Consider the following 283,107-nt stretch of genomic DNA (forward strand, 5'->3'; position numbering starts at 1 on the left):
ACATTTGAAATCTTCACTGAAATCTTCAAACCCCCCTGTTCAACTGTCCCCTAGCCCTGTAGATGCCATGTTTCCACTGGTGAGCATGCGCAAGACCATCTAAGTCCTGATTCCACTGAGCTGCTCGGCACCTTAGCTCACACATTCTCAAATTCAGCATTCCCTCACCTGCAGGACCAGATCCACTAGGTGTGTTCTGAGCACACTTAACCTGCATAAAAGACAGCCAGTTTGTTTGGTTTTGGGTCTGGGTGGTGGTGATGGGGGTGTCTGTCCACCCAGCCAGTAGCCCAGTAGTTAGGGTATTCATCATCCCTGCTCCAATGATTATTGAAGTCAGTTTGAGTCAGAAGTTCTAATGAGCCCCAAAGAGCTTAGAATATATTACAGTATTCGTTTAGTCTGCAGTGGACACAGTGTAGAAATAAACTCAAACACTTCAAAGATTAACAGTCCTCACAGAACAGAGGAATGCTGAGCTAACAAATGTTTTACCATGATCAAATTAATAAACAACTCAAATAACTGATGAATCTTTCTGTTTTTTGCTACAGGGGCAAACTTTTTGGCTCGAGGGCCACATCGGGGTTGCGAAACTGTATGAAGAGCCGGGTAGGGAAGACTGCGCCTCCCCAAACAGCCTGGTCCCGCCCCCTATCCACCCCTTCCCGCCCCCTGACTGCCCCCCTCAGAACCTCTGACACGTCCATCCCCTCTGCTCCTTGTCCCCTAACTGCCTCCTCCCAGGACTTCCCTCCCCCTATCCAACCGCCCTCCCACCGCCTGCTCCCTTACCATGCCGCTTAGAGCAGCAGGCGCTCACAGCCCCGCCGCACGGCCGAAGCCAGCCACGCCGCTCCACTGCCTGGCAGGAGCGGCGGGCCAGAGTGCAGCTGGCGCAGCGAGCTGAGGCTGTGGGGAAGGGAGGATAGCGGGGGTTGGAAAGGACTAGCTTCCCTGGCCGGGAGCTCAAGGGCCGGGCAGGACGGTCCCGTGAGCCGTAGTTTGCCCACCTTTTCTAGTAAAGGAATAGCATGCTTAAAAAACAACTTTTTTCAAAAGCTGCTTTCTATAAAGGAAAATATAAATTGAAAAATACTTCTGTGCTGATAAATCATAAATTATTTATACACTAAACTTGATTTGACTGTATTCGCTAATGCCCCATAGCTAGACCCTGCTGCTAACACCATTGACACTTGACATGAAGTATTTTAAAATGAGCTTTATAATATACCTTAAGATTTTGGAACAAGATCAGAATTTATGAACCAAATCACAGTGAATACAATAAGAGCCATTTAGAAGTAATAACATAAGGCTAGGTCTTTCAAACACTTACTCACATGAATATGCCACTGAAGTCAATGGGACTACTAATGTACCTAAATGCTAGTTATATAACTGCATCTTCCCAAGATCAGGACCTAATACTTGTAGCTCTCCACTTATAAAATAGGCTTTAATACTCAGCATTGTGTGTGTCGGTTTGTACTATTGCTAAGGGTTTGTGTCTCTGCAATTGCTGAACTAACAGCATCTTAACTTACCGTTTGAAATTTCTTTGAATCTGTGTGAAAACGGCTAGCTATGTTTATACATACTGATCACCTGTCCTTAAAATTTCTTCATTCGCTGTGGCAACAATTCACGTAGTAGTTTCATATCTTCCAAGAGCAAAACTCAAAAATCATTTATCACTTACATTTTTCTTCAGGCCAAAAACACCTTAATTAATGATTCTCCCCTCCATATCACAAACAGAGTTAGCAGTACATAAAGTTAATTAACTGTCAGAAAGAAACTTAATCCAAACGTTGATATAAAATGAGGGGAGAAGAGTGGTCTTGGGCTCCTTCTCCTCCCCTGAAAAATTCTGAAATGCAGATACTATTTAGAGGGTTTTAATGGTCCTAATGAGAGCCCCCTAAACACTTCACAGACTCTGCCAGTGCAGGGAAGAAGAACCAAAACAATTAAGATTTGCTTAAATCATGAGATTTAAAAATATGAAACTATGCATGATTGGGGGCTCCCTGTGCCTTTTGAAACCTACTAGATCATTACTAAAAGGGTCCTCCCACAGAGCTAACATGGGCCTAATCTCAGAGCAGCGGTTCTCAACCCTCAGCCCGCATGCGGCCCAATTAGCACACGACTATGGCCGAGCTCCGGCCCCAGGGCCTGGGTTGCTGCTGGCTCCGCACAGCAAGCTCTGGGGTCTAGGCAGCTGGCAGGCTCAGGGCCTGGGTGGCAGACTACCACCTGGTTCCCCACAGCAGGCTCCAGGCAGCTGGCTGCTGCCTAGCCCCGCAGGGTGGACTCATGGGTCCAGTCTGCTGAGCAGGCTCGGGGTCCAGGCTGCCAGCGTAGTGGCATGCTCAGTACAACCTACATAGGAAATTCTGCCAGGGAGCAGTTTGTGCCACTACACAGGCTGCTGCCCAGCTGGCTCAGGCTCCGGGTCCCAGCTGTTGCCAGGCCCTGCAGAGCAGGGTCTGGGGTTGCAGTGGGGTCTGGGTCCTCGCTTCCTGCCCAGCACTGCTCCGATGACCAAATAGCAAGTGTGAAAAAACAGGACAGTAGGTGGGTGGGGGTAATAGGTACCTATATAAGAAAAAGCCCCCCAAATCAGGATTGTCCCTAGGCACTGCACAGGGGATCCGGAGTCGAGGGCCCTGACCGCCACCCCCATCCCTGGCTTCTGGTTCCGCTCTGTGGAGGGCGCTGGGCATCGGGGTGCGTGTGTGTGTATGTGGGCGGGTGGGAGATACTGTAGTTCTCAGCCTACGGCCCAGCTAACACTTTGTGGGCCACATCCGCGGCGCACAATGATAAACCAACCCTCAGAGCAAGGAACTGGGGCCAGCGCGTGACTTCGGACAGCTGAAGAGCTGCCGGCCAGTGGCGGACTTCCATGGCCAGCACAGGGAGGGCGGGGGCGGGGGCGTGAGCCGGGGGCCCCGCGCAGGGCAGGGCCGCGCCGCGGAAAGCAGCAGCCCCGCCGCCGCACAGCGCCACTCCGAGTCCCTGCCCTGCGCCACGAGCCGGCCCAGGAGTGGACGCAGCTAAGCCCGCCCTCGCTTCGAGCCCGTCCCGCCTCCGGGGACCTGGGGCCCGGCCGGCCGGCGCGGGGTGGCCGGGGCTGAGAGGAGGCCATTCTCCCCACAGCCACCGACACTGGGACCGGCCGCAGGGAGGGGCGGGGCCTACCGCTACCCCGCCTCTCTGAGCACGCAGCGGCCAGAGCTCCAGAACGGCCGCGGCTCAACTCGCGCGCTCCCACCCGGAGATAGGGGAGGCGGTGCGCGCCCTAGTCACGTGTTAAACGGGGCGGGGCCTCTTCGTCACGTGACCGAGGGGACCCGGAGCTCGCGCCCCAGTTCGGCAGGGAAGATGGCGGCGGAGAGGGAGCCCCCGCCGCTCGGGGACGCCAGGCAGCCCGAGCTCGAGGAGCTGGAGGACGGCGAGGATTTGTTCACCAGCACTGTGTCCACCCTGGAGGTGAGAGGCGAGGCCCTGCTCCCGCGCGGCGTCCTTGTCATCCGCGGGGCCGGGCCCCCGCCGCCTTTTTCGTGCCCTGCGGGGCAGAGCCGCAGCCGCCGGGCCCAGGGCGCCCGGTACCCAGAGAGCGCTGACCCGCCCGCATGTCCGGGGCCCCAGCGTCCCCACACCGGCCTCCGCCCTGCTCCGGGGACTAGTGACAGGCAGCCCCGCCCCCAACCTGCCCCGGTGCGTTGGCGTCTTCTGACCCCTTCAGAGCGACCTCCCTCACCCCCCCCCCCGAGCCGGGTAGCGGTCTCCCCCCTTCCCTGCTGCGGTGTGTATCCCCTGAGCGGGGGAGTCACTTCTCTGCAGCTGTCATCCCCTGCCAGAGCGCTCTCCCTCCGGCGTCCCTGGCTCCCTTCCCCGGGGAGCCCTCCGCTCCGCTGCCGGGCTAATCATGCTGTCGTTTCAGAAATAGCTACCTGTCTCCTCTTCTTCTGCCAGATGTTCTTTCTTCCCCCACATCTGTCTCTCTCCTGGAATAACCTCTCATTCCCCTTTATAACGTTGCTTACCCTAGATCTCACTTTCTGCATCTCCCCAGTCCATGGCCTGAAAACATAACCCACTTCCTTCCAAGATAAAAATCCCTCTCTCTTGCCTTTCTCAAGGAACCTATATGTTTACTCCTTAAAATTCTTTTGTTCCTTCTCTTTAACGCTGGCATTGAGCAGCTCCTGGGAGCTCGTCACTGTCTGGAGATTCTCATTTTGATGCAGTTTAGTGTCATCTGTCTCTTTTTAGGGGCAGATGGTACTTATCGCTAGTTAGAGAGATGCATCCATATCAGGGCTTTTGAAACGTACAATTACCATGTTATTTTTTCAGTAACTAGGTTTCTTAAAACTTTGTGCAGCTATTGAAAAGTCTAAACCTGTCTTGCTTTGTTTGTAAACAACCCATCTCTCCCCTCTCCCCCATTAAATATAATTGATTTTTTTTTAAATAAACAGTGTCTACATACTTTACAAATTTTTTTTATAAAATGATAGCTTTCCTCTCCTCTGTAATTGGTTCTGGTTTTGTTTTCAGTGTGCAGAACTGTAATGGACAACATTAAATGTCCTGTTCATGCAGACATCTATCTAAAATGTGAAATGTTCTTGTTTTTGTTGAAGGAAGCTTCCTGCCCCTGAACTTTACAGTAATGGGTCAGTGTGTTCAGTTCATATGTGGTCTACCTTTATCAATGTTATCTTCCTGTAACAAAAATATAGTAAATTATGTTCTCAAACACATAATAAGGCTCATAAATGTATTTTGAGGAGAATTCTCTCTTTAGAGTTTTAGTATTTAGCCTTTTATTTGTAAATATGCAGTTTGTGGGCAACTTTTTTCAGAAAAATAAATGTGCAAAACATAGTCATAGGCCCACTTATGTAGGTATATAAAATATTCAGTTTGTTTGACCAAACTAATAGGTCTGTATATATTTTAGTACTTTTAGATGAACTGCATTAAAACACAAAAAGTAATGCTTACTTGTCTAGAATAAAACTACAAACTCAGAGAGAGGAGTGATGGAATTTATGGCTAATCCATCTCCATACAACAACAAAAAATCTTTTTGTATTTGAACGTCCAGTCTTAAACGGACACAGTTAACTTCAAAATCACATTTCTGTGTGGAAAGCTTGGTACCTCATATGGTACAATAACACTAGAGATTATTGTAACTGAAAAACTGACAAAAGTTCAGTTTGTGTACATTGTGCATTTGACAGCATTCTGCATACAGTGTGTTTGTTTCACTGTTTCTCCAAGTAGTCCATTGGAAGAAAGTGATTAGATTAAAAGAGCCTTATAAACATGAGTAGAGTAGAAGGAAAAAGCCTTGATTTTTTTTATCGAGATTTTTTTAGAACTATTTATTAAAAGAATTACTAACTCATTTGAATTGACTAATTTAAAAAAAGTGTTCTTTTGAGGTTTCGGCAGAGAGTATGAAGTTACTTCTAATTAAATTTTCTGGGACTTTTGATTTTTTCCCTCTTATGTACGAGTAAATACTGTCTCTCTTATAACCTTCCAACCACACATACCCAATGTTCATATGTAAAATGTTTTATGATATGTCAGAAAAAGCCAGTTCATTTACAGGCAGCAGGGTTTTTTTTGCGGGGGGAGGGGGGCGGGGGGAAATGACGTGTGTGGGATAATGGCTTCAGTTATAATTTTGACAAAGTTCAATTTTATATATAGTCTACAAAGTCCTGCCTAGTCTGAAACTAGATTTAAACTCTTTAGGGCAGCAGCTCTGTCTCTTTTTCTTTATTCTAAGGTACCCAATACACTTGATTGCTGTAAAATAATTAATAGGTCACACTCTTGGCCTAACAACCTGATAATATTGCTTTACATTAGCCTGCTGTATTAAGAGATTATGAAACTTGTGCTTTTAAATTCTGTGGCTCTAACAACTTTCATATTGTATCTGCTTTGGTAATATTTCTTAGACTCTTTAGGAGTGTTATTTTTAATAAAAAATAAAACCAACTTTGAGTGTCCTTCATAGTTGGTGGTTAACATTTATTGCACACTTACCAGCCAGAGACTGATATTGGGGAGAAAAGGGATGGAAGATGGTGGGTGGGAGGGCACACTGAAGTCCCAGGATAACTCCAATGAAGGTGAAAACATCCTCTTCTTCATCGCTAATTGATGGGGAAGGGAGATATCCCAACTACCCGAGTGCTGACTATGGATCCTTCAGAGGTGGGGACTCCCTCTCTTGTTTTGGCTCCTAGATGTCTGTTGAACTTGACTCTCATCTCTTTACTCCTCTTCAGGCTGATCACAGGAGAGTCTTCCCACTCTTTATTTTTTCATCCCTTCCCTTTGCTTCTGGCTGGAAGAAGAGTAAACAACAATTTATTTCTGCTGATTCTTTTTAGTTTTTCTTGGGTTTTTTTGTTATTAAAATTTGCCTTTCCCTCTCTTAGCATAGTCTTTTGTTTCCCCTCACCTTTTGCTTTTTGTTGCCATTCGCATACCACAAGATCATGCCCTTCATTTTCTGTTTTCTGTTTGGTGGAAGTAAAGTCAAGAGAATGAATGAAAACTCTTTCAGATACTATGCTTCAAATTTAGATTTAAAATGTTTTAAAACGTCTGTGTATTTATTTAGTTTTACCCTGCAAAACAAACATTGTTAACTGAAATATGTTTTCTCCAGTGAATAATATTAACTTTTTACAAAGTGTAACACAAGAACATCACACTTAAAGAAAACTAAATGTAAGTAGTGTGAAAACTACTAGTTCAGGAAACTTTGCCTTACCCATATTACACCTTGTACAACTTGGTAAACAGCAATATTGACATGTAAAAATTCACTGTACTGACTTCAATCAACCTTTCAGTTTTTTTGTGTATATCACTGTATACTGTAGTATGTAAAGCATGTTAAGAACATAAAAACGGTCATACCGTGTCAGACCAAAGGTCCATCTAGCCCAGTATCCTGTCTTCTGACAGTGGCCAATGCCAGGTGCCCCAGAGGGAATGAACAGAACAGGTAACCATCAAGTGATCCATCCCTTGTCACCCCTTCCCACCTTCTGGCAAACAGAGGCTAGGGACACCATCCCTGCCCATCCTGGTGGTAGCCATTGATTGACCTATCCTCCATGAATTTATCTTGTTCTTTTTTGAAACCATTTGTGATCTTGGGCTTCAGAACATCCTCTGGCAAGGAGTTCTACTGTGCACTGTGTGGAAAAAATACTTCCTTTCGTTTGTTTTAAACCTGCTGCCTATTAATTTCATTTGGTGACCCCTACTTCTTGTGTTATGAGAAGGAGTAAATAACATTTCCTTATTTACTTTCTCCACACCAGCCATGATTTTATAGACCTCTCTCATATCCCCCCTTAGTTGTCTTTTTTTCTAAGCTGAAAAGTCCCAGTCTTATTAATCTCTCCTCATATGGCAGGCGCTCCATATTTCTAATAATTTTTGTTGCTCTTTTCTGAACCGTTTCCAATTCCAATATATCTCTTTTGAGATGGGGTTACCACATCTGCACGCAGTATTCAAGATGTGGGCATATCATGAATTTATATAGAGGCAATATGATATTTTCTGTCTTACTATCTATCCCTTTCTTAATTATTCCCAACATTCTGTTTGCTTTTTTTTGACTGCCGCTGCACATTGAGTGGATGTTTTCAGAGAACTGTCCACAATGACTCCAAGATCTCTTTCTTGAATGGTAACAGCTAATTTAGATCCCATCATTTTATATGTATAGTTGGGATTATGTTTTCCAATGTGCATTACTTGGCAGATGAAATTCAATGTTGATAAATGCAATTTTGTTGCCTAGTCACCCAGTTTTGAGAGATCCTTTTGTAGACTGCCTGGGACTAGTTTTGTATCATTTGCAAATTTTGCCACCTCACTGTTTACCCCTTTTTCCAGATCATTATTGTGACATGTTGAAGGAATATAAGGGGTTAAAGATTTTACATATTAACCTTATGATCTGTGTGCATAAAACTTCGTATATGGTTAAATTATAGGCTCTGTATTCATACCCTGTATCCAGAACATTTGTAGGTTTTTGAGGCTTGGTGAAAGGGCACGAAGCACCCTATTATTGGGGAGTGGGAGCTGAAGCACTCATATTTTATATGCTTGAAACTTCAAGCACCACATCACTGTTTAACTCTCTTAGCTATAAGTCTATTTGCTATAAGTATAAAGGTTAAGAAGCCAAATAGAGTAGAGCAGGGATTCTCAAACTGTTTCATAGTACTGGCTGCATCTTAATAAAAGATGGATTGCTTATTTCCCCTCTCACTCCTGGTCACAAACCATTCTTTTGGCAACTGCAGCAATTGCTTGCATGGAAAAGTAATATTAGGATTTTTGTTTTGTTAATTTCTTTATTGTTACAAGTGTTTTGTTGTTGTTTTTTAAAAAGTGAATTGCTATCTGCCTCTGCTCTGTCTATCTCCCCTCCCATCTTTTCTGTTCCCTCTGTTTGGGGCCTCCAGAGCTCAGATATCCACACCCCTTCTCCCCAGAGCCGAGCCACGGAGCCCCCAGCCCAGACACCAGCACCTCCTGTCCCCATGGAGCCCAATCATAGGGCAGATCCAGGCCCAGACACCAGCAGCCCAGAGCCTTTACTCCCACCAACTTCTTTACTGTCCCGCCGGTGAACATGGTGTGGTATGGCCTTGCCCTTCCTCACCCTTTGCCAGAGCTGGGTCTCCCAGGCCCTCTCCCATCCCTAGGAGAATGAGGATCAAAGAGCATGCAGCCTCCAGGCCAGTCAGGGTGGGTAGTCCGCTTACTGCGAGCTGGGCTCTGCAGAGTCCAGTGGCATCTAATGGTGGCAAGAAATTCTGCGGGGAAAACAGAATTCTGTAAAATTCTACATTCCACAGTGGCACAGAATTTCCCCTAGAGTAATATGCATGTGTGCATACACAACCCCCACTGAAGCAATTTTTGGGCCTTAGTTTTTCCCCCATGTAATCTTGCTCAGTTTTCTGATAATCTTCAAATCTCCCCACTCCATGACCCTACTAGTAGTTTATGCTGCTCCGAGACATCAGCTCCGCTTCTTTTGGGTATTCTGTCTGCTTTGCTTGATACTTACAGGAGCAAAATAAGCAAGAGATTGAACACTTTCTGTTCAATCTAGACAGAATAAGGAGTGGAATAGAGCAGGAATAACTGAATATGCCGAATAAGGGTGTGTGTGCAGCTTGGCTTATTAGTGAGGTTGAACAGTGTTGTGTCCCAGCTCCACTATATCCTTTCAATATTTGGTGATGATTGAGTTTTAGTCACTACTGTAGCTTCTGAAAAGTTCGGTGACTTGGCCTTTTTACTACCTTCATAATTATCAGGAATAACACCTGTCTTTCTGAAGGCAGTGTAATTCTAGTTTGGGCTCATTTGTTTACAAAACTGCAATCTTATGTATTTGAAAGCTTCAAAATAACTGTTTTAGCCTACAAACCTTTATTTAGAAGTTTTAGTCCTCTGTTTAATAGGTGTTTGTTTTAAAGCTTTTTTTTTTTCTGTTAAATTACTTAGATATACTCTCAACTTGAACTCTAATTTAGCAGTCTTTTGTCTTGGCATTTATGTAATGTCTTTCAGACCAAAAGAACTCAAACAGCTTTACAGTTAGATACAACAGGAAATATATAGATCCTTAACCCATCTTAAAATGCAACAGCATCTATGATGAACATTTCATCTGTCTAACAGTGTCTAATATGCTATCCATCAGTTTATAGACCAGAAAAGGGATTCATTACACAACTGAAATGAGGCATTTTTTGTAAATGTAATCAAATTTTGAATGTAATCAAATTGTTAATTCCTACTCGTTTTGTGAACAGAACCATGGGATATTTAACCAGCAGTGGCCAGTATCTCCGTTTTCTTTCTAGATACCATCTGTGCAGGATTATCACTCCTGCGTTTTATGCCTCCAGCACAAGCTATGTGGGTAATTCATTTAGTTCTACTGGTTTTTGTCCTTCTGAGATGGCTGTAGGCTTGCTTGAGAACTCTGCCTCACAGAACATGTTCCCGTTTGGATTCACTGGGATTTATGTATGATTAGCACTTCAGGCAACTTATGTTTAGATTCCTAATTTTAAGCATCCAAACGTTGGGCTTTAATACCTAATGTATAACGTTCCCATTTTCCTTGGATAATGTGGCGGGTGCAATTTTAATGGGCATCTGTAACAGGTAAGTGACCATTAATCATATTAATAGTCCTGTCCCCATGCCAGCCTCTTTCCATATCTACATGCCTAATCTTACAAAGCCTCTGTTTTCTTGTTTTAATGTGGAACAGTCCTGATAAGGGATCTCAACCTGTATTAGGTCCTTGGGCAATGCACTTCACTTTCTGGTTTCATTTCTCATCTGTGTCCTATGTAACACTGTTACTAGTGGGTGATATCATTGTAGCTGTTCACATCTTTCACTGGCTAGATTGCTACTGAAGGATCATACATAGGGTACAGTCACTGTGAGGCAGACAATACTGTCTCCCTTCATGATGGCTTACTTGCTGGTGTTTGGAGGAAATTGTGGCATAGATGAGAGCAACATGACTCTAACTCAAGCCATATAAGACGGTGATGTAGTAGGTTGGGAGAAAACAACTGGAAGATGGCAATAGCTACTTGGAGTTGTGTCTGCTCACCATTCATTAATCATATGCACAGTCTAGGGATAGTGTTCTAGGATGATCACATTGCAGCAATGTCCAGGCATGCTTTTTATCCTCCTGAGCAGAATATTGTAACTGTTTCATAAGAACATAAGACTGGCCATACTGGGTCAGACCAAAGTTCCATCCAGTTGAGTATCCTGTCTACCGACAGTGGCCAATGCCAGGTGCCTCAGAGGGAGTGAACCTAACAGGTAATGATCAAGTGATCTCTCTCCTGCCATCCGTCTCCACCTTCTGACAAACAGAGGCTAGGGACACCATTCCTTACCCATCCTGGCTAATAGCCATTAATGAACTTATCCTCCATGAACTTATCCAGTTCTCTTTTAAATCCTGTTATAGTCCTAGCCTTTACAACCTCCTCAGGCAAGGCGTTTCACAGGTTGACTGTGCGCTGCGTGAAGAAGAACTTCCTTTTATTTGTTTTAAACCTGCTGCCCATTAATTTCATTTGATGGCCCCCTAGTTCTTATATTATGGGAACAATAACATAACTTTTCCTTATTCACTTTCTCCACGCCACTTATGATTTTATATACCTCTATCATATCCCCCCCACTTAGTCTCCTCTTTTCCAAGCTGAAAAGTCCTAGCCTCTTTCATCTCTCCTCATATGGGACCTGGTCCAAACCCCTAATCATTTTAGTTGCCCTTTTCTGAACCTTTTCTTATGCCAGTATATCTTTTTTGAGATGAGGAGAACACATCTGTACACAGTATTGAAGATGTGGGCATACCATGGATTTATATAAGGGCAATAAAATATTTTCCATTTTATTCTCTATCCCTTTTTTAATGTTTCCCAACATCCCGTTTGCCATTTTGACTGCTTCTGCACACTGCATGGATGTCTTCAGAGAACTGTCCACGATGACTCCAAGATCTTTCTCCTGATTAGTTGTAGCTAAATTAGCCCTATCATATTGTATGTATAATTGGGGTTATTTTTTCCAGTGTGCATTACTTTACATTTATCTACATTAAATTTAATTTGCCGTTTTGTGAGATCTTATTGACGTTCTTCACAGTCTGCGTTGGTCTTAACTATCTTGAGCAGTTTAGTATCATCTGCAAACTTTGCCACTTCACTGTTTACCCCTTTCTCCAGATCATTTATGAATAAATTGAATAGGATTAGTCCTAGGACCGACCCTTGGGGCACACCACTAGTTACCCCTCTCCATTCTGAACATTTACCATTTATTCCTAACCTTTGTTCCCTGTCTTTTAAGCAGTTCTCAATCAATGAAAGGATCTTCCCTCTTATACCATGACAACTTAATTTACGTAAGAGCCTTTGGTGAGGGACCTTGTCAAAGGCTTTCTGGAAATCTAAGTATACGATGTCCACTGGATCCCACTGGAGTTCTTTATTTGGTAGCCTCTCTAATCTCCCTTAGCATTTCATCGTCACTATCACTGTCCTGGTCAGGTGGTTGATAATAGATCCCTACTGTTATATTCCTATTAGAGCATGGAATTACTATCCATAGAGATTCTATGGAACATGTGGATTCATTTAAGATTTTTATTTCATTTGATTCTACATTTTCTCTCACATTTTGTGCCACCCTTCTCCCCCTCCACCCCCGCCCGCCCGACCTGTTCTGTCCCTCCAATATATTTTGTTCCCCGGAATGATTGTGTCCCATTGATTGTCCTCACTCCACCAGGTTTCTGTGATGCCTATTATGTCAATATCCCGCTTTAACATGAGGCACTCTAGTTCACCCATCTTATTATTTAGACTTCTAGCAATTGTGTACAAGCACTTTAAAAACTTGTCACTGTTTATTTGTCTGCCCTTTTCTGATGCGTCAGATTCTTTATGGCTAGGCAGCAGTTCTGCGGAAAAGGACCTAGGGGTGCCAGTGGATGAGAAGCTGGATATGAGTCAGCAGTGTGCCCTTGTTGCCAAGAAGGCCAATGGCATTTTGGGATGTATAAGTAGGGGCATAGCGAGCAGATCGAGGGATGTGATCGTTCCCCTCTATTCGACATTGGTGAGGCCTCATCTGGAGTCCTGTGTCCAGTTTTGGGCCCCACACTACAAGAAGGATGTGGATAAATTGGAGAGAGTCCAGCGAAGGGCAACAAAAATGATTAGGGGTCTAGAACACATGACTTATGAGGAGAGGCTGAGGGAACTGGGATTGTTTAGTCTGCAGAAGAGAAGAATGAGGGGGGATTTGATAGCTGCTTTCAACTACCTGAAAGGGGGTTCCAAAGAGGATGGCTCTAGACTGTTCTCAGTGGTAGCAGAAGACAGAACAAGGAGTAATGGTCTCAAGTTGCAGTGGGGGAGGTTTAGATTGGATATTAGGAAAAACTTTTTCACTAGGAGGGTGGTGAAACACTGGAATGTGTTACCTAGGGAGGTGGTAGAATCTCCTTCCTTAGAGGTTTTTAAGGTCAGGCTTGACAAAGCCCTGGCTGGGATGATTTAACTGGGAATTGGTCCTGCTTCGAGCAGGGGGTTGGACTAGATGACCTTCTGGGGTCCCTTCCAACCCTGATATTCTATGATTCTATGAATGTTTCTCGTCTGATCTGACCCATAGTTTATCCTCTTCCATCCTCTCTTCCTGACTAAAACCTAGAGAATCTCTATCAATAGACTGTCCTCTAAGAGAAGTCTCTGTCCGATCCACGTGCGCCTCTGCAGCAATTAGCTTTCCGCTTGGTTGTGGAGCTTGGTTTCCCTTGGTTGTGGAGCTTACTGCTGTGATCTGTGTCCGTCACCTTGAGACTGGATTATAGCAATTTGCTCTGTGGGCTACATCTTAAATCTAGCTAAATTTAAGCAGGCTATTAGATGAAATACCAGTGTGTTAAACACTGCCTTTAAATGTAGTGCTATTCATCCAGAGTGCTTGATTGAGCAATACTGGCTACCTTATGGTTTCTGGGTGGAGTTTTAGGTAGTAGTGGTTTTGACCTATTCTTAAACTGCTTGGGACTTGCCTAAGTGGAAGACCATGTCTCCCCTGGCACTGCTGCCACTCTTGCAATCATAAGAGACCCTGAGCTTGATTTCTCCCTCATAAAAAGTAGGGGAGCTGATGGCAGAACTTCCTCTGTAAGGGCCCCTTCCTGTGGAAGTCCTCAGCTTCCCAAGGTTTTAAATAGCTCTGATTTGTAACCCTTCTTGTTTAAGGGGCATTGGTGAACAGAAGAGGCTGTTGAAGGTGGGATTTGTCTCGTAGGAAAGTGTAATGGAGGATTTAAAAGTTGTGATCAAATTATGTTTGGTAGGGTTAAAGTACCAAATGCTGCTGCTTTAGCCAGCTTTTACTTCATTTTTCCATGCTTTTGTTTTTAAATGTATGTCATGCGTGTCCTTTACCAAAATATATGCCTAAACATGGTGACTACATGGTTACATGCTATATAGTTACTAAACTCCACTGTTTGTATTCAGTCTCTACAGCAATCTTGCTCTGATTTTTACAGATCTGAATTTGCTTTTGAGTCATGGGAGTTCAAACTTTCTCCCCACTTACTTCGGCCTGTCCCTTAAGTTGTCAAATCAATTAACTGTTTCTGGTTCTTTGGCATTTGCCTTCATTTTATACCTGTTTTTAAGTTAATGTTTTTTCCCCTTTGTTACAGTCCTCTGAGTTGCTTACTCTCCAAGAGTAAAAATTCTGTTTAGTGTCTTTTAAGAAGAGACAACTATTTGCTTCTTCTGTTTCTTTGAATATATCTTGCAGGATTGTAACCAACCTACCTATCTCTGATTTGGGAGGTTAAAATCGGTTATGCTGTGGGTATTCTGTTTCTTCACTGCTATGAAAGTAGTGCTTCTCTAACATCTCTGATTCTCAGCCAGGAGTACATGTACCCCTGGGGGTACGCAGAGGTCTTCCAGGGGCCACATCAACTCATCTAGATATTTACCTGGTTTTACAACAGGCTACATAAAAAGCAGTAGCGAAATCAGTACAAACTAAAATTTCATACAGACACTGACTTGTTTTATACTGCTCTACATACTTACTATACATTGGTTTCAGAGTAGCAGCCGTGTTAGTCTGTATTTGCAAAAAGAAAAGGAGTACTTGTGGCACCTTAGAGACTAACAAATTTATTTGAGCATAAGCTTTCAAGAATGCATCCGATGAAGTGAGCTGTAGCTCACGAAAGCTGATGCTCAAATAAATTTGTTAGTCTCTAAGGTACCACAAGTACTCGTTTTCTTTATACTATACACTGAAATTTAAGCACAGTATTTATATTCCAATCCATTTATTTTATAATTATATGGTAAAAATGAGAAAGTAAGCAATTTTTCAGTAATAGTGTCCTGTGACACTTTTGTATTTTTATGTCTGATTTTGTAAGCAAGAAGTTTTTAAGTGAGGTGAAACTTGGGAGTACGCAAAACAAATCAGTCTCCTGAAAGGGGTACATTAGTCTGGAGAGGTTGAGGGCCACTGGTCTACATTATTCCAGAGCTTGCCCTGGCCCCTTGAGAAGCCTATAATTGGGAGGATTTCTACTCCCACCCTAAGCTCCATCTTCTGTGCTGTGCTGCCTGGAGACTCGGCACAGAACCCCAACCTATGTGGGTTTTTCCTATATTCTTGGAGGTTAGGGGAGCTCTTGCTTCATGCTTGTAAGGAACTGGCTAGAATGTTTTTTGGTAGCTGGGGCAGAGAAGGGTGTCCTTTGAAGAACTCAAAGTTGAAAAAGGTGCCACAAGTACTCCTTTTCTTTATGTGAATACAGACTAACACGGCTGTTACTCTGAAACCTGTCAAAGTTGAAATATACCCAACAAAGCAGTGTTCTTGAACCAGTTTAAGATTTGGCCCTCCAAGCCAAAGATAAGAGGTAGGGAATTTCCCGCATGACTTGTATTGGAGGCATGAGACCCAGTTGAGAATCCTGCAAGATACTATCTCCAGAGAAGGCTGTAATACAAAGAAATTAACTTTCTCTTATGCCCTATCTGCAAATAATATCACTTAAAATGGGTAAGACTGTCTACTTTGCTGCAAGGCTTTATTGTTCAAAGTCTTGGCTACTGGCATAAAGTCTTGCTATTTTGCGTCATTCTGTCATCAAATTCTTTTTTCTTTATCAAAGATCTTTGTGATATAGATTCAGTATATGACTGTTCTTGTTGTAAAGATACTGTATGTTCTATAGTATGCTTGTCTTAACTTTGACTTAAAAAACCCCCTCATAAGTACTGTGGGATTCCTATGCAGTAAACTAAAAAATCCAAGGCAGCTTTAGTTTAACTTGAAATGATGGACACATTTTATTGAGTTAAATGAACATGCATATTAGTTTCAAACAAAAAATACTATATTGATTGTGTGTTGTTTTAGTGGAAATGTCTAGCAAATCAGAATTGTGATAATTCAGGGTGATGTCAGCTTTGAAGCTAAATGATTGCCTAAACACCTTTTGAGATGAGTGGGGACAATTTGTACCATGCTTGCAGTCTGTTACTCAGGCTTTTTAAAATGAAAACTTGGATACTAGAGTGCGGTTCTTCAGCAAAAGGTGAATTTTGTAGCTGTGGAAGAACTGGGGCCTGGTTGCAGCACTGAAGCTGGATTGCTTTCTTGTTTGTCCCAGCTAACAGGTGAACACTAATCCTGTGACTTGTTTGATACTTTAGTATATGCCTCAGAATGGAAAATAAGTTAGATAGGTAACAGCAGATTTAAAATGCTGCTTGTCTCTGTGAAGCAGGCTTAACTTCCATGGCAACACGGTTTGACACTTCACAGTTTGCAGAATAAAAATACTAATGGAGTTAACTCATTCCTTTACTCTTTGTAAAAACTGATTTGGAACCTTAAAAGGCAGACTTTATTTTGTAGACATTTTTGTACATCTTGGACAACTGTTCAGATGGTTTAAATTGCGTTTGTTTTGGACATAAATTTACAAAAAGGAACTGATTGCAGCAGTCTGAGGAACTAGACTCAAACATTTCAATGTTGAAGATGGTAGACAAACTTATTCTAGATTAGTCTACAGCAGCTCTTGGCTCTATCCTATTAACTATATAAAACATATTTATTAACTTATGGAAATGCATATCATGAAGAGGAAAAGGTGAAATTTTTTTAAAGTCCATAAAGAATAAGTGAAAAGAATTGGTGACTAATTCATTTCCTTTGATCATTGTTATCCCAGTAGGAGTAGGAAATGGAAATAGCTAACATGGTTTCCTTTCCATGTTGTTGTTGCTGCTTTCTCTGCTTGTGTTGAAAGACTATCGTGGCAATGTATAAAAATGATTATAACAGATAACTGTACCAGTTCTTTGCCTCCTAACTGTTTGTTCCTTTTAACAGTCAAGCCCATCGTCTCCGGAACCAGCCAGTCTTCCTGCAGAAGACATCAGCACAAACTCAAATGGTCCAAAGCCTGCAGAAATCGTACTAGATGATGACAGGGAAGACCTTTTTGCTGGTAATTTTCTCTTTTTTTCTTAAAGTATAAAGTTCACATGGACACTTACACTTTTGCATTTAGGGTATTCTGTAAACTTTATTCCTTTTTCTTTCAAAAGTTTTGTTAGCTGTCTAGTTGTGAGGAAACGTGAAGTAGTTAAACTTGTAATGCTGACCTTGAATTTAAAATGCGTATGTCTTAATATGAAAAAATAGACTTCTGGCTCTCTAAAACAATGATTCTCTCCCACTCCCCTTCAGCAAATGCTTTTTGAAGAAACACTTTTAACAGTTGGTCTATCCTTTTGATATTTGGATTCTCTTCCTTGGCCACTGTTGTCAGTCATTGTTTTGGTTACTCATCTACATTATCATTACAATGCTGTGTGAACTTCTGGGAATACTGCTTTTTTAAGATTATTGATAATTGCAGTAAAAATTTCAATTTAGTTAAATTGTTTGGCCTGTGTCCTGTTTAGTGCATTGTGATTACCTGATGACATTTTAATGTAAAATGTTATGTTACTAAATACTGTACTCCGGCTCAAACTAAGCCATCCTAATTAATTGTTTTTAATGATTGAATCATAGATTTAGCTTGTATAGAACACATAATGTTGACTACACATAAAACTAACAATGGGTTGGAAACACTTTCTTCCCACATTTACCACCTGATTAATCATCTACTGCTAAACGAGTAGAATTGTCTCAAGTAACTATCAAATGGAAATGGCAACTTGATACTGTAGTGAAATTTGTGATAGCTACCATGGATATCTTTCCTTAGTACCTATTCTGAAATGAGAATATTTTCACAAGGTTTATAATGTGGAGATATATTTCATATAATAAAGCAGATTTCCCAGTTTCAAGTGAAATAGGAATTGTCACATGGGATCAGAACAAGATATGTCTAGTCTTCCTGCACATTGATGTTCTCCATCCATCGTTCATAATATGTCACATGCTCCACAGCATCATACTATGCACCAGAAGTGCATACCTAACTACGACTGTAACTATAATACATCTACAAACTATGATAAACTTCTTCATTTATCTTGTCAAATATCCATTGTCTATCCTCCAAAAATCAAATAAAATATACATTGTACAGTTTTCAGAGTAGCAGCCGTGTTAGTCTGTATCCGCAAAAAGAAAAGGAGTACTTGTGGCACCTTAGAGACAATTCACCAGTCAAGAAAATTGCATGTTTGTTTGGCCATCTATACATACAGTAGGCTGTATATTTTCAAATAAATACACTAACCTGCTCCTCCAGTTCAGTGCCATTTTCTCATAGTCCTAGCTTAAACTATATGTTTTGGTGTGGAATGTGTTGCTCAGGGTGTCATGATGTGTATGCTAGATGGAGTATAGCAGTGTGCAGGAGGTAAATTGGATGTAGATTACATAAAATAATTATTGCCTTATTGCTTGTTTCTTTGCCTTTTTGTATTGTGAGTCTCAGCTTTGCAAAAAGAGCCCTTGTCCCTCCTTGAAACTTTTTTATCGACTGGAAAATTGGCCCATTCAACCCAGTCAGAGGTCTTTTCATTTTCTAAGGATATGGGTGGGGGGGCAGGCAGGGTGTATAGAAGGTTAGTTTTTTATGCGGGGGGCAAAGTGGGGGATGTGTTTGAATGGATCACATTCAGTCTTCTGAGACTGTTTGCCAAGACCTTTAATATAGAGACTAAACAGAAGTGATCGTGGCTTCAAATCTTATTGCATCCAGAGCCTTTTGAATGACTCTGGTTTTCATGCTTACATGAATATAAGGTAGAACAGAGTGCCATCCATTCGAACATTGAGCATTTTCTTTTTTTAAATCAGGCCACTCTTACTTAGGTGCCTAAACTTGGATTTAGGAGTTAAATCTTAAGTAGCCAGACTCAAAAATGGTGGACTAAAAGCAAATTTGATTGCATCTCTTACTGTTAGCTGGAGTAGCAAACACGTAGCTACTTAACGACAGCTGCAGAAATGTAGTATTGGGCTGCCTGTAATAGATATCACTAGGAATCCTGTCCTAACCATCCACAGTTGATGCATGATGTGATGAAGCGTCTCACAATGCGCTTTCATCTGCGCTGTTAGAGGGTCAATATATATTCAGATCGTTGGCTTATAACCACTCGATTTCTCGCTTCCTAATGCTGAAAGTGGGGTGGTATTCTCTCTCCCCTCTCTTGGATACTGGTTCTGCTTTACTGTATATCGTTAGGGGGGGTTGGTAATTGGATCCTGTTAGCTCCCGCATTAGGCCCATTAACTGAGTGCTGACTCACTTCCAAGATCTTGAAGTTCCAGGGTGGATTGATTTAAATCAAAGCAATTTAAATCACTGACTCTAATCAGTAAGCAGAAAACCTTGATTGAAATCAGCAATTTTAATTATGTTTTGCATTTATACTTTTCAGTTGTTTTCCTAAAAAAATTATTCTCAGTGGTTGGTGACCGTTTAAACATGTTGATTTACAAATAAATACAACTTTCATACTAAACAGCTACACACACACATGTAGCAGTTAAATAGCTTAATTTACATTTGTTCAGACTCGTAGTTTTTACATTTTTGTTGTGGTAGAAAAATGTGAATGAAGGAGTTCTTACTTACTAGATAAACTTTTTCCTTGATATTTGTGTCAAGCTCTGTTGGAATGAAAATTCAGTTTAAAATGCACAAAACCAGTACTTACCATTTTTTCATTAAATAAAACTACTTTAAATGTGCCAGATAAATAAGGAAAAAAGTTAATCAACACATGTTTTGCATATAAAACTTATTTATTAAACAAAGGAAGTATCTGTAGTTAGTGAAGTGAATTGTTTCTTGTTATCACATCTTTCAGGATTTTACAACGATTAAATCTCATCCTCTTACACCAAGTTTTTATTCATTGGGTGGGGGAGGAAAAAAAACCTGTCTTGCTTTCTCAACACCCAACTGGTTTCTTAACTTTAAATGAACCACTCATTGAACTGAACCTTTGAAGTTGAAGAAAATGAAATAGAAAATATATTCTCTCTGCACCTGCAGAAGAGGCTACTACTGTCAAAAGCTGACTTAGCGCTTCAGCAAACTGTGGCTCCAGGTGCTTCGCCAGTGACTCACACCACTGAACTGGTGGAACTTGGCAGCAAACACCCACTGCTTAGTATTAATTTTAATTATTTTAACAGGTTGCCAATTTCAAAATTAATTTTAAATAGCTTTTCTTTAAAAGAATACCTATATTTAATTTAAATAAAAATCTGTTTTCCTTATTTAAAAAAAAACATTGATTATTATCCACCTGGTGGAGTTTTGTTATTGGCACTTTGTTGTTTCAGAGATCCAGGCAGAATAAGTGGATTGTCAGTTGTATGTGGACCTCATGAGCCACAGGGGAAGCTCTGATGAGCAGCATATAGCTCAGGTTGATAGCGTCTCATTCTTGCTTTTGTTAACGTAAAGTGCCTGATCACAAGGTGGCATGGCAATTAAATTACATCAGTAGCGTCTCAGTATGATTTTTAGAAGTTGAATAGTCTATATTTCTTCTAGAACGAACAAATAGTTATCTTATGAAGCCAGAAGGAAGTCTCATTTATCAGTGGCTTACATAATTCTCATGAAGATATTTGTGTCCCATTTGAAACAAACTTTCTGGGGCTGTTTCTAGGTCATCCTTTTTGTAATAAAGATAATAGTGGTCTTATTTCAGTTTTAACAAGGAATTATAATTGTAAACATTTCTGAATGTTTACCTTTGTGTATTTTTCTGTTCTTGGTCCTGGGGTAGAAGTGGCTATCTCAAAGAATACTAGCAAATCTATGTCATCATCCTACTTAGATTTCAAATACTTTAAGCCCAACAATATTTTAGATGCAGTCTTTTTGGCAAGTGTAATTTTTTCGACCCTCCTTTAGCAACAGTCTCATGTTGATGCCAATGCTTTATTCAACTGGTTACCCTTACTAACACTTGTGTACCTCAGGTAGCATTTTTCAAAAGCTACCAAGTCCCATTTTGAAAAGACACTTACGCACTAGGAGTCCAAGTCTCACTGGCTTTCCATACGCCTAGTGCATAAGTCTTTTCTGATAATGGGACTGGTGACTTGGGTCCTTTTGGCAATGATCCCCTCCTGTTTTAACATTTTTCCCTAACTATGGAGTACAAATCTGTTCATTGTTTGTTAGAAGATCATTTTTGTAGGTCTTGAGTGGCTACTTAAGATGAGTTTCACTGTACTTCAAAAAAATCATGTATAGTAGTTTTATTTGGCTCAATACTCTTAACATTATACATTTTTATTGTGAAAAAGATTTTCTATTTTAATGTACTTACTGTAGGCTGAAGCATACATTAGAAAACTTGTGAATAAAGCACCTTAGACTATTAAAGCAAAATTAAAATAATATGCATTTTTCTGCTTATGCTGTTAAGCATTTTTCTTAGCTAGAACAATACCAGTCCATTTTACTTTCACATTCACCAGCATACACAACAGAGGAAAGTTACTTTTGTATAAAAATCATTTCTCTGAGGTTTTAAAAATGTAAATATTTCTAGTGGTCTTAGTTTTTTGTAAAATATTTTAAAAATTTAAATTTGGATTAAATTGTAAATTTCCTGCTTGTGTGACTAAAATAACATGGCCCAAAGACTGGGTTAACATATGCTTTATGTTCGAGTCTGAAGTTTGCCAAACTCATTTTCTGGTGAAACAGACCGGTGTAGACGTTTAGACTAGGCTACAACCTGAGCTCTGGAATAGTCCTACCTTACAGGATCCTAGAGCCTGGGTTCCAGCCCGAACCCAGATGTGTACGCCACACAGTTAAACAGCCCCACAGTTTGAGCCCCATAAGCCTCAGTCAGCTGGCATGAGCCAGCCATGGGTGTCTAATTGCAGTGTAGACATACCCGTAAGTATTAGAGGTGAACTGCAAAGCAAAAAGCTGTGCCTTTTACTGCTCCTTTGAGAAATAAAACTGTCTCAATACATAGAGTAATAACGGGTCGCCACTTTCTTTCTGCTGGAAATCCTTAGTAAGCTCTTAGGACTTTAATGGTGATTCCCCACACTTATCTAAAACCTAAGCTACAGTTCTCCCCAAATGAGGTGGGACAGTGCTTATTCTCAGACTACATTTCTTTAGTTTGTTACTGTGAGAATCAGTATCCTCTGCATATTTGAGGGCATGCAGGGCTGCAGCTTTGACATCACCATTTGGGTACTTCTAAGACGGCTAGCAAAATAGATGAGAATCCTATATTTGACTTTTTTTCTTAAAAAAAAAAAAAAAAAAAAAAGCTTTTTTTGAAAGCAAATTTCTAGACGGTCACTGTACATTACAAAATAGCAGTAAAGAGCATAAACTTTTACTTTTCAATTCACTTTTTGAAAATCACTGTAGGACTCTAGAGTCTGGAAATGCCCACACTAACAGCGCACTGGCTGATGTTTGGCGCAAACTGTTTGTGTGTCATTGTGCTTATGTGGCTCCCATAACTTAAGCAGTTCCTCAGATACTGTGGTTCAGTATGTAAGTGATGTTAGCCAGTGAGAATCTTTCCTCCTGTTAGAGGGCGTCCTGACTAAGTCAAAATGTGCCCAAATATCTTCGTGGTCCATGGAGGTAGAATGGGGATGAGAGAATAGCAAGAAATTGCATATGGAAGAATTGATCATTTTGCTACATGAATCAAGAGTTATGCATTAAGTAACTGGAGCTATAGCAACAGCGAATATAACGTTCCCATTTTACTATGGAAAAATTTAAACAGTTGAATAGTACAATGAAGGCATATGAGTTTATATACTAAATATAAATACTAAATATACTTAGAATATGGGTCCTAATTACATTTTAAAAGTTATACGTGTTGCATACATGACTGCACAACTTTAACGATGCGTTAACCTCACAAAAGCAAGGCAGTTCAGTTTCCAGCTGAAAATATAAACTGCTGCTGCAGCCTTGAGCTGATGTGCTGTTTGTAAAAATCAACAGACTTAATGAACTGAATTCTTCTCGATTAGGCTGGTATAATTCAGAGTAACTCCAAAGTCAGTGATGTCCAAGTTACATTGGTACAGTAACTCCTCGCTTAACGTTGTAGTTATGTTCCTGAAAAATGTGACTTTAAGCGATACCATGTTAAGCGAATCCAGTTTCCCTGTAAGAGTTCATGTAAATAGTGGGGGGTTAGGTTCCAGGGAAATTTTTTTCACCAGACAAAAGACTATATTGTGTATACAAAAGACTATAGTGTGTGTGTGTGTACACAGAGTATAAGTTTTAAACAAACAATTTTTAATATTGGTACACAGTGATGATAATTGCGAAGCTTGGTTGAGGTGGTGAAGTCAGAGGGTGGGATATTTCCCAGAGGATGCCTTACTGCTAAATGATGAACTAGCAATTGGCTGAGCCCTCAGGGTTAACTCATTGTTAAGGTAGCCTCAGGCTCTACAAGGCAGCAGGAATGGAGGGAGGGGAGACAGCATGGCAGGCGGAGACACACACCCTGTGTGTGAGAGAGAGATGTGCATTGTCCCTTTAAGAAAGCTGACCCCACTATTAAGTACACTGCCTTTTTAAGTTAATCAGCAAGCTGAGACTGCAGCTGTTGACCATACTGAACTTCATGAATTGATATAAATACTGCAGGTGTGCAGCAGATCTGTATGCTTAAAAATCACTACCCTGCATGCAGGCTCTCCTACTTCAAGAGAATGACTGTTGTCACTCCCACAATCTTAGAAACATACCCCCTTCTCCCCTCCCCCCCCAAAACCCCCCTAAAGACTTCCACTGAAGGCTCATCACCTGCTACAATATCTAAATACTTATTGGCATTTGAGTAGTGAATTCTAAAACTAACCACTTAACACACTGTTTTTATTCTTGCCAAAGCCAGTTCTTCCTTGCGCCCCCAAATATCTCTTGATTTAATTGCTCTGTTCTGAACAGAGACCTTGCTGACAAAAAGAAAAGGAGGACTTGTGGCACCTTAGAGACTAACCAATTTATTTGAGCATGAGCTTTCGTGAGCTACAGCACGAAAGCTCATGCTCAAATAAATTGGTTAGTCTCTAAGGTGCCACAAGTCCTCCTTTTCTTTTTGCGAATACAGACTAACACGGCTGTTCCTCTGAAACCTTGCTGACAAAGTTCACTTCAAAGCAAATTTTTACAGGTAAATTTTACAGCTAAAACCCCTGAAATTGGAGGAAGGCTGTAATGTAAACTATAACTAACAATACAGTGGAAATCCATATAAGCATGCATCTGTGTTAAACTATTAGTGCAATGTTTGCAATAATTCTCAATTTGAAGAATAAGGAAATATACAATAAGATGTAAAACTAATTTCTATGAATGACAGTAATCTTGTAGGTAGTGTGCCAGTGAAATATTTTATATTATGCATGTATGTTATGTGCCTCTTGTGTAATATTTTGTACTAATTCATAAAATCTTTACCTAGAAGCCACAGAAGAGGTTTCTCTGGACAGTCCAGAAAGGGAACCAATACTGTCTCCAGATCCTACTCCTGCAGTCACTCCTGTAATGCCCACTACACTAGTAACTGCCAGAATGGAATCAAAAAGTATAACAGCCCCTGTGATTTTTGATAAATCCAGGGAAGAGGTAACTGAATAATTTAATATTTTAACACTTTGTTGCAAATACTATTGCTATGATATGTACAAATTTAAGGTATGGTATTTCATTTTTTTAAAACAGCATAAAAATTGCAACTGAAGGTATTAACTATGTAGTCTCTGACTCACAAGAACTTTCATTGCCATGGGGTGTGTGTGTGTGTGAAATTTACGCAAATAGCTATTGCGTGTTTACTTTCTGAAAGATGTCCTTCTTAGAAAAGATCTTATGAATATTCATTTGGGGGATTCTGTTCACAACTTCCTGTATGTTGAGATCAAGACTCAATCTATAGTCCAGGGATTGGCAACCTTTGACACGCAGCCCGCCAGGGTAACCCCCCTGGCGGGCCGGACCGGTTTGTTAACCTGCGGATGAGGCAGGTAAGGCCAATCGCAGCTCCCACTGACCATGGTTCACCGCTCCAGGCCAATGGGGATGTGGGAAGTGGTGGCCAGCACATCCCGCAGCCCGCGCTGCTTCCCACAGCCCCCATTGGCCTGGAGCGGCAAACCGCAGCCGGTGGGAGCTACAATCGGCCAAACCTGTGGACACGGCAGGTAAACAAACCAGCCCAGCCCGCCAGGGGGCTTACCCTGGAGGGCTGCGTGCCAAAGGTTGCCGATCCCTGCTATAGTCAATAGCAATTATTTTCCTTACTCCAATATGAACAGCTAATATGCTGTTAATATAAAGTGGAAAAATAAAAACATTACTTGAAATAGTCATGGGGAAATACTGAAGAGATGCTGAGTACCCGAACTCCCACTGGTATGCTGTAGATCTAACTTTAGTCACTGCTTTAAAAATCTCAAGTGGCATATGTATCAAGAAATGTTGCTACATGGCTGATGATCACCTGGATGTTAAGAACTTTGGTGATGCAATAAGATAACCAGTGAGGGACAAACTGAATAAACTGCTGGACTACCTTAAGGATCTAATCGTAGGAGACCATCAATATCACTTTGTTCAAGAGCAAAAATCTGGTTCTGAGCAATTCAGCTCCCATTCATAGCAATGGGAGCATTTGGCAGATGGAATATCAAATGTGAATGCAAAGCATTGGTTTTATAATTGGCTTCATATGTAAATGTCCCAGTACTAAGTGAGCTACTTCATCACCATGCTAACCTTTGCACTTGCAATATAAGTACCAAATTTAATTCTCTGCATTACAGGTTTGTATATGTAGCTTACCTAGCTTTCTCTGACATCTGTTTAACTGCTTGCACATGTGAATAATGAGAAATAATGGACTTCAATATGTTGCTTGTCCAAATGGAATTGGTAAATATACTTTCTTTTTGTGCTGTATATATGGTTATAAAGAATGCTAGGGAGTTTGTAACTGTGTGATAGAGAAAAATGTATTCTGCTTTTTGTGGTTGTTGACAGTTATGTTTAAGTTATTAAAGGTTGACTAAAAAGGGAAACACTTTTTATCTTGGAACAGAGGTGGTTTACATGATTTTAACTCTACATGTCAGTAATTTCCAGGGTGGATAAAAATCAATGATTTAAAAAAAAAAAAAAATTGGATTTTTTTATTTAAATCAGACTTTTTTGATAGGTTTTTTCTTAAAAAGCATTTTATCTAAAGATAGTTTTAATTAAGATACATTATAGGTCAAAGATATCTCATCATGAAATAGGGATTATAAATTCTAATTCTATAGTATGAGACAATATATTCATGTAATGTTTAATAAAATTTTGTAAATGCGTTCCAGTAGTTCATGGATTAGGGACCCAATCTTATGGGGTCCAGGGGCTTCTGTGTAGATTATTTAGGTTAATCTTTCTGTCTACCCAAGGGGACTCAGTGCTCAGTCTAGAAGATACCATCAGAGATGCTTAGTTTTGCAGTTCTCACCTTTGGAGAGACAAATCCACAGTTTAACGTGCTTGTTCACAGCAAAAATATTTTTAAATAAATATATATAGAGAGAGGTGAGAAATAACAGACCTCAACCCTACTGTCCCTCTGCAAATTTGTGTACACAGAGTCAATCCCTTATCCCTCTCTAAAAGTGCAAAGTTTCAATAAGTTCAATGAATAGAAGATTGTTGGGGGCAGAATAGATCTGGACAAGGAGAAGAAGTCTGGAGATAAATGTGAGAAGGGAAGGACAGGCAGTAGAAACAAAAGTGAAACTGTTGGAGCAGCATGTTCCAGAAGTCTTGGTCTTTCTGAGTATAGTCTTCATTGATTTGAGATCTACCATGTCATTCTCTCACTGGAAGGGAAAACCTGTAATGGCAGCAGGCCGTAAAAGAGACCCAGTTTGGGAATATTTTAATGAAGTTCCTCTACCTGTGAAGAATATGTATTCTAAATAATAACCAACAAGAACGCCCTTTTATGTAGAAATCCATGATTAAATCAAGTCTTCCTGACTAGAGATTTTTAAATCATGATTTAAGTCAAATCCACCTGGTAATTTCCAGTGTTTGAGTTCTTAAACAAAACATTAATTTAAAATTCCTAGACTCAAATATATTTTGGGTTTTCCAAGAAGATTCATATTTCTTGAAGTAATAGATTCTTCCTTCAGGTTAATAGTTCCATCTCCCCAGTGTTTCAAAAATACATTTATCCAAAACCCTATTTTTCAAAACTCAGCATTATCTGAATCCTTTCCTTGTCCCCCAGCATGAGATACATGCCCTTTGCAGCATGTATCTCGTGCTGGGCACAAGGAAAGGATTCAGATAATGTGGTGCTTCAGATAACAGAGCAGAGACCCTCCGCCAGGACTGCGAGAAGAATGAGCCCCCAGCTGCAGAGGAGGCTCCTACAGCAGCAAAGGGAGCCCTGTGCAGCCCCACTGTCACAGGAACAAGTGAGCAGGGCTGTGACAGCAGACCTGCAAAGCCCCCTGTGCTGCTGCAGAGCTGGTGACACACAATCCTTGCAGGCGCATGGTACACGGGGAGGCTGTGGTCCTGGTGGGGTAGAGCAGAGACTCCTGGCCAACACTGCGGGAAGGAGACAGCCAAGCTCATGGCTGCATGGGGAGCCACCCCACCCCACTTCTGAATGGCTCCTGTCTTCTGTTATTTGAACTCCTGATTTTTCTAGCTAAAATGTTCTGTTTATTTCAGAAGGTGGAGACAGCTACCAGGGGAGAGGCTGTTCTAGATTTGATTTTGACAAATAGCGAGGAACTGGTTGAGAATTTGAAAGTGGAAGGCAGCTTGGGTGAAAGTGGTCATGAAATGATAGAGTTCATTATTCTAAGGAATGATAGGAGGGAGAACAGCAAAATAAAGACAATGGATTTCAAGAAGGCAGACTTTAGCAAACTCAAGGAGTTGGTAGGTAAGACCCATAGGAAGCAAGCATAAGGGGAAAAACTATAGAAGATAGTTGGCAGTTTTTCAAGGAGACATTATTAAGGCACAAGAGGAAACTATCCCACTGTGTAGGAAAGATAGGAAGTATGGCAAGAGACTATGCTGACTTAACCAGGAGATCTTCAATAATCTAAAAATCAAAAAAGAGTCCTAAAAAAAGTGGAAACTAGGTCAAATTACAAAGGATGAATAGAAACAAATAACACAAGTATGTAGGGACAAAACTAGAAAGGCCAAGGCACAAAATGAGATCAAACTAGCTAGAGACAAAAGGGTAACAAGAAAACATTCTACAAATATATTAGAAACAAGAGGAAGACAAAGGACAGGATAGGCCCTGTTACTCAATTGGGGTGAGGGTGGAATAATAACAGAAAATGTGGAAATGGCAGGGATGCTTAATGACTTCTTTGTTTCGGTTTTCACCAAGAGGTTGGTGGTGATTGGACGTCTAACATAGTGAATGCCAGTGAAAATGAGGTAGGATCAGAAGAGGCTAAAATATGGAAAGAACAAGTTAAAAATTACTTGTACAAATTAAATGTCTTCAAGTCACCAGGGCCCGATGAAATGCATCCTAGAATACTCAAGGAGCTGACTGTGGAGATATCTGAGCCATTGATGATTATCTTTGAGAAGTCATGGAAGATGGGAGAGTTTCCAGAAGACTGGAAAAGGGCAAATATAGGGCCCATTTATAAAAAGGGAATTAAGGACAACCCAGTCAGTTTAACTTCTGTACCCGGAAAGATAGTGGAGCAAATAATTAAGTAATCAATTTACAAACATCTAGAAGATAGTAAGGTGATACGTAACAGTCAGCATGGATTTTTCAAAACAAATAGTGTCAAACCAAGCTGATACAGTAACAACCAACTGCCAGAGTAACAAGCCTTGTGGATAGGGGGGAAGTGGTAGACATGGTATATCTTGATTTTAGTAAAGCTTTTGATACTGTTCCGCATGACCTTCTCATAAACTAGGGAAATGCAACCTAGATGGAGCTACTATAAGGTGGGTGCAAAACTGATTGGAAAACCATTCCCAGAGAGTAGTTATCAGTGGTTCAGAGTCATGCTGCAAGGGCATAACAAGTGAGGTCCCGCAGGGATCAGTTCTGGGTCTGGTTCTGTTCAGTACCTTCTTCAATGATTTAGATAATGGCACATAGAGTATACTTATAAAGTTTGGGGACCATACCAAGCTGGGCGGGGTTGCAAGTGCTTTGGAGGATAGGATTAATATTCAAAATGATCTGGACAAACTGGAGAAATGGTCTGAAGTAAATAGGATGAAATTCAATAAGGACAAATGCAAAGTACTCCACTTAGGAAGGAAAAATCAGTTGCACACACACAAAATGGGAAATGACTGCCTAGGAAGGAGTACTGCGGAAAGGGATCTGGGGGTCATAGTGGACCACAAGCTAAATATGAGTCAACAGGTAATGCTGTTGCAAAAAAAGCAAACATCATTCTGGGATGTATTATCAGAAGTGTTGTAAGCAAGACATGAGAAGTAATTCTTTCACTCTAGTCCGCTCTGATTAGGCCTCAACTGGAATATTGCGTCCAGTTCTGGGTACCACATTTCCTGGGTGCCACAGGAAGGATGTGGACAAATTTGAGAGCATCCAGAGAAGAGCAACAAAAAATGATTAAAGGTCTAGAAAACATGACCTCTGAGGGAAGATTGAAAATATTGGGTTTGTTTAGTCTAGAAAAGAGAAGGCTGAGAGGGGACATAACTGTTTTCAAGTACGTAAATGGTTGTTACAAGGAGGAGGAAGAAAAATTGTTTTTCTTAAACTCTGAGGATTAGACAAGAAGCAATGGGCTAAAATTGAAGCAAGGGAGGTTTAAGTTGAACATTAGGGAAAACTTCCTGTCAGGGTGGTTAAGTACTAGAATAAATTGGCTAGGGAGGTTGTGGAATCTCCATCATTGGAGACTTTTAAGAGCAGGTTAGACATACACATGTCAGGAGTGGCTTAGATAATTAGTCCTGCCATGAGTGCAGGGGACTGGACTAGATGACCTCTCGAGGTCCCTTCCAGTTCTATGATTCTATAATTGGGAGTATACTGTATTCATTTGTCGAGCATCTCCACAAAATTGGTTTGTGAGCTGCACAGCATTAATCTCTTCCTTCCTAGACTGTTTCCTTGTTTCCTTTGAACTGCTTCTTGCCAGACAGATCTCTCCGCTTTGATGCGATTCTTGTTCCTCCACTCCAAACAGGCTTCCCTCTTGTTGCCCCTTCTGTTATGACAATGTGTGGATTTCATAAAGGCTTTAATGAAAGGCCTGACAAAGTCTGCATCATGCCACATGGAGTTTAGAAAGTGCACATGAGTGGTCAGGACTTGAGCAGTATCTTAAAATATTTCAGTTCCCCTTATGTACAATAAAATGGAATTTAATTCTCCTCCCGATTCAGTCTCCCCCCTTGCTCAATTAAAGGCGTCCATAATAGCTAGAAAAAACTAATTTGATATTTCTAGACTAATTCTCGTCTCTTTTCTCTTTATGATCCAGAAATTTAGGAAAATGTTTTAACGGAAAACATCTGAGGGTTTTTTTTAACCCCATTTCTTCTAAGCATATGTCCAATCTGCTTCAAACTTCCTCTAGAAAAAAGTCTCCTTTGGAATAAAAAGAGACCTGTAACATTTCAGGTGGATAAGGTTTCCCAACTTAAAGCCGTTGTGGCAGGGCTCAAAATGAAACTTATGGGGAAAGCATTTTTCAACCTTTATTATGGTAAATACTAGTGTCTTCACATTTTTCACTAAAATGGGATGGAAGGGGTCTCAGTTATGCTTTTTTAAGTCCCACACAGATTTACTGTTTTTCTTGTATCCACAGATGTAGTTGGGGGAGCTACCTTAATTATCCTTTGAAAGTTAACTCACTAGTATACTGTTAATGCTATACATTCTTCTCTCTAGATTGAAGAGGAAGCAAATGGAGATGTATTTGATATAGAAATCAATGTCTCAGACCCAGAGAAAGTTGGTGAGTTGGTATCTCAGACCCAGAGAAAGATTGCATTCTTTCAGCATTAACTTATCTGCTTGCTATTTGAAAAAAACTTTGGTTTTAGCATAATTTTGCATTTATTTATAATTCCAGCATATACGTGATTCAGAAGACTTGCCCTTGGATTAAGTACATGTCTTTTAACTGTGTATCTTCTTACAGGGGATGGCATGAATGCTTACATGGCATACAGAGTAACAACAAAGGTAAATATTGTTTGCAACTACTTTTCATCTTGAATTTAAATATACGGAATATAAACTACAGTACACCTGAGTAGATGAAAAAATAACTGAAAATTAAAATATAACTTTTCTATGGATTTTTTAGACATCCCTTTCTGTGTTTCACAAAAATGAATTCTCTGTTAAAAGAAGATTCAGTGACTTTCTTGGTTTGCACAGCAAATTAGCAACAAAATACCTGCATGTTGGTTACATTGTGCCTCCAGCTCCAGAAAAAAGTATTGTAGGTAAGCACAGCTTCTATAAGGATGAACATATACATCCAATCTTTGACTCGGCTTTGTTTGTCTTACATTGGCCCTTAAATATTATTTAAATGTAAATATTAAAATTGTAACACATGGTGTCTGAAAATAAAATGTACAGTTCATGTCAAAATATCATTTGAACAAAATATCTTTCACAGAATGCTGCCAACTGCTTGGATCTCAGGCTCTTGAAAATTAAAATGGGTTGTAAATTAAAATTAAAATGCTTGTAAAAGAAGACTGTTTTTTAGTGCAAGTAGAGATTAGGGGAGAGAAGAGAACAGGAACAGTAACAAAAGCTAGTATTCAACAGTAAACTTCAGTTGAGAGAATATAGATACCTAACCCCCTCCTGGAGCATATAAGAAGTGAGGTAGTATGAAAAGGAGATCTGACCTAATGCCTGGCCTCCTGTTTCTTGTCCATTTTCCTAGATTTTCAGCCTAGTCCCTTTGCTTTGAGACTTTTTCATTTAACTTATTTTGTGTTCATTACCAATTGTTTGAAGTAGTATCCCCTGCGTTCCCTATTTAGTCCATGTCCTAACTTGCCTGTTCAGCTTTGAACTCCTTGCTAATATTTGTCAATAGATTTTTCAGTCCTTTTTGTAATTTTTGAAAATACCTGTTAATGTCCCCTTATTTGTCCTAATTTCTAATGAGAATAAGGCGCTTTCCCTTAAAGTGCGGTTCTGCTTTGAATAGTGACCCTGAATGACATCGGTGTCTCCATGAATGCTGTTTAGGATCAGATCCTAAGCTGGTATAAATCAGCATGGTCTGTTGAGCACATAGATGCAGGAACTAGTGGTGCTGGGGATGCTGCCGCACCTCCCCAGCTTGAAGTGGTTTCTGTCATATACAGGGTTTACAGTTTGGTTCAGTGGCTCTCAGCACTCCCCACTATACAAATTGTCCCAGCACCCCTGGTTTAGCAAAGATCTACCTCCAGTGTGCTCTCTTAATAAAGATGATTTCTGGTTGCCAGTCCAGTTATTGTGGGCACTAAGAGTAGCAGAATTTCTCTTTCTGCATCACACATATTTAAGGCTCTCAAGGCCAAATTAAACATTCAGTTACACCCATGCTCAGCCATTACATTCAATGGCTGTAGATGGGTGTAACTGATTGGAGTTTAATAAGCAATCTTGTTTGATACACAAGGAGAAATAGAATCTATCTTCCTCTCCTGTAGCTGTAATTGGCATCTTAAGGTAACAGAAGTAAAAAGTAGTAAAACTTATTTTTGTCACTGAAATAAGTAAATATTGCTGAGTATGCACAGGAAGCAAATCTTTATGTAAAAATGGTACCTTCTTATGCAAGTCACTCTACAGTGTAGGACTGCATTTTAACTTGTCCTCATAACTTAAATATCTGCTCTCAATAATCTTCACTGGCCTCCTCTAAGGCAATGGTATAATCAGTACTTTATACCAGATGGGTGTCTGAAGTGTGCTGCACTAACAGTATGTAATCTCTTGTGATTCTGTTCCTCTACTGATATAATCTAGCTTCTTATTTGTCTTTTCTAACTGCAACTGTGAACTGGGCTGACTTTTAATTACTCTTCCACAGTTACCACTAAATCATTTCTGTAGTGTGCTATATGATTGTTCCGTTTTAGTATGTACACTACAGAAGAATCGTTTAATCTGCATTGGGATGATAGCCAGAGAATAGATTCAGTGCAGTATATTTCAATGATTAAACAATGGGTAACTGATTCATCTAGTAATTTTGTTCTAAATATTGACATGGCTGGAGGTGTGTTAAATCTGTTTATTGCTCAGAGGTGTGAATTGATGTTCATTTGTAAAGTTTTCACCAAAGGTGTTCATTCACTTCAGGTTGTATGAGTGTTCTACTGAAATTAAATTAATGGATCTAACTTTTATCAACTGTTAACAGAACAGGGAGGTAGTGATTTATTCAGTGTAAAAGTCAGCCAATTCTGATCTTTTCCCCCCCATCTTGCTGTATGTGATGCAATAGTCTTGTTAGATGCTCAAAACATGAAGCCCTCGTTACTTTTTGTCCTTCTCTCTTTTTTACTGATCTGATGGATAAAAAGAGAGATCCTGGCAGCTCTGGCCAATTTGTACATTATGGGGAACACTTGTGGAATTAGCTGTTTTCTCTCCTTGCTCTGTCTACAGTGAACAGTTCCCATCAAACCCCCAGACTCGAAAAATATGTGGTGCTTGAAAGTGTCATGAAATTCTAGAGCCACAGGGTATCATTGCCCTAAAGTGTCTCCTATAAACAGGGTGAGAGCAGGTACTGGACTAGACTAGATGTACCTTTGATCTGGTACTGTATGGCAGTTTTCACATCTCTGGAAAACCAATTTTGATTGTATGAATGAGTCCAGCTGAACTAGACTAGGTTTGTGTGTGTGTGTGTCATTCACAATGAATGCTGATAAAAACCTTTACCCCACAGAGTTCCTATAATCTACACAAATTGTGGTAAAAAAATTTTGTTGGGATCACTTTTATATTTTTATTCTTACTTATCACGAGCCCACTTATACAGGGTTTAGAGGGAGCTATAAAAGCTCTTAGAAAAAGCTTGGAAAAAATTAAACCCCAAAGTTGTGACTTCAAGGTCCCATATTTTGGGACCTTGTAGGGCTAAAATTGAGTTGGGGCCAACCAAGCCTGAGAATCTTCCCTTTGCAATGAATGGGATAAAATTCCTATTTCTAGCCCTGGGCAGTTACGAGATGCCTTTTAAAAAGGGAAGAAGGAGAATCTAGGAAACTACAGATGGGTCAGCCTCACCTCAGTCCCTGTAAAAATCATGGAGCAGGTCCTCAAGGAATCCATTTTGAAGCACTTGGAGGAGAGGAAGGTGATCAGGAACAGTCAACATGGATTCATCAAGGGCAAGTCATGCCTGACCAACCTGATTGCCTTCTATGATGAGATAACTGGCTCTGTGGATATGAGGAAAGCGGTGGATGTAATATACCTTGACTTTAGCAAAGCTTTTGAAATGGTCTCCCACAGTAGTCTTGCCAGCAACTTAAAAAAGCTGGCTAGATCGTCGGGCTCAACAGCTCGATTTCTAGTTGGCATCCAGTATCAAGCAGAGTGCCCTACAGGTTTTTTTGTTCAAAATCTTCATTAATGATCTGGATGATGGGATGGATTGTATCCTCAGCAAGTTTGTGTATGACACTAAGCTGGGGAGAAAGATAGATATGCTAGAGGGTAGGGATAGTATCCAGAGTGACCTAGACAAATTGGAGGATTGGACCAAAAGAAATCTGATGAGGTTCAACAAGGGCAAGTGCAGAGTCCTGCACTTAGGATAGAATAATCCCATGCACCGCTACAGGCTGGGGACAGACTGGCTAAGCGGCAGTTCTACAGAAAATGAGTTGGGGATTACCGTGTACGAGAAGCTGGATATGAGTCAACAGTGTACCCTTGTTAAGAAGGCTAATGGCATATTGGGCTGCATTAGTAGGAGCATAGACAGCAAATTGAGGGAAGTGATTATGCCCCTCTGTTCGGCCCTGGTGAGGCTACATCTGGAGCATTGCATCCAGTTTTGGTCCCCCCACTACAGAAATGATGTGAACAAATTGGAGACGGTCTAGCGGAGGGCAACAAAAATGATTAGGCAGCTGGGGCACATGACTTATGAGGAGAGGCTGAGGGAACTGGGCTTATTTAGTCTGCAGAAGAGAAGAGTGAGGGAGGATTTGATTAGGAGTCTTCAGCTACCTGAAGGAAGGTTTCAGAGAGGGTGAGCTAGGCTGTTTTCAGTGGTGGCAGATGACAGAACAAGGAGCAGTGGTCTCAAGTTGCAGTGGGGGAGGTCTAGGTTGGATATTAGGAAAAAGTATTTCACTAGGAGGGTGGTGAAGCCCTGGAATGGGTTACCTAGGGAGGTGGTGGAATCTCCTTCCTTAGAGGTTTTTAAGGTCAGGCTTGACAAAGCCCTGGCTGGGATGATTTAATTGGGGTTGGTCCTGCTTTGAGCAGGGGGTTGAATTAGATGACCACCTGAGGTCTCTTCCAACCCTGATCTTCTATGATTCTGTGATATCTGATCTCAAATTTGTCATTGTTGCAGGACTAAACATTGCCCAGCTTCGCCTTGTGCAGGTATAACTTGGAGGAAAGAAACTTTTCTAGGCAGTTGCTTAAAACAAAGGCCTTGTTCTAAGCTTGTTCGGAGGTTTGGAATGTTTGAGGCGATAAAGTAGTGAGCATAGAGCAACCAGAGTAGTTAAAGGTGCATGATAAAATCACCACATGGTTCCAGAATTTATCACATGGCTCTACAGTTTATCACATAGACATTGCCAGTACATGTGCATATTATATGTACACTGCAAAGGTAGAAAATTGTAGGGACTTTTTCCAGGGTTAATGGATGTTTTATGCAGTACAGAATTTCTTAAATAAAATAAGAAGCTTTTAAAAAATACTTTTTTTTCCCCCCAAAATCTAAATGTAACCATTACCCAGGGAATGGACAACTTGACAGACTGAAGAGTATGATGCATGCAATAACTGTTCATTATTTGAATATACAATAAAGATAAGTCTCAAAAGTTGCAAAGACTTTTAAATTAGTGGCTTAAAATCTCTTTCTATCAACCAGTAAAATGGAACTTTTATCTACACATTTATCATGCACTCAGATGGTGAGTTCTTATTTTCTTCATTGTAACTTACATCATTGCAAGAGGACTAGATTCATCATCTAACAAAATAGAGGCCAGCAACATTTAGCTGTTGAATATTTACCAAAACTACTGAAGTCCAGATTGCTGTTTCTGAAACTGTTCTGGAAACTCATTTTCTTGCTATTATTGCTGCAAAAACAAATACTCACTTCAGTTTTTCTTTAACTCCTGGACCTTATTCCTATAATAATAGGAAAGGGCTTCTGTACCATGGAACTTGCTTTTTTTCCACTTGTTCTTAGATTGCCAGAGGGAAGAAACTTGACATCATGATCTGTAGAATCCGCTGTTTGGGGGGGGAACCCTGTGAACTCTCAATTTATATCTGCTTATGGAGCACTCTTGGCTGCCTAATATTCCTGTTTCCCTATAGACTTTTTGCAGTATTGGTTCTTAAAGTCAGATATTTCAAGGTTGAAGAATTTACTTGCTTAGGAGTATCAGGATAGACATGGAAATTAAACATGTATTGTTTATTGTGCTAATAAAGGAGATGAGTTAGCTAGAATAATTAATGAGGAGCCTCTGGAGCAGTGTCTTAAATTTATTAAATAAAAAGCTGAAGTTTAGTCAATTTAAACTTTCCTTAAACTGGTGGGTTCTCAACTTCTTATAGTATACACTATATCAAAATAATTTCTTATTGACCTCCTCCCTTCTCATTCATCACCACATAGACTACCTCCCTGTGTGATGGTATAACATCCCTATAGCAAGTGAAGGATTTCCTTATGTTGAAAAGGAATAGGAAATTATTTAAAGTATTTTTGGCTGTCTTTTTAATGCAATTGAGCAGCTTTAAACAAAGATGAGATCCTGCACCATGTTTCTGGCAATCAGTGGACAATCAGCAAATGCTCTATGGATTACAATTTGAGAACTAGTGGCTTATAGGAATTTACCAAAAAAAAATAAAAAAAAAATTTGACATTGTCTGTAACTTCGAATTTCCTGGTTCTTGTTGCATCAAGTTTAACCCTTAGGTATAACCCTTCAACAAAATTTAAGAGAACATTAAGGTCACATAATTAAAAACACACAAGTTAGGAAACACCACAATTAAAGTTACATATGCAACTCCTAACTCCTCTACCTTGTGTATTGAGTCTTTTATTACAATACTGTTTGTCAAGTAAATTTTTTCTATAATTTTAATGTATATGTATACTTTATTTTTTACATTTGTTTATGTCTACGCTAATTTCAGTATTCTAAATGTTTTAGTATATCTGACTTTTTTTTTAAACATTTCATATTTTGTTTAAGGCTTGTTTAATTTATTACCACCAATGTATTGCATACCATTTTGTTAAATTTTAAGTGTATTCCAAGGGATAAGGCCATTAATTTACACCTAATTCAGTTTTGTAAATTGATTTGGGCATATGTTCAGAATTAATCTGTATGTTTAATGTGCAGTGTGTTGTATTGGTATAGTTTTATGTATTCTTTTAATATAATGTATATCCTTAATATAAACTATTTTCATGGACTCTTGTGTATAGATTACACATTGCATTTTGTAGTTTTGTGTCTGAGAAATGTGCTTACGGAATTGAACTTGTATCATGCATATAGAGAGAAGGGGGTACAATTAAAGTTTAAGTGTGGCATTTCCTGGCTTGGATTGCTTACTTGGGAAACTTCTTTGTTCTCCTTATGGTAATGTATGAAATTTCCTAAGTTTTTAAAAGGAAAACATGATGAACCTCATTGTCCAGGGTTTCAAAGCTCTGTCTTTCAACAAATTGGCAATAGTTTGTGTAAAACCTATCTGTAACTTTTTGGTTAGACACCACCAGAACATTCTCTCCTCTAACCTTAGGAAAGCTGCAGGAGGGAATCCCTCTTGCAAACTTTAAAAGCTCATGAGCTCTATCAGAAGGGTTTCCTTCTCTGTTTTAAGTATTACAAATCGTGCAATAATCACTGCTGCCCCTTCACCACTTCAGTAAATGTGTAAGTATGTGGCTAGTTAGCCATGCATACACAGCACAACTTTCCCTAGTTGCTCCCTGAAGAAGCTTTGTGCAAATACTATCAAGCATAATGCTTGCTTATGTAAGAAGTCCCCTTGATATCAAGTGGACTACTCAAGGCAGTAAGCACTATGCTTGGTAGTGGTTGCAGGATTAAATAAGTAGGAAAACAAAACTCTGTATAAAATGTACTGCATTATAAGCAGTGCACAACTTTCAAATTTGATCCGGTCAAAACCAGAGTGCATGGGGGAACATTAAATTGTACTAAATAAGGGTTATTTCCTTGAATTTTGAACCTAAATTTCATCTGTCATCCCACTTTTTGCTGTCATTGTCTTCATAAATTACAAAAGGATGTGGTCTCCTGAGCACCACCTGGCCCAGTGTCTGACTGGATCCTTAAGGTGGTCCAGCAGCATATTCAGTTTGTCTGTCACTGGCGATCTTATCACACCACCAAAGTTCTTGACATTCAGGTGATTATCAGTCATGTAGCAACATTCAGATGTTGGCCCTGTTTTGAGCAAGGGGTTGGACTAGATGACCTCCTGAGGTCTCTTCCAACCCTAATCTTCTATGATTCCGTGCTACACATGCCACTAGTGATTGCCACTTGATAAGAAGCAGTTGACAAAGACAACAAGAATCAAAATAATCCATTTGGTGTTCTTCACCCTTTTTCTGCACCCATGTATCATTTCTATACAGTAGAGTTGATAGAACCATGCAGCTATGCAGTAAACTTGATGTCACAAAATGCATACAGAGGCCACTGAAGGGCCCAAAATTTGGTGGCAGCTGGTGCTATATGAGTGTCCACATCTTTCAAGGGTTTTCCAAGCAACATCAGATGATGCCGGATATTTGACAGTTTCCAGCTGCTCGATGTCCCATCTGGACAGCTTAATACTGAGCTGGTTGTAATTTGGAGCTGGAGGCTGCTTACTGGTAATGACGAGGGACTTACCATTTTATAATGATTAATAACCAGACCAATGAACACTGCTTCTTGCCCGACTATATCCACCGTCCACTGCTTTGATTCACCAAACGTAGCCAAAAAAGCAATGTCTTTGGCATATTCAGAATCACAGTGCAGAATATTGTTCATCTCAACACCACCAACAGCTGCCTCCTCAAGCTTATCCATCAACCAAACAATGACAATACTGAACAATAATCATGACAGAACATAGCCTTGCCAAACTCCTGTGGAGGTAGGAAACCATACTGTGTACCTGCCATTGACTACTTCTACCAATGACACTGTCTTCCCAAGGATGCTGAGTCATATCTCACTAACTTGCTCGATGCACTGAATCAAAGGCCTGATGGAAGTCTATAAAAAGTACTGCAAATAGCTTATTAATTGAGATGCCTTCTGAAAAAAGCTGTCTGGAGGTAAAGATCTGTTTGACAGTGGAATGAAAGCCACAGTGGGTATCCTGATCTTTGCCATGAAGTGCATTGAGACATTAACATATAAGCAAAGACTTCCCTGGCACTGACAACAGTGTAATACCTCTATAGTTGCTACATCTGGCTGTGTTGCCCTTTTTTGAATATCAGAAGAACACCTCTTCCAATCAGGGATATTTGTGTGCCAGATGTTATGACCAAGCCTGTGCTGCCATGATAAAACGGTCTTCAGCAACTCAGGGGTGATGCCACAAACCCCTGGTGTTTTCCCAGACTTTGTCTTATGGATTGCGATCCAGATCTCCTTTTGTTGAAGAAAAGTGACTCTTTGAAATTCCTGCCTTTCCTCAAATAAAAGAGGGGCTTCAGGTGAAGGACAATAGAGGAGCATATTGTCGTCTATCGACACAACTCTCTTGCAAACTCTTGCTGATGCTGTCGTCCCAATTCTTTACTAGGTAGTCTGGTGCCACCTTCCCCAACAATCACTGGAAAGTTGGATATAGGTTGCAGAGATTGTCCCAAGTGGCAGTCTGTTCAAAACTGGCTAAGTTGAGTGCAAGGATTCCTTATCTTCTTTACATAATGACTTGAAGATGCCTCTGGGGTCAGTACGCTCGAGTTGTGAGGGTGTGTATACTGAACTACCTGTGACATTCTGGTCAGCTGTCCTTGTAGCTGAAACAGACGAGTTCTAGGCTACTGAGGTGAAAATGACCAGTGAAACCTTGTGAAAGGGCCATTGCACCACAGCTATAGAACTTTTCACCTAAACAAGCAAAAAGCCACGAGAATTGTTTTTATAATAGGGAAAAGCATGTTGACTCTCTGTTCTTGAAGTAGAAAGAACCATTTTTGTTCACACATTCAAAAAAGTCACTTTTGGGCAGAGACCTAGCTGAGAAAACTTCAGCTTGAAAGGTGAAGTCCTAGAAAACTGAACAACTGAAAAGTGGGGGAATGAGCAGAAATGTATCGTTTTAACTAGTTATCACGGTGATTCCGGCTGCAGTAAATAAGGCTTCTGGTATTTGTTTGACCTACTGTCTACTTTTATAGGTAATTTATTAAATTAAAAGTAATAGAATGAAAATGTTGGGTGTTTGTCTATCATTATTATTAAAAATGCACTATAATATAAAGAGGTCTTCCTTAAGAGGCAGGTTAAGCATATTTAGGAGCCAGTTGATAAGCAAAACATTTCAATTGAAAAAGAGCTCAAGAAAAAATAAAATTAGAGTAGTGATGATAAAATACTTTCATAAATACACAGGTTCAAAGATTGTATCAACAATTAACTGAAGGCCCACTGAAAAAGGCCTTGTATACAAAGCAAATTTTGTTGTGAGAAAGGAAATAAGTGATAAGCTATTGGCTCAAATGCTTAAAGGGATTCAAGAGCAATGTATTATTCCACCAATTAAAAACAATCTACAGAAGACAGTTACACACTCTGATATATGTGCTACTTTGGTTGTTTATTATGAAAACCTTTATTCCTCAGATACTCCAAGCTCCTGAAGTTATTCAAAAATATCTGGAAGTAGCAGAGTTGCCAAACAAAAACACAATTGATAAAGAAATTTTAGACAAAGAAATAACAGAAGAAGACATCTTAGAGGTTAGCAAGTAGGAAAAGTGGTAAAAATTCAAGGACCTGACAGCTTTCCAGCTGAATTTTATAAGTATTTAAAGAAGTATTAGTATGTCCCTTGAGAGGTACCTTCAATATTATTCCATTAGGGGAGGGCTTCCATAACACATGAAAGAAGCCACTGTTATCCCTAAAGTTGGAAAAGACCTTACCTTGTGCTGCTCTTATAAGTGCATATCACCGCTGAATCATGACAAAGATTTTAGCAAAAATACTAGCTAGCCGATTGCAGGCTATGCTCTTGGTTTGTACAAATCCAGATTAAATTGGATTCACTAAGGATAGACATGTGAGACAATATTCTGATAGTGCTTGGAATCATCTATAATGCCAGATCAAAAAGAGATCCGTTTCTTTTGTTATCACGTGATGCAGAGAGAGCTTTTGATAGAATAGAGTCGAACTCTGTCAAGTCCCGTCCCATATGGTTGCTGGCCCTCAGATCCTTAGATGGATAACTACTCTTTATATCACCCCAAAAGCATCTGTGTGAGCTAATGAGGTTAAATCTCCCCTGTTTGAATTACACAGAAGAACTTGGCGGGGATGTCCATTGTGTCCCCTTTTTTGCACTGGCAATGGAGATTTTGCACAGAGAATAAGGAACAGTGAATTTATCACTGGAATAGAACTTGCAGGGACAAAGCAAAAATAGCTTTATACACAGATGATGTAATACAATTTTTCTCTGAACCAAATATTTCCCTAAAATTAGTTTCTAAAGAAATCTATTACTGCAGGAAAGCATCTGGATTTCAGATTTGGCATAATTTACTTTAAATGCTAGCTATAAATTTGCCAAACTCTGGGATGTCATTCCTTCCAAAAATATTTAGGTACTGATGGGTAACAAATTCTATAAAATACCTGGGAATTCAACTCTCAAGCTAGAAGAGCTCTCTGATTTAAATAGTAAGTCCCTAGTACTACAAATGAAAAAAAGATCTGGAGTGCTGAGGGAAGTATGCAATTTCTTAGTTAGGAAGAACAGCCACAGTCAGAATGAACACATTGCCAAGGATATCTTTTCGTGTTTAAAATCTTTTTATAATCCTTCTAGGAAAAAAAACTAGCAGAAATGCAGAGGACGTTAGAATTTATATGGAGTAAGGGAAAAAAGAGAGTGAGCACTGGTGCTTTATATAGACCTATTAAACAGGATGGACTACGTGTTTGAAATATTCTGTGGTATTGTCAAAACGGTTAGCTCAAAGCAGTTGTGGACTGGGGGACTCTGACACAGCCAAACTGGGTCTTTGTTGAACAAGAAAATTGACAGTGAAAACATCGCTATGTTACCAGGCATTAATAAAAAGTCACACCCTCCAGAAATGTATATACATCTTTTAGCGAAGACTACTCTGAATTTGAAATAGAACTAGAGAGAAACTATTTTTCCTCTCCAGTGATGCCCATTACAAATAATCTATTTGAAAATAATCCTTTGTTAATCCAAATCACAAACCAGAGAGTTTTTTACAGATTGGGAGAGCCATGGAATCACAGAATCATAGAGTTAGAAGGGACCACAAGAGTCATGTAGGCTAACCCCTGCCAACATGCAGAATTACATATGGTTGGCCAGCTATTCCATAAAGAAACTTTTCTAACATACTTAGAAATCAAAACTAACTTTAACTGGCCCAGTCCCCCATTGTACCAGTACTTTCAAGTTAAGCTTTTTTCCCTCAACTTTATAGAAAAGCTGTTTTATACAGAATAGAATAGAAGCTAATTTGAATAGAAGCAATGGTGTCTGATCAATTAAGGAACAGAAAAATAACGAATTGATATTAGTTTTTCAGACAACTTTCCTAACCAAAATAAAGTCCATATATGACATGCTGGGAAAAGGATCTGGATAGACAAATTACCCTGGGTTTGAGCTTGAGATTGATTGTCCTCTTTTCAGTCTGTAGCATGATAAAATAGCATTTCCTTATCACAGCACACAGGGCTTAGGGGCGGAGGTGAGATATTGGAGAAACTGTGGTGAAAGAGGAAATTTATATGCATATATAATAGACATGTCCAGTCATCAGAGTGTATCGGGATGACATTTGTAACTAAATATTCAGCAATTTGTGATGTTTGTTACCAAAGGATCACTTGGTAATTTTCCTGGGGCTTCCAAGTGGAAATGGTCATACTAAGTTAGTGATAGCTTCTCATTTGAGAGAGGAAAAATAGTCCATCTATGTAGGAAGGTGGTGATTATGGAAAATTCACTCACCAACTGCAAACCAAGCAAAATAGAGGATAGATACCTTAGATATAAGGTTACCATGTAGTCAAAATTCAGACAGTGTACACACCTGCAGTGGAGGAAAAAAACACTCCTGTCCAATTTTTTGAATGTTAACATTTGATAGACACATCTGGTCTGTTTAAATATATGTAATCAGAGCTCAATGTAATAAAATCACCAGAAATAACTGTCACTCAATCTAATACAATCACTAGAAGTAACATACCATAAGTGTAAGGAGTGTCACTGTGTAATATAACACCCTGCTAAAAAGAGACAACTGATGCTAATATTATTGTGTGTCTTTTTAAACAAAAACTCACTTCTGTAGTGATTGTTTTGTTTCTGATATTTACATGGCAAGGATTTGTATGCCTGTTTACTTCCGAATTTAGTATTTAAAAAAAAAAAGGCAAGAAAATACACTATATTGCAGTCTATTCAATAAAGTGGCAAACTTTTTAAAATAGAAGTTGCAGCTTAATTCTGTAGAGTGTGAATTCCTAATAAGTTTCAAGTCATCTGACTTCTATTAGATCACATTTATTTTATTAGGGCTGTCAAACAATTACAAAAATTAATTGTGATCAATCCCCGTTTTAATCGCACTGTTAATAATAGAATACCAACTGAAATTTATTATAAGCATTTGTAGATGTTTTTCTACATTTTCAAATATATTGATTTCAATTGCAACACAGAATACAAAGTGTACAGTGCTCACTTTATATTATTTTTTACTACAAATATTTGCACTGTAAAAAACAAAAGAAATAGTATTTTTCAATTCACCCCATACAAGTACTCTAGTGCGAGCTCTTTATGATGAAAGTGGAACTTACAAATGTAGATTTTTTTTTTTTGTTACATAACTGCACTCCGAAAAGAACAACATAAAACTTTAAAGAACTACACGTCCATTCAGTCCTACTTCTTTTTCAGCCAATCACTAAGACAAACATGTTTGTTTACATTTATGGGAAATAATGCTGCCCACTTCTTCTTTACAATGTCACCTGAAAGTGAGAACAGGCTTTCGCTTGGTACTTTGTAGCTGGCGTAGCAAGATATTTATGTGCCAGATATACTAAACTATTTGTGTGCCCCTTCATGCTTCAGCCACCATTCCAGGGGACATGCTTGTATGAGGTGAATTGAAAAATACTGTTTCTTTTTTGTTTGTGAATTGAAAAATACTGTTTCTTTGTTTATCTTTTTTACAGTGCAAATATTTGTAGTAAAAAATAATATAAAGTGAGCACTGTACACTTTGTATTCTCTGCTGTAATTGCAATCAATATATTTGAAAATGTAGGAAAACATCCAAAAATATATATATAATAAATTTCAATTGGTATTCTGTTATTGTTTAACAATATGATTAAAACTGCTATTAATCACTATTAATTTTTTTAATCGTGATTAAATTTTTTGAGTTAATGATGTGAGTTAACTGCGATTAATTGACAGCTCTACTTTTTATAATTGAAATTGTTTTAAATATCCAAAATGTTTATCAGCAGCTGTGTACTTGATTTCAGAAATTTGTCGTTTGGGAATTTTGAGAAAAGCATACTGCATACAATATCCATTATCTTTCTCTGTATGCCTTGGTGCTGATTTTCATGTAACTTTGACTTTAATGCATAACATTCAAGTGAGCTTTAATACCTTTATAGTTCTAAGCACATCAGTTATGTTCATGATTGCCTCATGGTAATGTAAAATCAATATCACATAATTTTCTTCAAAGGCATGACCAAGGTTAAAGTAGGCAAGGAAGATTCATCATCTACAGAATTTGTAGAAAAAAGAAGAGCTGCACTAGAAAGGTAATATATGTATTTATATTTACTGCATTCGCCTAGTATATTAATTTACTAAGTAGGCTCTGTATGCCCAGTCTGATCCATCAGCTTGTACAGTTCTTGGGCTGCTGGATCAGATCCGGACAATTTTCTGACTAAAGTATGGCCAATTAATTTTACTTCTTAAATTCAATTGCAATCTTAAAAAAAAAAAAGGAAATAACAAAAAAGACTCTAAGTTGGACACCATATTAAAGAGACTTGAACAAGAATGATGCCTTAATGATTATGGCAGGACCAAGCAAACCTAGATCATCCCTGATAGGTTTTGTCCAACCTGTTTTATAATATAGATGGCATTGTTCATTTATAGCTACACTGCATGCTGCAAAGTAGTACTGTAAGTCAGAGCCAAACATAACAGGTCCTTGCCCTAAAGGGCTTACTTGGGTACTGGCAAAAAAAAAAAAAAAACACAACCGTGGGACAAGACGGGACATATAGCACGAGACTGTTGTTCAAGCAGCAATAGATCTTTGTGTTCCAAGAAAAAGCAAAAAGTAAATTTCTCAAAAGAAAGCAAACCTCAGAGCTGTGAATTCATTCATCAGTTACTGATAACTTTACTCATCAAGGGATGAATCTAAATTTGGTTGCCATCCGATGAAGTGAGCTGTGGCTCACAAAAGCTTATGCTCAAATAAATTGGTTAGTCTCTAAGGTGCCACAAGTTCTCCTTTTCTTGGTACTCCTTAGGTTTCTTGGCTTTTCTTTAGTGTACCCATGTCTTCCCATTTTCAGTTGCTTTGGTTTTGTAACATTCTCTTCTTGCTATATGTAAACAAGACTTCTCTTACTGGTATTTCATAATAGTTGTTGGCACAGGCAGATAACCAAATGCTGAGTGTTTGATATCAGCTTGGGTTTTTTGTGGGGTGGGAGTGGCGAGTAGCAACATACTCAAACATGATTGTAAATCACAGCAGAGAGGTAAAGGATTGAAGGGGCATGGAGACTGACCTATCTTCTAACCCTTAGAGGTGATTCCTCCACAACAGGGGGCTTGAGCATATTGGCAGAATGATTAAGGGAAGTTTGCACTGCTGCTTGCTCTGTGAATAAGGACATTTCCAGTGCTGTCAGGAGCACTAAATTGTTTTAAGTTATCTAATATTTTATTTTTTAAAATTATAGGTATCTACAACGAACAGTAAAACACCCAACCTTGTTACAGGATCCTGATTTAAGGCAGTTCTTGGAAAGTTCTGAGGTATTCAAGGTTTTTTTTTTTTTGTTTGTTTGTTTTTTTAAGTTCTCCTATTTGTTCTCTAGTTAATAATGGTACTTTATACAAGGTAATATATATTCTCATCTTTAGATATGGAGACTTAGTCCCATAATTTCCTGTGCATTAATATTAGATTATACCTTCAGTGTGATAAAATGGTTCAAGGTACAAAAACAATGGACTACAGAGTCTCTTGCCTTTACCTCTTATTAAAATGTAAATTAGGTCAGTAATGACTTCGAAGTTACCTGACTGCTCAGTAGTTTATGGGAAATAAATTGCTCTGCCCAGCTCCTGATGGACAAATGTCCAAGTCACTAAAATACACATGGCACTGCTGTTGGCTGCTTTCAGCAGAGAGTTGAGGGATTAAACTGGCATGGAAACATAATTATCCTCTCACCTGTAACCCCTGAAGTCAATGTTGAGATTTGTTGGTGGGGGTAATATGGAGAAGTTTGCACTGCTGCTGGTTGTACTATATCTGTTCTGCGGATAGATGACTTTGGTCACCAGTGCTGTCACTCTAACGCATTTCACAAACATTAAATAACTTCAAAAATCTCTATATAAAACACAATCAGTTTTATGGATGCACATAATGTATCTGCTGTAATACTTGTCTAATAAGCCCATGTCATTATCCTAGTCATGTTACCCCTACCAAACCTAAAGAATCACATCACTGACAAGTGCATCATTACTGGGTAACTTAAATATTAATTCTCATGACATTCCTGTGTGAGGTAGGTTTCAAGACTTAACTTATATTTAGAAATTAATATACACAAACACAGTGTGCTCTTTTGTACACGACCAAGATATTCTCTAAAAGATTTTCATAATGTATTGAAATATTCTTATAGCATCTCAATGTATTTATTGTTTTGTACTATATCTAAGCTTTTCTGTCTGTTTCTTTAGTAGCAGTTTGCTCTCTGTAGCATATAGGTGGCCAGTTAGAGCCTTTGGCTATTTTGTAATAACTTTTGACAAATAGAGCGTTTGTTCCATCTAAATGTAAAGGTACAGAAGAAAAGCAAATGGAAAGTCTGTATTTTTAAGTTTTCCTCTGAGAATGTAAAAGTAGTAAATTTGAGAAATTAGGTTCTACTATATTGAAATGTATGAGAGTGAAGAAAACACTACATCCTTTTCAGTCCCTCTTGTGCCCAGTTAAACCTCCAGCCTTTTAACCGGTTTGTTTGCCCTTATTTGTCATTCAATTCCAGCTGCCAAGAGCAGTTAACACCCAGGCTCTGAGTGGAGCAGGAATATTGAGGATGGTGAACAAGGCTGCCGATGCTGTCAACAAAATGACAATCAAGATGAATGAATCGGATGCAGTAAGAGCTGATTTTTCTACTTGAATAACGAGACAAATTAATGAGACTCAACAATTGAATTTTAAGGCTGTAGGAGTAGAAAATGGGATATTAATTTACTTATTGGCTTGGGTTCTCAGCTGCATCAGTTGACCACTATGGTTGTACGTGGTTAATTTGTTCCTTTAAAACAAGGAATGTAGTTTGTTGTTGGTAACGTAATTTGTACTGCTTGTTTTTTTCAATCTTTTGCCAGTGGTTTGAGGAAAAACAGCAACAATTTGAGAATCTGGATCAGCAACTTAGGAAACTTCATGCCAGTGTAGAAGCCTTGGTCTGCCACAGAAAAGGTAGGGTTTTTTTTTAATGTGGGTGTTAATTTCAGTGCTCAGGAGTTAAAATTCTTTATTAAAGCAAACTATTTCATATTGGTGTTAAATTGAATTTTACTATAGACTTGCAACTAATACAAGGTAAGTTAGCCAGAGACTCAAAGTATACTGTGGTTTAATACAAAACATACACTAACTTTCCAACTTAAAATTACCTTTATTTTATTTAAACTTATCAGACATTTAGGAACTTCTTTTGTATCCCTCAACTTGCATTTTATTATCCCAAATGTATACAATTCCTATTATACCCAGTAAAGAGGGAATTTTTAAAGGTTGCTATATTGATTATAGCATTGGATTCTTTTCTCAAGAAGACTTGTTTGATTAGTACAAGCTTTGCATGAGTGAACTGTCTGCCTCTGATGGTACAAAACATGGGTGATACACAAGTTTTATTCTACAGGTGATTACCAATTCTACTCTTAACAGTCACCCTTACAGGTAAAGCTAAAGCAATTACAAAGGACGTATTTGTTTTAGAACAAGGTGGCAGTTTTAACAGTTGATGCAAAATGACTATAGGTAAGATAAGTCAAGAAATGCTTTGTTGTGCATTCTGTATGTCTTATGTATAGTTTACAGTGTAAAAAGCAAGATTATGAATTTAGACATTTAAACAAAACGAGAATAAAAATTATTATGTAAATCTATATGCAACATGGTCAGATAAATGCTGCTGTTGAAACTAACCCTTGAATTAAGCCAACTTTATTTTGAATAAGTCGTCATTGCATTTAATTTGTCTTTTTAAAAGTAAAAATTATCAGTAGCTGATTTTTTGTCTGATCAAAGTGAATGGGATAGAGAAGGGATAGCTTAAACCATTGCATTTCTTTAGCCAGACAGGTTTTTTTGTGTACAGGGCTTAATAGTGCTATAGAGTATCAGTTTTAGATTATCAGCTGTGTCTCCACAACAGAAAGATAGAAACATAACCTTTTTAAGAAAGTAAAATCGTAGCTTACAGCACATTATAACATTTGAGAATGCAGCAAAACTCCAGATAGATTTGAAAACATAAAATACAGAATCTTTGTCCCTTATTAACACACTGGAAAATCCTTTAATGATATGTATTCTTCCTCATGCATCCCATAACGCAGGCCCTGTGCCTGCCTGACCTGCTAGTTAGACCTGCTAAGAAGAATAAACAGTGGTGTCAAACGGGAAAGGACTTTATTAAACTCTAAGCAAACATTAACAAGTATCTACTGAGCATGCTGAGTGACTGAAAAATTGGTGGACTTCAGTTTCAAAACTTTTACCAAATGCACACTACTCCCTGTGCCAAATTTCAAACTACAGTCATTTTGCTGTAACCCTATATTTAATAATTTTTCCACACTTGGAAGTGTGGAATTTTATCTTAAATTGCTTTCCTAAATCTCAAATGAGATTTTGCTCATGTTTTAAAAATTGTTGATCTTCAGGCAGAGATGGCGTTAAAACTTCAGTCTTAAAGATAGATATTTCAGGATGCTATGAACACATGAAAATGGAAACTTGCTTTGGTACTATATAGGGAGTGTGATCAGTGGCTGCTAGAATTGCAAATAACTACCAAAGAGTTATTTTTTGAAAAAGCCATAGATACATGTATTTGTTTAAATACCTGAAAAAGAGGAGGAAAACTTTAAAACTAAAGTTGCAAACATTTGTTGTCATCATTGGCCCTATTTATGTGGTGTTGCTTTTTACAGTCCATTGTTACCTTAGTTATAAGTTTTGTCAAGTTTCCAAATGGATTACCTGTGACATAAGCTAACATGCACATAGGCAATTGTTTATCAAATCTTGTTTGTACGAATTAACTCAATACAGCAAGATTATTAAAAATGATTTGCATAAAATTAAACATGAAAATTAAACGCGTGTAAGTATTTTTTGAAGATAATGTTGAAATATCTTTTATTGGATTCATATTATACTACGTGTAGGTCATCTTTCATATACTGATGTAAGTGCACCTAATTACAAAGGTGCCACCCATGTAATTATGGCAGCCTTTTAAAACAGAAAACTGACTTGCCCATCCTTTACCATGAGAAGATTAGAATTGGGGGTGGAGGGATAGGAGGAGGCAGTGTGTATTCTGCAGCAAGTACCCTTAAACTCAATGTCAGTGTTAATTTATTCTCTCATGAAATAACTTCATTCCTTTCCACCCTGTTTCCAAACATGTGCATCTGTGCTTCATAGTTGAACATTCTTATTGATATAAAACTAGTAAAGACATATTTTCAGTTGAGCATTTTTGAGCATAAGTTTTTGCTTTCTTCTCCAGGCAGCATGGCTCCATTCACTGGGTCTTTGTTCTTGCAGTGTTGTCCAGACAGCCTAGCTCAGAACTTCCTTTTCCCCCGTGTGTGCCAGGGAAGTGGGGAGCATAGCCACACTCAAATACACATTCCCTAGTTTCCAAGGCCTCAGGTGATGCGTTGTTCTCCAGGCAGCTTATTTTACCAGTGTAGACTTTTGGGTCTACCTGCTCCCTGGCTATATGCTGGACTCTGGCTCTCACCCCCTTATGCTCTATTGCCTGGCTCCAAAGAACTGTGCAATGAATGTGTGCTGTAAGCCAGGTAATTGCCCTTTGTGGGAAAAGCTGGAGAATGAGAGGAAGCTGCAGCTGGGTCAGGGAGATAGAGAGCAAAATGTGGATCACCTGGCCTGAGCAGATAGTGACTTCTGTGGTCACAGAATCAGAGAGTCTGTGGGACCCTGAGTGAGGATGAAAGATAATACCTCTCAAGTTATTGTTTTGGGCTGTCTACACACACAAAGACAACAGTCCATGGTTTTTAAACTCAGTTCACTATTTCAAGATTTTTCTCAAAACCATGAAAGCTAGAAACTTATTTTTCAATGACAGCTGGGATTCTGGAGCATAGTTCTGTAGCAGGTGGTCAGTTTGACAGAATAAGGTCTGTTTGACAGAATACATTAGGACACAGATGATAATCGAAGATTTTTTTACTCATAATTCAGGAGTAGAATTTTACAAAACAGGATTACAGGATAGACACAAGGGCTGGCCTTCACAGGCTAGTGGTTGGGCATTTGAGCCTAATGTTTTTACCGTTATCTTGAATTTTGTTTTGAATTTTAAATTTGGAGTTCTAGGATCCATAACTGTCTCTCAAAAAATTGAATGTTTTATCTTCATCCTGATTTGTTTGCTTAAGAGAAATATTTGAATTTATACAGTTCAGGCCAAAGCACAGAAATGGAAACCTTTGTTTCCTCACTTTCTCCAGCCCCAGTACTTAACAGTTTCTTCCACTTTGAGTTATATACTTGATCCTGATACATCATGCTCATTGACTTGAGTTTTGCTGTAGAGAAAGGGCAGTACTTAGCCCCCTGTATATGGTTATTTCTCAGTGCCTTGTTTTTGTTCTCGCTATATATGCTTTTTTTTCCTCACAAGCTTTGGAAAGGGTAAGTTAAAAGTGTAGATATATTTGCAGGATAGTATTCAGGTGGAAAGTTGAATTACTTTAAACACAGGCCTATCTCTGGGGAACATCGGTGGTCTTGTCTCAAGAACTTTTATAATCTTTCCTTTCTATAATGAGGCTATAAATTACCCATTAAACTCTAGGAAGAAACCAGAATACTACTTACTTACTCTGGGGTCACAAAAAGTTAATCTGGCCCTGCCTGAGTCCATGCCCCAGTCTGTCTTCCTGCCACCCCACCCCCCCCGTTAGCCTTCCTGAACCACAGTCTGAGACTACCCAGCAACCCCATGTGCCCTGCTCCATCCATCCTGTGCCTCCTTACCTGGCCCTGCTGTGAGGAATGCAGCCTCTTCGCCTCCCTCTCCAGCGGCTGGCTGTCCTCTTTTCTGGCTCCACAGCAGACCTTGATGGGTGAAAGATATAACTGCAGCGTCTCCCCAGCAGAATCTGTATTCTTGGAGGGGAAAAAAATATGCAGGGGGACATGAATTATGCACAGTGGTTCAGACTTCCCCCAGGAGTAACTTCTGAAAAACTTTCACACTGAATTTTACTCTTGTCTTTCAGAGCTTTCAGCCAACACAGCTGCCTTCGCTAAAAGTGCTGCTATGTTAGGTAACTCTGAGGACCACACTGCTTTATCTAGAGCTTTGTCTCAGCTGGCAGAAGTTGAGGAAAAAATAGACCAGTTACATCAAGAACAAGCTTTTGCTGACTTCTATGTGTTCTCAGAACTGCTCGGTGACTACATTCGTCTTATTGCTGCAGTAAAAGTAAGCACTGTTTTAAAAATGTAACCTGTTTATCTTGCTGCAAGATAGGGTTTATGTTGAAGGTTGCAATTTCTTCACAGGCTAAGAATGCATGGGCAATAGAAGGGAAAGTAAATGCAAAACTGTTGCAAGGAGAACTGTGACTTCAAGCTAGCACTGAAAATAGCTAGGGAGATTCCCCTTTTTCCAGTATTGCGGCATCCCACTCTATAAACTGTTGTGTAATGTGGATTAATCAAATTTGGGTTCTCCAACATCCCAAACATTGTGTAAACTTAAATGGAGAATTTATGTATGTGAATGATAGTCCTAGGAAGTATGTTTTATTGTATAAGGACATTGTACTGTTCAGCATGGTGTGCTTATTATATTCAGGTACAGAAAATATTAACTTGTACTGGAACACGAGTTACAGGGCTGTACTTTTGTCTTAAAGTTTTTTTTTTATGTGCCTGGAGGCCTTAATGTGAGATGCCAGAGATGAAAAAATATCTATTGTAGCTCTATTAGGACTTTAAAAGCATTGTAGGAGTGTTCAGTGAGGGTGTAAACTGCTATCTGGTATCAGTAGCTTTTGATTACTTGTTGGGGATGTAAGAGAGTGTTTCAACAGTAATTTATCTGGATGTATCTTTCAACATTTTATCAGAAGTTATGTTTTGGTTTAGAAATTACTTTAAGCTTATGAACACTTAAAACTTAATTGTTACTACTTTGATCTGTTTCCACCAAAACATATTACCGGACAGCTGAGTGGCCTATAAAAATGAAATCAGTGGTCTAAATGCAGATTCTAACAGAGTAGTATTAACATACTAACCCTCCATAATTGGCAGCCTTGTCAACGGTCTTGGGAGAGAGAGAAAGGACTGAATGGGTATAGAGAGTAAACTGTATGTTCCCAGGAGATGGCCCCTTGCATGTACTCCTTAGTATGTAGATATAGGGAGGACTTCATTCTGCAGTAGTCAGATACTTTTTCATAATAACTGTATTAGAAAAATTAAGACAGCTGGATTAGGAGACATTGGCAAGATATCTGATGCAGAGTAGGTCTTACTCAGTCATTATTTCCTGTTCTTTAATTTTACAGCACATTGTCATAGTTAACATGATACTAAAAAAATAATAATTTTATGTTGCATTATTACTCTTACAGGGTGTGTTAGATCATCGAATGAAATGCTGGCAGAAATGGCAAGATGCTCAGGTCACTTTACAGAAAAAACGTGAGGCTGAAGCAAAGCTCCAGCTTGCCAACAAACCTGATAAACTGCAGCAAGCTAAAGATGAGATAAAGGAGGTAATCATTAAGTTGAGCGCCTGACTACCTATCTATATTCTGAAGGCCTAAAGTTTCCATTGATTCATTCATCAGCATAATGCACTACTTTTATATGGATTTTTATTTTTAAATCACTTACACATTTGCTATTTTCCATGTTTACTGAAATTGTTAAAAGGAATGGTATTAATTAAATATAAAATGTGCACAATTGTTACACCAATATGAAATCTGTAAGGCGCTTTTATTCTGTCTTACAGCATGGGGAGGGGAACAAAAACACGGAAAAGTTCAAAAACATTCTTTACTGATCGAGTCATTTTACTTCTATGCAGTTAAATGACTGTCTTCTGGCTTTTAAAACTAAAGTGTATCACTCAAGTAAATTTAAAAAGACTATTTGAAAACTATTTCCATGTTTTCTTTATTGGTGCAACGTTTACACCTATATATATATATATATATATATATATACACACACACACGTGTGTGTGTATATATATATATGTGGTATAATTTCAGTAAAAGTTCTTAAATATAACATGTTGAAGTTTGTCATAATTTATACACTTTTTCTGTCATGCTTCACCAAGGAAATTGAAGAGGTAGGACAATTTTTTTTAAATTTTAATTTAATACACATACTCTAAAGAATGTGTACCAACTTTGTCATCAAAATGTGGAAAAACATCACTGCATAATAGAGCTTAAAATCTTCACAGTTTTGTTTGGCTGCTTCATTGGTCACTAATCACAAGCTGCTTTGTCCTTTCTGCACTTTCACAGTGTTTTGTATATTAGACTTGAGGAAGTTTACAAATAGAACTTGGCCTTCTCCACAAAATATTTTACCACCCACTGGCTCTCGTGTGCTGTTGACTTTTAGGAGAATCATTGATTGTCCACAGATTGTCTCAATGGCTGCTGGACAGTTTGGTGTTACTGCCATGCACAAACTCAAAACAGTGAATTGTAATTACCAAAAAGAGGAAAAACTCTATGCCCATTACACCAAAAAAGATGTTTAAGTATTCTATTGATTTTACACTAAAGGAAATGAAGGACAGGGCTGGCCTACTTGGGCCCAAAGCAGGATTCCTTTTTTCCTACTAGGAAGTACTTCTCCACAGGAGAAGGATTTGTTGCAGAAACCACAATTCCAAATATTGATGATTTAATTTTAATCAGATTATTGAGCCATAGTCAAATAGCTAAAAGCTACTCCAGAGTGTGGATTAATAGTCCTTGTTAACTTCCCAGGCATGAAGCCCACGAGTGGCAAGATCCTCACTTGTGTCTCAGCTCCTTTATACCTGGTAAAAGGGCTGGAGTGGCATATAGAGACCCTAAAAGCTCCGTTTCCAACCAGGGAAGGATTCCCCTGGAACTGTAGAAGATGGCTGTAAGATTGACTTCCATTGATTCCTTCTCTTCCCCATCCATCCCCCATCTTTAGTATAGAGGGCATGCTGAGCACAGGGCTGGCAGTGAAAGATCTGTATTGGAACTGGAATACAGTACTACAGAGATTCTAGGCTGTGCTGCAGCCCATGGGTTAGCTCAGGGAAGCTGTCATAACTTGAAAGGCCCCCAGGCATGCCTAAGGGCTTGTCTGTCTGAAAAGCTAGTGTGCAGCAAGCTGGGGTAAATCTACAGCTCACTAGCATGCCACACACTAACTGGTCATGTGGACCATGCTACCGCACACTAGTGTGCATTGACCTAACACAGCCAGTTACTGTTCAGCATGCTAGTGCATTATAGATTTATACTCCAACTTTGTATGCACTAACTTTTCATCTAGGCAAGCATGCCTAAGTTAATACCGGGGATCTCTCCAGAGCAGCCCAGGAGAGGGATCGTGCAAAGGTGGCTCAAAGCCAAATACCCCACTGTAAGCTTTGAATTCTGTAGTGCACCTCTTAGAGGCACAGCACAGAATCTCCCTTAAGGTGTACATCAAAAGCCTACTGAAGTACGTCCTGTTGTGGCTTATTACTTATTCCATGTCAGAATGGGCATTTGAACAGTAAAGATAGGGGAAATTGGAATAAATGTACTTAAATGTTAACTTTTTTTTATTTTGCTGTATATCTCCAGCTATAAAACTATTCAAGCATTGTTCCTTGATGCAAAATATATTGCAGTGCATCCTTTGCTAAGTGCTGAATATCACCTTTTTTATAGAATTATCTGGGGAGAGGGAATAGTATTTTCCTGCTGGCAACCTAATATAGATTGATCTTACTAAATTTTTGGTATGTTTGACCTGTTGGTTGCTTTATAAGATGATGATTGTGCCAGGCAGCTGATTCCCATGTTTCAGTTGCACCTTGAAACTAAATTTGTCAATCTCAACCTCTGAATGTTTCTTAAAACCTGAAGCCTCTTTGTATGAAAGTGTAATAGGCTGCAAGCATTGAGAATTGCAAGCCTTTTTTTCTATCTTCTCAATTTACTATCAGCAGCAGCTGTGCACATTGTATCTCAGTTTGTGCAGGAAAGAGAGCAGATTCTGAAAACTGGCTACAGCAGTTATGGACAAGGTACCATACCTGGCAATGCTGTACGTTGTGCAGCTGGAGTTTTCTCCATAAGCTAGGGATAACTAGTGATCCTGAACCAGGCTGTACGTGGCAGCGAAATATTAATGGCATGCTATGAAGTATGACAACTTAAGGGTTTTAAAAGTAACTTTTTAGGTAATTTAGTTTAATTGGATGCTCCTTTTACAGGCAGTGCCATTAAAGGTTTCACTAAAGAACGTTTTAACTGATATAGGAAGAGTTTGCTGTGAATAATGGGCTCTTGCTAACAAGTCTGTATAATTAGCTCTAAAGAAGCTATTGTTAAATGACAGATTTTTTTGGCATTCCTCAGTGTAAAATATAGTTGGATTGACATGCCATTAACTTGAGTTTCCCTAAAATGTTGCTCTGTCAAATTTAAATTAAATACTCTTACTTTTTTCAACTCCAAGCAAATAGCATTTTGTTGAAATAAAATGCTTTCTCTCCTTAATTTGTTAGTGCTGGTAAATTATAGATAGAACTGTCTACTTATTCTAGGTATGTGAATGAGTAACATGAAGTCTTATCTGTGTACGTTTTTCCTTTGCCAGTGGGAAACAAAAGTTCAGCAAGGGGAGAGAGACTTTGAACAGATCTCCAAAACCATACGCAAAGAAGTGGGAAGATTTGAGGCATGTATACCTCTTTTATAAATTCAGTGACAATCTCATTTGTTGTAATGATCTAATAGCAATATGGCATTCTAAAAAATCAGTTATTTACATTAATCTACCAGAATTAATCTGTTTCATTTATTAACAGAAGGAACGAGTGAAAGACTTTAAAACTGTTATTATCAAGTACTTAGAATCATTAGTGCAAACACAACAGCAGGTAAGCTAAACTTTGTGGAACTCATTACTAACCTAATATGAAGCTGTGACTGAGAATTTTTCAATTATAGATGGTGTTAGTAAAATTTAGTAAAATTAAAAACTGCCATCATTCTAGGTTGGATTGGGAGGGTTAGGGAGGAAACAGAACTTCACTTTTTGAATACTGGTGCTCTCTTTCATCCATGTTACTGCTGGTAACTTTTTTTTTTTAAAACTTCCCTCTCTCCACTATGTTTATGGGGGGAGAAAATGCTCTTCATCTTGTTTTTTTTCTATCACTGATTAACTGAAGTAATTTATTTACATGTGGATGGGCTATAGAAAGTTTGCTTTTTCTTGAAACAGCCACATTGGTCTTGTATGCAAAAACTATAAGATAATATAGGTACTCTCACTTAAGACACTCGTATGCTTCGTAATCTCAAAAGTAAATTTGGAAGTATGGAATTTTTTTAGTCATAGAGTGAAGTGTTTATAAATTATTATGGGAGGGGTGTGTGTGTTAGTTTTAGAAATTGAGTGTTTGGATTTTAGTGTATTCACCTGACAGATACAAATGCTGAATGTCAAACAACAGTAAAATTACCTTAAGAATGGGTTCCGTTCCCATGTGAGTAATGTATAAATGCTATTTCGGGTGGAAAACCTTCTTTTCGGTTACATGTAACGTATCCTAATCCTCCGTCTTCCATCAATCCAGATTCTTTCCAAGTGTCTCACCCCATCACGTTTGCTAGAAGTGGAGTGAGAAATCTCCCTAGAGGAGAGCTACATTTGTAAATATATGCATGCTTATTGTGTAAAGACAAATGACTGAAGTGTCAACTTTTAGAGATTACCACATAGTAATGAATGGATTTATGTAAACATTACTACCTGGTGCTTTCCTGCAATTGCCATGTTGGCAGAAAACATGCTTTTGGAAAATGCTGAACTTTTTTTTTTTTTTCTTCCTTTTCCCCAAGCTGATAAAATACTGGGAGGCATTCCTACCTGAAGCCAAAGCCATTGCCTAGAAAGAAGAATATTCCAAACCAGAAGACACTTTGGATGTTTGTCCCGGTTAAGCTAAATTCCACAGTGAAATCACTTTAAAATCATTCAAATAAACCACTATATATTTTATGAATTACCATGTCTTTTTTTATATAATACAGCATTTTATTAACAAGCTGCATGTCCTGACCCTCTTTGAAGTGGACTGTGGCATGATATTCTGCAATATTTTGCTGAATTGAGCACTATTGTGTCTTAATACTTGCACTAAAATGTGCACTGCAAGGCCAGAAAGTTATGATATTTTTGTTCTTTACAATACAATATGTTCTGTAGTATGTTTACCTGATCTTTATTAAACAAATTTAATTGCATTAATTAATGTTCACTTACACATTCCTGTACAAAATCATGATTTTGTGATTACAAAAATAAAGGGATGTACCTTGTGAAACATTAGTTATACATTATTTTTACCTTCATTTTTCTATAACATTAGTAATTTTCTAGATTACTTAGAAGTAGCATTTCTAGTAAACTGGAGATAGAATTTTAGAAACCACTGACAGGAACTGTAGTTCTAAATTAACTATTTAAATGAAAAGTTGGCACAAGGAGTTAAGTTTCTGTACACTAGCTGTCATGGCAGAATTAAACTTAAATGTTAAAAGGTTATGAAAAACATTTTATTAGTGTTCTTGGAAAAAACACTTTCTATTTTGCCAACTTTTAAATCCCACTCCTTTCTCATTTATTTTTGAAACACTTATTTGCCAAGATGATGGATTCTTAACTCCTTCTATGATCAGTAGAATGGAAACTGTCCAGTGGTGATGGGGGCAGGTGTAAATTGGATTCTTTTTCCTGAAAATAGAGTATCTTGACAATATATGGTTCCCTCATCAGAGAATATCACCTACCTGTTCAGGTACTACAACCACACTGTCCTGATGAAGTTAATCAAGATCAAATCACGGTCTGATTATCATGTATCTTCTGAGACTGGTTACGAGGGGAAAATCTCGTGTTCACATTAATATTTTGATAATCACAGGGATGGGGCAGGGAACAGGAAAAAGCACATAAGTGGTTTAATTGGGAGTGGGCAGTAATAAGTTTAGTATGTTACTTAGTTTTTTTAATAAGGCTATGATTTTTTATTAGAAAATTAGAGAATTATCTGCATGGAGAATAGATTTTATTTGTGTAGTCTGCATATCTATGCTCAAGTTTTAGTATTTTGCTTATTATGTTTGAGGTAGGGGTTTAACTACTGACACAGAAGATATGCAAACTATTTTTGATTGGTGGTTTTGGTTCCGTTCAAGTTATTTCACTAGTAATAGCATATAGAACTGCTTGCTTTTCATTTCCAGAGTAGATGTTTTAATGCTAAACAGTTCTGTCAAATGATCACGAGAAAACTGTGTGCATTTCACCACTACCTCCTACTTCCTAAACTCTGATTATAATCATAAGAATGCTATAGACTGTGTATCAGGCCCACAAATTCACTTAGTCCATACTTGGTTATAAACAAAAAGCAATATTTTTATAGTTTGCATTCTTGAACAAAATGAATACAAACACTTACTGTTTTTTCTTCTCAGCTGATATTTCCTGAATCAAACACAACACAGGAAAACTCTGTAGCTGAATTTTTATTAGTTGAGCAGATTCCATCACTTCACTATACCCTTATCTGAGCAGACCCATCAGCATTATTGGGAGTTGAGGAGAAAATAAATGGGCAAAAAACGATGAGACTATGCACTTAAAAAAGAGAGAGGTACCTTTTGTGGCCTGATGTTTGGCTTTTTTATAGTATTTTAAATCCAGTCAAGTCAGTAAGAAATACTAAACTTTAAATTCCTATCTCATACAAGGTTAGAAAACCCACTTACATTGGAGAAAGTCCAGAGAAGAACTACAAAAATGATTAAAGGGCTAGAAAACATGATCTATAAGGGAAGATTGAAAAAAATGGGGTTTGTTTAATCTGGAGAGGAGAAGACTGAGAGCGGACATAACAGTTTTCAAGTACATAAAAGGTTGCTACAAGGAGGAGGGAGAAAAATTGTTTTTCTTAACCTCTGAGGATAGGACAAGAAGCAATGGGCTTAAATTGCAGCAAGGGAGGTTTAGGTTGGACATTAGGAAAAACTTCCTAACTGTGAGAGTGGTTAAGCACAGGAATAAATAGTCTAGGGAGGTTGTGGAATCTCCATTGTTAGATTTTTAAGAGCAGGTTAGATAAACACATGTCAGGGATGGTCTAGATAATACGTAGTCCTGCCATGAGTGCAGGGGACTGGACTAGATGAGCTCTCAAGGTCACTTCCAGTCCTAATATGATATGATTATTTGCTCTACATAATATAATTAAGAGCTAACTGTCTCATGTAGTGCCAGTACATAAGATAATCTTTTCTCTGAGAAGCTTACAATCTTAAAAATTACATCATCATCCCTTCTTCTTAACCACGTCTGAAGTAATATACCTTGACCGTCTCCCATAGTGGGGAGTTGCTCACAAGTCTTCTGTAACTTTAACATCTAGGCTGAACTCCCTTCTGTGTAGTTATATAATAAATACCTTTTCACTAAACATTTTTCCCACCTCCTCTCAGCATCTTTTAGTAGCTTCAATCTTTGTATGCCTATTAATCCCAAGAGTTGTACAGTTTTTACTGCCCCTCTTGTGTGTTCAGGCTTTTTTTCATATACATATTGAACTTGAAGGTTTAGTTAGAGATGCATTTGATATTATTCTAACGTTCCAAGAGCCATCTGTTTGGCTATATAGTGTCATCTCCCTAGTTCCATGATCAATATTATACAAGTATTTTTTTTCACACTAATATCCAAACTTCATATTTAGTCTACTAGCCATGGGTCAGTTCTAGTTGTGCAACTTTCCCAGTTTGTATCTGTGTACTGAATTGCCTGTCCTTGAACATGGCTGTCTGTTCTAAACTTTCCTGGTCATCTTGCATTAGTTGTCTGAGTGGATCTTCTGTTGGCTATCCATCTGTCACTTTTTTGTCGTTACTTGTAAATTTTGATTTCTTTTGCATACCTGTTCTACTACTGACCCCTATGGAATTTCACTAGATATAACGCTCACAACTTGGAGGATTTATGATGGGTTACTGTTCCAATTTATAATTCAGACTGTATTTTTTATCTAGTTATATCTCATTTGGCTTTTATATAGCAGCATATCATGTTTGGTGGTGGTGTCCATGTAGTAATTTTCATCCTGATAATAGACTGCACTTCTCTTGCACCACTGAATAATTCCCCTGTACTCTGCCCACTAATCTACCTTTCCCACAGTTGACACTAAAACTTTCTAAATGTATTGGTTGTATGCATTAGAGGGCCAGCATTGTCTTCCTTCTGTGTTTGTACAACACCCATCAGAATGGGGCCCCTGCCTTATTAGGGCATTTAGGCACTACCACATCATAAATATTTAGTAATATAAAAGAGGTAGTAGAAATTTTATTTAACACTCACTTAGGATGACTTTGACTTTGCCAAACCTGAATAATCTAGTCATTCCAAACAGATGCTGATCAAGCCTTTATAACAAATTATTCATAATATTCTCATGTTACAGGAATGTGATAGAAAATAGTTTATTAAATTGTTGACTGTATCAAGTTAATAGAAAAGTTTAGTGTGCCAAACTTTTGTTGTCAGGTTAAATCCTTATTAAGTACTCTAATATCCTGCCTAGAATACTTTCCTTCCTCTTCTTTCCTGTTTTTTAAAAGCTCTCTATTCCGTCTGTATCTGCCCAGACACTTGAGTAAAGTTCCTTTGTCTTCAGATGGAAATAAAATAATGAACTTCTTAGTATAGTTACCCAGTATGTAATGAATTTGATGGCTCAGAAATACACTGGTTTGTCTCCAGCTCTGACAGGAATCGGCTTCCTCATCTGCTAGCTGGGATAGAAGAACCTATTTCAAAGACTTGGACTATCCATGGTGCGCAGCTGCTGCCCAGTTAACTGAGACATCTGCAACCCAAGTGTTCCTCCTTTCACATAATATCTGATGTGGAGCTGGTTGAAAACTTTCCAACCAAACATTTTCCATTGGAAAATGCCGGTTTGACGGAACCCAGGCTGGGGAATGGTGGGCTCCCTAGCTATATTTTTCTTTTATTATACCAATTTCAATAGGAAATTGCTGGTTACCGAAACAATTAGCAAACCAATTTTGATAGTAATGGCCAATTATCAGAATACCAATCATCGATTTTATGTAACAAAATATGAAATAACCTAAAATAATAAATAAGTCAGAATGCTTTGTCATGTCATAATATATTAGCTGAAATATTTCAACATTTATTGTAAACTGATATATAAAAACACAAGTCACAGATAGTAAAATCTAAACTGTTTTAGTAAAAACAAAACTTCAGACTTTCCTGTAGAACAGGCATTCTAGTTTCCAGCCAGCTCTAGCCTGACATAATATCTGGCATATGAAGTTCTGCTTTCACTGTACAGGATTGCACTAGAGTAGACCTCAGCCTTTCATTAATCCAAATTTAACTGCAAAAAAATCCAACTCCAAATCAGATGACCTATGGGTCCATAAGCAAGCCTCTACTTTGATTTTTAATAAAGGAAATAGTTATTCTTAGCCCTAGCGCTTCAGGTGTAATTCAGGAGACCAAAGGATAGTTCTGGGTCCAAATTAGAGCCTCATTTCTTTGCTGAATACAAACTTGTATTGTCATCCCAAAGTATAAGGAAGCAGCTAGTTAGTTGTTTTCTTAATTTCTTAATGAAAATCAGGATTGGACCAATAAACATACCTTTGAATTACTTGTGGCCACGACTCATCGAAAGATAGGGGTGAACCAGTACAATACAGTTTGCAGATATGCCAACTGGAACACTAGGTCAGTCCTGTGCTTGAATGAGGTCCGTAATATTGACTTCATTAGCACAGCCAGTTTGGCTAAATTTCTTACTTCCCAGGGCCAAGAACTCCCAAAAGAATTTTTTTTAAATTTGGTTTAAATTCCAAGACATGACTAGGAGTCTAAGGAATCTTGCAGAAGGTCAGGAGGAGAATGTCCTCTGACATCAAAGGGTGAAGGTTGTAAACCATTATTTGATCTTTTTAATTATTTTCCAAATGTTCAGACAACTTTATGTGAAAATCTGACATGTCCATTAACCAGCTGCTGCTTGTTATGGTATTTTGCTATAATTTGTTTCCCAGCCTTAAAGTTTGGCACAAAATTCTGTGATGTTGTCCAGGGAAAATAAATTGAGACTTAAATTTTTGGTTAAGTCAAAGCCATTTTATTTTGTTTGTTTGTAATGCTTGGAAATAACACATAAAGGAGTTGCAAATGGGACACGTTTCAAACAGCCAAAGACATCAGCTTTTTGAATGCTGTCTCACAAGACAGCACTTTAACGATTGTTTGGATACCTGCCAATTTTTTTTTTAAAGTCCTTTAAGACAAATTGTCAGGATAGACTTGAGACAGTTATCCTGCTGGTTACATATAAATCTCTCATGACCAGAAATAAAATACTGAAAATTGTATGAGGCAAAGAACATCTAGAATTTCATATACCCAGATTATACTTCAGTACAGAAGAATTTTTGTGGTGGTTTTGCAGGCAGCAGGGATTATAGTCATCCATCCGTGTGGTCCCTGCTACTGTGCACTAAAAGTTCCATGGTGTATTTTGACATCAGTTGGACCTGCTGGGTCAGAACAGTTGATCAAAATACTGGGCCTTGTGGGAGTGCACTCAGAGACACCAGAATGGAGACAGAGATGCAACTAGTCTGTAACAGTGACAGAACTTACTCTACTCCAAGCCAAAAGTTTGTTTGAACTGTTGAGAATAGCTGAGTATTCAGTGCTGTGAATCAGTCATTATTATGAACCTATGACCAAGGGATGTTTCTACTTGGCATGATGTCTGAAACAGATTTATCAGCAAGGGATTTCAGTTATCCAGACAAAAGATCTGGCCAATATCTTTCTGCTGCTTTGCTTCAAGGCTGAAAAAAGACATGCGTATTCCTAGCCCACTGCAGTTTATTTCAAGGGCTGTGAGGCTAAGATTGCCATACTTGAAAGGCTAGCAAAGAAATGCTAGCATTGGCTTTGCACACAGTCTTAAGAAAAACTGTAGCTGTAAAAACATATCCTATCATCTAGCTGTAAATATATGTATATTGCCAACTATTTAAAAATATTAATAAAGAGAGGGAACCTGCCATCTTGCTTCCAGCTCATGGTGAAATCTGTGTAATTTAAAGTTTTAATGTTCTGAGCAAACAGTTCCTCATATCCTATATGAAAAAATTCTGGGTCATGGCAGGAGGAATTGAACTAACTTTCTTTACTGCAAATAGCATATGATTTACTACTTCTCCCTTCCCGAGATTAAGGTTAGTGGGACCTGATCCTCAGTGGTCCAGAGTGCCCTCAGCTCCAGGAGCTGAAGATGATGGAGCTCAGCAAAATTGAGCCCTGGTAAATCTGTTCTTCTCTGAGCGCCTCTGTGCATTCCAAGTAATGGGATTCAGCCCCTTTAGCATTGAGCTGCAAATGTCAAGAGGGATTTTATGAATACTATCATTGCTGTGGACAGACCATAAAGGATGATAGTGAAGTGATTTGATCCCACACAGAACTGGAGGTATTTTGGAGTGGGCAGGTTTTACTGCTACATGAAAGCAAGCATCCTTTAAGACACAAGCTGCATACCAGTCTCTTATGGACAGGGATGGGTTAATGTACCCTGATGACAACATTCTGAACTTGAAAGTTTTTATATATCTGTTGTGGTTTCTGCTGTCCAGGATGGGTCTCAGACCATCTCCTTGCTTGGGTATTAGGAAATATCTGGAGTAAAACCCCTCCTTGGTGCTGCACTGGAACTTCATCTATAGCACCTTTGTGAAGAAGGGAGCTTAGCCCTCCAATAGGAGTTTCTTGTGAGAGGGGGTCCCCAGAGGACAGGGAAAGTGAGGGGGCCTGGTATCTAATATCCAGTACTCTGCAGGAATCTTGAACAAACAATGAAGAAGAAAGATGAGGCCCAAACCATAGGGGGAGAAGTTTCAGCTCTTGAGCATCCCATTAAAACAGATGCTTGGGAGCTGGTGGCTGGGATGATGTACAGCAAAGGATTCTGCTTCTGTGTTGTGTTCTTTTTACAGGAGCCATTTTAGAAAAGGCCAGAGGTTGATATCGCCTCTGAAGTAGGGTACTCTGCTGTTACTGAGCAGCTGGAGATTGGCTTTAGAAAGCCTGTGTAATATGGCTTTTTTTTTTTTGCTTTTTTTTTTTTAAAGCAGCAGATGCAAATGAAGAGAGTCCCAGAGATGGAGCTACAACTCTCAGACTTGATCTTTTCCAGAGTGTTATCTGACTTCTAACAAAAAAGTTCAGTACCCTCAAAGGGTAGGTCCTCAATTAGCTTCTAAGAGTCTGGCACAAGGCCCAATGTTCAGAGCCAGGAGTATCTTCTCAGAACTATACCAGTGGTCATAACATTGAACCTGAGGTGTCCTAAGCTGCCCTCCGAGCATACCTGGCTAATGTCCTTCCCTCAGTAACTAGTCACTTTGCAGCTTCTCTTTGCTCTTCAGGTAAATAATCCAAAATGGTGTTAAATAGAGTCCCATAAATTGCAGATGTATTATGACATATAACTACTGGACATTTTGCTACACAGGAGCCTAAGGTGGTAGTGGAATATATCTTTCTTCCACCTGCATCCAATCTATACTCTTCCCTATGCAATGGAGCAGACAGGGATGCTCTGCTATTTTCAGACACTTCCTGAGCTGCAAAATAAACTTACATGGAGTTGGTCCACAGAAGAAGAAAGAGAGGTTACGTACTGGTAACTGTTCTTCAAGAGTGGTCTCCCACTACCTGCCTGCTATCCCCTGTTTTAGAATTTTTTGTATTACAGCCTTGAGAAAAGGAACTGAAGAGGCCTGGCGGGTGAGTTTTCTTATATAGACACATCCAGTTATGCCATCCTAGTGCAAAACCTTATTGCTGTCCCCACCCGCAGCAGACACAGCTTCTCTATACAGCAACTTGTGCGGTGCTGAATCCTATTAGTGTGAATGCCCAAAGACAACTTTCAGAAAACAACTGTTACCAGTAAGTAAACCTCTTTATCTTCTTTCTTAAAATCAATAAATATGCAGTTTTAAAGTGCTGTTCTGCTCTGAAAACTGCCTGTAAAAATGGCACCTTCTGGCCCAACCAACTGGGTATTCAAAGTCTAGCTTGCTTTACTGACTAAAATAAGAGAGAGCTTTTAATTACTCCTATTAGCATAGCTAATAAGGGTATGGATGACTGAACTGACATCTGTGAGTCATGTATCAACAACATTGATGAGTAAATTCAGTTTGCAGAATCTATATTGTTAGGCTCTGAATTAGCAGGCTCATACTTGACTTTCAGATTCTAGGCCTAGTTTGTAGGGCTAGCAGCTACAGAAGGTGGAAATAAATCTTTGTGCTAAAATCGGCAGCTTTGATCCAGAACCCAATGCAAAACATTGACTATTGAATTACCCAATGCCATTTTTAATTAAGAGTAGAAACTAATTCTTAAAAGGGCCTGCTCATTCTCAACGGATGACCACTGGAAAGCTGTTACCTTGTTTCTGGTTCAAAAATTTTGGTGTCCCATCAGTCCTTCATCCTTTTAACAATTTTGCTTTTAAAAATCACTAGTGGGACTTATTGAATTTTGGCTATTCCTATATTAATATATTTTTTGCTTTGGGGTACTTTTTTTTTTGTCTGCAGACTGACCACAACCAGGTAGGGTGACTCCACTGGATAGGCTAGAATCATCCAGAAATAGGGTGTGGCAGGCACTAGGTGTGCTCATCGGTTGTTTGAAACTACTTAGGCAACTTCCATTGTAGGCAAGTTGCTTGACAATGCAAATCCAGAAAATGGAACTAATGAGAACTCAAGAGGTGGCAAAGGAGTTTATAATAAGAGTGCGAGCCTGCTAAATTGGTGGATTCAGCAATACAGCAGTTCAAGGATCAGAAGGGTCTCCTGTAATGATTGTGTTCCAGGGACTTTCAGTTTTGTTGGATTAAACTGCAGGCTCCCAGTGGAGAAGAGGAGAATGACTAGAATTTGCTCTGGGCTGTGCAAATTGCAGACTGTTGTTGCAAAGACTCAAGGGAAGTTTTGTAGGAGGCTGTGGCACTATCATTTGTTTACCAACTTTGACGAGTTAGAATGCCCTGACGTGGACTTGGACACCATTCCACAGAAATTGAGAAGGGTAAACCCTCCCAGAGAAGAGCGCTAGGAGAGCTGTATGTATGTGTGCACCCATAATTATGCTTTTGCATTTGAACTTGTGATAATAACAAGTACTAAAACTTGGAAGAACATCCTCAACCCCAAAAGTGTTGTCTGTAAACAAGTTATTGACAATATTCACAATTGTTTCAAGGGTAATAAATAAATTGTTATGTATGCAAATTATTTAGTAAATATTTTCCTGTAGAGATTTTTGTGTTGCTCTGCTTCTATGAGAGGTTTAACTCTGTATTGTAGATATAGATATATAACAGAGTCCTGAAAAGACTAAATTTCTGGACTGTGCCATAGCAGAGAGATAAGCTGAGGTACAGGAAAGGGTAAAGAAACATACCCAACATTAGCATAGTGCTTTCTCCACATCTGTTACATGTACTCATTTCTAAAGTAAACATAGATAATTTCATATGTGCAGGTCAACGCCACAAAGATTAATACACTGCTCAAATTATCTAAGATGTTACCATGCTTTTTGGTTCATGAGGATCTTACATTGAATGAAGACTCTCTCAAGTGAAGAAATAAGAATCCCAGAGTGCATCTCCATTCACTCCAGGCTCTCCATGATTTGTATTCTGTAAGTTTTAGTAGGGCAGGTCATATAAATTATGTCCTTTTGGCTTCTTGTTCCCCAAACGTGTTGCTAGTAGTAAACCAAGACAATTTCAGGTCTATCAGCCATGCAGAGAAACCCTGATTTCTATGTTAAATTAGAATTTTAAAGCTTCACATGCTAATGATATACTGTGAAAATTGAATAATATTACAAAATATATTAATGCCTCTTGCTCAAATTCTGCTCACCATATAATTTTCCTTCATCCTCTTGGTTGATTATATATCATCGAATTTTCAACTGGATTAATGTCTCAAAAACTCTTTTCTCATTAGTGAACTGTATTGCTCTTGGGAGGAAAAAACAGCCTTTCTGTTGCTTTTAGGAAGAAGAAAGGTAGCCCTTCTAAATTATCAATAAATGACTGACAAACCATAATAATGCCACACAACAAAACTCTTGCACTAGTTTCACACTGGTGTAATAACTCTGACTTCAATTGAATCATTTCTGGTGTACATCATGTGAGATCAGAATAAAACTTAGAAGTCAGTTATAGGACTCTCAGGGCTTAACATTTCTGAAGAATCCTGGATACCATAAAAATTATTCTCATTAAGGTATCTTATAGTGCTAAACTAGACAGTTCAGATTTGTTACATAGCTTACCTTTTCCACTGCTGTGAGTTTAATGTCTGAGGCTGGAAAAAATTGGATGAAATTACCTGCAATATAAATCCTCCCAAATACCTCACTAGCAGGTAGCCCATTGTGGATGGGAATGGATTTCTGTCAGCCTGCACCTCCACCATCATGGAGCAGCACCAGAGTTGCTCTAACCACTACTACAGCTTCTAGTCTACAGTCCCGTACATAGTTCAGGTACTGCCTTTGTGCACAGGGGAATGGCGAATGAATTTGCCAACCCTCATTTCAGGTGAGTGCTTACTGTGTATTGTTATATTGTGTAGATATTTAATGTGTAATATTTAAATGTTTTTATTCTGGTTTTGTCTTTGACTCTCTTGGCCACAGATCTTTCCTGACAGAGCAAAATGTAAAACACGCTTCAGTTAGCTTTTCCACAACAAGGGAAAGATAGAGGGGATAAATAAAGAAGTGGCTTACTACGTCATCTTACTAAGGAAACTTCACACTTGATAATCTTGGCGCTGAGATATGGGGATAGATGTGGTATGAATACTTAGATCATTTACTTAGGTTTGTTTGAAAGTTAATAAGGGGGGGGGTTGGTGGGTTTTTTTTTTTGTTTTTGTTTTTTTGCAACAATGTTGTTGTATTTCATTTTTATTTCATTATATAGAAACCAGAGCCCTGCAGGGGCATAGTGTTAACATTCTATATAAATACAACGATTACAGGAAAACTCCAAAGATAAATGAGAACAGTGAGGAAAATGACCAAACTGACCACTTTAATAATGAAAACCTTGGAAACAAAAGTGTGTGCGTGTGTGTGCGCGCGCACTCAAGTCTGTTAAGTTGTCATAATTGTAAAGAGGAAAGGTAATATAGACTGTCATCTGCATCTATGATTCCTGTGATGTTGTGGGGTGGTTGTTGTCTTCTATTGCCCCAAGATGGATGGCTGATGTTTGGGGCTAGTAAGCTTTGCATAAGGGAGAGAAAAGTGCTATATAAACTGTTAGTTACAAAGCAGCCTGGGGATACATCAAATGCATCTAATATTTCACTTAGATCTTACCTCCAAAATTTACTTTGTGATCAATTCAGATATTTGCTTTTGGGCTAAATTTTGTTTGTATGAAATTAATCTCGCAAACGAATAAACATCTGCTCCTTCCTTTGTATTTTGTTCAGTAGAGCAAAACTGACATTTTAATGGAAGTTTCATCAGACAGGCGAATTGATTATTCAAAATGTTTCAGAACACAATCCACTTTTTCCTCATCTGTACAAAACAATCATAATTTAATGGATCTGTTAAAGCAGACACTTGGTGTCAGTTTACAAATGAAATGCACTAAATTATTTTGGTTTTGTGTATTTTAGTGACTACAAATCCTGACATTCACTGAAGTCAACAGGAAAGTTCCTGGCCACAATTTTTTCTGGACTCAAAGTTCTACACCAGCAGCTAAGATCGAGAATGTTCAGGCAGATGCTCTCTAGGTTTGTTAGACTGGTGAAAAGGGTGTTCTGAAGAGACTTTGCTCCCTTCTTCCCTCCTGATTAGTGCAACAGAGTTAAAAAACGATTATCTTCATTGCATGTTGCAAGGCCTATCTATTTTCTGAAGCCATGGTTTGAATAGATGACTTTTTTTTTCTCCTATGGAAGACAGAGGTGGAGGAGAGATTCCTTATTGTTAATTGATGTTAGTTCAGTGTACAGTATGTGATTTTATAGTTCTTGTACCTAGGCCTAGAAACCAATATACTCACACTATAAACCAAAATAAGCTGTCTGTTGTATGCTTAAAAATAATTAAAAAATTAAATTAAAATTAATTTAAATTAAATTAAAAAATTTATCAAGAGCCTATCCAGCCAAAAATGACCTTTTCTACTCAAAGCAGAATGTGAATTGTAAACAATTTCAAAGTCAAAGATTGTAACTGTTACCCTGACTTGATTCTTTAATAGAGTGTTAAAACTCCAACCGTTCACTGATTTGCTTGTCACCTTTTATGTTTGGGTAACCATATTGGGTGACCTTGATGTAGAGTCAACAGTAAACTGAAAATAGTGCCAGGAGATAGTATGACTAGTGAAAGATTTAACAGGATACAGGAGTATTGTTCTGGCCTGGGATAATAGCTACTATCTGCTACCTTCTATTTATCAAATAGTTACTGATGCCTCCTCAGAAACTCTTGTACTTGCTTTTCATAGTCCATCCTACTTGTGACTTTCTGTATTTCTCTTTACTGTTTCTCTTGCAAGTTGTGCCTGGATTTGCTCAACATGAAAGTGTATCGGTGAGAATGAGACATTAAAGATGAATTTAATGTCTACTAATTTGAGGTAGATATTAAAAAAACCTCTCTGGTGCTACATTTGATACTATGCTACAGCTGTTTTTGTTTGGGTTTCTTTGCTATTACTAAAGCAGGTGCATAAAACAATATTGTTTGTTTAGAAAGTGATTTGTTTGTTCCTCTACACCGACATCACAACCAGTAGCTACAGCAATTATGCCAACCAGCACTGGATTTGAGAGCAAATAGCAGAAACGGATGATCAGCAGCAGTGCACAACTGTGACTTCAACGGCAGCAGTTGCCAAAAACCACTTTTGCACATTTCAGTGTTAGGCGGTAACAACGCTGTTTCCGTGGCTGGTTTACAAAGGAGAGGATCTCTAGGAGCGTTGAGGGGACGGAGAAGGAACAAGAATGCAACTATGGGGGGGGGGGGGGGGGGGAAACAGCCCTTGAGCTATTTAAGGGAAAAGCATCGTCATGTTTATCCTAAGGACAGCACGAGGAGAACTGAGTGAGCCACAGGCTTTTAACCAGCACACCATGCTGACCCGGCTGGAGAAGCTACAGGCCGAGCGCGCCCATTTGCGCACACAGAGGAGAAGCCGCAGGAGCTGAGGGCCTGGCACGAGGGTGGATACCGCCGGCTGTGGCCGCCCGGCAGGTACCTTCTCTGAGGGCCGCGCCGCTACCCGGCCGGGACCCCGTGTGGCGGAGCGGAGAGTTTCGGACAGGGAACGAGCACGCCGAGGGGCCAATCGCAGCGCGCCGGCGGCCACGGGCTGGGTGAGCCCAGGGGCCGGCTCCAGCCCCAGCTCCCTGGCCGGGCAGCTCGCGAGCTGCCCTGGGCTGCCTGGCTCGCGCGCCCGAGGCCCCGCGCCGCCTCGGTCCCAGGCCGGCTGCTGCGCTGGGGGCCTTGCCCGCCCCCCGCCGCGTACTGGCGTCATGTGGGCTCCCCGCGCGTCACGTGACGCGCTCGCAGCTGGCTCGGTCCCGGGGAGCTGCTGCTGCCCTGGAGCGCTGCGGTGCCCGGCCCGGCCCGCGCGCGCCATGGAGCTGTACATCCCGTCCTTCCGCTACGAGGAGAGCGAGCTGGAGCGAGGGTACACGGTGAGGGGCTGGCGCGGGGCCGAGCGGAGGCCCGGTGGGGCGGGCTGCGTGCGGCTGGTGCCCTGCACCGTCACCCCGAGGCGGTCCCGAAGGGGCCGGGGGCCCCATCCCCACCGGTGGCGGGTCTCTGCCTCCCTGGGCTGCTGGAGGACGTGCAGCCAGGGAACTGGCTGGCATCGCCGTTGGGGGCGTAGACAGCCAGTGCATGGCTGGCACCCACTCACCAGGAGGCCCGTGGCCAGGCAGCTCGCAGCTGTCCTTTCCATATGCTGGCTCTCTTCATAGACGCGTAGGGCCGGCCCCTTGGAGTGAGGCAGGGCACTGCACCCTGGTGCCATTTGACATCCACGTGCGGTGTGGCTGCTCAGGTCAGTGGATTGCTGAGACCTGTTGGATAAGAGGAGATGGAGCATGGTAGGTTGGAGCCTGTCTTCATGCCCCACCCTACCAACAGTGCAGACAACTGCAATCTGCTCCGTTTTATTGTGACTGTTATTTATTCATTAATTGTAATACAGTAGCACCTATGAGCACTAAGTGGGGACCAGGACCCCGATGCAGTAGGTGCTGTACAAACACAGAACAAAAAGATGGTCCCTGCCCTAAATAGCTTACAATCTAAGTATAAGACAAGTGACAACAGATGGATCCGTACAGATGGGGGAATACAAAGAAACATTGCGGCAGTATTGGACAACACGCTAGGCTATGGTCCATCAATGGCTGTTAGCCAGGATAGGCAGGGATGGTGTCCCTAGCCTCTCTTTGCCAGAAGCTGGGAATGAGCGACAGGGGATGGATCACTTGATGATTACCTGTTCTGTTCATTTTCTCTGGGGCACCTGGCATTGGCCACTGTCAGAAGACAGGATACTGGACTAGATGAACCTTTGGTCTGACCTGGTATGGCCATTCTTATGTTCTTATGTATGATCTCAGGTTTCAGAGTAACAGCCGTGTTAGTCTGTATTCACAAAAAGAAAAGGAGTACTTGTGGCACCTTAGAGACTAACCAATTTATTTGAGCATAAGCTTTCGTGAGCCACAGCTCGCTTCATTGGATGCATGCTGTGGAAACTGCTGAAGACATTATATACACAGAGACCATGAAACAATACCTCCTCCCACCCCACTCTCCTGCTGGTAATAGCTTATCTAAAGTGATCACTCTCCTTACAATGTGTATGATAATCAAGTTGGGCCATTTCCAGCACAAATCCGGGTTTTCTCACCCTTCTCCCCCCCCCCCCACAAGCTTACTCTCCTGCTGGTAATAGCCCATCCAAAGTGACCACTCTCTTTACAATGTGCGTGATAAATAAGGTGGGCCATTTCCAGCACAAATCCAGGTTTTCTCACCCCCCCACCCCCACACAAACTCACTCTCCTGCTGGTAATAGCTCATCCAAACTGACCACTCTTCTTACAATGTGCATGATAATCAAGGTGGGCCATTTCCAGCATAAATCCAAGTTTAACCAGAACGTCTGAGGGGGCAGGGGGGTTTAGGAAAAAACAAGGGGAAATAGGCTACCTTGCATAATGACTTAGCCACTCCCAGTCTCTATTTAAGCCTAAATTAATAGTATCCAATTTGCAAATGAATTCCAATTCAGCAGTTTCTCGCTGGAGTCTGGATTTGAAGTTTTTTTGTTGTAAGATAGCGACCTTCATGTCTGTAATTGCGTGACCAGAGGGATTGAAGTGTTCTCCGACTGGTTTATGAATGTTATAATTCTTGACATCTGATTTGTGTCCATTTATTCTTTTACGTAGAGACTGTCCAGTTTGACCAATGTACATGGCAGAGGGGGATTGCTGGCATATGATGGCATATATCACATTGGTGGATATGCAGGTGAACGAGCTTCTGATAGTGTGGCTGATGTTATTAGGCCCTGTGATGGTGTCCCCTGAATAGATATGTGGGCACAGTTGGCAACGGGCTTTGTTGCAAGGATAGGTTCCTAGGTTAGAGTTAGGTTCCTAGTGGTTCTGTTGTGTGGTATGTGGTTGTTGGTGAATATTTGCTTCAGGTTGGGGGGCTGTCTGTAGGCAAGGAGAGTGGTCACTTTGGATGAGCTATTACCAGCAGGAGAGTGAGTTTGTGTGTGTATGGGGCTGGGGGGGGGGGTGAGAAAACCTAGATTTATGCTGGAAATGGCCCACCTTGATTATCATACACACTGTAAAGAGAGTGGTCACTTTGGATGGGTTATTACCAGCAGGAGAGTGAGTTTGTGTGTGTGTGTTTTTGGGGCGGGGGGTGTGTGTGTGTGTGTGAGAAAACCTGGATTTGTGCTAGAAATGGCCCACCTTGATTTTCATACACATTGTAAGGAGAGTGGTCACTTTGGATAAGCTATTACTAGCAGGAGAGTGGGGTGGGAGGAGGTATTGTTTCATGGTCTCTGTGTATATAATGTCTGCTGCAGTTTCCACAGTATGCATCCGATGAAGTGAGCTGTAGCTCACAAAAGCTTATGCTCAAATAAATTGGTTAGTCTCTAAGGTGCCACAAGTACTCCTTTTCTTTTTGTATGATCTCAGTACACCAGAGGCCCATCCACTGTCAAATTTCTTGTAGGCATTGTGGGAAAAAAAAATTTAATAGGGGATTTGAAAGAGGATAATGAGGTCGCTTTGTGGATGTTTATGGAGAGCTCCTACCAAGCATAAGGGGCAAGAAGGAATAGCACAAAAGTGCTTGTTTGAAAATTTAACAAGTGGCTGATGGAGGCTGGCAGCAGCATCATCATCATCATGATTATTATGCCAATTAGTTTCAGCTCTTGGACTCCTAATGATTTATTTCCCAATAATGCCACCTCATTTTGCAACGTTTAGACTTCCATTGTCTGTTACAAGATTACCGTTGATTTTCTCACTTTTGTCAGAGAATCTATATTCTCATCTTCCTTGGGCCTGCTAAATGTCATGTATTTTGTGTGTTGGTGGCACATGCTGTAGGCTTGTCTCTCATTCCTACACAATTGGTAAAATAGAGAGAGATTCCTCCAAGTAGTACTCTGTAGCTTAGGGGTAAATACCCTGAGCTACAAACCAAGCCATCTTGGGTTCAAATCTCAGCAATTTTGCTCACTGTTCTTAGTATTTCTGTGCACCTCACACCGATTATTAATGAAGGTCTCATACACCTACCTTAGGGGTGGCAAGCATCTTTGCTCATTTTACAGCTAAGGTAACTGAAAAATTGCACAAGGTCGCTGGAAGCATAGCTGGGGGGGAATAAGTCTCATCTATTTTCAACACTGGCTTTCAGATGAACTGGGCCAAATTATATGCTTATTTAACCCATATCAACACAGTATGAATTTGTGCCCCGGCGTGGCTAGACCATATACAAAGGTTTGAGTCTACTAATACTTGCATGATAATTGGTATAGTAGCAGATCACATGATAGAAGTCCATGGTTTTCGATCCAGAGATCCCAGGTTCAGTCCCAACAGGTGACCCAGATAGGAGTAGTGTTACACTTCGCCACGTTGTCTCTAACCACTAGAACATACTCTGCTCTTAGACCCAGGAATAGAACCAATGAATCCTGGCACCCATCATTCTAGTGCTAATTGACAAAAATAGTTGGATAACCAGTGGTGAAATGTGTGTTGTCTCGCACTCTCTGGGCTGCTTATTGAGGATAACAACACACTTTCTGTAGATGAAGTGGTAGAGTTCTGTGTTATGAATTCGGCTCTGGCTGATTAGCCTCACAGTAGCTTTATATAATTGTTGAAATGATTTTATGTCGCAAAACATGTAGAGATGATTTTGGACATTATGTTAGTATTTGTTTTATTGTTGTAGCTAGATACCGATCCGGGTGATGCTTGATCTGCAAGGAGGCTGTGTCTTGCCTTTGGGATTTGCCTTGATGATGATGATTATGGCTGCAGGTTTGTCACAGTGGGAAGATGTCACAGCATGATTTTCCTGTTTTGTCTGTGTCTCATCCTGCAGCAGAGGTTCCTGCAGCTCCTGTCCCATAGGTCTGGACGCTGTGCCGCAAGGCAGGCATTGCAACCTGGTGCATGGAGTAGCAGTGCTTGGCTTGGCTCACCTGCCCCTCTGTCATGACAGGAGCATGGGGGGAATCAAACCTGAGTGGTGCTGTGACCCTATGCACTAGGTCACAATGCCCAAAGTGGGACACTGGGCCTGACCCCAGCCTAGCCCCATGGAACAGGTGCTGCAGGAGCCACCGCTACCAGGAATTAATGTGGGATGGGCTCTCTCCCCAGGCCCTCCTCACCGGATTGGTCTTCAGGTTGTTGTGCTGGGGCAGAGGTACTGCTGAGGGTGGTCAGTGCCCCCTTAGTCAGGCAACAGGGAAGGCATTTTCTATCAAAAATCGCACAGATGTCATAGTAATTTAGTAAGCTGTGACTGTTCCATGGTTTTTGGTTTAAAAAAAAAATGTTGTGGCAAATCTGCAACCCTAATGATGATGTATTTTTAGTAACAACATGAGATAGTCTTCTTCAAACAAATCCTGTAATATCTGAGAGCAGTGTGCAGAGATGTTCTTGCATATGCATAGACTGGAAGACCCTATCTTGTGTAAGCTCCAAAAAAGTCAGAACTTATTATAATGACTTATCTTTCTAGAAAACAAACCTCAATCTTAAAAGTATAAAATTAGCACTTACTAAGGCACTGGCTGCCTGAGGACATAGGTAATGAACGCATTTTGCCTGTCATTCACCAGTAGGAATCCAGCTCAACGCAATGGGGTTTAAAAGTTTTTCCCATCAAATGGATGTTGGTTGCCCCTTTATTATCTTTGATTCACCTCCAAAAATCATCAGACTTCGTACTAACTGGTAGACTTATTAGAGAGGCCATGAACTTCATAGGCCATGGAGACTAAACTATCCCTGTTACCTGTAGGTGAAGTTCTACTTCCCCTCCCCCAACCCACACAAGATCAGGCATACTGCCAGGGCAATGTGTTGTGTGGGGAGCTTGCCCTGATGCTGCCTGGAGATAAACAGGAGGCTTCATTTTCCAAGGTTGCATGAGCATTAAAGCCAGAATTTGTTGTTATATACAAATTATTTACATCTTTACAACTATGCAAACTAGCATATTAAATAATTTGTGTAAATGCCACACATGGAGCTGCACAAAATTTAGCAGCTATGTTTCCTGCTTATTCTGTTTCTTCAGTGTTCTTTCATTCACCTGAAAACAGATGGATGTGGGGAGAAATATTAATTATTTTGGCCTTTAAGTTCATGACTTGACTCCTGCAGCCCTACCAGGACTCTTAGATTGGGAGGAAGACTCTCTCCTCTTTGGATTCGTTTTAAGACAGTTAATTTTGGACAATGAACATTCTTAAAGAAATTTATACATTAGCAAAAAGTACTAGACTGTTTCAGTTACAAAAGAAAACAAAACAGAACTCCACAACAACATGTCTCAAAGCCAGGAAATTATAACTTGGTGTTTTAAGGTCCCAGGTTCAAATTCCTTATGACAACAAAGTTGTTTCTGTATGCACGATTATTGTTTGTTAAACTTTGGGTAGTGGATCCCAGCCCCAGGGAGTAATTTTGAGAGCGAGGGGCAAACTGCCATATTGATCTCAATGCGATGGTAACGTCAGGACCTACTGTTCTGGGGGTGGGAAGGAAAGCCAAAACCATTCCAACAGAGGTCTCTGTGTATGGCAGGAGGAGAAGAGTGCAGCAGGCCTTGCCCACCCACCCAAGCAGATACACTCTGCCTGCTGGGGTAAGTACTGGCCTACCCCACCCCATTCTCCATGGGAAAGAGGGAATCCCAACTGCTATCCCTGTTGCTCCCAAGAGAAGAGAGTCCCTATTGCTACACCTAGGAGGGAGGGGGAGAGTTTAAGCAAAATATAGCGTTGAGATATATAGTGTGCTTAGGGATCCAGGTTACCTTGATTTGGCCCTAGTTTTTGAGCGCTCAGTTGAAAATCAGGATCTGTTTCAGTAGCAGTGGTATAAGAATCCTTAAGAATTTGCATACACTTTTACCAATTTAGAAGCATTTTTAGCAAAGGATAGAATTTATTACTTCTTTGTACAAAGTTCAGTTTCAGAGCATTTGACATATGTGACCTGTCATCTGTGTCTCTTTCCCCATCAGGAATAATAATAGTTCTCAACCCCACTGAGGTGTTCTATGGCTTAATACAGCCTGTAAAACATATTGGAATTCTTGGATGGGAGATGCTGTATAAGAAAGTACAAAGTAGTAGTAATATAATCTACACTTCTGTTTGTAATAAATTGTCGGGTTTCCCTTCACATTTCCTCGCCTCCTGGCTAACTGTTCACAAAGTGCACAACTGGTTCTTGCTCTGTTGTAGTTGGCAAATGCTGTATCCATTTGCACCAATCCATTAGGTTCCTCAGAGATCCAACCAGATGCTTAGACACCAAAATCATTTTGATCGCTGGTTTAAAAAAAAAAACCTGTAAGAGAAAACAAACTTAAATCTAGCCTTATTGGTGGGACATGCGGTAGGTGTCTGTTTGCCTTATGTTTTTGCATGATGGAGCCAATTCTTTATCCACGGTTCATCAAAGAGTGGTCCAGAATGGATGAGTCTCCCTAAAGCTTCACAGTATGAGAGATTTTCCTGCTGATATGACTACATGACCCTGGTATATAGCCATGTATAGCTGGAAGCTTCAGGAATGGGGCCAATGGCTAAGTAATGGTCGGTGTGACAATGGGGAGCGGCAGAATTGTCTGGAAATCTTATAGGTTAGTAGACAGTGATAGATATCATGGCTACAAGGTGCAACAGAAAGCGCTTTTCTTTAATAGACAGAATAATGGATCCTGAAGAAGAGGGCTGTCCCATAGGAAACAATTTCACTTTCTGCAATGACAGGTGATAATCAGTTACTACAGAAGTTTATTTAAAAGTCAAGCAACATGAATAGGATCATTGATCCAGGAAGCCACAGTTTGCTGAACTGCTGAATATAAAAGTGTCAGTGTCCAAGTCATGTCTACTTCCATTCTTTTGGATCTTATTGCAAAAAAAAAAAAAAAAAAGAAGGCAAATGCAATTTTAGGTAGCCTTAACAAAGGCATAGCATGCAAGTCATGGGAAGACTCTACTCAGGGCGGGTTAGGCCTCAGCTGGAGTACTGTGTCTAGTTTTGGCCACCAATGTATAGAAAGGATGTAGAGAGACTGGAAAGGATCCAGAAGTGAATGACAAAGATGATCAGAGGGATGGAATGCAAACCATATGAGCAAAGGCTGAAGGAACTGGTATGTTGAATTTGGAAAAGAGGAGGTGCGGGGGGGTGGGGGGGGAAGAAGGGAGGACGGGTAGATGTGCCCACGGTCTTCAAATACTTGAAAGGCTGTCATTAAAAGATGGAGAAAAGTTGTTCTCTCTCTCCACAAAGGGCAGGACAAGAGGCAGTAGGTTCAAACTACAGCATAATAGATTTAGGTTAAATCTCAGGAGAAATTTCTGAACTTTAAGAACAGTAGGATAATGGAACAGACTGTCTAGGGAGGTTGTGGAAACTCCTTCACTGGAGGTTTTCAAAAGGAGACTGGATAGGCATCTGGATGCATCCGATGAAGTGAGCTGTAGCTCACGAAAGCTCATGCTCAAATAAACTGGTTAGTCTCTAAGGTGCCACAAGTACTCCTTTTGGTTTAGACACAACAAATCCTGCATTTTGGCAGGGGGTTAAATCTTGCAGTCCCATCTGACCCTATGGTTTTATGGTTCTATTACATGAGAATCAAGGGTCACGTTGAATCTGTAGGTTATAAAAGGGACCAATATGAAATTTGGGATACTGAATGGGATGGAGATGCTGGAATTTGGGGTGAAGTGGCTTTTTACCAGTTACAAGATAGCTGAATATGCTGAGTTGGAAAAAGTTATGGCAGAGTCAGGAGTTGATGAGGTTGAAGCAGGTGGAAAATGAGAAATGGGCTAAAACAGTGAAGAGGGATAGAGATTTGGGTGTCACAACCAAGGTTAAGTTTGGAAAGGAGATGTTCAAGGGGACCCATCTGGACAAACAGGAGTGGAACCCAACAATGAACAAAAACCAGTTACGAAATGATCTGAGACAAAGTGTGATTCAGTCAGGGATGCTGGAAGCTGGAGTGGACAGAATTATTTCTCAGGTGGTGGATCCAAAACTAAACCACATCTTCAGGCCGCAAAAGAAAGAGGAAACTGTGCCAGCTCTTCCATCAGAGCCTGAGAATCAGGATCCTCCTGCTCCATCCCAATATGCCTCGTAAGTGTGTTCCTGGTACTAAAAACAGCTGCAGTTGCAAAATACAAGTTTGGTTAGTTTGGGATTGGATAGATATAATAAGGGATAGAAGCCTAGATTATGTCAAAATTAATATCTCCTTTGCTGTGCTATCAGCTGATGCCGCAACTGATCTGGATGTACTGTGTGTATTAGTGTGAAAGTAGACAAGGTGCTGGAAGTTTTACTTCTATTTTATTCCTCTTGTGTTGCCAGTCTTAAGTAAATTCCTGTGTTAATTTTTTCATTAAAAATCTAAGATACAAAACATAACGGTGAAATCTCTTGTTATGGGACTACTCGTTACCAGACTCTCCCCCTTCCCTGTAAACAATAACTTTTGGATTGGTAGGAGCCCAATCAAAAGAGAAGGATTCTCATAACTCCAGTGAACTGTGTCAGGCAGTTGAGAGAGATGTGACCAATAGTGTCACCTTCAACACCTGGGCGAAGGAGAAGAAGGCTATAATGTGGATCAGAAAAAAGGAAAACTAGTGTGAGAACCATGAGGTTAGTGTGGCATGGAAGGCAGGCCAGACCTTTTTGAGGAGGTTCTGTGGAGAAAGGGCAGATTTCTAGCTGCTGTGAGGAAACTAGATTGAGAAAAAAAATTTTGAGAAGTGCAGTGGTGGTGACAGTCTTGATGGCATCAGAAAAGATGCTAGTGAACAGTGATATTGGTTGATCACTGATGTGAAGTGAGAGGAAGGGAGGAGTGTAAGACCCACCCTCCGGCAGCTCCATACGGCTCACAATATAGATAGAGCACACAGCAAACTGCACTCTTTCCCCTTCTTCCTAATTCCCCCTCTTTCAGAGGGGAGGTTGTCTTTTGGCATTTGCGGAGAATAACCCCAATCCCTCTTTTCTTAATCCCTCCACAGTTTGTTCTCATTGAAGGAGAGAGGTGGGAAGAGCTCTTGACCTTAGCTGTGTGAGCTCTGTTTTCTGCCTTCAGGGCTGCTTTCTGTCTCCTTTGCAAGCAGCTACTGCTCAGTGTTTCCATCTCCTTCCTTTGCTACTATTCTCTGAATCTGTCAGCAATAGAAGGAAGACGTAGACAATGATCTGTGTGGTGCCAGTTGGCTACGGAGGCATAAAGTAACCTTGGAGGGCAGGGACAGAACTAAATCACCACAGAAGCTAGAAACTTCCTCTCTTTTTCACTCTTTCCCAGTCTGGGAGAGGAAACTGAGAAGGGAGGGATGAAGAAGAACTTGCAGGAATGATGATGAAAAGCTTGATGCAGGGAAAGTAAGGCGATTGGGAAAGGAAAATGAAGGCAGAGGCTATAATACAGCACCTATAATTTTAGAATCCCCTCACATCTGTCAACAAGAATACTGGGAGAATCCACCCCCCTTCCAACTCCACAAACTAAAATTTAGCTCTTGAAACATATGACCTGTTCTCTCTGATGTATCTTTTAAAACAATTCTCAAAAAAATTATAATTAAGCAATGGCTTTGATGTGTCCCAATTTTGTCAGGGGGCCATCTTTCCAAAATACTTCAGTAAATTGAAAATCTACCCCAGATGGTGAAAAAACTTATGGAAAATGTCTGAGTTCCTCATTTAATACTAGAGGACAATTAAACTTCATTGTCAGTTTGAATTGATGACTGTAGCTTCCAAACTATTGAGCCTGTGCTAATAAATGCAACAGTTGTTCATAATTTGGCAGTGAATGACCTTTAAATGTAGATGTTTGCTGAGGATATCCTTAGGGAACAATTTAACTTCAAAATGACGCCCATGAGTACTTGTTATCATTTAAATATGCTTCCTTTGTCAATAACAGAATAACAAATACTAGTTAGATTTCTAATGTTGATTCAGATACTGGGAAACCTGCTGAATAAATTAGTGCTCATTTGATTTATATTGACCAAAAAATTTTACATTGGTATGTTGCAGGTCAAGATGACATCCATTTAAACACATTGTAGAGCAGAGAGGTCATGTTTGGCTGACATATATGCTTACAGTGTTTTTAATTAACTTTTTTAACACTATTCTCCAAATTCCTTTTAAGTAACAGATTTTCTGGAAACAAGATAGATATGAATATATAATGCCTTCAAATATTGTGATGGTTGAAAAAGAAATCCGGAGCCTTTATCTTGCCTATAAAATTATTGATGAGTTGGCTGAGCATTACTCTAACATTTTTGAAACTACTACCGTGATAAATATGCTTTAGATTGTGTATTTGTACTCTTACTCCTTCATTTAAAAGACTGAATGAGAATTAAAGAAGCAAAGACCTGAACATTCCTCTGCATTTAGACTGACTATAGAGAAGCCAAGCTAGCAAATACTTGCTTACATGATTGTATCCTCTGTATTTTTTTCAAACATGGAAGGCTCTAGTGGTTTTGTAAGCATAGATGATTTCTATGGGAGTGATTATACTAATTAGTTTATGTAAAAGTAGCATTCTAACACTTGTATTAAGCCTCTGAGCTGTGTGAACAAAATATTGCCATAAGCCTGAGCAGACTGAGTCTGACTTGAGTGTTCATTAAATTAATAAGTGCTGGGACTTCTTCTCCACCAACCTATCTTCTGAGAGCTCCCTAAATATGACATTGTGTTACAAGTTATAGTGAATCAGCAATGGAGAAGTTACTTGCACAATTCCATTGGATTTTCAAGAAAATGACACAAATATGGAGTCCATCTTAAACAACAGTTGGCATTTTTTCTCATAGGCACAGCTGCAAAGAAAGCATCTGAATGTCATAGAGTACAATTTCTCCATCTGGCAGTCTCAACAGCACTGTAGGTACATTATATTTGGGAAGAGGAAGAAGATAAACAGGATTTGGCACATCAATGTCAAAGTAATGTAAAGCCAGAAGAATACTATTTACGAAACGCAATTGTTTAATTTCTAATTTCTAAAGACAATATGAATCAGTTGATCTGTATATAACTGACTTAGAGACAGTTTATACCAAAGATGACTGACTGAAAGAGATTTCAGAAAGTGTGTGTGTGGGTATTTATACAAAAATAATATTTTCTCTCTTTCCTCCTCTTTTTTTTTTTACTTTGGATACTTGGCAGCAGTTTCAGTATAGCTAGTTAAACTCTTTCTTCTGCTTAGTCAGTTATCTCTCATGTTTGTTCGTAGATTTTAAGGCCAAAAGGGATCATTATGATCAGCTAGTCTGTTAAAGATAGAATAGATAACATTTTAATTTGGGCAAGGGACCTTAAAGAATGCCATGGAAAATTTGCCGAAGACCCCTATCACTGAACGTGGGGAAATGAAAGCAAAAACAATACAAAATCTGTTTGAAAATATTATCTATGTATACATAGCAATCAGTTAAAGACCAAGAGAGATTTTTTTCTGACCTGGGATGAGTGCTCAAATAATAGACATTAGCTCACTAGGATATCTGTAATCACTTGTGAAAGGCTTACAAACAAAGCTGATGCAATGCCATGAAATTGTAGTGAAAAAGCTAGGAGGGTGTTCTGTTTGAATTTGTTTAGGAAACCACTGTGAATTGATTACTTCTGTGAGTTCTTGGAGATTTCAGAACAGGTATACACAAGCAGCAGACTATGACTAACTGTATCAAGTGCGGTGCTGGAACAATTTTTACAGTGAGGGTGCTGAGAGCCATTGAACCAAACTGTAAACCCTGTATACAATGGAAACCACTTCAAGCCAAGGGGTGCAGCAGCACCCCTAGTTCCAGCATCTCTGCAAAGTCACAGTTTGGAAGGCCCTGAATTCCAGATGTTCTGACAATGGATCACAATTGTTAATTGTAGAATCTGAGGAATATTCTTCAGAAATAGCTGTTGGTATTTTGGAGAAAAAATGATATGCTCAGAGAATTAAACAATAGAGCTATTCAGTGTGCATGACAGCAAAAATACATAAATCCATGTTGTGTTGCAGGCTTTGTCTGTATTTGTAGTATGAACTGGTAAAAGTACTGTTGGCATGGTGCCATCAAAAAACTATTTTGGCAGAATGTGTTCAGACTGAGATACTTGTGTCAGCATGTTTTGTCCACACAACATCAAGTAGAAATACAAGAATAAAATGACTGGCTTCTTCACACAGATGCTAGTAAACAGCCAGTTAAGGACTTTACTTCCCCAAAAGAACTGAGAAAATAGCAGTCTTAGGCCTGGTCTACACTAGAAAATTGTCTGCTTAACTGCATTGTTCAAAAGTGTTAAAAATCCATACCCCTGAGCAGCATAGTTAAGCTGACCTAACTCCCAATGTAGACGGTGCTAGGTCAATGGAAGAATTCTACCATTGACCTAGCTACTGCCTCTTGGGGAGGTGGTTTACCTGTGTCAAGGGAGAACCCATCTCATGGGCTTAGGTAGTGTCTACACTGAAGTGCTACAGTGGCACAGCTGTGCTGCTGTAGGGTTTTTTTTTAGAGTAGACATACCCTTACAAATACAACCGGAAGAGAAACAAATGATCCATTTTTTTAAAATTATGACTCACATAAAAAACAGAGTCCTGCTTGCCAGCTAAGCTTATGTCAAGGTTCCTCCCCCACTCTGAACTCTAGGGTACAGATGTGGGGACCTGCATGAAAAACCTCCTAAGCTTATCTTTACCAGCTTAGGTCAAAACTTCCCCAAGGTACAAAATATTCCACCCGTCGTCCTTGGATTGGCCGCTACCACCACCAAACTAATACTGGTTACTGGGGAAGAGCTGTTTGGACGCGTCTTTCCCCCCAAAATACTTCCCAAAACCTTGCACCCCACTTCCTGGACAAGGTTTGGTAAAAAGCCTCACCAATTTGCCTAGGTGACTACAGACCCAAACCCTTGGATCTGAGAACAATGAAAAAAGCATTCAGTTTTCTTACAAGAAGACTTTTAATAAAAATAGAAGTAAATAGAAATAAAGAAATCCCCCCTGTAAAATCGGGATGGTAGATAGCTTACAGGGTAATTAGATTCAAAAACATAGAGAACCCCTCTAGGCAAACCTTAAGTTACAAAAAAGATACACAGACAGAAATAGTTATTCTATTCAGCACAATTCTTTTCTCAGCCATTTAAAGAAATCATAATCTAACACATACCTAGCTAGATTACTTACTAAAAGTTCTAAGACTCCATTCCTGGTCTGTCCCCGGCAGAAACCAGCATATAGACAGACCCACAGACCCTTTGTTTCTCTCCTTCCTCCCAGCTTTTGAAAGTATCTTGTCTCCTCATTGGTCATTTTGGTCAGGTGCCAGCGAGGTTACCTTTAGCTTCTTAACCCTTTACAGGTGAGAGGAGCTTTCCCCTGGCCAGGAGGGATTTTTGAAAGGGGTTTACCCTTCCCTTTATATTTATGACCGCTTATTAGTCCTAAGAACAGATGATGTTAATTGAGCTTTGAACTTTTTGTAGTAGTCTTCACTGAACCCGATTTGCTGGTGGAATGAGCACTCCCCCTCCTATTTCAATCAACTTTAACCACTCGAGACTTGTAAATGGAAAAGACTTTCAATGCGATAGTCATCACTAGTCTACTTTGGAATAGGTACTGAATGAGAAGTGACACCAGAACTCTGTCATAGACACAGTGTATGTTTTCAAATATTATTTATTTGTATAACAGTACTACCGACAAGTCCCACTTAAGACAGAGGCCTCTAGATGAGAATCACATAAGTCTCCTTTTCCTTGGCATAGGAGTTCTAAAGATCGCTTTTAAAATATGATCATCTGTTGCTGGGGTTGATACTTGTCTTCCTCACCATGGAAGTTGTGACGATTGGTTAATGTTCGTAAATATCACTTCCCATGTGGTAGCTCCGGCTATATCAGGAGACTGACCTAACATACTTTGCTTTGGCTTATTGTAGAGGTGAAGATGGTATGGAACTTGACTGTAGATGATTTTTTTTCTCCCATCAAAGTAGCATGAAAATTGTGTAAAGATTAATGAAATTAATTATTCTATTTTTTCTGTTTTTGTCTCAGTCTAATTGATTCGCTCTTTAAAGGGATTCAGTTTTTAAACCTGTGCAGAAAATATTCATACACTGCAGTGTATTCAGTTTGGAGAATAATGAAATTTAAAGCTTTCCCCGTCATCTTGTATATAAGCACAAATTAAGAATCTTGATTATGTGGTAAAACAATCAATTGGGTGGCAGTGAGTATTTATTGATTACAGAGAAGCTGCTTTTATGAAATGTGATCAGATGCATTTCAGCTGACTGGCTTTACTCCTGGTCTTCCACAGATCTCTGTTGTTTTTTTTTGTTTGTTTGTTTGTTTTCCTCCCTCCCCCACACCCCCCTTTTTCTGACATCAGAATCTCTCCAGGAGCTGGAAGAAGCATGCTTGGCCACTCCTGAAGCCAAGCTATGGTGATTGCTGCAATCTGACTTGACTTTCTTGATGCTTTGAGGTGGGAAGAAGAATGGACATGTTAATTTTATTTAGATTTTAGGTTAATGGATTAATAGCTGTATTGTAATGTCATTCAGTTTTCCAAAAATATTGCAGTTGCTTACAAGTTGTAAACAAACTCATCTCATAAAGACCAAAGTAAAGTAAATTTGGATGTTGTAGGCCAAGTTATTGTGGAATTAAACAGAAAAGAGAAATGAGATGTTTCCCTAACCCCCATAATATTTTTCCTCTCAATTTATCTTCTTGCTTGAGTGTCAAAGCATCCAGACAAAATATTTTCATGTTTACTTCTTCTCCCAAGTCTCTCCTGGCTCAGCAGTATTCCTGTGGATTCGAATATCCCCATCTTCTTTCTTGATCTATTCTTCAGTAGTTCTAGAGGTCTCAAATCTTTGTCTATGTCAGATCTTCCATGCAGGTTTTCAGTATTTTTGTTTAAACATCACTGATGTCTATGGCCCAGACTTTCAATAATCTTCCTGCAAAGCCAGGTTTTCCAGCAAAATGAATTAATTGCCTCTCATTCCAAACATCATACATCGCAAACTAAAATGACTTCTTAGTTTTTCTACTGCTTTGCATTTGCCACCGGTGCCCAGTCTAAAGAACTAAACAAAAGTGGCACAGATAGGAAGTTCTAGGCAGTTTTTCTTCTTTGGAATATATATTTTTAAATTTGCTGATGTCATATCACTCAGTTTTGACAAATTACCTGTGGGTAAGCAGGAAGGAAAACTTTAAAAGAGTTTCAGTGCGCATTTCAATGATACAGCAGTGGTTGAAGAAATTAGGTATAGCTGCAGAATTTTCAAAAGAGTGAGGAAAAAGCCCTAATATGCTATGATTAAATAACAAGAGCCAAAAATGGTCAGGTCAAAAATATCCTTTTAACAAAAAGAATTCCAAACCAAGTGATACTAAAAATAGAATTTTAAAAATATAAAAAGATCTGACACTTCAATAATCTTTGCTGGTTTATATGTACATTCCTGGTTTATTTTAAATTCAGCCGCCTTGTTCTCTTCATTGATCATCGATGCATCTTAAAAACATTTTATCATTCCTATGTAAACTCTGGACTGTGAACTTAGATTTCTGGAGGAACACGTATTTTTATGGTAACATTAAATTGACTTCATTATTGAAGTGTCAGACAGAAGATTTCTTGAAGCAGTTTTGTGTTCACATGACAGCCTCCAGTACGTAAAGAAGCTTTCATGTGTTGCTACCTATTTTGATCACATAGTTCTTCTGTGGCTTTTAAATATACATGAAATGGATGATTCCTAATAGTGCATTTTTACATTTATCTGTTGCATAAACACCTGTGACTTAACAAGGCAGTCGTTTCATGGTGGAAGTTGTTTCAAATTTCTTATTTCAGAACACTGAATTACAATATTATTTCAGAATGCTTTCATGACCACAATTAGATCATTTTCTTACGTTATGTATTTACAAAGTCCACATAATTCTATGTAGGTCACCATACAAAGTGTGCTGGGAGAGTTTATTATGGAAATATTATATTTCAAGCTTCAAAGGGGCTGGAGTGAAGTGTGTGGGTCCATGTAGGTGTGTAAAACAAGGCTGGCCATTTCCAGAGTAATAGTTGTTTGTTTATTTTAGAAGATAAAACAGTCTTCATGCTGGGATTACTCGGACATGTGAGGAATATATTGTATAGTAGTAAGACAACTATTTTTTTCTTTCCTCTTGGTACCAGCTTGCTATAATATGTATTTATGGAAGATAAATATGGAGGATACTTCTGATCATTGTTAATCTGTGTTTTAAAAGAGATTTTCCCTTACCATTTCTGTTATCCCTTTATTTTGGGATAATATTATTTAATGGTAAAGTTAAGTTCTTAATTTCAACATTAATAACATTCTAAATATAGTTTTAACTGCTAGAAAGGAATGGCCATGTGAGGTCTCTTTATTAATTGGTAAAAATTTACTTCCTTGAGTTTCCTTGGTTTTTATTAGGTGTTATTAAAGGAATTGTGTCTCCCTCTTCCGATGGGCTGGAGCTAAATATGTGTAGAACCAAATAAAGGCAGCTTGCTGTTTTCTTGATCGAGGGTAAGGAATTTTGACAGGAACCTTTGAGTTTGATGTCAGTTAATACAGTGTAGCTCAAAACCAAACGTTCATCTTCTGTAAGTTAGTCACATGGGTAAACCTGCAAGCGCTACCCTTATTCTTATGCTCTTTCTTTTTCCATTCAAATAAATGACATTTTTAATTTAATTGGTTTCCAGTTTTTTAAATACTTGGTAATGATCAACATAACATGTACCAGAGCAAAACACTCTCCTGAGCTGCTTCAAGGTTGGAGTAGTAGATTTTATAATGCTTCATAAAATATACAGTGACTTTGATTGTGAAGAATACCTTGAGCCTAAGAAGGCTACCAACAACATGCAGCAGATTCAAAACTATTTTCTGATAGTTGTACACTGAATTGCCAAAACTTGTTCATTTGAAGGGGGGTGGGGGGAAGTAATGACAGATGTAACCATTATCTTTTAGGGGCTAAAAACTTAATGGCCCATTTCTCAAATGAGTTTTTACAATAAGTAGATAGCTGTATCACACCCTTAAGTGAAGAGCTCATGGACTTTCCTGCATGGTTATTTCCAACCGCAACTCTTCTAACAAGCTCCCAGCGTTGTTTTTGCTTATAAAAGTGGAAATGGACCTGATAAAAATGTTTAGTCTGCAGGACAGTGTTTTATTTATCATATCTCAAAAGAACAATGTTTTGTTGCATTGTGGTCAAAATAGAAGTGACCTTGCTTGTTCACGAGTGTTTGAAGCCTAGAGATAAGAGGCACAGAATAATAGAGTACAATGGAAAGAGTGTAGTGTAATTATTTGTGGCTTGTCAAGTGAAGCCCTTTCGGGCCCCAAGTGATTCAAATCTGGGAACTCTGCACAATTCTGTAAACTAACCATAGCCAGCATCAGAGAAATCTCGCCCAGCTTCTCCGACAGTACTGAAATTGCATCAGTTTGTCATGCACTGAGCATGCCAGCTCCACACAATATCATTTGCTTGCAAATGGGCCTAGCCCTAAAGCCCTGAGACACATTCTTTGGTATCTGACTCTTGGCCTGTGATTTGTCATGTCTCTGGTGCTATCAGCATGAAGTAATTTTAATAGATTCTGATGGTTTGCTTTTGGAAGGCAAAGAATGCACTGTAGATTGTGTCAGGTAACTTTCTGTGGCATGTAACATGGTAGAGGCTCTCATGCTGGTGATAGCCAAACAAAAAGAGTATGGAGAAAAAAGGAAGCTATTTTGTGTGGTATTATTAAAAACTGGTATGGACAGCTTTGGTAACTCTTCTCAGCATTTTCAATTACTTTGTTGCATAAGTCTTGCTCATGTGTAAATAAGAACCCTTTTTCTGTTAATGGTTTGTCATCTTCAGTTGCAAACTGTAAAAATGAATCAGTGATATTGTCTCTTGCCACACAAGCAGAACAACTGCTGAAGTCTGAGATGTAGAAAATAAAAATTTCCAAAGACTGAAACTGTATATGTTGGTACATAATGTAAGGCAAAAATCTTTGTTAAAGTCAATATTAACAATGTAAAGGTTTGGGGTTTTTTGAGTGAACCATATATTCACTAGCATATTAGTACCAGGCTTCCCCTTGCAGTAACTTTTTATGCTGCAATACCCCCTATTTGCATCGCATAAAACTGAGATTTCATTAACCCACTGTAGTGCAGAGATTATATGGAGTTAATCACTTAATAGATTCTGGATATAGTAATTATGGAAATTGTTCCAGAAATTGGATCTTTTAACTTATTTAGAACAATTCAGCCACTTAATGAAATAAGTAAATGGCATATTTTGTGCTCATCTTTGAAACCACTAAAATGAAATTATTTTGCCATTGACAACTCTGCTCTTTGCATCATTTTTTTTCAACTGACTGCCTTAATTGATTACTTCTATGATGTTAGAGTCTGCAGCATAGATCTCCAGAATTCTGCTGACACCAATTTATTACCGTAAAAGTGCTGATGTTAGTGATTTCATCCAAGAAACATTCAAAACTGTGTCAGTAATCTGTTGCTAAAAACTGTCAGATCATTGACTTCTGTTGTTTTGGACATGCAAGTATTGATTAACAGGGACTTCTCTGGAGAGCAAAACACATTTCTTTGAGTCCTGTGGAAAGAACATTTTTCTGTTTTCGTGCTGTACATTAGTGTGGAGTACATACACACACTTTAATTTTTATCTGATGGTTTTAAAAATGTTTTTATTAATATTCATTGTATCTCTGTGGAATTCACACAAGGAGTGCTCAGATACAGACCATTTCTTCTGACTTTTCCCTAGGGGATGTCTGACAGGAGAGTAACTCTGAGCTGCCCTGCAGCAAAGCAAGTCTGCGTGAGTCTTTGTTAATTCCTTACCCGCCTCACCCTCTACAGGGGTTTAGCAGCTTGCCTTATCTAAGTGAATGTTAAAATGAGGTTGGATTTTCCTGTCTTTAGTATTTACTCTGAATATATTTAGAATACTGTACTGTATTATAAAGCCCCTGGGAAGTATTTTGGATTGCGATCTGAATTAGTGATCAGTAACATAAAAGTAAAAGATGAAGGAAGTGTTTGGTCTTTAAGTTTGAGGTAGGATGTGCAGGGAGAATTCCATGTCTTTCATTTCTATTGCATTTCCATGAATGTTTTGAGGGATAGTATACTTTTCCTAAATTACTCTGCAGGTTGTTATAGTATGACGTGTATTGAGAGTGTGTGTTAATAGATACATAAATAAAACAAGTTCTTCCTTGTTCCCTAATACCAAACCAGAGTACCAAGTTATACTGTCAACTAGTGGTGGGAGGCACAGCATGGAAGATCCCCTTATAAATCGTGTGTAATAATACTACATCTGTTTCATCAGAGACAGAATAACAGGAAGCAGCAAAAGAACCAATTAATTCAGCCAGTTTAATCTCCTGATAAGTGTATGGGGGAAAAGTGTGTATGTGCATGTCGGACCTGGCTACATTGGCAGACCGAAAAAATTGCGTGAAATGTATGTATGGAAACTTTATGGAAGTTTTAAAGACCCAAAGTGGGAGTCCCACTGCATCATCTCCCTAATCCAGTGTTTATCTCCACACAATCCTCCCCTCATAGGCCAACAATTCTTTTTCCTTCCCCACTTCGTTAATTCTCTTCCTCATTAACCCTATCCCTTCCTGCAGCCTATTAGGTCTGCTACATGGTAGTTGTATTCCCTCCTCTCTGCACTCAGCCTATGCTTCACATAAACATTGAGCTGGGCTCCCTGTTCCTCCTCTTGCTGCTGTTCCTATTGCTGCCACTCTCACCATCTCTTCTCCTCCTGTTGGGTTCTCAGGACTTCGAGCCCAGAGCTCTGTCTGAGTCTGACTGAAGGACAAGGGAAAGCTGATGTCAAGGAGGCAGGCTAGGGTGACCAGATAGCAAGTGTGAAAAATTGGGATGGGGTGGGGTGTAATAGGCGCCTGTATAAGAAAAAGCCTTGAATATTGGGACTGTCCCTATAAAATCGGGATAGCTGGTCACCCTAAGGCAGGCTGATTGACTCTGGAAGGAAGGCAGAGTAGCCAGCCATGGGAAGCTGAATAGTAGGGGAGAGTAGGGAACAGACCAAAACCTTCCTCATGCATTGATTGTACTCTTCTGGGAAGAGTTCATATCTCGTGGGTTATGTTCAGTCTGGGGAAATGGAGTGGAGAATTACTTCCCCTTCCCCCTTTTTTTAAACCTGAAAGCTCCTTTTACAGGAATTTTTGCTGCACCAACCATCTCTTCAGTGTCTCTAGCTCGATGTAGGAGAATGGATGCTTCCTCTTTTGCTCTTTGCAAGAATCCTTTTGCTAATGGATTCCTTTTCCCTGGAAAATGAGTATTCTTTTATTTTTTCTCAGTAATTTTGCATTGGGAACTGAGAGCAGTGCTTGGAGCAAATTTGCCTAGCATCAAAGAATTTCCTCTATTCCTTGAACTCCACCAGCCGTATTCAGCAGCTCTTCACTTGCTCTTGCAGCGAAGGGTTTAGCTGCCTCCACCTTTGGTGCCCAATGGGTGAGGGCACCAAGATAGTTTTAACACTTGCCACTGGCCGGCCTGCCTCTCTTTGAGGTACAACACCTTGGAGACAGCAGCAAGGCAGTTTTGAAACAACTCTCTGTCTGGTCCCCACTTGTACCAAGCCACAAAGCCTGCAGTCAAGTTCGGGAAAGAGGAGGAAAGCTCCCTCAATGGAAACCAGTGCAGAGACAATTACCATAAGTCTCCCTTTGTGCTCAGGACTATTGCAGCAACACCTGCTGCGTTCTCTCCCAACCAGTGCTAGCTCCTCTGAAACAGTTACACTCTTACACCATGTGCTCTCTGTGCTAGATTAGTAGTCGCTCACTATCTGGTTATAAGCAGTGTTGTTGTAGCCATGTTGGTCCCAGGATATGAGAGAGAGAGAAGGTAGGTGAGGTAATGTCTTAAGTAACCTCTAAGTGGTTGTAATGCAGTCAGCAGAGGGCAGAAGGAAATTATGTGGCTGTGCTTGTGTGTGGGTGAGAAATTGCTCTAAAATTCCCTTGAACAGAGGATTCTGGTTCTCAAATCACAAGTTCTCCCAGACCTGCATGGCCATAGGCTCAAAGCCCTGTTTTCTTTACAAAGTGCCAGTGACCAAGCCTTTTTGTAGCCTCTCACTTCTACCATATTCACTACCAGTTGCCTCAGTTTTTCTAAACAAGATGGCTTGCAGAGGCAGGAGTTTTAGATGGCAAGTGGGAGTCTGCAGGCTGATACAATTGCCATCTCATTTTGTCTGCTATGAGTAAGGGACTAAGTTAATACCTGCAGTCTTTCTCCTTAGCCCCCTTGTGCCTTTTTAAAACAAAATAATTTGTTCCTCCAGCATGGTTCAGAATTGGATTTATAACAGCAAAAAACAGTAGAAAATCTGAAGAACTAAAACAGGAAGGGAAACTTTCCTTATTTTTCCCTTTGATAGTATAGATACCTTTTATAGTTCTTATTTTAAAAAAAGTGACCCGTGCATCTCTAAATGTCAATGCAGCAAATCAAAAACTCCTTCCTTTTTTGAAATCTGATTGCTAATAATAATTAAGAGTTGAAACCCATGAAGTGTTGAGCCTCTCTAACTCCCATCACTTAAGTGGGTGTTTAGGTGCTCAGTGCCTTGCCCAATTTTAACCTAAGGTCAGGGAGCGAGCTTTGCTGGCCTGAGCCAAATGCATTATTCCTGTGATTACAATGGTATTCCTGTTGACAAAAAAATAAAGCCGCCTTATCCTCAAAGAATGCCAGTTATCTTTTAAAATATTAGTTTATGCTTGGTATGTTGGCCAAATGAAAAATGAGTCTGACAGCAGATCAAAGTCCCTACTGCTGGAGGGGTAGAGGAGATTACAATGAAGATATAAAAGTATTCTATGTTTGTTTGCCTTTGAGTAATCCCACGTTTTCACCTGATGAAATAAAAATCACGTGGCATTGGGAAAGAAGATGCTGGATTGCGGAAATGACTTAACCGTGCAAAGATTGTAGGATACTCTCAATTGTTGGATGTATGTTCAGTTTCCCATTCAGGTCCATCCAACTCCTGCAAAACAAAGCAAAATCCAAGCAAATGTCCAGAGGCAAGGAGGTACTGTTGACATGTCTTGATCTTCCAATGCTTCCACTGCCCCTTTCACCAATGCAGGATATTGGTTCAGTATATACAAACTGCATATGTGCACACTGTCTCAAGACATGCGTGGTGAAGTGATCAATATCCTCCCTTGACCATGATGAGCTGCAGAAATATAAAGAGTTATGATTTGGCCAAATTTGAGCCAAATTTTCACAGGCATGGTATCCCAGAGAACTTCATGGCATCCCAGAGAACTTCATATATATAAAATCTCCGTATGCATCTGCTCCGTAGAGGCTTGTTAGAGTTTGGCAGCTAAATTCTTTGAAGATTGCCACTGGACTGTGCATGTGCCATCTGCACAGAGCAACGGAGCATGTTCCATCCTGGGGATTCAGAACTAGATAAACTCATGGAGGATAGGTGAATCAATGTGTATCACCAGGATGGGCAGGAATGGTGTCCTTAGCCTCTGTTTGCCAGAAGCTGGGAATGAGCGACAGTGGATGGATCACTTGATGATTACCAGTTCTGTTCATTCCCTCTGAAGCACCTGGCATTGGCTGGCCACTGTCCGAAGACGGGATACTGGGCTAGATGGACCTTTGGTCTGACCCAGTAGGGCTGTTCTTATGTTCTCTTCTGTAAGCAAATAGCTGGGGAACTCACTCTCACTCTTGTGGTGAATCCACCTAGAGGGTAACGGCCTACTACTATTACTCTCTATGTAAAACAGCCAGTTGCTGTATTAGTCCAAGTGGTAGAGGACTGTGCTGTGGATCTAAAAGTTTAAACCCTGTTGATGACACAAGTTTGGACGTAATATGATGTGTTTTCTGGTTTATATTGTTTTTCAGTTTTTTGTTTTAATTAGGCAATTACACACAGCAACAACAAAAACTATGTTAAAAAAATTAAGGTTGCAAAGTCAAGTATTCCAAAGTTAGGAAATTTCAGAATTAAAGAACCCTGTGTGACCTTAATTCGGCCTCCTTGTGTACACATTATGATAATCTTTAATTACACAATCACATGTTATTTTTGGACTGGACTCCGGCCTCAGTCAGTGCACAGGATGGATGGTGATCTGAAAATGAATCATGACTGCAAAGTGAGGGATGCTAGTGTCTGTGGGACCCCTTCCTTATTTGTTGCAGAAGTGGGAAGGTGTGTTGTAAATGAGGCAGGGCATTACAGAAAGAGAATGTCTTCTGGTTCAAGAAGTTGACGGTCACCCAAGAGAAATTAATTCCATCCCTTCCTCTGCCAAAGTTTCTTTGTGATGTTGAGTATGTCGCATAAACCAAAATGTTCACAGTTGCCTACTAATAGTGTGTTCCTAATTTTATGGATGCCATATTTGCAGAAGTGCTGAGCACTCTTAACTGCAATTGCTGTCAATAGGAGATGTGCTTTATATGTCCCTTAAAAATGCCAAGTATTCTGAAAAATCAGATCATAGGTATTTCCAAAATGAGTAGATAGATGCTTTTTGGTAATTTTGGCCTTAATATAGCTGTGTGTTAGTTCCCCAGCTGTAAAATGGGGTGGTAATGCCACCTAATCTCAGTGGAATTGTGAGGATAAATTCATTAATGTTTGTGAAGTACTTGGAGGCTATGGTGAGACCACCATAGAAATGCCCAGGAGGAAGTTACTAGTTTTGTATTCAGTGTAAGGTTTGGATAGTGTGTGTTCAATGTGTGGCCCCAAGCCTTATTTAAGGAGGAGGATAAAAAGAAGTATTGAATAAGTATCTATTTGCTGAATGAGGCAGGAGTCCTGTGGAAAAGCTAGTATATGATGATGTAATTAAAGACTGAATTGTAATAGACACACAAGGGGGCTGAATTAACGTTGCCTTGCAATCTTAATTCTGACATTTCCTATCTTTTGAGTACTTGACTTTGCAACTTTAACACTGTCTTATTGTAGGTTTTTGGATGTATAAAAATTTGTATTTAACAGTTAATATTGTGGTACACAGAAGATTTGAGTGCAATCAATAATGAGTTTCACTGAGTTATCCTGACAAATGATGTCAGATAAACTGCAACAGGCTTTTTAAATGTTTTATAACGTGTCACTGTTTTTCTGTTTTCTTCTTTGCTGTAACTTTGTAAATATTTAAATATGAATACCTAAAATAAAATCTTTATAAATGTTCAGCTGCTGTTGAAGACACAAGGGAGTTGGTGCACTGGCTTAGAATCGTACTGCTGCACTTCAAAAAAATATATATTTTTGTTTCCACAGTCCATGCAGTTTGCTTCACAGATCTGACTAGTGGTCAAACGGTAGGATGTAGGCCCAACTACTGTTAGTTTTTTGGTAAAGGTCAGAGGTCCAGATTCTGCATCCCTTACATTGAGTACTTGCATTGACATCATTGGTGGGACTACTCATAAGTTACCTAACATGGATCATAGTGACTGCTTGTGGCTTACTATTTGCAGTTGGACTGACTAAATTTAAGCAGTGTATATCTGTGGAAACAATGCAAATGTCAGTAATTATAATTTATTATTATTATTTACTTCTTAGTTTTTAGGAATTTGGGAGGGGGGGGCAGGCTGTGAAAAATGAAGGGGGAGGGGAGGTAAGCTCCCTTTTATGGACACCCAGCCAGCCAGTTAGCTACAAAATCCCTGTTAGTAGCTATTCTCTACTTGCTTTACCTGTAAAGGGTTAAAAAAAACCAACATAGATAAAAGGAAGGGAATGGGCACGTGACCAAAAGAGCCAATGGGAGGGCTACAACTTTTTAAAATTGTGGGGAAAAACTTTCCCTTTGTCTGTCTGTGGTTGTTCTCCTGGAGAACAGGAACAGGGCTGGACTATGCTGTAAGAAGCTTTAAGCCAGTTATAAAAAAAAACATCAAATCATACCTAGAAACTACTTCTTTGAAACCCCAGATATATAAGTAGATCAGGAAATGTGTAAAAAGACATAATTAGGTTTATCTCTTTTATTTCTGTAAGGCTTGTGGGCTCCTCTATGCTAACCTCCAAATGCTTTTGTTTTGCTTGTAACTGTTAAGCTGGACCTCAAGAAAACCATTTTTGATGCTTAATTATTATATTTACTCTTTTTAAATCTAGCAATAGCCTAAGTTCCAGATGTATTTTCTTTCTTTTTGTTTTTAATAAAATTTACCTTTTTTAAGAACAGGATTGGGTTTTTTGTGTCCTAAGAGGTTTGTGCATATGTTGTTTAATTAGCTGGTGACAACAGCAGATTTCATTTGTTTTCTTTCTCAGCTCTTCCTCAGAGAGGGGGGTGGAAGTGCCTGAGGGTACCCCACAGGGAGAAATTCCCAAGGTGCGCCTTCCTGGAATCAAAGGGGTTTTTTTGCATTTGGGTGGTGGCAGCATCTATCCATCCAAGGGCAGAGAGAAGCTGTAACCGTGGGAGTTTAATACAAGCCTGGAGTGGCCTGTATTAATTTTTAGAATATTTGTGGGCCCCCATCTTCTGCACTCGAAGTGCCAGCGTCGGGAATCAGCCTTGACACGGGCTGATTCTAAACTAGTATTGTAACCCCTGCAAGCACACTACCACTAGAGATTGAAACAAAAAAACCCTCTTGTGACAGTTTATAGCCACATCTTGAAGAACAGAACAGTTTTTAAAACTGGGGGGTAAAAGTCTGAGTCTGATTTTTGCTGTATGCAAATACTGTTCAATCCTTATACTCCTCTCTCTCTCCTAAAGTACAGTAGGAAAGTTGCCTATGGTTTTCAAGACTGAGATTTAACATTGCTTTCTCCCACTAGACACTTGGGTCCATGTTGTCCTGTTTTCTTCAGTGAGGCAGGATTTCACCCTCAGATTTATTTGGTGGCTTGTTTCCCTCCATCTTCCCTTCACACTTGCATGGTAAACTATACACATGCATGCTTTTGAAGAGAGGCTGATGGTAGAAGTAGCGCCCTCAGAAGACTTGGATAGTAGAAAACTTTGTTTTCTTTGCGTTAACCATGGATTGGGGAATTGTTTTTTAATGAAAAACAATATTTAGCATTTTAAATAACCAGCCATGCTCTGTTTCCTGTCTAGATTGTGTGATTTCTTGAAACAGTTTATTATAGTGTAGCTCTTATTTATTTTATGAGTGGTTTGATGGGCTGTAATAATGGATATTGCATTAAAAGCAAATGTCAAACACTTGATGACTTCAGACTTTAGAAATGACTACGTTTATATCTAGCAATTTTTAATTAATACTTTGCTTTTAAACTAGTAAGAGAGCATAATGGGTTGTGAAGTAAGTGTGTGACAACATTTTATTATTCATTTGGCTCAATAACAAATTTGTATACTAAAACAGATAAGTTAATATTTATACACAATCTTAACCCTAATTTATTTGCATAGCATGGACAATAGAAATCTTAATATGATTCACTGGGTAGATTTTGGTAATAACTGTTCATATTTAATTGGGTGAATACATTACATGCAGCTAAAACTCATTTTAAAATGGCTTTTATTAAATTAACATGACATTTATTTCCATTAAATCATTTTTAAGAAAAGTTCAGTTGTTATTAGTTTAAGATCTATGTGATAACATGCATGATATCTTAACTGTAAATACTGGTATATGGTGTACAGGAACTAAAAGTAAGAGAAGTGTTATGTTCATTATCTAGTTTAATCTTCCAGCAGGACAGTGGGGTGGGAGGAGGTATTGTTTCATGATTTCTGTGTGTATATAAAGTCTGCTGCAGTTTCCACGGTAAACATCTGATGAAGTGAGCTGTAGCTCACGAAAGCTCATGCTCAAATAAATTGGTTAGTCTCTAAGGTGCCACAAGTACTCCTTTTCTTTTTGCGAATACAGACTAACACGGCTGTTCCTCTGAAACCTGTCATTAAAATTAGTGATTTTTCTATAACATAATTCTAGGTCTAATCACGTGGAACAATCAGAGCATTATTTATAACTGACCAAGTTACATAAGATACATAAATAAAATCTTTATGTGGAAACTGTCCCTACAAATTAACTGTGTGCTATACAGAATGACTGTACTGTGTTGTGCCATTACTCACATGTCTGACTAACAGACCAGTAGGGGTCACTGTGTGCATAGATTTAAGTCAGCTAAGTAATTTAAATTAATTTTTAAAATTACATGTTCAATTACATTTTAAAATAAAATAAAAGGGAGGGAAAATCCTAGAGGTTGTCAGAAAATGATGTGAACTTTTTGATCAGAAAAAGGCAGCTATCTGATTAATTGGTTTTCTTCTTTTATTTGTTTGTATTTTTCTGTTGTCTTTTAACTTGGGGTGTCTACAAATAGTATATACAACAGTATGTATGGCCAAGATTTTACAAGATGACTACGGAGTTTGGTTTCAGTGTTCCAGCCGTATTAGTCTGTATCCGCAAAAAGAACAGGAGTACTTGTGGCACCTTAGAGACTAACCAATTTATTTGAGCATAAGCCTTCATGGGCTCCAGCCCACTTCATCAGATGCATGGAATGGAACATATAGTAAGAGTATATATATACATTCAGAGAACGTGTGTGTGTGTGTATATATATATCTCATACAGAGAACATGAAAAGCTGGAAGTTGCCATACCAACTCTAAGAGGCTAATTAATCAAGATAAGCTATTATCATCAGGAGAAAAAAAAAATATAGTGATAATCAAGATGGCCCATTTCAGACAGTTGGCAAGAAGGTGTGAGAAGGATACTTAACATGGGGAAATAGATTCAATTTGTGTAATGACCCAGCCACTCCCAGTCTCTATTCAAGCCCAAGTTAATGGTATGTATCTAGTTCAAAAATTAATTCCAGTTCAGCAGTTTCTCGTTGGAGTCTGTTTTTGAAGATTTTCTGTTGCAAAATTGCCACCTTTAAGTCTGTTACTGAATGACCAGAGGGGTTGAAGTGTTTTCCGACTGGTTTTTGAATGTTATGATTCCTGATGTCAGATTTGCGTCCATTTATTCTTTTGTGTAGAGACTGTCCGGTTTGGACAATGTACATGGCAGAGGGGCATTGCTGGCGCATGATGGCATATATCACATTGGTAGATGTGCAGGTGATCGAGCCCCTGATGGCGTGGCTAATGTGATTAGATCCTGTGATGGTGTCACTTGAATAGATATGTGGACAGAGTTGGCAACGGGATTTGTTGCAAGGATAGGTTCCTGGGTTAGTGTTTTTGTTATGTGGTGTGTGGTTGCTGGTGAGTATTTGCTTCAGGTTGGTCAGCTGTCTGTAAGCAAGGACTGGTCTGTCTCCCAAGATCTGCAAGAGTGAGGGATCCCCTTTCAGAATAGGTTGTAGATCTTTGACGATGCACTGGAGAGGTTTTAGTTGGGGGCTGAAGGTGACGGCGAGTGGCGATCCGTTATTTTCTTTGTTGGGCCTGTCCTGTAGTAGGTGACTTCTGGGTACTCTTCTGGCTTTGTCAATCTGTTTCTTCACTTCAGCAGGTGGGTATTGTAGTTGTAAGAATGCTTGATAGAGATTTTGTAGGTATTTGTCTCTGAGGGATTGGAGCAAATGTGGTTGTATCTTAGAACTTGGCTGTAGACAATGGGTCATGTGGTGTGTCCTGGATGGAAGCTGGAGGTATGTAGGAAAGTATAGCAGTCAGTAGGTTTCCGGTATAGGGTGGTGTTTATGTGACCATCGCTTATTAGCGCAGTAGTGTCCAGGAAATGGACCACTTGTATGGATTGGTCTTGACTGAGGTTGATGGTGGGATGAAAATTGTTGAAATCATGGTGGAATTCCTCAAGGGCTTCTTTTCCATGGGTCCATCATCAGTGTAGCCATGGTCACATACAATAATAGCTCATCTTAATTAATTAGCCTCTTAGAGTTGGTATGGCAACTTCCAGCTTTTCATGTTCTCTGATGTATGTATATTTTCTTACTATATGTTCCATTCTATGCATCTGATGAAGTGGGCTGTAGCCCACAAAAGCTTATGCTCAAATAAATTTGTTAGTCTCTAAGGTGCCACAAGTACTCCTGTTCTTTTTACAGAGTTTGGGTGTCTCAATGTTTGGGTGCCCAACTTGAATCAACTAAAAGGTGACTGATTTTTAGAGAGTGAATTTACTCAGCACTTGCTGAAAATCAAGTGCTTTTAAGGTGTGTCTGGGCACTCAAAGTCACTGATAATTTTGTAAAATCTTAGCCATATATGTTTAGGCTCAAGCAGAGTCAAATGCTGAGTGTGGGAGGAGAGAGAGAGAGGGAGAGATTCAAAACAAATGGTTCAGTGCTGTTTTTCTCCTTCCTCTTCCCTTCCGTAAACCAAAACTTAAAATTTTGTTTAACAAACCAGAGTGAACACACTAAACACACTTTTCCTTTTAAAATAAGCATATGGGTTTAATTTTTGGCCAACATGGACTGCCAGTGAAAAAGGGAACACAGTTTAGGAAAGGATATAACAATCCAGAGCAGTATTCTGTCCTTTAAGGCCAAGTGGATGGGTATTGGGAAAACATGGAAAGTCTTTACTCCCTTAATGCTGATCATGAAGTGGAAATCAAGATGACTCTGAATCATGTCAGAGCAAAATGTGAGACCCGTCTGTTTGCAGAGTTTTTCTATAACAGTAACACTTGAAGAATGTCCCAGAAAAAATTTCTGATGATAAACATTAGAATTAATTTCTGTGTGAAACACCCTCTATGTTTATGTGCGTAGGCATTTGCGTGTGTGTGCATGTGCACACACATATACACCCATCTATTAATGGCTATTTCTGAGGGAGATATGAAGAATTGTTCATCAGACCACATGTTACTTAATGTAATATTTTTGGCACCCTGATCTCTAGTGAGCATTAGGAATTCATAGACAATTCACTAAGTTGTTTAGCACTCCAGGATCTGTATTGGTTGTTCCTATTTCTGTTTTTATCCCTTGGACATTCATCTCTTCCACCCTTACTGCCACAGTTTTTGTATATGCACTGTTCTGTCCGGCAATAATGTATTGTGGAGTTCACATATACACCTTGGGTCTGATCCAAAACTTACTGAAGTCTATTTGAGTCTTTCCCTTGATGTCAGTGGGTTTTGGATCAGGCCCCTTTTGCATGGCAAGAGAGAATGGATAGTCTTATGGTTAAAGCAAAAGGATGAGAGTTGGGAGATGTCAGTTCAGTTTCTGGCTCTGGTAAGTCATTTGAGGTGGGATCCATGAAGGGACTTGTGCTTTGCAACTCTGAGTGTCCTAGAGCCTAACTTTTAGGCATCCAGAAAATCACAGGAACCACACTGTGATTCACAAAGTCTGAATTACATGCCTAGGCTACCTATACAATGAATGGAACCTAAAAATGCAATCCACAAAAGCCAGCATGTTAGGTGCAAAGCCACCTAAGCCAGCTAGTGGGCGATGTTGACAAGAGAGGTGTGTGCACAGAGATAGGTGCCTAAGTCCAGGTTGCTGGGAGGTGCCCATTGCAAGCCTAGATAGGAAGATGACAGGAACCCAGCACCTGGAGTTGGATGGCTTAGGCACCTAAGCTGCCACTTGTGGAAATGAGTTAGGCTTTTGCCTTGCTTTACACAAAACAACAGCAGCAGAAGGAGGTCGTGCTACACACCTTATAACTTTTAGCATGGTGGTTAAAGTACTCACCTGAGATATGGGAGAAGAAGGTTCAATTCCCCGCCTGCCTGAAGGGAAGAAAAGAATTTGAACAGGGATCTCCCACCCCAGAGTGCTCTAACCACTGAGCTATGGCATATTTTAATGTGGGGCTCCCTCAGTCTCTCCTATTGAAGCTATTGCACTGTGGGCAGGAAACTGGACTTGGGGTCTTCCACTTCCCAGGTGGGTGCCCTAACCACTGGGTACCCCTGCTCCAATCACTCATTATTTATCCACAGTGGAACAGCTTCAACAGGAGGGACTGAGGTAGTCCCATATCAGGCTGTCCGATAGCTTGGTGGGTAAAGCAGTGATCCTTGGACTGCAGCTCATGAGCTGCAAGTGGTTCTTTAATGTGTCTCCTGCAGCTCTTTGCAGCACATATTAAAACACTGTGTGATTTAATTATTAACCGATCTAAGTTAACCAATCAGGATGCTTTTACTATGTTATTAACCAATTAACTTACACAAAGTTATTAATTTACGCGATGTGAGAATTTTTTATTTATATATATATATATATATATATATATATATATATATATATATATATGTACACACACACACACACACACAATATTTCCCCTGTCATACTGTTTAAATATGAATAGTGCTATAGTAAACAAAACAGTGAATTCACACTACTATGGCTCTTCTAGGTAATGTTGGTCTCTAATTTGGCTCCTGAACTACTGAGGCCTGAGTATCACTGAGGTAGAGCATTCTCCCAAGATGTGGGAGACCCCTGTTCAAATCTTTTCTTGCCCACTGGCAGCTAAACGTTATAAGGTGGGCATCACCGCTGCCTCATGCTACTACTCTGGAGATATTTTGACTGGACCCAGTCTGGTAGGTGTGCTTAGAGGCTGCTACACACAACTTAGGTAGGCGAATGCTTATCTTCCCCCTGTTTGTGATTTGCTCTGGGACTTAGGCAGGAAATAGGTGCTCAGATGCCTAGAATACAGCAGCATTACATATGTTTCGGGGTCTAAAACTTAGGTTGCAAGTGAGTTTACATGCCAACAGGTTAATTAGCAGCCAGGCGGGAGTTTCTTGGATCATAGTTGTCAAGGTTCCTTCCACACTGTGAACTCTAGGGTACAGATGTGGGGACCCGCAAGAAACCCCCCTAAGCTTATTTTTACCAGCTTAGGTTAAAACTTCCCCAAGGCGCAAACTATTTTACCTTTTTTCCTTGGATTTTATTGCTGCCACCACCAAGCATCTAACAGATATATAACAGGAAAAGAGCCTGCTTGGAAACATCTTTCCCCCCAAAATCCTCCCCAAACCCTACACCCCCTTTCCTGGGGAAGGCTTGATAAAAATCCTCACCAATTTGCATAGGTGAACACAGACCCAAACCCTTGGATCTTAAGAACAATGAAAAAGCAATCAGGTTCTTAAAAGAAGAATTTTAATTGTAGAAAAAAAGTAAAAGAATCACCTCTGTAAAATCAGGGTGGTAAATACCTTACAGGGTAATCAGATTCAAAACATAGAGAATCCCTCTAGGCAAAACCTTAAGTGACAAAAAGACACAAAAACAGGAATATACATCCCATTCAGCACAGCTATTTTATCAGCCATTTAAACAAAACAGAATCTAATGCATATCTAGCTAGATTACTTACTAAGTTCTAAGACTCCATTCCTGTTCTGTTCCCGGCAAAAGCATCACACAGACAGAGCAAACCTTTGTTTCTCCCCCCCCTTCAGCTTTGAAAGTATCCTGTCTCCTCATTGGTCATTTTGGTCAGGTGCCAGCGAGGTTATCCTAGCTTCTTAACCCTTTTAGGTGAAATCCCTGAAATCCTCTGGCCGGGAGGGATTTTAAAGGTGTTTAACCTTCCCTTTATACTTATGATAACAGTGGTGCCACATGCAGGATTTAGGTGCCTACTTCTGGGGTTTAGCAAAAACAACGAGGAGTCCTTGTGGCACTTTAGAGACTAATAAATTTATTTGGGCATAAGCTTTCGTGGGCTAAAACCCACTTCATCAGATGCCACAAGGACTCCTTGTTTTTTTTTTGCTGATACAGACTAACATGGCTACCACTCTGAAATCTGGGGTTTAGGTGTCTGTTGCTTTGTGGATCCCACCTTTAGTGCCTGGTCCTGCAATTGACTCAATAAGGAAACAAGTATCCACCAATATAGAGTCAATTGAAGGATTGGGGCCTTAATCTCTGCCTCAGTTCCTCTTCTGAAAAATAGTAATAATCCTTTCGTATGTCTCTGTGTTGTTACAAGAGTAAAATCATTAATGTTTGTGAGGCTCTCATATATTGCAATGTTTGGGAGCAGAGAAAGCAGTATATAAATGCCTAGATAGAGAGGTACTAGGCAAGTATTTTTCCTATTTTTCTGCGGCTGCTCTGAACCTTCTGGATTTGGCTCATGGTCAATAACTATAAATTTGTGCTTATCCATTCTGACTACACAAAAATGTCTCACAAGATTATCTCTATGGCTTTTTCTGTTCATATAAATTTGTTAAAATTTTAGGTGTATTTGGGTAATTTTGTTTTTGTTTTTCATTTAATTTTGTTTTTTCATTTAAAATGTATCTGTCGGTAACTTTGGAGGTGGTAACTTATACGCAGAGAGATGAATATAGGGAGAGGAGTCCAAGAAATTGATGGCAAAATCATAGGTGCTGGAACTACGGGTGCTAGGGTTGCTGCCGCACCCTCTGGCTTGAAGTGGTTTTCTTTATATACAGGGTTTACAGCTTGCTTCAGTGGGTCTCAGCAGCCCCCCTATAAATTGTTCCAGCACCCCTTGGCAAAATCCACTTAAGCAGGAAAAAAATCCAGTTCCCTCCTCCTTGCCAAACATCCCCAGGACTGCACGGGAGCAAGAAGGTTGACTGGCATAAAACTGAGCCCCTCTTTTTATTATAGTTCATGTTTTATTTTTTACTTGGTAAGTTTTTCAAGAAAAGGTGATAATTTCTGTGCTTGCAAAATGTACCACCTTCAAATGGTTAGTGGTAAATTTTGATAGGAATATAACAACTCTGGCATGCTTTTTACCAGATGCTATGAACAGCTGTCAAGTTTGTTGTGCCATCTCAATGCATTTACAAACAATTTTAATTCGGTGGACGTGAACCTTACAGCATCATGGTGTTGGGTTTTTGTTTCTTTGTTTTTCCTCTTCTGTTTGATGTCTGCATTGTCTGTGGAGTTCTATTTAAATAATAGTTTTCCCTTTTTTCCCCCCTCCGTGTCTGATGGTTGCTCTTGTTTTAGTCTTTTAAAAAAAAATCACATTTCTTGACACTGTTGCTTTAATCTCTATGGCGCTGTTCTTCAAAATGAACACCATGCTCAAGTGTTCATTTATGAGACACTAGTAGTCAAAACCCTCTTTGTGTGCGCTGCTATAGCAACAAAAATAAACAGGAAATTAAATTTTATTTGTAAATATTTTTAAACTATAACTGCTGGTACAGTAGACACGAAGCTATTTGCAGAATTCTCTATTGGCCCACATTAATGGTCTCATATTGACATGCCAGAAAACTATCAAGAAAAAATTCATACAGGTAGCTGGTAATACTGATGGTTTATAATCGCACATAGTATATTCCACTAAGTTAGAACAATTAAGTTATTTACTCTGATAGTTAATGTTAATTATTTCTGCTTAGTTAGGATATTATTAGCACCTTCTGCTAAATGGAGACACATTTAGCTGGTGCCAAGTAATTAAATAGTGTTTAACCAGATGTTATTAAATGTTAAATTTTGAGGCCTAGTGGTTTTTTAAAAGAGAAACTGTGTTCCAGTGTATTTGTTTAGACTGAAATAATAAAAGACATCTATACAAGGCTCTAGACACCCTAACATATCATTAGTAATACAGCAAAATCCCAGCATCATTAAAATATAAATTCAAATAGGATCTCAGCCAAACAGCTACAGGAGGGGAGTGGGAAAGGGAATCCTTTCCAGGCCTTCATCTTTGATGGAAGCATACCCACAGCCCTCTCCAAAAGGCAGATGTCTTTTGCAGCATTCCCAGAAGGTCACCAAATTTGGGCTATTTTGGACCAAGTTGAGGGAACAAGTTCCGTGGTCCCAGAGGAGATATAAGTATAAGTATTGTATTCAGTATAGTATTTTATGATTTCGAGAGCTTTCAGTTTTAAATGACCTCTTAAGAGTGATAAGAGTTGAACAGGTGGTCCACTAGGAAGTCCCAATTCTTTCTGTCTTTCTTTCTCAGTTTCAAGAATAGATCTGCTTCACTTTAAAGTACAGCAGTGGGTAAAGCTGGGCTCTGAGCAACTGCAGCATGTAAATCCTATCTCTGAAGGAGCTGTCCTTCCTGGGTGCTCCCAGAACACGATGCCAAGAACCTGGCTGCAGGTTAAGATGCTGAGGCAGGGAAGAAGAGTTGCTACATCCTGGAGCTGCTCTAAGATGCTAAGCCTCTCGAGGTAGTGGGGTCAGTGTGTAATTGAACCAGGGCAATGGCTGAATATTCTGGGTCTCCCAGATGAGTAGAGTAGGTGGTCTTGCCAGGGAGAGGCATGAGATGGTTGTGAAGATGGGCAAAGGGGCATAATATGGAAGGAAGGTACTAGAGTTGAGTCATGGGGCCCCCTCTTGGAAGTTGTGGTTGGAGATGCTCCGAGTTATCATGCTCCTGCCCTGCTTACTACAGAGTAGCAGTTAAGCAATGAAAACATAATGCTGAACAGTTTGAGCCACCTGAATAGTCATTCCAAACATTACCAGGTTTTAAGTAATATTTTGATGGCCTTTCCCACAGATAACTTACATGTGCTAATAGTACCAGTATAGCTAAAAAGCAATAGTTTAGATGGTCAGGGGGGTCACTATTTATGTCTCTATTAAAAGTTCCTTTCAAACAGAAGTCAAAGTAGTGCAGAACACTTGTGTTTTAGTAAACCTTTCATAACACATCAGCCGACTATGGCACTAAAATCTATTCCTTTCCAATACCAAAGCAAGAAGCCTTTCATGCATAATGAATTGAAATATTAGTTTTTCTTTTGACTTTGACTTAAACTCCATAGAGTTTAACTAGGAAAACAGAAAAGTCATTACTTCAGCTCGTGTGCCTTTCTGGAAAGAAGTAATGATAATGCTGCAGGCGTGCTTTGAGCAATGATCCAGGCATTTACTCAGTTCATATATCCCTGTCATGAAGAGTCAGTTCTGTTCTTTTGAAGTCATATCCAGTGATGTGGGCTTCCTGTGAATCATTTAGTAAGTACAAAAGTCTTCTGTCTCCTTTAAAAAAAAATGTCTGTGGTGTTTGGTTTTTTTACAATGAAATCAAAGTGTGTTGAGATCATGTCATAAATGCAAACAAGTAACTTTGATTGTCATTATGCAGTTAGTACTTGGTAAATGCTGTAGGTAATTGAAGCAGAACATACAATGAATAAAACTGGAAAACTGGGCTAGATTCACAAAGGGACTTAAGTGCCTTATTGCCACTTTTAGCCCCTAAGTCCCAGATTTAGGAGCCACTGGTATTGACAGTACCCCTGATCAGCTGCCGCTGAACCCCATAGGCACCTAAACTTGCTTGGCATCTAAGTGTTTGCAGAAAAATATTCTGGGTGTTACTGCCTCTGAGCATGCACACTGCTGCCTCGCTTTAGCTGTCCAGATGCCTGCGCCCAAAAGGGTTTCATGAGCCAGGTGAAGATAGGCGTTCCTTCACCTAACCCTCCTGCAGGGCCTGATGTGGTAGGCGTGTTCAGAGCATGCCCAGCTCCACACAGAATGGCTAGTAGAGGGGGGAAGGCAAAGCCCTTTCTCATAACTTTTAGCTTAGTGGTTACTGTATTCACCTGGAATATTGGACACCCCTAGTTCAAGTCACCCCTTATACCTGAGGAGGAACAAGGAATTTGAACAGGGATCTGCCAGCTCGCAGGTGAGCGCGCTAACCACTGGACTATGAGATATTTTGAGTGGCGCTACCTCAGTCTCTCCTGTTGAAGCTGTTCCATTTTGGATTAAATAATTAGAGAGTAGTTGGCTGAGAAAAAAACGTGCATGCATGAGAATGACCCAGGATGTGAGAGACCTAGGATCCAGTCCCCCTGATCTGGTGACTTGTTATGCAAAGTGGAACTGTGTCAAGAGGAGAGACAGAGGGAACTTCCTCCTCCAGTCTCTTGAAAGAAACTGTTAGGCGCTGACTCCAGGACAGGGTTTTCAGCTGAGAATCCCAAGCAAAAGAAGTTGCCTTCCCCGCAACTTGGACTTACGCACCGAACTCCCTTAACACACCACTCCCCCTGCTCCTCAGCATCTCTCATTAGCTGGCTTAGGCAAGGAGCCACCTAGCATGCTGGATTTTGTGAACCCTATTCATCTCTTCCATTCAGTGTAGGAAACCTGAGCACCGAACTCAGGCTTTGTGAATCTCAGTGATGACCTCGATGCCTAAAAGTTAGATGTTATGACACAAAACTAGTCCATTTTATTTATTCATTTAGCCCTAGTCTACTCTACGAGTTTAGGTCGAGTTTAGCAGTGTTAGATCGATTTAACTCTGCACCCGTCCACACAATGAAGCCATTTTTGTCGACTCAATGGGCTCTTAAAATCGATTTTTGTACTCCTCCCCAACGAGGGGATTAGCGCTGAAATCGACATCGCCAGGTTGAATTTGGGGTAGTGTGGACGCAATTCGACGGTATTGGCCTCCGGGAGCTATCCCAGGATGCTCCATTGTGACTGCTCTAGACAGCAGTCTCAACTTGGCTGCACTGGGCAGGTAGACAGGAAAAGCCCCGCAAACTTTTGAATTTCATTTTCTGTTTGGCCACCGCGGTAAGCTGATCAGCACAGGTGACCGTGCAGATCTCATCAGCAGAGGTGACCATGGAGTCCCAGAGACGCAAAAGAGCTCCAGCATGGACCGAACGGGAGCTCCTGGATCTGATTGCTGTATGGGGAGATGAATCCGTTCTATCAAAACTCCGTTCCAAAAGACGAAATGCCAAAATATTTGAAAAGAATCTCCAAGGGCATGAAGGACAGAGGCTGTAACAGGGACCCGCAGCAGTGCCGCTTGAAACTTAAGGAGCTTTGGCATGCCTACCAAAAAACCCAAGAGGCAAACGCCCGCTCGGGGTCAGAGCCCCAGACATGCCGCTTCTGTGATGAGCTGCCTGCAATTCTACAACTACCCCACACCTGTACGTGGACTTCTGCAAGGGAGTTTCACGCAACAGGGATGAAGATTTTGGGGATGAGGAAGATGATAGCGCACACCAGGCAAGAAGAGAAACCATTCACCCTGGATCCAATACCCTCCCAAGCCGGGCTCCTGGACCTTGAAGGTGGAGAAGGCACCTCTGGTGAGTGTACCTTTGTAAATATAATACAAGCTTTAAAAGCAAGCGTGTTTAATGATTAATTTGCCATGAAGACTTGGGATGCATTTGTGGCCAGTACAGCTACTGGAAAAGTCTGTTAACATGTCTGGGGATGGAGCGGAAATCCCCCAGGGACATCTCAATGAAGCTCTCCTTGAGGTACTCCCAAAGCCTTTGCAAAAGGTTTCTGGGGAGGGCAGCCTTATGGCGTCCTCCATGGTAGGACACTTTACCACACCAGAGCAGTAGCACGTAGTCTGGAATCATTGCATAAGAAAGCATGGCAACATGTAGTCCTGGTGTTTTCTGGCATTCAAGCAACATCCATTCTTTATCTCTCTGTGTTATCCTCAGGAGAGTGATATCACTCATGGTCACCTGGTTGAAATAGGGGAATTTTATTCAGGGGACATCAGAGGTGGCCATTCCTGCTGGGCTGTTTGCCTGTGGCTGAAAAGAAATAATTCCTGCTGTTAGCCACGCGGTGGGGGGAGGGGTAAAGCGATCATCCCAGAATATTGGGTGTGTGGGGGGGTTTAGTTGGGTTTGTGCTTCACATTAACCCGAAAATATCAGCCCCTCCTTTTAAATGGCCGATGTGTCTCTTTCAATTTTACTCTCCCTTTTTTTCCTCCCATTGCTGCAACTGTTTCAACGCTGCCACTAGTATCTCCATCCCAGAGGCTAGTGCAGATAAGAAGGTGGAAAAAAACGCACTCACGATGAAATGTTCTCTGAGCTCATGCAGTCCTGCCGCACTGCAAGAGTCCAGCAGAATGCGTGGAGGCAGAAAATACCAGAGTCCAGGAAAGCACAAAATGAACGCTAGGGCAGATGGCTGGAGCAACAGGAGAGGTGGCGGCAGCATGATGAAAGGAGGCAGGATGCAATGCTGAGGCTACTGGAGGATCAAACTGATATGCTCCAGCGTATGGTGGAGCTGCAGGAAAGGCACGGACTGCCACTGCCGCCCCTGTGTAATCAACCGCCCTTCTTCTCCAAGTTCCATAGTCTCCTCACCCAGATGCCCAAGAATGCGGGGGGCGGGAGAGTCTCTGGGCACCCAATCACTCCACCCCAGAGGACTGCCCAAGCAACAGAAGGCTGGCATTCAATAAGTTTTGAAGTGCAGTGTGGCCTTGTCCTTCCCTCCTCTCCCACCCCTCCTGGGCTACCTTGGCAGTTATCCCCCTATTTGTGTGACAAATTAATAAAGAATGCATGAATTTGAAACAACAGTGACTTTATTGCTTCTGCAAGCAGTGATAGAAAGGGGGAGGGCGTTTGGCTTACAGGGAAGTAGAGTGAACCAAGAGGGTGGGTTTTCATCAAGGAGGAACAAACAGAACTGTCACACCATAGCCTGGTCAGCCATGAAACTGGTTTTCAAAGCTTCTCTGATGTTCAGCAAGCCCTGCTGTGCTCTTGTAACCGCCCTGGTGTCTGGCTGCACATAATCAGCGGCCAGGCGATTTGCCTCAACTTCCCACTCTGCCATAAACATCTCCCCCTTACTCTCACAGATATTGTGGAGCACACAACAAGCAGTAATAACAATGGGAATATTGGCTTCGCTGAGGTCTAAGCGAGTCAGTAAACTGCGCCAGCGCACCTTTAAACGCCCAAATGCACATTCTACCACCATTCTGCACTTGCTCAGCCTATAGTTGAACCGCTCCTGACTACTGTCCAGGGTGCCTGTGTATGGCCTGTGTATTAAAGGGTAGGCTGGGTCCCCAAGGATAACTATAGGCATTTCACCATCCCCAACAGTTATTTTCTGGTCTGGAAAGTAAGTCCCTTGCTGCAGCTGTTCATACAGACCAGAGTTCCTGAAGAAGCGAGCGTCATGTACCTTTCCTGGCCATCCCACGTTGATGTTGGTGAAAAGTCCCTTGTGATCCACCAGTGCTTGCAGCACCATTGAAAAGTACCCCTTGCGGTTTATGTACTGGCTGCCTTGGTGGTCCGCTCCCAATTTAGTGATATGCATTCCGTCTATTGCCCCACCACAGTTAGGGAATCCCATTGCAGCAAAGCCATCCACTGTAACCTGCACATTTCCCAGAGTCACTACCCTTGATAGTAGCAGCTCAGTGATTAAGTTGGCTGCTTGGATCACAGCAGCTCCCACGGTAGATTTGCCCACTCCAAATTGATTCCCGAATGACAGGTAGCTGTCTGGCGTTGCAAGCTTCCAGAGGTCTATCACCACTCGCTTGTGAACTGTGAGGGCTGCTCTCATCTTGGTATTCTTGCGCTTCAGGGCAGGGGAAAGCAAGTCACAAAGTTCCATGAAAATGCCCTTATACATGTGAAAGTTTTGCAGCCACTGGGAATCATCCCAGACCTGCAACACTATGTGGTCCCACCAGTCTGTGCTTGTTTCCCGGACCCAGAATCGGCATTCCATGGCATGAGCCCGCCCCATTCCCATTCCATGGCATGAGCCCGCCCATGAGCCCCATGGCATGAGCCCAGGATGTCCAAATTGCCAGGGCCCGTGCTTTGAGAGAAGTCTGTGTCTATGTCCTCATCACTCTCATCACCATGCTGCCGTCACCTCCTCGCCTGCTTTTGCAGGTTGTGGTTCTGCATATACTGCATGATAATGCGTGAGGTGTTTACAATGCTCATAACTGCTGCTGTGATCCGAGCGGGCTCCATGCTTGCCGTGGTGTGGCATCTGCAGGAGAGCAGAGTTGCAGGGGAAGCGGTGGTTGGATGACCAGTTTTGCAGACCTACTGCACCGTCTGCTCCAAGGACACAACAGCTGAGTGGGCTGCACGCTTGCCGTGGTATGGCGAGACAAGAGCAGCCGAGCAGAGTTGCTGCAGAAGAGGCGGATGATGACGGTCATATAGAGGACCTGTGAGACCACCAGGAGAGCAGAGTGGCAGCGGAAGCGGTCGTTCAATGATGACGGTTTGCAGACCTACTGCACCGTCTGCTGAAAGCCATATGGCGCCCACCCATAAAAAAAGGCGTGAAACGATTGTCTGCTGTTGCTTTCACGGAGGGAGGGGCGACTGACAACATGTACCCAAAACCCACCCGTAACAATGTTTTTGCCCCATCAGGTGTTGGGAGGTCAACCCAGATTTCCAATGGGCAGCGGAGACTGTGGGAACTGTGGGATAGCTACCCACAGTGCAACGCTCCGAAAGTAGACGCTAGCTTCGCTACTGTGGGTACACTCCGCCAACTTAATGCGCTTAGTGGGGACACACACAATCGACTGTATAAAACCGCTTTCTAAAAAATCGACTTCTATAAATTCGACCTAATTTCGTAGTGTAGACATACCCTTAGAGTAGTCACCAGATGTGACTAACTTTTGATAATGTGAATTATCCTAAAATATTAAAAAAGCAAAGTAAACTTTATTATAATTATATGGAAATGAAATTCACATTCAGATTCCCCACTTCCTTTTTCCACACCATCTCTCTCTCACAGAATACCTGTTTTCTGATTGGATCTCCCTAACTACTCCTCCGTATTAACAGTTGGTTTCTTGCTTTCTTTATGAGCATTGAATCCAGAGTATGTCCATCAGTAATTAGGACACTGTATACTAAATAGTGGAACATTCTTCAGTTTCAGTATGGGTGAGGATGAATCAGCTTTGTACAGAAATAGAAGAGACCTCCCACTTTGGATTAACTACTCCACCTCACTCCAGGTAGAACAAATGTCTCTAGTTCCATCATAAATTTTTTTAACAAACCAGAGTGAACCCATTTCTCATAGTCATTGTTATCAGTTGCCATCACCATCATCTATATCAGGGGTTCTCAAACTGGGGGTTGGGACCCCTCAGGGGGTTGCAAGGTTCTTACATGGGGGGTTGGAAGCTGTCAGCCTCCATCCCAAACCCTGCTTTGCCTCCAGCATTTATAATGGTGTTAAATATATTAAAAAAGCATTTTTAATTGGTTGGGGGGGGTTGCACTCAGAGGCTTGCTATGTGAAAGTGGTCACCAGTAAAAAAAAAGTTTGAGAATCAGTGATTTATGTCAATGCCAAAGCTCTGTGCCCAGTTGATTATGCATATTAGATAGCTAAGAGGATTTTCCTGTTTCCTCTATAAGCACTAAGGGCAAGATTCAGACTTAGAAAGGGCAAAATATAATTTTTCTGCAATTTCTTGTCTAATGCAAATTTTTCTGATAAATTTTAGTTCTCATGAATAAGGAACTAACTAGTGAAGGGTTTTTAATGCAGAAATGAAAAACATATCTGTATACTTTTGATTCCTTTTTAAAGGAAGATCACTGCTAAATGCATGTTTTATCTATCCACAAATGTGCTGGCCAAGCTTGCTTTTCATATTCTGAAGACTTCCACTCTCTCATCGCCTTTAATTAGTCTCATAAGTATGCTAATTTTTCATATTTCGGGAGTCATACAAATTGAGAGAGGACCAAAGCCTTTAATAAATCACTGTTTTAGTCCTCTTGATTTTTTTGCTTTAAAAAATCCTAATAAGACTGTACATATTTAAAATAAATCTGTGCATACATACACTTACAAATGTCTACGGTGGCTGCCATGAAAAAGTCCGCATTCAACAATAATTATCACTCCACGGCATAGTTATTTCCATTTATAGGCAGAGCTGCCAATGGTGCTTATAGTTAGGGATGCCTAATCCTTTCCATTATAAGACTCTATTTTCAGTTTCTCCTAACTTCTCAATTTTAACTGTTTGGGCTGAAATTTTTCATGCCAAATTATTGCCTTAGGCTGATTTTTTTTTAAAGTAAAACATTTTGCCATTTCTAAGCAAAAGGTTAGGGAAAAACATTGTTTTGCTAATGTAAAAAATTGTGACAATCATTTTGTTGAGAAGCATCTTTGTGCTTTGGAGCAGGGAGTTGAAATTTGGAATAGGAGGAGTTTGTTTTGCTGTCCCTGTGCAAACTTTTGTCTCTGAAGCTGTAAGACTGAAAATCACATTTTGCGTTTGCTCAATCCAGGTTATATGGAGGCAGGCAGCGAAATTCTCCTAAGATTCTGAAGATTTTTTGCATTGAGGGCTCCAGGAACGGAGCAGGATTCTGTTAGGAGCTACTGTGGTGCCAGACTGTCTCACCCATATTCTCGATGCTCTCCCTGCTTATTCTGTACTGTTATGTATAGAAGGTCTGAGTTCTTCCCAGCAAGAGAGAGGAGAGGGATGTGTTCTGGTTGTTTTAAGAGACTCTTTATTTGTCTCTCATTGATATTCTTGAGGTTTCATCTTTCTGGATGTGTATGACTCAGACACAGTAAGTTCTACTGAAGGTCTGGTCTCTCCCTGGAGGTTTAGACCAAGGTTTAGTAGAAGCCCTCTCTGAAAGCTGAGTCTTCTGCCTCACCTAAATGTAAAGAATCCTCTGAACTTTTGGAGGGCCAGACATCTTAATTCTGAGTCTGAAAACTGTTCTAGGTTACAAACGGGTAGCCTGAACTTTCAGCTTAGCTTGGGAAGAGGTGGGTAATAGGTGGATCCAGGTATTAACAGCTGCAACTTTGTTTTTCTTCTGGAGTTTCTTTGTTTTTGTTTTTGTTTTTTCAAATAATGACCATGTTAATCCCTGCTTAGCATGAGATCTCATGAGACCTTAGATGAAACTTTGGCACTTCTTACACAGTCAGCAGTGTTCCTGATGTTCTGTAGGAAGATCCTGAGTTATGTTGGTCCTCAGGGGCGGATTAAGGTTTTGTGGGCTCTGAGGCCAGAGCAAATGGGGGCCCTGCCTCGCCCCTTCCACCTTCAGTCCTCCCTCCCCTCTCCCAGCGTTCGTGCTGGGGAAATGGGGCCAGGGCGTGGGGGCTTGCCCCATCCACCCACCCGGCACTCCTGCTGGGGAGCAGAGTCGGGGCCCGGGGGCTGCCTGACTGGAGCACATTGCCAGCTGGAGCACCGGGCAGGCGGAGCAGGTCGAGCACAGAGGTGCCCATTTTTCTGGGGTCTCCCAATTGGCCGGGGCTCTTGGGCATGGGCCCCATTGGCCCAGTGGCTAATCAACCATTGCTGGTTCTTGTTTCCAAAAGACAGGATGCTCACAGTCAATTACAATTCCCTTTGTGTTAGTGCCATGATCAATTCTTTAGTTAGATTATGAACATAAGCAACTACTTCTTTTTAGTACCTTAACTACTTATTATGCAAATAACCTGTAATTGTTTGCATATACAGAATTATGTAATTACAGGTTTCTGTTTGTGGTGAAAACTAATATACATTTACATAATTGTCTTCATGCTAAAATAATCAAAAGTTATAAAGAAAATTTAAGAACAGATATAAGACAGTTTGTGTTGGGACCCTGTACCAAATAGCAATTTTGCATTTAAATCAACACTGTTGGAGGGACTCTTCTGGAATAATATAATAACCTAAGTGATCAGTTATCACCACCAGTCGCAAGCATAAAAATGGCCTTTTAAAACGTCTTTACTACAGAAGTTCTAAAGGAACCCTCCTTAGTAGCCGTTGGTCATGAAATGGTAATTCCACTTTTTTTAAAAGGTCAACTCAATTAGATTTTGGCAAGATTGAGACTTCAGTGTCTCTTGGTATATTCATCAGGACACACTGGCTGGTAGTTTGCAGGTATTTATGAGCAAATCGGGTTAGTAATACGTTGATACCAGTACAAATAGATTGTCCTCATTGCCACGTAGACAAAACAGTCATGAAATCTGTGCAATGCCTTAAGCACCAGTGGCATGATATAATGAAGTTGTATTCCATTAAGCAGTCGTATACAGGGGAGCAAAATGTCATCACCTGAGTGTGGCTGCATTTCTTTGATACAACCTCATCTGTTCCGTCAACTAGTTTTGCTCTGATCAATAAGCAGTTTTCTGTGGCCTTTCACTACTGTCAGATGTCATTGAGTGATGTAAATACACGTCAGAAACTAGAAACTTGACAGCTCACCCAGATTAAGCAGGGAAGGGAGGAGGGGGAAAACCAGTGGAATGGACAGAAATGACAGCTGATGTCTGCTGTGTATAAATGATCCGATCGTGCTACAGACGAGACTTTTTTTTCATCTTCTGTAAACCTGCAGTAAAATTATCATGGCCCATAGACAATACAGAATAAACATTGAAAAAAGCAGAGAAAGATATTTTTTGTGTTTTGGAAGCACAGTGACCTTTATGTGTTAAACTAATTTTTTTATCTCTTCAAATTATCACTGTGGGGGAAGATACGAAAATAATCAATGTAGTTAGTCTGAATATTGGAGAAGAACAAAAGTGTGTAAAACCAGGAAGTATTTTTGCTTGTTTTTTTCCCCTAATTTAAAAATAGCTGAATTGATTTAAGTCAAGATTTGTGGTTAAGCGCTTGGGGGAAACTCCTGCTGAAGTGAAAACTTTTATATTGAGGATTAACCAAAAAGTGAATTTTTTGGGAGAGTAATAAACTTATGAAAACATAACGTATGTTTTCTGGAGACAACCAGTACACAACAAAAGACCCCCATAAAACTCTCTAAAATTAGTTTCCCTTTAGTCCAAGCAAGTTTGGTTGTAAGATGACTTTCAAAATTACACCTTCCCCCTTTTTAATATTAAACCGGAAACCCTGTTTGCTGCTAACTTTCACACAAATCAGATGAATACTTAAACATTTTCCTGGGCAATGTACCGAATATGGATCAATATTATGAGCCAACAGGCCATTCTGGTATACTCTTTCAAAGGACTGCTGAACTTATTAGTTTAATAATTAATCATGGGATCAAACTGAGTAAGTGGTATTTTTTAAACCTTGTAAAATTGTTTAAAACTAGTAACTGTCAAAGCTCACAAGTGCATGTGGGAAACGAGTAGCAGGAAGAATTATTTGCTTTTCAGCAACTGAAAGCTAGATGAAATATGTAACTTTTGTTTGACTAATTTGTTTTTATTTGGTTGGACTTGATATTGCAAAGTGCTGAATGCCTTCAGTTGTCATGGATGTTGGTGGGAACAGAGGATGCTGAGTAGATTTCAGGATTGGATTTATAGGTGGTTGATGGCAGGCATTCCACTGTGGAACAGAAAGGCTCTTCTTGTCCTTACAGAAACACCGAGTACAGTACTGGTCCCAGATTAACTTGCTGGGAGTTGTCTTGGACTGGGTGGTTTAATCTAAATAAATTTCATGTAAACAGTTCTAATAATATTGTCATGATTTTGTTTGTTTGTTGCTGCTGTTTTGGATAGAGGTGTGGATTTAGTCATTCCTTTGCAGTGCTTGCAACCTATCTTTTATAACATTGTGCTAGCACCTGAGATCGGAAAAAGTAGAAACTTGACTCAAAACAAAAAATGAAACTGACTAAAGAGGTTTAGTTTCACTGTACAGCTGTCGAAAATGAAAAAGTAAAGGTAAGTTGTAAAATAAAATTTAGAATTTTAAAATCCTTTGTTTTAATAATCTAGTGATGTCAAGAGAGAATACTGGATTAGGAATCAGACCTGTGCTCTGTTCCCAGCCCTGCCACTGACCTGCTCTGTCACCTTAGTCAAGTCACCGCTCCGGTTTCCCCTCCTACCCTTGTTTTGTCTATTTAATGTGTAAACTCTTTGGAGCAGGGACTCTCTGTTACTCTGAGCTTGTATTGTGCTTGTATTAGCCTCCATTGTTGGTTTAGACTTCTAAACGCTGCCTTAATATAAAAATAAATAATAATCCATCAGAACAGCCACAGTAGGTATATTATTTTAAAATGTAATTTTTTTAAGGACCACTTGTCTTTTAAAGGGTACTTTTTTTTTTTTTTAAAGATTTTTATGTATCTATCATGTGGCCATTGTTCAATGCTTTGTTTGTACTTTTCAGGCCATTCTTTGAGCTGCCCCCTATTCATGGAATTGACCTGACAATCCTAGGGCCTGATTCAAAACCTATTGAAGTCAAGACTTCTGTTGACTTCAGTGGGATTTGGATTAGGTTGTGAGTCCAACAGGTATTCAGCATCTACTCACTACTTCCTCATGGCCCACACACCCTACCCCTCGCCTTCTCCATTGCAACTTGTAAGAGAAGAGGGAGGAACATACACAAAAACAACCCATTCAAAATATGCCAAATTAATCACTTTCTCCATTTCCCTGTGCATCTGGTCTTATCTGCATCTGTATTTTAGATGCTGAATTCTTCAGGTAGCTACTGCTTTTAGCTTTGTCTCGTGCAGTGACAAGCACCTGGTCAGCACTTAACTACCATTAATATTATTAATAATTAATTATATGTGCTACAGAAACTAGATTAGTGCTTTAAATCTATAATTGAACAAAGTAATGACGCCTATACTTTTCAGATTCAAATTCATTTACTGTTTGGGGAGAGGTGAGACTGAACATGGGTATGTTTTATGATCGATAAAAAGAACCTCAATGGAAAACTTAAAAGTAGAGACTTTTTTAAAATCAGAAAATTGCTTTCCAATTAGTGGGTCATTGACACAAAATGTGACAGATAGCGCTGCTATTCGTTTACAAATAAGATAGCGTTCTTCTCCCAATAAATAAACTGACGAGTTCTTTGACACACACAAGGTGGCTAAGCTCGAAAGCTTGTCTCTCTCACCAACAAAAGTTTGTCCAGTGAAAAGTATTACTTCACCCACCTTGTCTCCCTAAATACTGGGACCAACATGGCTACAACAACACTGCATACAAAAAAATATATTTAAATCATGATAGAGTCTGTTTAGGGAAACCATTCCTAAACATCTAAAGTGAAATCCTGGCCTCATTGAAGTCAGTGTGAGTTTTGCCATTGACTTCAGTGTGGCCAGGATTTCACTCAAAGATTTCTTTCGAAGGCTAAATACACAAATTCCATAATTTGGACATGATTATCCTGCCAAGCTGCACTCCAGGTCAAGTATGAGGGGCACTATAGCTGGTGCAGCAGCTGGGAAGGGGCTGTGTTGTAGCTTCTTTTGCTTGCCTATGGTGCAGGCTACTTTTTGCCAGAGAAGTGTTTCCTGTGGAATTTTCCTCACAGTTACATTGGTCTGATGCCCAGTATTTGCCTATGAATCAGTGACAAGTGAAGTTCAGATATCTCACAGTTCATCATGTTCTCATAAAATACTCCAACTCCCCAAAATACCCTACCAAACCTCTCCAAACAAAACACGCCACTTCTTCCCCCCAAAGTCCCAGTCTTATTAAAATATAATTTTTTTAAACACGTCTTTAGGACTGTATCTAAAGTAAAATGTGGCATATAATGTATACATTCAGGTGTGGTGTAGATTAACACTTGTTTGGAATGGTGTGTGCGTCCACTTGTAAGTGATGTGACCATCCCAAATACGTGCTGGTTATTCCTCTATTCTACACTACTTCATGGTGTATTCTCTTTTTGTATATCTAAGATATATATATATAATATAATCACCTGCTCTAGTTTAAAAAAATTGCACTGTTTCTGTCACTACAACTTCTTTTTGTTTATTAACACTTCAGAGATACAAACCAGTAGTTCAGTAATTGCTTTCTTGAATCTGCCTTTAATAATTACATTTAGTAAAGCTGTATCGAAAATTAGAAAGGTACAGACTAATGGAAAACTAGATTTTTCACTGAATTAGAAAGCAAGACAATCCATATATTGACAACATTTCAAGTTGAAACAGATCAAGAAAACTGTTTTGGACTGTCTGTGCAAAGAGGCAAACATAGGCCTGATGTGCAATGGCATCTGCATTTTCTAGAAGCAGAGAAACTGTAAGAGATTTCATGTAAATAGGTATCTTGAGAAGGGACAATACAAATCTGATTCGGATACAAGTCATTTGAATTTTTTAAGTCTGAATTTTGTCTTTGTCACTAACAAAGAAGCTAGAAAGTAAAGAATTGTGTTAATGAAGTGGAAATATCTTTAAATAAAAAAACACATTTGGGGCCAGATGTTGGACTGAACAAAAACATCCAGAAAAATCAGTAGGAAAAATGTTGGCTCGGACTGGCCTCACAGTGATTCCATCGTGACAGAAGTGTAAGACAATCTACACTAGATAGGTGAAATAGAAAAGAATATTTGGGTATTGGTTCAGTTATTACCGTGACACAATGCTTCTTTCCCCCCCCCAAATGTTTTAGGGACTCTTAAACAAAAAAACACCTGAAGATTTTCAGATGTATATGTCATTATTTCCCTAATGAAATGTTTTACATATATATTTCATAAGGTGTTAAATATCTACATTCTTCTTGGTACATGCAAACAATCTCACTCGCGACTGAGTGTTAACCACTTAGTATATGGATACTCATAGCAGTTGTGTCTTGTAGTGATTTGAAGTGTAAGGTGTAAACAGATCCTCCAAGTATTTGTGCACAGTGGTTGAAGTCACTTCTTGAGGTGATTTGCTTGTCCTTATAAAATTACTGTTTAGTTTCTTAATTAGTTTGTTTTCAGGGACAATATAAAGGCATTTAATACTTTAAAATATATTTTGATGTGGGTTTTTTGTTAATTCTGCTTATTCATGAATATTATTTTGCATTTGAAGTAGCTATCTTTATCTGCCTTTCTTTTTTATTTAAGAGTGAACTGCTGTGATGATGATGGAATTGTCTTTGATGTATTTAAATGGAGACTCAGGTTTATCTAAAAAAGCAACTACAATGCAGGAGGCAGCAGTGTCAGTTTCTCCACATTGCCCTTGGCTTGGAGGACCATATGTCACTAGAGCGTTTACTCTCCTTGCTCTCTTTGGTCTCTGATAAGGCTATCAACCAGTGTGCCAGTTGTGGTGGTGGTCTTTGTGATGTCCTTATTTTTCCACAGAGAAATAGATTGAAGCTGGGGCAGGTCAAAAATTTTCCATGAGTTCTTTCTTTCTCAAAAATATTTTCGTTTTTGACTTTCAAATTTTTTGTGTGTGGAAAGTGGCCTTGTTTTCTCAAAAAAATTCTCAGCCAAAATGGTTTTGGCTTTTGACAGTTTTTGGTCAAAAAACTAAGTTTTCATTTTAATGGGTGTCTATTTTTGGATGAAAAATTGGAAACTTTCTGCTAAAAATTTTGATTAAAAGTATATATTTGTTTTCATCAGCATTTTCTATGGGAGGAGAAAACAGTTTTCCAACCATCTTTAATTGAGACCACTCATCTCCTCTTAGACACTAAACATCTGTTGAATGGTAACAGTTTGTCACTGCTGAACCTTGCTGGATTTGACCCACTGATCTAGAAATGAAAGGCTCTACAATCCATTGCCAGTCCACTGCAACATCTACCTGCTATTAAAATAGGTTTTTACAAACTACATATTTTGTGGAGTGTTGTATTGATGTAGATGGAGAAGACACTTTATAGTCCCACTATGTTAAGAGATAATTAGAGATTAACAACTCTCTAAAGCCAAACCAGTCCTATCTTTTCTCAAACCCTTTTGTTAACAGTATTCTCATGTCACAGTAGTTGCAACCACAGAGAAGTGTTATACCTTCCCCCAAGACCATTTAAACAGGATACAAATTACTGTTAGAGTTGTTATTTTCATCTCTACTGCTCTACTGTGGTTTAGTGTGGAGAGAGATAACTGGCAAGTTTTTAGAAAAAAGTCAGGAGCTGAAAAAGTTAACTTGTAATGTAGAAATGAAAAAAAAAATCTGCAGTGTGGTTTCTTTTAGTTTTTCATCCATACAGTGTACTAAATTGGGTCATTTTATTTCTTCTGACCTTACAGAATAATGGGAGAAATTAATTCCAATTGGATATCTAGTAAAAGTACAGATACATTCAGTATTACCCTGTAAATGCAGTGACAAAAAAGTTATGACCAAAATGACATTTTTTCTCCTTGTACAAAATTTTAAGAATGCCTTAAATATAAATAGTATTGATTTTCAATAGTGTAGCGTCTGAACATATGTCATCACATCTTGGAAAACAGTAGTTAAAATAACCACCTTGGAAGTGGTTCATGATTTTGCAAGTCAACACCTTTTCTTGAGACCATTGTTCTTCTGTTATAGCAGAGGTACAAATTACCTGATTATGATACATCATGTAACGTAGAGTCTCTTAGTTTGTGGGAGAGTCAATACAAAATCTCTTGGAACAGCTCTTTTTCTCCCTTTTAACGTGCCCGAAAAGAAGAGATTGGAAAATGCTGAATCCACGTGTAGAACGACAGTAATTCATGCTGTAGACCTGTTTTGTCAGGGCTCTAACTTCAAACCTGCACGGCTCTAGCACTGACACATCTGTCCAGCTTTGGAAGAGATAATAATGATATGGGTTCTTTGAACCTAGGATATATATAGGAAAGGAGATTATGCCTTTCTTTTTAATAGAAATTACATAAAAAACACCTACGTGGCAGTGTCAGACAGAAGGTAGGAAATGCCAATATTAAGGATGCACATAGTATCTGATTGTTTCACAAACGTTAATTAATTAATCTTTACAGTTCTTCTGTGAATTATGTGGTGGCATTATCCCTGTTTTACAGATAAGGATCTGGGACACAGAGGTTAAGGCCAAAATTTTCAAGTGCCCCCTAATTTTGGGTGTCCATCTTAAGACACAAAGGGCTTGATTTTACTTAGCATTTTCATAGCTCTTAGTTCCAAGCATAGTGTATTCAGCACTTCTTCAGATCAGGCCCTAGCTGTCTCAAGTTGGTCACATAGAAAATGAGGAACACACACAGTGACCACTTATGAAAAGATTGGGATAAGTGATTGCCTAGTACAAAATAGAACTTTTGTGGTAAATTCAGGGGCTGAATCCAGTTCTCCAGTTTGACATTCAGTTGCCTTAGTCATGAGATCATTCTTTCTCTACCTGCAGTCCCCTGCCTTGTTCACTGTGCACCTTTCAACTTCTGCAACAACTGAGACAAGGTCTTGCAGACAGAAGCCTCCTTAATTGCACAGTGCTGAGCACCATCCTGTGCACTGAATGAGGCAGAGATCCTGTGGAAAAAATAGTGTGTGATCAAGTAATTAAATAAATATTGTGTAATAATGTATATGCACAAGGGAGGGCTGCATTAAGGTTGCACAGGCAACTTTAATTCTGATATTTCCTAACCTTTGAGTGCTTGAATTTGAAACCATAATGTTCTTTTAATATTTTATGAATGTAATCTCCTAAAAAAAATTAAAAGGCAAACTGAAAAAAATAGAAATTCTATCATGTGGAATCATGTTGACCCCGACACAGGTCATCAGCAGGATTGAAGCTTTTTAGATCCACAGCATAGACATCTATCACTTGATTTAACAGGATTACGGATAGCAATAGTAGGCTATCATCTTCCAGCCTGCCCTCTGCTACTCTTCTCCTGTAGTGTCACTCCCATATGTCCCCAAGTGTGTCACTCTTTCTTCTCTGTTTGTATTCTCCCACAGTCTATACCTCCTACCCTGTTCCTGTCCTCCTCTTCCTATTCCTTGCTCCTTGGTGTTCAAGAAAGTTAGGCTGCTTTCTCCTCCTCCTCCCTGCCAAGGTGGCAGAGGAAGGAGCATGTACTGGGAGCACATAAGAGACGGTTTCTTTACTCTCAGTTCTGGTGCCTAGCATCTGAGCGGCTCCTGGTGTCCAGATGATGCAGTTACTGGGAAAAGTGCTACTCAGCCCCTGCAGCTCTCAAATGAAGCATACTCAGCTGCTTTGTGAGGACAGCATATGCTCGGTCCAGTCAGCATGTGGGAGCTGTACTGTGGGGATGGATCATACTTAGTTCAGACAGAATCTTTGGAGAACAATGCTACCAGCGTCTAACAAACCTCTACTGAGCATATGCAAACTGTGATTTTTCAGAGGCTTATGCTGTGGCTAAATTTGGGTGGATTTTCACGCAAAAAGCACATCCCTAACACCAGGGTAATTCCACCCTTCCACCCCCAAAGTCTCTGCTCCAAAGCATGGTCTTGAGAACATAGTTGTAAGAATTTTTTAACATGGGCAAAACAATGTATTTATCTCTAACTGTGTTCTTAGGAATGGCTGAACTGTTTTAGCAGAAACTTTCCAAAAATGTTTAAGTCTGAGTCAGTCAGCCAGCATGGAAAATTTAAGCCCAAATTGTTAAAGCTTGGAAAAGTTACAAGCAACTGAAAATAGGGTCTTATAATGGAAAATGTTATATAATCTCAATTATATACAATACTACCAGCCCCACATGTAATACATTTTATTAAATTAACTCAGTATTTCAAATGTAATGATCAAGATGTCTAAGTTAGTTAAAAATAGCAATACCATGTTTGGACTGGACCAGACCCAGGTGTCAAGGGAATGAAGTGACAGAGAAGGAGAATGTGATGGGTAGGAGACTGTGAGGGATAAGGGAGGGAAATACGGACATATGAACATAGTGGAGTGGCAAGAGACTGCTTGAGTTGGAGCAGCTGCCTATCCTGTCTGTGGAGGAAGAGGAATAGTGGGGGGATAGAATGGCAGGTCCCTTCTCTCCAGGGGATAACACAAGGCAAGTTGAGTTCCCACCAAGCAGTAAACAGCTTTTGTGTGTGTATTCAAAGTTGATTCATCTAAACAGCACAACTGCTGTGTGGACTTGATACTCCTGCTTACTCAGAAGGAGATTGTTATATCTCAATAATAAGACCTTTGTCATTACAAAGACAATATCTTTTTATTAATTCATGGCAAAGTTTCATGAAGATAAAAGTTAGAAAAGCTTGTCTTTTTCTACAAAAGCCAAGAGAAAGACGAAAACATTGAAAACATTCAAATGTGGTTTGTGTAGATGGGATGTTGTTTTCCATGAAGTTAATGAGCCAGATGAGAGAGACCCATGAAACTTGGAAGTATGGGAAAGAGGGCAGAACAGCTGTTCATGTTATTTGTCCTTATTTCTGTTCCTAGAAATGCTGGCCAACATTTTCAAATATGGGTGCCTAAAGTTTTGAGCCTAAATCCATATTTATGCATCTAAAGAAGTGATCTAATATCTGGAGGTATTGAGCATCCTCATCTCTCAAAGGAAGTTGCTCAGAACCTCCCAAAACCAGGTCACTTCTTTAAATCCTTAAAGATTAATTTAGGAACCTAACTTTAGGAACTTAATTTTGAACGTTTTGGATGTTGTCTTCTCACAAGGCCTTCCTTTGAAATTTTCTAGTTTTTATTTTTCTCATTACTATTTTTAGAGAACTCAAGCCATATTGAAAGAAGCAATCTTATTTTTTTAATTTGTTTTCCTGTAGTTTATACCTATGATAGAGTAGTCTCTTTTGGTTTTTGTTATTTTGAGAATGTGGCAGGTGAAGATTTTATGCTTATGACTGTTATCTTTTGACTTTGACACTTCCAGTTTGCATTTGAAGAGACGGGTGTGTTTTATTATCTGCAATTCCAGCGACAGGCAGCAATAAAACATACAGCAGAGTTTTTCATTCATCTGTTGCTTGTCACTTGGGCCAGCTGTGTGCACATTTTTCTTTGATTTCAACAGTGATTCAGCATCAGAGCTGATCATAACATATTTAAAACTACATGTTGAAATGTGGTGGTGGTGCAATACTTAACATGATTTAATTTACATCTTTGCATGTAGTTACACAGTACTTGCCTTTGTAGCTGAGTCACCAAGGGTACATCTACACTGCAATATGACTGGCCCGGGTCAGCTGACTTGGGTTTGTGGGGCTTGGACTGCAGGGCTAAAAATTGCTTTGTAGAGTTTTTGGCTGGGTCTGCAGACCCTGAGACCTGGCCTGAACATGTCCACAGCAATTTTACACTCCCACAGCCCAAGTCCCACAAGCCTGAATCAGCTGACTTGGGCCAGCTGCAGGTCTTTAATTGCTGTGTAGAGGTACCTCAGGAGGGCAGTTACAAATTAAAGTAATTTTCACTAAATCAGTTTTAGCAGTCTTCAAAATTATAAAGTGTGCACCAGTCTCTGATGGGTCATACCTCTGATAGGGCATTCATTCCCACACCATAGAATTGCTGAAATGACACTTGAATTGCACATCCTGTAGTGCAAAGTCATTATTTTAATATTTCAGCTGATTTTGAAAATATGGCCTTATTATAACTGCACTCACTGGAATCCTGACAAGCCATTCACATTTTCCCTTTTTCTAGGAGATTGGTGTGTGTGTGTGTACACCACATTCTCAGCTGGCATTAACTCCACTAAAGTCAATGGTGTTATGCCAGAAGAGAGTTTGGTCCATCTATTTAATATGCCTTGTATTTTGGCTCTATACCTTATTCATAAGAAAATGTTTTCCCTCTCCTCCCTCCTAACTTTCCACCACATTCACATTTTGTGGAACCAAATCAGTCTTCATTTGTACTTGGATCGGAATCCTTATTCTCCACTAACATGGAGTTCATCTTGCACTCTTAGGCCAGTTCTACGCTATGTATGACAGTCTGCCAGCATGCCTGTGTTGGTGAGGGGTGTGAAGAGGTGATCCCTGACAGACATAGCTATGCTGGCAAAAACCCTTAGTGTAGTTATAATGACTCAAGTGAGCTTATACCAGTATAGTTTATCTCACTCAGTGGGGGTTGGAGTAAGTGCTTTACTGGTATAGTATACTGGTATTCCTGTGCCAGGAAAGTGCTCCCAGTGTAAACCTGGCCTTAGTCACAAATGACAGGTGGTTATATAGTTTGGGCCCATTCCCCAATTAGAAGTTATATAGTTTGGGCCCATTTCCCTGCTACTCTCCTTGCTATTTATGCAACTTCCGGTGTTTCTTCTGCCTTGACAAAAGACTGTCATGGAAATGAGTGTTTATTCAATTTATTCTATTCCCTGAAATCCGCTCCCTCTCCCCTCCCCCCCCCCCCCCAAAAAAAAAAGAAAAGAAATACTTAGTTTACCATAGTGGGGGCTTTCTCTCTTCACTGTGCCAGTAATCTGTTTCAGGACCTTCCCTCAGTAGAGGTGGGTTCCTTTCCAAGTATTGGGAGTAAGAATGAGACTGTCTGGCCCCTAACAACAGAACAGCACTTTGCAGCCATTTCTTTATCCCGCTCTGGGTTGCTCAGAAGTGATTAACCTGACAAATTGAACCTTTTTGTGGGGTGCAGGGCTTTACTCAATTGATGTAAAGACGCCTCGTTCAAAAATCAGATAACAGTGCTTGAACGGTGATATCTAATGGAGGAGAGAGGAATGGAGATATTATCTAGTAGCAGAGATTATTCATTCCATAATTACAAAGTGCAGACCAACATTTAAGTAAATAATACAGAGAGCCTGTACAAGTTAATTGCTTAAAAAGAAAGTGCCTAAAAACAACAGTGTGCCTCCTGTCTGCTCTTTTGTCCTACTGATGAAAGGGAGACTTATGAGTCTTCCACTCTGGAAGCTAAGAGCCCAGACTGCTCCCAATATGTTATTGCTGAAGGTTTTCCAAACCCACAAAAGCATTTTAAAAAAAAGCCCCTCCACTAGTCAGATCCTGAGTGTTAAGAAAGAATCTGGGGAAACTTCCTATGCTGGAAGATGAAGAGGAGTTAGAGAAGGCACTACTGGTATGTCCTAGAGCATCACATAGTCTTTTAGATAACCTGGGCCCAGGCAATGGGACATCTTGGTTAGGAACCAAGACCTTGATTCAGTGTGCTGTGGGAAGCCAGTGTAGAGAGCAGCGAACAAGTTTAATGTTCTGAGTAGCCTGTATTGCTGAAGAGACATGATGCAGCATCCTGTACCAGAAGGAATGTCCTAAGAACAGAAAGCTTTGTGTTCAGGTGCATGGCATTGCTGTGATCCAACCAAGAAGTGACAAAGGCCTAAATAACTGAGGCCAGGTCGTCATCCACAAGCATGGGAAGGAGTCTCCTAGCCAACTGGAGATGACAGAAAGCACTACTTGTAGGTGTTGCTATGTGAGGTAATCCTTGCTTCAGGATATATAATAGAATCATCTGCAGAGAAACTGACTGCAATGTGGAATAAGTGCAGTACTCTTGTACGTCTTTTTTGAAATAAACCTGCAGTACCTGTAGCTTCCAGCTTGCTCACCCAATGATTCTGAAGAAGTAAAAACACTCAAGGAAAAACTACAGTTAGCATAGGTTTGTTAGCATTCAGACTGTAGAGTATTAATGAAGAAGTCTGGGAAATATATTATGTACATACGCATCTAAGAGTATAACACAAGTGTTTATTTTGGGCATAATAAAGAAAAAATGCTATTCCTTTATAGGAGTGCTGGGATCTGAAAATACACTTTGTCTAAGGTTTTCAAAAATGATTCCAAAAGTAAAGCGCCTCAATTAATATTTAGATGCCTGTATATTGATTTAGGAGTCTGACATTAGGCACTCATTTTAAAAAAATCTTTCCCAGTTTGATTTTTGGTACTGTCATAACCAATTCCTGCAGATCCCAAAGTTGACTGCAATGAGGGAATTTCATGTTTTATTTTTGGAGGACACATTACAAATTAACTATACTGCCATCAAATAACCCTTATTTTGTTTGTGTTGTCTTTAGTCAGCTCGTTCTTTTACCTTTCTCTCTTACCATCATGTCAGCAAGTCAGAACAATCACCAACCCCTCCATTGTGGCTTCCAGGTCCAGAATGAATTGGGAAAGCATTTAAGCTCATGCCAAACGATGCTTGGAACGTTCATGCATGGGTGCATCCATGAAGCTGTCTTGAACATCTCTTAAGGTTCTAGTGCACACAGAACGCCGCTCTCAGTGTTCAGTTAGACAGGAATATGGAGGGTTGACACCCGCACTTTTTCTTGGCAGGCTGACATACCACTCTAGCACAGCTCAAACACAAGAAGAATTGCTGCACCACCTGTATGGTGATTTGGCCAGCAAAGTTCACCACACATGGAAAGGCAACAGGGGGGGGCTATGGGCTGGTGGTATAAGGGAGAACACAGTGAAGCAGCAATTTCCCTCTACACCTGATTGGGTTCTCTTGCTCCTGGCTGTGTTTGCTGGAGGTGATTGAAAAGCTGGATAAACCGCCAAATGGTTCCCCTGCTCCTGCACAGAGGAAAAAAGAGGAAGCCCATTTCCTCCCACTTTCATGCAGAAAGGAGAGCCATTCTTTCCCTTCCTGACAACCTCACAGCCACCCCTTGGCCAGAGAATGGCAGAAGGGAAAGGATAGAAAATGGGGGAAGAGGAAGAAAGAGAATCAGAGAGGAACTAAGGGAAAAATTCGAAGAGGAAAGGAGCAAAATGTTGATGAGAAGGAAAACAAAGGAAAGATTGAACGGCAGAGGGAAGATGGACAGATGAAAGAAAAAAACTAATGAAGAGGAAAAGAGGCAAAAAAATGGTGAGAATGAGAAGGGAATTTTTAAAAAATGTACAAAATCAGTGAGTCACAACAGATGCATCTTTAAGGTTAGTTCACTTTATTTAAGTTTTTGTATTTATTGTGTTTCACAAATGGAAAGAGGAAGGCTTATGTTCCGGGAGGAGACAGAGAACCTTCTAGTCAACTGCAAGCCTATTGGTTATGAAATCAGGTAGCGGGCTTACTGTGTTAACCATAAGGCCTATGAATTAAAATAGATATAATGACCAATTCACTATCGACTCTGCTCAAGCTAGTCTGGAGCTCATATGAGCCAGTTGTTCAAGAGCGGGAGACGGAAAATCCCTTCTTTCTGCAAAACATTTGTCTCTACCATCTTTATCTTTTAAATGCTCTAGTTCCACATGCAAGCCAAAAGAGCTAGGCACAACGTTATAGATGAAGGGCAGACCCCAGTGGAAACATCAAGTATTTTAATTACACGGATTCACAGAAGCATAGAGGTAAGAGCACTGTAAATCCACTGAGGTGGTAAAGATTCTGGGATTTACTGATTTTTTTAAAAAATTGCTGTCTGTGCAGACTTTGCCCAGAAGCGTCAAGAATGGATTTAGCTAATGGAGTTCAAGTACTGGTTGAGCTCCTCCAGATTTCTGGGCACTGAAGTCAAAACAATTCCCTTGAAATATTTCTAAAGATGGCAGCAAAGCTAGCACTCTAATGGCCAGAAGATGCAGTACCACGTAAAGTACTGCTTTCTGCTTTCCTTCGTCTATGAAAAGAGAGGATGGTACCGTTACTGGAAGAAGTTCCTAAAACACATCTTAATATCCTTTGTGAATTACATACATGAACCCGCCTGTGACTTTCATCTGCTGTGCACTGAATCACTTGGACCTGAACTTTACTTGAGGGCTCTGACTTGGTCAGAAGCCTATCATGATATATGTAGAATGTTCTTGATCTTCTTCCTCTCTAATAGAGGAAACTAATTGTTGTTTAGTTCAGCAGGATTTAAAACACATGATGAGAACACTGCACTTACATAAACTCTAGTAAAGGAATGTAAAGTTGATGCAATTCAGAATTTTTTGTTGAAAAAAACTGAGCACCCTTGCTTAGCAAAATCCTTGACAGTCTAATCTAGAGAGTTTCCAAAAAGTCATCAAACTGTCCAAAGTGAGGAAAAGACAAGTCAGATGGTCTGGAAACAAAAGAGTACTTCTGACTACAATGAGAGTACCCATACTTCACCCAGCTAGCTTCAGGGAATCCCATTTTGCATCATGGAGACACTAATTGGACCAGAGCAAGTGTTTTTCTTATACTTGACTGCTGGAAATCTCCTAGACATTCCAAAAGTTCCCTAGTGGCACAGAAACTGGAAGTTTGTAAACAGCAAGGTCAGGTGATGTTGCCAGGGTCTCATTTAGAAAAATGCAACATAGCCGCTCATAGCCTTCAAAAAGGTCATCAGTAGGTACCATTGAATCTACCATGGCAGATTTTGAGTAAATGAAATAACATGAGTGTCTTAGTTGCAGGGCGAGTCTGCTGCACATTTGACTCCTCTCTGGTCTCTCTAAGTGCACCCATCCTGGTGGTAGGCCTCTTGCCTTCACCTGTTGTGGGGTGGAATCCCATGCCCAGGGCAACAGCGCCCTGGGTATCAACCATAAATACTCAGCAGGCCTGACTGGGTTTGATGCCCGGAAGTCTTTCTTCAACTCTTTACAATAAGGGTAAATCTCATCTGTGTAGGAAATGGAACTTCCTTGGGGTTTTGTTCTGAAACCATGGAATGAACTCCCCAAGGAACTAAGGATAATCACAGATCTCACCACCTTGCACTCCAAGCGCAAGATGCACTTCTTTGATCTTGGCTTCTCTAATTACATATTAACGTATATTAAAAAACAAGCTAACAAAATACAGAGCAAAATAAAAACAAACAAAAACACCTCCCATCTTACTAAAACAAGATACTCCACTGCACACATTTCTCCTCTTAGGGAGGGAGGGAGGGAGGGAGAGAACAAACATAGGACAATTGTTAATCACATCATTTAATGCACTACTGGAAAATGTTCAGCTACCACAGTAATCAGCACTGAGAATAGAATAGAATAGAATAGTAGTGGCCAACAAGAGAGTGTATCTGAAATCTGTGTAACTCACTTTCAGGGGTCTGCCTAGCTGGAATTGATTTTCATAAATTGCTGTAACTGAGGTCTGATTTGGAAAAACATTTATCTGAAGTTATGATGCTATTATTTATCTTACTCATTATGTACTGAGTTTTAAGAAAAGCAAAATGCATACTGGCTAAATGGGCAGAGAAATCCCGTTTGGAAATACCTGTAATCTGTTGTTTTGAAATGGGATAACTAATAAAATCAGCACACGCATCAGAAAAGTAGAAGACCTCTCAATCTGTTAATTCAATAAACATCATCTGAAATTGGTTTCTGTACAATTTGAAATAAACCCTGCCTATCACTACTTCTGACGGACCTAAGTGAAGATTGCTGTGTCATTGTAGATCTGAGTATAGTAGGGCTTGGAAGAGGCAGAAGTGAGTAACTCTTTGAAAGGGCATTTCTTTAAATTTGAAGTTGTACTGGTTATTCATAAAGCCACAAAGGAATGAACAGATGTTTTTCTGTTCTATGTCACTTGGCTCTGAAATAGTTCATTATTTTCCACAGACATTTACATCATTTTGAAGATCATTATGAGAGTATTGCAAGATGCATACTTTTAGTATCTCTCATCAGATAGGGTTGCCAACTTTCTAATTGTACAACACTGAACACCTCTGCCCCGTCCCTTTTCTGATGCTCACTGCATCCCCCTCCCTCCATCGCTTGCTGTCTCCCACCCTCACTCATTTTCACCGGGTTGGAGGGCTCTGGTGCGGGCTCTGGGGTGGAGCTGGAGCTGAGGGGTTCAGAGTGCAGGCTCCAGCTGGGGGTGTGCATTCAGGGGTGGGGCCAGGGATGAGGGGTTTGGGGTGAAGGAGGGGACTCAGGACCAGGGCAGGTGATTGGGGTCCTAGCAGCACTTATTGCGGTTCCCAGGAAGCGGCCGCCAGGTCCCTGCAGCCCCTAAGTGCATTGGTGGCCAGAGAGGCTCCACATGTTACCCTCGTGCCTGCAGGCGCTGCCCCTGCTGCTCACATTGGTCACGGTTCCTGGCCAGTGGGAGCTGTGGAGCCAGCACCCAAGGCGGGGCAGTGCGTGGAGCCTCCCTGGCTGCCCATGTGCCTAGGGAGTGCAAGGACCTAGGAGCTGCGCGGAGCTAGAGCAGGCAGGGAGCCTGCCTTAGCCCCAGGCCCCTGCTGTGTCGTTGACCGGATTTTTAACCGCCCGGTCGGCCGTGCATTCCGATCAAAAACCAGACGCCTGGCAATCCTATCATCAGAGCAATTTAACCACAGGAATAATTTGGGAATTATTCCAAACAAGAGTTCAGTGTTTGCCTCACCTGCTCAATTTGTAATACAGAATTTAGAATCCTTACTCTAAAAGCACTTTGAGACCTATATTCTCAGCTTATTCATTATTATTGTTGTTTACATTTGGTTCTAAGGATCTTGACAAAAAGGTGACTGCAGTGTCAACTGGATTTTAAACAGAAGGCATCTGTGCAACATTTGTGCTTCTCATAAAGAAAAACAGCAAAAGTGTCAGATCTTGTAGCATCTTAGTTTGGCTGTATTTCCATAGTCTGCATTACCTTGGCAAGGAGAAGCTTTGTAATTAGGAGAGCCAAGTAAGTTATTTTTCAGGAAATGACAGAGAAGTTCCTATGGGATTTATGAAGCGTGTGTTTGAAAAAGATTGGTGAAAGTGAGTGGGGGGAAAAAAGCGTGAGTGCTGGCTCTTCTATGCCAACTGCCTTCTTCATGCAGTAACAATGGTAGTTCCACAGGAGACTCCCTACAGTTTCCTGCTTAATGAGAATTAATGTCTCTGGGATACCACAAGGAACATATATTGTTCTACCTCTTTCTCTCAAAGGCCATCTTTACAAAGATTGCCCCAGAGTCCTGTTTCTTTTGTACATAATCACTGCAGGTGCCAGTCTGTTTTGTGGATGAGGAAGTTGATATTGGAAAAAGCATGATACAAAGAATATCCATAACTATTTTATTGCACCATTGGCGTATAAGGTACTTTACAAAACACTTTTTAGACAGGTCCCTGCCTTAAAGAAATTACAGTCGAATTTAGAGTGAATACAAAATTATAGGTGAGTGTAGGAGTCTTAGATCAGTGACCTGAAGGTTAAATAAAAGAAGTGGGTTTTAAATTGAGATTTGAAGTAGAAGACATATTTGTGAATGTTTTAAATGCCAGAATATCTTAACACATTCTTATCACAGAATTTCAGTCAGGATAGCATTATGATAGTAGGATTTGTTGAGGGAATTTTAAAGACAACAAAGCCTTCTTGTTGGATTTAGAGTTAATGACAAAATTAATGTATTATATTGTTAGAAATAATAAGAATGTTCCTCCTGATCAATGTCCATGGATTGCTTCATAGACTTGGGAGCGATTTGAATATATTTATTTTCCATGAATTAACAGAACAGTTTTCTGTGATATACCTCCTTGTGTTTTGATTCTGGACAAAGCAATACCATAATAAAAATACCTAATGCAAATAGTAATAAGTATTTAACCCACCCAAAAAAACAGCTGTTGTACCTGTGTGATTATTTATTTGTATTACTGTTGTGCCTAGGAGCCCCAGTTTTGGACCAGGACCTATTGTACTGGGTGGTGTACCTATGTGCAGCTAGGTACATGCTAGAGCAGCCATGGAACTGCTGTTATTTATGCTGATGATTGGATCAGCCCTGGTTTGCTCCAGGATCAGTGAAATGCAGTCTAGATATAAAACCAACTCTGGCTCCACCCACGCACCCTGGTCTTGCAGTGAGCATAGTCCAACTGAACCAGAGAAAAGGTGCCATTGTCTGAACATTAATGAAACACTAAACATGTGGAAATCCTATTAGTGCTTCATGGACCGTGGCTGCCATTTCATTTGTTCTGGAATTTCTTCCATATGGCCATGACAAAGGTTTAAGGTTGAGCTGCTTGAGAGCTGAATGCATTAGCTATTCCTCAGTCAAAAAGCCTGTCAGGCATGCTGAGACTTTTAAAGGGATGTATTTATTTCTGTAAGTCATACGTTAAATAGCATTGGTAAGCTCAGTCCTATGTTTTGTTTCTCATTTAATAGAAATATGACTTTTGTAAATTTCTCCTCAGTGCTTCTGGTTTTTGTACAACTCTCCTCATCTTGTACAAATTCTAAACCAGGATGCTACAAGTCTGTCCCTCTACTGAAAGGTTGTTTGTATAAGTTTATATAGTTTATAAAGTATTAAAGTATATATTATACAAATCATATGAAGTGTATAAATGATTCAAACTTAAAAATATTGTGCAATTTAGATATGTGTATAATACCTCTATATTTCCTTATCTTGGACAACTAAAATTTCTGTCTCAAACAGTGTATTTCCTTGCACCAAAACTAAATAGAATTTGTTATGAAACAGTAACATTTTTAATGACCTGCTAACCCCTCCAACCTGTCCATGTCTCCTCCTGTTGTGTGGAAAAGGGGGTGTCTCTGGCCGAACAAGGGATAATATGTAAATAAAACTCATGTTCACTGGTGCATAGTTAACCTGATGCAAAACCACACTTATCTCTTGTTCACTCGTATTGTAACAACCAATGATTAACAATCATTTTAGCTTTTTATTAAAGATACAGGGAAAAAAGGAAAAACAGTTAATACTTCATATTTCAAATTGTTTAAGTAAGATTAAGAATGTACTTTATTCCCTTTCCTTTAGCTGTAGAAAGTTTGTAGAGGGAAAAACCCTTGGTGGGCAATTGGTATTAACTGTCCTTTTGGGGGAAAAGAAAAGAAGTTAGTTGAGATGGTGTGCAGCTGTAGTTGCTGCTGCTGTTTTGCTGTTGTAGAAGTCCAGTCCCATTTCCTTGAAGATAAAAAGACAAACGCACACAAAACGGGAAAGAAAAGAAAATCAAAGATAGAAAATGGAGCTTCTGTCACTGTTGCAATTAAAAGTCAGCACCATCACTGCTGGAGAAACATGGGTATCGTGTTTGGTCATACCAGCCTCTATGGGGCCTGGTAAACAATCTCATGCTGTTTAGGGCAGTGGTTCTCAGCCAGGGATCCGGGTTCCCCTAGGGGGCCTCAAGCAGATTTCAGGGGAGCATCCAAGCAGGGCCAGCATTAGACTCTCTGGGGCCCAGGGCAGAAAGCCAAAGCCCTACCACATGGGTCAGAAGCCCAGGTCACTGAGCCCTGCTGCCTGGTGCTACAGCCTGAGCAATGTAGCTTCGTGTGGGCCCCCAGGGTATGGGGCCCCAGGCAAATGCCCTGCTAGCTACCTCCTAATGCCAGCCCTGGCTTTTATATGCAGAAAATCAGTTATTGTGGTACAAGCGGGCCGTGGAGCTTTTATCACATGTTTGGGTGAGGGGGCTCAGAAAGAAAATGGTTGAAAACCTCTGGTTTAGGGCATTTCTTTTAGCAGCCTCAGTGGTCACAGGCTCACAGCAGTGCTGCAAAGGATGCCGTCTTGTCTGGCTAAACCAGACTGTTGTTAGACAGAAGGCAAAAAAGAGAAAAGGAAAGAGAAGAAATATGACGGGGAAGGAAAAAGTCACAGGGGTGGGATAGGTGGGTGTAAGTACAGGAACCTAAGTTTCATTTTGCAACTATTTGACGATGTCATCAGTTTCCTCTCTCTGGCCAAGTCTGGTCAGGATGCCTTTCAGGATCAAGGATGATAAAGACCCAAAGGTGTCAAGGTAGATCCCAGGGTCCAAGAAGAGATGGAAAGGTGGCGTTTTCTCCTTCCAGTCCAGCTGTCCCCCCTGCCACTCCATTTCAGTGACACCCAAATAAACAATGTCCAAAAATGTGACAGCCATTTAGCATTAACATGAACCAATTAAAACGCTTTTTGATGCTTTCAGCTTTAAACACTTTCTCCCATTTCTGGAATCTTTTAGCTCACTGTCCTATCAACCCATTACTTGTTACCAGGAGCCTGGAAGATGTCTCATCACAGTTCTTTTAACCTATACGGTTCAGTTTGTATCAGTCCGTTTGTCTCAACTTTTGTAAACAATTTTATGTAAAAAGCTGAGTTGGATTTTTTTTTTTACCTTGGACAACTTGTCCAAGGTTTAAAAAAAAAAAAGAAAAGAAAAAAGGATAGAGAATAAGATGGAGAATATCTTATTGCCATTATATAAATCCATGGTACGCCCACATCTTGAATACTGCGTATAGATGTGTTCTCCTCATCTCAAAAAACATATACTGGCATTAGAAAAGGTTCAGAGAAGGGCAACTAAAATAATTAGGGGTTTGGAACGGGTCCCATATGAGGAGAGATTAAAGATGCTAGGATTTTTCAGCTTGGAAAAGAGGAGACTAAGGGGGGATATGATAGAGGTATATAAAATCATGAGCGGTGTGGAGAAAGTGAATAAGGAAAAGTTATTTACGTGTTCCCATAATATAAGAACTAGGGGCCACCGAATGAAATTAATGGGCAGCAGGTTTAAAACAAATAAAAGAAAGCTCTTCTTCACACAGCACACAATCAACCTGTAGAACTCCTTGCCTGAGGAGGTTCTGAAGGCTAGGACTATAACAGGGTTTAAAAGAGAACTGAATAAATTCGTGGAGGTTAACTCCATTAATGGTTATTAACCAGGATGGGTAAGGAATGGTGTCCCTAGCCTTTGTTTGTCAGAGGGTGGAGATGGATGGGAGGAGAGAAATCACTTGCGCATTTCTTGTTAGGTTCACTCCCTCTGGGGCACCTGGTATTGGCCACTGTCGGTAGACAGCATACTCAGCTGGATGGACTTTTGGTCTAACCCAGCATGGCCATTCTTATATTCTTAAGTTAAAGTACAGACCTCTGATCCTTGTTCCAGTCCCATTGATTTAGATGGGAGCAGTATATAGAAGGAGTTGCTAGTATTGTGCTGTTCATCCCGCTCTTCGTTTTGCACAGATTAAAGTGTGTTGGACAATCACTCCTGCATTAAGCTCTGTGCAAACAGCTTTGGTAATGGTTGAGCAGGCTTTTGTTGTGGTACCAGAGAGAAAGGATACGTTGTATTTAGTGGCAGAATTTATGGGTTGGTAGCCTTTCACCCAGTGCATTTAATAAAGGACACAGTAACATCACTGTAAACCTACTGTACTTATTGTCCTAGCCAAGACTAAATGTGGATCATTCACTGTAAGTATAATTTCTGTCTGTTGTAAGAGCAGCATTAGTTGTCTGACTCCATGATTAATTATTACATTTTTCATTCTCAGGGCATTTAGCTGTACCGCACATATAAAAAGTGATATGTCTGTTCAGAGTTATCTGGTCAACAGAATGTGAACATTCTTACATAGAAAAGTAATTTCCTCGTACTGTTACAATTTCATCCGTAATTCTTCCTTCTTTATTTTGGCACTTTCACGTAGGTGCACCAGTTTCCTCACTTTGTTTTTCTGTCAGTGCCTGCAATTGCTCAGTTAAATTGTCAGACTTGTCTATATTCACTAGGTATTTTGTGTCTGTTAGGAGATCCCTTATACAAAGATTTCTCTCTCACACACACACACATACATCGCGAGACCCTTGTTGAAAATAGTGACACAAAACTCATCTCTGTGCTAAGATTGTGAGAAGTGATCTAGTAAATGATGATGAGATAAGATTGGAACTTCTGCAACCACAATGAAGTAATTTAACAATCAATACTCATAAGTACAATATGTTTTTCTATTAATTCAGATTCATTTCTGCTTTATGGGCTGCTTTGCTCAAACTTTATTTTACATTTAAGCAAAATATTTAACTTGTAAACATTTGGGGATTGTTAAGACATTTATGGAAGCAGGATGAAAACTTTTATATACTCCTACATTTGACTACTGTGGCAAATTGCCGGCACTACTATGATGGGTCTCACGCTTTCTCTTCTTGGGTGGGGGTTCAGGGCACTGTTTCTTGCCCCTGAACTGGGGTATTAACTGCCCCACTAGTGTCCTAGAGGAGGGGAGTGGAGAAGGAGGGGAGTGGAGAGGGAGGGACCCGGGTCTGCCCTCTCCTCCGGGTCCCAGCCCAGGGGCCTTAGGTATAGAACTAGCGGTTCCTTCCCCTGGGCTACTTCCCTCTCCTGCCCTTCAGCTTGTGGGGCTTCCAGCCCTCCCTCTGCACAAACCAGGTGTCCCTTTACCTAGGGTCTTGGTCTTCTTAGCCCACCGCAGCACTTCTCCAAACTCTTCTCTGCTTCCCTTCAAACTGCTCTCTGCTCCAACACCAATCCATTCTGTTTCAACTCCTCCGAACTGCTCTTTGCTCCAATGCCAATCCAGTTTGGAGGAGTTGAAGCAGAGTGCTCTCTGCTCCAACACCAATCCACTCTGCTTCAACTCCTCCAAACTGCTCTCTGCTCCCACACCAATCCACTCTACTTCAACTCCTCCTCTTGTCTGATTGAAGCAGGGGGGTTTTATCATGTGACTGGCTTCAGGTGCTTTAATTGGCTTCAGGTGCTTTAATTAATTTATAGCAAACTTCCTTCCCTCTACAGGGAAGAAGGTTCCCTTCTAGTCCTCTCCTGCTGCTGCCCTCTGGGCCTGGGCTTTCCTTGCTTTTTGCCCCTGCTTTCAGCTTCCCCTCCCCGACCGGGCCAGACACTCTCCCCCCTTTCTTTTCTTTTTGTTGTTTTTCTGCTGTTCCTAGAGTGTTGGCCAGCTGCCGGCTGGCTGTTACCGCCCTTCCCCGCCCTTGGACGCTGCTGCTGCTCCAGCTGAAACCCGCCCTGAGAGAGGGGGCACCTGCTGGCCCGCTCCCCGGAGTGGGGGAGTGAAGGGACCCAGCCCCCAGACCCAGCCGCTTGCTGTTTGTTTGCGGACCCATCTCTGGCCGAGAAAATTTCTTATCATCTGCTCTGGCATCCCTGGAATGTTGCAGCTGCAAAAAAGAAAGCCTGGAACAGATAAGGAAAAAGCCGTCTACCGGAGGAACACCGCCCGGGGAATCTACAAATTGCCGTGGAGGGGGCCCAAGACTGAGTAACTTTCGAACTGTGCTCTCGTGTGCGGGGAGGCCTTGACTGTGTCTTAACTGTGTTTGTAGGGACACAGGGGGTGTGGCACGGAGCTACCCCCCGATCCATCTGTGTCCTCCCAACCCCCACACTACCATCTTCACAACTGCCTCCTCCACCATCTTTGCTGGCTGTTTAACATCTGCCTCTGGACTTAGCTGCTCGCCCTGATTCCACCATGTGGGCCAGAAGCACCAGCCAACCAAACAGGACTCTCTGGACAAGCGTATGTTGGTTCATGTGCGCCTTCCCCCCCCCCCCCCCGAACTTTCCATCCCACAGCCTGTCCCTTTTTACCTGACCCCAACTCCTGTTAACCACCTGCCACCGCCCCTGCTGGGGCATCGGCAGTGGAGGGCACCGGGGTGACCTCCGCCGCTGCCATGCCCACCACCTCCCCAGACTCTAGGGGAGCCCCCCCAGCTGGCGGGAAAGGCCAGGGCAAGAAGAAGGGGAAGGGACCCGCTAAAACCACCAGGCCCTGCATGGCAGGGGCCACTCCCACTGCTGCGGCCCCGCCACCGACCACGGCATCCTTCCCTGCTGCCCCCTCCACCAGCTCTGCGGGTGTCCCTCCCTCAGCCCCCAGGATGTATGCCTGGGCGGCGGCAGCCCCCCCCCGCCTGCTGCCTCATCATCTCTCCCACCCACCGCCTCCGCCACCATCAATAGTGGCCAGGGACCCTTTCCCACCATGACAAGGAAGCACGGTGTCCGATGCGTCCTGGTGCCCGCCTCACCCCATGTGGAGACCTACGTGTGGGCATTGGCGAGGGTGGTGGGGCCCTCGGCCATTGTAGTGGCCTCCAAAATGTACGGGAAGGTCGTTTTCTTCTTAGCATCATAGGCTGCCGCCCAGGAGGCAGTGGAGAGGGGCCTGGCAGTGTGTGGGGGGGTGTTTGTCCCCCTAGAGCCGCTGGAGGACCTGGGCGTCAGCCTGGTCCTGACCTCTGTCCTTCCTTTTCTCCCCAATGCTGCCCTGCTACCCGCCCTTTCCACCCTGGGGAAACCTGTTTCTGTTATCAGCCCTCTCCTGTTGGGCTGCAAGGACCGTGCCCTCCGTCACATCTTTTCCTTCCGCCGGCAAGTGCAGCTTCTACTGCCATCGGCGGCGCGTGACGGAGAGGCGCTCGAGGGATCCTTCCTAGTCCCCCACCAGGGGGCCCGTTACCGGGTGTATTTCACCACGGGAGAAGCCCGGTGCTACCTCTGTCGGGGCATGTCCGGAGGGACCGCCTCTTAGCCCGGCAAGGAGGGGCACCTGGGATCCCCGAGACCCAGCAGGACATCAGCCCCGTCATTGCCGACGCCCCTGGCCACCCGATACCCAAACCTGCCCCCCCTCCTCTTCGGACCAGCACTACTCCTGCACAGGCCCAAGGGGCACCTCCCCTACAACGCCCAGACGAGTGGGAGAGCCCTGCCCTCGCTGCTGACAATCTGGCGGGGCCTATGGAGGAGGGTGTGGCAGAGATACCACCAGGCATGGGAGAGAGCCTGCCCCAGGGAGAATCCTCCCTCCCTTATGCCGCCCCACCGTTCCCCCCCAAGTCCCTGAGCCATCGTCTTTACCCCCTGACATGACCCCTACTAACCAGCCCCCAGATGATGCCATGGAGGGCTGGGCCCTAGTCCAGGGGAAGCGAGGCAAGCGGAAGGCTCGAGCTCTGCCTCATCTACCCGAAGCGGAGGCCCCCTGGAAGACCAATGCACTGATGCCAAACCTTCCACTTTGCCCACGAGTGCATCCCATCCACCAGTGTCAGCCGGGAAAGACGTGGTAGCACTGGAAGGTAGTGTCTCCCCTCCACGGGAGACCCTCCCCTCCGAGACCCTCGAGGAAGCCCCTTCTGCCTGACACTACCCGAAGCCCACGTGAATCCCGGGGTAACAGTCGTGGCGGGTGCCAGCGGGGAGAACCCCGGGGCGGTGGAAAGTGTCCTCTCCTCCATGTTTGAGGAGATCGAGGCCCTAGATCTGACCCCGGTCACCCAGGGGGAGGACGACCTTTTGCCAGCAAACCTCAATTTGGGCGACCTCACTCCACCCCTCTTTTCCCCATGCTCCCTCCCCCTAACTGCTGCTTCTGCTCCCACCTCCGAGGAGCCTCTGGACTCCTACATCGACCCAGCCGCTGATGGCACCCCGCTGATGACCACCGAGCCTGCTCAGGTGACAGCCGGCGCCACGCGGCCGGGACACGAGTCGCCAGGGGCACCCCCCGTTGGTGCGGAGCAATCGACTTCCTTCCCAGGCAGGTGTCCAACAGAAGATAATCCACCTCCTGGTGCTGTGGGTGCTAAATCTACCATAGAGCCCACACCCAGTATCACTGAGAGCTCCCTCCCCACCCCCTTAACCCTCGAGCCTGATCGGGAGGTGCCACCATCCAGCTGCTTGCCTCCCAAAACCCAGAACCTTGCCTCTGCCCTGCCCCTGCCCCTACCCCTATCCAGTCTACCTCCTGTGATGTTATTGCCACCACCAGAGCTGTCTCCTTCCCTTTTCCAACTGATGACCCCCAGGGAGCGGCCTTTGTGTTTTCCTGCCCCGACCCATTAGGGGCTGCTATTTTCCCTCCACCACCCCCTATCGCCCCAGAGCTTGAGGCGGGCTTAGAAGCTCCAGCCCATCAGGCACCCCGTCGGGGGTCCGCACCCTGCTTACCCATTTTAGTGGGCCACGGGGCGGCACCAAGGGCCCACCGGGGAACAACCGGGAAACTGTAACCCCACCCCCCCATGAGCTGCGAGGAGAACTGTGGAAGTTTTTAGAGGATGTCCATAGCTCCCGCAACAAGGTACAGCTTACTGTCCAGCGATGAGGGGACTTTTTTAAAATCCTCCGGGCCATAAGGGCCGTAAAGGGACCGGGAAGCAGGGTGCCACAGCCTACTGGCGGGTCCACGTCTTCCGTGACCAATTACTCACCTATGGGACGGGTCAAGGACTGTTGCGCGGCCCGCTGGGGGATGCGAGCGTTCCTGCCAGTGAGGATCCCCCCGGCCCTCCCCATGACACTTCTCACCATCGCAACGTTGAACACCCGGGGTTGTAGGATGGCTCCCCGCAGGTCCCAGGTGCTCTCCTTCCTTTGGGAGGGAGGGTACTCTGTGGTTTTCCTGCAGGAGACCCATGTGGATCCGACCGCCAAAGACAGTTGGCGGCTGGAGTCGGGGGACAGGGTCTACTTTAGCCATTCCACAGTTTGGCAGGCTGGAGTGGTGACCCTGTTCTCCCCCAACCTTAGGTCCGAGGTGCTAGGGGTCGCTGAGGCTGTGCCGGGTCGCCTGCTGCATCTCCGGGTCCGTATGGAGGGGCTCGTGGTTAACCTCGTTAACGACTATGCCCCGACATTGGGCCTGGAGCAGCTGCAATTCTATCAGCAGGCGTCCGCCTTCCTCGGCACCTTAGATTCTCATGAGTGCCTGGTCCTGGGAGGGGATTTTAATACCACCCTCAAGGAGCGGGACTGCTCGGGGACCGAGCAGAGCCCGGCCGCCGCGGACACCCTCCGGGAGATAGTCGAACATCACTCTCTGGCATGATCACCACCCGGATGACACTTCCATGTTCACCTTTGTCCAGGTGGAAGCCCGTCGGTCGAGCCACTCCCGGTTGGATCGCATTTAATTTATCACGCTTCCATCTCTCACGAGCCCACTCCTCCAGCATTCGGCTGGCCCCATTTTCTGACCATCACCTAGCCACCGTGACAGCCTCCCTCCGTGTGGAAAGGCCGGGGCCAGCCTACTGGCATTTTAACAACAGCCTGTTGGAAGATGAGGGCTTCTTGACGTCCTTCCAGGAATTCTGGCTGGCCTGGCGAGGTCAGTTGCGTGCCTTTCCCTCGGCGCGGCGATGGTGGGACCTGGGGAAGGTGCGCGCCTGGCTTTTCTGCCGCGACTACACCTGAGGCACCAGCCGACGGAGAAATGCGGCAATAGAGCAGTTGGAACGGGAGGTCTTAGAGCTGGAGAGGCGTCTGGCCGCCAGCCCCGAGGACCCGCTCCTCTGCGGAGCGTGCCGGGAGAAGCAGGAGGAGCTCCGGGCCCTCGAGGACCATCGAGCCGGGGCGCCTTTGTTCGATCCCACATCCGCCTCCTTCGAGAGATGGATTACGGCTCCTGCTTCTTCTATGCCCTGGAGAAAACGAGCGGGGGCCAAAAAACACGTCACCTACCTCCTGGCAGAAGACTGCACCCCCCTCACGGAACCGGCGGAGATGTGCGGGAGAGCCAGAGCCTGGACCGAGTCTCTGCAGAGCAGGGTCCTCCCTCTTTCGTGCACGCGAGCTGTGCTCGCCTTATTGCCGAAGAAGGGGGACCTCCGCGATTTATGAAATTGGCGTCCCCTCTCGCTCCTCAGCACGGACTACAAAATCGTAGCGAAAGCAAACTCGTTGCGGCTAGGGTCTGTGCTGGCAGACGTGATCCGACCAGACCAGACCTACACTGTCCCAGACCGCAGTATCTTTGATAACCTATTTCTGGTTCGGGACCTTTTGGAATTCGGGTGTAGAGATGGTCCGTCGTTCGCCCTCCTGTCCCTAGATCAGGAGAAGGCGTTCGATAGGGTGGACCACGGGTACCTCCTGAGCACTCTGCAGGCGTTTGGCTTCAGACCCCAGTTTGTGGGTTTTCTCTGGGTGCTGTACGCTTGTGCAGAGTGTCTGGTTAAGCTCAACTGGACCCTGACCGAACCGGTCAGCTTCGGGCCAGGAGTACGGTAGGGGTGCCCCCTCTCGGGCCAGCTATACGCTCTGGCTATCGAGCCCTTCCTCTGTCTCCTCCGCAGGAGGTTGACCGGGTTGGTGCTGCGGGAGCCGGAGCTGCGGCTGGTCCTGTTGGCGTACGCTGATGACGTGCTCCTCGTGGTCCAGGACCCGGGCGACGTGGCGTGGGTGGAGGCTTGCCAGGCCATCTATTCAGCAGCCTCCTCCGCCCGAGTCAAATGGGTCAAGAGCTCTGGCTTGGCGGTAGGAGACTGGCGGCAGGCGAGCTCCCTCCCACCCGCACTTCAGACCGTCCGGTGGAGCGCAGGTCCGCTGCTCTACCTCGGCGTTTACCTTTCTGCCACGCATCCCTCTCTGCTGGAGAACTGAGAAAATTTAGAGGGCGGGGTGACAGAGCGGCTCCGGAAATGGACGGGACTACTCTGATGTCTCTCCCTCTGAGGGAAAGTGCTGGTGCTTAATCAACTAGTCCTGTCTATGCTCTGGTACCGGCTCAACACCCTGGTCCTGGCTGCGGGTTTCCTGACCAACCTCGAAACATCGATTCTGGGGTTCTTTTGGTGAGGAATGCACTGGGCCCCTGTAGGGGTTCTTCAGGCGCTGTCCTCCTTCCTTCGGGGTAGATGAAGTGTCTGCATACTCAGGTCCGCATCTTCTGCCTCCAGGCCCTACAGAGGCTCCTCTATGGTGCAGGCAGTTCGGTGTGGAGCATACTGGCACACGCCACCCTGCGCCGCATCCGAGGGCTCCGATACGACCGGCAGCTCTTTTATCTCCGTCTGGGAGGTCTTCCGCGAGACCTCTCCGGGCTGCCGGTCTTCTACCAGGACCTCCTCTGGACTAGGAAACTGTTTTTAATGACCAGGTCCGTGGCGGCCACCGAGGGGGCAGATCTCCTCGCAGAGCCCCTACACAACACCCAGTTCCGTGTGCAGGTGGCGGAGTCCCGGTCGGTGCGCCAGAGCTTGATCCTGGCAGAAGTCACGAGAGTCGGAGACCTCCTGAACTAAGACCGGGGAGACTGGCTGGACCCCCTGATGCTTGCTCAGCACATGGGGCTCTCCAGACCTCAGTATTCCCCGGCGCGTACTTCAGGAGGTGATGGCTGCTTTGCCGCCCACTGCTCGAGCTTACCTCGACCGGGTCCTGCTCAAGGGCAGGCGCGCCCACTCTCTTCCCCAGGCCCGCCAGACCTTTTAATTGGACCCCTGCCCCGCAGACCCAATCGATCCCCTCACCCCTTTACTGCGAGCCGGCTGTATGAACTGCAGCCGGTATGCTTCCAAACCGTGCCAAGGAAACATCTATACAAGCTCGTGCTCTACACCCTTCAGGCCCTCACCCTAGTGTCCTGCCCTGACACAAAGTGGCAAGACCTTCTGCCACCTCTGGAGGGTGAGCAGCCCCGGTGGGCCAGCCTATATTCCACCTTGGTTCCGAGGCCCGTCGGGGACATCAGTTGGCGGCTCCTTCATGGAGCTGTGAGCACGGGCACGTACTTGGCGCGTTTCAACCCAATCCCAGATACTTGTCCCTTTTGTGGTGTGAGGGAAACCCTGGCACACGTATATTTGGAGTGCGCCAGGCTGCAGCCCCTGTTCCGGCTCCTCACAAATCTTTTATTACGTTTCTGGTTGCATTTTTACCCTCACTTTTTTATTTATGCACTCCCCATTCGTGGCCTCACAAAGTTGCGGGATCTCCTAGTTAACCTCCTCCTGGCCCTGGCTAAAACGGCCATCTATAAAACCAGAGAGAGGAGGTTGGCCAATGGAGTTTCCTGTGACTGTGGGGCCGTTTTCCGATCCTCGGTCCGTTCACTTATCTGAGCGGAGTTCCTCTGGGCGGTGTCCACCGACTCTCTTGATGCTTTTGAGGAGTGGTGGGCACTGTCCGAGGTTCTCTGCTTGGTGTCCCCGTCCGGTTTCCTTTGTTTGACCCTTTGATGGAGAGAGAGTAAGGGGCCCCAGCCATTGCTGCTGCAAACACCACCACCTTAGAAGGGTTCTTTCACACGTGGGTGCACGTGCCCCCCCCCCCGGATTGTCCACCCCACAGCCTGTCCCTCTTGTTGGGTGCTTTCAGAGGAGGGAATTGTTGGTGACACTGGGCGTGGCACCAGGTAACTCGAGGGGGTGACAGACCTTGAGAGTCGATGAAGCCCCCTCGCTCTGGGCCACCAGGTAAGTCGCAAGGGTGGAAGACCACGAGAGGGAAGGAAGCCCCCCACTCTGGGCCCAGGCTGGATGAATGCACTATAAGGTGGGTAGAAAGTTGGCTAGATTGTCGGGCTCAACGGCTCCGTGTCTAGATGGCAGCCGGTGTCAAGTGGAGTGCCCCAGGGGTCGGTCCTGGGGCCGGTTTTGTTCAATATCTTCATAAATGATCTGGAGGATGGTGTGGATTGCACCCTCAGCAAATTTGCGGATGATACTAAACTAGGAGGAGTGGTAGATACGCTAGAGGGCAGGAATAGGATACAGAGGGACCTAGACAAATTGGAGGATTGGGCCAAAAGAAATCTGATGAGGTTCAATAAGGATAAGTGCAGGGTCCTGCACTTAGGACGGAAGAACCCAATGCACAGCTACAGACTAGGGACCGAATGGCTAGGCAGCAGTTCTGCGGAAAAGGACCTAGGGGTGACAGTGGACGAGAAGCTGGATATGAGTCAGCAGTGTGCCCTTGTTGCCAAGAAGGCCAGTGGCATTTTGGGATGTATAAGTAGGGGCATAGCGAGCAGATCGAGGGACGTGATCGTTCCCCTCTATTCGACACTAGTGAGACCTCATCTGGAGTCCTATGTCCAGTTTTGGGCCCCACACTACAAGAAGGATGTGGATAAATTGGAGAGAGTCCAGCGAAGGACAACAAAAATGATTAGGGGTCTGGAACACGACTTATGAGGAGAGGCTGAGGGAACTGGGATTGTTTAGTCTGCAGAAGAGAAGAATGAGGGGGGATTTGATAGCTGCTTTCAACTACCTGAGAGGTGGTTCCAGAGAGGATGGTTCTAGACTATTCTCAGTGGTAGAAGAGGACAGGACAAGGAGTAATGGTCTCAAGTTGCAGTGGGGGAGGTTTAGGTTGAATATTAGGAAAAACTTTTTCGCTAGGAGGGTGGTGAAACACTGGAATGCGTTACCTAGGGAGGTGGTAGAATCTCCTTCCTTAGAAGTTTTTAAGGTCAGGCTTGACAAAGCCCTGGCTGGGATGATTTAATTGGGGATTGGTCCTGCTTTGAGCAGGGGGTTGGACTGGATGGCCTCCTGAGGTCCCTTCCAACCCTGATATTCTATGATTGAAGCCTGCATATTGGTGTAAGTAACAGATGATGTGAAGGCAGCAGATTTCATTGTAGTAGAAATGGCAGCAGCATCATGGACAGACACCATTGAGGCAAATCTCTTATAGCCTCTGTGAAAGCTACCAGCTACTCTGTTCTGCAACTGATGGATGCTGCCTCCTTGATTCCCAATAATTATATGCATAGTTATTAAAACGTTCCTGTTTCTTCCCTGGTGAGAAAATCTGAGCTTAAAAATGAAATACCAATTCTGGGGCCCTGGAACTATTTACATAGTTCATAAACTAGTTCTGAAACATAGATCAGTTGGCGATAAAATAGATATATGCACTGAAAAAACAGCCTGCCCAGAGCTTTTCATTTCCTTTTCGCCCCCACCTTGGGTCAAAATTTGACCTCCTGCAAGAACCATTCAACTCTACTGACTTCAAAGGGAAACAGATTTACTTCACTGAAGTTGCATGTGTGTGACTGAGGGCAAAACTTGACTTACGTGAATTTGTAATTCTCATGAAAATTGTCTGATGGACAGCCCTGGGGACTTGTAGTGCCCAGGGAGCAGCAGCTTAAACTTCCCCACCAATGTGTCTCAACCCGCACGTGGAGTGTTGTTTAGTCTTCATGTTCATTCCTTCCTTAGTTTATGTGTTGAGGCTGCTAACCAGCATGCCAAATGAGACAATATTTTGCGTGTGTGTGACATAGACATGAGTCACTCCAAACTGAATGGAGACTATCAATTAATTTTACACAGATCACCACAGCAATTAAAAGGTAATGACTTTTGATCACTACCGAACTGGTCAGGTTCATATTCCAGTATCCAGTTTTCTCAGCCACTTAATTCTCCAGAGTTCTTCAGATCTAAAGATGATTCATTTTCTGCATATTCAAAAGCATTTTGTCTCTTGTATTTCTGGAATGCTCTCTGAAAGAAATGCTACTTTGGTGAAGTGGTGCAATTAATTGAAATTGACTTACACGCACATTATATAGACAGGATTTCCCTTCCAGCTACTGCTCATTTTAAAAGTTACAGTGTTTATAGCTTAGACATTAAAAATATGTTAAATTAGCAGCTAACTTTAAGTTGATCTTTTAAAACCTTTCTCCATACATATCATTTCATTTACAGCTGTGAATTTGTAAAATATGTCTGCTGATGTCTTGAAGCTTTGCAAGGAGCAAATAATTTCTGGGGACAGAGTTTCTGGTAGCCAAAAAATGGGTTAAGCTGCTCAAAGTGACTTGGATATAGTAAAATTCCTGTTATAGTGAAATAGAATGAAATCCCAAATTGTTTCAATGGATTATATTGTACAAACTAATTCTGGTATTAATGAAGATCTGTATATAGTGAAGTTACCCTGCTAAATATTGTCTTCACTCTGGATCTATTCATATTATGGCTCAAACCAAATTAAAGCCCATGTTTAACATGGCTTCAGTAAGATTCTAACTAAATTGGTTTTTAACATGTTTGGGCAACCAGTGAAAATCATTGCATATTTGAATCATGTTTAAAAAACATGTTCTAGCAGAGAACCCACCATACACTGAAAAATGGGTTCCAACTCACTCCTGAATAGCTTAGTCTGAGCCATGCTATCTGGCCAGACTCCTGGTAGAAATCATTTTATCTGGATCTGAGTGTGAACAGTGTTTCCAAACTCATTTTAAAGGACAGTAGAGTGGGCCAAAATCTGGGTCCTTATGTAATATACTGTTCTTTTGTATAGCCTCTCACCATCCTGGGAATAATTACTTCCAGTATTTCCTAAGCAAAACAGAACAAGTGTAAGAACTGCTGGAAACAGCAGACACCCCTCTTTACATTGCTTTTTGACTGATCTTGTCTTCGTTTAATAGACCATGTTTTCACAAGCATTTCAAAATATTTCTCATCACTTGCCCTCAGAACTTGATCCAGTGACCTGAGAATCAAGCAAATGTCATGTGGTCGCCACTAATTAGTGGATCGAGAGAGCTTCTTTGTCTGGCCTTTCAACCTTCCACAGGCAGCAGCAACAGCTGTCATACGTATCATGCAAAGAAAACGAGCCTTTACCACATTTTTTTCCATGGTGTAAACAGTAGAACAAGCCCAGCTGAGATTAGAGATGAATATGCAGGTTAGGAAGAAATTAACCTACAATGTACTGTTCACATTTATTTCTCTTCTGTTGTAGAAGGCATACTACTTCTGTCATGAGGAACATATTGTACATATGTGTGGCAGTTACTATGCAGCATTGTATGAGAGAGAGAAACAAAATCCCTGTATTTGTTCTGTTTATGTTTTCATTGCCATTTTGTTTTCTTCTCCCTTCAGTGAAATAATTTCTATAAGGGATTATTATTGTATAATAAAAGCTAAAGATTAAAAAAAAATCCAAAGCTTAATTGCCTTTAAATGTGTTTGCTGAACAAACTTATTAGTAGAGCATTTAGTCAGAGTCCTCATTAATCAATGTTGTACTCCAGTGTCTCCTGAGTCTTCTGGATTTTGGGGGATCAGCTACTGTAATTAAAGGAATGAAATACATCATGGTCACAAAATTAATGTGTTAGATGACTGAATGTTTTGAGTGGATGAAATTAATCTCTTTTTAATTGATATTTTTACAGGTCTTTAAGATAGAGGTGCTGATGAGTGGAAGAAAACATTTTGTCGAAAAGAGGTATAGTGAATTTCATGCCCTCCATAAAAAGGTAAATTATCTCTCTCCTTTCTAGGTGTGTAACTTTGTTGATATAACTTCAGGTTACCTTAGTTGATGTTTGTTTCATTTCTTTTGAAGGTGTCTGTTAGGGTTCCCTCCCCACTCTGAACTCTTTCTCCTTGCTGAGAAACACGACAGGATGGAATTCTTGATCCGGTCCTTCCTGCATTAAAAATGCTCCCACAACACGCTTGGATGCATATGTGGTTACCAGGAACGGATTGTCAAAATCTGGGGCCCTTAGCACAGGGTCAGACATGAGTGTCGCTTAAAGCTGGTTAAAGGCCTTCTGACACTCTTCAGTCCACTGAACTGCATTTGGCTGTTTCTTTTTGGTTAGGTCTGTCAGTGGGGTGGCAATTTGGCTGTATTGTGGTACAAATCGCCTGTAATATCCAGCCAAGCCTAAGAAGGATTGGACCTGTTTCTTTGACTTTGGGACAGGCCACTTTTGGATAGCATCCACTTTGGCCTGTATGGGGTTGATAGTTCCTTGACCCACCTGATGTCCAAGGTACGTCACTCTGTTTAGGCCTATTTGACACTTCTTAGCCTTAACAGTTAGTCTTGCCTCTTTTGTGCGCTCAAAGACTTTTCGTAGATGTTCCAGGTGTTCTGCCCAGGAATCCGAAAATACGGCCACGTCGTCAAGGTAGGCGACTGCATATTCTCCCAATCCCACGAGGAGACCATCTACAAGTTTTTGGAAGGTGGTGGGTGCATTTCGCAGCCCGAAAGGGAGCACATTAAATTCATACAGCCCGAGATGTGTGGTGAAGGCTGATCTTTCCTTGGCAGATTCATCTAGCGGTACCTGCCAGTACCCCTTGGTTAAGTCCAAGGTAGAGATGAATTGGGCCCATCCCAGTTTCTCCAATAGTTCATCTGTGCGTGGCATTGGATAGTTGTCTGGGCGAGTTACAGCATTTAGCTTACGGTAGTACATGCAAAAACGTATCTCCCCATCTGGTTTGGGAACTAGAACCACTGGAGATGCCCATGCACTGCCAGAGGGGCGGATTACACCCATCTGTAGCATATCCTGGATCTCCCGTTGTATAGCAGTTTTAGCTTGAGGAGACACCCGATAAGGTTCGGCTCTAATTGGGTGAGCGTTACCTGTGTCAATGGAGTGGTATGCCCGTTCAGTCAGTCCTGGGGTGGCTGAGAACGTCAGCACATAGCTAGTCCACAGCTCCTTGATCTGCTGTCGCTGCATACACCCAAGGGTCATGGAGAGGTTCACCTCTTTCACGCCACCATCACTTTTCCCTTCAGAGTAGACACCTTCAGACCACTCAGCATCATAGAATATCAGGGTTGGAAGGGACCTCAGGAAGTCATCTAGTCCAACCCCCTGCTCAAAGCAGGACCAATCCCCAATTTTTGCCCCAAATCCCTAAATGGCCCCCTCCAGGATTGAACTCACAACCCTGGGTTTAGCAGGCCAATGCTCAAACCACTGAGCTGTTGCTCCCCCTCATCTCCTCCCTGGGCTGTAAACTGACAAACCTTTAATTCTCTGGAATGAAAGGGCTTTAGAGAATTAATATGGTACACCTTAGGCTTTTGGTTTGAGGTGGGGAATGCTATGAGATAATTAACAGCTCCCAGATGCTCTTGGACCATGAATGGACCTTCCCACGACGCTTCCATTTTATGGGCCTGGAGCGCCTTCAAGACCATGACCTGATCTTGGAAGGATCGCTCTCTGGCATGTTTATCATACCAGGTTTTTTGCTCTTTTTGAGCATCTTTTAGGTTTTCTTTAGCAAGAACTAAAGAAGTTCGGAGGGTGTTTTGTAGGTTGGTTACAAAGTCCAGAATGTTAGTTCCTGGAGAAGGTGTAAACCCCTCCCATTGCTGCTTCACCAACTGTAATGGCCCCTTAACCTTGCAGCCATATAGAAGTTCAAATGGTGAAAACCCTAAGCTGGGATGTGGTACAGCTCTGTAGGCAAAAAGCAACTGCTGCAACACTAGGTCCCAATCATTGGAGTGCTCATTTACGAATTTACATATCATGCCCCCCAAAGTTCCATTAAACTTCTCCACCAGATTTTTTGTTTCATGGGGTAAGAGTTGGCAACCAAGTGATTCACCCCGTGAACTTCCCAAAGGCTTTCCATAGTTCCTGCCAGAAAATTAGTTCCTGCGTCTGTAAGGATGTCGGAGGGCCAACATACTCTGGCAAGAATGTCTGTTAGTGCCTGGCACACACTTTTAGCCGTGGTGTTGCTAAGAGCTATTGCTTCTGGCCATCGGGTGGCAAAATCCATGAAAGTCAGGTCATACTGCTTTCCTCTGGGTGTCTTTTTTGGAAAAGGACCCAGAATATCCACAGCTACTCACTGAAATGGAACCTTGATGATGGGGAGCGGCTGGAGAGGGTCTTTGACCTGTCTTGGGGTTTTCCTACTCTTTGGCACACCTCACAAAACCAGACGTAGGTAGAAACATCCTTTCCCATTCCCTCCCAGTGGAATGACTTTCCCAAATGGTCTTTGGTTCAGTTCACCCCAGTTTGGCCACTAGGATGATCGTGGGCTAAGCTTAAGAGCTTTACCCGGTACTTAGTTGGAACTACCGACTGTCTTTGAGAATGCCAATCTTCCTGGTGTCCACCAGAAAGAGTTTCCTTGTATAAAAGACCTCTTTCTACAACAAACCTGGATCAATTAGAAGTCCTGAGAGGTGGTGGGTTGCTCCGTGCTGCTGTCCAAGCTCTCTGGAGGCTTTCATCTGCTTCCTGTTAGGTCTGGAACTGTTCCCTTGATGCTGGAGACATCAGTTCCTCATTGGATTGTGGACCTGGGCTTGGTCCCTCTGGAAGCGATGCAGGTGATGGGGCTGTTTCTGGTGACTGTGAACCGCTCTCCGCTGGTGCACTATGTTGGGGTTCAGGCTCCGGCTGAGTCTCTTGTGTAGGGTTATCTGCTGCTGCCAGTGCAGGTTCGGTGGGGCCCTCTGGTGTTGGGGTTGCAAGCACTAGATTCAGTGCTGGCAATGGTTCTGGTGCTGGTTGTTCCGCCAGTTCCGGTTCTGGGACTGGCTCTGTCTGGGTCTCTAGGACTGGATCCACTACTGCTGTCGCAGACGTTGGCATGGGGTCCAGTTCCATCATCTCTGCCTGGGCCCTGGTAGAAGTCTCTGGAACAGAGCTAGGTGTGACAGCTTGCTTAGCTTGGCTGCAGGTGACCATTCCCACCCTCTTGGCTAGCTTCACATGACTGGCCAAGTCTTCCCCCGGCAGCATGGGAATGGGATAATCATCATAGATTGCAAAAGTCCACGTTCCTGACCAGCTCTTGTACTGGACAGGCAACTTGGCTGTAGGCAAATTGAAAGAGTTTAACTTGAAGGGTTGAATCATCAGTTGGACCTCTGGGTCGATGAATGTGGGGTCCACTAAGGATTGGTGGATAGCCACACTTGTGCTCTGGTGTCTCTCCACGTTGTAACTTTCTTCCCGCCCACACTCACAGTTTCCCTCCGCTCTGAGGGTATCTGTGAGGCATCTGGGCCTGAGGATCTTTGGTGGGACTCTGGTGCAATGAACTGTAATCTGTTGGGGTTCTTGGGGCAGTTGGCCTTTACATGGCCCAACTCGTTACATTTAAGACATCGCACAACTGACTGGTCACTGGGGCGAGGTGAGTTGCTGGAGAACAGTGTGGTGGGACGATAAGGTGTCTGGAGTTTTCCTTGGGGTGTAGTTGGGGCCTTGAGCTGCCCCCAGTAGTAGGGTGTGGTCTGAGGGTGTCCCTTCTGGTATCTGCTCAAACTGCGACCAGGGTTGTTCCTTTCTCCTCCCTCCACCCATTTTGTTCTGGTTTGCCGCGCCTCTCTGGCAGTCTGGCACTGCTCGTATTGCTGAGCATAAGAAGCAAGATTTTCTGCTGAGTCCATTTTCTTACCCATAAACACTGTTTATATCGTCATCGGACATATTCAGGAATTGTTCCTGAGCCATCAAATCACACACTCCTTCAAAGCCAGTGACACCCCTTCCTTTGACCCATTTAGCTAACAGATCCTTTATCTGGTTTACATAAGCCACATTACTTAGTCCAGGCCCTCTCTTAAGGGTTTGAAATTTTACTCTGTAAGTTTCAGGTGTAACTTGAAATTGTTTTAAAACCAAATCCTTGAATTTATCTTAGTCAGAAGCCTCCTCAACAGGCATCTTGTTGAATATGTCCAGAGCTCTTCCAGTCAATTTTGCGACCAATGTCATCTTATGAGCATCAGGAATTTTATGGAGTGTGCACAGTTTCAGTTTCTCAAAGGTGAGAAAATATTCAGCAATATCACTGGATTCATCATACTATGGACATAGTCGCTCCCATTTGTGGAATGTTGGGGAAGGAATGTTAGGGTTATTCGGTAATTCTGCTGAGCCCTTGCCTTCTTTATCTCCAGTGCATGCTTCCTCTTTTTCCCTCTCCTCCATTTCTTTTTCTTTTGCCTCCATGGCTCTCGTGTGGGCAGCCTCTTGGGCAGCCTCCTCTGTCTTTTCCCTGGCTTTTTCTCTGGCCATTTCTGCCTCCCTAGCAACTTTTTCTTTGGCTGCACGTGAATCAATCTTTATCTGTCCGAGTTCTTCCAGTCTTTCATGTTCCTTCTGTCTTTTCTCAGCTTCAGATCTGGCTAATTCCAGTTTCTGTTGGACATTGCTTTCTGTCATTCTAGCCTCTCTGTGTTCAACCTAGCTATACCTGAGAGTTAGAAAGAAAAAAAAATCTGCTTGTGAATTCCCAGTTCGCTGTGCTGTAACCTGATATCTTTGCCTCTGATAGCTGTTCCCAGCCTACAGAAAAATCCTTTTGTTAAAAAACTACCACCTCTGCCGCCAGGCAAAGAGACAGAAAAAGCTCTAGCTGCTTTCAGTTAAAAAACAAACAAACCTCTTCAGGTCTGTGCTTTTGGTTCAAAATGATCTCTGGTTCAAAATGATCCCACCGCTCTGCCACCATGTCAGGGTTCCCTCCCCACCCTTAACTCTAGGGTACAGATGTGGGGACCCACATGAAAGACCGCCTAAGCTTATTTTTGCCAGCTTAGGTTAAAAACTTTCCCAAGGCACAAATTTCGCCTTGTCCTTGAGCAGTATGCTGCCACCACCAAGAGATTTAGACAAAGAATAGGGAAAGGACCACTTGGAGTTCCTATTTCCCCAAAATATCCCCCCAAGCCCTTACACCCCCTTTCCTGGGGAGGCTTGAGAATAAACAAGATGAGTACAAACCAGCCTTGGATTTTTAAGACCCAAAAAACCCAATCAGATTCTTTAAAAAACCAGAACTTTATTAGAAGAACAAAAAAAGATAAGAGAACAACTCTGTAAGATCAGAATGGAAGATAATCTTACAGGCAGTCAGATTCAAAACATAGAGAATCCCCCTAGGCAAAACCTTAAGTTACAAAAAGACACAAAAACAGGAATACACATTTCCTCCAGCACAGCTAATTTCACAAGCCAAACCAAAGAAAATCTAATGCATTTTCTAGCTAGATTACTTACTAACTTTACAGGAGTTGGAGGGCTTGCATTCTTGATCTGTTCCTGGCAAAGGTATCACACAGAGAGACAAAAGCCTTTTCCCCCTCCAGATTTGAAAGTATCTTGTCCCCTCCTTGGTCATTTTGGGTCAGGTGCCAGCCAGGTTACCTGAGCTTCTTAATCCTTTACAGGTAGAAGGACTTTGCCTCTGGCCAGGAGGGATTTTATAGCACTGTATACAGAAAGTGGTTTCCCTTCCCTTTATTTTTATGACAGCGTCACTGGTAATGTCCTATCTTAACTGTACTCCTTTTCTTTTTAGTCTCTAAGGTGCCACAAGTACTCCTTTTCTTTTTGCGAATACAGACTAACACGGCTGTTACTCTGAAACCTATCTTAACTGTGTGCATTGCACGTCATCTCTCATAAAAGAGATGTCAGTATATTCCATATGTTTTGTTAAGGGAGAGGGAGGTTTCTCAGATTATTCATGCTTTCCTTTCTTTTTGGTTCTTTTGTACTGCCATATTGTTGTTAAACATCAGTAGAACCTTATGTCGGTAGATTTATTCTTGTAAAAGCATGAAATAATGCATATTTCTGTAGAAAAGGAATCTTTTGGAGGAGATCATTTATATCTAGTCAAGCATGCAATTTGTTAACGTTAGAGAGTTGGGTGGCCAAACTCCTGTATGTTGAGTTGAACATGTGGCTCATATGTACCCACAAAGTTAGAGAAGAAAAAGGCCTACTGTATTGTTGCAATATTGAATTTATCCAATACTAAATGAATACTAAGTTTGTTCTTTTCCAAAGGCTAAGAATAGTCATCTCATTTATATGTATGAGATAATACATTTTACTCACTAATTTCCCAACTTGAAATCCATTACTCTTTTTGAGTTGCTTAGAAGGGTGTTAAAGGAGAATGTGATTGTCCCCCATCCAATAGTTGGAGCTGGATGCTTCTATTTAAAATTTCTGTTCTGAAAGGCAAACGTCTTATTCCATAAGTTTCTTCTGAAACAAGAAGTCTGGAAAAGAAGCAGTTCACTGAAGGTGACAGAAAAGTGGAATGCGCCTGCTGAGCTCCTGTTTACTAGAGAGCCCTATAGGAATAAGAATATGATTTGTTGTGTAGATTTTGCACAGTAGTTACTATGTGCATGCATTTCTTAACTTTTTTCTCCTTGGTAGATAGCCTCATTGTGCAACTAGCTGCCATTTAAAATTTTTCAGTTACATTTTCTTTTCAATCCATATTTATCTCCCATATTCATTTGGGGCCTATTTTTCCCCTTGTGCTCATGCTGATTATACCTATCAAAATCAATCACACTACTCACTGAGGCTCCAGTCCTGCAAAAAATCTATATATATTCACAAGCTTAACTTTACACACACTGGAGTGGTCCCATGCCTTACATTTGTGAGTAATGTGTTTCAGGATCAGGTAGTTAGTAAGAAGAAAAGGAGTACTTGTGGCACCTTAGAGACTAACCAATTTATTAGAGCATAAGCTTTCGTGAGCTACAGCTCACTTCATCAGATGCATATCGTTTCCATACGAAAGCTTATGCTCTAATAAATTGGTTAGTCTCTAAGGTGCCACAAGTACTCCTTTTCTTTTTGCGAATACAGACTAACACGGCTGTTACTCTGAAACCTGTAGTTAGTAAGGTACTGCTCAGTGTGGGTAATGGTGGCAGAATCAAGCTGTTGATGTGTAAGGAGTACTCTGCTAAATATAGTCATAACTGTCCTCCAGTTCTGGTTATCTAACTTCAATGTAACTTCTGTAGTTGCCCATTTATTCCCTGCACAATTTAGTTCCTCCCTACTTCTCTGTTTTTGACATCTTTTCACTTACCCATTGCCCTCTTTGCTCTGCTCAAAACTTAGGAATAACTGCAGCATTTATGTCTGTGTTCTGTTCTCAACTGCTTTCTTTCACATGTCCCCCTATGCCTGGATTTGGCATGCTGTGCCTCTACCCTCTTTTCTTCATAGTCTTCCTTAAAACACACTACTTCCAGGACGTCTGTAAATGATCGTCCTTTTGTCACTCCCCAGAAGTGCTAGCAAAAGAAATAAACCTCCAAACCAGACACTATAATAAGACATGTTCTAGACTTCACTGCTAACAATTACTTGCTTTTCCTATCCCTGGTGTGCTCATTGCCTGTTTAGATTGTACTGTGAGGTCTTCAGGGCAGCAGCCTTGTTTCTGTATTCATTTCCTTTACAGAGTTAAAGCACACAACATACTTTTTATAGCAAGTTCTCCTTCCTCCACCACTTTTCCAGAAACCTTGGTGGAAATCTTGATCTCCTTTGGCAATAACACACTAGATGGTTTCTCAGCTAGTTTTTTCTCTTCTGTTCATAATAGAGGAATATTGGTGTCTCAAATTGGTGTACTAAATGAGTGCATTTGCCTTTTCTATACTGACACCAACAGACCGTGAACCCTTTGGCAGAGAAAGCTCAGTCAATACAGATTCTGTGGATTCTACTCTTCTTAAATATCTGCCTCCCTGTTTCCCTACTTTCCATAAATAACAAAATGTCCTCACTCCTCTTGGAGATTTTTGATAACCCTAACCTGAATAATTACTACAAATAGCTTTATTTTTAAATAACATCATAAAGATCATTTAAAGCAAAACTGAAATTTCTTCTCTTGACAGCTGTCCCATATTAAAGTTAACAACTTGTAAAGATAAAGCCATAAAGGCAGGCTGAAAACAAACTCCCATACCTACAGGTTTTGCAGTTCCCTCAGGGCAGAGCCTGTTGTCGCATTATACCGTTTGCAGTCGATTTTTGCTGTAAAGGGAATTTTTTTAAAGTAACTCCACTTGATTAGACCTGTATTTCACTGTAATGTAAACAAACTTGTTGTCATATGGTTTTCGTTGTATAATAGTGTCCATGTTTTCAGTGTGTGAATCAGTTATTCTATAGTCCAGTTTTTCCCTCTTTCCTTTGTAAAAACCATTACATATCTAGAATCTTTTAGGTACGGTATGAACTTCAGTATCTGAGATTTGTGAAAACAAGACTTCTGTGAAGGTGTCTTTTAAAGTTGTCACATAGCCCAAAGTCCTGGCTTAGATGGACTTTTCCCCAAAGGAGATGAGCCAAGTGGAAGTAAGGAGGCCTATCAGGAATGATGATTTTCTGCTTCCCTCTTTCCTAGGGTTGCCAGGCATCTGGTTTTTGACTGGAACGCCTGGTCGAAAAGGGACCCTTGTGGCTCTGGTCAGCACTGCTGACCAGGCCACTAAAAGTCCGGTTGGTGGCACAGCAGGGCTAAGACAGGCTTCCTGTGTGCCCTGGCTCTGAATGGCTCCCCAAAGTGGCCAATACATCCGGCTCCCAGGTGCTGGGTCGGCCACGGAGGCTCTGCATGGCCAATTGGAGCTGCGGAGGCAGTGCCTGTGGGCGTAGGCTGCACGCAGAGCCCCCTGGCTGCACTGCTGCCTGGAAGCTGGACATGCTGGCTGCTTCCGGGAGCCACCTGAGGTAAGCACCGCCTGGCCGGAGTCCACACCCTGAACCCCCCTCCCGCACCCAAAGTCCCCCCCAGTGACTCGGGATGGGAGCAGGGCAGGGGGAAAGGCAAGGGTGTTTGGTTTTGTGTGATTAGAAAATAGGCAACCCTACTTCTTTCCCTTATTGTGGGTGACAGGAAAAGGCAAGAGGAGATATTGATGAAACTAGACCATACCAGCAATGTGTGAAGGAAGGACTCCAGTTCCAAGTTGGAATAGGAGATTCCTTACTCAAAACAGTAATGAATGTCCATGTTTAAAAACAAAATAAATAAAAAAGTTCTCAAGATATGTGGCTTGATTATGCTCCTGTCTGTGTCCCCCTCTTCCGACATTCCAGCTACATAAAGGAGCTGATAAATCCTGCTTCCTGTGTTGCCAAGTAAGAAAGAGAGAAGACCTACAATCTGGTGGAGTACATTTGCTCATTTACACAAGTTCTCTGTTCCCACAGGCAGGTGTTTATTATTGCTGGCTTTTCACACATCTGGCTGGCCTTGCACAGAGTAGATTTGGCCACTGTGTAAGTCAGTGGTAGATTAAAGATTTTGCCACCCCTAGGTCCCGTCCCGCCGCTCCCGGCCCCCCCGCATCAGTTCACCTCAGCTCCGACTCCACCTCCTCCCCTGAGCGTGCCACCGGGTCCTGCTTCTCTCTGCCAGTGCTTTTGTGCGAAACAGCTTCGCAAAGGAGGGGGGAAGAGGGGGGAATGCGACGCACTCAGGAGAGGAGGTAGGGCCGGGGCAGGGATTTGGGGAAGGGGACCAATAGGGGCAGGGAGGGGCGGGGAATGGGGGCGGGGAAGGGGTGGAGTTGGAGCGGGGCTGGGGGTAGAGGGCGAGAACCGGCAGTAGAGGCTGCGAACCGGCACTGGAGGAAGCAGCCTCTGATGCTGTTGTAAATTTGCCGCCTCTGCAAATTTGCCACCCTAGGCCTGGGCCTTGTTGGCCTAGGCGTTAATACGCTACTGGTGTAAGTGACAAACTAGACTTTGCAGGTTTACACACCTGTAAATGCAGTATGGTATTTGTTTCTGATTAGAATCTTAATTATTTTCACCTAGTCAATCTGCAGAGGGATTGAAATGCTTTATTTTTATACATAAACATATATTAATATAAATATAAAATATAAAAATGTATGCAATTATAAAATAAAATTATGAAATATATATTATAAAAACATATAAAATGTTTAAAATATTCACTTGCTTTTCTCAGTACAAAAAAAATGTAAGGAGTAGATGTGATTACCATTACTAAACTGGAGTCCATAAAAATATGAAAATTTACATTTGGCAAAATTATCCACAAAGGTATTTTTTAATAATTTAAGATAGACAAAAATAGTCTTGATACATCATTTTGGGAAATGATTCCATACTTTTAAATTTGACCCATCTTTCATGGTTCAGGCAACAGCTCATATAGTAAAAGGACTATTAAATGACCCTGAGGTCAGTGACAGCATTAAAAAGAAATTACCCTCGGGTAAATAGTTCTTTTATTTATATGGTTGGCTTCAGACAGTATCCAACAATCTCAGGAACTATTTCATTAACATACAAACATATATGTGTATAGTACATTTACATATTATTATAAGGATCATATATATTGAAATATGTGTGTTATGATTTATATTTTGTCTCTCTGTATACAGATATAATAAATGCGCATACATACACTGCATATACTTGCACCTTTCATCTGTCTTTGTTGATTGGATGGGTTGTGTAACAGGGCCACAGAGCAAGAAGGATTGTTAATCATCAGTTGAAGTGTCAGCTGTACAGTATTTTTTATTTTGTAAGCAGCTAAGCCCTACTGGAAACTTGTACTGTTTCAGGTTTGTCTCTCTTCATCTAAAGCAATTCATTACTCACCTACAAGAGCTGTCATAGACCCCAACAGTTGTGATATTAGTTTCTTCAACACTCTTGACAAATTTAAAGAAAAAATTGGGTTTTTATACTATGACTTTAAGATCAGTAAGTAGAGGTGTTTGGTGGTTTTTTTCTGCTTGAACTTGGACACATTTGATTGTGATTTAGTATATTTGAAAAATAAGCAAGTTGCAAAATGTTTCTAGAACAACTGAGGTTTACTTATTGGACCTTCATAACTTATGATCACAGAGACAGTGATATGTTGGCACTGCATTTTGCTATAGTAACATCTCAGCAAGCTCAGAGATGAAATGTAAATTCTCAAACCCCCATGGGCGTACATGTCAAAGTCAATTTTGAGTTTCTGCCCTTGTGTTTCTCTCTTCACATTTACTCAGAGGCAATATGCAGCTGAAAAAATGTCTAGTGTCACCTTCCATTAAAATGCAGTGGAATCCATTCTAGTTATTGTTTTACCTTTTAGTACTGAAAAAAAAAAGTTAGTTGTTTTTGGAATGAGGATAATTTTTATCTTCTGTGGAAGAAGTATTGTTAGGTATAAATTATTTTTTTTAAATATTTGTGAGCTATCCTGCATAAAATCGTCACAGGAATGACAATAGAAACTTACGTAGGGATAGATTCTGTAGCAGAGTTTTGCTAGTGCTATGTATAAATTATTACAGAATTATGCTCATTTTACTATTACAGTTTTTCCCTTCATCTCTCAAGGTGCCTGCTTTCTGGAAAACCCATTAGTTAGTAAGAGGCTTGTTTTCCACCACCTTTCCCCAAATGCCTGTATGTTGAATCGGGAAGTTGTTTCAATTGCAGTCTGTCTATCTACTTACTTATATAATATTTATCAAGGTAGTATCCGAGCGCCTAGCATCCCTGTCAAGTACTATTCCCATTTTACAGATGGGGAACTGAGGTATGGGGCAGATTAAGTGACTTGCCCGAAGTCACACAGGAATTGAATCCAGATCATTAGAGTGCCAGTCTAGTGCCCCTGTCCACTAGAGATTAGACCATCTTTCCTACCCAGTCATTCTCAGCCTGATTCACAAGGATTCAATAGTAGTTCAGTAGCTCAGCCAGCCAGATTCATAGGTTTTACTGTTCTTTTGTCACTCTCCGGGGGACCCACCCTTGTAAACTGATGAAGTTAATGGGAGCTTGAGAGTACTCAGTATCTTGCAGGATCAGGCCCTAAATGAGACAGCATACACTTCAAAGAAAAGCTGTGTTAAAATATTTGTTGGTGTGTAGATTGGATTGTCCAGTGAGCAATATTCAGCTAACTGCCATGTTGTTGTGTTTAGTCCCTGGCTTGAGTTGGTATCCAGGTCTTCAAGTAGTAGAGCCATCCAGCTGCTGCAGTTTTGCTTTAAATCTTTGGATCAAATGGCATTATCAGTTGGATTCCTCATTGCCAGAAGGTTAGCTAAGTTGAAATAACTTTTAACTGTGACTTGTAGATTTGAAGAGGGATAGTAAAGTCAGTTCGTTATTCTTCAATGAGGTGTTCAGTAAATAAATTCACTGCAGTTACTGATTTTTCTAAATGGCTACCTTTCCCCCCCCTGTTCTGACTGACTTATAGCAGGAATGTTTTTACTGTAAAGAGGGGATATATTTTTATTTTTGGTTTTGTTTGCAGCTCAAAAGGTTTATTAGAACGCCGGAAATCCCTTCCAAGCACGTGAGGAACTGGGTCCCTAAGGTCCTGGAGCAGCGGCGACAAGGCTTGGAAATATACTTACAGGTAAGCTCCCTGTCAGCTCTGTGTGTGTGTGTGTCTGTGAGAAGAAGCAGCGCTCATTTTTAGAGCTGCCCTAGATGCTGGTGTAGCACTGGAGCATTTTAAAATATACCCAGAAAGAAGAGACCTGGGATTTCATTGGTGGAGTTTGGGCCCAGAGGAAAATGGTAGACCTGAATTCTTTGCAGACTATGGCCCCTCTTTGTACTTTCTGCCCTCTTGCAGGGGGAAAGAGGATAGGCTTCAGCTTGCTAGAGGTAGGCAATGGGGAGTCCACCCTGAGTTATGGGCTATATGATAGGTCCCCTGTAAGCCCCCCACTGCCCTCACTTACATGCCTGCTATGGGAAGATTGGGCCGATGACACCCCTCTCTGATGTTATGTTTAATAAAGTTTTGGTCTGCAGCTTAAAATACATTTCTGTGTCTCTCCTCATTCACTTGCATGTCTGGATCAAGAGCTTGTTTTCAGAGTTGACCTGAACACTGGTGTAGCACTGAAGTGTTTTCAAATGTTTTAACTAGATAGTTGAATCCGTTAGGTGAAATCCTGGCTCCATTGATGTCAATGGCAGAACTCCTGCTGTCTTCTATGGGGCCAGGATTTCACCCGCTGTCAGTAGCTACACTGTAATAAGTTAGGGCTGACCATTAGGGGAGCTTTTTAAGCTGGCAAAAGGGGAAAAATGCATTACATAAGTAGTGATCATTTGTGGCTTAGGTTCTTAATGAGTCTTTACCTAATCTTTGCTTAGACATTCATTAATTGTGGGAATTCCTACTGCAACCACATACCACTTGAAGCACTCACTACTTAGAAAATGAAGAGTGCTACGATTTTTGAAATTTCTCCCAGATTTCAGGGAAGGTTGGAAGCTGGGAAGGAAAAAAATCGTACTTTAATTTCAGAGTATCTCCAAAAGGGAAGAATTTTGGAACTGAGGAGGAAAATACACTTTAAATTGTTTGTTTTGATTTAATCTTAAACTAATTCAAAAACTAGGGGATGGTTTTCTGGTGTGGACATCCATATAGTAAAAATGAATGGGTGGCTGCACACAGAACTTTGGGGAATATTATGTTCTGTTTCAGATTATTTTTAAAAGAGAATAGACATTTCATTGTCAGAAGACTATTTCCTAATTTAACATTTTTTTATTGTTCTACACAAACACTCTCCTCTGTCTTTCTTCTTACTCTTTGCCATATTTGTGGTATCAGAAGTAGCTAAGGAATTTAGGTAAATTTCTTGGGTGTTTGTATGTATACAAAATTTGTGGGACTACTCTGGATACTCTTTTTAATAAATTGCTGTTCTCAAGAATGGCAAAGAGAAGTGGAGCATTTTTGATACTCTTGATTTATTTAGCCTTTCCCTACGCATATGTTTAAGGAGCCAGTTTTTGTTTTCCCCTGCATTAATGGATTATTTTGTTTTTACCAAGCTTCTGTTTTTGAAGATGTTCATATTTGTAGAACCCAGTAGAACTTTTTTGTTGATAATGAATGTGGAAAAAAGATAATACAACAATCAGTTGTAACATTATTACACTATAATTATTATGTAAGTTTTATTTTGAGGAGACACTTAGAATTTGTTCATGTATAAAAATGTGATCTGCTTAAAATTAACTGTTGCAGAATATCATTCCTGAGATTGATTGATTGATTTAGGGGTGTATATTTTTGAATAGGGTGCGATATAGGTGAAATTACTACCATTATTTCATTGCTGAGAAACTACAAAGACACTATCACCCCCTACTGGAGGAGTTAATTAACTTACATTCCTACTTATATCATTAACTTTGGTTATATTGTCAGTAATTTTGATGTGCACTGATGGGGAAAGAAATTTTAGACAAGATTTTAAAAAATATAAGCTGAATTTTAGTAAAATTCATATTGCACATTGAGGCATTTAAATAAATGGCCGGATTTTCAGAAGTGCTGACTACCTGGCCATTCCCAAAGATGTCAGTCGGGCCACTTATTTAGGTGGTTAACTTTAGGCATTCATTTTTTAAGTTCTTGGCCTTTAATTTCAAACTGAATGAATCTAAAGAGTTGAAGGGAGATCTGTATAAATGTAACAGCAGGGATTTAGTGTTTGTATACTTTGGCTGTTACAATTTACACCTGCTGTATGTGTAGCTGTAGAGTGCCAGCATCTTTTTGATACTAGTAGATTGCTAGTGAATTATGATACTGTTGTAAAAAAAAGTAGTAATTTTTTCAGGCCCTTATGAGGGGATTGAGTGTTTACACAGTTGCTACTGCCAAACCATTGTCTTTATGCTCTCATGTAGTAATTTCTCAAAATATGTGTTGCACCTTTAAAACACACAAAGTTACCAAAATGGTGTTGTACCATGCAGACTGCAAACAAATATTGACCTGTTTCAGTCATTGCCTTATGTTGCTGCTTTATTTTTTTTTCTGTTGTATACTTCAGATAACCGAGTATGAGGGCCCCAGATAATAAAATTTGAATCCATGTTTAATTGCATGAAAATGGAATGTTGTTCTTTGTCTTTTGTGCAGCAAAAGAAACTATGTGTAATTCTCTTACAGTGATGGAAAATGCTGCAGCTGCCACTCCAGTGGATAAAAATGTCCCATCACCTTTACTTTATTAACCCAGCTTCTTGTATTATTTCAGAATAAATTTTAAAAATCCAGGTTCTCATTTTTTTATATTTTTGTATTTTTCTGAAGAATTTAAAAATAGTTAATTAGCACAGGTTTTTAAGAGATCATGCAATTCCAATGTTTGCATTTCTTTTAATATTTATCCCTATTTATTGTATGTTGAAAATTCATTGGATTACTTATTTGTTTCTTGATTTTGAAAGCTGTGAGAGGCTTTTTGTCTTTTCATAATGGATTGATTTTCTGCCTGGAAGTGCTAAAGGTTGAGGTATGTTTTGTTTTAAATGACTGCCACATTTTACAAGTTCAAGAATGGAAGTTACAATTTTCACTTAAAATACTATGGAACAACTGGCTAAGAAGCACCAACATGTATTCAGTAGTTTCAATGGTAATAATAAACAGCATTATATGGCATTGCCAATACTGTGCACACATTGATTGATAGGAGATAGGTTGGAATTATTAGTTCTTATTTATAAATGGGGAAACTGAGACACAACACGTAAATGGGAGTCAGTGACAAAGCCGAGACTAGAGCTCACACAGGTCTAACTCAGAGTCTGAGCACTTGATTGCTAGACTACACTGTCTCAGAAAATACTGTTGAAGGGCAGTTTATCCTGCAGTTAGATATATAAAAAGGAGATTTCATAATCAAGGAGTTTAAGGTGGGGGAAGGTCAGATATAATTTCACATGGGTCCCTTATACGGAAAGTCTCTAATTCTGAGCAGAAAGGGTGGAAGCTTAACATATTTTAAAATTTTATTAAAGCTAATGTTAAAAATATTATGTAATACATAGGTTGAGAAAAGAGTGTCTGTACATCTGAGTATAGTGCTTAGATTATTCACAAATATAAAGTTTTGTTTTTAAAAGTCATATGATACAATCAGCAATAACCCAAATTTAGGTGAATAAATTTAAGAATATAGTTTAGATATTAGCAACCAAGTATTCAGGTTGTACAACTTTTCATAAGTGATCTGAGATTTGGTTGTGGAAAGCAAAATATATCAGTGTGTGAAGATTGTCCTTCAGTAATTGAGAATTTAGGGTAGGTTGTCCATTTAGAAAATACAATCCATGAGGAAAGTAGTTCAGTTACTTTCCTGACTGCACTTCTCATTGACATATTACTAGGAATGTCTGACCTATACTGGTGAGATTGGATTAAGGTTTGTTTTAACCCCTTTACTTTCCTAAGAGCACTAGGAATTAGAAGCAGGGATGGAAATCCAGAGCACCAATTGTTAGTCCAGGGAATGAGGAATACATCTGTTGCTTCCACTTCTTTTTCTTTGATTCTACTGTGCAATCGGTGACTGGTCATTTATCCTTTACCCCAAAGAGGTATAGAAATGGAAATCTCCTTTGATGGCATATCTGCAGAAATACTGATCACTTGAGAGGTCTCCACTCCCTCCAGAGTGGACTGTATATTGGATTAGAAAGCCACTTTTTAGATAAATCTCTTCACTGATGCCAGGGTTCATTTGCCCATTAGATAAATGGTTGGGATTCCAATAATAGGTTACAATGAGGGATTCCACCTAATTGTTTATATAACCAATTACTGCCATGTTGTCAATCCTGATAAGTATTAGCTAACATATAATTCATTCTCAGAAGAGCAGTTCTTGTGACCCTCATCTCTAATGAATTGATAATGGAGAAGTTTCTCTGATTTAACCATCTGCCCTCTACTGCACATTAGATGATTCAATGTCCCGGTAAGATGACATTGGATGTTACTAGAGAGACAAAGTGGGTGAAGTTCCTCCAGGGCAGATTGGAAGAGGCCCTGGAGGTTTTTCGCCTTCCTCTGTAGCATGGGGCACAGGTCACTTGCTGGAGGATTCTCTGTTCCTTGAAGTCTTTAAACCACGATTGGAGGACTTCAATAGCTCAGACATAGGTGAGGTTTTTCTCAGGAGTGGGTGGGTGAGATTCTGTGGCCTGCATTGTGCAGGAGGTCAGACTAGATGATCATAATGGTCCCTTCTGACCTTTGTATCTATGAATCTATGAATATCTTTTATTGAGCAACTTCTGTTGGTGAAAGAGACAAGCTTTCAAGCTGCACAGAACTCTTCTTCAGGTCTGGGAAAGGTTCTCAGAGCGTCACAGCTAAATACAAGCTGGAACAGATTGTTTAGCACAGGTAGTTAACACATTTTCCAAGGGACAATTTAAGGTGAAGTGCCCATTAATACTTCTGCATTCATAGGACAAAAAAGGACAATTAGTGGATTACAGATTGTTGTAATACACCATAAATCCAATGTCTTTATTGAGATCATGACTTTTAGTGTCTAGCAAAGGTATGAATTTAAGCTCCCAGACTCGTCTTTTGAAGAAGTTGTGCAGGTTTCCTTTGAGGACAAGGAATGAGAGGTCAGCTATGGAGTGATCCTTTTGTGAAATGTTACTGTCATCCCAGTTTTACTTCCCTATAGGCTTGCCCTTCGGTAGGTTGTCTTTTAAAATTCAACAGCATAAATATTTTCTAACTCCCTTGCGCAGAAGAAATCTCATCGCTTGCTGATTTCTCCCCCTACAAGATAACAGACATATTTAGCAGAGGTTGCCTGTGGAGTTGCACCTGTAGTTCAGAATCAAAATACAAAGTCACCAATCACAGATGCAAGACGATTTAGTCAGGCAGTGGGATATTGGAGAAGCTGCATGCCTCTGGTGAACATCTGAGTAATGACTCATTTCTTGTCATGTGCGCAAGCTGAAGAAAGCTCTTCTTGCAACTGACGACAATCCAGTGTAACGGAGCACTGATAGACCTTCTGAACTTCTCCCTGTGCGTGGGCCAATACATCTGCTTTTACTTAACCTGCAGTTACTTTGTCCTTGTGCTGAGGAATAACAATTCTGACCACCATTACACTTTTTTTTTTAAGTAAATTCAAGGGCTGAGATATGTCTGAAAGGAAGTGCAGTGAAGTGGGTTGGTTGCTGAGGTAATGTAGGTGACCTTAAATTATGCAAACAAACTTCATGTTAAAATACACAAGTGCTGGCATTCTATTTGAGTACATTTATGGATCCCTATCACTATAGCATCTGAATGAATCAAACAATGAATGTATCAACGCAAAACCCACGAGGAAGGGAAGTACTATTAGCCTCATTTTAGTTATCCAAGGTCAGACAAGAAGTATGGGGCAGACCTGGGAACTGAACCCAAGTCTCCTGAATCCCATTTTGATGCCTTCTCTATTTCAGTGTCTGATCCATCCTTTTTCTCCCCTAGATCAGGAGTTCTTAACCACTTTCCTTGTGAGGCCCCCCCCAGCATGCTAAAAAAACTCCACGGCCCACCTGTGCCACAACTCTTTTTCTGCATATAAAAGCCAGGGCCAGTATTACGGGGTAGCAAGCAGGGCAATTGTCCAGGACCCCATTCCACAGGGGGCCCAGCAAAGCTAAGTTTCTTAGGCTATGGCTTCAGCCTGGGTGGCAGGGCTTGAGGCCCCAGGCTTAAGCCCCATGCGGTAGGGCTTCGGCTATATGCCCTGGGCCCCAGCAAGTGAAATTCTGGCCCTGCTTGGCAAACCCCCTGAAACCTCACCACTCCCCCCCCCCCCCCCAACCCCAGTTGAGAACCACTGCCCTAGATGAACGTCATTTTGAACTTCTTGTATTCAGTGACGAAATTGGACCATTTAAAAATCTAGAATTACACTAATCCTCTGACTTTTTTCACACTGTGAAGAATGGAGAAAATCTCAATGGCCCTTAGTGAATAAAGAGCTAGTACTGCTATTCAGATTTTTATCAGGAGAGGTTGTATTCAAAGGTAATGCATCTCTTTTGATTGAGGTGAAGGAACTGATACTGTTTAAGAATGACCTACTAGTCTTTAATTTGATCTCGTGCTTCCATGAAGAGGGCAGTCATGACTCCTCGAGAAAAGACTGGGGGAACTGGATTTTAGGAGTCCAAACCCCTTGGGATTTGAAGGATTGGTAATTAACCCTGGGCAACAGAATCAACATTTCAGAAGTTTCAGGAATCCAAATCTTCAAAACAAAGTGTGAATCTCCCCTTGAAAAGATATATTAATAAACATACAGTCTTTTCTGCAATTTATAAAGATAACATATGCCAATATTTCTGCAGCTGAAGCATTTCTGAAGCATCCAGTTTTTTCCCTATTCATTGTCTTAGAGAGTTTCTTTCATAAAAGACCTACAGGTGGAGTCAGGATCTGTAAACAAAGGATGAATTTATGAGTATCTGATTTTTTAAAAAATTATTTTAATAATTACCTTCCTTCCTATTTCAGATAGGTTTATTTTTCATTCTTTGTCATTAATATAACCCATTTTTGGGAAACAATTAAACTGCAGGTGAAAAATACAGATACACACTTTGCAAATTGCACCTGCAAAAGGGAGGCTGGAGACCCTTTTGAAAATTCAGCGCCAAATTTGATTTCAACTGATGGCTCTTTTGAGTTGTTCCAACAAACATTGCATCAGGATATTAAAGATGAAATAAAAATAAATGCTGTTTGGATAAAATGTATAGAAAATATTGTTGCATGTGAATGAAAATTTAAAAATGTCTCTGGTAGCACCAATATTAATGTGAGATGGTGAATTCTCAAGTTGTTTCACTGTCTTTTAAGTATAAGAAGAAGATTGAACTACGTGAAAATATAAAAAAAGCCTAATTAAATGTGCTAGAGGGATATTTTGACTTCTTTGGTAACTGTTTTGGATCGTAAATTTCAATACTCTTTGAGAGTTTATATAGTTTTTCAGATTCCAACAGAGTATAGAATCATAGAATATCAGGGTTGGAAGGGACATCAGGAGGTCATCTAGTCCAATCCCCTGCTCAAAGCAGGACCATTCCCCAACTAAATCATCCCAGCCAGGGCTTTGTCAAGATTTTAGATTATGATCAAGCTAAATCTGTTCTACAGTTACAAGCACAAAAATTGTAAAAAAGATTATTTCTGAAGCTTAGTGGATTCTCAGAAGTATGATGATTTGTATAAAAATCCATTTACATTTGAGTTTTAAATTAAAAAAAATTGTGATTGCCTTTTGTGTTGTATAGTAAATTTAGTCTGAATCCATCTAAAACAGCATCACTGGGTAATCTGTTTTTCAGGACATTTTGTACATTTATATCTCAAATGTCTTCCAATCCTAGACCCTTTATTTTTCTGTTGGGAAATTTGAAAACATTATTTGAAAAGAATTATAAGGATTTATACATGTTTTCTCTTATGCCAGTGTTATCAATTGATGTAAGAAATCTATTTTTAAAAATAATTCAGGGGGAACTTATAATTGGGGCCCTATCAAATTCACAGTCTATTCACAGCCATAGGATTTTTAAAATTGTATATTTCATGATTTCAGCTATTTAAATCAGAAATTTCACGGTGTTGTAATTGTAGGGGTCCTGACCCAGAAAGGAAGTGGGAGGGGGTGGGGGGGCGCGGTACTGCTACTCTTACTTCTGCGCTGCTGCTGCCGGTGGCGCTTCCTTCAGAGCTGGGCAGCTGGAGAGCAGCGGCTGCTGGCCGGGAGCCCAGCTCTAAAGGCAGAGCCACCTTCAGCAGCAGCGCAGAAGTAAGGCTGGCATGGTATGGTATTGCCACCCTTATGCCTGTGCTGCTGTTGGCGAGGTGCCGTCTTCAGAGCTGGGCGACTGGCCACCAGCCGCTGCTATCCGGCCACCCAGATCTGAAGGCAGTGCAGAAGTAAGGGCCCCCCTGCAGCTCCCTTTTGGGTCAGAACCCCCAGTTTGAGAAACGCTGGTCTCCCCCATGAATCTGTATAGTATAGGGTAAAAGCACACAAAAGACCAGATTTCACAGTCCATGGCATGTTTTTCATGGCTGTGAATTTGGTAGGGCCCTACTTATAACTTGACAGATCACATCGCCAAGATAACAAGACATTATGAATGACACAGTAAGGGCAGCTTCTAGTTCATGAGAAGATAAAGCAACCTTCTCCTTTACAGACTTTTTTCTTTTTCTGTCTGAAATTTCCCCAAAAGTCTCTCAAGAAGAGAGTGTCTCAAGCAGAAGAATTAACTGTACAAAAATGTCCAGAAAAATGCTTTTACAATTTTTGCATTTTTAACTCTAAAAATGTTTAGGTTCATCATAAACAAATGTATATGTTCTTTTGCTTGTCAAAATGAATTCCACCAGTAAGAGAGCTCATTTTCTAGACATAATTAATTGTCACCCAAGGTTGCTCACACCAAGCTGAGTTGCCCAAGCCTTGTGCAGGAATGGAAGATTTGCTGATGCAAGTAGCTTTTCAAGCTCAGGACGGCACCCCAGAGATCCACCTTTATTTTCTGGAAGTTTGCATACCTTCTGTTAAAAATCTTCAGAAGAACTAGAATTTTTCAGAGCTTGTAATACCAGTTTTATTAGGAATTTCAAACTTCGATATTAATACCTTGAGTCATTCCATGAAGAAGAGAGTCACCCTTTTCAGCTTCTGAAGAAGAAGGAAGCTTTGATTTCAGTTCTTTTCTTAACTCTGTCTCTCACTGGATTTGATTGTGAAGAGGAAGAGCTCTCCAACACTCAGCCTGTTGAGAAATTTAATCGGTCCTGCATTGCTTAGCAGATCTAGTTGCTGTTGGCCATTTAGGTCAGTGCTGTGGGTCTTCTGACAGGGAAGAAAGTGGAATGCCCTGTAGTATACTATTCAGTTTGAGCGAAACCAAAAGTTGGCCTGTGCACTGCAGTAGAAAAGTCATCTTGTGCATCTCTTCCAATGCATAATTGTTCTACACTGTACATTTCCTCGGGCTTTGTCTCTGAATAAAGAATGAGTATTTTGCTACTGCTTGTGGCTGAAATATTGCTTTATTGTCTTCTTCATTGCCAAAGGAACAGAAGATTCCTGAAAATCGAGGAATTAAGTCCTCTGTGACAAATAGAGTATTCCCTCCCCCCACCCCCGTATTTTTTTCTATTCCCTGCCTATAGTTGAGGAAAAAATATCTGTGAGGTCAACTCACAGTAGCATGTATAGGTCAACCTTGTCTCCGCCAAGGCAGAACAGAAACTGTAATGTCCTTATATGTAGAATGGAGATGGTACTTAGTGAGTGGGGTTGTTGTACTTCTACATAGTCATATAGGACCAGAAGCAGTCCGTAAACCCGCCTCTGTAACTGGAACAGTTTGACAACTCCACCATTTGTACTTTTAATTATACTTTAAACATTTTTTTAAAAGTTGCCCATCAATATCTATAGGGATGGAAAACCTATCAACCTGTATTGTGGAGTGATGTAAATTACAGTATTGGGGAAAAAATAAAAGGAAGATGTATGTTTATTGATTCAACCCAGTAAAAAGTATCTTAAGCATCAGAAATAGGATAGACTTAGTAACAGTTCCAGAATCAGATAGTAACAAGGACATGAATACAGAAATGTTCAACCATTAGAATCTTTTCTTCTATTTCCATGAGGTAGAATTTATATCACATGTATTAACTCTGAGTGTTCATATCCATTACATTTTCCCTCCTGTGCTGAGATATATACTCCATACTGGTCCCAGTTCAGGAAACCATCCCTATTTTTCGAAACACGTAAGCATGTGATCAAGTGTAACTTTAGGCAATTTTCAGTTACATTAAACGTATACCTAAGTGTTTCTCAAAATTGGGACAGGTGTGTACAATGATCACCTCTGTAAAAAACAAAATACCAAACAGTTACCACCATTATTTCCTATTCTAAATACACAGGGAATCTGTGGAATTTCATATGCCACTGTGTGATGATGGTTGTAAATGCTGACCACTGCATAAATTCAAATGGTTTACATTATAACTCACAGATTTGGGCTAGCCACTCAAGCTCAGACCCAGAGGGTCAGATGGACTCAAGGGCCCAACTGTCACCCAAGCTGCAATGTTCACACTGCTATTTTTGGTGTGCTCGCTCAAGGCGAGCTAGCATGAGTCTGTCTACCCAGGATGGGAGGCTCACTCACAGATACTGTGTAGACATAGCTTTTGAGGCCAAGATGAATGGGATTTTGTTTTAATACTAGGTGAGTGCATGTGATAAGTGGATCTAATTTTATAAAAGGGTAGGGAATATAAAACTTTAATCTTGTGAAATACAGTTTAACTGCTATTTTATCTGGAACTCCCTCTTATCTGAAAAAAAGATTGTGTCACCCAATATCTATTAATCACATTGAAAATTCCCTCAATTATCCAAAATTAGTCAGTGTCTTCCTCCCGCAGCCCCTATTTAGTCTTCAGTAATCGAGACTGCACTCTAGCTATATAGAGCTCTAGAAGCAGTGGTATGGTAAGTGTAAAGAGAGAAAATGTTTATTGTCCTCATTAAAGATTGTAAACAGAGTGTTAAATAATATTAATGGCTGGGATTGTCAGTACTTAACAGTACTTTCCTAGTACAAGTGATTTTATTGATCGATACAGACTCAATATAACAGGGTAGATTATTCTACTGATTTTATCAAAACTTTAACTAAATTTCTTAGTGCACCACATATCTTTAAATAGATCTAGATGATGATGTAGATTAAGAAAAGCAAACCACCATCCATCTTTTTTTGATCTGTTAATAACTTAAATCCATCATTGTTGCTACAAGCTGTTTTCAAGTTCTGTTGTGCATACCTGTTTCATTGGTGCTTGTAACAGAATCTTACAATTGTTTAGATGGCTTTTGGTTTTAAAGAATGTAGTTGGCAGATGCAGGGTCACATATATGCTAGAGATAAAAGGTAGGGTAAAAATAATGTTACTGGTAACATAAAGGACAGATATTTATAAAACATGCCTTTTGTGAAAACAGTTCCTGAAGAGACTTTCCTGGCTCTTTTTTTTTTTTTTTTTTTTTTGTAAAGCTGGCAGTGCTTTAAAAAAATAGCCTTATTACTTACTTTGAAAATAACAGTGCAGTTTTGAAAAATGGTATTATTAATGTGTGTTTTGCAATTCATTTATTTTTTATTTGCTGTATATTTTAAAATAACCAAAATGATTTGTTATTTGCTGTACAGAATTGGGCTCTGTGAAGTTTTTCTTTTATTTCCTGAGTGGTTTACTTTTTACTCATATTTCAGGCTTGTTTCAAAGCAAATTTTGTTCATTAAAAAAGCAAAATTTTAATTAAAATTCAGGACAATTTTAGAGACAAAGTTACTGATATACTTAATTCTCATTTTCTTTTCATTCTAGTATTACTAGTTGCTATACAGATACACCTCTACCCCAATATAATGCAGTCCTCGGGAGATGAAAAAAATCTCACTGCGTTATAGGTGAGACTGCATTATATTGAACTTGCTTTGGCCCCCGCTGTTCCTTGTTCCCTGACCGCCCCCTCCAGAGACCCCTGTCCCTAATCACCCCCAGGACCCTACCCCTTAGCCAATCCCCCTGCTCCCTGTCCCCTGACTGCTCTGACCCCTATCCACACCCCTTGCCCCCTGACAGACACGCAGCGGCAGGAAGCGGAGCAGCCTGGCCTTAGCCCACTCCACTCCGCCAGCTCCCAGCCGCGGCGCTCCACTTCCTGCCGCAGGTGAGTGCGGGGGGGCGTCCTTTCCCCAACCTCCCCGCACTCACCTGAAGCGGGGCGCCGCGTCTGGGAGCTGGTGGAGTGGAGCGGACGGAGGCCGGGCTGCTCCACTTCCGCCGGTGACTGTGCGGGGATCCCTTCCCCCAAGCCCTCTCCCCCAAGCTACCTGACTGGGTCCGGGGCGAGGGAAGCGGAGCGGGCTGCTCCCGGGCCCCCGCTAATCTCCCAGGCCACTCTGGGACTGCAGGGCCCCCAAAAATGCCCCCCCCAGCTTCTGCCTCCCAGACCCGGGGGGGAACCCCTGACCACCCCTGAGACCCTCTGCCCTTATCCAACCCCTCGACCCCGGCCCGGCCCCCTTAACACGCTGCTCAGAGCAGCGTGTCGGAGCTTTACCACGTTGTTTGCAAACCTGCGTTATGTAAGGTCGCGTTATATCGGGGTAGAAGTGTACATAGTAAGAAACAGTCCCTGCCCTGATGTTCTTACAGTCTAAACAGACAAGACAGAGGGTAGGAGGCAAAACAGATAAATGATCTGGTCACGCCACACAGCATGTCAGTGGTAAAGCCAGGAATAGAACCCATGTTTCCTGATTCTCAGTCCAGTTCTAAAGCCACTACAGTCTAATGTAGAGGTGGGCAAAGTATGGCCCGCAGGCCACATCTGGACCGCTGAACCGTCCTACCCAGCCCCTGAGCTCCCAGTTGGAGAGACTAGTCCCCAGCTCCTCCCCTGCTGTCCTCCCTCCCCCGCAGCCTCAGTGCACCATGCCGCCAGCGCTCTGGCCTGCCGCTTCTGCCGAGCAGGGCAGCAGTGTGGCTGCGAGCTCCTGCCTCTCTGAGCGGCGTGGTAAGGGGTCGGGGTGGGGGTTGAATAAGGGGCAGGAGGTACCGGGAGTCCAGGGATCAGGGGGACAGGGATCAGGGGGCGGTTGGATGGGGCGGAGGTTCTGAGGTGGGGGGTGGTCAGGGGATGGCGAGTGAGGGGGCTGGATAGGGGGTGAGAGTCCCGGGGGCGGGGGTGTGAATAGGGATCGGTGCAGTCAGGGGACAGGTGGGGTTGGATAGGGGGTGGGAGTCCCGGGGGGTTTGTCAGGGAGCAGAGGTGTGGATAGGGGGCAGGGCAGTCAGGGGACAGTGAGCGGAGGGGGTTGGATGGGGATGGGATCCCGGGAGGGGGCAGTCAGGGGTCAAGGAGCAAGGCGGGTTGGATGGGTCACTGGTTCTGAGGGGGGCAGTGAGGGGGCAGATAGGGGGCGGTGTCCAGGCTGTTTGGGGAGGCACAGCCTTCCCTACCCGGTCCTCCATAAAGTTTCATAACCTGGTCGTGGCCCTCGGGCCAAAAAGTTTGCATACCCCTGGTCTAATGGCTGTCAACCTTTTTCCGTACTGTGGCTCGTTCTACAATATTAAAAAGTTTTGGGATCCCGCTTCCATCTAGCTATGAAGAAAGGGTGAGATTGAGAATCCATGTACTAAACCATGCTGTCTTCCATTCATCAGTGTTTACTAGATTTGACAAATTTGCCTGGAGAAAAATGTTTTCAGGCTGTATTACTGCAGGAATTGACTAGGTTTCTCCATATCTTTTTAGACAATCTGACTATGAATGTACACATTTTAAAATACAATCAGTGTTACGGCATATATTGTCTTTTTTGATACTTACATTCCTATTGTTTGGCAAACTCAGTAGTCTTTCTTACTTTTTTGAATACTCCTTTGCAGGGGGAATTTTTAAAACTTCATTTCTTTTTCTTAGTAACTATACGGAATCATTTCTAAGTGAATTATTGGTGAGTGGGGAAGTTGATTTGGTAGTGATGCAAATTTCTGCATGTACAAAACCATATATTGCATTTTAAATTAAGGGTAATGAGTAGTGTATTTCATTTTCTTCACTGCAGCTTTAACGCTGGATATTGTACAGGTGAGGAGAACTGGGATAATTTGTGAATACGCATTATGTTGTCATCTATAATTACATAATCACATACTGTTTTTTCCACAGGACCCCTGCCTTATTTAGTGTATAGAAAGGACTTGCTATTAGGATGAGTCTGGGTCGTGTAGTGAAAGACGTTGTTGTCTGTAAGACCCCCTGCAGCATTTGTTGCAGCAGTTGGAGGGTGTGCAGTGAATGAGGCCAGGGGACAGCAGGAAAAGAAAGAATGGTCTTGTGGTTGAGGCAGATGAATGGCATCCTGTAGAATTGGATTCTATTCCTCCTCCTGCCACAGAGTTCCCATGTGATAATAGGCAAGTCACTTAAACCACAGTTTTTACGGGTGGTCAGTAATTGTTTGCTCCTCATTTTCTGGGTGCCCAACTTGAGACCCTGGGATCTGATTTGCAGAAGTGCTGAGCACTCATAGTTGCAGCTTAAGTTTGTGGGAGCTGTGCTTTGAATATATTAAGTACTGTATAGTGCCACATACTCTGAAACTCGCATCCTAGATGTCTCAGGTAGGCCTTCCAAAATTAGTTGATACTTTTGACGTTAATCTCTCTCTGCCTTAACTCCCTATCTGTAAAATGGAGATAATATTCCCCTGTCACCTCACAAATGTATTGTGAAGATAAATTTATTAATGTTTGTGAAACACTTAGATACTATAATGGTGAGTGCCACAGAAAAGTTCATGAGGAAATTAATAATTCTATCTTCAGAATGAAGTTTGAATAGTGTGCACTAAATACATCCTCAGGCCACACACTGAACACTGAGGAGGAAACAAAATATGGACTAGCTCGCTGTTAATTAAGTGAGCACCATCCACCCTGTGCATTGACTAAGTCAGGAGTTATGTAGAAAAAATAGCATGTGATTATGTAGTTACAGACTGTGTCATAATGCATATGCACAAGAGGGCTGAATTAAGGTTGCACACCTAACCTTAATTCCGGCATTTCCTAACTTTTGAGTGTTGACTTTGCAACCTTAATAATATGCATATTAAAAAAAACCACTCATGTAGTTTTTGTGTGTATAGTTTAGTGTTATTAAATAACAATAAATAATCATGTTATTGCAATATTAAATATATTGCAAGCCATGCTAAAAGACAAAATATGTAAATCACATTATAATGTAACACACGTGAAGTGTTAAATCAAGCCAGCATTAACTCTGGTGCTGCCACTCCAACAGTGGTGAATGTAAAATTGGATGAGTGACATAAAAGTGCCCTGGCAGGCCAAGAAAGGCTGCTTGAGCATGAGGTGAAAACTGTGCTGGTGGTAGTTAAATAACATGTGGGTGCGGGAAGTTGATAGCTGGAGTTGGAGATGGTGCGAAAGAAGGTAGGAATCCTGTTGTGGTCACCAGAGCCCTCTAATATAATGGGACTTCAGTTTATTAAATTATGCATTTTATCCTGAATATAATACACATGTATTTGTCTTCCTTCCTTAGCAATATATATAGCTTCTTTTGAGAAAAATGCTAAAGGCTTTAAGGATGAATTAAGGGAAGATATTCTCTTCCTCGGATGTAGGACAGGAGAATCAGAAATACTTGTTAATTTGCCATACTGTGTCTGATTCCTCAGTCTAAACCTTGAAAATCCAACGTGCAGTAGTAGCTTTTACGTTTCACTGCTTGCTTAATCCAAAAACTAGTAATTCACAATTTAGGATAACAGAATTCATTTTTTGGAGGCCTTTTGGTTTAACACATCTTAATTAAGGTAGGTTTGAATTAACCTGAATGTCAGGGAGAAATAAATACGCTTAGCTTAGTGGTGCCCAAACTTTTTCTGTCATGCCCCCCACCCCCGCTTAATAGTAATGGCATCTGTTTGTGACCCCTCCCCCCTCTATTACTGCACAGTGGCTCAGCAGAGGACCTTGGGCTGAAGGCAAAGCTGAGAGCTGAACTAGGTGTGGGGGAGGGGCTGGACTAGAGGTGGAGCTGGCCTGTGGGTAGAGAGGGAATGAGGATAGAGCTGGCCTGAGGGCGGAGAGGGAATTTGGACAGAGCTGAGTGGAGCTGTGGCTGGGTTGGAGCTGGGCTGCGGTTGGGGCCAGAGCTGGGCTGGAGGTGGAGTGGAGCTGTGGCTGGGGTCAGAGTGGGGCTGGGTGACGCTCCCTCCCTACACCGTGTGGAGGCTGGTCCAGGTCCAGCCATGTGCCCCCCTGAAGGTTCCTCTGTATCCCCTTAGGGGGGTATGCCCCACAGTTTGGGGACCACTGGCTCAGCTAAATGACTTCCATATTTATAAATTGTGGTATGGATTTTTCAAGTTATTGTTCAGTGGCCATTAACACCCATAAATGTCATGAAGTTTGTTCAGTGGTGCACGTGTAAATACTATCATCCATGCCTAACAAAATCTTCAAATAGTATAAATGTGAAAACTCTCTCACTTTTGCAACACAATCCCCTATTTTCTACTCTCTACTACCATTGCCTAGTATATTTTTTTATCTAGTATATTTTTCTTGATCTACAGGTGAAATAAAAAGTTTGCAGAAACTAAACCAAGCATGAAGTAGAACTGGAACCTTTAATTTCATTAACTACATTGTAAGTGGTGAAGATTAATGTATATATCTCTTGCTAATTCTTTCCAATTACTTAGTTCATATAAATTCCCAAACCTTGTTAATTATGCTGAAGTCAAATGGTAATTCTTAACAGTATTTCCACAGCAAGGGAATTTTCCTGGCGTAACCTTGCCCTCTTGTAGAAACTCTCAGCCGATTAGGCACTCTGACTCTAGTCCATTCATTTTCAGCTCAAGCCTAATTGCTGCCAACTGACTGCCACAGGTACCTTGGCTTTCGTACATTTAAGGAATGCAGGTTCTTCAGAGAACAAACAAGGAAAGATTAATTGTTTGTTTTGTTTCATCCCAAGAGAAATGTGGGCGCTTAATCAAGAAAAATAATTTCTTCTGTTGATTTGGCTTATTTGGGGAATGGATAATTGTATAAGGGAAGGTATAGAACTCTGCATTTTGTAAGAAACATTGCCATTTACTTACACAGGAAGCAAAGATACAGTGAAATAAATGTAACACAACATTGAAATTGATGGGGATGGTTCACATTTCTCATAGTAAGTAATTTGGCTGTTGGGCTTTTATTTGAACCAATATCGTTAGGTGGTATTGTCATTTGTTTTGTCTGCTTCTTTGGAAATCTAATCAAGGAGACAATAGTAGGGGTAAAAAAACCACTTTTCCAAATTATCCTTAATTACTAGAGCACAAAGCAAGCTAAACACTCTAGTGTTTCCAATTAAAGAACCTGTTTCAAGTGGATACCATTAAATCTATCTTTCCCAATCTGATAAATAAGCTATCAAAGAGTGGAACAGATTAACTGGGATCAATTAGTTCAAGGCTTAGTATAAAAGAGTGAGCCAACATTATCAATGAATGCAAATTTTACATAAAACAAATAAGGACTATTTTAGTACCTACTCCCTACCCTATTCCCCTAGTTATCACAAAACAGAAATTTTGTCTGTGGCTCTAAAATTAGTCTGATTAATTTCTCTTTGAAAAGAGAGTTCTAAACCTCACCTCTTTAAGTCCTTTTCAGAATGTTAGGACATAGATTGTACAGAGAAGGCCACCATTAAGATATATCATTGATATTCCTCCCTTAACACACACTATGCGTTACGTACACAGTAAAGAAGTAAACTCCAGTAGGAAACTGGATGGCTTAGGGCAGGGGTCCCCAACGCGGTGCCCGCGGGCGCACTGGTGTGTGCCCGCAGGAAACCGTGCCACTGAAATGCCACCGAGAAGCGTTACTGTTTCTTGGTGGCATTTTGGCAGCGAGGCTTCAGTCTTCTGAAGTCGGTATCAAGTGGAGTGCCCCAAGGGTCGGTCCTGGGGCCGGTTTTATTCAATATCTTCATAAATGATCTGGAGGATGGTGTGGATTGCACTCTCAGCAAATTTGCGGATGATACTAAACTGGGAGGAGTGGTAGATACGCTGGAAGGGAGGGATAGGATACAGAAGGACCTAGACCAATTGGAAGATTGGGCCAAAAGGAATCTGATGAGGTTCAATAAGGATAAGTGCAGGGTCCTGCACTTAGGACGGAAGAACCCAATGCACAGCTACAGACTAGGGACCGAATGGCTAGGCAGCAGTTCTGCAGAAAAGGACCTAGGGGTGACAGTGGACGAGAAGCTGGATATGAGTCAGCAGTGTGCCCTTGTTGCCAAGAAGGCCAATGGCATTTTGGGATGTATAAGTAGGGGCATAGCGAGCAGATCGAGGGACGTGATCGTTCCCCTCTATTCGACATTGGTGAGGCCTCATCTGGAGTACTGTGTGCAGTTTTGGGCCCCACACTTCAAGAAGGATGTGGATAAATTGGAGAGAGTCCAGCGAAGGGCAACAAAAATGATTAGGGGACTGGAACACATGAGTTATGAGGAGAGGCTGAGGGAGCTGGGATTGTTTAGCCTGCAGAAGAGAAGAATGAGGGGGGATTTGATAGCTGCTTTCAACTACCTGAAAGGGGGTTCCAAAGAGGATGGCTCTAGACTGTTCTCAATGGTAGCAGATGACAGAACGAGGAGTAATGGTCTCAAGTTGCAGTGGGGGAGGTTTAGATTGGATATTAGGAAAAACTTTTTCACTAAGAGGGTGGTGAAACACTGGAATGCGTTACCTAGGGAGGTGGTAGAATCTCCTTCCTTAGAGGTTTTTAAGGTCAGGCTTGACAAAGCCCTGGCTGGGATGATTTAACTGGGAATTGGTCCTGCTTTGAGCAGGGGGTTGGACTAGATGACCTTCTGGGGTCCCTTCCAACCCTGATATTCTATGATTCTATGATTCTGGGAATAGGAATATGCTATTCCCACAGAAAGGTTGGGGACCACTAGCTTAGGGGATTTGAAACAGGCAGAGGCTGCAGAAAATAACAGGCATAGAAAATGACAGATTTCACAATTTAGGTCTTGTCACAAAAGTTATTACTTCCTACAGCATTTAAGCTTTCAATAAAGCCGTGTTTAGTCTACAACTTCCAATGGAGTTTGTTGTGTTAGTGGGTGTGGCTGACTGTAAACGTGGTTTGGATCTGTGCATCACATGGTTAATTCGCTGTTAAGTAACCATATAGCTAGTCAATATTACACCCTTGCCCGGGGTCGAAAGTGGGACATGGTTTTATTTCTGTTACTTTTTTCGCACACTGGGTTTTGTTTGATCTTTTTGTTTTGTTTTGTTTCTGCAACATAAGCACAGTTAGGGAGCTCTGTTTAAGTAACCAGTTTGGCCGGTTCTCCTTCCTCCCAGCTGTATGTGCGGCAGGATATCCCAGATTGTATTGCTTTTGGTGTCACTCAGCATACATGTCCTCTGGGCGCTCAGTCCCCAGATAAATTCCCAGATTTTCCCAGAATCTACTGATATAAACATGAGTAAGAAGCATGGTGAGTGCTGATGGATAAACATAGTTGGTACATAGTTGTATTTACAGAAAAGCTGCTGACATTTGTTCTAACTAGATCAGAAGAGGTGGTCTGTTCCAAAATGTGTCTCTACTTTTAGTATAGACAAGGGCTGGAGGGAAAATGATTGTAGTTTATTCCAATTGGAAAAAAGGAGTGGAGTGTATCCATGGTCCTGTATGCACTAAAGAAACTGCTATTTCTAACCAGTTTTATAAAACTGTTTCAGCTAGCATAGTTGTACTGTCAGTGTGAATAGGGTGGAATTTTCTTATAAACAACTTTTCCGTTAGTGTCCAGAATGGATTTTTAAAATTCTCTCTCTATCTGTGGCCCATCTGTACTGGCAGCATAGCTACTTGAAACTGTTTTTCAAAACTGTTTTCCTAAAACAGCCATTTGTGTAGTGCAAACAGGACTTTTAAGGCAAATGTTCAACTGGAATCTACATATTTTTTTTTACGTGGACAAAACTCCTCTTTGCCCTGGTCTACACTAGGACTTTAGGTCGAATTTAGCAGCGTTAAATCGATTTAAACCTGCACCCGTCCACACAGTGAAGCCCTTTATTTCGACTTAAAGGGCTCTTAAAATCGATTTCCTTACTCCACCCCTGACAAGTGGATTAGCGCTTAAATCGACGTTCCCGGCTCGAATTTGGGGTACTGTGGACACAATTCGATGGTATTGGCCTCCGGGAGCTATCCCAGAGTGCTCCATTCTGACCGCTCTGGACAGAACTCTCAACTCAGATGCACTGGCCAGGTAGACAGGAAAAGAACCACAAACTTTTGAATCTCATTTCCTGTTTGGCCAGCGTGGCAAGCTGCAGGTGACCATGCAGAGCTCATCAGCACAGGTGACCATGATGGAGTCCCAGAATCGCAAAAGAGCTCCAGCATGGACCGAACGGGAGGTACGGGATCTGATCGCTGTTTGGGGAGAGGAATCCGTGCTATCAGAACTCCATTCCAGTTTTCGAAATGCCAAAACCTTTGTGAAAATCTCCCAGGGCATGAAGGACAGAGGCCATAACAGGGACCCGAAGCAGTGCCGCATGAAACTGAAGGAGCTGAGGCAAGCCTACCAGAAAACCAGAGAGGCGAACAGCCGCTCTGGGTCAGAGCCCCAAACATGCCGCTTCTATGATGAGCTGCATGCCATTTTAGGGGGTTCAGCCACCACTACCCCAGCCGTCTTGTTTGACTCCTTCAATGGAGATGGAGGCAATACGGAAGCAGGTTTTGGGGACGAAGAAGATGAGGAGGAGGAGGAGGTTGTAGATAGCTCACAGCAAGCAAGCGGAGAAACCGGTTTTCCCGACAGCCAGGAACTGTTTCTCACCCTAGACCTGGAGCCAGTACCCCCCGAACCCACCCAAGGCTGCCTCCTGGACCCAGCAGGCGGAGAAGGGACCTCTGGTGAGTGTACCTTTTAAAATGCTATACATGGTTTAAAAGCAAGCATGTGAAAGGATTACTTTGCCCTGGCATTTGCGGTTCTCCTAGATGTAGTCCTAAAGCCTTTGCAAAAGGTTTCTGGGGAGGGCAGCCTTATTTCGTCCTTCATGGTAGGACACTTTACCACTCCAGGCCAGTAACACGTACTCGGGAATCACTGTAGAACAAAGCATTGCAGTGTATGTTTGCTGGCATTCAACCAAAATCCGTTCTTTATCTCTCTGTGTTATCCTCAGGAGAGTGAGATATAATTCATGGTCACCTGGTTGAAATAGAGTGCTTTTCTTCAGGGGACACTCAGAGGAGCCCATTCCTGCTGGGCTGTTTGCCTGTGGCTAAACAGAAATGTTCCCCGCTGTTAGCCACAGGGAGGGGGGAAGGTTGAGGGGGTAGTCACGCGGTGGGAGGAGGCAAAATGCGACCTTGTAACGAAAGCACATGTGCTATGTATGTAATGTTAACAGCAAGGTTTACCCTGAAAGAGTGTAGCGACTGTTTTATAAAATGTGTCTTTTTAAATACCGCTGTCCCTTTTTTTTTCTCCACCAGCTGCATGTGTTTCAATGATCACAGGATCTTCTCCTTCCCAGAGGCTAGTGAAGCTTAGAAAGAAAGAAAAACGCACTCGCGATGAAATGTTCTCCGAGCTCATGCTGTCCTCCCACACTGACAGAGCACAGACAAATGCGTGGAGGCAAATAATGTCAGAGTGCAGGAAAGCACAAAATGACCGGGAGGAGAGGTGGCGGGCTGAAGAGAGTAAGTGGCGGGCTGAAGAGAGTAAGTGGCGGGCTGAAGACAGGGCTGAAGCTCAAATGTGGCGGCAGCGTGATGAGAGGAGGCAGGATTCAATGCTGAGGCTGCTGCAGGACCAAACCAGTATGCTCCAGTGTATGGTTGAGCTGCAGCAAAGGCAGCTGGAGCACAGACTGCCACTGCTGCCCCTCTGTAACCAACCGCCCTCCTCCCCAAGTTCCATAGCCTCCACACCCAGACGCCCAAGAACGCGGTGGGGGGGCCTCCAGCCAACCAGCCACTCCACCACAGAGGATTGCCCAAAAAAAAGAAGGCTGTCATTCAATAAATTTTAAAGTTGTAAACTTTTAAAGTGCTGTGCTTAAAGTGCTGTGTGGCATTTTCCTTCCCTCCTCCACCACCCCTCCTGGGATACCTTGGTAGTCATCTCCCTATTTGTGTGATGAATGAATAACGAATGCATGACTGTGAAGCAGCAATGACTTTATTGCCTCTGCAAGCGGTGATTAAAGGGAGGAGGGGAGAGTGGTTAGCTTACAGGGAAGTAGAGTGAACCAAGGGGCGGGGGGTTTCATCAAGGAGAAACAAACAGAACTTTCACACCGTAGCCTGGCCAGTCATGAAACTGGTTTTCAAAGCTTCTCTGATGCGTACCGCGCCCTCCTGTGCTCTTCTAACCGCCCTGGTGTCTGGCTGCGCGTAACCAGCAGCTAGGCGATTTGCCTCAGCCTCCCACCCCGCCATAAACGTCTCCCCCTTACTCTCACAGATATTGTGGAGCACACAGCAAGCAGTAATAACAGTGGGAATATTGGTTTCGCTGAGGTCTAAGCGAGTCAGTAAACTGCGCCAGCGCGCCTTTAAACGTCCAAATGCACATTCTACCACCATTCTGCACTTCCTCAGCCTGTAGTTGAACAGCTCCTGACTACTGTCCAGGCTGCCTGTGTACGGCTTCATGAGCCATGGCATTAAGGGGTAGGCTGGGTCCCCAAGGAAACATATAGGCATTTCAACATCCCCAACAGTTATTTTCTGGTCTGGGAATAAAGTCCCTTCCTGCAGCTTTTGAAACAGACCAGAGTTCCTGAAGATGCGAGCATCATGGACCTTTCCCGGCCATCCCACGTTGATGTTGGTGAAACGTCCCTTGTGATCCACCAGAGCTTGCAGCACTATCGAAAAGTACCCCTTGCGGTTTATGTACTCGGCGGCTTGGTGCTCCGGTGCCAAGATAGGGATATGGGTTCCGTCTATAGCCCCACCACAGTTAGGGAATCCCATTGCAGCAAAGCCATCCACTATGACCTGCACATTTCCCACGGTCACTACCCTTCATATCAGCAGAGCTTTGATTGCGTGAGCTACTTGCATAACAGCAGCCCCCACAGTAGATTTGCCCACTCCAAATTGATTCCCAACTGACCGGTAGCTGTCTGGCGTTGCAAGCTTCCACAGGGCTATCACCACTCGCTTCTCAACTGTGAGGGCTGCTCTCATCCTGGTATTCATGCGCTTCAGGGCAGGGGAAAGCAAGTCACAAAGTTCCATGAAAGTGCCCTTACGCATGCGAAAGTTTCGCAGCCACTGGGAATCGTCCCAGACCTGCAACACTATGCGGTCCCACCAGTCTGTGCTTGTTTCCCGAGCCCAGAATCGGCGTTCCACAGCATGAACCTGCCCCATTAGCACCATGATGCATGCATTGTCAGGGCCCACGCTTTCAGAGAAATCTGTGTCCATGTCCTGATCACTCACGTGACCGCGCTGACGTCGCCTCCTCGCCCGGTATCGCGTTGCCATGTTCTGGTGCTGCATATACTGCTGGATAATGCGTGTGGTGTTTAATGTGCTCCTAATTGCCAAAATGAGCTCAGCAGCCTCCATGCTTGCCTTGGTATGGCGTCCGCACAGAAAAAAGGCGCGGAACGATTGTCTGCCGTTGCTCTGACGGAGGGAGGGGCGACTGATGACACGGCTTACAGGGTTGGCTTCAGGGAGCTAAAATCAACAAAGGGTGTGCCTGTACATCAAGGAGTATTTCAGGCAGGACTTCACGGAGGGTTCCAATAAGAAATGGTGCACCTAAGTTATCGTTGTTATTGGAACAAGGAGGTTAGCCTGGCCTCTGATTGATACATGGCTAGATTTACCTCGCTGCACCTTCTCTGTGAGTGACTGCAGTGTGATCTAGACAGGGGAGGAGGCAAATGAGTACAAAACAAATCTGGTCTATTTCTTGTTCTGACCCACTCCATCTATCTTTTACATCTTTGGCTGGCAGCAGACGGTGCAGAAGGACTGCATGCCATCCACATCTCATGGCTGCTTGGCAGAAGATGGTACAGTACGACTGCTAACCATCTTCATCTCTTGCCTGCCTGGCATAAGATGGTACAATACGACTGCTAGCAATCCTCATCTCTTGCCTGCCTGGCAGAAGATGGTACAGTACGACTGCTAGCAGTCCGTATCGCCTGCCCGCTCACCATAAGACGGTTCAATAGGACTGCAGGACTAAAGAGAATGACCTGGTCAAGTCACTCCAAATTTAGTCCCTGCGCCCATGTCTGCCCAGGCGCTCCCAGCCGACATGGCCAGGAGCACCTCAGACACGACGAGGACGACTACCAGTCGTATTGCACCGTCTGCTGCCAGAAGGCAATGGGTTGCTGCTACTGTGCAGCAAAGCCGTACCGCGTCTGCCAGCACCCAGGAGACATAGGGTGACGGTTACCTGAGCGGGCTCCATGCTTGCCGTGGTATGGCGTCTGCACAGGTAACTCAGGAAAAAAGGCGCGAAATGATTGTCTGCCCTTGCTTTCACGGGGGGAGGGAGGGAACGGGGGCCTGACGATATGTACCCAGAACCACCCGCGACAATGTTTTAGCCCCATCAGGCATTGGGATCTCAACCCAGAATTCCAATGGGCAGCGGAGACTGCGGGAACTGTGGGATAGCTACCCACAGTGCAACGCTCTGGAAGTCGACGCTTGCCTCGGTACTGTGGAAGCACTCCGCCGAGTTAATGCACTTAATGCACTTAGAGCATTTTCTGTGGGGACACACACACTCGAATATATAAAACCGATTTCTAAAAAACCGACTTCTATAAATTCTACCTAATTTCGTAGTGTAGACATACCCATAGTGACACCAGTGCAACCATGTTGGTTGTATCTGTTCTAGGAAAATCAACATTACCCTCTCTGTCCACTGTGGAAAAAAGTTGTCCCAGTGATGTGCATGTGGTCAATGGAGTTCATACTCCATTCTAGAGATCCTCCTTATTTGGTGATACAGTTCCCAGTTGCCTGTCCATAACAGAACAAGTGCTTCTGCAGCACCCCTCCCTCAGACTTCCTGTCTGAGAAGCTAAACCATTTAAGGGTATAGTTCCCCATGCCACACCATATGCAGACACAATGAAAAACAAGAAATAATAGTAAGAGATTTATAGAATTTGGGGCCAGCAGGGACCATTATGTTAATCTAGTATGATCTCCTGCATAACACAGGCCATGGAATTTCACGCAACAATTCCTTCATCAAGCTCTTCATCAAGGCCTTCTGGCTGAGCTAGGCACATGGAAAGACATATGCAGTCTTGATTTAAAGACTTCAAATGATGGAGAATCCACCACATCCCGTAGGCTAGTTATTCCAATGGTTAATTACCTTTACTGTTAAAAAATTAAGCCTTATTTCTTGAGTGAATTTGTCTAGCTTTAGCTTTCAGCCATTGGATCTCAATATGTCTCTTTTCTGCTCAATTAAAGAACCCTCTACTATTATAAATCTTCTCCCCATGTGTATTACTTGTGGACCATAATCCAATCACCTTTAAACATTCTCTTCAATAAGATAAATAGATTGAACTTCTTAGAACTCTGACTGTAAAGGCAGATTTTCCTGACCTTAAATCACTCTTGTAGCTTTCTTCTGAACCCTTTGTCAGCATCTATGTAGATACCAAAGTTGGACACAGTATTCTGGTTATTGTCTCACTAATGCTATATTTACTCTGCATTCTAGTGCTTATACATCCATGGATCATGTTAGCGTACTTACTACAGCACTGTGCTAAGACCCCATCCGTCCCGTAGAATACCAAGGAATGTAGCAAAAATAATAATTTCAGTTCAGTTTCAAATTCCAAAACCTGCTAGTAATTAAACCAGGGTCCTTAGTGGCAGAATTTTCATTGGGAAGGTTGCAGCACAAATCACTTACAAATTCCTTTGCCCGGGAAACCCACAGCCAGAAACTGTGCCTCCAGAGTGAGCGACACAGGTGGAGAAGGAGGTGTGACCAGAACAGCCAGAATCTGAGGATGTTTTAGTGAACCAGTGTTTTAGTGAATCTCAGCTTCAGCCTCCTTTGTATTACTGGTGAAGATTCAAATTTCTCTCCCCTCGCTGAGTAAAGGACATATATTGTTGCCAAATATATGGATATTGTTTACAAAAAAAACTGCTCTTTGTTTTAAATATTTAATGTCGTCTCCGTATTCACCAGAAACATGCAGCTTACTGAGAACAGCTTAGGGTATTGTAACTTTTAATGTTTGGGCAATTTGATTTAATTTTAAAAATGCTAATTATTTTATAGGATTTAACCCACAATTTGATTTCAAAATTACTCCTTGGTTGGACAAGTTACATCTCTTTAGTAATAAGAATGTGGAACCTTATAGAAAAATGAGATAAATTACTATCGAACTGCAATGAAAAATGGAGCCCTCTGACTGATGCTATTCATTTGTCATCAGCACAGAAAAGGTTAATAAGCGCTTGCTGGTCAAGTTATGTTGGCCTTTTTCACCAGTAATTGCATCATTCCATGTCTTTATCAAGAAATCCCTTGCTAGCGAGTTTTGGGAGGGACAAGTGTCAAGGAACAGAAGCCACAATGAAGTACCTGTGATTGAGCAAGGATTACATTGCTCAGTTCATTCTGTAAAAACTTGTCAGCTTGCTACCCAAATAAATGCCTAGAGTGCGTAAAACATGGCGCAGAGTGACCCTTAGAAGAAAAATCAATTGTAATTCATATTTCATATGTCTATAATTGCTTGTGAAAGCATGGCAGCAGTTTGTTTATAGGGCAGCTCTCCCTTATTGTGGTTTGTTTCTTAAGGTTTTTTCTTGTTCTCAATGCTCATGTTCTTCATGTATTCTGCATTACACCGATCTGTTGCAAAAGACAAGCTTTTCTGTTTCCACATTGCCATTCTTATTACTGCTGCACTGTGCTTTTGAGCTAGTGCACTGAACTAGAGATATAAGCATACCGTGTGCTAAAAGTACAGCAATTTTGCTTTGAATACTCCTGAAGGTTTTTTCGCTCGCTCTTCTTGTTTGTTTGGTTTTGTTTTCTTGTAGACAAGGTTCTATTATCTGTGAAGTTATCAATTTGCTAGTGTTTTAACTGACTCCATTTTTGTAATGTTTGTTTTTAAACAATTTCCCAGGTAGGTAAAGAATCCTTACAGACTGATAATTTAAAGCCGAATTTTGAAAATGCCCTCCTCTTTTTTCTTTTCTTTTCTATTTTTAAAAGATGTTGCTGTAGGATTCCTATCCCCACTGTGGACTGAGATGTCATAGGGATAGAGAAAATGCCGCTCACTTTATGGATTACTGTTAGGTCAACAAAACTTTGGCAGCATTGATTAACTTGACAGTGAGTACAGCAGTACATTTATCACTTATGGCTGTGCTGTAGAAAATCTAATAAGAGGCAAACAATTCCCTTTAGAGCAGTAACAGGTTCACTGTGGCTAACGGTGCATGCACTGGAAATTTCTGCCTTTAAATTATACCCTTGCTGCTAGTTGGGTCATTGACTCAAAGCTACTGCACTTCCACAACCGTGTTCTTATATTATTAATTTGATCAAAATCATTTGGTTTATATAAATGTGGTTAAACTATAGTTTGTACCTGTGGGGTTTTTTTTAAGTTTATATTTTTAAGAAGAGACAGAGAAATTGATTCAGTCCAAGCCTTATGAAGTGAAAATCAGAGCTGACTCTTGTAATTCCTAATGTTTGAGTTCTTGCAAGATTGTAACGAAGAAAATTCTTAATTCTTGCCCCCAGAACATTTAATTCACAAAACTGGCACAGATTTCAAGAAATATAGTTTTTCATTTAATTAGTTGCATCAGTTGATCTATTGTAAGTACATTTATAAAGATACATTTATATATGTGCAAATATGAGGTTTTTATTGAATTACCAGAGGCTCATTCTAAAAAACAAAACATTCTGTACAAGTTTGTTTACAATTAGCTAGATGGACACATCTCACTTCTGTGGGGGTTAGAACTGAACAAGTGAGGGACTTATTTTTCCTTGTCTCTTTGAATGTGTGATATGTTCTGCTTTTTGTAATGAAAGCAGTGTTTGAGTCTAATAATAAAGTTTATTTCTGATTATATGGCACTCTCTCTTATGTAGCACTGTTCAGTTGTCTTTTATTAAATCTTCTTTGAAAAGTTTATGGAGGCTGGATTGAGACAGTCTTTACTAATATAAAAGAAAATACTCTAGGTCTCCATTATAGAAAGGTCACTAAGATTTTTAGACTTGTTTTCCTTGATAATCCTTTGAAATAATTAGACTGCATAATTTTTTTCTTATGCACAAATGTAACTAAGGTTTATTACTGTCCAAAGAATAAACATTAATACTTCTACCCTTTACTCAACTTCTGTATACTGAGCAGAAAAGTGTAATGGAGAAAATCTAGTGTCATTTCTGACCTGAGCCTGCAGTATATGGTTAATTTTTGCTGCCTCCTTCTTTGGTAGTACATTTTTTGAAATAGCCATCTACCTATCTATTGTTAAAGTTCATTTTTGTGCAGTATTAGGATACATTGTCCACTTGAATAGGGAGCTTTTATGAGCAACAAAACTTCTGTCATTTTGAGTGCTCTGTATTATTTTAGGAAGCAGCTTAAATTGGAGGGTTTTGTTCTGCAATATGTGTAAAATGATGTAGTTTTCTTTGTTGGGAGAGAAGTATTCTACTTGAATCAATTGTCAGGAGGTTTAATGTAATAAGGCAGTTTGTGGTCTGACTAAAAGAAACACAGTGCAAAAGAAATTCCCATAGCAGTTTGTTTTTAACAGAAAAACTGACTTCACCTGAAACATGAATACATTGAAAACCAAGACTTAATAAGGCAGAGCAGGTTTAGAATGAAACTGAATGGGTTGCTGTCCAAAGCTTGTCTTTTAATGGCTATGAACTAACCAAATATTCATGTTAATGGTACTGTAGCTCTATCAACAGTATTACAGCAGGTTCTTTGTTTTAATAAAAGTACTAGACAGGCTGACACATGTACACTTTGGGTATTGGAAAATTTTACCATTAAAACATTGCAGTCAAAGTTTTGGCTAAAAGTTGGGTTTCTAACTTTCACAAAGTATTGTATTTAGAGACGGCAACACACGTTTCCTCAGATTTCGTGGGCTCATACAATAGGAGTACCCCCACTGCTTGCCTTACTGAACAGAAACCTGATATTGATTAGCTATCACACTGGCATCAGAACTACTCTTAGGATTCAATTTTTTTGTTGTTTTGCATATTTTATTGATCAAAAGTGGTAAATGAGCATCAAGCGTGCAAGAAGACGATGAATTGTTTACTTGCATAAAATAACCTTTCAATAAGAGAAGATGCATTGCTCACACTTTTGGTGCTGTTCTGCTGCCCGAAGCAGATGGCATTCAGCTGCTATTGATTTGCTCCTATAGTTACAGAGCAGCATGTAACTAGGCATGCTCATTTCACTGAAGGAGTGGTGGGGGAGAATGGGGGATGTTTTCAAAAAGGAGTTGGGAGTAAAAGAGGAAGGACTCTTTTTTTCCTCGTCCAAAAAAATAAAAACCTTACAGTGTAACTTCCTTGCTGTATATAAATGAAAAGTTAGATTTATATGTCTCAGCAGAAAGAGAGGTTCTAGCATTTCTAAAAACAGTAGAACCTCACTAATGTAAGATGCATTACAGAGATCCATTACAGACTGAATTCATAAGTAAGCATAAGGTTTTTTTAAAAATCAAGCATGCTGCATCAGAACACCTACTTTCAGAGTAACAGCTGTGTTAGTCTGTATTTGCAAAAAGAAAAGGAGTACTTGTGGCACCTTAGAGACTAACCAATTTATTTGAGCATGAGCTTTCGCTCACGAAGTACTCCTTTTCTTTTTGAGAACACCTACTTTGTTCATTCATTTTGATCAGTGTGGTTTAGATTTTTGTTCATAGCACTGTACGGTATATTGCCAAATGCTTCACATTATATTTTGCAAAAATATTGACTCCTTGGTAGTGTCTGCAACACACTGGGCTTGATTATGCATACTGCGGACCTCAGTGGCATGGGTTCCACAGGAGCTGCTCAGTACCTCACAGAACCAAACCATTGGGTACCAAATCTCTTCTGAAATGTGAGGTGAGACTGCAGGATTTTTTTGTGAGAGTTATTGGGTTTGCTCGTTAGTGAATTGAATAAAATTCTACTTTGAAGAGGTTTTTTTTTAATCGGGTAGTTTTTCTTATCAAATATTAGTGAGAGAATGTGTCAATTGACAGCATTCAATGCAGCATAGGTAACCAAAAGACAAACTAAAATTAAGGAAGCTAATAAATATCCCATCACATGAACATAGGAGTTGATATGCTGGAGCAAAACATTTTCAGCCACCTAAGTCCAGGACCTTGCCTCTGGCTGTGTACTACACTTGATTTAGAGGAAGGAGGAACAAAAACCGGTCTGTTCCTGGCCACTATATTAACCTGGAAAGAACATTCCCTTCCAAGCTCCACTAGTGAATTATCTTATATTTAGAAGCATGAGTATTAAGAGCCCTCTGCTTCTTGACCTAATTGGTGAAGATACGTATTACTTCTGGTAACATGTGACAGTTACAGGGTAACTGCACCTGTATTCCACCTCCACCCACCATGGTCCACTTTAGGAGTGCCCAAATAGGGCTCAGGGCTCCAGCCATCACCCATCTCTGGGCAGGGACTCTTGTAGCACTTCCTTCTGACCAGAGCTGTTAAGGCTTTACAACCGGAATATACTGTGTTATGCCCAGCAAGCCAAAGGCTTTACACCTGCCATCCATTGTGTTATCCCAAGCCACTCTGCCTAGAGGCCATTCCCTGTCTCCAGGAGCTATAAACAGTGTATTGCCTGCAGTTACAAGTTACCACACAGCTCTTTCTAAGCAAGCATGTTTATTCTTCAGGCAAAAGTATTATAGAGAAAACATACGAACCCCGCCCCTCCAACAACAACAAAAAAAACAGATTTAAACACACCATCAGTCTTCTGGGTCCCTAGCAGGCCAAATCTTTCCAACACATCCACAAGAGTTAGTGCCTCCTTAGACAGAAGGTCCTGTCTATCTGCTGTATCAGAAAGAAGGCCCTGTGTCAGTTCAAGCTCATTGTTTCATACCAAAAACCCTTTCTTTGTTTGTCTCTGGAAAACCTGGCTTGAACCAGTATATGCAAACCACTCCAGGTGGTGGTATGTCTTGAGAGTCGTTTAGTCTCAGTGATCACTTCCCATTGTTTTTAGTTCTTGAGGGAGCTGTGGTGACCCTCCCCCATGGAATAAAACACAGTCATACATAAACCATTCATAGATTTAATACAATATGGTCTTCAAAGATACTGCATGTGATTACAGCACCTGTCACAACATGAATGTTTGTCTAATTTTTTTAATCTTCCTAAACTTTTGTTTTGTCTCTTAGTTCTTGCTTCAGTCACTTCCACAGTTTGACTATACTGTTACATTTTTGGTCTTTATTTGAAATTGGTTGCTATGTTGTTTTGACTATCTCTTTGCTCTTGTATTATTGGTCCTGGAGAATAAAAGCACTTGAGCAGTTACCACTAAATTGTTAGTTATTTGCTTCTATCTTATGTCCTCTTATATTCTTCTCCTTTTTAATTTAAATAATCATCAGTGTTTAAAAGCATGCCTTCTATGCTGTCCCCACAACCAGGTATTGACAAATAATTTTTCATAGCATAGTTCATTTATCAAAGAGTTTTAATCTATTACTTTTACACCGTATGTATAAACTTCCAAGTAAACTTTTTAAAACAAGGATTGCTTCATATGCTTTGACACATCTTTACATTTCTTTCTGCTCTCTGGCTGTATAATGATACCTTGTTTCAGAAGGTCCATCCCAAACAAGTTAAATGTTACTAACCTTTCATGTCAGCAATTTATTTCACAACACTTATGAGAGGTAAAGGATTGCAACCATCATAGTAAATAGAGAATATTTTAATCTTGGCTGTTAAGATGTAGTGATTAGCAGTTTTTTAAAATTTATTTTGCAGAGATTAAACCTTTTTAGTCATTCAGAAAGCAGATGCTTTTGAATCAGTGTTCGTGCTGTCAGTGTAGCATTGCTGCATTGTTGTCACTTTAATTAGATGTCACTTTCTAATGGGACAAGGAAAATGTTTTAAACATAAGAACTAATATAAACAAGAGCTAATTTAATGTGATCCAGTATATCTGGACAAATCTAAATGTTGTTAAAAGGCATTTCATGGTTACAGTTCTTTTCTACTGTAAAACTGTTTGTTTTCACCATGGAAACATTTTCACTTTATTCCTGTTATATCTCTGAGTCATAAAAATTTGTATAAAGAGAAAATAACTTCTGTTTTCCCCAAACTTGGTAGCTCCCACAGCCCTCCAGAGTTTAAAAGAGCTCCATGGACTTTCCTTCTGTGAAAACAGTTTGCATAAGGAGCTCCAGAATTCAGATTGCACAAAATACTATACGGAAGTATTGTCTGTTAAACTGTGATAAATTCCACTTTACAAAATAATAGAATTATTTGCTACTTTTGCTTAGCACAGACAGACCAATTTCTAAAGTAGCCTTTTCTGAATGCAACATGCGTGTTAGTTTGCTTTTTGAAAGATGCTGAAAACTTGAAGTAAGCTCCAGAATTTTTAAAACTGGGGGGTACACTTATTTTCTTTCAGTGGATTCCCTAACACATTACAAATGATAATGAACATCACAGACTCTGGATTCAACCAGATACTTTGTGCTGTGTGTGCTACCATTTTCCTGATAAGATACAAATATTCATACACACCTACATGTTTTTTGTTAATTGAGTGATCCCTACTTTATCTCTGCACAAATGACACAACTATTGAAGTTGTGGAGATTCAGGCTTGAAGTATGTCCTCGGGACTGAGTGTGTTAACCCCAAATGCAGTGAATTCCCTACTCTTTCTGCATACTCTTGTTCTGACTTTGTGTGGACACTTGCTGCTTAATGTAATTAGTTTCAAAGGGAATGTCACATCATTTCTCAGAAGTTTAGTCTGACCCAAAACCTCTAGTAAGGAAATATCAGGGAGACAAAACAAGAAAAGTTACTGTGGAGTTGAATTGCATCTTTGCTGCAGTGCTTTGTGGTTAGCATAGGGAACTATGTAAATGAGTGAATTAAATATTTCTGGGTCTTGTCATGTTTGTGTGCAGATGCATGAAGTTGTCAGTATTGTGGATAGTAATCTCATTTTCTTAGAAGTTGTTGTTTATAATTTTTAACCTGCCACCTGACCCTCAAGGCCCACAACCACAAAATGGATATTGTGGAGTTAAGGCTGTGGAACATCTTCCTGATGAAGTAAAAACCCATCAGAGAGAACTGCCATTTCAGGGCCACTTTTAAACTATGGTCCAGTTGAATTCACACATTTTAACACATTATTTTACTAATAATATTCGCCATGCTACAATATTTATATTTCATCTAAATACAGCTGCACTGGCAGAGGAGCCTTTGTAAGATTGGGGGAGAACTGCCTATTTCTGACTGCAGGAATGTGATTCTCCTGGATTTGGCTTCTCTCCATGCAAATAGTGACTCCTTCTGTGAACCCATTTTTTTCAAACTTGGTTTTGCATATACTCTTCATTAAGGACTATTTCCATGACAAGAACGTTTGGGAAAATGGGAAAAGTGTGTTCTAGTCACATTCACAAAACTCAAATATAAGTGAGAGGATGTTGCTCAACCCTTCTGAAAAATAAATTAATCTACAGCCAGAAAGGAGCATGGAAAATTTCAACCAAAAAGTATGTACTGCAGTGTTGATGATTCAGGGTTTAACCCTGCTGAATATGTATGATGGAGGGGTTATTACAGTTGCATATTAAAAAAGCTAGGAAATTACCTACCAAAAATGCATTAAAGAACATTATTTATTCAAACTCTCGAAAGTTAGGAATGACCAGAATTAAGGTTTCTTGTACAACCTTAATTTGGTCCCTTTGTGCATATGCATTATGACACAGTCTTTAGTTACATGATCACCTGCTGGTTTTTTCCACGGGGCCCTGCCTCATTCAGTGAACACACAAGGAATCAGAATTCAGTTGCACAGACAACTGTAAATCTGGTATTGTCCAGCCACGCTGGAGGAAAGACAGGAGGCAATGGATGTGATTAAATCAGGCCACAACTTCATTTAGTTAAAATATCCAGCAATAAATTTTGCAGTGCAGGTCATCGTTTCCACACAATTCCCAACCTGGTCCCAGCCATCCCAGTCCTGGAATCCCACACTCTCCCTTCGTATGAGGGTTAATTGGGCTATAGAAGGAGGGTGGGGGGTCAGCTCCTGGCTGTACCAGATGTAGGAGCCCTGACCCCAACTTCCCCAGCTTCCTTAAGGAATGTTTTCCTCTAAATCCTATTTTATCCAATAACCATATCACTTCCTTTTTCTTTGAGTATGGGCCTCCGGACCATGGCCATGTTGGGATCCCTGGGCAACCTATTGTTGGCAATTCTCTAGGATCCTGACCCTATCCCATTGGGATGATAGGGAGACCCAAGCTTCCCCTCCCCAGCAGCAGGAGAAAACATTTGAGGAGCAGGAGTCCAGGGTGGACAAAAAAGCCACACCTCAGACCACCATCTTGTCCTCTTCTCCAGAGGAGGTCTTGTTGCCTCTTCACCCCCCCTTCAATAGCCGATGATTTTTTCAAGTTCCAGGACCTTGTGAAGTGAGTGGCAGACTCTCTACAGATATGCCTTGAGGAGATCAGAAAAACCCAATACAAGCTACTGGACATTCTGAATCTAGAGTTGCCCTCCTCATTAACAAGGCTCTACTGGAACCCACTAGAACCATCTGGCAAACCCCAGCTATAGTGACACCCACTTGTAAGAGGGCTGACAGAAAAATATTAAGTCCCCTCCAAGGACTCTAAATCCTCTTCTCACACCCAAGTCCCAATTCTCTAGTTGATATGGTGAACGAGCAGGGCAAACAACACCATTATCAATCTACCCATACAACAGAGATCAAAAGTGCCTGGGTCCCTTGGGAAGGAAGGTCTACTCATTGGGTACGCTGCAATTTCATATTGAATATTACCAAGCTTTGATGGTGAAGTACAACTTTACCAACCAAATGAAATTTGGGTCATTTATTGAGTACCTTCCCCCAGATCAGAGAGAACAATTCCAAGCCACTGTTGCTGAAAGTTCCTGGCATGATCATCTTTACTGGAGGCACACAAGGCTGCAGACACTGCGACCAATTCCATCTCTGCAGCAATGGAGTTGCATAGGGCTTCCTGGCTGCAATTGTCTGCCTTCCCCAGGGAAGTTCAAGATATGGTTGAGGATCCCCATTTGACAGACAAAAGTTGTTTGCAGAGTACACTGATGAGTCATCACGTATCCTTAAAGATTCCAGGGCCACAGTATGCTCGTTAGGCATCTGTACTCCTGCAAACAAACAGAAGTTCAGCAGATCGCGAACAGCTTAAAGATCCCCACCCTATACAATTCTCTGGATTCCAGACACCCATGGAACCCCCCTCCCCCCACCAGCAACCAGCACAGGTTCCAGAGAAACAGACTCTAACCCAACTGATGTGGCTCCACAACAGGCAATGTCATCAAAGGGACAGTTGAGGTTTTGAATTCCCACCCCTCATTAGCCTGCCAGTTTCAGTGTTTTGTCCACTTCCCCCCATTTGGAAACTAACTCTCCCACTTCCAGCATGCATGAGAGCATATTGCCTCAGACAAATTGATGCTGAAAGTTATATAATTGAACTGCAACTTCCACTTTACCTCCCTTCCTCCTCCTCATTCCCTTTCCCTGTCCCTCTTCATCAACCCCTCTCACAAGCCCCTTCTGAGGCAAAAAGTAAACACCCTTCTTCATTTAGGAGCAATAGAACAGATACCTGCTCAATGTTGGGGTAAGGGCTTCTATTCAAACTATTTCCACATCCCAAAGAAGAATGGAGGATGGAAACCATTTCTAGATCTAAGGTGCCTACACAGATTTGTGAGACCCCAGAAATTCAGGATGGTGATCCTGGCAACTGTACTTTCTTCTCTAGATTCAGGGTATTGGTTTTCCGCCCTTGAACTCCAGGGTGCATACTTCCATATAGCGATGTACCCGTCTCACAAAAGATTCCTCTAATTTGTGGTAGGCCAAGATCATTTCCAGTATTAATTGCTCCCCTTCAACCTCTTCTTAGCTCCAAGAGTATTCTCAAAGGTTCTGTTGGAAGTGGCTTCCCACTTGGGTCACCAGACTATAGTGGAATTCCCATACATCAACGATTGGCTACTCAAGAGTCGATACTCAAGGACAGTGCTTTTTTGTTTTTGGACTTGGGCCTCCAGTTTGAACATAGAAAAATCCACACTAACACCCATTCACAGTATCCAATAATCTGGATTCCCAGAGCATCTCTTCCCATGGACAGGTTCTAGACATTATTGAGCCTCATCAGAACAACTCAAGACAGCCCCCAGACCTCAGTCAGAAACTGCCTTTGACTTCTGGGTCTAATGGCCACTTGCACTTTCGTGACAGAGCATGTGAAGTTACACCTCCGCTGTTTCTGGGATGGCTCGGAACAGCTTACTCACCAAACAGGCACAGTCTAGAAAAGCAGGTGTTGGTTCCCTAGCGGGTGATGCATTCCCTTGACTGATGGAAGATTCATCGCAATGCAGGGGCAGAGGTACCCTTTAGCCAGCACTGACAGTGACTGTAACCACAGATGCATCTCTCTTGGGCTTGGGGGCACACCTCAGCTCCTTAACAGCACTGCTTCCTGCTGCTACCTGATCTGTCCAGGTAAACTTTCTCCTTCCTTCCTCTCTGCTACCAGTTGCACATGAAGCCCTTAAAGGGGCAATTACCCCTCTTCTTATGGCCAGGCGGACAAGGACCCGCATGCAGTTGCAGCAATCACATTTCCTAATTTTTTAATATTTGACTTTGCAACCTGAATAATGTTCTTTTAATGTAGTTTATTTTTATGTAACATGTATTTAGCTCTTTTAATCTTTCTTCATAAAACAGTATCTCTTATCCCTTATGTATCATTGTTGCTTTTCTTTAAATGCCCTCCAACATCTTTGATATTAAGGTGATCAGAACTGTACACACATTCTGTATATGGTCTCACCAGTGCCTTGGGGAGAGGTACTGTTACTGCGCTGTTCCACTGTGGGAAGGTTCTGTGCATTCAGCAAAAACTGCAGTGATTATTTTATTCTTTTGCCTCCATGCAATATTACAAATTTATACCTACTCTGTGTTTTTGTTTTTTTCTCACATTTCTTTTTTTAAAAGCCTGGTAAAGCATTTGTTATTTTCCCATCTAATACCTCACCCATGACTTTTCAAACATAATTACCTATTTCCTTTAACACGCTAGGATGCATATCTTCTGGATGCACTGATGCGTAAATATATATTGTTTTCTCACGTATTCCAGTACCTGCTTGTTGTCAGCAGCTGTATTGACAAGATCTTAATTACTTCTTAATTGTACATTCTTTTATTGTCAAAGGTTGACTTTTAAAACCATGTTCGCTGCTCAGGCAAAATCAGTCTTGATTTTGTCTTTCTTTATCATTAATAGCCTGCTTTCTCTACTACTTTTTCCCAGGATATATTTATAAAAGCCTTTATTAACATTAACCATTTTGAATAGCATTAATTTATTCTGCTCTTTTGCTGCCCTTATCTTTTTTCATTAGCTACTTGCTTGATTCCATCAACTTCTTAATTTCTAGGAGAGATTTGTTTTAACCCTCTAATCTTTGAGCAGTCCCTCATGAAGCCATGTTGACTACTTTGTTCCTTTCAGTTTTATTTTTCAGAGGAACTGTCTGTTGCACCTTCCCTTTTCTACCTTTTCAGACTACTCTCATATTCTTCTACACTCATAAATTTTAATATTACCTCTTGTCCATGCTGTTTCCGTAAAATAATATTGTATATTTGATTACATGTGGAGTGTACTTGGACTACTAGTTGCATGCACAGCCATTATGTAGTCACTAGCTAAACATAAAGTGGTGCCAAAAACCTATTATTAAACCTTTACATAATACAGCTATTACTGTTACTTAACTTATTTGTTTGTGTATTTAGTCTAAGTAAGTTAATTCATTTCAGTAAAGTGCTTTGAAACTAGAAAGTCTAGATAAGTGCAAAGTAATGTTATTAAGTACCTCGTGGTCACTAGCATGGAGCTTTCAGCTTACCATTACTGTAGATCCAGCAATGGTCTCACCATTATTTGGGTTCTCTTCTTTCTGGTTCAGTTCTCCTTTGCATATCCTAAGAGGGTTTTTTTACTGATGTCAGGCCATATTTGTGACCCAGCAGGTAGTTTAAGTTCTCCAAGAGTAGTCGGTTCAGGAATGTTTTCACTATCCTACAGTCCTGGGAATCTGAGTCAGTTGCCCCCTGCAGTTTATTTTTCATTTCAAAGTACAGCATATCACTGCTATGATAATTATCAGACTATCTCTCACTGGATTTGTAAATGCTTAGGGGCTTGTATCCTCCCCCTACTTTTTGTTCCCCTTCTGTCCCTCCTTCATAGATTGCACCCATCACTCTTAACGTTCCATTTGTGAAAATCTAATTAAACTTATGTCCACTAAGGTTGTGCTTTCCATTTAGCATCATCACTTCTACTTCCTCCTGCATATTTTCTATACTACTTGCATTTTCTATACACATTTAAGTGTTTCAGTGCCTCTTTTTTATACCTCTTTTTATTCTTACACAATCACATTTTGCTGAAGAACATTTTTGGGGGGGAGGGGCGTGTGCTTCTTAGTATGTTAATTATGTAGAGGGAAAATAACATTGACCCAGAACAGCATACAGTAATATGCTTTTTTGAAGAAATGAGTGAAATTCTTCACTCTGGAACCATGCTGGGTAAGAAGCAAGTGTTCTGATGTGATTAGCAGAAGCGTATCTGCTATTGCTTTTTCAGGAAAAGAAAAGATCATTCTTAGAAACCAGGTTCTTTCGTGTAGTCTACTTCTTTTTAGTTTAATATGTTATTTTGCTAACCTTTTTATCATTTCATGGGACTGTGTAAGCAGCTGCTAGAACGGAGGTAAATAGAAGAATATAGACTCTAAAGCACTCTAAAAGCTTGTAGGTTTCAGTCCCAGTGGAGACTGACACTCCAGCCTACTTACTATAGCTAGGATGTATTGATTTTTTTCTCCCCCATTTTTAGCTGCACCACTGAATTAGGTATTGTGAGGCATCCTTCCTTGTGAAGAGAGGAAAAACTGTCATGAACTTTTTCACCCTAACAATAGGGCATCTCAGACTAAAGCAGAAAGAAAGGAAAATGCTTTAAGGACTCTTAGAAACTCTGCAACTTAGCTCTCCACACTGACTCTCCTAACTAAAAGGTGCTCCACAGATCTTGAGAAACTAAGATAGATGATTGGAAGCAATGAATTTTTAAAACTGTTTTGTTAAAAAATCATCAATCACTGAAAACAATGCATTCCTGTAGCACAGTCTTGGAAGGTTAGCAAACTGGTCTTGTCCAAGTTTTCAGCCAGATGTTCAGTTACTGTTATAATTGGCTGATGAGTAGGTTTGGACCTAACTAGAATGCCAGTGTTCGATTTCACAGCGTCCTCTGTGAAGATATGTCACCATTTATGCTGGCTTTAGTGACAATTTTCTAAAAAGGAAACTCGTGGGAAATCATTATGCTGTTTATATGTCTCCCTTGTTGGAGGGCATTATCTTGTGATATTTTAGAACTGTTTTCCACTGCATGATGGCATCTAGCTAAGGTTAAGGCAGAACAAGTCCCTCTGCAGTTTTGTGACTATGTTTTACTTGCTGAAGGAGAAAAGATAACTGACAATTAAGTATTTGGGATGTCACTGAAAGAACATGTGCAACTAATCAATGACATCCTGAGGGAACATGATTTTATGAAGCTGATAAAGTAGAAAAATCTGGATTTTAGTGTTATATAATAATAATTGCACCCTTTTGATAAAAAAGACATTTCTAATGATGTAAACACTAGTATTTCCAGTGTTATATTTTTCAGATGCATGCAGTAGCTTATTAAAATGTGGCAGGAATTGGTAAACAGCTTTTTAAAATATATGAAGAAAACATGGTACTCAACACAGATAGTATTGACCAATTTGAAAAATGTATTTCTGGGGTCACTTGCTAAATTATTTGCTTTCAGTAGGGTTAGGTGTTTTAATTCTCTTCTCATTTTGGAGCGAGAACATATATGCTGCTCTTGTTCCTTAAATCAACTTGTTAAAACAGCACAGGTTTGGAACTGGACTAGCTATAGTCTTGCTAAGTGAGTTCAAATACATTGAAAATTCTAGACATTAATTTATAACGCTACTGTGATCTTTTCCTGTTTCATTGATATGTCTTGGAGTTTGTAACAGAAGTCTTACATAGCTCACTGTGCTCCTATCTAAAATGTATAACCACATGCTGGACTGAAAAATGGGTTTATTTGTATGTGTTTTATCACTCATTTTATATAGAAGGAGAAGCACTTTTTCTTCTTCTTATCTGTTATGTAAAGATTAAGGAGAATATGGTTTGTAATATATGCATTCTTTAAATAACTTTCTAAATAAGAAAGTCTAAAATTTATGATTGCAATGGTGGTTTCAGGTAAATGGAACTAGTTATGATTGCAGCCCCTACTTATTTGATTAATTTTTTAAATTACAAGACTAAAAGAAATACAGCAAAGATTAGAATTTTTACATATGTTGGTCAGTTGTCATCTGTGCTGTCTTTCCCTGTTTTCAGTTTCTCTTGCAGCCCTTCCATTATATGGCATACAAATCAAAGGGCCAAATTCTCTACTAGCCCAGTTCCACTGAAGTCAGTGGAGCTGGGCCAGCAGAAAATTTGATCCCAAATTAGGATTATTCCAGAATGTCATGATTTATTCCTTAATGTTTCTGGAAGTACTGTATGTAAAATATAGCTATGACTTTTTGGCATGCATTATCTGGAAAATGTACTGTAGTTCAATGAAACCATACCAAAATATTTTTATTTCATTGCTTCATGACAGTCTGACAAAACGCCACATCAAATCAAGGTGGGTTATGTCTGTCTGTCTTGCAGTTCTGCAGTTTCAGGTTTGCTGGTCATCGAAATAAAGGGCTTGAACAGGTGCTAAACTAATGGGAGTAAGATCCTGAAATGTCTAACAAAATAATGTTCACTGGAGCCTTGCAGTTAAACAAATTTAATGAAATTGGGGCGCTGTGTAACTATTGTCCAGGCTTGGGTTGATTTGACTTGGAATGATAACTGAGTGAGCAGCAGCAACAACAAATAAGTTTGCTTCAATAACATTTTAGCATCATCAGAACAACTTCTCTTGTCAGTGGCATGTCCTTCCCCTTGCCCCACCATCTCTTCTTTCTTCTAAGTTTACCGGCAGCTGACCTCACCAAGTCACGCAAATTGCTCTAACATGGTATGAAAAGCTCAAGAAGTGGAACTAAGGGATTGTGCATAAATTAGAGATGCCCTGAAGCAGCTCTTGCACACACGATTTTTGGTGCAAAATTGATTAATATTAGTAAATTGTTTTGGTTTGAGCAAATAGTGCACATTGTTATGCAATTCACATGTCCTTTGAATATGCATCCCCCTCTACCCCTCCTCCCATGCATAACTTGAATGCAGAGCAAGATGAATTTTACAGCACCGTAGTGCTGATTTCACAAAATGTAAATGAAGAAGCAGTTAATGATGCATCCTCATTTAAAGGTGAACTGAAAGGCTTTGTACCAGCCAAGACTTGAGAACTTTGTTTCTCTTGTAAGAGGTGGTGTCACAGTAAAACAGTTTGGGAGCTGCATTCTCTGATCGAGGGTTGTTTTTATTAAACGTGTTGTTATGACACCAGCTCTTGCTGGAGAAATACAGAACCCTGAACTCAGGTCCTGAAAGAAGAATAAAAAAAAAAGAACTGATGTGCGGATAGCTTATTTTAAAATGTACTTCTATTTTTAAATCTACCCATATTTTATGGTAATGTTTGTGAATCTTAACTAGGTTTTTTGTTACACAAATAGTTGAGTTGCTCTTGCCCCACATGTACTACTGCAGCACGTTGACCAAACTGAAGAGAAAAGCTTTTGTGTTGTGTAAGGTTAGATTACATACAATAGGAATGTTGTCTCATGAGCTTGTATAGTGTAATGCTCCCTTCTATTACCAACCCTTGCCTCTTGTTTTCTCACCCTGTCACAATGGTTCTGTTCTAACCAAGGGCCTAGTCTTGCAAGCACAGTATGCAGCTTTACTTGTGTGAGTAGTTTCTTTTGATCAAACTTTACTCATGTGAGTATAGTTACTCATATGCATTGTTTGCTGGATTAGGCCTCTGGGATGGAAAGCTCCTCAGCAGAGTGACTGTGCCTTTTATCTGTAAGTGCCGTACATAGGTATGACTTTTGTAGTAACAAGTGGAGATGTTCAGCAGTATGAGTGACAAGTGAATAGGGCCTTAATCCTCCGGAGAAACCATGACATGTGTTTGTAAACTCTTTTGTCTTATGTGAGGAGTGGAGACTAGCAACTAACTGCCTCCTACTAGTTACTATAAAACTGTAGAAGTCTATCGCGTTCTTAAAAAATCAGCCTGTCTCTTATGGGGAATGGGTATTTAAAAATCCTTTTCTATTAAATCTATTTCTAATTAATTTACTAATTCACTCATAAAACTACAAATCATCTGTTTGGTGAAAAATATTTGGGAAGGGGAATGGATTCCAGGCCATACATTATTAATATGGAACAGTATGGCAGGTCTAGATAGTACCTCTTTCACCAGGCCTTTGTCATTGGTGACCACACTATAGATGTGACCAGTGCATTGTAAGCCAATCTGTCAAGCCAAACAAACAACTCACCTTGTTAACATTCCCTAAATCTTGCATTAATAACACTGAGTAAGCCCCTGAACACACAGGAGAGTTCCTTTTTCCTACTGCCATGATGGATGGGATACTTCCAAGTGCTGGAAATGAAGTAGCGGAGGTCATTAAGCGTGTGCTGCTGTTTATTTTGATTTTTAAAGGGGACAACAAAATCAAAATTTTATTCTGAAGTGAATGTACCAAAAATCAAATTTAAGATTCAAACTTATAGTAAACCTTTTCTTGGGTAAATGTTTGTCAATGATACTGGCATGGGAAAGGGCAGGGCTGCAGCACCATAATCTGATATAATCTCAAAATTTAGTAACACAGATTGTGGTATTGGAAGATGTTTACTTTAGTAAACTTGTGTGATTAGAAAAGAATTGGAGTAATTGTGGTTTGCTTATTAAAAGTTATTGTTAGAGGATAAATAAAAAAATGAGAAAAGAACTGAATGATATTGTGTATTTTCTGTATTACAGACTATCATTTTAGAAAATGAAGATCTCCCCAAAATATTTCTAGACTTCCTGAATGTTCGGCATGTCCCTTCTCTGCCAAAGGCAGAAAGTTATGGGTAAGAACTCATTAACTAAAACAACTCCAACTGTACAGAAAAACAAGGCACAGCTGAGTCTCCTCTCGCGCTGTATTAGTTCTCTGACGACTTAACACCGTTGATTTAAAATGGACTTGCTGGTAACTTACACCACTGTAACTAAAAGGAGCATTAGTTTCATTGTGGGTGTATTTGCGTAGCTATAAAAAGTTGGTAAAATAAAATACATCCTGTACAAAGACAAAAGGGTGACATTTATTGTATATCCATTGAAAGCAAAGCAGAAACAGGCTTAGATGAAAGAAAGATAGAAAAAATGGGATTTTCTAACAGACCTTTGAAATACCTACCAAAAAATTTTTTAAAAGAAGTCCACAAGATTTCCAGTTTGTGGCATGTGTGTGGGGGGAGGGAGGGTTGGAATCTGCTTTTATTTATATGGGGGCAAATTGTAACTCACTGCATGGCTTCTCCCATCTCCATGTGGAAATGGGGATCAGCCATCTCCATGGTGTCCACAATTCCCTTCCAGGAAAGGGTTCAGGGTTGGTTTGGATGAAGGAGGCACGAAGATGCACATTATCCTCCCTTAAGCATACCAGAGATTTCCAGAATAATATAGTCAAATTATATTACGTTCTGCTGTACTTTCCACTCTTAGGGTGTGATTCTCTGCTGTGCCTCTAAGAGGTACAACACAAAACTCATAGCCTTGGGGAAGGAGGGTGGGTAAAGAGGTTTAAAGCCATGTTTGTGCCATCCCTATCCCGAGCCTACCTGCAGGCAGCGCAGTCCCTGAAGTAATTTAAAGAGCCCTTCTTTGGCTGCCCTACAGGTTGTATCACTGCCCGGAATCCCTACAGTATTGTGTGCTGTGGCCCTGCCCCTAACACACCCTCCTGCCCCAACCCTTTCCCTAGCATACCAGGGCTTGTGAGATGGTCCTAGGAAAGTGGCCTTATAACTGTCTTCCACAGTTCCTGCATCAGGGGTTCCCCAAGCAGATCTGGGGTTTTGGAGCCTCTTTATTCTGCTACAGCCCTTTTACCTGGTGTAAAGTGGCTGGAGTGGGGGTAAGGATCTCACTCCCAAAGCCTAACTGTGGTCAAGGAAGTTGCCTGCAGAGCTGTGCTATCGGTCAGTGGGGCCAGAGCCACAGCAGACCAGAACTACTGTGGAGACAAAGGGATCTTGGACAGGGTTTGTGGGTCAGGTCCTTGCTTTCTCCCACGCTGTAGTAAACGCTGCCCCCACCTCAGCAGAAGAATGCAAAGGAAACTGTCAGGGCAGCCTCACATCCTTTTGTATTCCATTACATGGGTGTTTCCAAAAAGACTTCGATCTGGGTCATGATTTTTCACAATACCTTGTAATTGTAGTTCCAAACTGTGAGCTTGGGAAATCATTGTTCACGTTCAGTACATACAGAATCTCTTTAAGATACGTAGGGATTACTTTACTTATCATATACTTGATATTGGTTTGAAAATGCTCATATAACAGCAAACATATGTCACTTATAGCTAGTGTAATGTTATCAGTTATGCTGCTGTCAATATTAATGTGAAACATAAATGTGCTAACTTTATTATCCCCCCAAAAATGTAAATATGCCAGCTTTGGTGATTTAGGGAGAAGCTACTTGACACTCTTCTCTTGTAGTTAATGATGTCAACCAGAATCTCTCAGTGGAATTGTACCCCATCACTTTTATATATTTATGCATGTGAATCTATTCCAGTGAAATATATGTTGTCACTTACAAGCTGTGATCACAGTAAAATCATGAGAGTTCTTCCATATTAATTGCATTGCATTACATAGCCACTGACCAGAAAAAGGGTCCTTCCTTTCGTAGCAATTATTAACAGCTTTCTTTGTATATGGAGTTGTATGTTAATGTTGTTATAAGCAAACATAATCTAATTTGTCTGCATTTTTGTTTTAGTTCTTTTGATGAAACAGAATCTGAAGAATCAAGGTGAGCAACTCACAATTACGGCTAGCATTTCTAGACAACTAAATGTGGTGTAAGTAAATAAAAGCCATGCTTACTTTGACAGTCTACTAATATATAAAATAAGGACACTGAAGTAATTATACACACACACACACACACGTACATACGTACATACGTAAAGGGCATCCAACATTTGTTCCAGCAACTGACAAAATTGCAATAGTTTGGCATTAAATTTTGGTGACTTTATTAAACACTGCATCTGGTTTCATAAGCTGGACCAGATCTGTTTGTAGTATGAATTGCACACCTCTCGCTTTAATTTATATTCTGGAATTTCTTACAGAAACATAAAGGGACACCTTCAGCTTAACTCTCTCTGTGAACATTTTTACCCTATGCTGGGTGTTGTTTGTAACAGGACTATAATTGAAAAAAAATTGAGATTGTTTCCATGCTTTTGACAGAACTTTGCATACATTCGGTGTCTCTGGATACTGTCAGTCAGTCAGTTGCTCCTGTTGTTTGCATGGGTCTTTCACATGGGAGGAGATGAACATTTAGTAAAAACTAAAACCAGGAAAATGTGATTGTAAAATCTGAAAGCTTGGCAAGGACATTCAGATATAGCACCTGAAATTACTTCTCTCGTTTAAAAAGGAAAAAACCTACTACTGTTCTGGCTCCTTTACTCTACGTAAAAGAGTCAGCTGTGTGAAGCGGCCTTAGCAGCCTTGCTACTGGCCGGGGAGGGTTCCCTTGACATAGCTATTGTTGGCAGCAGCCATAAGGCTGCCTCCCAGTTGTACACTCAGAAGCCTTGGCATAAGGGTGTGCTGGGGTAGTATCTGGGGCAGGAGTATTGCAAAGATTCCAAGTAGTTCTGTGGTCTGTTGGGCAGCCCAGGAGGCTAACCTAATGTAGAGGTGATGGTAGTCTAAATATTCTTACGTACCACAGAACAGCACAGAATCAGGAGGGCTCAATGTGGCTTAAAGCCATCATCACCACTACCATCACCACAGTGGAGTGTGACCTCTTGACCTCAAATTTCAAGCTGTCATTTTAAGTATCACTAAGCAACAGTGAGCTTTGCTCCCAGAAAATTTTCTCCTTTGCATGGAGTTTGGGGATATAAACATACTGACGTTATTCCTGAGCAGCTTGGGTCACCTCACTTTATCAAAGGTAGTTTGTACTATATCCTGTTTACCATCCCTTGATGCTGACATTCCTGTTCTTGACCTTTCCAGCAAACTGTCCCACCAGCCTGTGCTGCTGTTCCTAAGGGATCCATATGTCTTGCCTACAGCCAACGGTAATCAAACTTGTCATCTGTTAACAGCTCTTTACTGATCTGACCCTACACCACATAAACCACATTATTATTAATACAGGCCTTGCCGAGTGATACTGGTCCAAATTCTACTGATCTGCCAATAAACCAGTAGTTCTTATATAAAGCTCTTTAAAATCCGAATTGGGGCAAATGATTTATACGAAGATATAATTTTTTTTCTCTCAGTTGTTCTCCTAACCAAACCTACTGTGGATGCAAATCATAAAAGGATGTAAAATACTGCTTCTCTTTTTTTGTTGACTGTGTGGGTTCTTTTGCCTGCAGGGTTTGATCTAAAGGTACAGTCCTTTTTTAAGTGCTTTTTCCCTAAACACCAGTCTAGCTGCTGTGAGCATGTTTGTATTTCCACTTGGATTATTGTCATTTCTCCTCATTTCTAAACTGTAGGTTTTTTTTTTTAAAAGATTGTATGTTTTGAGCGTACTAGATGTGTTCGGAGGATATTTACGTTACCCTTGATCGGTTAATATGTATTTCAAAAGCACATTTGGAAGAGGTAGTTGTAATCCACCATCTCTTTTACTCTTCCCCCCTCCCCTTTGTAAAAATAATTCAAGGACTTTTTCTTTGTGTTTTCTTCAGAGATTATATTGTTGGCACATATTTCACAGTGTTCCTACATTGTTCATTTCAATTGATAGATCTTTTGCCTTTTCCACACTTTTGTACAAGAAAATGTACTTTTGTGTATATGTAAATTTCAGTATGAGAATTTTCCACTTAAACTGTAAATTAGGATTTTCCCGTGAGAAAAAAAATTAACAAATTGCTCTAACTTATTTATTAAGCTCTGTTTGCCTGAATGTAGGCTAGTAACAAAAATGAAGCAGACAGCTTTGGAAATAAGATGACACTGTGGAGGTTTCCCCACATGGCTCTGCAAATCCCCCAGGTGTTCAAAGCATGCATTAAGAAATCATAAGATTGTCTTAAATCAGGAAATTTAAAATAATAATAATAAAGGTTGGGTTCTTTGTATTTGCCTTTGGTTTCTCAGCCTTTGGAGTGCACTTCCTTCACATTTTCAAGATTTTTTCCAAAACCATGAGAGCTAAAAACTTTTTTTTTTAAACTGAGATTCTCAAGAAGCCACATGAATCCAGGAGCTGGGACTCTAAACATCAAATATTGTGACATTCATGATAAAATCATAGGAACTAGAATGCTATGTACATGATTCCTATCTTATACTACACCTCCAGTTTCAGGCCTGGATTCCAGCAAAGCAGAGTGCAATTACTGAAACTTTCATTCTTTGAGTTTACCGAATAAAGTATGTGCAAGTGTAGTATACCAATAAACATCAAGGGTGAAATCCTGCCCCCCATTAAAGTCAGTGGAGGTTTTGCCATTGAATTTAAGAGATCCAGGATTCCACCCCAAAACTGGAGAAGAATTTTGCAGACACTAAAAACTAATTCTGCCTTTTTCATTTTATTCTGGAGGAGCGGAATGGCTAAACCAACACTCAACAGTGTTTTTTTCCACAAACTATAATTAGGCTTTGCAGATTTTGATTTTGATTTTTTGATCATTTCAACAGATATCAATGTTGATTTTAAGGTTTTTTGGGGGAGGGGTTAGATTTTTCTCTTTTTAAATTTTCACCAATTGTGGGAAATTTGGCTGGGGTCAGACAATAATTATTTAATGATGCTAGACAGTGAGATGAAAATAGTTAAAACTTTATAATGGTTAAAACACAAATTGTCAACATCACGTCAAAATATACAAAATAAATATCCGTGAATCAAACTCTAATAAGTCTTCAAACAGCACTTCTCTTACTTTGCCTTTTGGTTTCAGTTACTATCTGGAAATATTTTTCATTGGTTTCTCTGTGTGTACAGTGAAATCAGTGTTTACCAACATTTATTGATAAAAATCGAATGCTTCCAAGCCTAACTATACTGCACCATTTCCATTTTATCCACATACTTACATAAGATTAGTTGATTTTGATTTTGGGGCCAAATAAGAAGTCTAGGAAGTAAAGTAATCAGATCCTCATTTTTTTGCACTTCATTTCCTCAAAGATTTGTTTAAAAGTCATTCTGGATAATTGGATAAGCAATTTGCAAGTTAAGCTTTTTAAAAAAAAAAATAAAAAAAGTTCTGAATGTTGTTAAATTTCATGCAAAATCTTGAGAGACAAAGAATGGAAATTACATATAATTGTCTTAAAATATACAGATAACACCCTAAATTTTCAAATCAGTACACAGGCTTTTAGTTCTATGACTCCTATTAAAGCTTCTGCAACACTTTGACATCTAAATTTTTTATTCTAACTTGTACTCGAAGAATGACCATACTTGCTTTCTTATTTAAGTCACTGGGAATTTAATATTGAATTTAAGTGGTGGTTTCTTTTGAAATGGCTTGTTCTAATGTGTGAGATGTGTTGAGATTTAGTTAATGGTGTTCAGCACAAAGAACTCTTCAGGGCTTCACCAAGGCTTTTTTTGGCCTTGAAACACAGTTCTTAGGTTTTCATATAGCAGGTAAAAAAAAAAGTCAATGCAACAAGTTTTTATTTATACTAATTGTTCAGCAGCCCTTAGCTGCTTCCAGTTCACCTCTCAGAACAATTTTTGATTTATCATACTATGAATCAGCATAATGTGGAACATGATTTTTATTCAAAAAATCTGTAAGAGTCTATTTTCTCCATCCTGTTTTAGAAATTACAAGCTCAGTATTATGATGTCCTGGTTTGTCCTGTCCTCCCTACCTGCCCTGGCTCCGTGCGGCTTCTGGAAGGCATGTCCGGCTCCTAAGTGCAGGGCTGGCCGGGGGGTCTCCATGCACTGCCCCTGAACCCTGCCCTGAGTGCTGACTCCGCAGCTCCCATTGGCCGGGAACTGCGGCCAGTTGGAGTTGCGGGGATGGTACCTGCAGACAGGGGCAGCGGGCAGAGCCACCTGGACGCGCCTCTGCCTAGGAGCTGGACATGCTGGTTGTTTCCGGGAGCCGTCCAAGGTAAGCGCCGCCTGGAACCTGCGCCCCTCATCCCCTCCCGCACCCCAACCCCCTGTCCCAGCCCTGAGCCCCCTCCTGAAGCCCAACTCCCTCTCAGAGCCCGCACCCCCTCCTGCTCCCCAAACTGCTGCCCCAGGCTCAGCCTGGAGCCTCCTCCCACCCTCTTAACTCCTTGGCCCCACCCCCAGAGCCCACACCCCAACCCTCTGCCCCAGCCCAGTGAAAGTAAGTGAGGGGAGAGCCAGGGATGGAGTGAGTGGGGATGGGGCCTTGGAGAAGGGGTGGGGCCTCAGGGAGGGCAGGGAAAGGGTTTGTGCTGCTAGACAGTTGGCAACCTTAACTTCACAGTTTACTCACCACTCATGAACATTTGACTCCATTTTAGTTAGACTCAATTTTTACAGACTGTCTTTTCTATAAATGGGATTTATTTTTGCAAACTAGCCAAACCCACCTGGAAAATCCTGTTATAATTTTTGGAGGTACCTAAAATTTCTATGAAGGGGAGCTATCATCTCTCTGTTGTCAAAAAGAAACCTTTACCACATGAATTGCTTATGTTTTTTTAAAAAAAAAAAATAAGGCTCTCAGGAGCTTAAACTGTGATAACTTACTAGTTATTAAGGTTTGAAGCTACTAGTGTGACTTTCAGCTTTCTTGGTTTCAGCTTGTGCTTTGACTTTTCAAAAATCACACTTTTATACACATGCCAAGAGGCACAATTAGTAAACACTGTGAATTGCCCAAAGGGGCTCATAGCTGCTATAAACTGGTGGGAGGCTCTAAAGTAATGAAATCTAAGGCACTATCCCTCATATTTACAAAAAAATTTTATAAATCTTAGTTCGCTCACTGACAACAGTCAGCCCTCTCCACACCATAAATGAATGTTAAATGACATGCATTCACTTTTTTTCCCCTTGAATAAACCACAACTCTTAGACTCTTTCAGAATCAGAAGTGATTTGGACTAAACGGGGGGAAAAAACCCTGCAGCAGTGAGTCTCAGAGACTGACTTGGGCTTCTGAGGTCTGCACTATGGCCCTAAAAATAGCAGTGTAGATGTTCCCACTGGAGTTAGAAGATGGTCTCTGAAACCTGGTGAAAGGGTGGGTCTAAGAACCTGAACAGGAATGTCTACACTGCTATTTTTAGCACAGTAGTGCAAGCCTGAGTCTGTAGACCTTGCCTCTGAAGGTACATCTACAGTACATGCTTCTTTTGGGAGCATGTAGTGTATATATGCACACAGCCCGCCTAGCTGGGTATAAATAGCAGAGCAGCTGGTGAGGCACAGCTTAGGTGAGTAGAGTAAAGACATGACCCAAATGTTAGCGTACATACCCTACATGGCTCTCCTAACCCGTGTCTCCCTGTCTACACTGCTATTTTTAGCAGTGTAGTGTCCCGCTTGCCTCCCTGCTCTTGGAGTCTTTCTCCACCACAGGAAAAGATTCCAGTAGGGGGAAAAGGCTCTGGCGGGGGGAGGCAGCGGGGAAAGGCTTGAGCAGCTCCCTGCTGCCAGAGCCCTTCCGCACCGCAGGGCAAAAAACCAGCAGAGGGGAAACGCTCTGGCAGGGGGGTTCCCCTGCTCCTCCCCCTGCCAGAACCTTTCCTTGCTCCAGTGGGAGGCTCTTGGCAGCAAGGAGCTGCTGAAGCTTCTCCCTGATGCTTCCCGGCTGCTGGAGATTTTCACTGATGTGTAACTACACACTACACAGTATGGATACAGCTTGCTTTTCACGGCGGCATGTAGCTACGCATAGACTACACACCACCAACTCTGGTGTGTAGTGTACATGTAGCCTCATACTCACTGCTATGAGTCATATCTTCAGACCTCAATCCTGCAAACACGTGCATATGTTTCAATAAGCATGTGGGTAATCCTATGGACTGCATTGGGTCAGGAAATCAACAGAGCTTTTCACATGCTTAAAGTTAAGCATTTGTGTAATCATTTGCAGGATTGGTGCTTTAATTGGCAAAAATCATCCCTGAAGAGCTGCATATTCTGAACTGCACCAGGAACGGTTGGTTGCTTCTTTGTAGATGTCTTTTACTTCTCTGGAAGAGGGAAGAAGTCATCCTCAGTTCCTCCACTTTTGCTTCCATTTCTCTCATTCATGAAAAGGAACCCTGAGAAAGCAAGGTGCCTTATATTGTCCAAACTCCCTAATTAATTTGAATTTGAAGATTCTTGCAGAATGTTGGCTTGTAAACCAGAGAACAATCTCCTGTGTCTTAACCAACAGTAAAAATATTAAATTGGCACTTTTTATATACTTAACTTTATAGCACATAATGACATAGTTCTATGTTGAACTCAGAGCTATATCAGCACTGGATTTTAATATTGTTGTAAGGGAGATTTTCAAAATTGCCTAATGAATTTAGGATCACAAGTCTTGATTTTCAGACTCTGAATCATTGTTGCATAAAGCATGTAACATTGGTTTAACTCTGTGAACACATTCTTCATATAAGATGGGTTCTCTTCTTTTAATTAAAAAAAGTGCAAAATATCTATTACCCAAAAAGTTGAAAGGGGTTTTAAAAGGACCAGAATCTAAACTACTAGCCTAATAGACCAAATTGCTAAAGTTCCTATTGAATAATAGACCTAAACTTCCTGTATCTTCATGGAAAATTGGTCTAATGGTGAATGATGTCTAAAGCCAAGCATTTTCAAAAGTGCCTGTGGGATTGTTTCAATATGTTTACATACTAGATTTAAAATGATATGGTAGATGCTTTATTCAGCAAAGCCTCAAAGTGAGTCTGACACTGTAAAATGGTATCATTTTATAAAATCAATAACAATTTCCCCATATGTACTGTATGTCATGTATATAATAGAACTAGCAGAAAAACAGGTTTCTGAAACTTCAGGGTTTGATTTAGAGTGAAACCACTGGATCATGTTTATCATGTGTATTCTAATACTGCTGATAACAATATTGTGGAATTATCCTAGAAAAGTGATTTGAGTGTGCAGAGCTTTCAGGACTTGTAGAATCATTACTGGCCTCAAAATGTCAATGAGTGATTTGTAATAATGCTTTATCCACCATCAGAAATCAGGAGAATCACCCATATGCTGCTTATTGAAAAGGTCTCTGTTAGTTATACATTCACCTAAAAATATCCTTGAGTCTATTGGTCAAATCTCTAACATCAATTATGATATATAATCAAATTAATTTATTAGTAATTTACAGTGCTGGTACTCAGAGGTTTATAATACATTATTTGCAGAAACATCCTACTCTATTTGATGGCCCTAAAGTTATTAATGGGCACAATCCAATTCCCATTAAAGTCAAGTATCATCTTTCCACTGATTTTAATGGGAGTTGAATCTGGCCCTATATGCATATCTGTAGGCTGGTGGCTGAAGGAGAAACTTACTTTGGAAGTGTGGAACATCAAAGAAATAATCTGTGGATGTTTATTCAGCTGTATCTTCTGAGTTTAACCCACCTCTTAGTTTGCTGGCACTGCAAGTTTGAAACTCAATTTTAAGCAATAATGTAAGATGGAGTGAGAAATTCTGACTCTTACTGTCAAGGGAGTAAAGAAAGTCACTCTATTTTAGACAGGTAGGAGTTAATACATTTGGAGAATATTTTTCTTTTAGTAACACATAGCCTTCCTGCCTCTATGTGGGTCTATTACTTTCTTTCATCAGGTAATCTGTTTCAATTTTATTTACTAAGGTAAATTTAACATGAAAAAATGGTGTTTGTTTCCTTTGCATTTGCACTGAAAATATTTTGTGTATGGGTTGTTCCCCTTCAAATTTGACAGGATCACTTTTTGTAAGGAACTTGCCTTTTTATGTTGAATAGCCAGTCTACAATCTCACTGCTCTTGAGAAGTTTCTGTGATGGCACAGGCACCTTCAAGTCCACTTGGACTAAACATTGCTATAAACCACAATGGAAAAACTGCTGTAAAGTATTCCCAGTAGCAATCTTGGAATTCCTTCAAGTATATTGAGATTTTGTTAGAAATTGAATTGCCAGTGTAATCCATCTTCCTTGTGAGAAAAGATTCAGATAAAGAGCTGGAGTCTAGCAGCATTAGGTATTAGAACATCCCTTTAAATCAATAAGCTACAAATCTGGCAACGCATTTATGCAATGCCCTACGCTATACTAAAGTGGCTTTAGTGCTGAAACAGCATTACTAATAGTACATTCCCAACAGGGATAAACACTATAGTGATGCAATATCCTAAATTATACTAGTCCTTGCCTTGTTAAATTCCACAAAAGCATTTATATGGTATTGACATACATAAGAAAGCAGTTTTTCTTTTCTGTTTTTCAGATGACTTTCCAAATGTAGTTATTGAAGGAGTTCTCCATGGGATATTTTATCCTCATCTACTGCCCAGGTAGAAGTGGTGCGTGGATAGAAGAAATTAAAGCAAGTCTTGAAAAGAAAATTGACATAAGCAAAATTCTGTGGCATGATAGCAATTCTAAGAGGCAAAAGTCACCACCTTAATTTAATTCCATACATTATAGCTTTTAAAATCAGGGTCACTACAGTTTGGGCTTTTTAAAAAAACAGATAAGCGGAAGAGCTTTGTTTCCATATTTAAACTAATGTATATACATACTCTAATATTTAATACTAAAGAATGACAGTCATACACTGAATTACACTAATCTTTGAAAAGAATTAAAAGCTTTACTAATATTGCTTGTTTTTTTATTACAAATTACACTAATCCTTTTTTACATCAGGATAGTCCCAGTGCATTACCCATTGCTGGCAATGAATGCATTGAAAGTGCTGGCACTGAAGACAGTATGAGAGAGACTACAAAGTAATTTTAAAAAATGAAGTTGCTTAACTGGAAATTAAATGCAACTTAAAGTATTGCATTAGTATTCAAAAGGTAAATATTTCAAATCTACACCTTAATGTTTGGGTAGAACAGTGTCAAGTTCTGTGTGATAGGGAGTTTCCACCTTCTGCAATGTAGCTTTGTTTCAGGATGTTGGTTATAGAGAACTCCTATGGCATTCTAACCACCTGGAAGTTTGGCATAACATTTATGGTAACAACCTCATTCAGTTGTTACTTCTAGCGTGTGTTTAATTTCCAAGCCAATTTACGCTCTGTGTTTAATCTCTTATATTTTGTGAACCACAGTTTACACCACTTTTTGGTGAGATCAAGCAAGGATATCATTTACTAGTAAAATAACTAAAAATTATGTGTTCAGATGAACTTGAAATTTGTTATGTCCATTACTGGATATTACACTGTAAAATAAACTACTAGAACATGCACACAGGAGCATATGAACTGTGAATGTATCATCTGTACTCCCTTTCTAGCCTAACAGGGTACATTTCAAAGCTTCTTACTACAGCTATTTCTCCCCCATCTTCCCCCTCCCCGCCCCCCCTCAACCACTGGAAGAGTGAGAAAATGTTTAACCTCATTATTAGCAATTTTCAGCACCATCCCCTTGGTGCGTTAAGTTTATACAGAAATATATCTTGAACATCACATTATTCAGTTCTGCTGTATTGCTGCTTCGTTAATAAATATAATATATAAATAATTCATAGGGCTAACTGGAGTGAAGGACTTTTCAGCACAAGTCATCATGGCAGAATTGGGCCCTAACATAATAGTGTAGTCCTGAGGGAGCAATAGTGCCTCCTGCCAAACACTAAACTGATTTTGAAGCTGTTTTGATGATTGATGAGACCGTGCAACGTTTGGGACTTAGGTACGGGCAAAGCTGTCACTCTTTACCAGGCTTGAAAATATAATCTGAAGTCAGGCTATTGGCTATTCATAAATACAAGTATAAGCCCTATAAAGCACCTTGTGCATCTCAAATTGAGAATTTACTCTTAACTGTGATCCAAACAATCTCTCCTGTGAAGTGAATCACAGATCTTTAAAAGAATTATCAGTGGCTGTAGTAAGTACTGAACTGTCAGTACTCCTCATGAGCCCAGAACTTAGCAGCAGAAACAAAAGTATTACCTACTATGCCATACTGATAATTTTATATCTTGATTCATTCTCTCTGTTAAAGTAGTTTTACAGCACAGCTCACAATAGACATCTATATCTTAAGTTTAAAACTAGGGCTGTCAATTGCCATTAACTGGAATCAAATTAACTCAAATTAAAATATTGTAATTAATGGCAGTTTTAATCACACTGTTAAACAATAATAGAATACCAATTTCAATTTATTATAAATTTTTTGATGTTTTTCTACATTTTCAAGTATATTGATTTCAATTACAATACAGAATACAAAAGTGTAGAGTGCTCACTTTGTATTTTCCATTAAAAGTATTTGCACTGTAAAAAACAAAACAGTATTTTTCAGTTCGCCTCATACAAGTACTGTAGTGCAATCTCTTTATCATGAAAGTGCAACCTACAAATGTTTCTTTTGTTACATAACTGCACTCAAAAACAAAACAATGTAAAACTTTAGAGCCTACAAGTCCTCAGTCGCTAAGCCAAAGAAGCTTGTTTACATTTACAGGAGATAATGCTGCCTGCTTCTTATTTAAAATGTCACCTGAAAGTGAGAACAGATGTTTTCATGGCACTGTTGTAGCCGGTGTTGCAAGATATGTACATGCCACATACACTAGATTCATATGTCCCTTCATGCTTCAACCACCATTCCAGAGGACATGCATCCATGCTGATGACAGGTTCAGCTAGATAACAATCCAAAGCAGAGCAGAGTGACACATGTTCATTTTCATCATCTGAGTCAGATGCCACCAGCAGAAGGCTGATTTTCTTTTTTAGTGGTTCTAAACATTCGTATGCCCCTTCACACCTTGCCCACCATTCCGGAGGATATGCTTCCATCCTGATGACACTCGCTAAAAAAATAATGCGTCACATTCTGCCATATGTTTCATGTTATAGCAGTCTCGATGAACAACCCAGCATGTGTTGTTCGATTTAAGAACACTTTCTCTGCAGATTTGAAAAAAAAAACAAAGCGGGTACCAACGTGAGATTTCTAAAGATAGCTACAGCACTCGACCCAAGGTTTAAGAATCTGAATTGCGTTCCAAAATCTGAGAGGGACGAGGTGTGGAACATAATGTCAGAAGTCTTAGAAGAACAAACACTCTGATGCTGAAACTACAGAATCTGAACCACCAAAACAGATAAATCAGCCTTCTGTTGGTAGTATCTGACTCAGATGATGAAAATAAATATCTCAATCCACAGTGCTTTGGATCATTATCGAGCAGAACCCATCATCAGCATGGAAGCATGTCCTCTGGAATGGTGATCGAAGCATACAAATGTTTAGCATAGCTAACACATAAATACCTTGCAACACTGGCTACAAAAGTGCCATGTGAATATCTGTTCTTATTTACAGTGTCACCTGAAAGTGAGAAATGGGAAGCATTATCTCCTGTAAATGTAAACAAGCTTGTTTGTCTTAGCAATTGGCTGAACAAGAAGTAGGACTCAGTGGACCTGTAGGCTCTAAAGTTTTACATTGTTTTATTTTTGAGCGCACTTATGTAAAAAAAAACCCTCTACATCTGTAAGTTGCACTTTCACAATAAAGCGATTGCAATAACGTACTTGTATGATGTGAATTGAAAAATACTATGTCTTTTGTTTCTGTTTAAGGTTAAAATATTTGTAACCAAAAATAAATATAAAGTGTGCACTGTACACTTTGTATTGTGTTGTAATTGAAATACATTGAAAATGCAGAAAATATCCAAAAATATTTAAATAAATGGTATTCTATTAACAGTGTGATTAAAACTGCTATTAATCACAATTTTGTTGATGTTGCGATTAATAACAATTTTTAATTGTTTGACAGAGCTATTTAGAACAGATTGTGAAAATTAAGGAAAAACAATTTACCTCATATTACAAAAAAGTTTAATATTGCATACATATATAGCTTATAAAAAATTCCATACAACAATCTTTAATTGAGCCTTTGTACATACCTTGTTTAAAAACTATCAATTTGTTTTGTCTACTAGCAATAGCCGGGAAGGGTTACAAAAATCCAAGTCAAAAGTGCAGTCTCGTTAGCTTTTAGCAAACCTTTTACTTGAAAACTTTGGTTTCCTTCTGGTCTGCATGGCATGGATTGCTGTGCACATAAAACCTCTCATGCATTAAGAGAAGGATCCTTTTTAAAATGTGTTACTATAACCACAGTTTATTTATACAAAGTGATCTGCTCTGTCTTTGCTAAATCTTGTATTTAATATATCCTTTATCTGGAAAAGGGAACAACTTGATCCTGCACTTTCAGGAGATGGATTTGAACTGGTAACTTCCATCTCTAGTAATAGTGTCCTTATCTCTAGAAAAGCTGCACCAATGTGTATTTAGTAGAGCCAGTTGACAATTTTCACCCAGAATTATTTTATTGAAAATGGCTTTTTCAAAAAATTTTGAAAAAATTTATCATTGAAATCAATCTGCTTTTCACAGATGATTGCATGATTGTACTAAAATTCTTACAGAAATCATTTGAATATTTGTTTCGTATATGCTGAAAACCAGGTCTTTAATAATTTCAATGAAAATGCCAGTAACAAATGTGGAAAATTTCATAACAAAACAGAAAATGAAACCATTTTCAAACACTGCTAAATGAAAACAATTTTTCATGATTTTCGACCAGCTCTAGGTTTTAGTGAGATGTCCCTTATATTTAAAAGGTGTTGGTTCCCTGAAGTTTCAACATAAATACATAGATGCTTTGCACATCTTACAACTGCTGAGTTTACCACATTGTTTGCTGATAGCATTGAGCATTTATATGGAAATAGTCACTGGATAATCTATATCTGCACCCAAATTTTATCCCCAAAAGAAAAAGCCATTATATTTTCTCTTCCAGGGTAGCTGGTAAGTTCATCAATCCTCTACTTCAACTATAAATGGTTCTTTTACAGCTATTTTGCCACTGTTCACGATCACACAGTCTTGAAGAGGGCGGTCATGTTCATCTGTCTGCTGAAGTTCTACAGCATGCACCACAGACTATTAAAACAAAACACTTAAATTTAGTAAAGAAAACAAGGTTTGCTAATCTCCAACACAAGGCAAAAGACTAAGTGACCTTAGTGTAAAAATAAATTTTCTACAGCTTTGGTACTTGGATCTTTTCATGCTCAGTTCCCCCTACTCCTGAGGGCATTCTGCAAATGTTATTAGTCAAATAAATGTGGAAGCTCCAGTGTGGCATTGGGGAGCACAGACTACTGGCTGCACAGACGTGGGAGATCTCTGTGCAGCTCCCCACTCCAGGACATAGACTCAGGGGTGAGCCTGCCCCCCAAACACCCCAGGGCCCTGCTCCTCTGTGCCAGGTGTGAGCAGGCACGTTCAGCAAGGCAGGATCCAAATATGGAGGGGCTTAGTGGGTGGGGATCTAGGTGTGGGTTAAGAGGGTTCTGTGGGGCAATATGGGTGCGAGTGGCTCATTGGGGGATCTGGGTGCAACAGTAATGGGACTCTGCAATGGGATCCAGGTGAAGGTGGTTGGAGTTCAGCAGGGAAGGGAGGGTCTGGGAGTGGGATGCATAGAGCTTGGCAGGGGATCTTGGTGTGGGGGGTCCAGATGCTGGGGGAGTGTGATGGAGATCCAGGTGAAGCTGGTTGGGGCTCATTGGGGTGGTCAAGGTGCAGGGGGAATGGGGATTGAGGGGGTCTGGATGCACAGGGGTTGGGCAAATGGGAGAGCAGCTCCCTGTACAGCGATCCTTCTTCCTGCAGCTGAAGAGCAAAAGGTGCAGGAAGCACAGAGGGAGAGTTTGCAGAGCTTCGTACAGTTAGAGGAGAAATCTGGGGGTAGGTCTGACACAGGCCTGGCTGCCATACAGGGGAAGAGGAAGTCCTGTCCTCCCCAGCCCAGCCAGGATTAGCAGCTGAGCCTGGCCCAGGGTAGGAGCTAGCAGCTGGGTCTTTCCCAATCCCTCCCCCTACCCCACTGTGATTTACCTCTGCCAGCTGTCCTGGGCACCTGAAACATACTGCTGGGGAAGGTCTCATGCCTGCTCTTGTGACTTCCCCATCAGAAAGTTATTTTTCTGCAGAGAAGTAAAGAAATCTGCAGGGACATAAATTATGCACATGCACAGTGGTGCAGAATTCCCTCAGGAGTAGTTCCCACATAAACTAAGCCAGGTTGCCTGCTTAGATAACAACCCACCATCTAGTGAGAAGCCTGAACTCAAATGTTGTGTCCCCTGGTAACACCTAATGTCATAGCAAAGGAGGAACTGAAAATATCTTTACAGCCGATCAAGCTAACAAGCACACACAATTCTATCTATGCTCTATCATCAGTAAATAAATCCCAGGATCATGAAGACTGCATAGTAATTTTCTTCTCATCAGAAACCATACTTGTGTTTGGGTTAGGTAAGAAAGGATTTATACAGAGAGTGTGAAAGGAGTTATATGATTACTCCAAAGTATTGAGCGAGTGTCATGACATCCACTCAGGTGGGTATAGGGGAAAACACAAGCCTGAGATCAGGCACATACTTAAAGTACTGTTTTGAAGGACAGAATATATCTAGGATTATCAATCATCTGGCCTGAGATGGTGTTGCCAGTTAATGAAGTTCTGATTTAAAATTTACTCTGAATCCTCCAGAAAAGTTTCAACTGCTATTATGGCTCTTAAAAGATTTGATCAAATGAAGTCTTTGTGCTTTATATAGAAAATATCTATAGAATAGGTTCTACATCTGTCTACTTCAAAACAGAAATGAGGAGAGTGAGAAAACAAGGTGTTAGGGCAAACTCAAATAGCAGTAAGTGAAGTCAGGTATAGGGTGATACAGCAGGGTTGTGTACAGTAATTAGGCATTTTGTGTTTTTTCACAGTAATCAAGTGTCAGTGAAATATTTTGCAACTGTGTACCTAATATTCTGATGTTGTTAGTACATATCTGAATAAATTTATTTTCACTCTAAGATTCCTTATTATAGAAGACACCACCATTGAGAATATTACCCATTTTTACAAAACTGAGGTGTCAGCTTGAGGAACCAGTAAATTAAATGGATAACAAGATTAGTGGAAGAGGAACATGAACTCGGATAGCACTCTCCAATTTAGGACATCCAAAGGTCTACGGATTCCAAACACTGTCTAATAGCACTAATTACCTGCCACCAGCCTATAAAGGAGTCAGTCAGAAGCACACTAGTCGCGTGCATCAGGAAATATGAAGGTCAAAGTGACTACTTAGTTTCAATTTCTGCAATGAACATTTGTTATTTCATAGGACATTTCAAAGTTAAGTGCTTTACATTTCTCTGCCTTGTATACATTATAGATAATAGAGACCAAATTCTGCTGTCAACTATAATGGTATAAATCAGATTTACATTGTTGCAACAGCCAAATTTGGTCAGATCTATCCACTTTGATACTATATTTTTTAAACCTACCATTCCATCAATGACTTTGCCAAATACTACATGTTTTCCATCCAACCAGGAAGGTTTTGTTACAGTGATGAAGAACTGAGAACCATTGGTATCTGGACCAGAATTAGCCATGCTGACCCATCCAATTCCATAGTGCTTGAGTTTAAAGTTCTCATCAGGAAACCTCTCTCCATAGATACTTGTTCCTGTGACACAAAACAAAAGCAGGTTTAGAAATGTACCAGCAGCAATATAATTAAAGCTATAGAATTAAACTTCCCTTTGGTTCAGAAAGCAGGAAAAACAGTACAATTTTTAGTAATTAAGATTCAGATGTTGGGTAATCCCAGCTCCTTCACACACCACAGTAAAGGTGTTCTGATCCAAAACACTTCATATGTACAAAGGAGTATCTTTGAAAAACCTACCAGTAGACGTGGAACAATACTATTTGTTTAGTGACGACTATGTGCTCAGCCCACTACAATGAGTTTTAAACAAGATAATAAGGGCTACTGAAAAAAGTTAGCCATGTCTTGTGATAGTTTTAACATTTACCTTTATAACTGAACCATTCGTTTTCTAACAGGACTTACTTTTTTTAAACAATGAGTCCGTTAGGCTAACCCAAATTTAGTTACCATCCATGGGAATATATTTCATTACGAAAAGACTGCACTGTTTTCTAAAACAGAGAATTTAGAAGGGAAAAAATAATTGGTGGAGGTTTAAACTCCACTGTTATGAGAAAAGAAAGCTACATGGATCATCTGTCTCTTACTCTGTATATACAGTGCCTAGCACAATGGGACCCCATTCAAAGCTGGCCTCTAGACACTACTATAATAAACATGATTAATGGTAATACAGTGAGAAAGTAGACAGTGCTCACTGCATTGCTAGATTGTGTCTTGAGTGCTCTAATCTTTGGTACTTTCCCTTTCCCCACAGTCTGTTCTAGTGGGAAATCACTAGCACTGTTATATAGACAACTCAAACGGGTAGTGCTTGGAAGGAGCAGGCAGGCAGGCGAGAAAGTACAGACAATAGAAGAAAGAATGCCTCCTACACAAGGGAGACTGCCCTTTATCAGTTAAGTGCTGGCTCCAGAAAAAGCCTGTTCCTGCCACTTCCTGTTGACTGAACTATGTGAATAGCCAGATCATCTGCTGTAAAACAAAAAAAAACACCCACACACAATGTGGAGCACACTTAATTTTCAAATCTATCTCCCACATTTCAGAAACCAATCCAAGTAACTAAAGGCTATCACAGTGACCTGGGCATGAAGCTTTTGATCAGCTAAGTAGCAGCAGGAAGATGTATGACCATTCTGGTACATTTATTTTAAATGGTTAAAGCAATTCTCACCCTCGACATTTTCAATCTTCTGCTCAAGAATCTGATTGGCACAAACAACTTTACTCAATTACAGGATGAAAAGGATGACTTGGGTACCAGTGGGTTAGGATAGAAATTGGCATAAGATGCTGAACAATGCGGAATTTAGTTCCATGCCTCATCCTTTGCAGTCCTTAAGGAACTTCTCCCCTAGGAGACTGAGAAGGATGGGAAGTCTACCTTCCACTGGAGCACTGAGCAAGGATCAGTTTTTGGAATTAGATGATCTACATGATCAACTGCATGTAGCTGTAGAGAAGCTTGCAGTGCTGACTTTGCACCTGCATTCCAGCATGCTGTACTGTAGGCCAAGTCCAGGATATGAACAAAATTATCAAAAGTTTTCTCCAAAGACTCCAAAAGATTCCCCAAGAAGCCTGTACAGCAAAGTGGCAGCATTACTACAGGCCCCAAAGAGAAGGAAGAATGGAGGCAGGAGTGTAGGCTGCATTCAAATTTTCAGGTGGCAAACCTGCTGTATAGTAATCTCATCCTCATGTGAATACAGCCCTTATTACAGGTTTCGCACCTTATCTCCCTGTAGATAATACTGCCTTTGTTCAGAGCCACTTAACTGTTTTCCTAGAAAGTAGTTAAAAAGAAAATACTTATGCAGGGGGTGGGAACAGAGCAACCCCTTGCCCCACCACATACACAAATATCATGGATCTCTCATATTTGCATAAGAATCCTTTTCAAAACCTATACTATTCTCCTAAGCCATACTATTCTCTGGCGCAGCCCACCACTGTTTTAAAAAACATTCTCAGCACATATCTTTTTAAGATCTATCACCACAGAAAACTTAACATTGTGAAGCTTTAATTGTACGTAACATCTGGCAACTAAAGTTTTGGTAGCTAATATCCCATGACCCCTCATACCGGATCAGTTCTTCCAAAGACTTCTGTATCTACAATGTCTTTGGCAGCCATTTTAAACTCAATTAAATGTTTTGTTCATTCTTTCACTATGCTGAACTTGCATGTAAAGCTATTAGGAGGAGAGTTGAAGGATAATAAGCATATTACCTCCAGTTCCATCTCCAGCTGTGAAGTCTCCACCTTGAATCATGAAATCTTTGATCACACGATGAAATTTACTTCCTTTGTACCCATATCCTTTCTAAGAAAAGCAATAAAGCTCCAATGAGTATATATGCATTTTTATGCAGGAGATTTATCTATGGCAGATGGAAAGAGAAAATCAATCTGAATGTTAGGGTTTCACAGATTATAAACAAAATAAGGGGAAAATTGCAAGAAAAGTCTTTGTAATAGGCCACTACCGTCGCTTTCCAAAACCACAGCAAGACACAAAAATACATGAAACAAAATAATGTAGGATGTGGGTGAGTGCTACTCATGCTATGCTGTGATACCACAGAATCAGGGATGGAAGAAGCATACTATTTACATGATAGTGACACCAAGCTACAAAATTCTTTCTAATTCAAGAGATCCTTATTTGCTATTTGAATGATTATACCACCCAAATTTATTCGTCCCAACTACAATCTAGGGATGGATTAACTTCATAGTTTAAGGACCAAGGTCTGCAGAGACCTATCTAATGGCCTGCACAATGAAATTTTGAGAACAAAGCTGTGAAAGGAGTTTGGGATTATAGGTAGGAGAGATGGGTCCATAAGATGGTTCTCTTACATTAGTATCCCTAGAATGAAAAATTTGTGGACAATTAATGTGGAAAGTTCACAACTGAAATGTCATTTTGTAAAGCTGTACTTTTTCACCTTTTATTCTCCACCCAAAATTGTACGCTGTGTAAAAGAAAGAAAACAAACATACTTCCCCAGTTGCCAGTGCAATGAAGTTCTCAACAGTCTTTGGGACAACTTTTCCAAACAAGCCAATTACAATTCTGCCAACATCTTTCTCGCCAATCTTCACATCAAAGAACACCTGGATATTTAAGAAGAAAACAAAATTATACAAATATGATAAAAACAGACTAAACTTTATAAGTGTTAAAGCAAATCGCCTTTGGATGGTATTATGTGAACGGAGTTCTAAACAGTATGCACTTTTAAGAAAAACCTCTTAAAGCCACTTTATTCACAAATTATGCAGAAGAATGTGCTAAGCATTGTGAATACCAGTTCTGGAGTTTCATTCATCACTTTAAAATGCTCAGACAGAAAGCTACATAAAGTTACAATACCAATCCTGTAGACAGGTTTCTAAGAGCTTTTTTCACAGGTGCCAATACCGAAACGTATATGGAGATATAACCACTGTTTGCTGGTAAAGATATGCCCACTTTTAGCATTCATGAATACCAAGGTAGGGGGAAAGTTTTAAACAACCAATGCTGCTATTCCAGATATGTGAACAACAACGGGGAATTACAATGCACGGATTCTCAAAAGCCAGTTTTCCATCCACTTGCAGGTAAGCATATACCCACTTACACTAAAGCGGACACTGTTTAGATCACTGAAAGCAATTGGTCATCTAGACAAAAGTGAACACAATGTAGTTTATTTGGCTAATTAACGGTGATAATTATTTTCTGTTAGAAGCCAGTTGCCTTGCTAAAACACAAGTTTAGAAGTCTGCCTAGAGAAATAAACATGTTGACTTGAGAAGTTAGACATCTCACTTCAGAGAATCTGCAGTGTAAGAATGTTTCTATAAAAACCACTTGAAGACAGCTAATGAATTAGAGTATTTTAATGTAGTCCAGAATCTATTAATCAATTTTATTTGAATATGCAGATATTCTAAAGGAATTAAAAATAGGAATAACTCAGAAAGTGAGATATCTTTTAAGTTCACAAAAATCTAAATAAAGACTTGCGCCTGCTAAGAAAACAGTCCTCTTTGCCCCTCCCCCGTCCGTATTTGCGTGTCATATTGTGATGTGGTGTGAGCCGTAGCTCACGAAAGCTTATGTTCAAATAAATCTGTTAGTCTCTAAGGTGCCACAAGTACTCCTTTTCTTTTTGCGAATACAGACTAACACGGCTGCTACTCTGAAACAAAAAATTACGTGGCCAACAACTTAGCTTGGTAGTGACATTAAATGTCTATGGTCTCTTTCCTATGTGAAAAGGTCTTTCATTCTCTCCTACTAGCTGTTTCTGTTATCTCTCTTGACCTTACAAGGGGTTTTGAATATGAAGGTTGACTATGATTACAGAGATGTCCAAAGGGCGGATGGGGGAGGGGAGGGGGACTTTGGTCCACCTAGTCCATTTTCTTGCCACTTGGTATGAACACCCTAGTTTCTGGATGTATCTAGAATTATTCAATACTAGTTAGAGAGCAGGTTTTCAGAACTGTACCCATGAAAACTGGGGTTGTGTTTGCACACTTTGCTGAATCTGGCCCTATGACAAATTTAAGAAAAGGGTGGATTTTTTATCTCCTGTTCCAATGACTGCCTTCAATTATCTATTCCACATTTGTTTCTGATCACCATGGAGTAGAAATCCTGTCTACCCTTCTGCTCTTACAGATTTTTTTTTTTTTAAAGGAAGCACAAATGTATCATACAATGAAGTACACCAGTTCCAACAGGTGTGAGCATCCTGAGATATCCACATGGCTTGGCATATTCATCTGGTAGTCAGATAGCTCCACTTACCTTCCATCCTACACATGTCTAAGGCAGATTATTTTCTGTTTATGAGGAGGATCTGCAGAACTGATGCAGGGTTCATTGACTGCCTACTGCTTTTAAAGCAACAACAGAGGCCTATTAAATTAAGATAAATGTTCTCTTAATTTATACCAGAATGTCAGTGTTTTACTACATTTTACATTTGATTCATATCTGGCTAATCTCATAGTACCTTCTTTTCAAGTTTTGGCAAGTAGTGGTAAGAATAGAACCACCCACTCTAACAGAACACAAGGGAGAGATGGCAAAGCAGTAAACTGATCCAACTTCTTATACTGCAAGATTTAAAAAACTGAGCCCTGGAGGGAGAAGGTAGGGTATGACTGCTCTGACTCACAGATGGTTAAAACACTAGTCAACTCACTGTAAATGCTAGAAAACAGATCCAAATAGTACTTCAATGAAGAGTAAAGCATAAATACAATTAAGTATTGTAAAGTTATTTATAAAATGAATATTATGAAGAGGGGAATACGTTTAGCTATTGAAAGTCTGAATGGTGCAGGTAGCTGCTAAAAGAGGATATTCTGGGACTCGTTTGCTAGTTATTACAAAACACATATAATGGAAATAGTAAAATATTCTTAAAGAACTGCAGCTGTGTCAAATACCTAAAGGCACCTGGCTTTTCCTCTCATTCCCCATAACAAGCTGAGATGAGGTTGTACCAGTGCAACCTCATGCCACTGTATTCCACTTGCATAATATTTCCACGAAAGGCCAACCACTTGGTAGGAGTCAACATTTATATGGATAATTAAAACATCCATTAGATAAGATACAAAGTAAAATAAACTACAGCTATAACCCTCCACGGTTCAAATCATAGGCTAACCACCAACTGATTGGAGCTAGGAAAAAGATTCTCCAAGAAGAAAATTATTCTATAATTATCCATTGCAGAGTTTCTTGCATCTTCAGCTGAAGTTCCTGACAATGGTTGAGACAGTGTACCAGCCTAGAGGATTACTGGACTGATCTGATCCAGAAATTCCTGTGTTTTCCTGGCTCAACTGAAGCAACAGAGATACCAGGCACGAGTACTAACTCCTGTGTCAATTTTGCCTGTTCATTGCATGTACAAACACATATTCACAGCAGGGATCTTGCTAATGTTGCACTCTTACAGTGCTTTACATTAGAAGGGCTCCTGGGAGCAGATCCCAGATGTAAGTTACCATAGCTTTGTTGCCTTCAATGGACTCCCACTGACTTCAGTGTACCCCATGAGAATTTACTCTCTATTCCACCCAGTGCTATATACTCCCATAGAAATAAGACATCAAAAAGGTCATCTAATCCATAACAACAACAATATGTAGCATTCATCTATAAGGTTTTATAAACATCAAATAATAGATTGATTAATATTCACAACAGCCTGCATGAAACCGATAAGTATCATTATCCTCAGTTTATATAGACTAGGGAAACAGACAGATTACATGAGCTGGCTATATGGTGAGGAGGCCTTAGACAGAACTTGGGAGTTCCTAGATCCCACCCTTGAGCTCAGCTCATACAGGCACTGGAGCATGGACATACTGAACATAGGGTGCATGATCTTAGCACAAAAAACCGCTATTAACCACGATCATTCCCTACTTTCCTCCCAACTTTCTTCATCGACAAGAGTGGGCTGGATGTCTCTCTCCGCTGTGGAGCTGTGACACGCTGCAAGAAGTTAGCACTGGTACTACCACCCCTCCCCCCCGATCAGATCCAGCTGTTGCTCTGACCGAGTTACAGGTTAAAACACAAAACACCTGGGAGCCCCAGATGGGGCAGAGGGGACACCGGAGCCCGAGCTAGATGCACAGCAGATGACGGGTTTACACTGAGCCAAGGGTCAGCGGTGCAATTCCCCCGTTGCCCACCCCACGGGAAGGGTTTAATGGGGGGGCGGCGCTAGAGAGGGGTCAGCAACCCGCAACTGGCAGAGCTCCTGCCCCTCCCCTCCTGCCGCTGGGCTGGAGTCACCTTGGCAGTCACGGTGGGCCCCCTCTTCTTAAAGCCCCCAGCGCGCAGGGGCCGCGCCAAGACGCAGAGGCAGAACAGGGCCCAGAGAAGGGGCGGCCGGAGCCCTGGGCGGCGCGGAGCCTGCAGCGACCAGGCGGCGGAGCGGCCCATCTCCTCTTCCTCCTCCTGCTGCTGCTGCGCCGGGACCGCGGAGGGTGGGACGCGTCTAGGGGCGCCTGCGCCCGGCTCCCGGGCCGGCTCCTCCCGCTGACACTGTGGCGGGGGGGGCGGGGAAGCCGAAGCTCAGGCCCATGTGCGCCGGGCAGCGGGCGCTGCAAAGCGGCAGGCGCGGGGCCAGGCTGGCTGCAGCAAGAGTGTCCCGGGCGGGGGAACACGCTTCCTTTGCCCCGCTTTATCAGCCGGGGCCTCCCGGCTCCCGCCAGGCTCTGCCTCCGCGGGGGGGGCTGGGCTCGGCTCGGCTCGGCTCTCCCTTGTGTTTTGCCCAGCAGCTCCCACAACACTGGGGCTCGAGGTGCTGCCTTGTGAGAGAAGGAGCCAGTGGTGCTCGCCCAGCCCTGTCGGTGCGGGAGTCCCTGGCTCCGCTGTGCAGCGAGGAGCCCAAGGGCCCTGCCACGCTGGTGGAGGCCGGACCCTGCACGGGCCCCTGCCCGCTTAGCCTGAGCATTGCCGCCGCTGTCTACCCCGGAGAGTGGAAGCTGCGGCTTAGTGCCAACCTGGGCTCTTAGCTGCAGATGCTCTTGTTGAAGGCTATAAAGGTGCGCTGGAAATCTTGTATATAAACCCATTTGTCACAGCCCTTTGGGCAGGGGTCGGTGCCTTCAGACTCAGCTCATGGGAGCAGCTTCTGCAATGTGTTTGTACGGCACCCAGCGCAGAGTAACCCTGAGCTTGGTTGGGCCTTTGGGTGGTGGGGCTGAATAAAAACGAGTGATGCTGCTAGCACAGACTAGGTGATCCATAGCAGGGATAGGTGTGACGTCGGAGTAGAAAGAAGAGTACTGTACTGACCTCCTTCAGTGGTGACGCTGAGCCCACACTGCTCCTATCTGGGAATCTGACGGGCTAATCCTGCCATGGACTTCAGTGAGAGATGGGGCTACATCTATCTGCGGCAGGAACTTGCTCCAGAGGAATCCTCCGTTTGTGTAGCTCGGTTGAAGTGGTAGAATTTAAGGAGGCATGTAATTGAAAACTGACCCTTGTTTGGGGTTATTTTGCTTCTGTTCAGTGTAGCTCTTTGGAAAGATACACAAACGTGGAGGTGAGGGAAAATAAAAATTAAAATACAAAAACATTTCCAAAGTTTCCTTCGTGTTATATTCCTGGGGGCATTCTCCACCGAAAATTTTAAAATTCTGCAAATTTTGTCAAAATAACCCTACATCATCATCACCAGTTTCAATTGTTTTGGTAATTTATTTCAAAATGCCTCTCAGCAAGTATGTTTGTAACAATATAGACACACACAAAAATTTCCCCCAGGAGTAGAGAGTTAAGGAAATCCCTATGGCAACCCAGTTCCTGTTTCTCTGCCCCCTTCTCCTGCCACCAGCCCAGCTGGGGGAGGGGGCGAGCAGCCACCCACAACGTCTCCCCACCCAGAGCCCAGCAGCGGGCCCCCCCCCCCCAACCAATACACCTGAACCCCCTTCCTCTTTCAGAGCCCAGCGGGGCATCCAGAAACCCACGCTCCCTCCCCCCCCCAGAGCCCAGCCATAGGGGTTCCCCCTTGTCCAGACACCCACTACCTTCTCCTTCACCCCGCAGAGCCCAGGGATCCAAAGGTAGAAACAGCCTGATGCTCAGTTCCAGGCTTGCTTGGAGTTTTCTGTGTGCTGCCCTCTCCTTCCTTCAGGGCATGCTGGCAACTGCAGCTACCAGGAGCCTTCTAGCTCAGAGGTTCTCAAACTATGGTCCATCCGTGAGCTCCATTCAGGTGGTCCGTGGATAGTTCCCTCTGAGGTGCACACCTGGGTGGCCGCACACAAGAGAATGAAAGGCCACCCACCTAATTAGTGGAGCTGCTCAGGAGGGGCTCCACTAATTAGGTGCCTGGACCCTGAAGAAGACGCACATGTAAGGTGAGGTGGTGGCCTTGGGGGGGATAGGTGGGAGCAGGCAGTGGGGTGAGAAGAGGGGGTGGGGGGAATTTGGGATGTGTAGGGCTGTGGTGGCCAGAGAAAGAGGTGATTTTCCCCAGCTCCAGGGCTGCGGCTGCTGGCGAGAGATGACCCTCCTTCCCAGCCTCAGATCTGTGGCTGCTGTGGAGGGGAAAGACCCCCCCCTCCTTCCCAGCCCCAGCTCAGGAGCTGCTGCAGCAGGGGAGGGAGGGCACATCCATGGCATAAGAAAGGTAAGACTACTGATATTAAAATATAAGCTGTGTGCTTTTATTTGTAGAACAAAAACAGTGAATTTTTTTATATATATAGCGCTTTTATCCAAAGCACTTTACAATAGTTAGCTAACAGTATAAACAACATTTGGAAAGATTATTAAGTGGTCCACCGAGACCCTCAGCAATTTTTAAGTGGTCCACACAAAAAAAAAGTTTGAAGAACCACTGCTCTAGCTCCCTCTCCCTGCTGCCTGCAGTGTCTTCTATGTCCAAGCTGGGCTCTGCCAGGTCCAGCAGCCCCTAGTGGTGGCTAGCAGCAGTGCACCCCATTTCTGTGGGAGAAAGGAAATTCTGCACACACAATGTTAATTTTCTGCAAAATTCTGCATTGTGCAGTGGTTCAGAGTTCCCCCAGGAGTAGTGTTAGCAAATCACTGCAGGGAGCGTGTGTAACCCACACACCTGGGTGTGGTGTTCTGTCTCATCTAGTGGCACCGAGACCACTTGGAGACAGAGATAAAATGAGTCTGTTCTACAGCCTTAGCTAATAGCCAGTTGGCTTTTAGTTCATGCTGTAGAGGCTCATGCTTTAAGCTTCAGAGGCTCTAGGTTCGATCCTATCCACCAACAACCAGGGTCTGTTAAGTGTTACATGTGCACAACTGTATTTGTAGCTGTATGCCTTTCCTTTTAAAGAGGAAAAGGACTGCACCAGAAGCAAGCCATTAGATTTGTATAGCTCTCCAATTTCATCACCACCATGCCTTCCCATTAGCAGGGATGGAAGCTGGATCCTGCTCCAGCAAATCATTTTAACTATGCCTCTGACTAGTTTTCTTATCTGATCAGAAACATTTTGTATGGTATTCCTCCTGAATATTGATGCCCCTCCTATCTTAGACTTATACTGTGTGTCCCAGGAAACTTTGTAGTCTTTGAAGTTTCTATAGCTGAGTAAAAGTGGAAGGCATTCATTAATTTTTCCCTTAATCTTTCAAATGTAATTTCAGATCTCCACTATTAACCCTTCTGCTGCACCTGCTGCTTGATTCTTGATTGTACTGAGATTGTGGTCAGATGGCTAAAGTAAAAAATGTAGTTATCTGGCATGACAGAAAATGGTTGTCAGTGACTACAAGGCAGAACTGAAGCGTAAAGAAATGATCACATTTATCTTACCATTTGATCCATAAAACTCCATTTCCTCAGGAAAGGGGAAAACAGTCGTGGCTCAGAATCTGGAGAGCCAGTTTCTCCTAGTAATGCTGCTGGAGGAGCTGCTGTAATTGAGAGCAGGTATCTGAGAGGAATGCATGTGAGCTGAAGATTCCGCTGCTTCTGGACCTCTGCAGTGATGAAAGGTGAGGGTGATTGCAAGGCTCTTGCAGTTTACAGATAATGGTTGAGTTTGGGGAGTGGGCAGGTGAAATGAGAATGACTTACAATTTTTAGGAAAAATCACCATGACAAACTTACTAGCCTAAGCCCTGATTTTCCAATCTGAGAAAGGTGGGTGGACTCTTGCTCTTGTGCAGAGCCCAGGGCTCTTACAGGAGCATCACCCATGCAGATCACCTGAGGATTAGAATTCCTAGTGAGCTTCAGTGTATGGGGCAAGACATTTATTTGGTTTGGATTCTGCTTGTTAGTTTTGCTTGTTTCATTGACAAAATGATAACTTGTTAATGTTCCTGTAGGTGGTAACAGTATTTCGTTAATGATACCATTAGGGGTAATTCTGCTGCACATGCACAAAAATATTATTCATGTTTAAAAATCAAAGTAGGCTTGAAACTTTACAGTTTCATACATTGGGTGCCCTTTCTGCCAGTGTTCTTTAACAGCAAACAATAACTGAATATGTGCATCTTTTTTATGTTGGTGTAAGAAACCATTGATCCTTAAAGAGGTACGGTTCAGCTGACTGCCCTATGTTCATTACATTATATAATACTGGGCAATGTGACTTTCTACTGAGTTAGGATTTATAGAATCATAGAATCTCAGGGTTGGAAGGGACCTCAGGAGATCATCTAGTCCAACCCTCTGCTCAAAGCAGGACCAATCCTCAATTTTTGTCCCAGATCCGTAAATGGCTCCCTCAAGAATTGAGCTCACAACCCTGGGTTTAGCAGGGCAATGCTCAAACCACTGAGCTATCCCTCCCCCTGTATTAGTTTATTACATTGCATAGGTATAAAGAGCAGTGAGCCATGTCATGTTAGCTTTGTTACAGAATAGTTAATATTGAAAAGAGTGTATACAGATAGCACCAGCTGAATCAATTTCACTACAGAAATTACACACAAAAGAATTAAAGGTTAAAAATATGGAAGGGATCACTTACTGTATCCACCTTCTTCAACTTACTTTGCCCATTAGTGATAGTTATTAATAAAATGTGTTGCTGGCTGTTGGACTTTGAGAAGAATTATGTTAGTGATGGAACAAGGCTGGATATGTTTTGTCCTTGTTACAATTCTATAGTGGTGGTTGATAGTATTATTGTCTACTTTTGATGTTAATGTTTTTATGCTTTGATGTGGTTGAGATAAAAGCTGTATGGAATAAAAGTATTGTGGGGGAATTATTGTTCTTTGACTGTAAAAACAAAAAATAAATTAAAAAAAATCCAGATACATATGTGTGCAAGTGATGAGGAGAATGCTGACAGTACAATAGAAAGAATCCATACCACCTAGTGTGTGAGTCTGGAAGAACAGAAATACGACTGAATGAAACATTATTTTCTCAAAGTTATTTAATATGCGTCATAAGTAGTTTGTTTCATATAACTGTTGTGGGCAAAGAAAGGGCAGTGCAGTGGATTGGTGTGACACTGAAGGAGAAAGGATGGTTTGACCGGCATGGGCAACATTTCCATACTTTCAGTGTTTACGTTTTTGTGTCAAGTTAGAGTTGAGTGTGAGCTACGTTGTGTTCATATTATGTATCTGGAATTACTCTAAACTCTTTCATTATGCCTTTTAGTAAAGGTTTTTTTTGCAGGGAGAGGGGTTGCCAATGTTTTTTAATATTCAAGTGTCTATCAATCATCCATGTACAGAATACTGTTGTAGAAAAAAGAGAGGAATTTTGTGTAGACTCTAGATAACATTAGGATAAGATCTAATATTTTAGAGAGATAAAAGAATAAGATGATACAGACTGTTTTAAATTCTCATGCAAATGTTATCAGCATTGATGGTTCAGCTAAATAACTTTTGAAAGAAGATTAAATTAAACAATGTTTAAAGAGTGGGACTCCTAAAGAAGGCAAAAACCTATGATGCTACATAAAGTTTATTTTCCCCATTTGAAAAGGAGTATTTTTTTATCGGAAAATTCCTTTCTGGTCCTGAAATGGCAACTATGTAGAATTCCTGGCAATGTATATGTCATGACTATCAAATTGGCAGTAGATACAAGTCAGGCAAAGAAAAAAATGTGATTGGTAGTAATTGTCTGTGGAAAGAAAGAAATCATTATATTTAATTTTGTAATGACTAATTTCTGACATGATTATTCCAAACTAATTCTTAGAGTTGGGGTCCTCCAGGGCCTCCTTCCTGGAAGCTGTTTTGTGCAAACAGACCCTTGAGTCTGCAGTCACTGGGGCTTCACACAGCCACAGGAGTCCACCTGTACAAAGGAATTTGCAGGATCAAGGCATAGGTTTGTGGTGCATTTTAGTTTAAGACCCCAATCCTGCAAACACTCAGCAGAGTAACTTTACACGAGTAGCCCCACTGATTTAAACAGGAATGCTCACATGTGTCAAGCAACTTGTGTGTAAGAGCTCAATCCTGCAAACATACACATGATTTGCTACTGTAAGTAATCCCATTGCAGGATTGGAGCCTATATATTTGTAGGATTGGTCCCTAAATCTTGTTTTCGTGAGCACTGTTCATGCCGACCCTGGAATATAAGATTAACGTGTGATCTTCAGTATGTTGATTGTATTTTTTTTAAGTTTATATTAGGGCTGTTGATTAATCACAATTAACTCAAAAAATTAATTGTGATTAAAAAAATGAATCCCGATTAATCGCAATTTTAAACAAAAGAAACAGTATTTTTCAATTCACCTCATACAAGTATTGTAGTACTGTAGTGCAATCTCTTTACCGTGAAAGTGCAACTTACAAATGTCGATTTTTTGTTGTTGTTGCTTGTCAAAAACAAAACAAAGCAAAACTTTAGAACCTACAAGTCCACTCAGTCCTACTTTTTGTTCAGCCAATTGCTTAGACAAACAAGTTTGTTTACATTTATGGGAGATAATGCTGCCCGCTTCTTATTACCAATATCACCAGAAAGTGAGAACAGGCGTTCGCATGGGACTTTTCTAGCCGGCTTTGAAAGGTATTTGCTAAACATTCTAAACATATGCTTCTTCATGCTTCAGCCATCATTCCAGAGGACATGCTTACATGCTGATGACGCTCGTTTAAAAAATAATATGCTAATTAAATTTGTGGCTGAACTCCTTGGGGGAGAATTGTATGTCTCCGGCTTTATTTTATACGCATTCTGCCATATATTTCATGTTATAGTAGTCTCAGGTGATGACCCAGCACATATTGTTCATTTTAAGAACACTTTCGCTGAAGATTTGACAAACACAAAGAAGGTACCAATGTGAGATTTCTAAACATAGCTACAGCACTCAACCCAAGGTTTAAGAATCCGAAGTTCCAAAATATGAGACAGATGAGGTGTGGAGCATGCTTTCAGAAGTCTTAAAAGAGCAACACTCCAATGCGGAAACTACAGAACCCGAACCACCAAAAAAGAAAATCAGCCTTCTGCTGGTGGCATAAAAATGGACATATGTCAGTCCACACTGCTTTGGCTTGTTATCGAGCAGAACCTGTCATCAGCATGGACGCATGTCCTCTGGAATGGTGGTTGAAGCATGAAGGGACAACAGACATATGAATCATTAGTGCATCTAGCATGTAAATATCTTGCGATGCTGTCTACAACAGTGCCATGAAAACATCTGTTCTCACTTTCATTGTGAACAAGAAGCGGACAGAATTATCTCCGGCAAATGTAAACAAGCTTGTTTGTCTGAGCGATTGGCTGAAGAAGAAATAGGACTGAGTGGACTTGTAGTCTCTAAAGTTTTACATTGTTTTATTTTTAATGCAGTTTTTTTGTACATAATTCTACATTTGTAACTTCAACTTTCATGATAAAGAGATTGCACTACATTACTTGTATTAGGTGAATTGAAAAATAATATTTCTTTTGTTTTTTACAGCACAAATATTTGTAATAAAAATAAATATAAAGTAAGCAGTGTATACTTTGTATTTTGTGTTATAATTGATATTAGTATATTTGAAAATGTAGAAAACACCCAAAAATATTTAAATGAATGGTGTTCTGTTATTAACAGCATGAATAATCTCATGATGAATCACAATTAATTTTTTTAATTGTGCAATTAATCACGATTAATTTTTTTAATTGCTTGAAAGCCCTAGTTTATATATCACCTTTGTCTTAAATGTGGGCAGAAGTATTGTTTTGCGTATTAACATGTTTTGTCATTGCTAGCTTTTTTAAATTGATCAAGGCATATAAAACTATCCAGACAGAAATCCTGGAGGCTGTTGAAATAATACATTTCAACTCTAGTTGGGGGTGCACTATGTACTTTGGTTCTTTTGTTTTGGTGCTTGTTGTCCTCTGGTGCAATCAGTGAAACATTTAAAAACATAGTTTTCCATGCTTGACATCCTTCAGTTTAACCAGTCGGGACTGGAAGGAGGTGTTTCTTAGCGTCTGACTGTTTTTTTACAATTTAAAATTGGTAAACAGAGCTAAGCATATAGCAACCTATAGATTTTGATTTCTAGTAGTACTAGTATTGGCAGTAATTTCATGGCTTTCTTTCAGTACTGTAGCATACTAGTGCATTATGATTTTAGGGTTGAGATTTAGGAATATTTCGTACACGAACTGTGCTAATATATCACATTACATGGGTAAAAAGAATGCTGGGCACAACATATATAATAATAATACTGTGCACGTCTATAGCTCCTTTTGTCGTCATTAACTGCTTGACAGCTGCCAGGAATAAAGCTTGAAAGAAAATACTATGTCCATTAGTGTTTCCATGATCAAGCCTTCATTATGGAATTTCCTAACTTTCATGTGGGTTTAATTCTGAACCTTGAAGTCAGTGGAGTTGTGTCAGCTTACTCCAGTCATGAATTTCGCCTTTTATAATTTCAAGCTGCCATATTACAGCTTATTTGTATTTGATTTTAGTATATTGCTCACTAAGGCTACACATGTGGTTAAAGTTAAATGTGTGTATGGGTGATTGCAGGATTGGGTCCTAAGAAGTTAACACCACTTCTTTTTATGTACATTCTGTGTCATAATAAGAATAACAGCTGTAAAAAGTCAGGGCCATAGTATACTTTTTATGTACTTGTAAGAACCAACAGGAAAAAAAATCTAACCAAGACACTATATATGGTCTTCATTGATAATGGTGAAAGAAGTGTGGGTTTTTTTTCTTTCCTTTATGTGACTTCAGAAGGGTGGGGGTATATATCATACTTACTGTCTGTTCTACTAAATCACTCATAAATTGTCTTAGACTTCTCCTGTCATCTGGTGCACTTACTGCAAAATAAATGTGTCTTTTGCTCCAGATGAGTGTGCCTTCCTTTTCATGGATAGTTATTAAGGTTTTTAAGTTCTGTATCCATATACAATTTTAGCTGTCACCCTTCCCCCTTTAATAGTCAAAAAATTATTTAGGTGATCCAAGCAGTATGTTTCAAAAATATTTCAGCTGGAGCAAGCAATCTTTATGGCTTTGGGCACCATTATTTACAAAACATCTGATCCATCTGTAATTGTACCCATTGCTGGAGTTGTGAGCATAGTTAGTTAGATGTCTTCAAATCACCAGGACCTGATGAAATGCATCCTAGAATACTCAATGTAAGGGGACCGTTGCCCCCTTATTAACAGTCAGTGGGGGTGTTTTAGTTGCTAGCTCCCAGTACTAAAAGGGGGAAGGGTCGATGGGGAATCAGGACCTTGAGACTGACAGTCCCCAGGAACAAAGGGGAGAGGCCAATGCTCCAGGTCAGCCTGAATGACTGGGCGGGCAAGCTAATCAGGGAGTCAGGAGGCTAGGGAGGTCCTGTCCTCTGTGTGAGCTGGAATTGCCTGGGTCAGACAGAGTGGGGCCGAGCTAAGAGAAATCAGGGGCCCAAGCTGAGCTGGGGAGCAGAGCTGTGCCAGATCCAGAGGGACCAGAAAAGCAGCCCAGAGAGAGCAGAACCTGTCCTGGGAGCAGACCTGCAGCCCCAAGGCCAGAGGCACAGCCCAGAGAGAGCAGACTTGCCCTGGGAGGAGATCTGCAGCAACCAGAGCCAGAAAAGCAGCCCACGAAGGAGGTCAGTGCTGGGAGCAGAGTCACAGAAGCAGCCTGCAGAGCAGACCTGTCCTGGGAGGAGAGCTGCAGCAAACAGAGCCAGAGGGGCCAGAGAAACAGCCCGGGGAGCTGGAGGCAGAGCAGCAGCCATGCTGAGGCAGAGTGGGGCTGGAGCTGGGGCTGGAGCAGTCCGGAGCTGGGTGTCGTGAGCAGCTGGGGAGAGCGAGGGGGGACCCTGGGCAGCGGGCCCAGCACAGGGAGACTCCTCAGCCAGGAGGCTCTGCAGGCCAGACTCGTGGGGGGGGGGGACTGGTAACCCTGACAGGGTGGGGAAGAAGGGTCCTGCCACCTAGAGCCTGAGAGCATGTGACCACCACCAGAGCGAGTGTCCAACCCACAGCATCCCTGCAGCACAACCAGAGCCTGAGAAGGCGGCCTGGGACTTACAAGGAACAGACTGTGAACTGCCCTGACATTCCAGAGACACTGTTTGTGATGTTCCCTGCCACAGAGTGGGTTGATGTGTTTCCTTTAACCTTTCCCATGTTTCCTTATTCTTTTTAAAATTAATTGTTGATTAAATAACTTGCATTTGCTTTAAATTGTATGTAATGCTCAGTGGGTCAGAGAAGTGCCCAGTGTAGAGAGAGTACCCCGGAGTGGGGACACCCTAGCCCCTGTCCTAGGTGACCACAGCAGGGTTGGGGGTCGAGCCCCCCAGGAATCCTGGGCCCAGCCTTGTTGGGGTTACGAGGACTTTGCCAGACAGGAGAGTGGAAGGGGAGTCCTCAAGGGCAGGGAGGCCTCTGGGTAAAGGAAGTGAGAGCGAGGACTCAGATCCTTTTGCTAGCCCACTTCACCAGTGTAGTGCAGAAGCCAGGAAAGTTCCCCACAATAGCAGGACTATTCCCCTGCTTACATCAAGGAGCTGACTGAGGAAATATCTGAGCCATTAGCAATTATCTTTGAAAAGTCATGGAAGATGGAAGACATTCCAGAAGACTGGAAAAGGGCAAATATAGTGCCCATCTATAAAAAGGGAAATAAGGACAAACTGGGGAATTACAGACCAGTCAGCTTAACTTCTGTACCCGGAAAGATAGTGAAACAAATAATTAAGAAATCAATTTACAAACTCCTAGACAATAACGAGGTGATAAGTAACAGTCAGCATGGATTTATCAAGAACAAATCATGTCAAACCAACCGGATAGCTTTCTTTGACAGGGTGACAAGCCTTGTGGATGGGGGGAAGCAGTAGATGTCGTATATCTTGACTTTAGTAAGGCTTTTGATACTGTCTCGCATGACCTTCTTGTAAACAAACTAGAGAAATACAACCTAGATGGCAGTACGATAAGGTGGGTGCATAAATGGTCGAAGAAATCGTTCCCAGAGAGTAGTTATCAGTGGTTCACAGTCATGCTGGAAGGGCATAACGAGTGGGGTCCCTCAGGGATTGGTTCTGGTTCTGATTCTGTTCAGTATCTTCATTGATGATTTAGATAATGGCATAGAGTGTACACTTATAAAGTTTGCGGACCATACCAAGCTGGGAGGGGTTGCAAGTGCTTTGAAGGATAAGATTAATATTCAAAATGATCTGGACAAACTGGAGAAATGGTCTGAAGTAAATAGGATGAAATTCAATAAGGACAAATGCAAAGTACTCCACTTAGGAAGGAACAGTCAGTTGCACACATACAAAATGGGAAATGACTGCCTAGGAAGCAGTACTGCGGAAAGGGATCTGGGTGTTATAGTGGATCACAAGCTAAATATGAGTCAACAATGTAATACTGTTGCAAAAAAAGCAAACATTATTCTGGGATGTATTAGTAGGAGTATTGTAAGCAAGACACAAGAAGTAATCCTTCCGCTCTAGTCCGCGCAGATTAGGCCTCAACTGGAGTATTGTGTCCAATTCTGGGTGTGACATTTCAGCAAAGATGTGGACAAGTTGGAGAAAGTCCAGAGAAGAGCAACAAAAATTATTAAAGATCTAAAAAATATAACCTATGAGGGACGATTGAAAAAATTGGGTTTGTTTAGGCAGGAGAAGACTGAGAGGGGACATAACAGTTTTCAAGTACATAAAAGGTTGTTACAAGGAGGAGCGAGAAAAATTGTTGTTCTTATCCTCTGAGGATAGGACAAGAAGCAGTAAAATTGCAGTAAGGGCAGTTTAGGTTGGACATTAGGAAAAACTTCCTAACTGTGAGAGTGGTTAAGCACTGGAATAAATTGCCTAGGGAGGTTGTGGAATGTCCATCATTGGATAAACACCCGTCAGGGATGATCTAGATAATACTTAGTCCTGCCTTGAGTGCAGGCGACTGGACTAGATGACCTCTCAAGGTCCCTTCCAGTTCTATGATTCTATGATCTAGCATATACTAATTCATTTGAATTCTGTGCTTTAGTATATTTCTCATAACTCCACAGTTAGGTAAGTTTCCTTACAAAAATGTTAGCTGTGGATCTCAGGAAGTGTAGACAGTCAGATTTCTTGGTTTTCAAAACAAATGAATTAAAGCTTCATTCTGACATTTGCAAGCAGTGTTTGCTCTGACTTATCATCATTTACACTAAAGAGTCTAGAATCTGAATTATGGCCTCGACACTCTGGACACTTACTCATATACTTAACTTTAATCATGAGAATAGTCCTATTGACATCAGTTTAGCTCCCATGTTTAAAGTTAAGCACATGCATCAAGTGTTTGGAGGAGCTGGGTCTTTGTTAGCAACTAGTACTAATAGTTGTAGAAATGGCCCAAATCAGGATGGAGCCCCTTTATACTGAGCACTCTACAGACACAGGAAAGACAATCCCTGCACTGAAAGGCTTACCGTCTAAAGCTGTGGTGGACAACCTGCAGCCCACAAACCACACGCAGCCCGTCAGGGTAATCTGCTGGCTGGTTGCCAGACGGTTTGTTTACATTTGCACAGCTGCCTGTAGCTCCCAGTGGCCGCGGTTCACTGTAACTGGCCAATGGGAGCTGCGGGAAGTGGCGCAGGTCTGGCAAGAAACAGCATGGCAGAAGGCATAGAGGTGTTTAAAGAAGAAACTGACTTCCAGAAAGCAAAGGCTGGTAATTCTGGTATAGTGAAGGTAAAGGTGACAGTGAATATCATGATAGGTAAATAAATCAATGAGGTGGGATGGGGCTAAATTATAAAAGGCCTTGGATGCACAGGTGAATGAGGAGTCAATGGAAGGATGCTGGGGGGACTGATGTATTCAGAGCAGTGAGCAATGAGACATGAAGATGATCTCAGCAGCAGTCTGAATAGACTGAGGGGAGCCAGGCTCTAGTAGTCCAGGTTGGAAAAGAGGAGGTTGCAGTAACCAACACATGAAATGACCATGCTTGAGCAAGAGTTTTGGCTGTGTGGACAGAGAGGGGGAAGGCTAGACTTTAGACATTTTTTAGACATAAGAAAAGGTAGTAAGATTTAGAAATGGCTTAAATATGTGGATTGAGTGAAAGAGCCATATCAAAGATGATGCCAAAGGTTTGGGCCTCAGTGACTGAGAAGAGGGTGGTGGTGTCCATGGAGCCTAGTTTGTTTGAAACATGGATAGATGGTAGTTTGCTATTCAGCTGCAATGTTGACTTTGCAATCCAGACAGTAATACAACTTTAGCTTTGTCAGTAAAGTAAAGAAGTAGCACTTAGAAGACACACAGGGCGGCTGTTGCAATGTTTTTAAAGTCAGTTGTTGTTTAAGCCTTTTCGAGAGGTTTCTAAAATGCATGGTTTATAAAATTTTCTCTCACTCTGAGCTTGTGCAGTTGGACTCGTAGTAAGGCACTTCCAACTTACAAGTAATATTTTCAGATGCGCTCAAGTAATAGAGGCACCTAAGTCCCATTTTCAAAAGTGGCTTAGGCACTTAGAGGCATAAGCATCATTGAAAGTTAATGGGACATAGGCATCTAAGTCACTTTTGAAAATGGGACTTCAAGCCATTTCAGTAGTGTTGAAAATTTTACCTGAGCCTGTACAGGAGAGAACATGTGGGAAAGAGTACCAGTAAAAAAAAAAAATCCCTTCAAACTATCTAAAACATTTCTAAAATAGCATTTCTGACAGATATGTAGTATATACATAAGGGATGATGATGGGATGTGATAGAAGGCAATTGTGATGTGTCTGTAATGACTTGCTTAACTTGTCATGTCATTGCCACTTTTCAATAATTCATTTATCACAAACTTATGCTGGTAAAACCGTTATACCAGACCATCGTGTATGCTCTCTGTATTTACTGTACGGCAAGTCTGCCAAACTTTGAGCAGCCTTAATTGTTAACATTTGCTCTTAACACACTGCCACTAAAATTGTTTTATGTTACTGTTCGTTACTTCTGTGATCCATTAATGTGAGGCATTAAAACACAATACGAAATTGAGGAGATTTATAAATGTATTAAATGGTTTGAACAAAGACAGTTGAAATAATGAGCTGAAGAGTCAGCGATGTTTTATGTAGTTATTTTTATTGCAATATGTTTTCATAGATACCTACTTCACAATGTATTTTATACATTGAAATGTTTTGATTTAATTGTAACACCATTTACAAAACTAGAAGACGTCCAACACTTAAGATTGAGGATATTTTACTGGGTGCCTTGATTTCTTCATGTCTGGAAGCATTCCTTAATTATATTGTGGAAGGTAAAACCATAGTATTATAAAAGGCTAGAGAATCTCACTTTTGTTATCAAATCCATTCCATTATTGACAATCCTGCCCTGTCCTAATGTCTTATAATGGTTATTGTTTTTCTGTTAAAAAATGGTGATATTGGGAGACTCAAACCCAGATCTGAAATGACTACATGGAAGATGATTTACTCCAAAATCCATTTTTACATATGTCTTAAAATATGCCCCTGGTTTCTAGCAGCGGCATCAGACTAGAAGCAGAGCAGATGTTTCTAGATTGTATCTAGGGACATGTCAATGGTATCCTTAGAAACAGAAAGATTTTGGCTTGGCAAAACAACTGGTGGCATTTTTCTCCTCATTAAAACATCAGCTTGATAAAGTCCATATACTGCTGTGTTCCAAAATGTTCAAGCTTTTTCAAACATTAACATTCTTATCATTTCATTGGCCCATTGCAGACTGCTAGCAAACTAGCTTTTTACAGATCTCTTCCTTTCAAATCTTTCCTTCCATCAACTTGACAAGTGAGGGGGGGAAAGTCATTCCTAGAATTGCCAGTAATGGATGCTGCTCAAGATGGAGAAATTACAGTAAACATTTAAAACCAACTCCAAGAAAGGTTTCATCCCTTCTGGGGGCTATGCCCTGGTCTTGCTCCCAGTTGAGGGAAAATCCAATGCCTTCTAAGATTTAGCAGTGTTCTATGTCAAAATTCTCTAACTTCAGACAGCATAGCCAGCAAAATGACAGCTTTATATGTAACTCTTGGTAGGGGAGTTCAGTAGTTTTGTAAATCCAGACTATATTCATAACTGTTATGCTAATACATTTCCATAAAATCGTACTGAAATACCACATGAAGTGCAAACTAGTGTTTTCACACTCAGGACACCAATCTGTAAATTAAAACTATTAAATCTTGAATGTGAAGACAAAATTGGTAATCATTTCATAAACATGCTGGCTATGTGTATATGTCTAATGAAGCAAATGTTCCCATGGAAGATAAACAATGTCATCCTCATCTAAAATACTGTTTTTTAATGATATGGGTCATAAATTATAATGTCATTAGGAAACTGGATGCAAAACTATTTAGGAAAACAAAATGGGTGTTTGAAATGTAAATTAGAAACTAGACCTTTAAGACCAACATAAATTCAGTTTTTTCAAAATGGTATTTGTCAATCTTGGGAGCAGGCTATTCAAGAGCATTTATGAAGCCTTCCAACACTGGTATCCTTATTGGCTGATCTTCTCTCTCTATTTTCTATCTGTAATGTTCCCTATTAATTGCATTGTCTGTGAATAGGTCTGTTAGATTCGATAGTGGCTGAGGTAGTCTGTAAGTACCCATCCACTTGGCAAGGGATCTTGATTGGGGTGGTACTGTGAGCCTTTGCATAGGATCTTGTCTGCCATTGTATGTGAGTGGGAGAAGATAGATTTCATGGGACACAGCTCAGAAGTAATGCTGATCAACTGCTGGACTTCAGCCTCTTCCATCAGTTAAAGAGGGCTTCCGTGGCCTCTCTCTTTCCGTTCAGATGCAGGGGGCTTTTGTACATAAGAGAATAACTGTCTTCCCCAGAGAAGATGTTATCATATGGGGCTATATGAATGAGACTATAAATGCTTCAATATTCATCTTAGGGTTGCCAACTTTCTGCTCGCACAAAACTGAGCACCCCTGCCCCACCCCCTGTCCCATCCCTTCTCCGAGGCTATGCCCCCCGCTCACTCCATCCTCCCTCCCTCTGTTGCTTGCTCTCCCCACCCTCATTCATTCACCCATTTTCACCTGGCTGTGGCTGAGGGTTAGGATTCAAGAGGGCTGAGGGCTTTGGCTGGGTGTGTAGGCTCTGGTGTGGAGCTGGGGATGAGGGATTTGAGGTCCAGGAGGGGGTGCTGGGCTGGGGATGATGGTTTCAAGTGTGGGAGGAGGTTCTGGGCTGGAGCAGAGGGTTGGGGAGCGGGGATGGGAGGAGGACTCTGGCTGGGGGTGCAGGTTCTGGGGTGGGGCTGGAGATGAGGGGTTTGGAATGCAGGAGGGTGCTCTGGGCTGGTTCAGAGGGCAGGAGGGGTTTCAGGGCTGAGGCACAGGGGGGATAAGGACTCTAGCTGGGGGTGCAGGCTCTGGGGTGGCGCTGGGGATGAGGAGTTTGGGGTGCAGGAGGGTGCTCTGGGATGGGACTGAGGGGTTTGGGATGCAGCGGGGGAGGTGAGGGTGCAGGCTTCAGGTGGCGCTTACCTCAAGCTGCTCACAGAAGCAGCGGTATGTCCCCAGTCCGGTTCCTACACAGAGGTACCACCAGGTGGCTCTGCTACATTTGCAGGTACCACCCCCGCAGCTCCCATTAACCATAGTTCATGGCCAATGGGAGCGCCGAGAGCAGCGCCTGCAGATTGAGCAGTGTGCGGAGCCCCCTGGCTGCCCCTACACATAGGAGCCAGACTGGGGACATGCTGCTGCTTCTGGAAGCTGTGTGGAGCCACGGCAGGTAGGGAGCCTACCTTAGCCCCACTGCACTGCTGACCAGACTTTTAATGGCCTGGTCAGCGGTGCTGACCGGAGCTGCCAGGGTCCCTTTTCGACTGGGCATTCCGGTCAAAAACCAGACAGCTGGCAACCTACTTCATCTACAGAGGGAAAGACTTTAAACACTGCTTAAAAATTAATTCAGCAGAAGAGTTTCCCCCTCCCCTCTGTAAATGGGAAACTTGGGACAGAAAGCAGATTATTTGTCAATTTTAACCTGAAACTCAGACACAGTAGTAGTAAACAGGGAACATGGAGTTAGGACTTCTGAATTTTTTTCCAAATTTTCCCACTATTCTCTTTGTGGTTTGGGCAAGTAGTTTCCCCTTTCTGTGCTTCAGTTTCCCCATCTGGAAACTTAATTATTATAATACCTGCCTGATACTCAGAGACTGGTGATAGCTAATTCCTTCTCTCCAAAGTCCCTCACCTGAAGGGTCCTACAGGGATACATATTAACCCGTCATCTCTTCAATATCTACGTGAAACCATTTTGGGGAGAGAGAGACCCTCGGCGCAGCTGCCTACAATATGTTGAGGACCCTTAGCTATATACTTTATTCTCAACTGAAGCAACCAACACTGCTATTAAGATACCAGAATGCCTATAAGAAATGCTCTTGAATGTTGAGCAATTGGCTCAGACTGAGCCCTGGTAAAACCAGAGAGATGCTGGTTGGAAAGTGGCATTGCTCTGAAGACCTGGCTAAGGTGTTGTCTTCACATCACAGTGGTGCCATTGGGGTCCTGTTTGACTCCTTGCTAAGTTTGGTTGACCAGCTAGCATCAGTATCTAAAATGCCTTCTTTCACCTCCAGTTTGCTAGGAAACTTCCTCCCTGATGAAGACCTGGCATAGTGATCTCTGCAACAACGTACAGGCTGCCTCCGGTACAGAGTATGACTGCCTGCCTTCTCCCTGGCTCAGGCTGCCATGAGCATATCAGGCCTATGCTAAAGTCTCTCCGCTGGCTCCCAGTCAGCTTCCGATCCCAGCTTCTGGTCCTGATATTCAAAGCAATTAATGGATCAAACCCCATCTACATCAAAGATCAAATTTTGATCTATGAACCACCAAGACAGTTGCACTCCTCTGGGACAATGCAGATCACAAAGCTCAGGACAAAGTGTCCTAGCCGTGAGGGAAAATATTCGCTGTCAAAGGGATCTGGCTCTGGAACAAACTGCAGAGGAGATGAGGCAAATCCAGAGTCTGACTGTCTTTAGGAAACACTGCAAAACAGTCCTCTTCAAAAAGACCTTTCCTCATTGGAGAAAGATGTTTCCACTCATTCTAAATTACAGACACACAGAAATCCAGCAAAAATCGTCAACTCAAATAATGAAGAATAATGGCCTTATCTGGAAGAAGTGTAGGATAGAATTACCTTGGAGAATGTAGTCAGTAGCTGACATTGGATAGGTTTTTTGTTGGGATATTTAAAGTTATCTGTTTATGTTATCAAGCCACCATCATTTTGAAAAGCAAAAATATGGAAAGTAAAATAACAATGAAAATAAAGGATCCAGTCACTCAGATGAGTAATCACATTTGACTTCAATGGGACTACATGAGTAAGGGCTGTAAGATTTAGTGCGCATCCTGAATTATGGCAGTATGAACTAGTGATAGACAAAGGTGAAGTTAGCTGAGTTAGCTGCTTGATTTAAAAGTTGTAATCTGTTGGTCAGTTACAGATTGTTTATATTTTACTGTCTGAATAACAATTGCAGCATATTTGAAACAGTAGATTTTAAAATAGTAGCATGGGTTATTGTCATAATGCTTTAATTGTTCCTTAAGGAAACTTTTTTGGGGGGTCTTATAAGTATTTGAGTGTCTTTTCATGGAACATTGCTGCAGTAGACGTACACACAAAGAACAGATTTGAAATAACTTATTTTTCTTATGCCTTTATTTTGCTAGCCACCATTTGCCATGGTTTATCTCTTTCCCCCCCAGGTACCGCCATCCCCATTGCTTATTATGTCCTTGGGTTGTCTTTATTAAGAATCTTTTAAAATATGGACCTTCATTATCTCCTAATGCTGACTGTCCAAATGCATAGAAGAAGAAACAAATGTCTCAAAAATGCTGTTTATTCTAACACTTGGAGAACTGAAGCACTTCTAAAACTCTTTGTTTCTAATGTACATAATTATATGGCATGAGCTGATTGCTGCTTTACTGAGAATGTTACCCCCATAAACTTGATAGGATAGTAGACAATAATTGGTCACCTGACATCTGTTAGGCCAGGGACAAAGAGCAGCAGCTAGAGTCCATGGAAAAAGAAGACATCTAAAGCAACTGGTCTCGACACTCTGTGATTGAGGAGAAGGAAGATGGCTTTGTGACTGTCAGAGCCATCTCTGACAGACACAGAGCCATTTATAAAGCGTATGTCAGAAGCTGTTGTAGCAGTTCTTTTTCCTCAAATAAAATCTTGGCAGTAGAACAGAGACTTTGGGAAATTGAGGATTTGGCATCTAAAATGAAATAGAAACTCATGAGATTAGAATTGAGAGTGCATATGCTGATGTAAGATTTTGAAAAGAGTAGCCAAAAGAAGAGTATGAGACAGTGCTGTAGATGGTCTAATGGAGAATATTGAAGGCCTGATCCAATGCCCATTGAAGTCAATTAAAAGTCTCCCATAGATTTCAGTGGGCTTTAGATTAGGCCCTGAAAAACAAGTCTGGTGTGTTTGTCCAAGAGTTGATTGCAGATCTAGTTTAACCTGCTTTTACCATGCCATACAGAAGACATACAGGTCTATTGCTCTCTGCCCATCTGTCCCATTGACATAGAGATGCTTAGGACAATGTCAGTCCATTTTTATAGTTTTAGTTACAAAGTAAATATCTTGAAAATAGCAAAGAAAGTGATCAGTGAGAGTCAGATGAGAGGATTTTTTTTAATTCCTCAAATCTACTCCAAACAAGTGCAAAAGTCAAAGAGAAAAGATGTTTTGATAGAAAGAAGAAACTACGAGAAGAGAGAGAGGTCCCAAATGTGCATAATGAAATATTTTTAATGCTATCTTTTATTACTTGTTTTCATTTTAAAAAGAGAATGTTTCCAGATGACTAGGGAAAATCACAGTGGGCCAAATCCATTGACTCCAGGAAGGGTAAGGATTGTAGGGGCTGACATAAAATCCAGTTTTTATTCAAATTCTAATTGTTACTAGATGTGGCTGAGATACTTTCTTTAAGGGGAAAACTGGCTCATGATTTGCTTTAAAGACTTTTTTAGTGAGGTATGGTTGGGGTAATTCTGGAAATGCTGTTTATTTATGGGAGTTACTGACATGAATTAGGTGGGCATCGCCCTCTTTTGTTTATAAATTTGTATCTGATTATAGCTTTTGTTTTATTTATTTCATTATTTTTTTCTGTTTTCTGCAATGGTACTTTCTTTCATGTCCATCCATATTATTGGGGAAAAATAGGCATAGTCATATTGGACCATGAAGAAAAGAAGACAGAATAGATAAGACACAATCAAATTGATCAGCCTGACATACTGCTTTTAGAGAGAAATTACAGGTGATGGAAGGACTGAAGCTTGTGCAGTAGATACTGCCAGTCAAATTGAAAAGTATGCCTATTTCTACTTTGTTTGTGATTAGATTAAAAGATTCACCAACCTAATGACTCTTAAGCATAGGTTTCTTTCTCTTCCATCAGAATGGCGCTACAGGAGGTTGAGAGAAGAGCACTATGGAAGCCAAGCTTGGTTTGGAGTGCTGAAGTTTCTTTCTGATTGCTTTCCCCTTCATGAGTGTGGCCTCACTGCAATCTTTGTAACTGTTTCCAACAGGGAAGACCTAGTCAGCAAGACAGCAACAGAATAAAAGGGGTCATGGTTTTGTTAATCAAGCTCATATCCAATGGTAGGACTGTAATAACAGTGTCTCATCCACAGCCCATTCAAGTCAATGGAAAGTTTCCTTTTGACTTCATTGGGCTTTGGGTCAGGCCCTTTATGCAAAAAATACTTCAACTTTAGGTATCTGAGGTAAATACAGACTGGGAGGGGAGATATTTAATTGTCATAGAATCTTCCTCAGGCTCCCCTTTAACAATAGTGCCTTATTTTCGTTAGTCTCCTGATTGTTGCTACATGTTAGTAGAGGATAAGACAATAAATAATCTTGACGAGAATAGATGGTTGTCCTCTTCTTACACAGTATGAAAAAGCTGTTTACTTTCCCGAGATTCCTACAGTCTTTACTCCGTTCTTGCTTTGGCCATTTTCCTGATGGCTGCAATGGGAGTTTGGCCTGAGTACAGACTGCTGGATTTGTGTTGTTGTGTTTCGCTTATGTTCCAGTGGACTGAAGAATGGATGGACAGTTAGGAGGTTTTAATCCCAGTTTTATGATTGCTCAGTATGTGCCTTTCTGTGCCTGTTTCTCCTCCATAAAATGGGCCTAATAATGCTTTCCTTTCAACAGTGTTGTGAAGAGGATTCACTAAAATAATGTAACAGTGTAATTCCCAAACATTTTTTGTCAGATAGCTCTGTGTTAGCTAGAAGGATTGGGATCTCCTTGTCCTAAATACCTTTGCTATTGTCGCATTCCCACTTGTTTCTGGCCATTCTCTCCTCTCCTGTTGTCTCATGTTTTTTTCCTTCTCGTCTTGTGTATATTTCCTTTCTTTTCCCCCTGCTTTATCTCTCTCTTCACTTTTGCTCCCCTCCCCTCCCCTAGTTGTTCTGCTGCAGGAGGCTACATGCCATTCATTGTCAGAGTGACCATCCTACTTGTGTGTTCCAAGAGACTAGGGCCAGCAAGTTGTTCCCTAAGCCTATTCCCCCTATGGATATGAACTGCTCCTTTGACCAGCTATATTAGGTACTGCTGAAGGAGCAGAGGGAAAAGGTAGGTTCCAAGAAGCTTCCGACCCCTGTAGCCACAGAAGCACATTTACAATGAAAGTTCACAGTGCATTCAGGATCATCTGGTTTTTCCCAACACAACTGCTCCTTTCGCTCTGCCCCACATCCCCTAGGCTAGTGTGGTATGTGTCCTGGAGGGGTTGGGAGAACATTCCCATTGGAAAGCACTGAATTGAAATGATAAAGCACTATACAAATGTTAAATGTTGGCAATGCTGTTGTTATCAAAATGCTCAGGTTGTTGAGCTCAAGAATATGGCTGTACTTATGCACTCATTGTTCATACAGTCAGTTGAGGGTGTTTCTTGTCTCCCTCTGCTTTTCACCTCAGAGTCCCTCTTTGTGGCATTCCCTTCATCTTTTCTGTTGTTGAGATATGAATGATAGGGGAACCCATCTTGTAGCTAGCACTGTAGTCCTCTAATTTTGGGACTGGGATGTACCACAAACTTAAATCTTTGCTAAGTGTTGAACTTTTGGTTCTTTGAGGGCTTTTCTAATGATAAAACTCATAATAGTGGACTTTTTCAGTATCCCCCACAACACTATCTGCTCCATCCACAAGCAGGGGCAGGTGGGCTACTACCATATCTGTATTGCCTTTAATCTTATGAAAATTGACTCTGAAGCCATTGGATGGTGAAGTGAATTTCTCAGAGAGTTTCATAAAATAGGGGCCAGCAGCAACGCTTTATTCTCTTCTTCGGAATGCAGCAGTAAATTGAAGATTCTGATACTTATTAACATGGAAAAAAGCATAAGACAAACAAGACAAAGCCAATATGAATTTGGAGACAATTTGAGAAACATTTTGCAAGACACCATTTGTTGCCCAAATCTTTACCATTCCTATTCTCAGAAGTAGGTCCAAGAACAACGTTATACTCAGTGACTTAGCTGCCATGAATAGGACTTTCAGTGGCTTTAACCAAAGGCTCTATTCATCAAATTTAAGGGCACAGGCAAAGGAAATTGATTCATTTCTGGACCAGTTTGACTTTCCACAGTGAAATTCATAAAAAAGAGAAACAAGTCTGAATGCTCCAGTTCATTCTGTGGCTATTGCCAGCATATAATCCGGTAAGATGCCCGGTCAGTTCCTTTCACTCACACCTTGAGAAGAAGCTGTTGTGCCCCATCTCTTCTGAACAATCTTCATAAATTCACAGATAACTATTATGGTTAACCCTATGCAGGTGCAACATCAAAGCCAGAATAGCCACAGAATATCCTGGGGCCATATATCCTGCCTCCCTCCCTTATGGAGTGTAGCGTCCCCTGGGATAGAAGGAGATACATCTATGGTGTTGAAGTAATTTTGGCAGTCTGCCTTTTCGTGGTCTACTTGTATTGCCCCTTGAATTTGTTCTTATCTAGTTTTAAACTGAGGCTTCCCTTTGGCATGCACTCCTTCTTTCCTTTTCGTGGTCTGTGTTAGCCTACTCTGCAGACCTCTTTCCTGTTCAGTCTGCTAGTTTATGCATCTCTTGTATGAAAAGTCACATAATCTAGCTCTTGCTGCAAGAACCTTCTCCTCTGCAGCTCCTGTCAAGAAGAATAGCTTTTCTGGAGCTATTCTCACCTCACTGACTCTGCAGTTCATTTACCTTCTCACCTCATTGATTTTCTATTTTATTTTGAATACCTTCACAGTATCTCATCTGAAAACATCTCTTCTCCCTTGTATTTCTTAATTTCTTTCTCCCACTGCTGCTAATTTTTATTTTAATTTTGTACTCACATTATTTAACTGGTTTTGAGATCATTTGGATGAAAGACACTATACAAAGTAAAGTTGTTTGAACTTATGTTACTTAAACAGTGCCATAGAAATTTACAGAAATTGTGATATTAGTTGCAAGTAAATGTAATATTCACCACTTCTGTTTGTTTGGAGTTTTTTTTTTTCTGATAATCTAATCTCTATTTACAATTGATTGTAAAAGAGAGGGCTGAAGTTTAACAGTTAAAGCAAGAGAATCAGGGTCATGAATTCAGACTTCTAATCTTGCAACTCACACTGACTCCTTCTGTGGCTTTGGACAAATCTCTTAGGCCCCAAAACTGCGAACATTTACGCATTTATGCACATCTCAGTAGTTCCATGGACTTCAAGGGGAATATTCATGTGCATAAAGTCAAACATATGCGATAATGCTGACAGACTTGAAGCCTACATGTCACTTTCCCCATCTGGTGGGAAACAGTTTGAGGATCAATTAATATGTGTAAAGTGCTATGGAGATTTTAAAAATTGCTATTTAAGTGAAAAATATAATTAACTGTGTTACCTGCACTTTCAGTTGTTCACTCTTGACCAAACCTTGAATAAAATCAGAGTAAAACGTGAGTAAGGATCTCAGTACCTTATATTCCTTGTTAACTGAACACAGTGGTCCACCACATGGATACAATCTTTGCTTCTATTACTGCCCAACCAAGTGAAATTCCTCATTTTCTTAAATAATTGACACTAACTACACCTGTAATTGCCCTTGCCATTGCTCTCATGTGTTCCTTGGTACAATGGGCACCTTTAAAATGTGAAGGTTACAGGCCATAAGTTAAACACTGTTTGAGGACTTCTTGACTTCATGTACGCTTACAGGTTTGGACCATATAAATGCATACAGAGATGCTTTGAAATATACCAGATCTGCTTACTATTCCAACTTAATTGCAGAACGGGCAGACTGCCCTGCTCTCTTGTAACTTTTTATTGCAGGGAAGCTGTCTAATCTGGCTCTTCCTCCATCAGCAGAACTTTATGAACCGTTCACATTTTGCACTGAGAACAAAATTAAGATCACTGAGAATCAGCTGCCCTCCAATGACCCTGCCAACACTAACAGTTCTGTAATCCCAAATACTGAACTTGTCACAATTCTCAAACCACAAGTACTTTCAGCATTTTATGCTCTAACACCTCAGGGCACTATTATGCTTTGCCAAATCTCTGGTGTAAATAGTTATGTTTTTTCTTCATTCTCTAATCCCTCTGGGTTCTTGTATTGTTTATCTCAATTTGATGGTGGGGAGCTTAATAATGTCATAAAACAACTATTATCAATCCACTTTTAAAGAAAAAAATCTTACTAATAGAAGTCCCAATGAGTTGCCATCCAATAGTCAAACTTCACTTTTTCTCAGTGATAGTAACACATTGCAACTGTGGCAATATCTTTTAAATCAAGATTTCTTGGCTTCTTTGCAGTCTGGATTTTGTCCTCCGTACTTTCAAACACCCCTCTTAAGAGTTTATTTTGATCTTCAGACACTGGTTGATGAATTTTTTGCTGCTGCTGCTTGACCTTTCTACTTCCTCTGATGTTATTTGGATCATAATATTGGGTCTCTTGAAAACCAAGATTGATTTAATTTTCTTTTTGTTGAGTCTAGTATACATATATTATACAGAGAGAGAGAGAATCCACATACAATGTAGGATAAAGTGAACAACATTATAAGGAACAGTTATGAAAATCAAATATTACAGGCATCTGTGTAATATCAATTGTCTGAAGATTAATGATCCCCTCTCACAGAAAAATACATAAATTAATTCACCATGCTACGAATAGAGCGAATCATAATAGTAATTAATATCTAGCACATGAAATTTTCCATCCATGGATATCAAAGCATTTTACAGAGATGGTTAAGTACCACTTTCTCCATGTTATAAATGGGGAAGCTGAGTCACAGAGAACTTGCCCAAGGCCACACATTGAGTCAGTTGGCAGAGGTGGAACACAATCCAAATTCCTGACTCTCAGTCTCATGCCCTGTCCATTGAATCACTCTTCCTCAACAGTTTCATATATACTTTGTGGCATGTTTTTTTTCTAAGATGTTGATATACAATAGAATTCTTTTTCGTAGGATCATTTGTGTGTACCTCAATCCAAGTCTTACATGTTCTTCAAAGTTCTATTGTAGGCCACATTCTTTGAAGTGTGTTTGATACTGGCTTGTATTTGCCTCATGATGTACTCTGATACTACATGGTTTGCCGTTTCTGCTTTGGTATGCAGGTAACAAATCTGTTCCTCTTCCCAGGTTGTTTCTGTTAGCGTTGTTTTTTTCACCCAGCTCTCCTCACAGAGACATAGAAAGCTAAATTTTTAGTCCTTGGTTCCAGAGACAAAGTGTAGCTAATTTCCTATTTGCGTTCTTCATAGATTATTTTAGGCTGACCTAGGTATTCCTGTCCCATTAAGTGCCAATTTTTCACATTTATTATGCTGTAGACTTTGCATAGGTAATATTTTTAGATCTCTTTTTGGTTACGTTAGGACTTTCTTAGAGCTCTGCTTTTTTGAAAGGACTGCCAAAATACTGATCCATTCCTCTTTGAAGATTAGATTATTTTAAATGTGAACCCCTCTTAATGTCAACTTCAGTTTGCCAAAATATTTTGAAATTATCCGGAATATTCCAATAAGTGGTCTGACTTTTATCAAGCTGAAAATGAAATCACCAAAGTGGAGACATTTCCTTCCAGTTTTTTAAAGTTTAAAAAATGAAGTCATAATTCCAATCTGCTTGTGCCATTGTTTTACATGCAACCCATGATTGTAGGCTGAATACATAAAATAATATTAGTGTAGGTAATTGAAAAGATACTTGTGCTGAGTGCAGTAATTAACATTGTGTGTTGTTTGGAGAAATAAATACAGATTTTTCAATTGACATTAAATGGGAAAATGCTTAAAATGTGACTTTTTTTTAAATGACTGTAAAAATAGCATAATGAGAGTTCCATGTTCCCTTCCATGTCTCATTGTTTCTTGATGTTCTATATTAAATTTGCTCTGTTTGAAAATAAAGTGATGGTTTTGATTTAGTGCCAGTCCTTCAAATCCAGCCTGCAGTCTGAAAGTAAAGCAGTGTTTTTTCAGATTGAACATTATCACATGTAATAAAAATTCAGTAATTGAAATGTAGCTAACAGATCTCTTTTATGATGCACAAACCAGAAGAGAATCCAGTTCATACTTCCACAGCTCTGCACACCAAAGAGGAGTTGAATTGTAAAAATGTATTTTAGTCACAAAAAACAAAAGAAGGAAAAGCTGCTCTGACTCAGTACACACATGGAACAAATCTGTTGGATGCCACCATTTTTACATGGTTATTTTTCCAACCACACTTTAATATTTGATATTAATCAGATACAATTGTACTGATTTAGTGCAAAATGGTTTAGAAACATTTTCAGTATAGTGTGAAGTTTTCCATTAAGTGGTTGATACTAAGTAAGCTTGAGTGTAATTAACTGAGCATCTTTATTTCCACCATTAAAGCACATGCTTTCTAGAACTGCTAGATCTGACTACATTTTCCCCGTTCTCAAACATATTAATTATTCTTCTATTAAGCAGAAATAGATTCCAAAGTTCCTATAAACATACTCAAGAACCTAAGTACAGTGCCATATTATATTACATGCATAAACTGTTGCTCTCAACATGCTTATAATTTAGTTTTTGTGGTACAATGGCCAAATCATACTCAGCGCTCAGCAGGATAAGGCCCAGTGTTCAGATCATATCAGCCCAGGTCTGTTATAGGTATGGATCTGTAAGTGTATGCTGAAGTGAATGAGAAAATATTGTTTCCCAGCTTGAGAATCCAGTTCAAACAGGATTCAGTGTAAAAGATAGTGTCTCAGGGATATGCCATTCTCCTTTCCTGGAAAACTATTTCTTATGTAGAACATTAAAGAAAACAAATGTTGAAAATAATCGGTGGGACTATTCACACACTTAGAGTTAAGCATGTTCTCAAGTGCTTTGCTGGATAAGGGCCTTAAAGGGGTTACTTACATATCAAAGGGTGTGTCTATGCTTAAGTCGCTGCCTCAGCAGACTGCTGCAGCTGCTACACTGTAGCATTTCAATGGAGACACTACCTACACAGATGCTGACAGGATGGGTTCTCCCATTGGTGTAGGTAGCTAGGTTGACAGAAGAATTCTTCTGTCGGGCTAGCAGTGTCTACACCGTGGATTTTTCATACCCTGAGAGACAAAGCTATACCCATGTAAGTTCCCAGTGTAGATCAGCGACGTCTTTAGCCATGACGAAAATCTATATTAAAATGATTTCACAGGTTTTACTCTTACTGTTTTATTCTGTCTACACATTAGCCAAGTGTGCAACTCTCCAGTGCATCCTAGTAATGATATCAGCAAGAAAAGCTTCATTTAGAAAATGAAGGTGTCTGTTACTCTGAATACTTCACTGTTGGCTGGCTACCTTTTGCTCTCAGTTACACACTTTCAACCTGACTGAAATCAGTGGAGTTGTATTGTGTGTTAAGGACAGCAGAATTTGGCCTGTTACTCCTAAATGAAATTTGCATAGGTCTTGCTTATCAAATACTTATTGTACAGAAAAAAAGAAAATGGTAGTATTGAAATGGAGCTTCCCAATGTGTGCTTATAATCAGAACCCTTTGTGTGGGTGTGCAGAGGAGGGTGGGGCTTGGAAATCATTTGCTTAAATTGTAAATGTAGCTTTTTGAAAAAATATTTTCTCCCATTTATCTCTCTTATTATCTCTCCTTTAATATTTAATGTTGCAAAGGTGTTATCTAATTCTGTAAAACATTTATGGTAGGATATTGTTTGCATTAAAGGTAGTAAGTCAAGTAAATTCTACTGTTTTAATCCATTCTTGATCCTACTCTCTGAAGAAAACTTCCTGGCTCGGCTGCTAATGACACTGCTGCTTCTGTGAAAGCCGGTTCCATTTTCTGTATGGTTCCTGATACTGGAGAAAATAATGGGAAGTTCTGTGGAATGCAAGATCTCCCAGCAGATGCTCAAGACAACAGTGGTAATAGCAGAAAGGAGACATTTTGAAAGATAGTTGTCAAGATTACTCAAGAAAAGAAAGGGAAGGTTAATTGAGTAGGAGAAAAGAATCCCGTCATCAAGATATAACTGAGATCTGTTGTACATGTGTGGGAAGGACAGCAGGGGTGGCATGAAGGGGAAAACATAATTTAAAGTGGGTTCAGCTTCTTTCTGGAATCAATGTGAACTTTAAACGTATTATGGGTTTAATTCAGAAATCTGGGAAGGGTCAAGGTTTAGGTTAGTTCAGATTATTTTTTTTATGAACCAGTTCACCATCTCTACAGAACTGCATTTGAACCATGAGTTTAATGGGAACCTTTTGGCCAACGTTTGCATAGTGCAATGTAAATCTTTGTTAATGCTTGCACATTTTTAATGTTTCCTAAGCATTTTATTGTGAATAAATACGTTACTTTAGAGCTCTGGGCACATTTTAGATCATCTGTGCAACCCAGGAGCATAACTGAGGGTTAGTAAGTTGCCCTAAAGGGATATGAGATTTATTAGACCAAATCAGACTTTGTAATTGACATGGCTGACACATTTAAAGATATGGCTTTACTACCAAAAACATAGTAATAACTTCTAGAGATAGACTGTAATGAATCCATTTCAGATTTATTTATTCACTAACCTGCTCACATTTTAAGAATACAGATTTGCAAACCTCAATTAAAAAGAAACAACACAAATAATTAATATTGAATAGTTAACTTAACCTTTTTAATATAGAAAAGCATTATTATGCTTGAGGTAATCCAAATTTGAAAAAACCCTACTTATCTGCATGCATTGATCACCATTACATTTCAAGTAATTAACATAACTTTCATATTTGTGGTATTCCCTATAAGGAATAGCATGATAATGCGGTCTTTCTGAAAAGGCAAAACTGTTAAAACTTTAATGGAATCAGCCCTTTTTACAAGCAAATAAATAAAACAATGGACATATATTTTATAATTAATTAAATTATAGCATAGTAGCAATAGCCACATTTTAAAATAGTAGCTAAACATGCTATCTTTGATAAGAATTCTCTTCCTACATAAGTTTAATGTCCAAATGTCTTTCCTGTTGGGTATGAGGGAAAGTAGTCCAGTGAGTGATTCCTTTATATCCACATCTCTTTTTTTGGTTGGACAGATTGCAGTATACATCTTAACCTTCAAATCTGCCAGTGTGTAACACAACAAATCACAATGTATAGCAAATGACCAAAATACGGAACACCTGTATTTTGTCATGTTACCACAGGAATGACAGATTATAATGGCTTTTAACTATGAAACCTTTTTTGAGGGTGTTTTTCTCAAATTTTGAATTAAACCAATTTAAAACAAAAACTGGAAAGACATATTTTATATTATGCAACCGCACAGACCCCTGCCATCCTCCAGAGTAGTCATCAGGTTTGAATCCTGGATCTGCAGAACTCCAGCATAAGTTTTCACCACTTAAAACGAAAAGATTATCCTCTTTATGGACCAGCCACTGGAGGGAGGCATGACACATATTTTGCCAGTGGGTTACATAGCTATTTACTAGGCAGTAGTAAAATGTAAGGGAACAGAAACTCTGTTTTCTATTCCTGGCTCTGGAAGGGAACTGTGGTCTAATGGTTACAGCAATGGTTATAGCCAAGGACACACATTTGGTACACATTCACTCTGAAAGATAGTGTGACTAAATGGAAGAGGCTTTAATCTGCTATATTAAAGAACTGGATTATATTCCTAGCTCTGCTTGAAGTGATCTTGTGCAGCCACTCAACTAATTTATTGGTAAAATAAGGAACATATATATGACCTCTTTCTAGGATCAGATGGGAGGCTTTGCTAAATAATAAAGGCTATATAGTACATAAAAATATGAACAGCAGAGTTGAGACTTGAATTCATGGTCTCCAAGCTCCCAGTTCAGTGCACGTTCCCTAGGTTGTAGAGTGTTCTCAATGGGAATCTCTTGCTCTCTCTCTTTTACCAACCCATCTGTCCCTCTTCCATTTCCCCATGGGACATCACCTACTTTGGCAGTTCAGCAGAACAACTAGCCCCTTTCAGCCAAAATGCAGAATAGTCAACAAAATATTGGTATGCTTGAGTGCTCTGGATTGCAGATTAGTTCTTTTTTATATGTCTGCTCAGATGGGTATAGATAACTGCCTGTGCGAAGGTACAGAGGACCTATTTGTTTTCTCCAAATAAGGAAGTTAACTCACTCTGCAGATTTTGCATAGCTGCACAGAGTGAAGTAATAAGACCCATCCGGTTGTCAGAAGGGAAACAAGAAACTAAAAAAGTCTCTTGGTAGTCAGAAGGAGAGAAGGCAAAACTCCATAGCCAGTTGTTGCAGGCTGGGTTCTAGCCCATTCTGGGTAATGTGCTGTTTGCTAGTGAGTTATGTAAACTGTTTTGGGTCTCTTGTTGTAAATAGTTCACTTGGAAGACATCAAGAATAAAACCCTGAAGAGGAAAGTTGCTGAAAAACTTCACTGAAGAGCCAACTGATCATTCCACCTGCTGACACTACCCATACATACTTTGAGCAGCAGTATCCGTGGGCCTGACTTGGTACTACAGCTTTCCTCTCTCTGTCTCTCTCCAGATTTAGCATAGCTGAACCTGGTGTGGAAACAGGCGCCTTTTGTATTATTACCTTCAGGCCCAGTGATGCACTGGGAATTTTGCCTGAATAAGAACAAACAAAAAAAATTCCTTGGATGGTTTTAGACCTGACTTCCCTGGGTTGCAAGTATGTATTTTAGCACTTGCATGTCCAATTACTGTATCTGATTTACACCCTCATAGTTGAAGTGTAGGTACTATATGTTGGGGACCATGGAGTTGCACTGCTTGCACTGGGTCTACATTTTCTCCCATTACCCAATTGTTATGGTTTATTTTTAGGAAATATTTGGCTATGTAAAGAATTATACCAAATGTTTGATTCAAATAAAATGAGAGAAAATATTACTTTCCTTGACAAAGTTGCAGGAACACAACACATGTGCAATAATTACCAAAAATACTATAGGGAAGTAGCAAAAGTTCTCTTTTAATTTTCAGGCTTTAGTTTGCTCCTTAATATACTGCTGTAGGATTCTTTAGCTCCATGATGTCCTATTTCATGCCTTCTGTGGTATGCTTGGTGGGTGTGTATTTGATTATTTTGGCCTAAGATGAACACTTATAATAGGCAACATGAGCAGGAGAGGGCACCGTGCCCAGAGAGGCAGAAAACCCTGTCACTCAGTCTTGAAGAACAGGTGCGGGGGGGTGTGTGTCTCAGTTTGAGATAGAACTCATGAACTGCGGTAAGGGGGAGAATGAAGTAGAAAGAGGGAGGAATGTGGGTGTTGTAGTCCAGCAGCAGGAAGGAGCAGAGAGAGACACATTTGGTTACAACAGAGGTATATACTTTATTAATAATTCACTTGAAGCGAGACAGGTAATCAGCACTACTTCCAGATGTAGTGAGACTTCTAGGATTAACTCTTAATTTTATTTACAGCACTTCCACTGTGAAATGAGTATCTTTTTGCCAGGCAGCATTTCCCAATGGTAGTCTGGAAATACTTTCCCCTGCTCCCCCAAACAAACCTGGGCCCTGATCCTGCAAACATTTATGGACATGCTTAACTTTATACAGGTTAATAGTTTCATTAACTTCCTTGGGACTATATGGTGTGTGTGTGTGTGTGTGTGTAAGAACACCACAGGATTTGGTCCACAGAGAAAATAAATGTATGCTGGCCCTTTTGATCTCTAAGACCCAGTTACATATTTCAATGTGATACAGCTAAATAAATGACTCAGAAATCATAGAATATCAGGGTTGGAAGGGACCTCTGGAGGTCATCTAGTCCAACCCCCTGCTCAAAGCAGGGCCAATCCCCAACTAAATCATCCCAGCCAGGGCTTTGTCAAGCCTGACCTTAAAAACTTCTAAGGAAGGACATTCCACCACCTCCCTAGGTAACGCATTCCAGTGTTTCACCACCCTCCTTGTGAAAAAGTTTTTCCTAATATCCAACCTAAACCTCCCCCACTGTAACTTGAGACCATTACTCCTCGTTCTGTCATCTGCTACCACTGAGCACAGTCTAGATCCATCCTCTTTGGAACCTCCTTTCAGGTAGTTGAAAGCAGCTATCAAATCCCCCCTCATTCTTCTCTTCCGCAGACTAAAGAATCCCAGTTCCCTCAGCCTCTCCTCATAAGTCATGTGTTCCAGTCCCCTAATCATTTTTGTTGCCCTCCGCTGGACGTTTTCCAATTTTTCCACATTCTTCTTGTAGTGTGGGGCCCAAAACTGGACACAGTACTCCAGATGAGGCCTCACCAATGTCGAATAGAGAGGAATGATCACATCCCTCGATCTGCTGGCAATGCCCCTACTTATACATCCCAAAATGCCATTGGCCTTCTTGGCAACAATGGCACACTGTTGGCTCATATCCAGCTTCTCGTCCACTGTAACCCCTAGATCCTTTTCTGCAGTACTGCTGCCTAGCCATTCAGTCGCTAGTCTGTAGCAGTGCACGGGATTCTTCCGTCCTAAGTGCAGGACTCTGCACTTGTCCTTGTTGAACCTCATCAGATTTATTTTGGCCCAATCCTTCAATTTATCTAGGTCCCTCTGTATCCTATCCCTACCCTCCAGCGTATCTACCTCTCCTCCCAGTTTAGTGTCATCTGCAAACTTGCTGAGGGTGCAATCCACGCCATCCTCCAGATCATTAATGAAGATACTGAACAAAAACGGCCCGAGGACCGAACCTTGGGGCACTCCACTTGACACTGGCTGCCAACTAGACATGGAGCCATTGATCACTACCTGTTGAGCCTGACAATCTAGCCAGCTTTCTATCCACCTTATAGTCCATTCATCCAGCCCATACTTCTTTAACTTGCTGGCAAGAATACTGTGGGAGACCGTGTCAAAAGACAGACAGCTGCAGCGGCACAGGAGCTAGCAACAGAGCTGTAAACAGGGGAGTTTGTCTCGTGGTGCTTGTTTGGGGTTTTGTTTTTTTTTTTTTTTTGCTGTGGTGGTGGTGTTGTGGTGTGGTTTGTGTTTCCCAGAGTAACAGGATGTAGGTGGGAAGGCTATGACAGATACAGAGGCAGCAGTGGGAGTGACCCATGTAGTGAAAGACACAATGAGGATGACTGGATGTGAAAGCTGTGGTATGTACATGATCCTGGAGGGGGTACCTGGTAAGAGTTTTGTCTGTATGAAATGCCGCCTGATACAGCTGATGGCGGAAAAGATCCGAGGTTTGGAGATGCAGGTGGAAAGTCTGGTAGAGTTTAGGAAGGGGTTCAAGCAGATTATGGAGCAAAGACATGAGGTATCTGAAGGGAAAAGCTCAGACTTGCAGGTGGAATCAGGGCTGGGGAATTCTGAGGGGAGACTAAGTGAGGAAAGTGGTCAGTAGAATCATGTGACTAACAGAACTAGGCAGAGGAAAAGACGGGCTAATGAAGGAGAAATAGAGCTCAAGAATAGGTTTGCAGAGTTGGAAATGAAGAAGGGGCTCAGCAGGTTAGCACTGAAGGTGAAAGAGCAAGGAAGAAGAGAAGAGCGGCTAGTCCTATAGGAAAAGGGGAAGAGTTAATGGAGATTACACCAAATTTAAGCCCCAGGAGGATACAGGATGGGTTAAAGAGGATTACAAGGGAGAATAGGAATGGAAAGAACTTGCATCCAGAGGGAACAGGGGATAGACTGGAGAATAGCACCGTCACTAGGAAAAGGCAGGTCTATGTGATTGGGCACTCTTTATTGAGAAGAATAGATAGGCCTGTAACCAGAACTGATCCAGAGAATAGGAGGGTGTGCTGTCTTCCAGGTGCTAAGATACGAGATGTAGACCTGAGGTTGAAAAGGATTCTAAAGGGAGCAGGAAAGAATCCCCTAATTATCCTTCATGTGGGAACAAATGATATGGCTAGATTCTCGCTGGAAAGTATTAAGGGAGACTATGCTAGGCTGGGGAAGACGCTTAAGGAAATCGAGGCTCAGGTGATCTTTAGTGGAATTCTGCCTGTTCCTAGAGAAGGGCAACAAAGGTGTGACAAGATTATGACTATCAACAGATGGCTTAGGCAGTGGTGCTATAAGGAGGGCTTTGGGATGTATGGCCACTGGGAGGCATTCATGGACAGTTCTCTTGGGATGGACTTCATCTGAGTAGGGAAGGAAATAGACTTCTAGGATGGAGGCTGGCACAACTGATTAAGAGAGCTTTAAGCTAGGAATTTGGGGGAGATGGTTGGGAGCTGTCCAAGTAATCTCCACGCTGGATTTTAGCATTGAGAGGAAAGAAAACGAAGTAAGAAAGGATACAGCCATGGGCAGGAGGAAGGGCAGTGTGGATACCAGTCTAATAGGTTATACTGGCTATAGAATGACCGTGCCTAAGAGGTTACAGAATGTGAGTGAGGCCAAACAGTAAAAATTAAGATGTTTGTACACTAATGCGAGGAGCCTAGGTAACAAAATGGAGGAACTAGAGCTACTGGTGCAGGAAGTGAAACCAGATATTCTAGGGATACAGAAACATGGTGGAATAGTCGTCATGACTGGACTACAGGTATTGAGGGGTATGTGCTATTTAGGAAAGACAGAAATAAAGGTAAAGGTGGTGGAGTAGCATTGTATATCACTGATGAGATAGAATGTAAAGAAATAAGAAACAATGAAATGGATATGACTAAGTCCGTCTGGGCAAAAATTACATTGGGGAAGAAAACTACTAGAGCCTCCCCTGGGATAGTGCTTGGGGTGTGCGATAGACCGCCGGGATCTAATTTGGATATGGATAGAGCCCTGTTTAATGTTTTTAATAAAGTAAATACTAATGGAAACTGTGTGATCATGGGAGACTTCCCAGATATAGACTGGAGGACGAGTGCTAGTAATAATAATAGGGCTCAGATTTTCCTAGATGCGATAGCTGATGGATTCCTTCATCAAGTAGTTGCTGAACTGACTAGAGGGGATGCCATTTTATATTTGGTTTTGGTGAGTAGTGAGGACCTCATAGAAGAAATGGTTGTAGGGGATAGTCTTGGCTCAAGTGATAATGAGCTAATTCAGTTCAAACTGAACGGAAGGATTAACAAAAATAAATCTGCGACTAGGGTTTTTGATTTCAAAAGGGCTGACTTTCAAAAATTAAGGAAATTAGTTAGGGAAGTGGATTGGACTGAAGAATTTATAGATCTAAAGGTAGAGGAGGCCTGGGATTATTTTAAATCAAAGCTGCAGAAGCTATCGGAAGCCTGCATCCCAAGAAAGGGGAAAAAATTCATAGGCAGGAGTTGTAGACCAAGCTGGATGAGCAAGCATCTCAGAGAGGTGATTAAGAAAAAGCAGAAAGCATACAGGGAGTGGAAGGGAGGGATCAGCAAGGAAAGCTACCTTATTGAAGTCAGAACATGTAGGGCTAAAGTGAGACAGGCTAAAAGTCAAGTAGAGTTGGACCTTGCCAAGGGAATTAAAACCAACAGTAAAAGGTTCTATAGTCATATAAATAAGAAGAAAACAAAGAAAGAAGAAGTGGGACCGCTAAACACTGAGGATGGAGTGGAGGTCAAGGATAATCTAGGCATGGCCCAATATCTTAACAAATACTTTGCCTCAGTCTTTAATAAGACTAAAGAGGATCTTAGGGATAATGGTAGCATGACAAATGGGAATGAGGATATGGAGGTAGACATTACCATATTTGAGGAAGAAGCGAAACTCAAACAGCTTAATGGGACTAAATCGGGGGGCCCAGATAATCTTCATCCAAGAATATTAAAGGAATTGGCACAAGAAATTGCAAGCCTATTAGCAAGAATTTTTAATGAATCTGTAAACTCAGGGGTTGTACCGTATGATTGGAGAATTGCTAACATAGTTCCTATTTTTAAGAAAGGGAAAAAAAGTGATACGGGTAATTATAGACCTGTTAATTTAACATCTGTAGTATGCAAGATCTTGGAAAAAATTTTGAAGGAGAAGGTAGTTAAGGACATTGAAGTCAATGGTAAATGGGACAAAATACAACATGGTTTTACAAAAGGTAGATCGTGCCAAACCAACCTGATCTCCTTCTTTGAGAAAGTAACAGATTTTTTAGACAAAGGAAAAGAAGTGGATCTAATTTACCTAGATTTTAGTAAGGCATTTGATACCATGCCACATGGGGAATTATTAGTTAAATTGGAAAAACAGGGATCAATAGGAAAATTTAAAGTGGATAAGGAACTGGTTAAAGGGGAGACTACAAGGGGTCCTACTGAAAGGTGAACTGTCAGACTGGAGGGAGGTTACCAGTGGAGTTCCTCAAGGATCGATTTTGGGACCTATCTTATTTAATCTTTTTATTACTGACCTTGGCACAAAAAGTGGGAGTGTGCTAATAAAGTTTACGGACGATACAAAGCTGGGAGGTATTGCCAATTTAGAGAAGGACCGGGATATCCTACAGGAGGATCTGGATGACCTTGTAAACTGGAGTAATAGTAATAGGATGAAATTTAATAGTGAGAAGTGTAAGGTCATGCATTTAGGGATTAATAACAAGAATTTTAGTTCATAAGCTAGGGATGCATCAATTAGAAGTAACGGAGGAGGAAAAGGACCTTGGAGTATTGGTTGATCATAGGATGACTATGATCTGCCAATATGATATGGCCGTGAAAAAAGCTAATGTGGTCTTGGGATGCATCAGGAGAGGTATTTCCAGTAGGGATAAGGAGGTTTTAGTACCGTTATACAAGGCACTGGTTAGACCTCAGCTGGAATACTGTGTGTAATTCTGGTCTCCCATGTTTAAGAAGGATGAATTCAAACTGGAACAGGTACAGAGAAGGGCTACTAGGATGATCCAAGGAATGGAAAACTTGTCTTATGAAAGGAGACTTAAGGAGCTTGGCTTGTTTAGCCTAACTAAAAGAAGGTTGAGGGGAGATATGATTGCTCTCTATAAATATATCAGAGGGATAAATACCGAAGAGGGAGAGGAATTATTTAAGCTCAGTACCAATGTGGACACAAGAACAAATGGATATAAACTGGCCATCAGGAAATTTAGACTAGAAATTACACGAAGGTTTCTAACCATCAGAGGAGTAAAGTTTTGGAATAGCCTTCCAAGGGAAGCAGTGGGGGCAAAAGATCTATCTGGCTTTAAGATTAAACTCGATAAGTTTATGGAGGAGATGGTATGATGGGATAACATGGTTTTGGTAATTAAATATTCATGGTAAATAGGCCCAATGGCCTGTGATGGGATATTAGATGGGGTGGGATCCGAGTTACCCAGGAAAGAATTTTCTGTAGTATCTGGCTGATGAATCTTGCCCATATGCTCAGGGTTTAGCTGATCGCCATATTTGGGGTCGGGAAGGAATTTTCCTCCAGGGCAAATTGGAAGAGGCCCTGGAGGTTTTTTGCCTTCCTCTGTAACATGGGGCACGGGTCACTTGCTGGAGGATTCTCTGCTCCTTGAAGTCTTTAAACTACGATTTGAGGACTTCAATAGCACAAATATAGGTGTGAGGTTTTTTGAGGAGTGGTGGTTGAAATTCTGTGGCCTGCGTTGTACAGGAGGTCAGACAAGATGATCATAATGGGCCCTTCTGACCTAAATATCTATGAATCTATGAAAAGCTTTGCTAAAGTCAAGGAACAACACGTCCACTGCTTTCCCCTCATCCACAGAGCCAGTTATCTCGTCATAGAAGACAATTAGATTAATCAGGCATGACTTGCCCTTGGTGAATCCATGCTGACTGTTCCCGATCACTTTCCTCTCCTCTAAGTGCTTCAGAATTGATTCCTTGAGGACCTGCTCCGTGATTTTTCCAGGGACTGAGGTGAGGCTGACTGGCCTGCAGTTCCCAGGATCCTCCTTCTTCCCTTTTTTAAAGATGGGCACTACGTTAGCCTTTTTCCAGTCGTCCGGGACCTCCCCTGATCGCCATGAGTTTTCAAATATGTTGACTTTTACCTAGTTTCGTTTTTACTTAAATTGTAGACTTTAAACTTCCACAGGGTTTTCATTAAAATGATATAAAGCAACAGATTTTCTTCGCTCCATTATAATTAGTTTTCAAAGTACTGTACAGTATGGTCCAAATGCTGTAATTCAATGCACAGCCTAACTGCCAAGCTGTGTTCCTAGCTGGGAGCACAGGGAGCCTGAATCTTCCCCCAGGCTGCAGAGTGGCTGTAGAAACATTTTGAAGGAAGGTGCTGTTGAAGGTGAAGGCAGAAGAACTGTGTATAGAACACAACAAAGCACATTTGTGCTGAAGTCTAAAATGACTTTTTATTTTGACTTAGGAAACCAAGAAGGAACAAAAGGGAAGTCTCTGTGTGAAATCAGAAAGTGTGTATCCTCTGTTTCAGGGTGTAGGAATTCTGAAAACAAAATGGCTGCTGAACACTAGAAAAATGGAGAGACCTGTGAAATATAGAAGGTACGGTATGCAGGGGGGAAAGGGATAAGTTACATAATTACATACACCATCGAAACTATTGATTTCAGTGGGAGTTATAGATGCATAAGGGCTGCAAGATTGGACCTTTAAAATAGAAAATTATTACAGAGCTTGCCATGAAGGGTGAACTTCCCGCCTTGAAATCAGTAACTTCCTGTGTGGATGCTCTTATTCTGGAATGTGGCTTATTTGGTATAAGTCTTATATGGGTAATATCAGTAAATTTCCAGGCGTAGACAATCCCATATATCCAGAGTGGGTAATGAGTCACTTGTCTGAGTAGGTCAGCAGAACCCACTTAGCCTCTTCCCACAGAATCCAAACTTATTAGCCAGGTGGGATGTTTCCAACATACACTGCCAGCCTATTAAAACACCATGCAAACACAAGGAAGATAGGGTTCCTGGCCTGAAGAGCAAGAAAAACTTTGGTCTCCAGGGCTGTCAATCTGTTTCCTTTCACCAGCAATAAATTTGTAATGACTTTTTAAAATATTCATAGTATAGACCCAGTAACAAGCTGGTGAGTAAGCAAGTATGTGATGTTATTGTAAAAAAGCAGTTGTAAAGTGGGAAAGATGGAATGTGAGTTTTTTGTTAAATAACATCCACACATGATTATGATTTCAAGCTAAAACAGAAAAAGACCCTTTTTATTACTGTTTGTACAGAACCAATTGTAATGGAGAAACCACAGTATTCACCTGACAGAATCAAACATTGACTTTGTCATTTTAATATCACATACAAGCAATTATTTTCGTAGATGTCTGACATATGAAAACATTTTTTAGCTAAAATATAGGAAAAACCATCTCACCTGTTTCTATTGCTATTTGAAATACCTGCACACAGTGGATTAAATTTTCAGAAGTGACTAGCAATTTTAGAAAACTCAGTTTTTGGAAATCTAATTGAGTCACTTTAAAAGAACCTTGTTTTCACAGTGTTGGTCCTCTGCACTTTCTGAAAATCAACTGTCTTCAAGGAATTTAAAATAGCACACCCAAAAATCCAGGTGCCTCCAATCCGTAATTACTCTTGAAAATTTGGGTCAGTAAATAAACTAATTTTATTAAGTGTTTCATATGCATATGGTGTGAAATATGGAACTCACTTTGGGTGAATAATGTAGTCCTCACTTATGACTTTTTCATTGGTTTTCTTGTTTCTTAAGTTTCCAGTGTGTTTATGGAATAATATTAGAACCTGCCTTTTGCAAAACAACAACAACAAAAACAAAAACAACTCACCACTATCTTTAAATTCCCAAGGCTCTTTCTTTCCCAAGTGTCTTTCTTACATTTCAAAGGATAATTTGTTCTGTCTTCCCCAGTTCAGAGCTCCCATATGAGAATTATGAACTGAAAGAAGAATCAAATTAGCCTTAATTTGGCTTGGTTAACTGCTAACTCTTCTGTTTTTGTCTTTTTACAGCTGAACACTTTGCTTTCTAATTTGACTATTGGTACTCATGGCAGACATTTTCTCAGAGTAGATTTTGTTTTGGTGGTGGACACAAATATTTTAATCTGTGTCTTATGAGGACTGGTTGTCTCAGGGAATTGGTAATAGGCTACAGAACCTTTCACCTTTAAGGTCACTGGTTCACATCAGTATCAGGTCAATAGTGGTGAAAAGTCATTACTTGTCTGGCATCTGTTTGGTGGCTGTTGTCAAATTATTTCATAGTCCCAGTCCAGTTCCAAGGACAGGTGCTGTCTAGGCCACCAAAAGGAAAGGCTCACAATTGACATATTTTGACAGTCTGGGAAGAGAGGTAACCTAATGGGTGTGTGACTACAGAGCTAAACTAGCCTCCCATCCCTAGAGGTGACCCTTCCAGTATGGGGTTGATCAGAATGTCATTGTCTACCTAGAGTTGCTGTGGTGTTGGACAAGAATGGAGAGAATCCTGGGTCTGTTGTTGATTAACCAGATGGAAAACCACTATTTATTTAGTCTAGGATGAGCTGGAGAGAGGCCATTTCACCAGCTGCCCCAGCAGCTGGCATTTCACAGCTGCCCCAGCAATCCTTAGCGCTCTGACAGTGCCTTGTCTTGCAGTCTGGGCCCTTGTCCCCTCCTAATCTCATGGAGGCAGCTTGTGGCCTCTTCTGCCCACCTTGTGGGTGCTGAAGGGGAGAGAGAAAGGTCAACAGGGGCAATGGTATGAAATTTGAAGTGATTGGATGTGAGGGAGGAGATAGCTTGGGTTGTTGAAATGAGCTTGGAAACAAGGCAAAGGGGACCCTAGGATCCATGTATCCTTCTAAACCATCACTTGCTTTCAGGAGAGCCCTGCCCCAAAACAATCCCAAAGCCTGAGGTGCAGGGGTCAGACAAACCCTTCCCTAGAACTGCCTTTCTTCTGCAGCTCAGGGGAGCTGGGGCTGGGAGCTGCCAGGTTGGTAGGTTTCATGGTCTGTGGTAGTCAGTAGGAAGTTTGGCCGGCCAGCAGCACGGATCAGACAGAACCCCAGGGTCGCCTAGCCCCAGTGCTGCCCTGGGGGGGGGATGGGGACGGGCCCCCTCTTGGGTTTCTGTCCCTCAGCAGCAGCTACATCTCACCAAAGCACACACCACAGTGCGGGCAGACTTGTGAGCTCCTCAGGGCTCATAACCCTCAGCTTCCAAATCAGCCTTGAGAAGAGCATTAGTTTGGATCTCGCTTGTTTCCGAGAGCAACAGGAAGGAAGGGCTCTTTTATTATCTGGAATTGTTACCGCCTCCTAGCTGCCTTTCTTTCTCCTGGACTTGTAACTTGCACCGGGTGCCTTGATTTTCTTCGGCCTCACTTCCCTGTTTTCTCTGCAGCGTCCCTGGGTTTCGAGGGTGCTGTACTGTATTGTAAAGAACTGACGATTCTATTTGCTGCTAGGCACAGAAGGTAGCGGCGGGAAACCGAGTCTGTGTTTCAGGAGTAGGGTGACCAGATGTCCCGATTTTATAGGGACAGTCCCGCTATCTGGGGCTTTTTTTGTATATGGGCTCCTATTACCCCCCACCCCCTGACCCGATTTTTCACACTTGCTGTCTGGTCGCCCTGTTCACGGGTGTTCCGAGCGAGAGGCTCTCCGGCGAGCTATTGGCAGACGCAGACAGGGCTCAACATGCCACGCAGAGTTCGGGATTTAACAAGTGGGATTTCCTCCCCCTGCCCAGAACCAGGATCTCCTTTGGCAGGAACCTCCCCTGGTCACGAGCATTAGTGGTTGTAATGTAGCCCTTGCTGTTTATGTTTTGCCAGGTATGGTTATTTTTATTACAGCCAGTAACAATGGCGAGCCCTCGGAGATGGGACAGCAGTGAGTCTGGCTGGTGCCCGGGGCCGTTCGCATTTGCTCCCTGTACCGCTGCTTTCTTTGTGGGTCGCCTCGCCCCCATGTAATTCGCGAACATCCCCTCCCCAGAGGCAGAGCCTTAATTCTTGGCTTTGAAAGAAACCTTCAGGAGGTGGGGAGTGCAGACAGCACAGCCCTTCCCCATCGCAGCACAGAGTGTGTCACGGAGCAGAATGGTACCATCCAAAGCAAAGGTCCGAGGAGGCAAAGCTTAAGGTCTGACCCTCCTAATACTTGGGGTTTCGAGCAGGATGATTCAACTGATTCTCCTGCCCCGGATCGGTTTGGGTTTGGATGCTACATCTTTGGCTAGAATAGGCTGTAGGAAGAGGCCACTTATTGTTTAAAAAAAGAAAAGGAGTACTTGTGGCACCTTAGAGACGAACAAATGTATTTGACCATAAGCTTTTGTGAGCTACAGCTCACTTCATCGGATGCATTTTAAAGTCTCCTTCCTTTAGCCCCTTCTCTTCTTCAAGGGAAACTAAATCTAAACGCTGTGATGCAAGGGGGAGTGCGAATGTCTGTGAATCCCATCTGAATAAATGTCTATATGTTAATGAATTATTAACTCAGCCGCGAGTGACCTTAAAACTGGAATGAGGAGACGCCTAGGGCAAGAAAGAAAGCTGCTGAATCCTTTATCGGACTCCTGTCAGAGGCAACCGACCATTTGTCTTCCCCAGATCAGGAGAATTAATTAATATGAAAGGCAAACTTTTTAATTGTGTGCCAAACGATATCAGATAGGGGCTCTCCGATTCAACCCCTCCCTTTTAAGGGGTTTAGTTCCCCGCCCTCCGAAGGATTTTTTTTTTTAGTTCCCAGGAAAAATGATGAATTTGGATAGTTAATTTATCGATCCTGGTTCCTCTTCCTACTTGTTTTATTTTAGAGGTCATTAATCAATGAAGAAAAACACCACCGTGTTCCCCTTTTGCATTTAATACACTTACCCTCATTTATTTCTTTTGAACAAATTCCTAGCAAATATTCACCAATCGATTCGTTAGCGATGGATTTTTATCAAGGTTTGATCGGTTTCTAAACGGTCAATGTGATTTGTTTCAGTGCTCGTCCTCTAAGTAATGAAAAACCCAGAGAGAGGGGGAGGGGGCTAAAAACTCTCTTCTCCGCCTCTGTAAACACAGAAGTTACAGCAAGAAATAATAACAAATAAACCTCCAGAGACAGCCAGCGGGGAAGAGGGGGGGGGGGATTAAAAAAGACACACACACAAACCTAGAAAGACAAACCGGAGGCTGGACTTGGCTAAGCAAAGCTCAGACAAAAGCTGGTACTAAACTGTAAGCCCTGTTCCCCAGGACTGACACTTACTTAATTTCGTTTGTTTCTTCTCTTTCAGACCCCACATCTGTTATTTTAAATGCTCAGCTCGTGTCCCACTGTTATCTGTTATGACTGAGAAACGCAAGAAGTGTGTGACCCTTCCAAAGCCAGCTCCTTTAACCCCATCCCTGAAGAGGCAGGGAGCAGCTATCACCCCGCTGTGACTTAGTACCGCTGGGATCCCTCTGGTTATTTAGTTTAACAGCAATTGCCTGCCCGGTCTTCCAGAGTGAATCGAGTTAATTAGACCGACTGGATTATTTTCCATTTGGAAAAAAAATCCAATCGACAAGGCTCATTGGTCCCCTGGTCATTGCTGGACTCTGCGTGAGTGACAGGGACAGCGGGCAATATTTCCCGGAGGAGCTCTTCCAATCCCAGACAGAGACACGGACCCCTATCCTCCCGCCCTCCCTGCATTGATTTCAGTGCAAGACGGATCGGGCCCACAGTGCTGCCACTGAGCCCTGCTGCATTAGGCGTCCAACTTTCCAGGCTCTCCAGCCGGCCCTGAGGGGGTGGAGGGAAAGGACAACTTTTTTTAACCCTGTTTTAGTTCGGATTTGATCTTTCTCCCTTCATTTGTCAGAAATCTCGGGAGGAACCTGATCCTCCTGTAGGAGACTCGGTGCCCTTGCAAATCCCCTTCTGCCATCTTGATCACTCAAAGGGAGACTTTCCTCGTTACAAGTATGAGATTGCATTAGTTTTGTAATAGCAAATAAAAATCTACTAATATGAAACTACAGGCATTATTTCTGTAACAGTCCAAGACAAATGGAGATATTGACAATGCACTTAAACTCATTAGCTGTGAGCATTTCCCTACTACTTCATCACGTTTTCGAGTGTGAAACGAATTTTTAAAGATTGCTGCCATTAAAACTCATTTAATATTTGTAAAGACATTTCGTAATAAAAACAATCATCATTCAAAGATGTGAATTTATAAAATACATGTAAAAACAAATAAGAGGAAATAAAAATGTTACCAGGAAAGAACTGATGAAGCGTAATATTTAGTGTTAAAATGAGAACAAAGAAAACCTGTAGCCCTATGCATTTCTGTATATCTATCAACATTTTATATACACAATAATAAGAAAGTGATAAAAAGGTTCTCTCCCTCTCCACACTTTTCTCTTGTTAACTAAATAGCAACATTTCAGAACTTTTAAAAGTAGATTAATAGAGGAAAAGGACTGAGAATTCATTATAACTGGCACAATAGAACTGATCAAAAACAGTGGAGTTTTTTTATGACTAGCTTAATATCCCATAAAATCACTTCTTTCCCCCAGTTGTGTTTGCCTTAACTTAGGTGTTATCAATCTATACAGCACATGACGAATGACCTTGTCAAAATGACGCCAGTCAAAACATTTTTTTGTCCCAGCTCTGTTCAAATTTGTGTTAAAATGTCCTGCCTTAGACACAGACAAAATCTAAACAGCAGCTTTCCCAGGCTCTGCAAGGGTGGGAAAGAAATAAGAAATAAGTAGAAAGTTGAAAAGAAATGTCATTAATTGTTTAAATACTGAGACACAGTACCTAGAGAGAGAGAATATAGTGTGTGTGTAACGTCAATGTGAAATAGAACAATATGAATTATATTGTTGCATTTGATAGGTATTTTGATCTTTTATATTAAATGTATATATTTGGATAAGTATATATTATATAGGACAAATGATATCCCTTTTCTATCCTTTCATAGGATGTGAAAAAGAGCCTGAAGAAACTTGATCTTAAATACTAAGTGATACAGGAAATTTCTCAGTAATTACACGGAAAACAGCCAACCTTGTGATCCTGAATTTTGAGCAAGGAAAAAAATTGTAGTTAAAGCTAGACGTTTAGCACAGGAGGCTACGTCTTGACTACCTAAACTTTGGTTTGTGTGGTGCAGTAGCGTACGTATAGCTTTTCTAGAGTGTGAAGGGGCTAACTCTCGAGTCCAGAGAGAACTGAGGCGGAAGTAGAGCAGATTGAAAGCAGCGGGTTTCTCCACCTATCCTGGGAACTCTTGAAATGGACCTTATCAAAGTAGCCATGGAGAACAGAAGGTAAATGGTACCGAGAAATGTAAAAAAGGAGTGTATGCAACCAGATGTGCATCAGGAAAGCAGAGAAGGGGGAACAATTAATAAGGAAACGGACAAGGAAGCGAATCAAAATACACCGTAGCATCTGCAGGATAAAAGCAAAATGTAAATCAAAGGTCAAATACTTGAAGGGTATCAAATGAAAGTGTCATAGGAAACTGACCTACAACAGAGTCCAACGTGAGCACACCGAGCTACAGGGAAGAGTTTAAAGCTGTTTAAACTCTTCTGTCTGAAGTGTCAACCTGCACTGAAAGGAACACCGCCTACTATACCGGTCCCTTCGAGTCGTCCCGCTTTCTCGTTCAAGATGCTGTCTTTTGACAAATCCATAGCAAACAAGTAAAACTTTACACTTCATAGTCCTGCCTTAGCAGGACATGTCTGAACACCCCAGAAGCCCCCCTTAGCCACCGTTCCCTATCTATGGGATAATGGAAACAGAACTGTTTTAAGAACCCCAACTCCCGCAGTTTGGGGCCACCTTCTTTAAGAATGAAACCAGGAACAAAGTGCTGGAGGCTGCCAAAAACGGGGCTCTGTGTTTAGACCCACGGTTAACCGCTCGCTCGCTCCCTCCCTCCCTCTCTCTCTCTCACACACACACACACCACACACTGTATTTTGTGCTGTCGTAAAGCCCACGTGTCCAGCGCAGAGTCTGCCAGAGAGGAGCCCGGACGCGCCTGAAATACTCAGCCACAGCAGAGGGAGCCCGGCTGCTCGGATCTCACCAGGTTTATCCCTTCCAGCCGCTACCTGGAAGCTCGTGTTGTCGAGGGATAACAAAAAAAGTTCCCTTCTTAAACCTCGTACGACTTGTGATCTCCCAGGGCTGTACACACAGCACAGACACACACGTAAAGCCAATAGAAATACTCAGGTAAGGGGGAGCCATGCCATGCCCGGCTCTGGGTCGGGTACACCCAGGGGAGCCGTGGAAGGCGGTTTCGTTGTTTGTTTGGGGTTTCTTCCTCCTCCGAGGCCGCGATCTGCAGTTGTGTCTGACTGTGCCAAGTTCCCTGGGCGATTGTTTTTCTCATACATGCAGACCTCGAAATGCAGAATCGTTTTTCCTCTCAGCCTTTCTATAAAGTGAACTTTGGGGTTGTTTGTGGGTGGCAAAAATGCACCGGGGTGGGGGAGATGGAGAAAGGTCCTTGCAGCAGGCAGGGGGGCACAGTGAGCCGCGGAGCTTTGCGGAGGCATGGCGAGCTGGCTGGCTCGTCTTTCCGATTTTGGGGTGGCTCCCAGTGGCACCCCCTCGCTTTGCAGACACTTGGCGTGAGGGGCTGTACATGCCAGACCCCCACCCCAGCAGCTCTGTACTGTGGTTTATTGACGGAGAAGCACTTAGTGTTTGGTGCGGTCGTTGAAAAGTTCCCTGCTCTGCCTGTTTCAGAAGGAGCCGGTCATATGCCAGGCTGGGACTCCTCTGACCCTAGACTGGGGATTTCTCTCGCTAAGGCTGGGACACGGCGGACACCAAACCAGGACACTTCGTTCTGCCGGCTCTTTCAAACAGCCCCCGCACCTCCGCCGCGGGAGGCGGTGTTTGAAGGCGGGCTCGGCTTGGGGCAGGCGGGAGGCACCGCGCGGAGGTAGGAGCTCACGCCTGTCTCTCCCGTTTCCCCTGCTCTCCAGGCTGCGGAGATGTTGAAGCCCGGCGACCCAGGCGGATCTGCTTTCCTGAAGGTGGATCCCGCCTATCTCCAGCACTGGCAGCAGCTGTTCCCGCAGAGCAGCCAGCTCAAGAGCAGCGGGGCCCTCACCCAGCTCCCGCCGCCGCCCGAGAGAGCGGATCCCTCGGCTGACAGCCTCCGCCAGCGCCCAGCCTCTCTCTCCTCCGCTTCCTCTTCCTCCTCTTCGTCCACCCCATCTTCTTCCACCTCCTCGTGCGCCGCCGCCGCCGCTTCCCTGGCCGGGCTGACCTCGATCTCTGTGGCCCAGATTCCCGCCTTTGGGCCGCTACCGAGCTCCGAGGCCCCCTCCGGAGCCCCGGCCTCCCTGCAGAGCAAAGACTTGTGCGGCGGGGGCGCCAAGTGCAGCGAGCGGGCTGCGCCCAGGTTTCGATGTACGGCAGAGGAGCTGGACTATTACCTGTATGGACAGCAACGCATGGAGATCATCCCCCTGAACCAGCACACCAGTGACCCCAACAACCGTATGTACCCCTTCATTCAGCTACCCTCCCTGCCCAGGGCAAGCCTGACACCTAGAGAGTCCGAAATCAGCCCGCTCACGCCCAAGCTTGGGTAACAGCGACCTTGACCCTGCACCCTCTCGCTCTGCTCCCTGCTTTCTCCTGCTGACAAGCGTCAAATGTCCTGCTCTTCCCCGCCAATTACAATTAGTCGCATTGCTTGGTAGATCCAGGTTTTAGTCTCATTGCTTGGTAGAACCAGGTTCCATTTCTGTCGAAGACCCTTCTCTGGGAGGCGCCCTTTACAAAACAAGCTTTTCTGGGAGCAAGTTTTTGAGAGAGTGCTTAGGGAAATGAATTCAGAATGCAGATAAGCAACACAGCAATTCACTGCGAAGTGATTCCTTTCGTTTCTCTTACTTGGTTCCTATATGAAAAGCCAAAGTTTGCAGGACGTTATTCTTAGCTCTTTTACAAGCAATCAATTACTCAGCTGCTCTTGGCAGGGGAAACGTTTTCATTTGAAGGGCTGTGGAGAACTTCCTCCCCCCCATATCTCACCTTGGAATATCATTTACCTTTCAGAGCTTGTTAACATCAATCACACCTTGGTAGTTTATTTTTATTTCTATTGAAAAGTGTGACATAGTAATCTAATAGGACACGTTTGTTTTCAAAAGTATAAATGTCCTGTACCGGATTGGATGTCAAACCCAATTTTGTGCATGGGATTTGATAGGCACTTACTCCTGTTATCACCGCAATTATTTTTTGGAGGTAGACCCAAATCATTAAACAGTCCTTGTTGATTTTTAGAAGTTGTTTACACCTACTGTTTGTAGCATTCATAAACATTAAATATATCTTCAATGGCCTCAATAGATCATATTAATTAAAACATGTTAATACTTTCTCGAAGTATTGACCAAATTGACCCATCACATTTATTAACAATAACGTGCATTTCGTCTCGATGTAAGTAGAACATATCTTTATCTCGTATGTTTTCTGCGTTGTTCCCAAAAGACTGCTTCTTAAAATACTTTTTAAATATAATTATTCTTTGAACTTTTGTTTTAGATAGCCTGTGAAAAATACTCCAAAACACCACAATAGCCCATAAACACATACAAAAGTAAAATGTGGGTTTGTTTAATTTCATTTTAAAGACTGACTTGTTTCGAAAGTTGCCATTAAATGGCACTCTGTTGTGAATTAATTAAATTACATTGATATTAATACTCTTAAAGAGTATGAGGGAAGTTGGTACAAGTTTAGTTCCTTCTTTGCCTTGAAAATGTTTCTGTTTTGGATAGCGGTTTAGTTTTCAACTACTTTTGTGCTTCAATTTTACTCTGTAGCCAAAAGAGTTAGTGTATTTTCTACTCTCCAGTGCAGAAAACCTGATCTCATAAATTACATGCGCTTAATGGAATTTGAAATGCACTTTTAATCGCCAACCAAACTACTCAGACAATACATGTTTAACTTCTCAGAG

General features: G+C 41.2%; 5 protein-coding genes across 8 annotated transcripts in view; 4 read left to right on the forward strand and 1 right to left on the reverse strand.

Moving 5' to 3' along the window:
- Positions 1-3,109: 3,109 nt before the first annotated feature.
- Positions 3,110-58,623, forward strand: SNX2 (sorting nexin 2). The gene is made up of 15 exons (XM_073344834.2): positions 3,110-3,504; positions 17,083-17,200; positions 24,672-24,835; positions 31,161-31,227; positions 31,414-31,457; positions 31,582-31,723; positions 45,508-45,586; positions 46,757-46,832; positions 48,083-48,196; positions 48,432-48,525; positions 52,602-52,807; positions 53,967-54,110; positions 57,214-57,294; positions 57,425-57,496; positions 58,464-58,623. Exons 1-15 carry the CDS (start codon positions 3,397-3,399, stop codon positions 58,512-58,514), a joined length of 1,560 nt encoding a protein of 519 aa, XP_073200935.1. The 5' UTR covers positions 3,110-3,396; the 3' UTR covers positions 58,515-58,623.
- Positions 58,624-72,315: 13,692 nt separating this feature from the next.
- Positions 72,316-219,496, forward strand: SNX24 (sorting nexin 24). 4 transcript variants are annotated; one of them, XM_073344835.1, is made up of 7 exons: positions 72,318-72,497; positions 152,049-152,132; positions 164,755-164,859; positions 208,554-208,648; positions 210,579-210,611; positions 211,844-211,908; positions 219,269-219,496. In XM_073344835.1, exons 1-7 carry the CDS (start codon positions 72,333-72,335, stop codon positions 219,337-219,339), a joined length of 618 nt encoding a protein of 205 aa, XP_073200936.1. In that variant the 5' UTR covers positions 72,318-72,332; the 3' UTR covers positions 219,340-219,496. The 4 variants fall into 4 exon arrangements, with proteins under 4 accessions (XP_078708981.1, XP_073200936.1, XP_073200937.1 ...); XM_073344836.2 differs by lacking the exon at positions 72,318-72,497 and adding an exon at positions 77,350-78,258; XM_073344837.1 differs by lacking the exon at positions 72,318-72,497 and adding an exon at positions 91,572-91,637.
- On the forward strand, positions 185,292-190,820 carry LOC140911724 (uncharacterized). The gene is made up of 3 exons (XM_073345340.2): positions 185,292-185,937; positions 186,526-186,670; positions 190,769-190,820. Exons 1-3 carry the CDS (start codon positions 185,355-185,357, stop codon positions 190,818-190,820), a joined length of 780 nt encoding a protein of 259 aa, XP_073201441.1. The 5' UTR covers positions 185,292-185,354.
- A 3,349-nt stretch (positions 219,497-222,845) lies between the features above and the next one.
- Positions 222,846-233,745, reverse strand: PPIC (peptidylprolyl isomerase C). The gene is made up of 5 exons (XM_073344814.2): positions 233,414-233,745; positions 229,597-229,710; positions 228,820-228,913; positions 226,409-226,593; positions 222,846-223,984 (listed from the first exon to the last, which is right to left on the reverse strand). Exons 1-5 carry the CDS (start codon positions 233,561-233,563, stop codon positions 223,859-223,861), a joined length of 669 nt encoding a protein of 222 aa, XP_073200915.2. The 5' UTR covers positions 233,564-233,745; the 3' UTR covers positions 222,846-223,858.
- Positions 233,746-281,119: 47,374 nt separating this feature from the next.
- Positions 281,120-283,107, forward strand: part of PRDM6 (PR/SET domain 6) — a 93,241-nt gene continuing 91,253 nt past the window's right edge. The window contains exon 1 of the mRNA XM_073346225.2: positions 281,120-281,630. Within this exon, the coding sequence (XP_073202326.1) occupies positions 281,120-281,630 (511 nt within the window). The remainder of the gene's footprint in view (positions 281,631-283,107) is intronic.

Source organism: Lepidochelys kempii, chromosome 5 (assembly GCF_965140285.1).
Source record: "Lepidochelys kempii isolate rLepKem1 chromosome 5, rLepKem1.hap1, whole genome shotgun sequence".
NCBI lineage: Eukaryota > Metazoa > Chordata > Testudines > Cheloniidae > Lepidochelys > Lepidochelys kempii.

Excerpts from the sequence above, each read along its gene's own strand:
- SNX2 (XM_073344834.2), top strand. The coding sequence starts at position 3,397 with ATGGCGGCGGAGAGGGAGCCCCCGCCGCTCGGGGACGCCAGGCAGCCC. Across the intron at positions 31,228-31,413 it reads CTCAGACCCAGAGAAAGTTG|GGGATGGCATGAATGCTTAC; the intron begins GTGAGTTGGTAT and ends ATCTTCTTACAG. Across the intron at positions 48,526-52,601 it reads CTTGGTCTGCCACAGAAAAG|AGCTTTCAGCCAACACAGCT; the intron begins GTAGGGTTTTTT and ends CTTGTCTTTCAG.
- PPIC (XM_073344814.2), bottom strand. The coding sequence starts at position 233,563 with ATGGGCCGCTCCGCCGCCTGGTCGCTGCAGGCTCCGCGCCGCCCAGGG. Across the intron at positions 229,711-233,413 it reads GGCCCACCGTGACTGCCAAG|GTGTTCTTTGATGTGAAGAT; the intron begins GTGACTCCAGCC and ends TTAAATATCCAG. Across the intron at positions 228,914-229,596 it reads TTGCACTGGCAACTGGGGAA|AAAGGATATGGGTACAAAGG; the intron begins GTATGTTTGTTT and ends TGCTTTTCTTAG.
- LOC140911724 (XM_073345340.2), top strand. The coding sequence starts at position 185,355 with ATGCAGAGCTCATCAGCACAGGTGACCATGATGGAGTCCCAGAATCGC. Across the intron at positions 185,938-186,525 it reads AGGCGGAGAAGGGACCTCTG|CTGCATGTGTTTCAATGATC; the intron begins GTGAGTGTACCT and ends TTTCTCCACCAG. Across the intron at positions 186,671-190,768 it reads GCACAGACAAATGCGTGGAG|TGCTTATACATCCATGGATC; the intron begins GCAAATAATGTC and ends TCTGCATTCTAG.
- SNX24 (XM_073344835.1), top strand. The coding sequence starts at position 72,333 with ATGTGGGCTCCCCGCGCGTCACGTGACGCGCTCGCAGCTGGCTCGGTC. Across the intron at positions 164,860-208,553 it reads GCTTGGAAATATACTTACAG|ACTATCATTTTAGAAAATGA; the intron begins GTAAGCTCCCTG and ends TCTGTATTACAG. Across the intron at positions 210,612-211,843 it reads ACAGAATCTGAAGAATCAAG|CAAACTGTCCCACCAGCCTG; the intron begins GTGAGCAACTCA and ends TGACCTTTCCAG.